The sequence below is a fragment of the Stenella coeruleoalba genome, assembly GCF_951394435.1.
Source record: "Stenella coeruleoalba genome assembly, chromosome: 15".
NCBI classification, from domain to species: domain Eukaryota; kingdom Metazoa; phylum Chordata; class Mammalia; order Artiodactyla; family Delphinidae; genus Stenella; species Stenella coeruleoalba.
The window spans coordinates 51953660-52197216 of record NC_137161.1 but is presented as its reverse complement, the minus strand read 5'-3'; the positions used below and the strand labels follow the sequence as shown (position 1 = coordinate 52197216).

Genomic DNA, 243557 nt, shown 5'->3' with positions numbered 1-243557 from the left:
TGATTATGTTTTTGAGAATTCAGTGTGTTAAAAACATGAGTCGGGGCTTCCCTGGTGGCACAGTGGTTGAGAGTCCACCTGCCGATGTAGGGGACACGGGTTCGTGCCCCGGTCCGGGAAGATCCCACATGCTGCGGAGCGGCTGTGCCCGTGAGCCATGGCCGCTAAGCCTGCGCGTCCGGAGTCTGTACTCTGCAATGGGAGAGGCCACAACAGTGAGAGGCCCTTGTGCTGCAAAAAAAACAAAAAACAAAAAAACAGGAGTCGGCTGCAATGGCTGCGTAACACGAGGTGAAGAGGCTTCTAAGATCTCAGGCTGAAGACATGCAACTTTTGATTGCTGTAAAGTGGAACCAAAAGATTTCATTTGAGCCAAAATGTGCTTTTAGAACTGCATGAGAAAATAAGCTACTCTGAAAAAGGAAAGAAGCTGAATATGGGTGGCAGACAGGGAGAAGCCAGGAAGTCCTTGACACAAGGCCAGTGCTGGGAAGTAGACACTGTGGTGGTGCCACCTCAGCAGGTGGATGGTGCAGGAGCACGTGGGGCTGGGGCCAGTGTCCACCTGGGATCATAAAGCCACACGGCACCTTCCCAGGGCATCCCGTGTTCACTGCAAAATCAAGAGCAGGGAAACGGGTCAGTCATGAGATACTAACATAAGTGAATGTAGCACCCAGGCTGACAATGACAAGGCTGAGGGACCCTGATGAGAAGCTGAGGATGCAAATGGTGCTTCCAACGAGCTCGTGCCTTTCCATAGAGGATGGACTCAGATCCACTGACTGTGATATGACTGAAGTTACTTCACTAAACTGAAAGATTCAAAGGGCGTTGACAGCTTAGAACACCTTAGGAAGTGGTATAAAAGTCAGGGGGTCAGGAAGAGACCTTGGAGTGAGAGACCAGGTCATAGCAAGTGTGGGCCAGAGGTGCCTGTGAGGTGGGGTCAGTGACGGCACCAGGGCCTTGGCCGTGGCTGTGAGCAAGCTCTTCTGCCTTCCTGGCCTCGTGAAAGGTAGTGATACCAGGTAACAAGTGCTGTTTAAACACATGTCCACCCCTCTGCCCAGCCATGAGGTGGGAGAACAGAGGGACCGACTTACCTGAATTCATGAGCACCAAGGGCTGACATGGGCCGCTGGCCCCAACCACACTCTCCCCTTTCGTTCTAGAGGAGCTTTTCCTCCAGCCCTGAAAACCCTCCCACACGCCTGCCTCCCCTCCTATTCCACAGGTTCCCCTTGAGCCCACTTTGGGGTACCCTGGCAAAGCAGGGGTGTTGCAGTACATTGTAGCCCCTTGAACACGGCAGACAGTGGTATGTGGTAACCAGGTCCTCACAAAGGACTGTGTGGGCCTGAGCTTGCCTGTGTCTGGTGCCCACTGGCTCACTTCGGCGTCAGAGAAGAAATGTTGACAGTGTTGGTCAACTGTAGTGGCCACAGCTCCCAGCTCCTAGTGTAGATGACCCTAACCCACCTCCCACCCAACTCCTAGAGAGCGCTTAGTGATGGAAATGGGGTTTATCGTCTGATCATGGGTCCCACGGCTCTGGACCAGCAACAATAAATCCTCTTATTAACGTTTTTCTTTTTTTGGCCACACCGCATGGCTGGTGGGATCTTAGTTCCCCCAACCAGGGATTGAACCCCGGGCCCTCAGCAGTGAGAGCACAGATTTCTAACCACTGGACTGCCAGGGAATTCACTAAATTTTTTTAAATGATATATAGGCATAACAATGATATGGATCCAATAACTGATCCTCAAGGGAGATGGTGATGTTTAGGGAATGTTGCAAGTGAGGGTGAGGACCCTGCATCCACAAGTCCCTCAGGAAAATGTCCAGAAAGGACACCCTTGGAAAGGATGGCAAGGGGTGTGCCGGGGTCCCTGTGCCTGGACCCTTCCTTGTCCTCTCTGAGCCCACCCTGGGCCCCTCACATCTTGGCACAGGGTCGAGGCCCACAGAAGAGGGAGGGTGGCTTCCTGTGCTGCTGCATGGGGAGGGGTGTCTACTGACAGAGGGAGAGCCTTGGGGACCAAATGCTGGCATCGCAGCTGTGCTCCCAAAGTCAGATGTAGAGAGGGCCAGGGAAGCAAGGGGTCCCAGGGGCCATGCAGGAGGCACTCAGAGCTAACAGGAGCTCAGCAGCCAGAATTGGGGTCACCAGTGAGAGCGAGGCCTCCGCAGGCAAGAGCAGAGGGGACCCTCGGGTTCCCCACCCTCCGGACACTTAAGTTCTGAGCTGTGGTTTCCTGGGTGAGGAGCAGGGGTCCTCGTGTGGGAAGAGGGCATTGAATGTCAGAAGTGGCAGGAAAGACGTGAGTGGCACCAAGCTGAGGCCCCTTTCCGTCTGGAACGAGCAGCTTCAGGTCTCCTGATGCACACCTGCTGCTTCCAGCTGATGTTCAGAGAAGCACGGAGCCTGTCCCCTCAGCAAGTGTTTATCGATCAGCTCCTGGGCGGTGACATGCAGCCCTGGGAGAACTCAATCAACAGAGGCACGTCCTGGAGGAAGGTGCTGGGGCTCAAAGCCGGGGCACTGTGCCCTGTTGGTGCAGGAAACGAAGCATCTCTTCGTCAGGCCGAGGATCGAGGATCGCAGGCTGCTCCACGGTTCAGGAAGCACACGATCCTCCACCGCCATGTGCCCTCAGGACTGTGCTTCCTTCTCAAGGTTAACGTGCATGCGGATTGATTAGCTGGGATCTTGCCAACATCCTGATTCTGTAGAATTGAGGCCAGTGGGGGTGAGGGCAGGGGTGATGTGCCGAGATTCCGTGTTTCTAACAAGCTCCCAGGCGAGGCTGCTGCTGCCGGCCCTCATCTGCTTTGAGTAGCCAGGCTGCATGGGACCAAGAGCAGACCATCTTGACCGGAAAACTGCCTCAGTCTTAATGTTCATGATAAAACATGGGTGTGGGGAGAGGGGGTTTGGGAGAGTGGTTCTCGCCTGGGGTCCCCTAGACAGGACAGGAGTCCAGGCAGAACGGAGGCTGTGGGCAGCCCCAGTGGGCTGAAAGCCCTGAGTTACCTGGAAAGGGCATCCCCACCGTTTTGTCTGATGCAGGGAGGCATCCTGGCTGTGAAGTGCATTTGTAAAAAAATGCGGATTGTGAAGCAAACAAAGAAGCAGGAGGGGCGCCTTGCCCCCCAGCCAGTTTCCAGGCCATGTGATCACACTGCGGCCTGTTCTTTGGCTCCTGGGGAGTGAGTGCCAGGGTCAGTCTGTCCCTCCTGTTTCCTGAACTGCAGGCACAGCACTCGCCACTCAGACGAGCCCCAGTGATGCTGATGGACAACAACCTCCTCCGCCCTGTGCCTGTGCCAAGAAAGGCTGCCCTAGGAGTCAGGGAAAATGGCCAATGGTCTGCATCTCCACCTGTCCTCTGATCCCCCGTTGGACCAGAGAATCCTGACTGAGGGAACCCTCTTCACACCTGAGGAGATGCAGTCTCTGCGAGGAGAATTTTGCAAAAGCTGCTCACCTACCAGGTGGGGCCTGATACCAGGTGTTGCTCAGGACACCATCTAGGCAGGGCTCTGTCTGGAGTAGAGGCCCAGGGTGCCCAGGCAAAGGGCCAGTCCTTCAGGGAGGCAGGGCCTTGTCAGCACAGAGCAGGCATTGAAGGAGGGGACCCTGCAGCCACCAGGAAGCCATGCCAAGCAGGGAAAGAGGCCTCCCAGCAGGCAAAGCCTCCCACACAGCCACTCCGTTTCCTCCAAGCGTCGCATGAGAATGGCAGCTCTAGGAAGTACAGGGCCATCAGCTTGGCCCAGGCACACGCGTGCACGTGCATGCCAGCACGCATAGAACAGAGCTGCCTTTCACCCTGTGGAGTCTCTCGGGCAAACTCATTCTCACTTGTCTTTCTCGTAAGCAATAGACGCGGTAGACTTGAGGTTTGGTGGACATTTTTTATTCCTAAAATGATGTCATCCACAAGCTGGGAAAAAATTGTGATCTCAGCTCTTTGCCAGGACAGAATGCACCTTTGAACACATGCCCTCAGGGCTAGTTCGCCCAGTGGTATCTCCCAGCGGAAGTTTCCAGGAAGAAATGCAAGAGTGGAGGTTGCTGCCTTCCCCAGAGCCAGTCACTCAGAGGAGGCCCCACCAGAGATACTTCGTGGTTGTCCAGATTCAACTGTCTTAGGTTCATCACGCTGGACAGGGAGACTGGGAGCCCACCAGGATGGCCCCTCCTGCAGGGGCACAGGCAGTGTTCACGGTGGAAGGGCCCCATAGAACAGGGGATTGCCAAGGGCCACCCACTTAGTGGGTGGCCACGGAGCCCCATAGAGGGGGCTGGACTGACTGCTGATGCTGTAGGGGAAGAAAAAGGAGACCTCGGGTCCATTCACCCCTCAAAGTTGTGGGGGTTTGTGGAATCAGCCTGTGACATTCCCAGTGTCCTTGATGGTAAAATTAAAAGTGGCCACTGGCAAAGTAGAATGAGCCCTTTGGAGAAAAAGCCTCAGTCATTTAGTGAAATTAGAAATGTCCTAGTGAGTTCCAGGCCAGGTCCTGCTAAGTGGCTGCACCTGCCTCCATGAAGGACCACAGGTCTTGCTTCTGGCGGAATCCCACCATCAGCATGTGTGCCAGTGGGGGTCAAATGGAGCCGTGCTGCCTTGGGCAGGTCTCTCAAGTTGGGAGGATTGACCTTTGTCAAACATACTGAGATAGCTGTCAAGCGAATCAGCAAAATACTAGGTTTCTGAGTTCCAATCCATGCTGAGTTGGCATGAAAGTACTGCAAATGATGAAAAGGACTTTAAGGAATGCACAAATCCCTGTGCAGGTACCACCGGGCCATTAGTGCTTCTCTGAATTTGAACGTTTTGATGCCTCAGAAACCCAGGGAGAGGTACTGTTTCTGAGGTTCCGGTCAGAGGCCTCCAAGCTGCAGCTGCCCTTGTCCCAGACGGGGCTGTACAGGTCTGTGCCTGCTGGAGGAAATCCTTGCCCCTAAGGCCCGAACACTAAGACAATTATAGAATAGCTTTCAGACTACACCCGGGGTCTGCAGGACTGTCTGGGAGTTCCTCTCCTCACCTCCCACTCCCATATTCTAGCTTCAAAAAGGAATCTGCCTTATAAAAGGATCCATGAAATTGAGAAAAAAATTTCATCATCACTGGGACCTTTCCGGGCCAAGAAGTAACCGACAGCCATGAGCCTTTCCTCCTCTGGGAACTCCCAGGATGTTGCCTGATGAAGGGAGAAGCTTGCCCAGAAGTTGGTGCTTTGAACAAAGAAATGAAGAAAAAGGGAGGCAGTCAAATTAGATTTTTCTTTGCAGTAGGCATTTTTTTTAAATTGTGGTAAAATATACACAAAATTTCAATCTTTCCTTTTTTGGGGGGCTGCGTTAGGTCTTCATTGCTGTACATGGGCTTTCTGGCTTTCTCTAGTTGCGGCGAGCGGCGGCTGTACTTCACTGCGGTGCGCGGGCTTCTCATTGTGGTGGCTTCTCTTGTTGTGGAGCACAGGCTCTAGGCGCGCAGGCTCAGTAGTTGTGGCTCTCAGGCTCTAGAGCGCAGGCTCAGTAGTTGTGGCGCACAGGCTTTGTTGCTCCGCGGCATGTGGGATCTTCCCGGGCCAGGGATCTAACCCGTGTCCCCTGCATTGGCAGGTGGATTCTTTACCACTGTGCCACCAGGGAAGTTCCTCAATCATTTTTAAGGGTATCAAATACATTCATACTGTTGTGCAGCCATCACCATCATCCTCTCCAGAACTCTATTCATTTTGCAAAACTGAAACTCTGTCCCCATTAAATACTAACTTCTCAGTCCCCCTCCCTCAGCCCCTGGCACCTACCATGAATTTGACTACTCTAACTACCTGATGTCAGTGGAATCATACACTATCTGTCTTTTTGTGACTGGCTTATTTTACTTAGCATGATGTCCTCAAGGTTCATCCACGTTGTAGCATGTGTCAGAATTTCCTTCCTTTCTAAGTCTGAATAATATTCCATTGCATGTATATACCATGTTTTGTTTATCCATTCATCCATCAATGGACACTTGGGTTGCTTCTACCTTCTGGCTATTGTGAATAATGCAGCAGGCATTTTTCATGGCTGTCAGCTTACCCCCAGGGGAAGGCAGTGACTTCTGCAAAAGGAATGGGCAGCTTCATAGTGGCCACAGTGGTGGCTGGGAGATCCAGGGGGTCTCCCCCTCCCTTCCCCTCCTCTGTTTCTCTCTCTGCTCTCCCCAAGCAACTCCCTGCCAGTCTCGATTAATTCAACTCAAGTACTCTATTCATTCTTTCCCTTCTTCCATTTTCCTTGTCTGCATAGGGCCTGAAATCTTCTCATGACCCCCTCAAGATTCGCTTGGATCCCTGGGCACTTTAAAAAGCCACAGTTCCTTGGGCTACCAGGGGACCCAATATCACAAAGATCTGTGGCTGAGGTTATGTGTCTGAAGGCCACAGACTGAGAGAGGACAGAAGGGTCCTAGTAGCCCCCACCCACCGCCATCCTTCACTGAAGCCTAGGTTTCCCTCCTCCCTTTGCCAAATACTATTTCCTCTTCCTGTAATAAGAGGGCTCCCCAAGCTAGATCTATTGCCCCATAGACCAATGTGTCAGCTCTTACAAAAGAGATGATTTCCTGAGTGGAGTGAACACCACATGAAATGTGAGGCTGAGACCCCTCAATTCAGCGGTATCCTGGGAACACTATACCTGGGACTAGCTCATGTGTCTGGAGTATCGTGAAGGAGGGAGTGATGTGGGGGTAAGGTTATGCAGGGTTTGGAGGCCGAGGCAGAAGGGGTTTGGAATTGATTATGTGCAGGGAAACCACTGGAGGACCCTAACTGAGGAGTGTGTATGATCAGCTGCTGTGCAGAGAATGGGGAGCCAGTTAGGAGGCTGATGGAGTTTTCCAGGTGAGAGAACTCCTGCTCTTCCATCCAAATCTGCCCACCTCTTTTACATTACTTAAGCCTGGAACTTGGGGATCATCCATACCACTTTCGACCTGCAAGTGTTCCCTGTCACACCCCCTCCCGTGGCCCCAGCTATGTCCAGATCCCACTGGGGGACACTCTCCTGGCTCCTGTTCTTAGCAGATCCTGTCACAATCTCGAGTAACCCATTTGTGTGCAATTATTTGATCGTGGCAGCAAGTCTTCAGTGTGCCTCATAATCATCTAGGGGGCTGCCTGAGCCTCACTTCAGGCGGTACCGGAGAATCTGCATTTTACGTGGTTTGGAACTCTGTGAGAAAGGAAGTTGATAGTCCGAATCTCCAACCAGACTCTTACCTCCAGGAAGGCGAGAGAATTGGAATGATGAATAAGCCCAGTCTTGCTGGTGGGAGTTGGCTCCCAAGTTTTGGTGTAGACAAGTCAAGCCTGAAATTCTCCCTTGTACTCTTTTTAGCTATTTGGCTTGTCTTGGTTTGGAGAGACTGACTTCCATTGGTCTGGACCATTGGCCCGAGACTTATATAAAGACCCTGGAGATGTTAACTGCTTCTGCCCCGGCGTCGCCTTTTCACACGCTGCGAGGTGGATGTTAACATCTGCCCCATTTCTGGGATGCACAAACCGAGGACCAGCTGGCGGCGGACAAGTGCCCCGGCGGCTCGGCGCACACGGCCGTCGCCCTTGACAACGCGGCACAAGGTCACGGAGGTCCCGCCCCCAGGTCCGGCTGCCCCCGCGCGGCCTGACCGCGCCCGGACCGCGCCCGAGCCCGAGCCACAGAGGGCCCCGCCCACCCGCCGGCGCAGGCAGCGGGCCGGGCAGCCGGGCGCGCGCTGTGACGTCACCACGCCGCGCCCGAATAAGGCCCCGCCCCGGCCTCGCCCCCGGCACGCTTGGCTTCTGTGGGCGCCGAGGAGGACACACATGGCTCGCGAGCTGCGGACGCTGCTGCTGTGGGGCTGCCGCCTGCGGGCCCCGGCGCTGGCGGTCGCCCGGGGAGGTGAGGGCGGCCGGGCAAGACGGGTGGAAAGCGAGTGGGGACGGGCACGCGCGGAGCCTTCGGGGTCCCGAGCCCCTTTTCTACGTGGGAGGCGCGGTGACGGCTCTTCCGTGCTCGGCTTGGGAGATTTTTGTGAGGTTTACGCGTCCAACGCGCTGCGAGCGGCGAACGCTGAGCCCTCGGTACGTTCTGGTGTCACCTGGCTCGGCTCCGCGCCAGGCTGCCGGGTTTCCCCGGAGGTGACGGGGTTGAGCCCGGGCCCGCGTGACTGCAGCAGAGGCTTCTCTCCAACGAGCTCCTCGGGCCGGGTTGAGGCGGAGGGGTCGCGGGCTCCTCGTTCCTGGAGCCGAAGGCACTTTCGGGAAGTTGAAATCGAAGGGCGCGTGTGCGCTGGGAAGGGGCTTCACCAGGGTGATTACTTAAGTCCCTTAGTTGTGTTTTTATTCTTCCCCCCCCCGCCCAAGTTGATTTATACACGAATAACGCATAAGCCACTTGGTCACTCGTTCATTCGACACACACCTGAGTGCCCACTCGGCCCGGCGCGCGGCAGCAAACCAGAGAACCGGCACGCTGGGCTCTCGTGCAGCCCGTGGACCCTGGGTTGTTGCCCGCCGTATCCCTAGGGCCTGGAATTGGTAGGTAGGTGCTCAAATCAGTGTTGGAAAAAAAAGAATGACCGCAGTCTCTGCTCTCACTCCCCACTCCGCAGTAACCACGGGTGAACGTCTTGGCGTTGCTTCCAGGCTCTGTACACTTAGTTACACACATATAAATACACACGTCTGTTTTTACGTAAAAAGGCCTAAACCGTATATACATTGTGCTACAGATTTTTTTTTTAAGCTCTAGAATGGCTTACATATGTTTTCCTGTCAGTATGCACGGGTTTACGGCTTTACAATGGACGCATAGTAGTATTCTGTGTTAGGACGTATCATCATTTACTTAACATTGCCCTATTAGTGGACGTAATAAAGGTTATTTCCAGATTTTTGGGGGGGAGGGGTCATTACAGTGCTGTATAGAATGGGCGAGTATTTAATCCTTGTGTCCATGTGTGGCATTTCTTTAGAATTACAGAGAGGTTTAGAATTGATGGTTCAGAGCCTGTGCGTATTTGAAATGTTAGCTGATATTGCCAAATTGCTGTACAAAAAGGCTTTATCAACTTATATTCTCATTAGCAGGGAATGGGAATTCTCACAGGGAATTCTCATTACCAGTGAGAATGTTTTCATTTGTTTAATGGCCATTTGTATATCTTCTGTGAATTTCCTCTTCATGTCTTTTACGGCTTTTTCTGTTACCTGAGTTTTAAATTTTGGTGTAGTCTCTTTTTAAACAATGATTTTTAAAAATATCATGCATTAGCAGATAAGACAACTGTAGGTTTTATTACCGTTTCTTGTATTCAACATCTTCCTTCCTTTTGGGATTTATTTCCTGTGTTAGCAGAGTATATATATATACCCTTGTGTTTGTTTTGCAGAAAAAGTCAATGGGTTGTAAATTTTCTAAGCCCCACCGTGTTTAAAAAGATTTTTATTTTGACCTCATACTTGTAAAGTAGTTTGGCTGGGTGTTGCATTCCAGGTCAAAATAATTTTCCTTCAAAGATTGATATTGCTATGTTGTCTTCCAGCAACTTCGTTAAAGGTGAGCAGTCATATCAGTTTGATTCTTGTGTTTTTTTGTAGCCAACTTGTTTTTTTCCCTGCTCTCTGCAGGTTAAGATTCTTTTCCCATGTTCTGAGATGTTCTGACCATGTGTGTTTGTAATTCATTCTTTGTACCATTCTAATTTTCACGGTTGGCATTGCAAGAACGAGAGCATGCGGCAGCCACAGTAGGACTGTTTGGTGCTTAAGTTAACATCTTATGACTTTTCTGTTCTCTATAAGCTGGAGCCTTTGCTGGAATTTTCTGCCTTGGGGAGTTGTAAGGGGTGGGCAGTCTGCTCCAAAGAAAGTTCACAAGAGTGAGCTTTCTCTGTTGTAGGGCTAAATCATTGCAGGTTTGTGTCATCCTTCAAAACGAGCCCCACCTGAACCCTGTCAACTGCAAACACCCATTTAGTACTAATTATTTTGTTGATTTATTTTGCTTCCTCCCTCTGCTCTCAGTGTGGGGCCCATACTATTTAATTTCTGCCCTTCCACCTCTTGTGCTGCAACCTTCACAAGAATTCAGGCAAATTTCTGGTGTTCTCGGGCTGTTTTTGGGGATGCAAGGAGTAGCACTTGCTGGTCAGATTTCACTCTCTCAGTAAAGCAGCTGTGGGTGTTGCTAATTTAACATGAGGACAAAGGTTTCAATGGTTAACTGCTTAGACCCTGAATGGCAGTGCCGTCTATGTAAACCATGGTCCTGGGGCTTAGGGCTAGCGCCAGAGAAGCATGTGGACAGAGGAGGGATGTGTGGCCAGCTGTCCAGGAGGCAATGGGACACTTGGTTAGGATGAGGGGCCTGAGTTATCTGTGCTGTCTGCAAAAGATCAACCCAAATGTAATAGGTTAGTAAAGACCTTATTAGTTACTGGCTGAGTAATTGATCAGAACTAAGACAGAAGAAAGATCCCCAGGTGTTTTGCTCCCCTCTGGCATGCAGCTTCAAGGGAGGGAGGGAAAACGGCTGATGAGTAAACACTGAAGGAAAATGACAGTTCTCACTCCCAGATGTCAAATACCAGGTTGTAACAGGACAAAGGAGACTATTAAAGAGGCCAGTGGTGGTGTTTGCTTGTCTGTCTCAAACCAAAGTACTGACTCAGGATCAATGAAAATGTATCCACTTCACTCTCAAGTGAGATACTTTAAGTTGCCAGAGGATTTTCTTGGTTTGAGTTCTTGGTGCCTTCATTGCAGCAGCTAGAATTTTTCTTAAATACCATTCTGCTCAGCCTTGATACAGAACACTAGCCTTTTTTACTAGGAAACTGCTGTTTGCTTCGTCCACGTGGAGACTTACCTATAGTTTCGTAGCTTTTAGTAAAGGTAAATTCCAGGATATTTCTGGAATGGCTGGTTATTTCTGCTAAAACCACTAGGAATTACAAATGATGAAAGTTGTAGCTTGGAGAACCAATGTCTACTTGGGGGCATTATTTCCATCTGCTTTTTGATGCCCAAAGTATAGGTAAATTGAATACAGGTGTAGCTGAGTCATGGATGTAACTAATTTTGAAAGAATGGCTGTTATTTAGCAGCTGTATAATCAAGAAATGTGATTAGAATATTAGAAATTAATTTTGAGATAGGCAAAATGAATGCCATATTTTAAAAGAAAAATCTATATAGCAATACCGTTAAGAACAAAATAGAAGGGTACAAGTCTTCCGAAAGGACCGGGACAGTGAGGGAACCGATGTGTGCTGTGAAGGAGTGAGCAAAGCACTGAAGTTCACATATACCGATATTCCAGCATTTTTAGGAAATGGAGTGCCTGGAAGGATTTTCCATGAAACTTACTTGCAAAGTAGTAAAACATTTCATTTCAACCATTATGATTAGAAGTCTTTCTAAAAGACTTAATCATCAGATGAAACATGATAGAACCTTTCTTTGATTTTTTTCAGGGTCATTATGAATGTTAACTTATGGTCTTCTGTTGTAATACACAGGCCTCTGCAGGACCACTAGGATGTGACGGCTCCTTTGTCTATAAAATGTCCCAAACTGAAACTGCATCCTGAGTATTTCTGTGTTTTTAGCCTCTATTACTCTCATTTTAACTTACCAGGCCTCTGACGCCAGGTTCCCTCCTCCTCTCTGTTTTCAGTTGAGGGTTGGGAAACTGGATCATAAAACTTGTTAGCAACTTTTTTTAAAGGAGAGGAGAATTCTGGATGGGGACAGAATATTCTTGTTTAACTGAAGCTCTGCATGTGGATTTTGTGTCCTGTATTTTGACTTTTCAGAGATGCCCCTCCCTTTTGGTTTTGCTGTGTTTCTCTGTATTCAGGGAGTTGATGTTTCTTGATAGAGTGTCAGTATTGCTTAGTAGAGAACGATTAAAACAGACTGTGAAGGCACTTCCCAGGTGGCACACTGATTAAGAATCCACCTACCAATGCAGGGCACACAGGTTCGAGCCGTGGTCTGGGAAGATCCCACATGCTGTGGAGCAACTAAGCCCATGTACCACAACTGCTGAGCCTGTGCTCTAGAGCCTGTGAGCCACAACTACTGAGCCCGTGAGCCGCAACTACTGAAACCCACGTGCCTAGAGCCCTTGCTCTGCAACAAGAGAAGCCACTGCAATGAGAAGCCCACGCACCGCAACGAAGAGTAGCCCCCGCTCGCCACAACTAGAGAAAGCCCTTGTGCAGCAACAAAGACCAAACAGCCAAAAGTAAATAAATTAAAAAAAAAACCCAAAACAGGCTGTGAAACACAGTAAGGTTTAAGAAATAGTGAAAATGTTCAGGAATTCCAGAGGAACGCACGTAGAAAATTTTGAGGGAATACAGATCTTTTTTTTTTTTTAATATTTATTTATTTGGCTGAGCCTGGTCTTCTTTGCGGCATGTGGGATCTTTAGTTGTGGCATGCGAACTCTTAGTTGTGGCATGTGGGATCTAGTTCCCTGACCAGGGATCAAACCCAGGCCCCCTGCATTGGGAGTGCAGAGTCTTAGCCACTGGACCACCAGGGAAGTCCCCAAATCTTTATTTGATATATAAATAGAAAGTGAAGAACTTTCTGTCTAGAATATTGATATACATAAATCTTACCTCAAATGATTACAGAACTTAAGAAACAAAATGTTTGGAGAAATTTCAGATGCGAATAGCTAACCTGTGGTATCTGGTGAAATTTGAGAGATAATGAAACCATCCGAGTTGACTTATACTGAAAAGCAGAGAATTTCATGCTTACAAGCATAAAACTATGGTAACATAGTTGGAGGTGTTCTGGAAAGAAAGCTAGAGGCTACATTCCAAAGGATGACGGTTTTTCCAGTATTGTATTTTCCCTTTTGGGGAGAGGCTTAATTCTCCTTTTCATTGATCTGAAAGTACCTTTACAGAATTTTAAACTTTATAAGTAAACTTATTAAAAATTTTACTTTTTATAGAACCTGAAGCTTTAACTTAGAAATGTTTAGGTTGATATTAGATGAGTGAATTTCAAGCATTTTTTGTCATGTACTCTGGTAAGAAATGCATTCACATTGTGACCTGCTATACAAGTATGCATATACTGTACAAATATGTGTACATACTTAGCTGAAAGAGTTTTGTAAATACTTACATGTATTATGCTATGTGTTGGTTGTTTTTTTAAATATTTATTTATTTGGTTGCACCAGGTCTTAGTTGCGGCAGGTGGGCTTCTTAGTTGCGGCTCACGGGCTCCTTAGTTTTGACATGTGAACTCTTAGTTGCAGTATGCATGTGGGATTTAGTTCCCTGACCAGGGATTGAACCCTGGCCCTCTGCGTTGAGAGCACGGAGTCTTAACCACTGCGCCACCAGGGAAGTCCCATGCTATGCATTCTTTTACTTTCCGTTTCATTAAAAAAAAAAAAAAATTCTGACTTAGCTCACTGAATTGCTTAGTTCACTGAATTGCTTTCATAATCAGCAATCTTGACCTGCATTCTGAGAAACACTGTGTCCTGTGGCTGTACCTTCTGAGAAAATGACCATGTGTTTATCAAGGGCCTGCTCCAACTCTAGGGTGATCGTGGGAAAAATAAAGACATGAGACGGTCAAGGCCACTGGAGCTCCATAGTGTGGCAGCAGCAGTTCCTTAAACGAACATCTGCAGTGCCTGCTGTGGGATGAGACGGACAGGAGTCCTGGCCCTCTGTGGCTCTGATGTGGAGTGGAGTCTATGCAGACAAGTACGTGCTGTATGGATGTCATGTGAAGAAACCAAAGCAGGAAGAGGATCGCAGTAGAAGTGGGGCGGTCAGGGGAGGCCTCACGTGCAGGGTGGCGTTTAAGCAAAGCCTGGAAGGAGGTGAAGGTGTCCGAGGCAGGACGTTTCAAGCAGAGGGAGTGGTAGGTGCCAGGGTCCTGAGGCAGGAATGGGCTGGCATATTGGAGGGACAGTAAGGAGGTGGGGGCCGCGCTGGGGACGCTCTTGAGTGGAGTCGGGTTAGAGTCGCGCTGCTTTCCTCTACGTGTGACTTCATGGGGAGATATGGGCAGCTGGTGATAAGATGGGGAGTTAGAGTTAAAGCTAACTTCATAGGAGTTTCCTGAGAAAAATTATTTCTACATTTTTATTAGTGAGAAGGTAGTGGTGTTTTCCCGAACAGACTGGTACAGTGAAAAAAACTTCTACCCTGTCTCAGCTCACTGCCCAGTGGCTCCAGAAAAAGCCTCTGCAGCGACGGGTGTCCACACCGTCCTTCCCTTGGGAATGAAGAAGGGCTACCCCGGTCATGGGCTGTGCGCAGTCTGCCCCTCACACTTTGCACATGCTGTATCTAGACACCCAGAGCCCTGGAGCCACAGTGTGGTGCCCCTTCCTTCACTTAACCTTCTCCTGAGGGACCTTTAGGTTGTTTGCAGTCTTCGTTCTTTTTAAAATCACAGGCAGTGCCACCAACAGTTTTTTACACCTTCACCAGTGCTAGCATAACTATTTTATAAATGTTTGTCAGTCTGACAGTGAAAATGCTATCTTGTTTTAAAATGCAATTCTTTAGCTATGAATGTGGTAATGCATCTTTTTCTATGATTCAAAGCCATTGATGTTTCTCTTTTTTGTGAAGTGCCATTTTCCTCTTGCACTGTTGGTCTTTTTCTTGTAGATCTGTGAGTGATCTTGCTGTATTAAGGAAACTAGCCTTCTGCCACATGTTTCAGACTTTTTTTAACTCTAGTGTGTTTGCCCATTGACTTTCATTTTTTTAAGTGTGGTTATTGCTCATTGTTTTATTTTAAAAAAAATAAATTTATTTTATTTTTGGCTCCATTGGGTCTTCGTTGCTGCGCACGCGCTTTCTCTAGTTGCAGTAAGTGAGGGCTACTCTTCGTTGTGGTGTGTAGGCTTCTCATTGTGGTGGCTTCTCTTGTTGCGGAGCACGGGCTCTAGGCGTGCAGGCCTCAGTAGCTGTGACTCGCGGGCTCTAGAGCGCAGGCTCAGTAGTGGCGCATAGGCTTAGTTGCTCCGTGGCATGTGGGATCTTCCCGGACCAGGGATCGAACCCATGTTCCCTGCATTGGCAGGCGGATTCTTAACCACTGCGCCACCAGGGAGGTCCTCTTGTTTTTATTTTTATTTTTTTTACCTCTTTATTTTGTTTTGTTTTGTTTGGCTATGCCCTGTGACATGTGGGTTCTTTTTGTTTTGTTTTTTTTTGGCTGTGCCCTGTGACATGCGGGATCTTAGTTCCCCGACCAGGGATCAAACCTGTGCCCCCTGCAGTGGAAACATGGAGTCTTAACCACTGGACCACCAGGGAAATCCCTCATTGTCTTTATTTATTCATTAAATTTTTTTAATTTTAATTTTTTATTGAGATATAATTGGCATATAACATTATAATAGTTTTAGCTGGGCAACATAATGATTCAATATTTGTATATATTGCAAAATGATCACCACAGTAAGTTTAGTTAACATCCATCACATCACATAGTTACAATTTTTTTTTTTGTTTAAGGGTCTACTTTATTGTTTAAGGTCTACTTTATTGACTTTAAGGGTCTACTTTATTGACTTTATTGCAAAATGATCACCACAGTAAGTTTAGTTAACATCCATCACATCACATAGTTACAATTTTTTTTTTGTTTAAGGGTCTACTTTATTGACTTTAATTTTTATGTGGTCCATAAATTTATGGTTCTTGGGCTATGGTGTCTTGTTTGGGCAGAGTTCCCTTTTAAGTCATTAAGGAAAAAGATCTCAAGTGATCAATGTTATTAGACGTTAGGTAGGGAAATGCACATCAAAACCATGATGAGATAGCACTTGACACCCACCAGGGTGGCTATAATAAAAAAAAAAACACAGGCAATAACAAACATCTGTGACGATGTGGAGAAACCTTCACCCACTGCTGGCAGGAATATAAAATGGTGCAGCACTTTGGAAAACAGTCTGGCAGTTCCTCAAATGGTACAGACTTTGATATAGACAAATGGCATAGACTTACCATTTGACCCAGCAATTCCACTCCTAGGTTTATGCCCAAGAGAATTTAAAACACAGAAACTTGTACGACAATGTTTATAGCAGCATTATTCGTAATATTAGCCAAAAAGCAGAAACAACCCAATTGTCCATCAACTGATAAGTGGATAAACATCATGTGGCCTATCCATATAATTGATGTTATTCAGCCATAACAAGGAATGAGGTATGTTATGTGCTACAATGTGGATGAACCTTGAAAACATTACGTTAAGTGAAAGAAGCCATAGACAAAAGACCATGTGTAGTATGTCCAGAATAGGCAAATGTCCAGAATAGGCAAATCTGTAGAGACAGAAAGTGGTTACCAGGAGCTGGGGGCAGGAGGAATGGGGAGTGACTACTGATGGGTATGGAGTTTCTTTCTGGAGTGTTAAAAATATTCTCAATTAGATAATGAGGTTGGTTTTGTAAATACACTAAAAGCCATTGAATGGTACATTTTAACTGGGTGAATTATATCTCAAAGCTGTTTTTAAAATATCTCTTATAATTTCTTTTAGTACTTTTTTTTTTTTTTTTCGGTATGTGGGCCTCTCACTGTAGTGGCCTCTCCTGTTGCGAAGCACAGGCTCTGGGCGCGCAGGCTCAGCGGCCATGGCTCACGGGCCCAGCTGCTCCACGGCATGTGGGATCTTCCCGGACCGGGGCACGAACCCGTGTCCCCTGCATCGGCAGGCGGACTCTCAACCACTGCGCCACCCGGGAAGCCCAATATATATCTTTTTACCTCTAAAAAGGATCTAATTATCATTTCTGTTCTCCATCCTGACTTTTTATTTAACGATTCTCAAACTTATCGTCCATCTTAAATACCCATCACTCTCCCTCCCCAGATTTACAATGGCAAAGGACTCAGCTACTCCTCTTCTGAAGGGCTTCTGGGTCACTTTTAGTGTTCTGCAATATCTAGATTAATTATATAACTTTTATATGCACTGGGAAACCAAAAAATTTGTGTGACTTTATTATTGTGGTACTCGCTTTATTGTAGTGGTCTGGAACTGAACCTGCAATATCGCCAAGGTCTGCCTAGTGCTAAACTAGCCTTACATCCTTCAGATAAACCTGCTTGGTTGTGATGTAGTATCATTTTTATATATTAATGGATTTTACTTGCTAATATTTTATTAAGGACCTCCATGTCTGTGTCCATGATTGATATTGGTGTAGTATTTTTATTGTGTGTGCATGATGTCTTTGTCAGCTTTTGATGTTAGGGTTGTGCTGTCATCATAAAACTTGAATGGAAATAATTCCTTCTTTTGCTATTTTCCGAAACTGTGTAAGATTGATGTTACTTCTTCCTCACGTGATTGATAGAATTCAGTAGAAATTCTGGGCCTGGAATTTTATTTACAGAAATACTTTTGCAAATAAATTCAATTTCTTTATTACATATAAAGCAATTCAAAATTTCTGTTTCATTTGTCACTTTGGATAATTTTTTCAAGGAATTTGTCTATTTCATATAAGTTGTCAAATTTCTTGGCATAAATTTGTTCATAATGTTTCCCTATTATTTATTTATTTTTGGCTGCGTTTGCTCTTTGTTTTGGCGCACAGCCTTTCTCTAGTTGCGGTGAGCGGAGGCCACTCTTCATTGCAGTGCATGGGCTTCTCAGTGTAGTGGCCTCTTGTTTCAGAGCACGGGCTGTAGACGCACGGGCTTCAGTAGTTGTGGCTCATGGGCTCAGTAGTTGTGGCTTGCGGGCTCTAGAGTGCAGGCTCAGTAGTTGTGGCACATGGGCTTAGTTGCTCTGCAGCATGTGGGATCTTCGCGGGCCAGGGATGGAACCCGTGTCCCCTGCATTAGCAGGCGGATTCTTAACCACTGTGCCACCAGGGAAGTCCTCTCTGGTAATACTTTTTATTTTGCAATGTACTTTGTCTGATCTAATTTGGTCCTACCAGCCTTTTTATGCTTACTTTTTACGTGGCATATCTTTTTCCATTCATTTACTTTCAGTGTATCTGTGCTTTTATATTTAAAGTGATTGTTTTGTAGACAGCATATAATTAGGTCTTGCTTTATCAATTCTGACAGCCTTTGCCTTTATAATCAAAGTGTTTAGTCCATTGACCTAAAATGTAATTATTGATGTAGTCAGATTTATCTCTACCATTATGTTATTTGTCCCCTCTCATTTTCTCCTGTCTTCTAGCTTTCTTGTATTCTTTTGGATCAAGTAAATATTTTTTAGAATTCCATTTTAGTTTACTAATGCTTTTTTAGCTATACCTCTTTGCATCATTTTTTATTGGTTACTCTGGAGAGTGTAATGTTCATCCTTAACTTTTCATAGTCTGTTTAGAATTAGTATTGTAATATACCATATAAACTGTAAAAGCCTTGCAACTATATAGGTGCATTTATTCCCTCCACCCCATCCTTTATGTTACATTTGTCTTATGTATTGCCTGTACATACGTTGTAAACCCCACAAGATAATGTTTTAATTTTTGGTTTAAATTGCTGTATATATTTTAAGGAAATTAGAGAAAAATTCTTTTGTGTTTACATAGGTTATCATTTCTGATGCTCTGCATTCCTTTTTGAAGATACAAGTTTCCATTTCATGTCATTTACTTTCAGCCTGAAGAACTGTAGTATTTCTTTTAGTGCAGGTCTGCTGTTTAATACTTAAACAGCATTAAATACCATTGTCTTTCAGCCTCCATATTTCTGATGAAAAGTTAGCTGTCATTCAACTTACTGTTCGCTCATGTAATGTGTTGTTTTTCTCTGGTTGCTTCCAAGATTTTCTCTTTTTATTTGGTTTTCAGCAGTTTGATTATGATGTGCCTAGGTGTTTTTCTTTGATATTACCTTGCTAGTGGTTCATCGAACTTTTGAATCTGTAAATATATGTCTTTGACCAGCTTTGGGGGAATTTTCCAGTTATTATTTCTTCAAATGTTTTTTCTGCCCTATTCTCTTTCTCTGCTCCTTCTGGGACTCCAGTTACATGTATGTTAAACTTATTTCTGTTGTCCCACATATATCTGAGACCCTGTTCTTTTTTTTTTTTTTTTTTGCGGTACGCAGGCCTCTCACTGTTGTGGCCTCTCCCATTGTGGAGCACAGGCTCCGGGCGCACAGGCTCAGCGGCCATGGCTCACGGGCCCAGCTGCTCCGCGGCATGTGGGATCCTCCCGGACTGGGGCACGAACCCGAGTCCCCTGCATCGGCAGTTAGACTCTTAACCACTGCGCCACCAGGGAAGCCCTGTTCATTTGTTTTTAATCTGTTTCACATTGAATAATTTCTGTCAATTTATTTTGAAGTCCATAGACTCCTCTGTTGTCTCCATTTGGTTTTTAAGCCTTCTAGTTAATTTGTAAGTTTCAGACATGGTTTTTTTTTTTTTTTTTTTTTTTTACTTCTTTATTGGAGTATAATTGCTTTACAGTGGTGTGTTAGTTTCTGCTGTATAACAAAGTCAATCAGCTATATGTGTACATATACCCCAATATCTCCTCCCTCTTGCATCTTCCTCCTACTCTCCCTATCCCACCCCTCTAGGTGGACACAAAGCACCTAGCTGTTCTCCCTGTGCTATGCGGCTGCTTCCTGCTAGCTACGTATTTTATATTTGGTAGTGTATAATGTCCATGCCACTTTCTCACTCGTCCCAGCTTATCCTTCCCCCTCCCTGTTTCCTCAAGTCCATTCTCTAAGTCTGTGTCTTTATTCCTGTCCTGCCCATAGGTTCTTTGGAACCATTTTTTTTTCTTTTTTTTTTTTAAGATTCCATATATATGAGTTAGCATACAATATTTGTTTTTCTCTTTCTGACTTACTTCACTCTGTATGACAGTCTCTAGGTCCATCCACCTCACTACAAATAACTCAGTTTCATTTCTTTTTATGGCTGAGTAATAGTCCATTGTATATATGTGCCACATCTTCTTTATCCATTCATCTGTCAGTGGACACTTAGGTTGCTTCCATGTCCTGGCTATTGTAAATAGAGCTGCAATGAACATTGTGGTACATGACTCTTTTTGAATTATGGTTTTCTGAGGGTATATGCCCAGTACAGACATGGTATTTTCTGTATGTAGGATTTCCACTTGGTTCTTCTATTATAGTTTGTCTCTGAGATTTCTCATCTTTTATTTTGAGCATATTTTACTTTATGTCATATAGTATTGTTATAATGGCTGTTTTAAAGCCCTTGTCTTCTGATACCAACATCTGGATCTTCTTGGCACCAGTCTCCATTGACTGACACTTCTCTTTAGCAGGGGTTGCATTTTCCTGATTCTCTGTATATTGAGTAACTTTTTATTGCATCCTGGACATTGTGGATGTTGCCTTGTGGAATCTCTGGACTCTTGTTATATTCCTCTGACGAGTAGTTGTTGTTTTAAAGGTGGGTATTGACCTGGTTGGCCCGCCACTGCAAACACTTTCTCTTAGGCAGCAGCTTGACTTTTTTCCTTAACTGGGCTGCTTGCAGTTTGCCCCACATATGCATGGTTCAGGAGGTCAGCCAGAGACTTAGAAGAATTTATTCCCCAAATTGGGGGCTCCCTATCTCTGACTCGCCTTTCTGGGATTTCCTCCCTTCACTTTTCATATTCTGTGGTTTTCCAAATCTCTCCTCTGGTTCTTCAGGCCAGAAGAGTACACATTGTGTGTGTTTTCTCTTAGAGTTTTAGCCACCCCTCATTGAACCCACCGTCATTCTGTGCTGTTCGCTTCTTCCAAATATCTTCTCTCCAGAATCTGCCTGCTTTTGTTGGTTCTCCAGAGCCTTCAGGTAGTCTTTTTGTTGTTGTTCCTGTGTTCATGGTTGTTGTCAGGTTTGGTTGGTAGGATACACCTCAGCCATACAGGAAGTGGCACTTTGTGTAATAAAGACGAAAAGTGAAATTGCTGTTATCCATATCACACTTGAGAAAATGGGAGATTGTCCATTTGGAATATGTAATTCCAGAGAAACAATCAGCATATTTCTCATAGCTTAAAATAATGTGTCTGTATTTAAGGTACATAACTTAGGATGCCATTATGAAGCAAAACCATAGTAAGAACTATGGCTGATATATAAGAAAGATTTTTTTTTTTTTCCTTAAGAAAACAAAGCAAAAGAACATGCCGGGCTTCCCTGGTGGCGCAGTGGTTGAGAGTCCGCCTGCCGATGCAGGGGACGCGGGTTCGTACCCCGGTCCGGGAGGATCCCACATGCCGCGGAGCGGCTGGGCCCGTGAGCCATGGCCACTGAGCCTGCGCGTCCGGAGCCTGTGCTCCGCAACGGGAGAGGCCACAAACAGTGAGAGGCCCGCATACCGCAAAAAAAAAAAAAAAAAAAAAAAAAGAACATACCCATTGTGTTTTGACTCATGTGCCTGCCTTAGCAGGCCCCTGTTGGCAGTTGCATTTTTAATTTATGCTTACTAGTTAAAATGGCCTTGTGGATCACTACTGCCATCTGTTGGCTGATTGCATGGGGTTCTGATTGAGTATAGTGATGTTTATGCTGATAAAAAGTTTCATGATTGTAAAAAAAAAAGGCTGCTTCTGCATCAGATGCTTTGGCATACAGAGAAATATGTTTGTTCTGGCTTTCAGAGAATTTGATGCTAAGAAATATAAGCTTGTTCCTGCCCTACTTTGGTGAGATGTTATATATTAAGAAAAAGTTAATAGTAGAAGAAATGCCACAAGCTGGCTTGTAATAGCAGTTTTAATTTAGTAGCATGGAAAACAAGTGCTCTGAATTCATAGTAGGGAGAGATTATTGTGTACTGTGGTGGGGGGTGGGAAGGCCTGGTGGGAGAGCGGGCCTTATGCTGGATCCTGAAGCAGTTCAAATGGAAAGAAGTTGGAGGTAGAGGAAGCAGCATGAGCACTGGCAGGTGTGTGTGTTGTCAGATTCAAACTATCGGTGCTTCCCATTTTGTGACCCCAAACCACCAAACAGATTAATACTAAGACATTGTAGTTTGACACTGAGGTTTGTGGTTTTTCCTTTAGGGTGTAGGGGGAACATGAGGACCGATACTGTGCAGATAGTGTGTTTGTATCTGGTTCAGGCAGACTTACTGCACTATTGGCTTATTCTTTTTTTTTTTTTTTTCGGTACACGGGCCTCTCACTGTTGTGGCCTCTCTCGTTGTGGAGCACAGGCTCCGGACGCGCAGGCTCAGCGGCCATGGCTCATGGGCCCAGCCGCTCCGCAGCATGTGGGATCTTCCTGGACCGGGGCACGAACCCGTGTCCCCTGCATCGGCAGGCAGACTCTCAACCACTGTGCTACCAGGGAAGCCCTGGTTTATTCTTAAAATTACTGTAGAAAGTTCAGTTAACCTGAAATCAAATCTGTTCTTGATAGCTGTTGATTAATATAATCTTGGAATATAATGGAAATTCTTAAAATTGTGGTTGAAAATATGGATTGCTTATTTTTTTCCCTTTTCCTAACTCTGAGGACTTATATTATTCCCATCATAAACAACATATTAAATCCTTTCAAAAGTATTGTGAGTATTAAGTGGCGAAAAAAGCAAAAGGAATAGGAAAAATAAGACATGGGAAAATTGTGTTTAATCTTGGAGCAAGGAAGTCCTTTACAAACAGAGGACTAATTTCCTTAATATATAGAGTTCTTACAAATCAATAAGAAAAAATTCTGTAGAAAATGATCAGAGGATATCAACAGTCCATTAACATAAAAGGAAATAGAAAATATTTTAAAATGTGGATAGATGCTCCATCTTGCTTATAATAAGAGAAATATAAATGAAAACTACAGTAAAATTTTTACCTAACTGATAAGCTAAGATCCAAAAGTTTTATAACATTACCATCTTAGCAAGAGTGTGGGGTGATACACACTCTCATAATATTGCTGGTGGGAATGTAAACTGATAAGTTTCTGGAGGGTGAGTTGGCAGCATTGACCACAGTTTAAATTGGACATAACCTTGGACCTGATGATTCCACTTCTCGATGTGTACTCAAATGTATACTTGTGCATAAATGAAATGACACATGTATAGGAATATTCCTTAGAGTCTTATTTTTTATTTTGAAATATTTTTTACTTTACAAAGATGTTATAAAAATAGTACTCAGTCTTCCCTTCCCCTTTCCTTAATTTCCCCTAATATTACTATCTTTCGTGGCCATGGTATAATTATTGAAAACTGAAATAACAGTGACACAGTACTACTCAGTAATATGCCGGTCTTACCTGACTTTAGCTGGGTTTCCCATCCATGTCCTTTGCTGGACCAGGATCCTCCATCCTGTACTTGTGTCTCTTCAGTTTGTGTTCGTCTTTCAGCACCTTGACACTTTTGTGTATATATATTTGGGTTCGTCTGGTGTTTTCTTATGATTAGATCGAGATGTGGTTTTGGTGAGAACACAACAGAAAACAGGCTGTGCCCTCTCACCCCACCAGGAGTTGCAGGATATGGACACATCTCATTCCTGGTGATGGTCACTGCAGTCGCTTAGTTAAAGGTTATCTGCCACTTATTTCACCGTAAAGTACTGTTTCTCTCTTTGAAACCAAGAGGGGGGATTCTTTGAGATTCTGAAGATGTTCTGTTTCTGGTGAACATCAAATCAACAATCTGTACCTGTCACAGCTGTTACTGTGCTTGTCTGATGGTGATTGTCTATTTCCATCATTCCTTATACATTTACTAATTGTAATTCTATAAGGAAGAGGTCCTTTCTTCTCCATTTATTTATTATTTATGTAGGTGTGGACTTATATTTATTTTGTTCACCAGCTGACAGTCCCCCACTGTCATTATGTTGTTGCTTAGGTTGTCCTAGATTTTGCCACCGGGAGCGCCTTCCGCTCAGAGCCTGTGCCCTCTCAGCACGTCCCGTCATCTGTGAGTCCTTCACTTTCTAGCACCACAGGTATTCTGGGCTCATCTGGTGTGTTCTCCAGTGGTCTCGATTCCTTTTATTGGAGAATGGTATTTACAAACCAAAGATCTGGGTGCCAGGGAGGGTGACCACACACCCCAATTTGCCCAGGATGAAGGCATTTCCTGGGATGTGGGACTTTGGGGTGGCAGGTCCGAGACGGGTGCTCTTCCTGGTGCCAGGTGTGCTCACTGCTGCTTGGGTGTCCCCAGACACAGCCAGGAAGTATGCGTGTGTGTGCACTGTCACCCACATGTATGCACCTTGGTGTTTATTTCTACACTGACACTGATGCCTCCATTTGCAGCACAGCAAGGTTCACCCTGGCCTCCCCCTGCCCTTTCCTGACTCCTTTCTCCTGACTTGAGTCACCATGTACTCACTTGCTTGAGCTTAGTATATACACAGAGCAGTTTGAGAATTGCTACCGCTTCTGCTACAGTAATAGTATGCTGTCCTTTTTGAGCCCAGCTTTACAATATACAGTTGACCCTTGAACAGTTGACCTCTGAACTGTGAGGGTCCGCTTATTTGCAGATTTTTTTCACTAAGTAGGTACTGCAGTACTACACAATTTGCAGTTGGTTGGAATCCACGGATGTGGATATGCTTGTGTTGGAGGGCCAACTACAGAGTTATACTTGGATTTTCAACTTCACGGGGGGTGGGGTGGAGGGTTCTGTGCCCCAACACCCCCGTTGTTCAAGGGTCACCTGTGCAAAGTACTGGTTTTTTTCTTTTTCCCCAAATGCTGTTTTCTAAAGTCACTTAGGTTCTTTCAGGGCAGTTATGTTATTCATAGTCTAGTTGTGCACATTTCTTACTGTTTGTATTTAGTTTTTTGTTCTCCACACACCCTGGTTGCTCTTAACTATTTACTTTTTGGGTATGTGAAACATTACCATGGTTCTAAGAATCAGAGGGAAAAGGGATACTCAGAAATGCACGTTCCCCTCAGCTCTGCTACGCCATTCCCAACCTCCTTTCTCCATTCTGTTCCCACACATCTGTTATGGGTCGAATCGTGTGTCCCCCAAAAGATGCTGAAATTCTAACCCTCAGGACCTGTGAATGCGATCTTATTTGGAAATAAGGTCTTTGCAGAAGATCAGGTTAAGATGAGGTCGTTAGGGTGGGCCCTAATCCGATATGACTGTGTCCTTATAAAAAGGGGAAATCTGGATGCAGAGGCAGACACGAGCAGAGGGGAGACGATGTGAAGACACAGGGAGAAGGTGGTCATCTCTAAGCCAAAGAGTGCCTGGGGCTCCCAAAGCTGGGAGAGAGTAATAGAACAGATTCTCCTTCACAGCCTCAGAAGGAACCAGCCCTGCCAACACTTTGATTTTACACTTCTAGCCTTCACAACTGTGAGATGATAAGTTTCTGTTGTTTAAGCTGCCCAGCCTGTGGTGCTTTGTCACAGCAGTCCCAGGAAATTAACAGCCCTTGTAATCAGTTTCTTATGGCTTAAATTGTGTGCCCCCAAAAGATACGTTCAAGCCCTTACCTGTGAATGTGACCTTATTTGGAAGTAGGGTCTTTGCAGGTATAATAAGATGAGGTCATATTTGATTAGAGTGAGCCCCAAATCCGGTATAACTGACCTTAAGAAGAGCGAAATTTGGACACAGAGGAGACACACATGGGGAAGAGAGGACCATGTGATGACAGAGGCAGAGAGTGGAGTGAGGCAGCCCCAAGCCCAGGGCTGCTGGCAATACCAAAAGCCAGGAGAGAGGCGTGGACAGACTGTCCCTCAGAGCCTTCAGAAGGAATCAGCCCTGCCAACACCTCGGTTTTCCACTTCTGGCCTCCAGAACCGTGAGAGATTAAGTTTCTGTGTTGTAAACCACCTTGTCTGTGGTACTTTGTTACGGCAGCCTTAGCAAACGAATACACAATCTCATTAGTTTCTCATTTATCCTTCCTGTTTCTTTTGCACAAAAGAGTGGAAACATGGATATTTTCCTGTATCTCCTTTCTTCCATGAAGGGTAAGCATGCAATCAATAGATAACTCTTTATCACTTTGGAGCATTATGTTTAACAGCACAAGACTGGAAACAGTTTAAACATCCATCAGTTGAGCGCTAGTTAAATACTTATCCATTACAGTGGAATATTATTTGCTCACTAAGAAGAATAAGCAGCTTTATATGTACTAAAACAGAGTGATCTCTAAGATGTGTTTTTTTTTTTTTTTAAAAATATTTATTTATTTGGCCATGCTGGGTCTTAGTTGTGGCATGCAGGTTCTTTTTTAGTTGCAGTATGACGGATATAGTTCCCTGACCAGGGATCGAACCCAGGCCCCCTGCATTGGGAGTGCGGAGTCTTTTTTTTTTTTTGCAGTACGCGGGCCTCTCACTGCTGTGGCCTCTCCTGTTGCGGCCTCTCCTGTTGCGGAGCACAGGCTCAGCGACCATGGCTCATGGGCCCAGCCGCTCCGCGGCATGTGGACCTGGGCACGAACCCGCGTCCCCTGCATCGGCAGGCAGACTCTCAACCACTGCGCCACCAGAGAACCCCCTGGGAGTGCGGAGTCTTAACTGCTGGACTGCCAGCGAAGTCCCTAAGATGTGTTGTTGATTAAAATATTTATACACAGAAGACTGGAAATAAAAGTGTGCCAGCCATAATCCAGTAGCCCCTTCCCCCCATATGAGAGCAGGTTTAGAACAGTTAGTTCAAGGAGTCTGAAAATGAGAGGAGCCCTTAGCCTCTGAATTGTTCTATTTTGTGTGATTTCTGGTTTCCTTTGGGGTAGGGATGGTTTACAGCTAACCATGAGGAAATGCAACCTGTTCTTTCCTGATGGGACTGAAAGGCAGATGGCGAGGAAAGGACCATGAGCAGAAGGGCAGGACAGGAAGTGGGGATAGGGGTCAGTTCAACAAATGTATGCAAGTGGAGCGGGTCAGGAGTCCTTCTTCCAGGGCATGGGGTGTCAGCAGGCCTGCTGGACTGGGGAGGAAGGAGGTGAGTTCCGGAGGTTTGGGGTGTTGCTTAGTGGAGGGCCTGGAAGACCAACCTGAAGCATTTGGAATTGATGAGGTTGCGTTCAGGAATAAGTCCTCAGAAATCAGAAATAACAAGATGGAATTGGTGTCAGAAGAATAACATGTTGAAATTTAAGGGATGGGTTGCAGGGAACAATGCTGTAGGCAGGAAAACCTGCTCAAAGGCCTTGGACCGGGAGAACTGGGGGAGGTCTGGGGGGACAAGGATAAGTGCTTCGTGCATATCACTGTTGGAAGAAGACTCAGTATGATCCCCTCCTCCCCACTGTGTCCTTTCCTGAGGCCACATGATAGGGAGTGGTTGCCGATGAAATGTGGTAAGAGGAGTATTAGATGTAAGAATTTCTAAAATGCTTTCAGCATCTTTGGGCTTATGTGGAGGCATGGTCAGGAACACCACCAATCTGTGCTTACCGAGCTTTCTGCCCCTCTTCTTCTGGGGGACCTCCCCCATCACTCCGACTTCTGGTGGCCCAAACACTTTCACGTCCAGAGTAGTGCTCAATGGAGAACTAGAATCCAGAATCCATCCTGAGGCCCAACCCGGGTCTTGCATCCCTCAAACATCTCTCCTTTATCCTAGTCTCACTGATTTCATCCTGAAGTTCTACTGTACTTTAAAGCAGAGGGTTCCCAGCTTTTGTGGGGAACCTGTTTATGTCTCCAAATGTGGCCAGGAGCGCTGTCCCTGGGAGGGGAGGCAGCGTGTGGTTGCCCATAGTCCACTGGCATCATTCGCCCTGCATCAGGGCGAATCACAGGGACCCCAGCACCCCCACCTGGCCTGGTGCAGACTGTTTGTTAAACCCTCTAACCAAATACCATTTAATTCCAGAAGAAATACTCCAGTTGTGGGTTTTTTGTTTTTGGGTTTTGGGTTTTCGGGTTTTTTTTAAGCTGTATGGATAAGGTGAACAATACAGTTAGGCCAGAGAATTAAATATCAATATTCAGATTGGAAATTGAATATTTTCTGAAATGGGGTAGTTTTAAAGGTACTCTGCGTAGAGGTAAAGGCTAACATCGTGTTATTTATAAATCCAAGAGTAAGCTTAAAGAAAATGCAGATTTTTATGCCTTGTAGGAATGTGGAAGTCAATATGTTGATTTTTAAACCTACAAGTTATTTCTGGACATTCTAAATCATTCCTTTCTGACTGTCACATGTATGTAGTTACATAACAGGCAGCTGCAGTTTGTTATGGCCTAGACTTTCACATGGAGTGTCTTGTATGTCTGACCTGTATCCTTGAAAAGGTCGGGCCTTAAGTGCCTACTGAACAATGCCAGTCCCCAGCGAGTGTCTTCAGGGGCTGCTGGTGAGGACTGGCTCCATCCTGCCGGTTAGAGTGGAGGTATCTGCACGTGTTTCTTTTTTTTTTAAATATTTATTTAAATTTATTTGGTTGTGCCGGGTTTTAGTTGTGGCAGGCGGCCTCCTTAGTTGTAGCATGTCAACTCTTAGTTGTAGCATGTGAACTCTTAGTTGCAGCATGCATGTGGGATCTAGTTCCCTGAGCAGGGATCAAACCCTGGGCCCCCTGCATTGGGAGCGCCGAGTCTTAACCACTGCGCCACCAGGGACAACCCTTTGCATGTATTTCTGTAGCGTCTGTCAACCATACCAGGCTGGGGACAGCAGTGTCAAATGGAAGGGTTTTCCTTCTTCCCTTGCAGTGGTTTCTTGGTCCGCTGTGCTGAGCAGGAAGTTACAGAAAAGCAACTCAAGAGACATTGTGAATCCCCTTCCTGATTGCGAAGTAGAGGAGATCATCCCCTGGTTTGCAGTTTTTAAATACACTAATTTTAAAAACTCTTTGACAGTTTTGGACAAAAGGGAAAGGAAAAGAATCAGCAAAGATTCTTTAGAAGATGATGAGACTGTTTGAGAACATCAACATTTTAATATTTGGCTCCCTCTTAGGGGTATTTTTTCTCCCTTTTTCCATGTTAGTTACACCGTAAGAAGACTGGCCAGCCTGTCATTATTTCCGGCTCCTGGAGGGGCTGTGAGCACTGAGGCGTGTGTGGGTTTGGTGGGTTTGTGCACGATCTCACTGGGGGACATAAGTGGGAAGTGGTGTCAAAAGGCCCCTGCCCGTTCCTGCGGTTCTGCCCCAAGTTCTCATGTGTTCTTGGTATTTGCCACGTGTGAGGATATGTTACCAGAACTACCTGCCAAAATACCAGCTAGCTGCACAGCATTTGTCACTTCTGATTTCTCCTGGGTGACACTGGGTCTTTCGAGCAAAAGCCTGCCTTAAAGAATTCCATGTTAGCATCTGCCAGACGTGAACAAATTAGGATTTTCTGTTTCTGAAGTCTTATTAACTCTCATTCTTTCTCACATTTGTCTTTTCAGGAAAACCAGTTCTGTGTCCTTGGAGGCCCCCAGCCCAGTCCTGGAGTCCCAGGCAAAACCTGGCTTCAAGCTCCCACGTTGGACGGCTGTTCAGCTCCCAGGCTGCTGAGGACCGGAAGGAGGAGCCCCTGCACTCCATCATCAGCAGCTTGGAGACCGTGCAGGGTACTGTATGTAGCTGCGTTTGGGTCCAGGAAGTCTTTGTTGGCTTGTTGCTGGCTCATGAGGGGAAGATTTTGAGGCAGAAGCAATGATTGATAGAGCCACCCACTCGCTTCAGACGAAGGAAGGTCTTGGTTGGAGGGAGGGTTCCCCAAAACAATGCCTCCTGCGTTTCCGGCTTCTCAGGAACTTCTGACTTCCATCCTGGCGTATCTTGCCCCCTCTGGTGGTCACCCGTGAGTTCGCACGGGGCCCCTTTAAAGTAGTGATTCACGGCACATCTGCTAATAATCATGGAAGCAGGATGCAAACTCAGTGTTGGCCCCGCCGGTGAAGGACTGCAGTCCGACTTGTCCTTCATTCCTGGCAAGTGTGGAAGGCAATCTCCAGAGCCAGTCCTGCAGTGGGTCCATTTCTGGCTTTCAAATGAGACAACAACAGAATATTTGATGTTTGGGTTAAGAGGAGAAGTGAGGTTTTCTTGTTACTTTGCTCTCTAAATGATCAATTCGGAAACAACTGTATTCAGAATAGAATCCAGGGTCTGGTTGTTAGAGCCAGCTCGCCTCAGGACTGGGTAAGGTGCCAGCCTCGACAGCCCCTGGAGGTAGCCCGACCTGAGGCCTGCGGGCTGCGGGGAGGGAGGCAGGTGAGGACTTGTGCCCCTACGCCCCTTTCTACAGGGAGAGGGAACCACTGGTTTGTTCCACTCCCAAGACCTCCTGCCTGAGGCCCAGACACTTGGTTTCTTTCTTTCTTTTTTGTTCGCTGTTTTGAAACATGTTTAAAACTCCTCACCTTAAAGATTTTTTTGAATGTTTTACATAGCATTTTCTTCCACGAAAAAAGACATTAAACTTTATTGGTTGTGTCTGCAATTCATTACTAGGTTCTGTTTCCAAACATGAGTTCCAGGCTGAGACAAAGAAGCTTCTGGACATCGTTGCCCGTTCCTTGTACTCAGAAAAAGAGGTGCAGTACCCGCTAATCACTCCCGGCACTCGCAAGGTTTCTTTTGGCGAGACTGTTTCTATGCTATTCTGGGGAGGTGCCAGCTAGTACATTAGCTGTGAAAATGCATTAAATTTGGACAGGTCCTGATCTTGGCTACCAGTGAGAGTATTTTTACCAAAATCTGTTGGGTTTCATGGATAACTATATGCAGGTGATTCTTTGAGCCAGATTGAACCTGGGAATTAATGAATTGTGCTGATAATTTAGAAGTCCCTCGGGTGTTGCCGTGGGGTCCTGCTGAGGTCCATCTCTGTGGTGTTGTTGATGTGTGCTGAGGCCCTGGGTTCACGCCCCTCATCACCTGGCATCGCCACCTGTGGTCTGTGGGGGTGTTGGGGCTGAAGGAGGAAGACCCCGGCCCAGGGTGGAGTAGAGCAGGGAGGAGCTGCCAAGGACCTTTTTGAGGAGATGAAGCTCAAAATGATGAAGCTCAAGGGTGACAGGCCATGGTGAACCATCGTTTCCATGCTCATTTTTGCTAAAATGCAAAGAATTTGAGAAGGGTAAAGCACAACTTTCCAAAATGAAAGGACTTTCCAGGGAATATTTCCAGGTCTTGTCCTGTTAAATTCTATATTCAAGTGTCCCCGTGACATCCAGCTTCTGTTCTCTTGGGGTCAGGTCACACCACCTTCCCTCTCCCCATGACTGTAAGTGGAAGGTCTGTCGCTGGTAAAGGGCTTTACAAACACGGGTTGGTAGTTGGGTCTGTGGCCCTTTTTTCTCCTGAACATGGTAGGTCTGGTTTGTGATTAGATTAAATGAAGTCAATGAGTCCTTTGTGGAGTAGAAAAAATATGTTTTGAGGATATTTTGACATCCCTGGGCAAGAGTTGAGAAAGAAGTTGTCTCACAGGGTCCTGTTTGGAATTAACTTAACAGATTGACACCTAACTCCAGGTTTGATGTTGAGGAAGGAGCAGTAGAGTCAGAGTCGACATAAAGTTGGGTCACGGCAATGTGATCTAACTTCAATCATTCTGTGAGCTGCCCTGGAGAAACTGCCTTTGAGGAAAGCAGGACGTCTTTCTGGTTAAACAGTTCTGTGGCATTTCTCCCCCAGCCTGTACCAGTTGCTGCAGATGCTGCTAACCAAATAGGTCCTGCAGCGTTGGCATCTTCTTTCCATTTCCGTAGGTGTTCATACGGGAGCTGATCTCCAATGCTAGCGACGCCTTGGAAAAGCTGCGTCATAAGCTGTTGTCTGAAGGCCAGGCGCTGCCGGAAATGGAGATTCACTTGCAGACTGATGCCGAGAAAGGCACCATCACGATCCAGGTACTTCATCCAAGTGTCTCGACGCGGGGCACGCCACCTTGCCTCCCATGCTGGTGACCGCCAGTGCCTCTTCACCCTCTGGGATGGGGGACAGGCTGCCTTTTCGTCATGGCTGTAGGCTCCTAGTAACCTGCTGACCACCGTTACTGTTAATTTACTATAAAAACACTCATTCAGGGCTTCCCTGGTGGCGCAGTGGTTGAGAGTCCACCTGCCGATGCAGGGGACACGGGTTTGTGCCCCGGTCTGGGAAGATCCCACATGCCGCAGAGCGGCTAGGCCCGTGAGCCATGGCCACTGAGCCTGCGCATCCGGAACCTGTGCTCCGCAACGGGAGAGGCCACGGCAGTGAGAGGCCCGCATACTGCAAAAAAAAACCCAAAAACCCCACTCATTCAACATAGAAAATTTAGAAAATACAGATAAGCAGAAGAGACGTTTTATTTATTTATTTTTAAATTTTATTGAAGTATAGTTGATTTACAATGTTGTGTTAATTTCTGCTGTACAATGAAGTGACTGTTATACATATATATTCTTTTTCATATTTTTTTCCGTTCTGGTTTATCACAGGATATTAAATATCGTTCCTGTGCTCTACAGCAGGACCTTGTTGTTTATCCATCCTATGTATAATAGTTTTCATCTGCTAATCCCAAACTCCTATCCATCGCTCCCCACAATCTGCCCCGCAACCACAGGTCTGTTCCCTGTGTCCGTGATTCTGTTTTGTAGATAGGTTCATTTGTGTTGTATTTTACATTCCACATGTAAGTGATATCATATAGTATTTGTCTTTCTCTTTCTGATTTAACTTCACTTAGTATGATAATCTCTAGGTCCATCCATGTTGCTACCGATGGCTTTATTTCATTATTTTTTTATGGCCGAGTAATATAATATATTACTATATATTATATTACTCGTAATATAATATATATAATTATTACATAATTATATATATTATATATATATTATATATATAATATATATACACATAATGTATGTATTTTATATATATATATATATATATATATATATATATATATACACCACATCTTTATCCATTCATCTGTCAACGGACATTTAGGTTGTCTCCATGTCTTGGCTATTGTAAATAGTGCTGCTGTGAACATAGGGGCACATGTATCTTTTCGAATTATAGTTTTGTCTGGGTGTGTGCCCAGGAGTGGGTTTGATGGATCACATGGCAACTCTAGTTTTCTGAGGGACCTCCATACTGTTTTTCATAGTGGCTGCACCAGTTTACATTCCCACCATAGTGTAAGAGGGGTTCCCTTTTCGAAGAGGAGAAAACTTAAAATCACCCCATCATTCAAAGATAATTACTGTTGACATTTTAGTATGTGTCTATTTAGGGTTTTGATCTATGCATTTGTCTACATATCTAAACAGGTTTTTTTTTTTTCTTTTTTTTTTATGGTACGCAGCCTCTCCCTGTTGTGGCCTCTCCTGTTGCGGAGCACAGGCTCCAGACGCGCAGGCTCAGCGGCCATGGCTCACGGGCCTAGCCGCTCCGCGGCATGTGGGATCTTCCCGGACCGGGGCATGAACCCATATCCCCTGCATCAGCAGGCGGACTCTCAACCACTGCGCCACCAGGGAAGCCCTAAACAGATTTTTAAAAATTTTTTTGGCCACGCCACAAGGCTTGTGGGATCTTAGTTCCCTGACCAGGGATTGAACCCACGCCCTTGGCAGTGAGAGCACGGAGTCCTAACCACTGGACTGCCAGGGAATTCCCTAAACAGATTTTTAAATGATATATTATTTTTTAATATACAGGTGACCCTGAATAACACTGGGGAGGCGGGGACAGACCCTCCCCATAGTCAGAAATCCACATATAACTTCTAGTCTGTCCTCTGTATACCCAGTTCCTCCACATTTGCAGGTCTCCCTACGCAGTTCCTCTGTACCCACTGTTCCACATCCACGGATTCAACCAACTGCGGGTCGTGTGGTACTGTAGGTAGTACTTGCTATTGGAAAAAAAATCTGTGAATAGGTGGACCCGCATAGTTCCGATCTGTGTTATTCAAGAGTCAGCTGTAACTCTTCATATTTTTTTTTAAATTTATTTATTTTTGGCTGTGTTGGATCTTCGTCACTGCACACAGGCTTTCTCTAGTTGAGGCGAGTAGGGGCTACTCTTTGATGCGATGCGCGGGCTTCTCATTGTGGTGGCTTCTCTCATTGCGGAGCACGGGCTCTAGGCATGCAGGCTTCAGTAGTTGCAGTGCGCAGGCTCAGTAGTTGTGGCATGTGGGCTCAGTAGTTGTGCCTTGTGGGCTCTAGAGCGCAGGCTTAGTAGCTGTGGCACATGGGCTTAGTTGCTCTGCGGCATGTGGGATCTTCCCAGACCAGGGCTTGAACCCGTGTCCCCTGCATTAGTAGGTGGATTCTCAACCACTGCGCCACCAGGGAAGCCCCACACTTTTTGTTTTGTTTTGTTTTGTTTTTTTTAGCCCCACACTTTTAACCATACTTATACTCTTGTGATGCATATTTCCCCATGTTATTGAATATTCTGTGGTACTATATTTTAATCACAGCCCGGTATTTGGATTAACAGTCTTACTTTAGACGCAGCAATAGTTTTGGCGGCTGTTGTAACCTTTGAGCAGTTTAAAGTCAAAGAGTTAGAAAGGCAGAAATGGGGTTCATCAGGCAGTGGGCCTGAGGGCCACCACGTTCCCGAGACAGCTGCTCTAGGACCTGCTGGCTGGGATTATGGGGCGGCGGGGTGGTGGTGGTTGTGGGGCGCGTATCCTATGGAGTGGAGGGCCTGCCTCCATGGACTCTGCCTCTTCCCAGCAGGCCTGGTTTCGCGTCTCAGAATTGCTGCTGGTGTCTGGTGCTCTCTTGTTCACTCCTTTGCTCTGCTCTGTGCATGTGTGTGCCTTGCTTGCTGCTGCTGTTGTTTTGAGAAGCTTTATTGAGATATGATTTTTACATATAATCAAGTTCCCCAAGTTCAAGTGTACAGTGTGTTTGGACCAACATACACAGTCATGGGACCACCCACACCACTGATGTCATCACCCCAGTATTCCCTGCCTTTCCCAGCCCTTGTCAGGCACTGATCTGCTTTCTGGCACTATGGTTTTCTGTTTTCTGAAATTTCATATAAACAGAATTACACAGGAGGTAGTCTTTTGAGTCTGACTTCTTTCACTTGTCACAGTGCTTTTGAGATTTTTCTACGCTGTTGCATGTATCAGTAGTTTGTTCCTTTCTGTCACTGAGAAGTGCTCTGCTGTGTAGAGGCATCACAGTTTTATGTATCCATTCACAAGTTGGTGAGCACTTGGGGATGTTAGGAATAAAGCCACTGTGAACATTTAAGTCTTCGAGTGGGCATATATTTTCATTTCTCTTGGGTAAATACCTAGGAATAGGATTGCTGGGTTGTAAGCAAAGTGTTTAACTTTATGAGAAACTGCCAAATGTTCCCACAGCAGGTGTCCCATTCTGTGTAACTCCTGGCAGCATTTGGGATGCCAGTGGCTGCACATCCTTGTCAGCACTTGTCACTGTCAGTCTTTTTAATTTTAGCCATTCTGGTGAGTGAGCAGTGTATTTCATTGTGGTTTTAATTTTCATTTCCCTAATGATTAGTGGTGTTGAGTGTCTTTTCATGTGTTTGCCATTCGTATATCTTCCTTGTGAAATGTCTTTCAGATTTTTGCTCATTTTTAATCAGGTTGTTTGTCTTTTTATTGCGTTGTAAGAGTTCTTTGTATATTCTAGATACGAGTCCTGTATCAGATATACTTTTGCAAATATTTTCCCCTAGTCTGTGGCTTGCCTTTTTATTTTCTTAGTAGTGGCTTTTGAAAAGCAGTTTTTAATGAAATCCAGTTTATCACTTTTTCCTTTTATGCTTTATGCTTTTAGTGACCTATCGAAAAAGTCTGCCTATTCCAAAGTGATAAAGATTTTCTCCTATCTTTTCTTCTACTAGTTTTACAGCCTTGGCTCTTACACTTAGATCTGTGATCATTTTGTTTTTATGTAAGGGAAGGCTAAGAGTTGTTTTTCGCCTGTGGCTGTCCCATTGTTTCTGCACCATTTGTTTTTCCTTTCCCCAGTGATTTGTCTTGGAACCTTTGTCAAAAATAACGTGACACTGTCTGTGCAGCTCTTCCTGGACTCTGTTTTGTCCCTTTCATCTATGTGTCTATCCTCTAGTGAGGTTTTCTCCAGTGAGGCCTGGCTGACGTGGCTGGAATTCGCCTTTTCTGGTGACAGTGTTCTTACTTTGCTGGGCCCGCCTGGCAAGTGTAACTGATGTGCTCCTGCTGGGTGTCCCCACACATCCATCCTGGCAAGTGTAACTGATGTGCTCCTGCTGGGTGTCCCCACACGTCCATCCTGGCTCCCTGGTGCATTCGCTTGGGTGCTTAGCTTGTCTCTCTCCTCAGGACACTGGCATCGGGATGACACAGGAGGAGCTGGTGTCCAACCTGGGAACCATTGCCAGGTCGGGGTCGAAGGTAAGCCCCCCGCTGCCCTTTCATCAGGTGCTGCAGCTGTTCCCCCTCTCAGGTTCGAGGGTCTCCCCTCAAAGGGCAGTTCTGACCAGAGAGGGTAGGTCCCAGACGCTCTGGACACCAGCTTCAGAGGAATGTCCTCAGGCACGAGCTTGTTGGCATTGGGGACCCTTTATCACAGGATTTCACTGTGTCGGCAGGTCTCCGGGGCAGGGCCGCCTCCCTCTGATGAGTATCACCCCACAGGCCTTTCTGGATGCGCTCCAGAGCCAGGCGGAGGCCAGCAGCAAGATCATCGGCCAGTTTGGAGTGGGTTTCTACTCGGCCTTCATGGTGGCTGACAGAGTCGAGGTCTATTCTCGTTCAGTGGACGCAGGCAGCCCTGGGTACCAGTGGCTTTCAGACGGGTAAGTGAGCAGGTCCCACGTCACACACGGAGTGTCCCCAGGCCCTGGGGCCATCGAGGCAAGTGTCACCTGCCACGCAGAGTGGGACTCAGCTGGAGCTCGCAGCCTGGTCTGGGAAGCCAGGCTCCTTGGAAAGCGCCAGTGCGCCATCCTGGGCTTTTCATGGGAGGCCTGAGCCCCACACTCAGGGAGCCGTTACTCTTTTTTGCTGGGTGGGTCCCCGCTCTGTGCTCCGGGGCTGGTGCCTTTGTTCTGAGGGCGCGTCCCTGACTCCTCATGGGGGTCAGGGTTTGGCTCCCTAGCTGCCCCACCTCCCGCCGTCTCCACCGTGTGCTGGGCCTGCGAAGTCCAGGAATATCTCAGCTGTTCGTGGAGGATGGCACCCACCACAGCCAAGGTTAAGTGTTTATCTCACAAGCCCCCAAACTTCATTTCTGAATCCTGCTTTCCCGCAGGAAAAGTGAAAGTGGGGCCCACAGTCACCAGGGCCGAGGGATCGACAAGGTGCCCCTCGTGTACTTCTGCTCTTGGGAGGAGGCACCTGGCCAGGGGTCCGGAGCGCTTGGAGTTAGCACAGGACGGGGGTCTCTTCCCGGAGTCTGGTGCTTACCTGGCCACTTCAGGGGAATGTGAGACTGAGAGGTTGTGTTCAGGAGCGGGGAGCCCTGCGCCCCAGCGGCCACTGTCCCTGGCGGAGGTGTGATGGCCTGGGGCACACTCCAGCTTCCTTTCTATGCAAGTCCTGCCTGCCACGTGGGACTTCTCAGCACTGACAGGCAGAACTCGCCTTCCTTCTCCCGCGTGTCTTAGCTCTGGGGTGTTTGAAATCGCCGAAGCCTCAGGAGTTAGAACCGGGACCAAAATCGTCATCCACCTCAGGGCAGACAGCAGAGAGTTCACCAGCGAGGCTCGGGTTCGAGGTGAGCAGGAGCCTGGGCCTCTGGGGACGTGCGTGCGGGTCAGTGCAGTACCTCCTGCCACTGCGTTTTAGGACATTTTGGGGCGGGGGTCGCAGGCGCAGGGCTGGCCGTAGGTTGGGGCAGGGTCAGGTTTGCCTTCCTCCTTTCGAGCAGCACTGCCTGTGTGCTTGCTGGTAGCACAGGGTCCTGTGCTCGTTCTGCCTGTGCTGTAAGATGTCACCAGCCTGCCCACCCAGCCTGAGTCCAGGCTCCGAGACAACCAGAGCGGGTGCAGCTGCGAGGCGCTCCTCTCTGTCCAGGTCTCACTGGATGCTACTGAAGGTGCCCAGTGCTCTTCAAGGGGTCACATTAGCCCGTGAAACCCTGCTTATGCCGCCAAGAAGGCATCATGTATCATGGTGGCCTGGGCCTCGAGATCCGGTTTGGGAGTGAGTTCTGCTCCCTGTGTGCGGGGAGGACAGGGACGAGGCCTCCCAGTGCTGTGTGACCCCTGCAGCACCTTCCAGAGCTTTCATCTACAGAAGCTTCCCGTGTTCATTGCTTTTTTCTGTCTCTTCCAGATGTGGTGACAAAGTACAGCAAATTTGTCAGCTTCCCCTTGTACATGAATGGAAGGCGCCTTAATACCCTGCAGGTGAGGCCTGGCTACCTGCAGGCTCAGGTGGCTCTGGAGATAAGCCACTCCACGTCAGGCTGGCGGGTCAGAGGTGGGACTGGGCGTTGCGTCAGAGCCCCAGGACTGGGTGTTCTGGGGGAGGCGAGATCTGTGGGTGCAGGCAGGTCCATGTGCACCAGGGGGTCACCCTTCACAGCACACACTTCGTGCTCCTGAGTGTATTCAGTCATGCTGCCGTCACCATGGTCGGTTCCAGAACATTTCACCCCCAGAAAGAGACCCCACGTCCATCAACAGTCACTCTCACTCCCTGCCCCTGGCCCCTGGCATCCAGTCCACTTTCTGGATTGGCTTATTCTGGGCGTTTCATAAAAATGGAGTCGACTACTGTGTGGCCTTTTGTGTCCAGCTTCTTACTGTGTTTTCAGGGCTTGTGCTGGTTGTAGGGTGTATCAGTGCTCTGTTCCTTTTCACGGCTCAGTAACTGTCCAGCGCGTGGCTCAACCGTGTTACTCGAGCTGCTCACCTGTTGGTGGCTAGTGTCATGACGTCGTGCAGGCTCGTCCAGACCTTGCCTCCTGCTTTGCTCTTCCTGACACTGTGCAGGGGACAGGGCACTTGTTCCCAGAGCCTTTTGTGTGTCTCTCTGTCCAGCACTGGAGAGGGTGGGGCTGGAGACAGAGGGCCCGGGAGGCCAACCCTCAGGAGCTGAGGGCTCCTTTGCCAGCACCCGGGCCCCGCGAGCTCCACCAGGTCAGGTCTGCACATTGTTGGGAGATTGCGTCTGAAACATAACGTCCCTGTTCATTCCATTTCCAGGCCATCTGGATGATGGACCCCAAGGATGTGGGCGAGGGCCAGCATGAGGAATTCTACCGCTACATCGCTCAGGCCCATGACAAGCCCCGCTACACCCTGCACTACAAGACGGACGCACCTCTCAACATCCGCAGCCTCTTCTACGTGCCAGAAACGGTGAGCTGGGCGCAGGCCTGCCATGCGAGCTGCCAGGGGTTTGTCCACTGCTCCCTGGGTTTACATACCAGCAGCACTTCCCCTGAACGGTGACAGCTCAGCACAGACATCACAAAAATTGCCTTAGCAGCATCAGGATGAAAGAAAATCCTATACGTCTGGACGGGTGAACAGAAGTTGAAGTGAGGGGTGCTGAACAGAGAGATGTTTGGCCCGGCAGGCCTGGGCTTTGTGGATGGGTGCGGGCGTCCTGTCTCCATGCAGTGCGCTCTCCCTACTTCCGCATGGCTTCGGGCAGCACCGTGAAGGCCCCACCAAATCCTGCAGCCGGGAAACCTGCTTGGGTTGAACCCAGCTTTCCTGGCTTTAACTGACTAGAGCCCCGCGCCTGTTACCCATCTTGGAAAGAGCTCTTCTACCCTCCCGCTGAGTGTGCTCTGCAGACCAGCAGCCCCAGCCTCCCCTGGGCCCATTAGGAGTGCAGAGCCTTGGGCCCAGGACCCCCCAAGTCAGTTCCCACCTTAACAAGATCCCAACATGATGTGTGTGCAAACGGCAGCGTGGGAGGCGCTGGTTTAGAGCAGGGTTGGCAGACAGCAGCCACTTTGGGCTTTGCAGCCTCGTACCACCAAGGACTCTGCCCCTGTGGCGGAGGCTCACGGGCCACGCTGAGATGGGCGTGTGTGGCTGGGTTCCAAAAACTGTAGACACGGGAATTTGGATTTCATTTATTTTTCACATATCATGAAATGTCCTTTTTTGCCTTTTTCCTCAACCATTTAAAAATGGAAAAGCCATTCTAAGCTATACAAACAGGTGATTTGGCCTGTGCGCTCTAGTTTGCTGACCCCTGATCCCTAGCAGGCTTGGCTCTGTTCGCAGGGACATGTAAGTCATTGTTTTTATGGGGAGGGCGGCAGCTGCCCAGAGAGGGCCCCCCCACCCCACCTAGAGCCATGGTGGGAGGGGCCTCCCCCGGCCCCTCTGGGCTTTTGAACAGACAGACACAGGCAGGACACCGCACATCTGCCTCAAATCTCCCAGCCCAGGTAGCCTTAGGAAGGGGTTCCCCGTGACCATGCAGGCTCTGCCTCCTGGCAGGACTGCCACGGATTTCTGCTTTTGCCACCTGACGCTGCCCTTTCCTTGCCTCCAGAAACCAACCATGTTTGACATGAGCCGGGAGCTGGGCTCCAGTGTCTCGCTGTACAGCCGCAAGGTCCTCATCCAGACCAAGGCCACCAACATCCTGCCCACGTGGCTGCGCTTCATTCGAGGTTCGGTGCCAGTGTCTGTGCCCAGCCGTGTGGGCTGAGGCCCAGGAGCAGCTGCCTGCTCCAGATGCCAACACCATCAGAAAGGGCTCATCTTTGATGAGTGCGGGGTCAGGGCGAGTCACCACAGCTGCTGGCTGGTGAGCCGAGTCCTCACAGCGTGGCGCCTCCCAGGGAGCTTCCTGTCTTCAAACACTAGTCTTGGTTGATTTATCCATGATATGTTATGATTTTGAACAGAAAACCCAGGTGGTAGTTTTGAAAGAGGGTCCAACTGATGCTGAAATCGTAGAAACTGTCCCGGCAAAGGCTCACCGGCCTTGCTTGCTTTCCTTCCGACCCCATGGTTGTGACCTGGGCTCTGCCTGAATTCTAGGAAGACAAGGGACTTGGGAGGAGAAGCCCCCGAGTGTCCTCCCTTCTCACCCACACTCGGCCTGTGTCTCACAGGTGTGGTGGACAGCGAGGACATCCCCCTGAACCTCAGCCGGGAGCTCCTCCAGGAGAGTGCGCTGATCAGGTGAGCAGCCGCAGGACACAGTGGGCACCTCACCGGGTTCGCCTTTGCCACAGAAGGCCCAGGCGGCCTTGAAGCTGCTGAGAGCAGAGGGTGGAGCTGAAGGTGCCCAAGGGAGCTATGGGCCTGGAGAATATGAACAGGTCACGTGTGCTTTGCCCCATCTTTTACTTCACGCTTTTGTAAAGGGTTTGGAGACTGACATTGAGGAGAATTGCTGCCAGTTCCAGGAGATGTTCCCTCCCTTGGCCAATCCCTGTCACTCAATCCTGGGGCAGCCGTGGCAGGGGAAGTTCCATGCAGGGCTGTTTCTGGGTGGACGAGGCAAAGGACGGCCCCAGAGCCAGGAGAACGTCTGACCTCGGTCCAGGAAGGTCACTAATGGTGTGAAGGAGACAAGGGCTGGGCACTGAACTTTCTTTTGGAGACGTTGCTCTTGGAATCCTCGTGAGCTGGGTTGGCCGAATTTCTCCTCCCCCATCCTGATCATAGCAGTAGCTGCTATTTACTGAGCATTTATTCTCACCCAGACTGTACCAAGCCCTTCCTGTGCAGCCTGTGTCATCCTTGCAGGTGGGAGCCACTAGGTCTCCACGTCATAGTTGTGGAAACTGAGTTACAGGGAGGTCTCACCCGACAGTGAGTGAACCTGTATTTGAACCCACGTTTTCTGATCTCAGGCATGTGCTCTGCCCCCAGCAGCTGGGACTGGGCTGACCCAGACGCTGGCAGGACGCAAGGCTGCAGGCGGGGGTGTGTCCGGCCACTTGGTCACTGCTGGTGGTTTTCCAGGGCTAGGTTGTCAGTCTGAGCACTCATCTTGACCAGCAGAGTCAGACTTAAATGAAATTTTTTAAAGAAACTGAAAGAAAAAGTAGAAACTTGATGCAAAGTACATTTTTCCCCTGAATCCTGAGAGAGTAAGTTGTCCACTCTATGCCCATCGTCCCCAGTTATCTCAGGGTGTGTTTCCAGAGAACAAGGACAGTCTCCTCCTAGCCAGCACAGCCGTCAGTTGGAGTTGACGTGGTGCAGCTGCCACGCCTCATCCTCAGACCAATCCACGTTGCACACTTGTGCCCGTCACATCCTCTAGAGTAGGAGGGTCCAGTCCAGAGTCACACAAGCCTTTAGTTGTCATGTTTCTCCAGTCTCCTGGAGGTTGGCCGAATTCCACAGTCTCCCCGACTTTCAAGACCTGGATGCTTCTGAAGATTTCAGGCCAGTGATTATATAGAATGGCCCTCTGCACGGATTGTGATGCTCCCTCATGCTTAGGTGCAGGAGTAGCACAAAGTGATGCATCCTGTCAGGTGGTGCACGACTTTGAGTTGTCCCCTTACTGGTGATGTTCATGTTGACACTTGATAAAGGGGGTGTCTGCCAGCCTGCTCACGTGGTTACTCTTTTTTCCTCTGTAATTAGTAATGATGTTATGTAATGGGGTGGTATTTGGCAGCTGTGTGTTCATTTCTTACAATATGCATGTGCTTTTCTTAATATCTGTATAACTGATTTGCATGACTTGATTTCCTGTTTTATTCAAGGGCTATAATCTGTTACTGTCATTGTTTGATGCCCAAACTGTCCCTGATTTAGCAGGAACCTACTCAGGCTGACTCTTTGCCCTTTGACCTATTCCCATTGTGCTTTGAGCACTTCTGTATTGAGTTCACTCAATACCAACCAGCACTGCCGTGGTCTTGGTCTTTGCTTCCCTTGACAGTGAGGAATTTGCCTCTGATTATCCCTAATGTGTTTACCTCTGACCAGTCCCCTTCATGTTACCAGTCTGCCATCGCTGCTGCCCCCCTGCCCCACCAGCTCCCTGCTCCTTCACCTGCTTGGGCTCTGATGCCACACGGTGGGCTAAGGGGGTGTCTGTCAGCCATTCTGCCAGCTGCTCGCTGTCCCCAGTCTGGATGTCCTCTTCTGGGGTCCTTGGGCTCTGACACTCCACACCAGGCTCCTCCAACCCTCACCCTGCATGGACACCCTCTTCGTTTCATCCTGGCTGCTGTGGCTGCCCCACCACAGATGCGGGTGCAGCCCCTTGGCTGAAGGACTGAGTTATTCAGGATGGGAGTGGAAGAGGATAAGCTTAAATGAACGTTAAACATTATTGTTCCCCTACCCTGGATTATTAAGGAAACAAATGGTAATTTCACCTTTAGGAAAGGCAGAATATTAAGGAAATTAAAAAAAATACTCCCTAATACCACTAATAGTGTTGCTCACGATTTTATGTAGTGCTCTGGTAAACACCCTAATACACAAGATCCCAATTTTGTAAAACTGTAGAGCACATATAGTATATCCAGTATAAACCCAAGTTTATACAGCATTGATCCTAATTATGAAAAATATAATGCACAGCAAGTAGTATGTATAGTCTTTGCATACTTATATACTATATGTACCCTGTAATTTATCCATATTGGGATTTTTCTAGTTTTTCTTTCAACCCAGGCACTTTCTCATGTTTTTAAGGATCATATCATTAGAGGATGTTGATCTTTAATGGCCGTGTAGCTTTCCATCATTCATTTCAACCTGTTCTCTGCAGTTGAACACTGAGCTTGTTCATAATTGTTTTCTTTTTTTCTTTTCTGTAATTAAACTTGCATCAGAGCTTATTTATTTATTTTTGGCTGTGCGCGGGCTTTCTCTAGTTGTGGTGAGTGGGGGCTGCTCTTAGTTGCGGTGCGCGGGCTTCTTATTGCAGTGGCTTCTCTCGTTGCAGAGCCCAGGCTCTGGGCACGTGGGCTTCAGTAGTTGTGGCATGTGGGCTCAGTAGTTGTGGCTTGCGGGCTCTAGAGCACAGGCTCGGTAATTGTGGCACACAGGCTTAGTTGTTCCAGGGCACGTGGGATCTTCCCGGACCAGGGCTCGGACCCTTGTCCTCTGCATTGGCAGGCGGATTCTTAACCACTGCGCCACCAGCAAAGTCCCATAATTGTTTTCTGTTTTATGTGCTACAGTGAAATTCCTGGTCCATAAATCTTGGTGACTCATGAAGGTGTAATCTCAGAACCATAGTTTTGTCACTCTCCACAAGGTTGCGGGGCGGGGGGGTGTCAGCTAGCATCCCTGACTCTGGGGGGCGCATGTCTCCTTAACTGGTGTTGGCCAAGGGTAACTTTTTGGTATGTTGTCTTCACTTCTCTGATTATTAGTGGGATTGAACGTTTTTTCATATCCTTCTGGCTGTTTGTATTTCGTGAAAGTTGCTCTTTTGTGATAAATGCTTTTCTGTTCATAGGAAACTCCGGGGCGTTCTACAGCAGAGGCTAATAAAATTCTTCATTGACCAGAGTAAAAAACATGCTGAGAAATATGCCAAGTTTTTTGAAGATTACGGCTTGTTCATGAGGGAGGGCATCGTGACCACGGCTGAGCAGGAGGTCAAGGTAGGGTCTGGGTTTCTGGGCCTTTCTCTGGGCTGCCTTGGGCTGTGGAGGAAGCTGCTGGAGATCAGAAACCTGAGCTTCCCAGGACGTGATGATGGCATAGCCAGGCACCCCAGTCACCACTCCCAGGGGTCAGAAAGTGCAGCCTTTGGCCTCTGGACTCCGCAGGTGGTCCCAGCAGGCCCGGCGTGCACTTGCACATGTCCAGCTCCTCCAGTGCCCTCATTTGAGGGGAGCGGGCATTTAGTGTCTCTTCCCCCAAGGGCCTGGGGGGCTTGGGGAGGTCACAGAAGTCAGGACAGGAGAGGTGCCTGGGGTGGGGAGGGCAGGTGAGGTATATGTAGTCAGGGCAGTTCATCATGTGATCGGTAGAAATCCATCAACACTGTGCCACTGGGTTAATTGCGCAATTACTTAAAAATGATGAGATTGTTCCATAAACATTTATTGGCCACTTTTAAGTTGTGATACAGTTCCCATACAATAAAATTCACTCTCTTAAAGTGAACAGTTCATTTAGTACCTTCACAGGTTGTACGTCCACCACCATCTGGTTCTGGAACATTTCCATCACTCCCAAAAGACAGTCTTTTGTCACTCTTAGCGCCGGCGTTTCGTCTTTTGCTCCAGAACAGCAGCAGGGAAGGAGGGTGACCAACCGTCTGGGGTCCCAGGGTTTGTTCTGCAGGCCATGAGGGAGGGTGGGATGGGGCCTGGGCACTGCGGCTACCAGCCTGCTCCCCCCAGGCCCTCATCACCCTGGGTCCTCCTAACCCCGGTTGTTGGCACAAGGACTCCAGTGGCTCCAAGTGCTGCCTGCTCGGACTCTCCACTCATTCCTCTCTGTGTTTGTAGGTAGCGGGACCCAGGTGGTGCCAGAGGCTTTTCTGAGTGCTTTATAAACACTGACTGACTCAGGGTTTTTTTAAATAAATAAATAAATATTTATTTTTTGGCTGATTTGGGTCTTCGTTGCTGCACGCGGACTTTTCTCTAGTTGTGGCGAGCGGGAGCTACTCTTCGTTGTGGTGGACCGGCTTCTCGTTGTGGTGGCTCCTCGTTGCAGGTCACAGGCTCTAGGCACACGGGCTTTAGTAGTTGTGGCACGCGGGCTGTAGAAAGTAGGCTCAGTAGTTGTGGTGCACGGGCTTAGTTGCTCCGCGGCACGTGGGATGTTCCCGGACCAGGGCTCGAACCTGTGTCCCCTGCATTGGCAGGCGGATTCTTAAACACTGCATCACCAGGGAAGGCCCCTTACTCAGTTAATGAGGATCCGTAACATGCACAAGAGCATGAGCTTAACCTATGAACCTAGAGCCTGGCTCGCCGGGTGGGCTCCCAGATCCCTGGTTTTGCCTGTTCGTCCCCCTTTCATCCCCACCACATCACTCTCTCATCTGGACCTCCCCTCTGGGCACCATGGGTTGTTGGAGATGAGTCGGTGGCATAGACGAGGCAGTTTACTGTCAGGTCATGTCCAGGCTGGTGCGTCAGGGAGCTGGACCCCAGCCTGTTGCTGCTTCTGTCCTTACAGGCGACTCCCTCATGGAGTCTAGATGCCACCAGCATCTCAGCCGACAGGAGCAGATGGACAAGCCCCTCCTTTCAGGGCCTGTTCTCTGAGTCACACACCCCACTTAGGCTTGTACCCCCTGGGCCAGGACTCGTCCCCTGGCTGTGAGGAAGGCTGGGAAGTGTGGACTTCACACCCGTGTCCCCTGCTTGGCGAGAGCCAGGGTCTGTGACTCAAGACAGAGGGAGGATGCTGGGTCCAGAGTGGGCTCTGCCACGGACAGGGCCTAGCCACTCCTGGGACCGTTTTTGCAGCTCACCCGGAAAGGCCCTCTCAGCAAGGCCCTGGGCCACCTGTGGTGGAACGTGCTTTCCGAGGTCCCCTGAACTTCTGACATGGGGCCCAATGGACAGCACTGGAGTCCCTCAGAGCTCCCCAGGGCCCGAGCCAGCCCAGGGCGCCGTCCCTGGACCAGGCTCCCAAAGGAGCTGCCTTGGCTGCAGGACACGGTCACCAGGCGGGTGTGAGGCCAGCCCGAGCCTTTCCTCCCTTAGCTGAAGGCTCCCGAAGTCTGTGCCCCGCTGTCGGGAGGCTTTCAGAGCCAGGACCTGGAATGAGCAATGACCTGGCCTCTGTCTGTCTACAGGAGGATATTGCAAAGCTGCTGCGGTACGAGTCGTCGGCACTGCCTGCTGGGCAGCTGACCAGCCTCCCAGACTACGCCAGCCGCATGCAGGCCGGCACCCGCAGTATCTACTACCTGTGCGCCCCCAACCGGCACCTGGCGGAGCACTCGCCCTACTATGAGGCCATGAAGTGGAAAAACACAGAGGTGGGTGAGCCAAGGGGCAGGCTTGGCCCCTACCGGGCCTCCCTGCACTTGTCCTTCCCTTGGGGCCAGGTCAGAGGGCGAGGGGGTCTGACCACTGAAGGAGGGTCCCCATGCTCACTGGGGAATGGCTGAATGTGCCCACGATTCAGGAGAGCGGAGCAGTGAGAGTCAGCATCCAGGGTCACAGAGGCCAGGCTGAAGCCTGCCTACTAGTTTGGGTCTTTCTAGGAGGTGACACAGGGATTTCTCTATAAATAGCATCACTGCTTCTAAGATAGAGCCAGAGCCTCCCTGAGAGCCGTCTGTAAACCACTGCGTCCACAAGGCCCAGGAACCCCAGCACCCCCTGCATGGCCCTCAGATGCTGGGCCCAGCCCGCAGCCCCAGCCCCTGCTCCGTGTCCCTCTCTTGTCACGGGCAGAGGGTTCCCCGGGCCTGATGGAAGCCATTTCGGGTCCTCACAGGTTCTCTTCTGCTACGAGCAGTTTGATGAGCTGACCTTGCTCCACCTTCGTGAGTTTGACAAGAAGAAGCTGATGTCTGTGGAAACGGACATCGTTGTTGACCACTACAAGGAGGAGAAGTTTGAGGACGGCTCCCCAGGTCGGCTTGCTTCCCTTCTCTCTGGGCACAGGTGTGGATGGTGGCCTGGGGTGCAGGTGAGGCCAGGCAGGCCCAGGGAGCTGGCACTGTTTGCTACACGGCCTCTTCGTTCTGCAACAGTGGGTCTATATGGGGTTTTCTTTTCACAGCTTGCCTTCCTAAGATTGATAAAGCTTAAGAGAATCAGACATTTTAAAGCCCTAACAAAATTATATGGGCCTCAGGCAATCAAAAGTATCCTTTCTGGGGTCCAAATTTATCTGCTTAATTTTAGATGAAGAGTGTTCTGGTAGCTTCTGTCGTTGTGCCAGTGGCTGGCAGGGTGGGGGGAGCCTGCCGATGGGAGCCTATGGGGAGGGAGTTGTGGAGACGGCCTCCAAGCTCACCCTTCTGCTCTCCTGTAGCTGGCGACCGTCTGTCAGAGAAGGAGACAGAGGACCTGATGGCCTGGATGAGAAACGCGCTAGGGTCCCGTGTCACCAACGTGAAGGTGAGGCCTCCCAAAGACGGGCCACCACCCAACCACCATGGCCCTTGGTGACTGCACAGCTGGCCAGCCTGCCGGCTCTGGTTGCTGCTGCTCCTGCATGTGTGCGCTCGTGAGCACGTAGCCACATGTGCCCGGGGAGTTACTGAGGTCGGACGGGCAAGCTTGGCTTCGCCTCCACTTTGTAGAGCAGTTGGAATGAAGAAAGTGGAAGGTGAGCTGCTGAGGGCCTGGTGGGCAGGCAGAAGCAGAGAGGAGGTGTCCCCAGTTGGCCTCCCCAGGGCCATCCTCGTCCAGGCCTAGAGGAGCTGCAGTGGCTGAGGACACAAGGGCGTACGGTCCAGCTTGGGTTCTCAGTGGGGGTTCTGGGTAGGCTTTAATGAGCTAGGAACCCACTGATCCAGCTCTGAGCTGCAAGAGAAAAGACAGTCACCAGGGAACAGGTGTCACTGGCTGAGGGACATGTTCAGGAGTGGCCCCAAAGGGACAGGCAGGTGTGCAGGGTAGGGAAGGCTGAGAGCAGAGGAGGGCAGACCTGGGGGCTCCATGGGAGGTAGCAGTGGGTCTCTGAGGGAGGCGAGGGCTTCCTGGCAGGGAGCAAGGTGTGTGGCTGGGGTTTCTCTATGTAACACACATATCGTGTCCATGCTTTACAGCAGTGACTCATTTAAGGTGGCCTAGGAGGTAGGTAGAATTCTCGCCCGTATCCTATGAAGGAAACAGGCAGAGCGCTTCCGCAGGTCAGGAAGTCGTGGAGCTGGATCCTTACTGTGCTGCCGGGAAGGGGGCAGCCATGGGCCCAGCAGGCCCAGGAGAGTCTCTGGCGTATGTCAGGAGGCCTGAAGCCTGTGGGGCTCGGTGAGAAAAGGTGTATTTGATGAAGTAAAGGCCAGAGGGAGCCACAGGGAGCGGTGGGTGAGAGCACCGTCTGCAGTAAAGACGGACACAAGATTGAGGAAGAGGCTGGGCCAGGGGAAATGGGGTGGCCAGTCCTGGCGGGTCTTCAGACAGTTGCTGTAGGACCTGGAAGTGGACCCTGTGAAGCAGAGAAGTGCAGATAACACCAGGCAAGATGGACCTTGGATGGTAACTGATAGGTTAGAAATTGGTAGCTTTGGAGTGTAGAAGAGGAGGGAGTTCCCAAGCAGGGTTACGATTCGTTAGCAGGTGATTGGGAGGGAGAGAGGGAGGGAGGAGCACTGCTGGTTGAGGGTATGTCCCTGGAGACCTGCGTTCTCCTGTCTTGTCATTTGGGGAAGCTTTATACCTGGTCAAGACCCTGCCAGGGCCCCTGTCACCCCCGGCCTTGCTTGCAGGTGACTCCTCGGCTGGACACCCACCCTGCTATGATCACGGTGCTGGAGATGGGGGCCGCCCGGCACTTCCTGCGCATGCAGCAGCTGGCCAAGACCCAGGAGGAGCGTGCTCAGCTGCTGCAGCCCACGCTGGAGATCAACCCCAGGTAAGGCTGCTGGCTCCAGGCCTCTTGGGCCCAGGGCCCTTGATGCCCAGGGAATGGGCATGCTCATTTCTAACCTGCCAGGTAATCTTTTAAAATTGTATGTGAGTGTGTGTTCTTTTATTTATAACACATAGAAAGTGCATAAAACTTTTGGACAGTTTGATAAATGTTTATATAAACACTCGTGTAATTGAACTGTATTAAACTATACCTATGTGACATTTAAAAAAACTGAACCTTGCCGACACCCAGACACTCCTGTTTTCCTCCTACTTGAATTCTGTCCTGCTCTCCAGGGAGAACCACAGTCCTGATTTCTGTGTCAGTCACTTCCTCACTGTGCTTTATGGTTTTTCAGCTACTTGTGCGTCATTACACACAAGCTCAGTTCTGCCTGTTTCTGAACTTCACGTGAATGGACCCCTGTGCACAGGTTCCCTTTGAAGCCTTCCTTTCTTCTCTTGGCGTGTGATCAGATGTATTCATCTGTGGGGGTGACTATAGTTTGTTCTTGTTCACAGCTGAATCACAGGGTATGAATCTACTCAGCACAATTATTTATTCTATTTTGATAGACATTTGGGTAGTTTCCATTTGGAGGCTGTTGGGAACACATTGCTCTGAACATTCTTGTCCCCCGTCTGGTGCTGCACATGTGTTTCTCCGGGATGGGTGCCCAGGCGTGAAAGCACCTTATCCTCAGCTGGGCTGAGTAAGGCCCACTGCTTCCAGAGGGCAGAGCATGGGAACCCAGGTCCCTGCAAGTTAGAAGGCTACTGTTCTTTTTTCTGTTGGGCTTTAAAAAAAAAAATTGATTGGTAGTTCTTTATATATACTTTAACAGTTGCAAATATCTTTTCTGTCTTTTCACCTGTCTTTTAAAGAGAATTTCTTAATTTTAATGTAGTCAAATGTATATACATTTGTTAGAGATTTCTTAAGACCCCAAAAAGCATCTATTCCAGACATGAGTTTCTTCTCCTGCATGTCCTTCTAAAAGCTGTATAGTTCTGCCCTTTCATGTTGGTTGAGCCCATCTCTAACTGGCCTGTCTGGGACTGGGGGCTAAGGGGGGTTCTAGTTTCATCTTATTCCATGTGAACACCCTGTTGCCCACACCGTTAACTGTGCTGCCTTCTCAGATGAGTATCTCTTGGAAACTTATGTTTTCTTTAGAGTTCTTGTACATTTTTTATAGTTACTTGATGTGTCTTTATTAGATATTTTGAAATTTCATTTTCTAACTGTTGTATATGGAGACAGTTTCTTTTTTGGAAATTGACTGTATACAGCAGTAGTTTTTTACATGAAGTTACATGAACAAGTTACCAAAAACGCTAGAAAATCCATAGTCTCACCCCCACCACAGTCACTGTACCCTATTTGGTATATTTTCTTTTGGACTTTCGTCTTATTGTGGGTTTTGGTTTTTTTATGTAGTACATGCCTAATTTTTTTATTCATCACCTATAAATATTTTTCCATGTTGCTTTAGAACCATTAATTTACTTAAAACTACTGGGGAGTAGGGGGAAGTGCCTTTTCCAGTTTCTGAGCCAAATTACTAGTAACACAATTACTGGGTGAAAAGATCTGAATTGGCTCATGGCTGGCCACAAAGAGCGTTGGACGCCTCTCAAAGGAGCTGTCCTGGTTGGCATAATGGGTGCAGGCCTGTGTAATGGGTGCACAGTTCCCAGCTGTGAGTCCCCAATAGAGATGGACGCTGACTGGACACCCCGTTGCCTTAACTAGTTCTGACACAGAAGCAGTTTTGTAAGATAGCTGTGCAGAGTGCTCGTTTCTGTTGCCAAAAGACTCTTATTTTACAGATTTGCTTTAAAATTTGTTAATATATTCTTTCGGTTGAGAATTCTAAAGAACTAAGGGAGTTCACGGTGAACTCCCCGCCCCCCCCATCCCCAGTTTCCTCACGTATCTTTGGAGACACTGTGTGGGGCCTCCTCTGGTACACTTGCTGTGCAGTGTGCTCACCTTGCTTTGTAAAGTGTTTGCTACTCTGAACAGCCCTGTGAGGGGAGGGAATCATGTCGTCTCAGACAGGGACCAAAGACACTCCTGCTGTCCTCTAACCTTTCCCCAGTGCCTTCAGTTTTATCCAACATCAATTTTTGCCGTTCTCTTAAAATTATACCTTATAATTTTGATGTATGTTTCCCACTGTATTTTTCCCTGTGCAGAAAATGTTTTTTTGTAGTCAGTTATTCTTTTCTTCTGACTTCTGGGTTTGTATTTTGTTTAAAAAGGCTTTCCCCTTCCGAGATTATAAAATACTTCTTCCCTGTTTTCTTCGAGTATTATACTTCTTTGCTTTTAATTTTTACATTTAATCTTTGATCCCTCTGGAAATTAATCACATCGGAATCCAACTTGTTTCCTGGGTGCGGCCCAGTTATCCTGTCTTTATGAGGTACTAACGAAATTCCTATATGAATTGGGCCATTTATACATTGTCCACTTTGTTGCACTGAGCTGTTACCTTTTCATTTTCCAGAACTGTTTAATTACTGGAGCTTTATGTTTTAACTGGGACTTCCTCCTCTAACTGCTCTTCCATGTTTACTTTATAAATTTTATACTAGATTTTTTAGATTAAAGGAATCCTATTAAATAAGGAAAGTTTCACTTCTATTTATGGTCCACTTATCCAAGAACTATAACATATGTCTTTTCATATATTAAACTCATCTTTCTTTACCTTAGTAGTGTTTCCTTTATATCAATTTTAGTATCAAAATTTTTGCTGGGTTTTCTGGGTATATAATCTGTAATTGATCATTATGGGCTTTATTTTTTATACTGGACCTATTACCCTTTTTTGCATGTCCTGATAACCCCAACATTTCAGAAAAGTCACTGGAGCACAAAGTTAGAGGCTGTGTGTGCATCCCCAGCCCTGAGCTAATAACTTCTGGTGGTTTCTGTGTTCAGGCACACACTCATCAAGAAGCTCAGTCAGCTGAGAGATAGCGAGCCTGACCTGGCCCAGCTGCTGGTGGATCAGGTGAGTCTGCTGGAGGAATGCGAACAGTAAACTGAGGCATGGGGCTGTCAGCTTCAGGAGGCTCTCTCTTCCTTTCTTCTCTCTCTTTGAGGTCCCTGGGTTGGGATCAGGCCTCACTCACCCTCCAACTAACAACGAGGTGCTGCCTTGCCTTTCAGATCTACGAGAATGCCATGATCACAGCGGGGCTGGTCGACGACCCCCGACCCATGGTCAGCCGCCTGAACCACCTGCTCATCAAGGCCCTGGACCGACACTGACAGCTGTGAAAGCCCCAGGTCCTCCTGCCCAGGGTTGGGGGGGGGGGTGGATGGGGACGATGACAAAGGACTGGATGCTGCCAATGAGAACACCTACTTTTGAGCTTTATTCACTTAAAATGTATTCTTACACCTACTTTTGAGCTTTATTCACTTAAAATGTATTCTTAGAGTTTTTGTCCAGACTGGGGTGCTCTGGTGACACAACCTCCAAGCTTACAATGGAAGCGGGTACAGTGAGGAAAAGCCTACCTTCCTCTAATTCCAGCTGCCACGGTGGTGGGGAGGGGCAGGAGCACTCAGGACCAGGCACTGGTTTCCTAAACTCTGTCCCTAGCCTTTGGCTGTGTCGTCTCAGTTCTTGGCGACAGGCTGCAGAGCGGAGGTCGCTGGCCAGGCCCCACTCACGTCAGGCTCTCTTCAGCATCACCTCCACCGGGTAATGGTCGCTGATGGCTAGGGCCTGTGGGGAGACAGCCATGAGCACAGGGACACCCAGACATCTAGTACTCTGCACTCATGCTCCTGAGGCCAGTCGGGATTTGGGCCTGGGAAAAGGAGACCAAGAGGCACCCAGGGCCACAGACAAGTGGCTCTTTCAAGTCAATGAAAAAAGCAGTGGGTCCAGGCCTATGTTCCTGTGTCCCAGGCCCCTATTAGAGCTACGTAACCAGGACACTTACCATCTGGTCACTCAATCCGTATGCAGCTTGGAAGTCAAAGGGAGCAGCTGAGTTGGGAACCACAGCATCTTGGAGCAGAGGTCCTGCAACCACGATCCTGCAGCATCAGACACAAGAGAAGGTCCCCTTCAGCCCACTGTCTAGCTCTGTGCACTTACACCTCAGATCCCAGCATGTCCCCCCAGCTCCTCTTGGTATGGTAAATGTCACACAGTTCCACTGTTCCCCAACTGCTCTCAAATGTTCCCATGGGGCCAGTCGGGTCCTGGCTCACTGTCACCCCAACACTGAGCTGAGCAACCTGGGCCCCAAACTGCACACCACTGACCAACCTACATACCCCCCAGTGAGTGTTATCCCTAAATGTGCTTCACCCCCAAACTAAGAAATGCTGCTCCTTTCATTCCATTTCCTAAGTGGACTGAGTGAAGCTCAGGAGGGTGCATGTCACAGGGCTTGGGAACCATTTCTGAAGCTGGTCATGGAGGCTCCCTCATCCCTGCCTGGGGGCTCAGTGTGGGCCCAGGCCCCGCTCACCTGTCGTAGGCACAGTGCGTGGATGTAACGGTGGTGTCGGCAGTGTCAGGAATCAGCCACTGGAAGGGGGGGCTCCTGCGCAGGCGGATGGATGACCACTGCGAGGGGGTCACGTAGCTGCAGCCAGCATTGAAATCACCCATCAACATGATGTCCTACCAGGAGACACACACTGGTTGGCCTGGGGCAGAAGGGGGGCCCCAGAGCCCAAGGCTGGGGGTGGGGGTTGCCTCACCTCCAAGTCCCACTTCTGCCAGACATCCAGGTAGACATCATAGAGAGAGTCGATCTCAGCCACCGCATCCGATGGGGCCGCATGCAGGGGAACAATGGCAAACTCCTTGATCTCTGTGGAAACAGGAGTCATACTGAGCCGGTGTGGGCTGGGCTCAGCCAGGAGTTGGGCTGTGGTGGAGGACACATGAGCCAGTCTTCGAGGGTGGACGTTTTCCTAAGTAACTCCAATGTAAGACCGAAGCACAAAGGGTGTGGGCTGCAGCACGAGACAGCTTTCCAGGTGTCTTGGGAAGGGCTGGGCGGGGCACTCACGTGTGAAGGGGGAGGAGAACTTGACCACAGCTGGCTCTCGGCTGAAGCTGTCATTCCCACAGGGCTCACAGCCATCATCGTACTGGTAGCTGTCCAGCACGGAAACCTGGTCGGGTCTGCAAAAGGCCGGGCCAGAGGGCAGTTAGCCTTGGGCCAGGGTGCCAGCTTGTCTTGGTAAAGTCACTTTCTGCCACGTCCAGGTGGGCAGGGGGCCTGGCCTTAGCACCGCATAGACCCACTGGCCTGGAGCTCCTGCCATGTCCCCCTGCCTCTGCACAGGCTGTGAGGCCAGCTCAGAGCCCTGCTCTGTGGCCCCAGTTCTCGCCCCCACACCCGGAGGGGAGGGGCTCACAGGCTCTCTAGACCACACCCCAGCCTCCTGTCGGCACCCTCTGAGGAGGTGACCCAATCTACCTGAACAGGAAGAGGTAGCGCTCCTTATAGCTGTTGCGTCCCAGCGGCTCACTGACCACAAAGTGATAGGTGTTTGGGTCATCCCTGGATTGAGGAAACAAATGTCGCGGTCAGGGTGGGGGGCAGTCCGTGGGGACCCTCCTGCCACCTATATACATCTATAGCAGGGTTCCTGCCCACATCCCTATCTCTGGGGCCTGGCTGAAGTGGCATACCCTCTCCCATCCACGCCTCCCGGGACCGCACTGTCACCCACTGGTTGAGTTTGTCCAGCAGCCTCCCTACGGCCGTCAGGTGGTTGTCTCTGACCTCCTGGATGAGGGCGATATCATAGCGACTCAGGATCTGGGGACAAGGCCACAGTACTGCTAAGCGGGGCAGGCTGGGTGGAGACTGAGGCATCCGAGCCTGCCTGCTGTGAATCACAGGGCCGACCTGCTCCTCCCAGACACCTTCCTGTCACAGCTTGGCCTGGGACTTGCCTGGGACGTGCCAGACATCCCACCACCTCCAGCCGTGGTGGACGGCACAGCAGTGACAAGGACCTGTCCCCTTGACAGACAGGTGGGCTGAGACCAGAGGCTTTCAATCCCCTCCCCCGATCACCACCACTGCCGATCACCCTCAGGACTGACCACTGGCCCAGGGTTCCCAGGGCCTGTTAGAGGGCCCTCCCCTTCCCCCACCCTGAGTCCCCTGAGGACAGGCCAGCCTGGATTTACCTGTACAATGTAGTTGGAGAGGGTAGCATTGGACATCTTGGTCTCCCCGAAAGTCTGGATGTTGAAGGCTGCTATTCTCAGGGACAGGGTCTGCTGCAGCAGGCCAGCCAGGGTGAGTAGCACCCCCATCAGCCTGGCACCCCTCATTCTGGATGAGGAGAAATGTTCACATGTGGGCCTGAGGTTGGCAGACTCAGCACTCTGGCCTCCCTGAGTCCAGCTGCGCAGAACTGGTAGAGCCCAAGGCTGAGTAAACCCTGTCTTTGTGGGCTATGCCGAGCAGGCCAGGGTGAGCCTCTGAGCCCTCTCACCAGCATGCAGAGAGCCAGACACCAAGCGCCAAGTAACAGGCGCTGGATCTTCTCACTCCTCACCTGCCAGCAGATGAGCCCCTGTGAGGGTCGCCAGCCTAGGAAGCCCCTGACACTGTGGGTGGGGCACCAGCTCACCGCCCTCCCCGCTCCAGCCGCCCTCCCCTCTGGGATTGGCCAGGGCTCTTCCCAGGGTGGCCACGGTCACCAAGAGGGACTCCACGGGGCTTATGGGCCTGGTACCCACCTTCCACAGGCCACGGGTCACACAGCCCTTGGGGCACCAGGCACACTCACCTGAAACTTGACTTTCACAAAGACAACAGGAATTCTGCCAAGAATCAAGAATTGATACTCTTCGGTACCAATTTTCTCCTTTCACTGCTTTAAGAAAAAAATTCACAAAGTGTTAAGAAACACAACTGTGAGCTGCTGCAGCTCCAAATCCTCACACAGGAAATGTTTGTCCCACCTGGGCTTTTAAAGGTTTAGGCAGCTGTGACCTTTCCCAGGGCATCACCTGGAGGACACAGAACAATAGTGCTGCCTGTGGGGCTTTCCTAGCAGGTGGGTAGCTGGCATGTGTTTATTTCAAAAGGTACAGGTCCTTCCTGCTGTAAAGAGCACCTGATGTTTGCCCTTGGTTTTAAAAAGTAAAACAAAACAAAACAAAACAAAAAAAACAGCCAAAGGCTCTGTGTCCTTTGCACAAGTTGCTCTCCCAGGGGTGGGGAGCAGATGCACTGGAGGGCAGGGTCCTGGCTACTCCTGGCTGCAGGACTTGAGGTGACCTTGGAGCTAGCAGCCAAAGCCAGACATTCCATGTTGCAAATGGAGCCCATGGTGGCTGCTCTCCCAGGACCCCATCTCTCACCAACTCCAACCCCTGCTTCCTAATCCTTCAGTTGTGACGGCTGCAAGCACCCTGGCCAGGAGTTGGGGCTCTCAACAGGGCGCACATGAGATGCAGCATTGCGGGCTGCAGGGCTGCAGGCACCAGGGAGGGGCAGGGGCTGCAGAGTCCACCTCACTTGCCAGCAAGGCAGCAGGAAACCTTCCTGTGGAGAGCCTGTGCATTTCACGCACAGGTGACAGGAGTGGCTGGGTCATAAGGACACTGTCAGGCAGCAGCTGAGGGTCCATGCCAGGCCATGGGTCCAGTCATTTCATTTGGAATCCTTGGCTTTCCCATTTGTGTTCATTACCTGTGGCTGCTGTAACAAGTCAGCACAAACTTGGTGGCTTGAAACTACAGAAACTTATTATCTAATAATCTTAGAGTCCAGAGTCCAAAATCCATTTCACTGAGCTGAAACAAGGTGTGGCAGGGCTGCACACGCTCTGGAGGTGCTGGGGGAGACCCTTCCTGCCTCTTCAGCTTCTGGAGGCTCCGGGTGTTCCTTCGCTTATGGCTGCATCACTTCATTCTCTGCCTCCATCATTATATTGCCTTCTCTTCTGTGTCGGTTCTCTCCCCTCAAAGATATAGGTTATTGAGTTTAGGGTCCTCCCGGATAATCCAGGCCTGTCTCCCCATCTTGAGATCCTTTTTTGCCGTGTGAAGTTAATAGTTTGCAGGGATTAAGACATGGAGATATTTTGGGGGGTATTATTCAGCCCATCAACCTATCCATGGGGGCTCTGCCCCATTTCGGGGTTGGAGGTTGTGGTCTCCAAGGACAGCCCTGCAACTGGGAAGGCTGGGTCCCTTCCTGGAAAGGAAGGGTCTTGAAGTATAAAGGGGAGTGTAGGGCTACGGGGGCCTGGGGGACAGGGAGCAGGAGGGGGCCTTAGGGGAAAAGTCAGCAGGAGCCAAGGTCAAAATCAAAGTGCCATGGATGTGGTCAGCTGATCATGAAGTAGGAGGACACAGAGGGATTAAAAACAACTCAGAAAGTAAACCAACTTCAACAAGACCAGAACCCCCTGAAGTAATGAGAACATGCTGACGGACAACTCCAGCAGTCAGTAGGAATGCCAGTCAGCTCGTGTGTACCCTGATATGGCATCTACAACATGGGGTCATGTGGCCTGGCCCTCAAGCTGCCAGAAGCCCCACTGCAGCCTTTTGCAAAGGTTTGATTGCTGACTCTCCTGTTTAAAATCCCCGAGGCTTCAAGTGTGTCAAAATCCAGACCCCAACCACCAGGCAAGACCATCAATGTATTCAGTGTAGGTGCCTTGACACTTTTCTTCCATAGGTATCTTTTCTGGACACACAGTTGCCAGACCTTTTGAGGGGAGCATGAGAGCAAACCAGTAGGCAGCAGAGCCATGGCTCACACAGAAGACACCCAGACCCCCCAGTTTTCAGCATGTGGGACACGGGCACCTGTTTGTTGGCACCCCTGTCCCCCTCTCAACCAAATGCTGCCCCTTCTCTGGGAGGTGCCCTCCCTCCCCAACCTGTCAGAAGAAAGGTCCCAACGGTGGCCTCATTTGCACAAAGTGCCAAGCTCTACTGCCATATTGGCTGCTCTAAGTCGGGCCCACAAGAGAGGCAGGCAGCACAGCCGGGAAGACCCTGGCCCAGGAGTCAGGGATTTGGGGCCCAGACCAGGCTCACCCACTGCACCTTCAACCACTTTGAACCTCAATATCTTCATCTATAAAATGGGGATAAAACTGGATAAAACTGTCACTGCTTTCCTCCTAGGTTTGTCTTAAGGATCAACAGACATAACATTATTCTACAGAAGAATCATTTCACATCTTAAAAATTCATCTTATCCCTAAGACTAGTAACCTTCTCAGCTGTTATATTTCCATCACCCTTTTAACTTTCCCTCATGGACCTCTTTTCCATTTGTATCAGTCAGCTGTTGCTGTGTAACAAGCAACCCCAGGATTCAATATGTATGGCAGTATGCATTTTTTTTCTCATGCTCACAGGTCTGTAGGTTAGCTGGGAGGGCTCTGCTCCCTGGGCCTCCCTCTGGGTGGGGGTTAGGCACTGGGCTGAAGGGGCTGCAGCTAGCATATATGCTCTTCTAACATGGTGGAAGGTGGAAACTTCCAGAGAGGTGAACAGAAATACATGATGCCTCCAGAAGCCTAGGCTCAAAATCTGCATGATGCCACTTCTGCCCATATTCTTTTGGTCTTAGCAAGTGACAGGGCCAAACCCAACACCAATGGCAGAGTCAGGGGTACACTCCTCCCGCGCCAGGCTCCACAGTGGAGACAGAATGGGTGCCAGGGAAGGGAGGAAGCCCAGTGTTGCTGGCATTTTTCAATATCACATTAGCAGGGAAATGGGTGCAGATGGCAGACCACTTTCTCTGATCAGGGTGAGCTATTTTTACATCAACCCCGAAAGTCTGCCACACTCTTTAGTTAAACTAAACCTGTTCAGATACAGGAAGGGGAAATGACGCATCACACCGAAGTAATTAAGTCGGGGTCAGGTCTTGAGTTCTGAGGCATTTTAAATCAAAGAATAGGGCTTCCCTGATGGCACAGTGGTTAAGAATCCGCCTGCCAATGCAGGCGACACGAGTTTGAGCCCTGGTTCAGGAAGATTCCACATGCCACGGAGCAACTAAGCCCGTGCGCCACAACTACTGAGCCTGTGCTCTAGGGCCCGCGAGCCACAACTACTGAAGCTCACGCCTAGAGCCCATGCTCCGCAACAAGAGAAGCCACCACAATGAGAAGTCCGCACACCACAACAAAGAGTATCCCCCATTAGCTGCAACTAGAGAAAGCCTGCGCACAGCAACAAAGACCCAACTCAGCCATAAATAAATTTATAAAAAATAAATAAAATCAAAGGATAAAGAGAAAATCCTCTAAGCACTGAAGCTGGGAACACGATAGCTTCAAAGGGACATTTGCCATGTGCAGGCTGTTGGGCTGTGAGGGCAACAGTGAGTGCCACAATACCCAGTGAGCCATCCCAAAGAATTGCTGGGGGGGGGGGGGGACTTGCACACCAACATGTGGCCCAGGACAGAGGATGTCCACAGACCCAGAGGGAAAAGGGCACAGAGCTGCAGTTTCTAAACAATGCACTGAATAACCCCCAGCCCACAGTGAACTTGCAGGCACAGCAGGATGCCTTTTACTTTTGAGGAAAATGGTGATACTAAACATCTCTGAACACTTCATGGTTTCCACATCATATCTTGCTACACTCCTTTCCACTATTTCATGTCTGCAAAGCTAGGTTTCTCGCAGTTATTGAAAAAGCAATTACTGTGTAAGAATCAATGTGAAAAAAGCAACAAGGGTGGCAGTGTCCAATCTGATTCCAAGATTCAAGAAGAGCCGATAGGCACACGTTCCACCCATAAATAATTACAGTTACTTAAAAATGAAATGAAAAAAAATTTAAGTTTACATTATATTCCAAATATCTACTGTAAGTTGCTAGGATGTCAATACTTAACTTGTTTGGACTTATGTATTTAAAAATGGAACTGTTAGGTACTTCTTTTGGCCTATAAGTCCCTCAAAATAATTACTGAACCTTAACTAGAAGTGCTCTGAACTGCGAGTTTGGGAACCTCTAGGTCTGACATACACAGTGGGTATGCCCCCCTCCCACTATGGCCCTGCCTCCACCCAGATGCTCAGATACCTGAGGCTCATTTGGGTCCCTGTTTTCTCTCAGCCCCACCCCAAATGCATCCTGAGTCTACAGTCCCCTCTGGTTTTGCAGCTGCGACACCTGTCCTTTGCTGAACACAAGCAAATCTGCCCATTGGTCTCCCTGCTCCCAGAAACTCTCCCCACAATCCCAGTATCCACACAGCATGCAGCACATCTTGTAAATGTGCAATCAGATCACCTTTTTCTCCTGCTTAAAATCTGTCATCGGGGGACTTCCCTGGTGGTCCAGTGGCTAAGACTCCATGCTCTCAATGCAAGGGGCCTGGGTTCGATCCCTGGTCAGGGAGCTAGATCCCACATGCCGCAATTAAGTTCCTGTGTGCCGCAGCTAAGACCCAATGCAGCCAAACAAACAAATAATTTTTTAAAAAAATCTATCATCGGTTTCTCATTGTCCTTATGAGGAAAGCCAGGGCCTACCAGGGCTTGTGCAATGCCAGCTGAGGGCGCTGCTCTGCATGCAGAGCTACCCACCCTGTCATTCCAGTTCAGCTCACCATCACCTCTTCAGGGAGGCTGCCCTCTCCCCAACCCAACCTCCCACCAGCGTGGTCCCAATGTCATCTTTTCCATGACCCTTATCACTTGTTTTCCTTGTTTTAGTGTTTGCTCTTACTTGCTTACACCGGTTGAAGGCAGCCTCTGGACTAGAACACAATCTGCACAGGAGCAGGGACCTTGTCTATCTCGTCCATGAAACTGACCAGGCCTAAAACAATGCCTGGAAGGTAGAAGGCTCTGTGCTCACCTGTTCCTCACCTCCTGTCCTGCAACCTCCCATGTGAGAGAACGTCCCTTCCTCATGGACCCTCCAGAGAGAACCCAGCATGGTTTCCTCTCCTGAAGCACAGGAGACACTGCAGGGTGTCCAAGTTGCTTCTGGACACTTGGCCTGAGCTGACCAGAAGCTCCCAGGAGCCAGTGGCTGTTGTGTCCTCCCTCACCCAGATTTGACCTGGATTCCTCCTCTCCCCTCAAAAGCGGTTTTTGCTGGCCCCAAAACAGAGCATTTTAGAGGACAAAGGGGCTTCCATCTTTTACTTGAGATAAAAGGCCAATGTCTTTGCTGTGACATTGCTTTAATCCATGTTAGACAGCCTGTGCAGGTCAGCAGTCATCTCTCAGCACAGCCACTGGCCTTGGCCCATGACCCCACCTTAGCTCACCATCCCTCTTGAATTTATTTCTGTTCATTATAAGGAACTCATTAACCCAGGATGGAAAATTTCTCAGAACATGCCTGTGAACTGCTACAATCCACAACAGTTTCAAGGTCAAGCTCGGCACAGCCCCGACCCTGCTCCCTCACCCCCAGTTATGCCAGTGCCCATCATGTCAGTGAAACAGGCAGCACTCGGGTTCCATGGTCCACGAGCCTGAGCAGCAATGTGCACGCCCCTTGCAAATCACAGACAAGCCTCCCTTGGTTCCCCGTCCCACCAAAGGCATTTTCTAAGGTTTATGTTGGAGAGATTAGCATACCTTTAGCCTGAGCCCATGAGCACAAAGTTCCTGTTGCCTGAGACCCTTGAAGATTTCACTAGAGTCATGGAGCTCAATGACTAGACTGTCAATGTGCTGGTAATGTTTCCAACAAGGCTGCAATGGAGAGCGATCCCCAAATTCCCAAGCCCCCTCAGTCTCTCCCAAGTACAAAGAGCCTCCTCAGCAGGCCCCCCCGCCACTGCCCAACGGGTTTACAGAAGGGCTCAGAGGGCCCAGGACAAGGAAGCTCACAGGATAGTGCGAGCTGGTCATGGTGGGGTTTGCAGAGATATTTTCTATTGATCTATCTTCCAGTTCACTAGTCCTTTCTTCAGCTGTCTCTCATCTACTTTTAAATCCACCTACTGAATTTTAAATTTCAGTTATTGCACTTTGAATTTTCATTTAATCTTTTATGAATTCTAATTCTCTGTGAAACTCCCCACCTCACCTATTTCAATATGTTAGTCAGTTATTTTAAAGTCCATGTCTGCTAACTCCAATATCTTATCTCCTGTGGGTCTGTCACTCTTCCCCCCCACTCCCCCCATCCTGTTTCTCAGTGTACCTAGTAACTTGACAGAGTGTCAGGCACTGTGTGTGACAGATGGTTGAGGATCAGGATGGTGTCTCCCTCCAGGGTGGGCAGCAGAGGGGAAGGCCACCTCAAGCCACTCCAGGGCTCAGCTAACGCTAAACTCATTCCACAGTCCTTGTAAAGTCCAATCTACCTGTGGTCCCCAAAGGTCCAAGCTGAGAGCCTGGTATTTCTTAGGGCCATTCCTCCTTGGCAGGCTCTGAACTCTTCCCTAGCATCATGAAACTGCCAAAAAGCCAGCTGTGCTTTTTTAGCCACTTTCTGCTTCTCTGGCCTCCTTCCTCTCAGGGATCTTGGCCCTCAGGTTCCACTGCCTCAGCAGGCCCAAACCCCCAGCTCAGTCTCCCCAGTCCCGCAAGGTTACGCAGAGCTCCTCTGGCTTCTCTGCCTCTGAGCAGCTGCTCCTGCCCAGCCCCAAAGGGAGAAGCCAGTGGAGGAAATAGGACTCACCTCTTCAAGCTCCCCTCTGAGTTGCAGGTGCTGGGGTAGTGCTCCAGTCCTACAAGCAGATGCTTTCTGAATTATGGTCAGTTCCTTGAGTCCTCATCAGGCACTGGTCTGCCGTAAGCTACTCCATTGCCAGAAGCAGTCTGTTTTCATTACCTGGAATGAGTCACTGAAGCAGAACGCTGGAGAGGATATGGTTGATAACTAGGCAAGCTGGTCCAACTAGCAGGCCGTGTGGACATCTCTGAGCTATAAATGTCCTGTGCAGAGGTATTCCACCCAATAAGAGGCGGCCAGAAGGGAAACAGACAATCCCTTCCTGCCCGACCAAGAGTCTCTGGGACTGAAGATCTCCATATCCTGTCTGAAACCCACAGCATTTGTTCTCATCAGCCCACTCCTAAAAGTGAAGATGGCGTAGTGCCAGGATATAGCAATTCTATATTCCATAAATTGTTCTACAGCTCCTCAGAGAATGGAGCATCTGTCCTCAGCTCAGGTTTACTATCTCAATCCTAGAGAAGAAGCCTTGGGGCCTGCAGACTGCCAGCTCCAGGCCTGTTTCCTTTCTGGGGACTCTGCACCCTTAGCCAGATGGGCAATGCTGGTTTCTGAGAACTGTAAGTACCTGCTGTGCTTCCTGCCCAGGACCCGCCACGTGGCTTATCTATAGACACTATAGTTTATTTCACATTGACAGTTTCAACAATGTTTCCCAAAGGGGATCCTGCCTCAGGGCCTTTGCACTGTTCTACCTGAGCACTCTGCCTCCAGATGGCTACATGGTTTGTCCCTCCCTTGACTTGAGCCTCTGCCCAGATGTCACCCTACCATAGCATCCTACTTAGTAGCAGGTTTTGTCCCACTGTTCTATCTCCTTTACCCTGCTTATTTTTTCTTGCCCAACAATCACATCTAACATACAATGTATGGTCAGTCTCATCCCACTGGACGTTAAGTTCCACAAGAGCTGGGGCTTATGTAGCAGCACCTAAACAAGGCCTGACCCATAGCAGGTGCTCACCAACTACTTGCTGAATGAAAAGATGAATGTCAGGCAGGGACTTTCTTGGCAGAACAATGTCTTTAGATGCTCCAACCTCTTCAGCTGCTCTGGTTGTGCCCATTTAAGTGTGAGCATCTCACACAAGAGGAGCCCGACTTGGTCCTCCCTGATGACTAAGTAAAGGAACAGGCTTCTGCCACTGGCCCAGGCTCCTCAGCCTCCACATCCCAAATCCTGGTGGGATGGAGACACGTAACCAAGAGTGATAAGGGAGCACCAAAGTTACAGCTCCTAACAGGAGGGGAGCAGAGGGAAGGAGGCTTCCCGTGGGGTAAGTGGCCGTCAGAACGATACTCAGGTAAAGCGCAGCCAGATAGCAGAAAGCTCAGAACAACTCTGCCCTGTCATGGAAGTCCCAGGCAAAGGCTGAGGATTGACTCTAGAGAGGAAGTGGTATGGGCCCATCTCCATGGAGAGGAGGGGGCTGCCCATGCCTGAGCCGGAGCCCAGCAGGACTCTCACAAGGATCTATGGCCCCAGGGGCCGATGCCCGTGTGTGGTACAGCCCCATGATGCAGTAGCCACCACAGCTCTCACCACAGACCCTCAGACCTGAGTCCCAAGTGCAGTGTGTCTTTCCAACTCTGCCTACTCCTTCCTGGATGAGTAGCTAGGGAAGGCTGGTACCATGTCTTCCCCACCTCCCCTGGTCACCGTGCCTACTAGTCATCAGCCTCTGCTCACCCTCCATTATCTAAGCATCTCTGGACCTCAGAGTATAGGACATTGTGCAATGTGGCCCCACCAGTGAGGAGAAGACCACAGTCCCTGAGCTCCCCTGGGTACTTCTCCCTGCCCCCCACTACCATGGGAAGCTGTGAGCTGTAATGTTCCTATAACTCAGTTTCTCTTGGGGGTGGGGACACGTGCAGTGAGAGCCTGTGGGGGGGGCTCAGTCATGTGAGGAGAAAGGCTCCCACTGAACCATTCTTCCCCCACACCTCAGCTTCCCCCTACCCAGCCTCCAGGGCAGTCACCTCATCGGGCCTGCTGTGAGGGAAGGGTGCTGTGCTTGTCCTGCCCAGGCCCCCCCCCCAGAGTGAGGGCTCCCCAAAGGGCCTGCCAAATGTGGGCAGACATAGGGCCCTGCCCCCACTTCTCTACCCAAAGGTCCAGACACTGCCCCAGTGAGGGGGCCTGAGGCATGTAGATTCCCAGCTACTAAAAGAGAATGTGCCCCCAGGAGAACAGGAAAGGCAGCTGCAGAGACCTCTGCCTCCTCAGGAATCGTTGGGCTCTGGGGAATGGCACTGGATCTCACCCCACTTCTATACCAGCTTAGAAAACATGTCCACTTACCTGTGAGGCTGGCTTTCCAGATTCTCTTCCCCAGGGCCTGCATAAAAGCACAGCCACCAGTCAAGGGACAGGGCCTCAGGCAGGAGCAGCGATGACCTCAGGATGCCAGGAATGAGCCCAGTCCAGCGCCCTCCCACCTGGTCCTCTGGCCAAGGCCAGAGTGGCCTGAGGCAGGTGCCTTGTTGGTCTGGCTCCCCATCGTCCAAAGACTGCTGAAGTTGTAGCAGGCCATAGAGGAGGCCTACACAAATGCATTGGTGATTGGCTGTTTCCTCACTTGGGCTCCTGTGAGGAGGCAGTGATCTTCGCAGGTGCCTCAGCCCACAAATGACACAGTGCGGAAAGCTGGTAAAATGCAAATTTGCTGGGGAGCCAACTCCAGACTGCCACCATGTCATTCCCTCACAGCCTGTGCCATCTTGCTGCTCCCATTCACACGTGACTGGTTTAAAAAGAAGAAAAAAGGGAACGTTAATAATGTCAGTCAACTTAGCTACAGGGCACCAACTTGTCCTGAAATTTCATCAGGCTGTTTCATTTGTTTGTGTGTTTATTCACTCATTCAAGATGGAGTAACAGGGGCCCTAAACAACAAGAAAGCTGGACAAGAGATGATGTGATGGTTTTCAGTCACTGGATAAGTACAGGACAGTGATCCCAGGGAGAAGGGAGACCAACACACTAGGCCCTATGATTTTTGTGTGTTTGTGGCAGGGGGGAGGGGGGCGGTGTTGCATCGTGCAGCTTGTGGGATCTTAGTTCCCCGACCAGGACTGAACCTGGGCCCACAGCAATGACAGCGCCAAGTCCTAACCACTGGACCGCCAGGGAACTCTGGGCCCTATGACTGACCAGCCATAGCTGAAGCAGTTTCTAGGCTACAGTGCAGGGAAGGGAAACTCAGACCTGGCTGTCTCCTGAGTGCACGAGACACTGAGGAGGTCAGGGAGGCCCAGGTGGCTAGAATGTGTACAGCAAAATGTTGGGGAGCAGGGGGCTGTACAGAAAGCAGAGCTCCAGGATCCAAAGAGGATTCCCTCATGTCTTCAGCTAAGGACAAGTCTGTACCTGTGTAAGAAAAACTATGTGAGGAGGCTGGGGCAAGAACCCCTGGAAAGGAGCAGACAGAACAATCCCCAGAGCTCACACAGGAAGGGAATAAACTGTGTTCCCACAAGCCACCATGGAAAGACTTCCTCATTCACAGGGTATTGGGTAGAATCCTCAGACGGGCATCACCCCTAGTAATGAGGCTAAATTAGCTGTAGACCAAAGGCAGCTCTGGACTACCCTAACTCAGCTCGGGAGCAATCCTCTAAAGGATCAACTGATGCCAAGGAACTTAACTGGGTGCCATACCAAGATTAATACTATTTGAAGGAATACAACAAAACCCAGCAACCAACAACATAAATTTACAATGTCTAGTAGCCAATAAGGAAATTGCCAGGTCTATCGATCAGGGTACAGCCAGGGGACAGATACCACATGGTATTTTAAACAAGGGAAGTTTATTATAAAGAATTAACTATTTAGAGGGAATTAACTAAAAGGAACCAAAAGAGAACCCTACAGAATACCCTAGGGTGAAGGGAAGTATACAAGAGAACGACTCAGAGCTGCGAGATCACAGCTCACTGGATGGTGAAGTTTACTGGGCTGTCCCAGGCGAAGGCTGGGAACTGAAAGCCATCTGAGAGGGTGCCAACAGAATTAGCTGGGAAGCTGTCTGCAGAGAGTGCTAGGAAGTCACCAGGGTGGAGGTGCTGATGAACTCACTAGAGAGCTGCCAGGAGGCCAGCTGGGGTACCCATGGAACTTGCCTGGGTTCCATGCAAGTGCCTACCCCCTTCCAAATATATAAAGAGCCTCATCGCTGGCACCCAGGCCAGTGCTGCTGAATTTGCAGCTAGGAAGCTGCCTGAGAAGGTGCCACAGAAATTCACCGGGGGTGAGCTAATGTCACAAAACAGGAATGAGCAAAGCACAAAGAACCAGAATGACAGGCCCTTTCTCCTCCAGCGCCCTCCACTGACAAAGGTTAGTATCAGGCTAGCTGGCAACGGAGGAATGTTCCAGCATCACAAGCCGGCAATGAAGGGTGGATTGACAACTGCTATACCAGGCATGTGAAAACAGAAGAAAATATGACTTATGACCATAAGAAAAAGCAATCAATAGCAACTGACCTAGAAGTGACAGATATAAAGGAATTATCGGACAAGGACAATAAAACAGATATTATAAACATGCTTCATAAATTCAGGAAAGTAGAGGGAAACGTGAGCATAATGAGAAATGGAAGCTATGAAAAGACCTAAATGGAACCTCTAGAGATGGTATAAATATCTGAAATGCAAAAACACACAGTATGGGATGAACATCAGATCAACACTGAAAAAGATCACACAACTCAGGACTTCCATGGTGGTGCAGTGGTTAAGAATCCGCCTACCAATGGAGGGAATACAGGTTCAAGCCCGGGTCTGGGAAGATGCCACATGCTGTGGAGCAACTAAGCCCATGTGCCACAACTACTGAAGCCCACGTGCCTAGAGCCCGTGCTCCGCAACAAGAGAAGCCACTGCAGTGAGAAGCCTGTGCACCGCAACGAAGAGTAGCCCCCGCTTGCCGCAACTAGAGAAAGCCTGCACACAGCAACGAAGAAGACCTAACAGCCAAAAATAAATAAATAAATTTATTTTTTAAAAAAGAGGGGCATTACATAATAATAAATGGGCCAGCTCTTCAAGAAGACATAATAATCCTTAATGTGTATGTACCTAATAACAGAGCTTCAAAATACATGAAGGAAAAACTGATAGAACTGCAAAAAGAGACAGATGAATCCACTATTATAGCTGCAGACTTCAACACCCCTATGACAGAAATGGACACATCCAAAAGGCAGAAAAGGACATAGCTGAACTCAACAAAACCATCAATCAACCGGATATAATAGACATCTATAGACTACTTCATGCAGAAGAATATTCACTCTTCTCAAGTTCACATGGAATATTCACCAAGACAGACAACATTCTGGGCGATAAAACATACGTTAACACATTTAAAAGAACAGACATCATACAATGTATGCTCTCAGTCCACAACAGAATTAAATAAGAAATCAGTAACAGAAAAGGAGCTGGAAAATCCCCAAACACCTGGAGATTACATAACACATTCCCAAATAACACATAGATCAAAGGCGAAATTAAGAAATGTTTTGAACTAAATGAAAATGAAAATACAATTTATCAAAATTTGTGAGATGCAGCGAAAACAGTGCTTAGAAGGAAATTAATGGCATTGAATGCATGTATTAGAAAAGAAAAAATATCTGAACTCAATAATCTAAGCATCCACTTCAGGAAACTAAAAAAAGAAGAGCATATTAGTTCCAAAGTAAGCAGAAGAAAAGAAATAATGAAAATTAGAGGAGAAATCAATGAAGTTGAAAACAAGAAATAGAGAAAATCAAGGAACCAAAAGATAGTTCTTTGAAAAGATCATCAGTAAACCACTAGCCGAGCTAAGAAAAAAAAGAGAGAGGACACATTATTACTAATATCCAAAATGAAAAGGGGACATGACTGCGGATCCCATGGGCATTAAAAAGATAATAAAGGAATACTATGAACAACTCTATGCCCACAAATGTAATAACTTAGAGCAGGGGTCCCCAACCCCCAGGCCACGGACCGGTACCAGTCTGCAGCCTGTTAGGAACCGGGCTGCACAGTAGGAGGTGAGCGGCGGGCAGGCAGGTGGGCAGGCAGGCGGGTGGGCTAGCGAGCAAGCGAAGCTTCATCTGCCGCTCTGCATCGCTCCCCATCGCTAGCATTACCACCTGAACCAACCCTCCCTCCCCACCCCATCCGTGGAAAAACTGTCTTCCACGAAACTGGTCCCTGGTGCCAAAAAGGTTGGGGACCGCTGACTTAACAGGAAATGAACCAATCCTTGAAAGCACAATCTGCCAAAACTCACACAAACAGAAAGAGACAATCTGAGTAGGCCTAGATCTACCGAAGAAATGAACAAATAACCTTCCAAAACAGAAAGCATCAGTCCCAGATGCGTTCACTGGTAAATTCTACCAAATATTTAACAAGAAATTACACCAATTTTCGTCTCTTTCAGAAGGTAGAAGCAGAGGGAATACTTGCTAACTTATTCTGTGACATCAGCATCACTCTAATACCAAAACATATTACAAGAAAAGAAAGTACAAATTAATCTCTCTCATGAACATAGATACAAAAACGTTCAACAAAATATAAACAATTAAAATCCAGGGACTTTCTTGGTGGCGCAGTGGTTAAAAATCCACCTGCCAATGCAGGGGACACGTGTTCAATCCCTGGTCAGGGAAGATCCCACATGCCACGGAGCAACTAAGCCCGTGCACCACAACTACTGAGCTTGCGCTCTAGAGCCTGCGTGCCACAACTACCGAAGCCCGTGCACCTAGAGCCTGTGCTCCACAACAAGAGAAGCCACCTCAATGAGAAGCCTGCACACCGCAACGAAGAATAGCCCCCACTCGCCACAACTAGAGAAAAGACCACGCGCAGCAACAAAGACCCAACGCAGCCAAAAATAAATTTTAAAAAGTAAAATAAAATAAAATCCAAACACTGTATAAAAAGAATTACATATCATGACCAAGTGGAATTTACTCCAGGTATGAAAGGCTCGCTCAACATTCAATAATCAAGTAAGATAAATTCTCACACTGACAGGCCAAAGAAGAAAAATCACATGATCATAACAACACACATTAAAAAAAAGCATTTCACAAAATTCTATACTTTTTAAAAAACCATAAAAACTCAGCAAACTAAGAATAGAGAGGAACTTCCTTAATATGATAAAGATTATGCACAAAAAAACCTACAGGTTGGGACTTCCCTGGTGGTCCAGGGGCTAAGACTCCGTGCTCCCAATGCAGGGGGCCCGGGTTCGATCCCTGGTCAGGGAACTAGATCCCACATGCCACAACCAAGAGTTTGCATGCCGCAACTAAAGATCCTGCATGCCACAACGAAGACCCGGAGCAGCCAAATAAATAAATATTAAAAAAACAGAAACAGGGGCTTCCCTGGTGGCTCAGTGGTTGAGAGTCCACCTGCCAATGCAGAGGACATGGGATCGTGGCCCGGTCTGGGAAGATCCCACATCCCGCAGAGCGGCTGGGCCTGTGAGCAATGGCCGCTGAGTCTGCGCGTCCGGAGCCTGTGCTCTGCAGCGGGAGAGGCCACAATGGTGAGCGGCCTGCGCACTGCAAAAACAAACAAAAACAAAAAACGTACAGGTAAGGAGTGACATCAGCAAAATGGAGGACTAGGAAGCTCTAAGCCCTTGTTCCCACAGAGACAACAAAAAACAATCCAAAATTGGCTGAACTAACTTTACAGGAGATCTGGAGAACAGTCAAACGTCTATAGCAGCCAAATGAATGTGCAATCAATGCCTACCCGCCTTGGCATGGCAGTGTCTTGGTCTAGAGGAGGCAGCAGACCAGTTCCCAGTTCCCTCCCTCAAATCAGAGGGAGCAGAGCTGACCTTATTTGCAATGATCTAACCAGTCTTGGGACTATTGAAGGACTGATCTCTGTCCACCTAACTTGAATCTCAGGCAGAGAAAATCAACAGGCACTAATCATGAAGGCTACAAGGATTTCAGACTCTGAGATACCTTGAGCATTATGAGTGAAGACATATAATAGATAACCTAAGGCCACAAACGGAAGCTGGAGATGAGACTCTTGGGAAGATAAGACATTCAAAAACAGCTGTGTATAAAGAGGAAATGAAAAAAGCCACACACAGACCCAGGCAAAACAAATCCTCAGAGATGACCTTAAGCTTTCACCTGGGCTGATCCCTACGCTCAAAGCAAGTCCAGTCAATCAGTGAAGGAGTGCCCAGGCACAACAGAGCCAGTCTGCAAGGACAGGGAAAGGTGGTTGTTTTTTTTCAAATACCTAATTTTCAACAAAAACAATAAAAGGCAAACAAAGAAATAGGATAACATGGTTCATCCAAAGAACAATATAAACTGGCAAAAACTATCCCTGAGGAAGCACAAACATCAGATTTACCAGATAAAGACTTTCTAACAGCTGTCTTAAATATGCTCAAAGAGCTAAAGGAAAACACAAAGAGGGAAAGCAAATCTGGAAAATGATATTATGAACAAAATGAGAATATCTACAAAGAGAGAAATTATAAGGAAGAATCAAACAAAATTCTGGAGCTGAAAAATATAATAAATGAATGAGAAAATTCATAGAGAGGTTCAACAGCAGATTTGAGCAGGCTGACGAAAGAATCAGAGAACTTGAAGACACATGAAATTATTGAGTCTGAGGATCAGAAAGAAAAAAGAATGAAGGAAAGTGAACAGATGGACTTCCCTAGTGGTGCAGTGGTTAAGAATCCGCCTGCCAATGAAGGGGACATGGGTTCGATCCCTAGTCTGGGAAGATCCCACATGCCACGGAGCAACTAAGCCCGTGCACCACAACTACTGAGCCCGCGCTCTACAGCCTGTGAACCACAACTACTGACGCCCGAGCACGCTAGAGACTGCGCACTGCAACTGCTGAGCCCATGCTTGCAACTACTGAAGCCCCACGCACTCTAGGGCCCGCATGCCGCAACTACTGAAGCCCATGCGCCTAGAGCCCGTGCTCTGCAACAAGAGAAGCCACTGCAATGAGAATCCCATGCACTGCAACAGAGTGTCCCTTGCTCGCCACAACTAGAGAAAGCCCGTGCGCAGCAATGAAAACCCAACGCAGCCCAAAATAAATAAGTTCATTAAAAAAAAGAAAGATATCAAAGCAATAGACTAACTTTACACCTTAAGGAAATGAGAAAGGCAAACTAAACCCAAAGCTAGCTGGAGGAAGGAAATAAAGAATACAGTGGTAATAGAGAAAAACAAAACAACAGAGACCAGTTGCACTTCTATACACTAACAATGAACAATCCTAAAATGAAATTAAGAAAACAATCCCATTTACAATAGCATCAAAAAGATTTAAAATACTTGGGAATATGGGGACTTCCCTGATGGCACAGTGGTTAAGAATCTGCCTGCTGATGCAGGAGATATGGGTTCGGTCCCTGGTCCAGGAAGATTCCACATGCCGCGGAGCAACTGAGCCCGTGCGCCACAACTACTGAGCCCATGCTCTAGAGCCCACAAGCCACAACTACTGAGCACACGTGCCACAACTACTGAAGCCCACGCACCTAGAGCCTGTGTTCCGCAACAAGAGAAGCCACCACAATGAGAAGCCCACGCACCACAACGAAGAGTAGCCCCCACTCGCCACAACTAGAGAAAGCCCACACACAGCAACGAAGACCCAACGCAGCCAAAAACAAGTAAATAAAATAAATAATTTTTAAAAAATACTTGGGAATAAACTTAATCAAGGAGGTAAAAGACTTATAAACTGAAAAATACAAATCATTGCTGAAAGGAATTTAAAAAAGATATAAATACATGGAAAGACATCTCATATTCACAGATTGGAAGACTTAATTTTTTTTAAAAAATAAATTTATTTATTTATTTTGGCTGCATTGGGTCTTCATTGCTGTGCACAGGCTTTCTCTAGTTGCGGCAAGCAGGGGCTACCCTTTGTTGTAGTGCGCAGGCTTCTCATTGTGGTGGCTTCTCTTGTGGAGCACAGGCTGTAGGTGCATGGGCTCAGTAGTTGTGGCTTGTGGGCTCAGTTGCTCCGTGGCATGTGGGATCTTCCCGGACCAGGGCTCGAACCCGTGTCCCCTGCATTGGCAGGCAGATTCTTAACCACTGCACCACCAGGGAAGTCCTTAATATTGTTAATAAGATGTTAGTACTACCTGAAATTATCTACCTATTTAAGCAATCCCTATCAAAACCTCAATGACTTTTTTTTTTTCACAGAAATAGAAAAACCTGTCTTAAAATTCATATGGAATCTCAAGGGACCCCCAAATGTCCAAAACTACCTTGAAAAAGTAGGACAAAGTTGGAGGTGTGTCTAACTTCCTGATTTCGAAACTTAGTACAAAGCTACAGTAATCAAAACAGTGTGATACTAGCATAATGACATATAAACCAATATAATAAAGAGCCCAAAATAAACACTTGCATAAGGTCAAGTGATTTTTCAACAACAGTGCCAAGACTATTCAACAGGGAAAGAACAGTCTTTTCAACAAATGGTACTGGGAAAACTGGATGTCCACATACAAAAGAACGAACTTAGCCCCGTGTCTCATTTTATAACAAAAAATAACTCAAAATGGACAAAGGCCTAAATGTAAGAGCTAAAACTATAAAACTCTTAGAAGCAAACATAGGGTAAAACTGCACAATATTGGATTTGGCAGTGATTTCTTGGATATTACACCAAAATCACCAACAAAAGAAAATACAGGTAAACTGGACTTCGTTAAAATTAAAAACTTTTGTGCATCAAAGGACACTACCAGGAAAGTGAAAAGAAAACCATGAAGTGGGAGAAAATATCTGGAAATCATTTATCTTATTACAGTCTCGTATTGAGAATATATAGAGAACTCCAACAACTAAACAAAAACCAAACAACCAAATTTAAAAATGAGCAAAGAAAAAAAAAATGGATAAAGGACTTGAATAGACATTTCTCCAAAGAAGATATGCAAATGGCCAATAAGCACATGAAAAATGCTCATTATCATTAATTAGCAGGGAAATGCAAATCAAAACCGTGATGAACTATCACTATCCACCCATTAGAATGGCTATCATTAAAAAAAAATTACAAGTTTTTATGAGTATATGGAGCAATTGGAATCCTTGTGCACTGCTGATAGGGATGTAAAATGGTGCAGCCACAGCGGAAAACAGTATGAGATTCCTCAAAAAATTAAACATAGAATTACCATGATCTAGCAACTTCACTTCTAGGTATCCAAAAGAATGGAATGATGAAAAAGTTCTGGAGATGGATAGTGTGTGGATAGTGGTGATGGTTGTACAACAGTGTGAAAGCATTTAATGCCACTGAGTTGTATACTTAAAAATAGTTAAAATTGTAAATTTTATGTTACATAGACTTTATCACGATGAAACACCATTCAGCTAACAGCACACTTAACACTGAGAAATTAGATGCTTTCTTACTAAGATCAGAATGCTTTCTTACTAAGAATGCCTTATTTTTATCACTCCCATTACTGGACGTCCTAGGTAATACGACAAGAAAAGGAGATAACAGTTATACAGACTGAGAGGGAAGAAATAAAATAGTCTTTGTACATAGATGACATGATTCTCTATCTAGAAAATCCCAACAAATCAATTAAAAAAAACCCTCCTAGGACTAATAAATGACTATGTCAAAGTTGGACAATACAAGATTTATACACAAGGGGCTTCCCTGGTGGCACAGTGGTTAAGAATCCACCTGCCAATGCAGGGGACACAGGTTCAAGCCCTGATCCGGGAAGATCCCACATGCCGCGGAGTAACTACTGAGCCTGCACTCTGGAACCCATGCGCCACAACTACTGAGCCTGCACTCTAGAGCCCACAAGCCACAACTACTGAAGCCTGCGCACCTAGAGCCTGTGCTCCGCAACAAGAGAAGCCACTGCAATGAGATGCCCGTGCATCGCAACAGAGTAGCTCCCACTTGCCACAACTAGAGAAAGCCCGCACGCAGCAACGAAGACCCAACGCAGCCAAAAATAAATAAATAAATAAATTTATTTTAAAAAAGATTAATATACAAGGGTCAGTTGCTTTCTTATCTACCAGCAACAGGACTTCTGGTTTCTAGTTCCACATGTGAGGAGGCTGGAAGTCACCACTCTGTCCTGAACACCTTTTTTCCAACTCTTCTGAGCAAATACCTAGGAAGAGAATTACTGGGTCATATGGTAATTCTATGTTTATCCTGTTAAGGAACCACCAAACTGGTTTCCACAGCAGCTGCACCATTTTGCACCTCTAGGAATGTATGAGGGTTCCGATTTCTCCACATCCTCACCAACACTTATTTGCTGTTTTGGGGGTTTTGGCTTCTTTTTTAATGGCTGTCCTAATGGGTGAGAGATGGTATCTCATGGTGGTTTTGATTTGTATTTCTCTAATGACTAATGATGTTAAGCATCTTTTTACGCGCTTGTTAGCCATTTATATATCTTCTTTGGAGAAATGTCTATTCAAGTTCTTTGCCCATTTTCTTTTTTTTTTTTAAGATTATCATTTTTAAAAATTTTATTTTTTGGCTATGTTGGGTCTTCACTGCTGCACACGGGCTTTCTCTAGTTGCTGCGAGCGGGGGCTACTCTTTGTTGTGGTGGGTGGGCTTCTCATTGAGGTGGCTTCTCGTTGCAGAGCACAGGCTCTAGGCGTGCGGACTTCGGCAGTTGTGGCGCACAGGCTCTAGGGCTCACGGGCTCTAGAGCACAGGCTCAGTAGTTGTGGTGCATGGGCTTAGTTGCTCCACGGCATGTGGGATCTTCCTGGGCCAGGGATCGAACCCGTGTCCCCTGCATCGGTAGGCAGATTCTTAACCACTGCACCACCAGGGAAGTCCCTTTGCCCATTTTCTAATTGGGTTTTTCCTTTCTGTCGTTAAGTGGTAAGAGCTCTTTGTATACTGTGGATAACAGACCCTTATAAGATATATGATTTTAAAATGTTTCCTCCCATTCTGTGGGTTTTCTTTCCCCTCTCTTGATAGTCCTCTTTGATGCACCAAAGCTTTAAATTTTGATGAAGTCCAGTTTATCTACTGAATTCTTTTGTTGCTTGCTTGTGCTTCTGGTGCTCTATCTAGAAACCATTGTCAAATCCAAGGTCATGAAGATTTACCTGTTTTCTTCTATGAGTTTTATGGTTTTACTCTTACATTTAGGTCTTTGATCCATTTTGAGTTAATTTTTCTATATGTATGGTATGAGGTAAGAATCCAACTTCATTCTTTTGCATGTGTATATTCTGTTGTCCCAGCATCATTCGTTCAAGAGATTACTGTTTCCCCATCGAATGGTCTTGGCATTCTTGTGAAAAATCAATTGCCCATGAATGTATGGGTTTATTTCTGGGCACTTAATTCTATTCCACTGATTTGAATGTCTATTCTTATGCCAGTAGCACAGTCTAGATTACTGTAGCTCTGTAAGTAAGTTTTGAAATCAGAAGTGTGCATCCTCCAACTTTGTTCTTTTTCAAGATTGGCTATTTAGGACCCCCTGCAATTTCATATGAACTTCAAGTTTTTCCATTTCTGCAAAAAGTCTATTGGGATTTTGGCAGGTATTACACTGATCTGTAGATTGCTTGGGGGGAGTATTGCTATCTTAACAATATTAAGTGGAAGATGACTTAATTTTAACATCAAAATTATGAGTGGCATTATCAACTTTATTAAGGAGAATGCTGTTCTGCAGTTGAGGTCAGTACGTCTGCATGCAACCTCCCCTCAAACTCACCTAGCAAAATTAACAGAAGTATATATCCCACAATGGCAGCAGTGGTAGACAGAAATGCAGCATAACCTAGAATGACTTTTGTACACTTTGACATGTGAAGCAGTCATTTCCCCTCTGGATTTCAACAATTTTGGCAGTGTAGGAAACAGGATTACACAACAGTAAATAAAAGCTTATATGACCAAAGAACTGAGAATATAGACAACTCTTCCCTTGTTCAATCTGCCCTCTCCCTAGCCCCTGCCAAGATAAATGAGAGGCAGCTGGGCAGGTTTTGGTTTTGTAATTTATAACCAAACCACAGACCTGGGAAAAGGGCCTTTCACTTCTTCCACAGAACTGTTTAAAACATTAACTCTGTGGAAGATGCCAGAAGTTTCCAAAAAGGAAATATTCCAGGAGGGTAATGAAGTGATAATCATAGCATATTCAACCTTTGCCTGTTTCCCCTGGACCCCAAATCTACTCCTGTGGGCTTCTATGGGCTTGAAAATCAGAGCCTCCACTTGGAATAACACTCTTTACATTGTGTCTAAATTTTTCCACACACTTCTGCATCTATTCTCTTTCTGAAAAACTATGTAAAGTTTATCAAACATAAGGACAATTCTGACCTTTTAATATATTAAATGTTCCTTCATGTCCCTGGCTTTAGTGTTTTGGCAGGGAAGTTCTGCCACAAATGCCGGCGGGGAGCAAACATGCAGTATTCCCACTGAAATAACATGGACTCGATAACATTGTTTTTGGATATTGTCCCTCAGCTTAGTCACACTGGGTGACTCCTGTAATTCCAGTGGAAGAGTGTGAACCTCAGAGCTTCTGCTGGAGCTAAGTCACAATTGGGTCCAGGTCAAGGGGGCTCCCATGGTTCACCTTGGGTCAAAGAGAAAGCTGCCCCAGAACTTTGTTCCTTGAAGGGAGGAATCATGTCTAACTCTAAATTCCAATCAGCCCTCACTCAGCTTTTGGCATCTCTTTTACATTTAGCCTATAGGATTTGCTCAGTAGGTATTGGCTAAATGTAGTGACCATCAGTCTCTAACTTAGAGACCATCAGAATCATCTGTGAAACTTTCAAAAGACACAGGCTGGGAACCCTACCCAAGATTTATTTAGCAGGTCTAAGGGTGGTGTCCAAGTATTCCAGTTTAAAATGTTCCACAGGTAAATCAGTTGAGAAGCTAAGGTTTAAGGAACACTCCCCTCTCTAAACTACACTTCAATAACTCATTTTGCTTAAAATGGTCAGATTGAGCAGGTGACAGAGGGGAGAAAGGGAGCAGTTTTCTTCCCCAGGCTTCTAAGAGATTTAAATCCTAAATTAGAGAAAAATATGCATCACCTTCACAACTGTCCTTCACATCATCGCAGCCATGTCCCCATGCATTAATCAATTTTTTGTACTGTACTGTATGATGTTTTGACATCTTAAAAATCTCGCTGGTGTGGAGAGACTAACCTTCCCAGGACTAACTAATTCCCAAAGATAGTAATCAATTTACTTGGGAGCAGCCTCTCACATGCACACTCATCAATTCCTTTATCTCCCACAGATGAAGTCAATATTGCCCCTGCCCTGAATCACCCCAGGCCAGGTACCAGGCATCTAGGGACCATCCCTGTAGCCCAAAGCCCACCCTAATTACTCAAACTAGCTAGTTCTAAACTGTTTACCTTGCCCTGCCTTGCCTTTTTCAGTGAATAAGACTCCAACCTAGGCTTTCCCCTCATTCCTGCTTCTGCCTCCTGACCAAAACCTTCCCTGTGTGGCACGGCATGCCCTCTTCTCTCTGGAAATGTAATACATTTTTCTTTCAATGGCACTGGCTTCTCCGTGTTCTCACCCAGTCACTTCTTATAAATTAATATCCCACTGGTACAGATGAGACACTCCACCGCTACCACTCTTGTGCTGCCTACTTAGCTAATCCAGTTGGAAACCATATTACAAACTAACTTAGGTTTCCAAAACCAGAGAGCAAGTAACACCTCTTAGCACCTTCATACACAGAAAGTTCTTCGAAGTCCTATTAGCATTTGAAACTCAACACTCAGAACTAAATGCTGTATGACCCAGCAATCAGTCTTAGGTATATACCCAAGAGAACAAAAACACAAACACTCATACACGAATGTTCACATGACCATTAGCTGTGATAGTCAAAACGCGGAAACAGTCCAAATGTCCATCAACTGATAAATGGATAAATAAAATGTTGTATATCCATAAAGGGGAATATTATCCTATCATTAATAGAACTGAAGAATTGATTCATGCTACATGGATGACATTTAAAAACATTACGTTACATAAAAACATTACATTAAGTAAAAGCCAGACAGAAGGCGACATATATTGTACGATACTGTAAGGTCCGTTGGCCCGGGTGAAAGGAGGCCCGGGGGGTAAGAGAAAACATCGACCAGTATGAGGAAGGAGAGGCATTGAGACATAACGACCTCACCTGTTCTGGGAATCAACAAGAGACTCTATAACTTTCTGCCCAGAAAACAATGGGGCTGACGGTAAGGGAAAATGGGCTTACGCCCCACAACAGACCAACCAACACCTGGCCCTGCTGTATTCTCACCAAATAAGGAATTACCCTGTAATAGCAACCCCCCCACCCGCAAACCACCCTTCCCTTACACCCCAATAAAAATCTCCCACGCCCAGGACTGGGCGCGACTTCTCTGGCCCCTTTCCCTCGGACCAGTGAACCTCGCCCCAGAGCGCTCCCTAATAAAGCTCCCTTGAAGCTTTCCTCTGTTTCGCGGTGCCGTTTGTTAAGATCCGACCTTACACGATACCATTTATATAAAATATACAGAATAGGCAAATCCATAGAAACAGAAAGTAGATTGGTGGTTGCCAGAGGGAGTAAGGGGGAATGAGGAGTAACTGCTCAGGGGTACAGAGATTTCTATTTGGGGTTATAAAATGTTCTGGAATTAGATTGTGATGATGGTTGCAAAACCTTGTGAATATACTAATAACCGACACTTTAAGAGAGTGAATTTTAAAATATGTAAATTTTATCTTAAGGAAAAAAAGCTAAATGTATTATCTCCCTTCCAAAACTACTCTCTCTCCTATGTTCATTATTTCAGTAACTAGGACCACGTTCTACTCAGATGCTCGGGCCAGAAACCTATAACTTTTTTTTCCCAAAAACCTACAAATGTTAACAACTAATTAGGTCACGGCAATTCAAACGTCTTAATATCTCTCCCTTCCCCCACTCCAACTCCTAATTCAGGCCGCGCTCATTTCTCGCCTTCATTACAGCAGCTTCCTAATGGGCCTCCCGGCCTCCGGGCTTGCCTCTCCAGATCAATTTTTACATTGCAACGAGAACCTCCTTTACAAACAAAATCTTTACCGGCTCCCAATGACCCCAGGTTGAAGTTAGAACCTTTAGTAGATTTATAAAGTCTCTCAGACTTCAGCCCGCGGCGAACCTCTCCGGCTTCACGTTCCCCTCACGCCCGGACAGCCTGCACCTGGCAGCCTGGAGAGGGTGGGTATCGCCTAGGCCCCGGCCCGCATTGGGCGACCCGCCCTCCAGGCCTCAACCTGCTCGCAAGCGTCTCGGGAAGGAAGATTTTCCCTCACCCGCCACCCCCCGCCCCCAGCTCTGGCGCCTCCGTTTACCCGTCGGCTCCTCAGACCGGTACGCTCTGAGGGGCCGCCAATGAATCCGCATACATTTCCTGTGTGAACCGTGGTGCACCCAAATTTCAACTTAAAACTGCGGCGGAGCCCTAAACTCACCCCAACTCTTCCTCAACACTTAGTAGACTTTTCCGGGCGCCGTCTAGAAACGCAGCCACTTGGCCCACGGGCGTAGCGCTCCGCCTAGTCCCGCCCTGCCGCTCGCCCCGGCCCCGGAGGAGTATGGGAAACGAGCCTTGTAGATCGCTCTGCGCCTGCGCAGACGCAATTCGCCGCCGGGGCGCCAAGCGGCGCATGCGCAGGCGCATTGGTCTCCTTTGAGAAGGTGCTGCGGCGGTGCCGGAGGTAGGAGGAGCCGGGCTTTGGGGCCGGGAGTCTGCACCCGGGAGAGGCGGTACAGCCACCTCGGGCCTTTCTCGCTCTTCTGAGGGCAAAGAGGCTTTCTCGCCCGCCGCCAGCCGCGGTTAGAGGCAGGACCCGGGCTTGGGTGGAGGAGCCCAGCGCTGTCTGAACGGAAGAGGGGTTTGGGGGGGTCCGGATACCTACGGGGCATAGCCCGGGGGTCTGACTAGCGATCGGAATTCGCCGTCTGTCTTTATAGCTGCCAGAGTCCTTGGCAGCCCTTCCCCAGGTGACAACCCGTGTGTTGGGCGAGGCGGGGGGTCAGCCCCGCACCTGCCCGTTCTTTTTTTCAGCGTCTGCGGTGAGCCCGGCCGCGGTAGGTACACAGTCCCCAGCCCTCTGGAAACTTGCCGTCTCGTAGGATCCATTACTTCCTTCAGCAGATACTGATTGAGCACCTATAGGAGATGCACCGTTTTAAAGTAGTATTGGCAGAGATGTGGCGACTCAGGGCAGTGTGGAGAGTGGAGTTTGTTCTAGCTCCGACATCCAACAGTTTGCTTGGCCTAACGTCCCAGGCGCTCGGACACGGATTCTCCCTGCAGTCTTCTCTCTCACCACTTTCCTCTTCGCTCCCTATTGTACCAAACTATTTGCAGTTAATTAATTCAACAGATAACTATCGAGCACTTATTACAAGTCATGCACCTTGTCAGCCAAAGAGAATACAAAATAGAGATGAGTGTGTGCCCTCCTGAAGTTTTGAGCTTAGTAGGGAACAGATAACAAGTAAATGAATAAAAATATAAGAGCTGATGCCCTGGAACCACACTGCCTGGATTTGATCCCAGCCCTGCCACTTGAAAAGCTGTGTCAACTTGAGTCAGTTCCTCATTCTTGTGCCTGGTTCCTTGCTGTAAAGAAAGGGCATCAATAGATTGTACCCAGTAAAGTTGTAAGTATCAAACGAGTTAGACTTGTAAAGCACTTGGGACCACTGCCTGCATACAGTAAGCATTCAATAAATCTATTACATGTGATTATAACTTGTGATAAGTACCATTGTGAAAACAGTGTGTAATGACAGAAAATAATGGGAGTGGAGAGGGTTCGCTTAGATAAAGACAGAGAGCAAGCTTCTCTAAGGAGATGTAAGATGAGAATGAGCCAGCCATGAAAAGTAGATTTTAGGTATGTATGTCTGCCCAGCTTTGGAAAACCAGGTGATTAATTGGATTACTTGGACAGTGGAGATTTCATTATGGTATTTGAAATGAACTTTCTACCACTGGGTTATTCAGTTTTGATTTCTGAACTCCACTAAACTGCACCAATATAAATAATCATGCCCATAAGGCCCAACCTTTGCATATGAGGAGCATTCTAGTCACCTGGGTTAGAAGAGTTGCTGGGGTGCGAGAATGGATGAAAAGTGACCTATTTCTGATTTAGAAAAATTGGTTGTATCAGTGAAAGAGAGCCTGCTATGTTCCTATCTTTTGTTTCTTCGTGAGCGTTCAAGTGCATATTCTCTCTTTTTCTCTCTCATTACATTGCTTGCTGATAGAGCCTCTGAGAGCTGGAGGCCTTGGACCAGCACAGGCCTAAGAGATAGTTTTTCTGGATTCCGGGGCCATCTTGTTTCTGTGGTGACTGCTCTTCATGGGATTTATTCCCTAGGCTTCAATAAAACTATACTCTTCCAAGATGCACACATTTTTCTGCCTGTGGAAGAACATGCTTTGACAGGTTTTTAGATCCCTCTCCCCTGTTGTATTGTGGTAGCCTGTAGGACAGTTAGTTTGTGCTAACCAGGCTATAGCTGATTATTTGACAGGGGTATTGTTCCTCTGGAGACTTTTCTCATACCCCACATGCTCTTGTACCGTCCTGGAAGAAATGGCATAAAATGACAATATCTGTCTAGTTACACTTGGATGCTTTTGGTTTTCCACGAGTGAAAAATTAAATGAATCAAATGTGCTTTATCACCATGGAGATCTTGGAGAATCACCTGAGCACCAAGGTCACATGTACTCTCTCTCAGAGGCATCTACTGGACAACAGAAGCTCTCAGCTGTGAACTTTAATAAAGGTAAGCTTTAAACGTGCTGTTTAACATAGGTTCAATTTGAAGAAAGACATTTTAAATCATTATGGCAGTGGGGAGCAGTACTTCCTGCTCAATTGTGCAGACTCTCCAGGTACCTCAGTGAGAAGTAGAGAGGAGCCATAATGAAGCTGCGAGTACGAACGAGGCCTGGCTAGGCTCACACTCGGGTTCACTTTCTCATCTGTCCACATGCCCCCAGATTGACCCTCACTCCTCCGAAGACCAGCCTGAAAGCCTTCAAACCCGTCAGATGATGGATGAGTCAGACGATGACTTTAAGGAACTCTGTGCCAGCTTTTTCCAAAGGGTGAAAAAGAATGGCCCCAAGGAAGTGTCGGGGGAAAGGAAGACACAAAAGGCCTCAGACCGCATCCAGATAAGAAGCAAACTGAAAAGGGCCAAACCACCTGCTTCCAAGAGCAAAACCCTTCAAGGCCCCGCTGAGAGGAAAACTCGCTCTGGCAGCCAGGTCCTGCGGACTCAAAAGCAAGGGGCACCCAAGTGGCCAGAGAGTGAACCGGCTCCCCCTGAAAATGGGGAGGGAGGCGTGCATGCTTCTGCTGTGCTCCAGGACAGTGCATGGAGCACCCAGACAGGTAACCAGCTGAAACAGCTGCCAAAACTTTTCCAGAGAGGAAACCAGAGGTGATTTGTACTATTTTAAACCAGGGGTCGGAAAACTTTCTGAAAAGGGCCAGCTAGTAAATTTTTTTGGCTTTGCAGGCTGTACAGTCTCTGTCGCAAACTACTCAACTCCCTATGACAGTATGTAATAGAATGGGCTGTGTTCCAGCAAAACTTCACTTAACAAAAACAGGCAGCCAGCCCGAGGACTGTAGTTTGCCAACTCCTGTTTTAAACAATAGTCATAAAAAATATAACCCGTGTGAATTTTCTACATGATATATTTGGGACCCTCTTCTCTTTCAGTTTCCTATTAATGTTTACATCACGCAGTTGACATGAGTTACATGAACATGAAAATAATGCTGCTTCTCTCACTTCCTTTTTTTTTTTTTTTCTCTCACTTTCTTGAGTTCATTCCAAAGTGGTTAAGTTGCAGTGGGCCAGCCAGTTTGGTTAGGCTGCTGAAAGGTAGAACGAGGGTGCCGTGTGGGTTTGAGTCCCAGGAGAATATTCTCGTCCTTCCTTTCTCCTCCAAGCACCTTTTGTTCTTTGCTTTTTCTTCTTCTTTTTTTTTGGTTTGTTGGTTTAAAGCAGCTGTCTTATCCTGCTGCCCTTGGTGTACTAAACCATATGCTTAGCATACATTCTTCATGCAGAACTGAAAACCAGCCTTGCATATATAATACAGCACAAGATCTTTGGGCTCCTGAGTTCTGTTTCTAAATTTTTCTCACCTTCACTTCCTGATCTTAAATAATATGTGGTCAGCATGACCTCCCAGTGCAGTGGTGGTAAAGAAACTGTTGTAAGGCTTCGTTAATGTTGCTGAAACATTACTGGTCCTTCATGCTCCCTTTGAGAGTCTAGTTAAAGCTATGCTTGATTTCCCCCAGAACACTGCACCCCCGAACACACCTGCAAAATTGACATATAACTTCAGGGGCTTCGTGGATCCCCCCCGGAGGTCATCTACAGACACCAAGTTAAAGGAAAACTTCTGACCTAGAAAGATATAAGTGTTTGTCATTAATATTTCTTTAATAACAGATTTATAGGGATACAATTCACATTCTATAAAATTTACCCTTTTAAAGTGTATGGCTCAGTGATTTTAGTATATTCACAGAGTTGTGCAACCATCCCCCCTACTTAATTTTAGAACATGTTCACCACCTCAGAAATAAACCCCATGTTCAATAGCAGTCACTCCCCATGCCTCCTCCTGTCATAGATATTTATGACAGGGGTATTTATATTACCACAAACAGTGAGGTTACCAAAAAACAATCAGTACTATTCACACTTAAGAGTTAAACCTAGGGCTTCCCTGGTGGCGCAGTGGTTGAGAGTCCGCCTGCTGATGCAGGGGACACGGGTTCGTGCCTCGGTCTAGCGGCTGGGCCTGTGAGCCATGGCCACTGAGCCTGCGCATCCGGAGCCTGTGCTCCGCAACGGGAGAGGCCACAACAGTAAGAGGCCCGCATACCGGGGAAAAAAAAAGAAAAAAGACTTAAACCTAAACTAGTCAGTAAAGCACCCCTTTGAAACTTGAGGTGTTTGAAACTTTGGAAGAGTCTTTGGTTCCTCCGGCTAGAACTGATGCATATGAATGTTTTCCTCCTTGCCAGAGGCCGCTCCTGACAGCCGCTCCCAGCCCCCTCCTTCCTGTCTGACTGCGATGGTGCCCAGTCCCTCCAAACCCCGGGCGGCAGAGCTGGTGCTACAGCGAATGCAGCAGTTCAAGAGAGCAGACCCTGAGCGTTTGAAACATGGTTCAGAAGGGTGCTCCCTAGAGGCTGCACTTGAAGAAAACGTCCCAAAGGGCCCTCAAGAGATGATGGCAGGGAACGGTATGATGGGAGTCCTCTGTCTTCCCAACAGGGTTGACTTTCGGGGAAGGGAGTCAGGAAGGAGCCCGTGTTCATTGCGTCTCTGCTGGGGGTGGCGCTCTACCTTTGCCACTCTGTCTCACCAGAGAACAGAGGGTCCCTTGGGTCATTTCTCACTTAGCTTCTTTGACAAGGTACCACTTCCTCTTTTTTTATTTTGACTTTTTATTACAAAATTTTCCCATTCATAAAAGTCAGAAAAATATATTACAATGAAGTCCCTATGCCCTCAACCTATATTTAACAATTGTCAACATTTTGCCATACATTTTTTTATGTCTCTATAAATATACGTTTCTTCTGTACCATATGAAAGCAAGTTATAGACATCATGATGCTTCACTCCTAGATTCTCCTATATAATCACAATACCATAAACACAAGTGATTCCATAACACTGCCTGGTATCAGTTCACATTCAGATTTCCCTGGTTGTCCCAAGGATAGCTTCTGTAGCTGGACTCCTTCTCTTTCTGAATGAGGATTTGTCACACACATGTGGCTGTGGCTCAGTAGTCTCTCTGGTCTAGACTGTAGACCAGTCCCCTAGTCTTGTCCTTGTTTTTTCACAATACTAACTTCTTGAAAAGTCCAGGACAATTGTCTTTGAAAATTCCCCCTTTTCTGGATTTGCTTGTTTCCTCCTGCTGTCATTTAACCTTTTCCTGCAGGGAAGTGCCATGCACTGCATGTTACACCACCTCTTGAGGCTTGTAATGTCAGGTGGTACTACACTTTATCCCCTAAACAATAGGAATTTTCATCCCTGGTGAAAATATACAAAAGGAAAAGAAATAGAAAGAAACTGTATTAACAGACTTACGGCTAGTGAATACATAGTCTCCTGGTACTGTACCTGCAGATTTCACCTCAGGATTACTGAGGATTCTCAGGCTACCCCAAAGGTCCATGCAGGTGACATAGCGATGTGACATCTGCTGTGGCGTTGGTCCTTGGTCCACGTGGCACCAAGGGGTGCAGAGGAGTCACTCAGCCAGTGCGTAAGCCCAGCACCTGCCGTACATGCGACTCAGTTGTTTCCATAAATCATCACATCATACCCAGGAATACTCAGGAGAGATAAACCATTTCTTTGTTTAAAAAAAACATAGGACCAAAATGAAGTATGATGCTTTTCTGGCTTTGTTCTCAGGGCATATCCCTCATGAGTGCCGAGGGTCTGCTCCAGCAACGTCAGATGTGACAGAGGGCCACAGCAGTGGGCATGACCACCTTGAGAGCCATCTCAAGATTAGAGTCAGTCCATCCTCTGGTCTGATGCAGACAAAAACCGAGAATGGCATTTCACTCTGACCTGGTTCTTCTGGGATGGGCAAGAAAAAGTCAGAGTAGTAGGAAAGGTTGAGCTTTGAAGAGAAAACTTAGATTTTTTGGAATAGAAGCCTTATAAACCTGGAATGCCCAGGGTTGCTGACTTTAGCAGAGATGGGAAAAGAAAGGCAAGTTCTTTAGTACCTTGATGCTCAGAGAATGGTCCTGGACCAGCAGCATCAGCCTCGCCTTGGAGTTGTCAGAAATGCAGAATCTCAGGCTCCACCTGGGCCCCCAGAGTGCCAGCCTCCGGACCTGCATTTTAACCAGCTTTCTGGGGGTCCCTGTACCTGTTAAAGTTTAAGGAGTACCCTTCTCAGGGACCCACTAGGTGTCCAGTCTCCCTGGATGGGGCCACGCATGAGCCAAGTGGTGCCCAGGTCTGGATTCCTCACGATACGCCCAGTGTCCGTGCTCCTCGACATCTGAGGATAAGCTGGTCCTCATGGGTCCTTGTGCCTCCACAGGGTCTGGGCCCAGGCTCCCTGCCACAGAAAGCGACGCTGCAGTGGCCTTGGCCCTCCAGCATGAGTTTGGGCTAGAACGGGCATCCGCACACAACGACAGCCTGGAGGAGAAGGGGTTGTTCTTTTGCCAGATCTGTCAAAAGAACCTCTCGGCTATGACCGTGACACGGAGGGAGCAGCACGTGAACCGGTAGGAGCAGCTCGGCCGTCACCTGTCTGCGGTCACCTCTCCCATGGGTGTGACCAGCTCCGGGGCTCCTGTGGCCATGGTGGGAATCTTGAGATAGTACCTCAGTATCAGTGTCAATCTGTCCTTGCTTTTCTTTTTAAACAGCTTTATTGAGATATAATTCGTATACCATACAATTCACCCATTTAAAGTGAACAATAAAATCGTGTTTACTTAATATATTGACAGAGTTGTGCAGCCATCACCACAATTTTTTTTTCCTGTAGATTTATTTATTTATTTATTTTTGGCTGCGTTGGGTCATTGTTGCTGTGCACGGGCTTTCTCCAGTTGCAGTGAGCAGGGGCTACTCTTCGTTGTGGTGCACGGGCTTCTCATTGCGGTGGCTTCTCGTTGCAGAGCATGAGCTCTGGACATGCGGGCTTCAGTGGTTGTGGCACATGGGCTCAGTAGTTGTGGCTTGCGGGCTCTAGAGTGCAGGCTCAGTAGTTGCGGCACACGGGCTTAGTTGCTCCGCGGCATGTGGGATCTTCCCAGACCAGGGCTCGAACCCGTGTCCCCTGCATTGGCAGGCGGATTCTTAACCACTGTGCCACCAGGGAAGTCCCCACAGTCAATTTTATAATATCTCGTCACCCCCAAAAGAAACCCCAGACCCATTAAGCAGGCACCCCCATTTCCCTCTTTTCTTCAGCCCCTGGCAACCACTGATCTGCCTTATGTCTCTGTGGATTTGCCCGTTCAGGACATTAGTGGACTCACACAATATATGGCCTTTTGTGTCTGGCTTCCTTCACTCAGCAGAGTGTTGGCAAGGGTCATCCATGTTGTAGCTGTGTCAGTGCTTTTCTCCTTTTTAAGGTTAGATAATATTCCACTGTATGGATGGACCACATCTCGTTTATTCATTCATCCATTGGTGGACATCTGTCTCCACCTTTTGGGTTTTATGAATAGAGCTGCTGTGAACATGCTTTCCATGTATTTGCTTAAGTATCTGTTGTTTTTTTGTTTTTTTTAATGTATTTATTTATTTTGGCTGTGTGGGCTCTTCGTTGTGGCACTTGGGCTTCTCTAGTTGCAGCACGTGGGCCTAGTTGCGGCATGTGGGATCTTAGTTCCCCAGCCAGGGATGGAACCCAGGCCCCCTGCATTGGGACCACCAGGGAAGTCCCTTGAGTATCTGCTTTCAACTCTTTGGGGCATATACTTAGGAGTAGAATCACTGTGCCATATGGTTACTCCCATGACTCTATGTTTAGTGTATCCTTGCTTTCTTCAGACACCTTTGCTAACAGAAACCTGAATTCAATGTCTGGAGGCTGACTGTAGGCTGTGTGGAGGGATCAGCTCAGGGGGAACAGGCTTTGTCCCACAGCACGTCCACGCTGACATGAATCCCTATCTACGATCATATTACCAGGGAGGGTGGTTCTTCTACCTTTGCTGTCTTCCTCCAGGTGCTTGGACGAGGCTGAAAAGGCACTGAGACCTTCTGTGCCTCAGATCCCTGAATGCCCAATTTGCGGCAAGCCATTTCTCACCCCAAAGAGCAGAATCAGTCACTTGAAACAGTGTGCAGTGAAGATGGAGGTTGGCCCGCAGCTCCTGCTCCAGGCCGTGCGGCTGCAGACAGCTCAGCCCGAGGGGGCCTCTGGCAAACTGGCATCAAGGTGAGTCAGATGAAAAGGAAGAAAAATCAAAGTACTCTGATTTGTTTAAAAAAAAAAAAGAGAAAAGGCCTTTTGTAGTGTTGGAGGACAACAGAGCCCTCTCTGATTCTGGAGATTAAATATTTTGGGAGGAAATTGGGCATAGTCTCCACAGGGACTGAGGAGGGGACAGATCTCTATCGTCGGAGGCTTTGAAATGGACCAGTTGGATTGGACTGGTTTCCACGAGGGCCTTCCTGAGATTTTCCCATCCCCACCATCCTGAGCAGCTAAGAATTCAATAATTCTCTTCACCTCATCCATTTCGTGTGGGGTACAGCATGGCTTCCAGCTCAGTGTAGTCCGATTTTCATACTATTAATGTAAGATTACTCAGCATAGCTCAACAAGTTGATAAGACAGAACCATAGGCCAATTTTTTTGCATGAATTAAATGCTTAAGTGTTTGAATAGGAGGCCTTGCTGATACCCAGAAACAAGTGCTTGGCATGCAAACCACAGGCAAACAAGTGGCAGAGGGTTGCTTCCCTCCACATCGCCTCTGCCGCTGTGGATGCCTGGGTAGGTCCCAGTGTTACAGGGAACAGAGTAGCACGGGCCCTGGACTTCTATAGGTTCGGGACTTCTTTCTCTCGGCAGCTCTTGAGGGCAAAGGGAAGGCTGAGGGCAGTGGCTCTGTTTGTTCCAGCCATTGCCTTGCACGCAGCTGATGGGCCTCTGAAGGGGGCCAGTGCTGAGACTGGGTGGTCGATTCTTAGCTGCAAGCCTGTCCATATTTTAGCACATCAACACTAGCATCACAGATTCAGCAGCCTTAAGTCCTTAGAATAGATGTCATCTAAGCTATTGCTTGCCTTTTGGCAGGACTAGACTGAAGCTACCTACTCAGATAAAATATATCTGCTTTTTAAATACCTCCAAGAAGTGTGTGGGTCCTTCTGGAAGGTTGTTAGAGTAGAAAACCACAGCAAATGAAGAGCCTTGCCTGCCATACGGCCCAGCCCAGAGCGTTTTGACTCTGGGGTAGTCAGAGCTCCCCAGCCAGGGCACACATGCTGGTGAGAGCACCCCACTTGCTCCTGCACCCCTCGCGTGCTTTCACCTCAGCCCAGGCCCTGCCCGCTGGGCCGAGGTACAGTCTGCAGCAGCTGCCAGCAGGGCCTGGAGGTTAGGGTGGCTTCTTCCCCTCTTGGAGGCTGTGGTTATCGTGCAGGGTTCCCAGGAGTTTGGAACTGAATTAGGGCTCGCTGAGATCTCTGAGGTGATACCTGCGATTCCGGAGCCATCCCTGGCCCGGCGGAAAGCACGAGCTTTTACCCAAATCAGAGGTGCTTCCTGCACACTGCCCTGAGGTGCAGGGAAGGTGGTCCTGGGTCTGTAATCTCCATCTGTCTCACCTTTACCTCCCACCTCTCGCCCAGACTGTTGGAATTCACCAGGCAGTGTAGGTTCTCTCCAGCCAGCAAGTCCTTTAAATAAATATCCTCCAACCCAAATGACATGTTGCACGTTGACCTCTGAGTCAGCTGACCACATTGGTGGCCTAACCTGGGAGGCCTTTCAGGTCTTGGGCAGAGGTGCCACCCTAGGGCCCCTGCAGGAGGGAAGGAATCTTTTCACGGCCAATGTGGCCGGGTCCGCCTCAGGGCATCTGAGGTATGGATGGGTAGAAGTGGGTGGAATCCGGGGAGCTGACTCCACCAGAAGGGTTTGGCCATGGCTGGGGTATGCGGGTGCTGCTGTCGGCTTTGTGTGTCTGCCAAGAACCCTGCTGGGCAGCATCACCTGGAAGGACCCAGACCCTCCCGTGTCTGGACTGTGCTGAACTCATGGCCCAGGATCAGGCGAGCTCACGTGAGGCACAGAGTGAGCGCAGTGACTGAGTACAGAAGCCGTTGATGCTTCTGTTTGCACATTTATCCCTTTTCTCTCGCGCCCCCTACCAAGGAGAAAGGGTGAGCCTTCTGGGGTCCAGTGGGGACCACCTCAGAACAGGAAGTGCTCGCATCTCTAGCCTCACTAACCTTTCGGTGTGGCTGCCTTTTAAGCCTCAGGGATCACGCTGGAGGTCTGAAGCGGAAGGGAGCCACTGCCAAGAAGGAGCCGCAGAAGAGGCGGAAGGTCGCCAAGCCCGAGGCGCCGTCCGAGGACCTGCTGGTGGCCATGGCTCTGTCCCGGTCCGAGATGGAGCAGAAAGCTGTGCCGGCGGCACTCAGGCTGGGAAACGCTTTTTCTGAGAGGACGAGACCGGGAGCAGGTACGTGTGGTCAAGGGTGGTGCCGGGGGAGCCTCGCCGCACGGCAGCCGCTAAAGGAGCAGCTGGAGGTCTCGGGGGGGGGAGGATGACTCCGTGTTGCTTCTGTTTAGCTCTAAAGAAGAAAAGTCGCAAGAAGAAAGCCCCCGTTACGCCCCCGCAGTTGTTAGTCCAGGACGTGGAGACCACAGGGAGACAGATGGAGGATCGCGTGGCCCAGCTCTTGGCAGAGGAGCTGGAGCTGTCTGGCACGCCACCGCTTCCTGCGAGCAGAATTTTTAAGGAAGAGCTGGAAAAGAGCAGGCGGGGTCTTCGATCACCTGGAGGAAAGCAGAACTTTCTGTGGGAGGGCAGCGCCCTGACCGGGGCCTGGGCTCTGGAATCCTTCTACACGGCCAGCCTGGTCCCTCCCCTGGTGCCCCAGTGGCCCGCCGAGGTGTGCTCCCTTCCGAGCTGGCACGGGTGGGCTCAGGAGAGAGGGTGGCGGCAGAAAGTTGGAGGAAGATGGGGCGGGGGGGAAGCCAAGGAGCATCGTGTGTGGTCTAGCGTGTTTTCTTTGCAGCAACCAGATGGTTCCCCTGGTAGGAACAGGGAGACCACTGGCTCCCAAGTGTGTTATGTTCCTGGAGAGTTTAAAATGCAGAGTCCCAGGGCCTTCTCCCGGACCGCGTATGACCTGCTTGTGATGGGGGGCAGGAACCAGACTGGCCTATGCAGGTGTCTGGAATTGGTACTCACCCGCTTGAAGCAATTCAGACGATACTAGGAGGGCGGGGGCCCTGGGAACCCTTCTGCAGATGTGGAGGCCACAGGCATGGCCTCTGCCGTGACAGATGAGCCTGCTGACAGGTGGCAATGGTGACAAGCTTCCCAGGGTCGCTCTGGGCTGGGGCTCACACCCTTGGGGAGCCTGCTGTGGTGGCCGCACGCTCACTCTGGCTCTCCCACTTCTTTCAGGGCCTCACACAGGAGCCCACACTGCCACTGGAGCTGCCTGAGAAGCCAGAGCCTGGCATGCAAACACCCCTTGCCGTCCATGGCACCTGCCCTGTGGGCCATAGCCCCCTGAGCCCAGCGCCCTCCGCCAGCCAGAGGGAGCATCAGGCCCTGCAGGACCTCCTGGACTTGGCAGGAGAGGGGCTGAGCGCCAGCCCGTGGCCCTGCAGTGGGGGCCCGGCCGGCTCAGGAGGGGCCACAGGTGAGACACTGGCCACTGGGGCCTATTCTCCCTGGGACCAGGGCAGTGAGAGCTGCTCAGATCCGATGTTGCCAGGCTTATCCCCATGTGACAGGGAGAATGTAGTCTCACTAGGTGCTTTCATTTTTCCTCAAAGGTAAATGTGATTTAGGTGAGTTTGTCACAGTCTTCCTTCAACTTTGACCAAGGACAGAGCCTTTTGCCAGAACGAGTGGTCATGAGGGCTGATTTCAGCTCTTTCTCTCCCGAGTCCCTCTCTGTTGGGAGGGGGTGGTGGTGCAGGTGGTCTGTGGGCAGTTCGTTTTCCATAAAGACGTCCTCGGGTCAGCCCAGGTGATGCTCTTTCCCTGGTGGTTGATGTTGCCAGGAGGTGCTGTTCTTTTAACCTGCGAATCCTCCTCTCAGGAATGGACTTGTCGCCCAGCAGCCTTCCACTGACTGGGTTTGTCCTGCCAGACAAGGAGAAGTGCCCGGAGAGGAGCAGCCAGGCTTCGGTAAGAATGTCTGGCCCTGTCCCGGCTCCATCCATGGTCTTGGCCGAAGGGCTTGTTGTGTGTTCAGTGCTGCCAGCTCACTGCCAGCCTCCAGGCCCCTGCTCGAGTCCACTGATCCCCTTGATGGGCTTTGAACTGAGCGGGTCTTTGCCATGAGGCAGTTGTCCCTTTTGTTGCTGAACCCTGGGGCACCTCAGTAGCCTGGCCCTGGGAGCCTGCTCTGTCCTGGGGCCTGGGGAGCACCCCTGCTCGGTGAGGGTGCCTCACTTCAGCCGACGGCTCTGTGCATCCATCTCTCAAAGTTCCATTCACTCGTTCAGGACTTGCTGTGCCCTCATGTGTGAGTCCTGGAGGCCTCCAGCTAATAGTTTGTGTTCTGTGTTGGTGACGAATTGGGTTAGAAGCTGGGTTTTCCTTAGGGTGGGTGTCATCCCGTGAGTGCATTGGTATCAGCCAAGCACTTCTCACCAAGGTCTCCCTAGAGACGTGGCACGTGTCAGAGAGGGACACAGAGCTCCTCGGCCTGCCCTGTAACTGCTTGGGCTCAGGTCCCATCTGTCACGGCAGGCTAGGCTGGTAGCTTCCTGTGGGGCCGCACACCGCCTGGCCCATGGAGCCCTCAGCAGGTGCTGATGCTGCCGTCAAGCACACCTCTCCATGGGCTGGGGCTCCCATTTAGGCCAGGGAATTAGGTGTGATGGAGATTTTTAGAAAGGACTGGGTTTTGCTGTTCTGTGTCCCTGAGGGCCTAAAGGTAACTTAAAGGTGGAGCCCAACATTGGACCTTGTGGGGAGCAGCACGAGGCCCTGACTGGCCACCTGCACCCCGTCAGTTGGGCCTGCACAGTTAGGTGGGTGACAGGTGGCAGTGGCCGCCCTCCCCCTCTCATTTCAGCTCGCCCTCGGTTTGCTGGTGGCCGACTTCGGTGCCATGGTCAACAACCCACACCTCAGCGACGTCCAGTTTCAGATGGACGGTGGGGAGGTGCTTTATGCCCACAAGTTTGTGCTCTATGCCCGATGCCCACTTCTCATGCAGCACGTAAGTGTGCGGTCAAGCTGCCTCCCCACCCCCTTCCCTCCCCCCTCCTCTCCCTCCTCCCCTCTTCTTCCCTCTGTGCCCTGCCTCTCCCTCTGTCTTCCTGCCCCCTTTCCTCCCCCAACCCCGGCTCTCCTCCCACTGCCCTGGAATGTTCTTCCTCTGTTGCCATCAAGGTTATGCTTCCATGGAGAAGACAGGTTTGAGGTCAGGAAGCTCTATGAGGAGATGAGCTTTGGGAAATATCAGATTTCTTGTTCTGTTGAATAAATATCCTTTTCTCCCCAGAATTGTTTCCTTTTCCTCTATTTGCATAATTGTAAAGTGTTACAATCAACCTTGTTAAGCTCGAGCTACTGCGACATTTCTGTGCCATTGTGCATTTGACTTGAACATCGCATTGCAGGAATCCCAGAAACTGCTGTCAGTCTCGTCAGAAAGTTCTAGTGCCTTTGATATGCCTGTCAAGAGGGGACTGACTGGGTTCTTGAGCATCTATCACTGACTTGATTTTGGAAACAGACAAGTTTTGTGGCCTAACCTGCAGAATTCCTGGCCAACTAAATGGAGCGACACTGGCTAATACCTGTCCTGGGACAAGCTCAGAGGCTCCCAGAACCTCCCTGAGGTCTGTTTTGCCCCAAGTCACGACTGTCCGATCGGTAACTCTTCTGCATGCGTTTCTCCCTCAGGTAAACAGTGAAGGCTTCTTTGCAATAGAAGATGGTGACATGAGGACCCAGCGCGTTCTGCTGAGTGACGTCAGCGCTGAGGCCGCCCGGGTGTTCCTGCGTTACCTCTATGCTGCGGACACTGCCCTTACTCCCCACCTGGCCCCTGACCTGAGCTCTCTGGCCCACAGGTCCGGATTGTTCTTCCCATTTACTTCACAGCTTTTGACATTAACTGACAAGGATTATCTGGTTGGTGGCCCGTGGGAAGGTCAGGGCTGAGTCCTTCCTGTACCTTTTAATCCCCCGTTTATACCCGGTGGTGACCTTGAACGGGGTGTATTGACTGGAAGTCTGGCCAGAATGAACACTTGCAGGAGAGCCAAGTGCCGGCTGAGGAGGGCCTCGTGGCTTTCGATCCCTGGGCGTGATGAGAGGGTGGTCCCAACCTCAGCCCCCAAACACTGCCACTCCTTGGTGGTTCTGCCACCAAAGCTGAACAACAGCTGTCCTTTCCCAAGTCCCAGAAAATGGAAGTGAGTAGGATGCTTGATCTAACTCCCATGAATTTGCACCTACCTGGTTTGTCCACACCAGTATCTCAGGAGAGGTGGCAGGTAGCTCAGCAAAAATAGGTGTTTTACTTCCTGATAAGCCTCGACGGCCTCTGGGATGAAACCTTGTTCATTTCTCAGGTGCATTATTGGGAAGGATGGGCTCAGCCTCTGGAGTTTCAAAGGTACCAATTAGACCACAGAGCCGTCAAGCAGGTGGCAGGCTGGTGTGGCCCTAGGCCTGGCTGACCCGTGACAGGTTTGGGTGTCCCGGTTTGCATCAGTCACAGCGCTTTGGGTGCTCTCCCGGTCACAGCACCACCCATCCCTGCCATCGCCCCTCAGCCTGCACTTGGGCCTGCACAGCAGGGTTAGTGGCCCTCCTTGAAGGCTCTGTTTCTAGAACTGAGCAGCCTGGGGCATAGCTGGGCATGAGCACGGGAACCGTCTCCGTAGGGGAGCAGGGGAAAGGCCAGGGTGAGTCATGGCCGTCCTCCCCGTGAGGGCTCCTGCCCCAAGCCTCCCGCACCTGGACACCCAGCTGCCGCCTCTGCGCAGGGTGGGGTGACGCATGGCTTTCCCATTGCAGGTTTGGCGTGACTGAGCTTGTTCACCTGTGCGAACAGGTGCCCGTCCTGATGGATGCAGAGGGTGGACAGCAGAAGGAGCAGGAAGACGAGGATTGTGAAAGCAGAGTGGAGACTTTCCAAGAACTCCTGCGGTCGGTGTGGCGGGGTGAGGAGGAGGAAGCAGAGGCTCTGCTGAAATCCGAGGGCCGAGAAGAAGACAGAGAAAAGGTGAATGAGGCAGAGATGGAAGAAATTTATGAATTTGCAGCTACTCAGCGAAAGCTGCTCCAGTGGGAGAAAGCTCCAGCGATGGAGGAAGAAGCTGACCAGCTCAGGGAGGACGGTCCAGTTTCTGAGGGAATCCTCACAAGCGTTCACAATAAAGAACAGTCAGAAAATGCAGAGCAGATGGAATCATCTGGGCAAGGAAGAGATGAGGCCCCAGACAAATGGAAAAACATGAGACAGTCCACGCTCCTGTCCCCCGGGGACCGGGGTTTGGACAGGGAGGAGAACGCAGAGTCCCCAGAGGAAGCACTGGCTCTTCCCTACTCTTCCAGCCCTGCCCGGGGTCAGGCAGAGAAGCAGGAAAGCACCTTTTTGTGCTCAGTTGATGTTGATGATGATGAACAGTCCTTTTCATCGCCTCAAGCCGGATACCCTGAACCCTCCCAGATGACAAGTGATCGCAAGGAAGGAAACTGCACCGTATGGGAAAGGGAGATAGAGAGTTCCCATCCCCCTGCTCGCCAGCAGGCACCTCCCTCACACTCACCCTTCTTCCCATCACAGCCCCATCAAGGCAGGAGTCCCTGCGGGCCACATCTTCGTTCTCGTCACACCAGAGGCCTGTCCCTGCCAACACCCCAGTTGCAGGGCACAGCTTCCAGGGTGGCCTCCCAGAACTCATCACTGAAGCCAAAGAGGGCCAGAAGCCTTCCCATGTCACATAAGGATCCAGGCCAGAAAGACAAGGAGTGTAGTTCTGTGCTGGAACACAGAGATAAAGGGGTCCTGATCTCCCCAGAAAAGTCACCACCCATGGATCTAACCCAGTCAGAACCTGGCTGCTTGAGTGCCAGGTCTCAGAACTCTCCATCCAGCGTGAACAGAGAAGATGAGGTTATCCTTTTATTGGATTCAGATGAAGAGCTGGAGCTGGAACAAATCAAAATAAAGTCAGGTTTGAATGGTCCCTCGGAAGAAAGGAAAGTTCTTGAAGTTAGCACCAAGTCCTCTGAGCTGTTCTCCATCATCGACCTCGATGCAGAGCAGGAACCTTCCCAAAGCCCACCAGGAAGAGAGCCCACGCTACAGCAGGAGGTGGAGGGACCGCTGGGGAACCGGGGCTCTGTCGGGGGCAGAGGGACCCCCCAACTGTTCTGCGACCCCAAGATCAGTGGCGACGAGGACAGCACGACAGATACCTCGTGGCTGGTGCCTGCCACCCCACTGGCTAGCAGAAGCCGCGACTGTTCATCGCAGACCCAAATCACAGGCCTCAGGTCCAGGCCTTCAGCAGACCCACTGGCTCAGCCCAAGCCCAGGGCCCTGTTAGAGAACAGGGGTGAACTGGAAGCCATGAGTAAGTTTTCGGTCATCGTGCCTCAGACATCATCCTCACTCCTGGGCCCCATCGCTCCCGGAAGCCCTAACAGCAGAAGGCAGGTCTGCAGAAGCCCGTCCAGTCCCCACCCCAGATGCCACCAGTACTTTTCTCCTCTGGCTCCCCGTCCCGGCTCAGGAGGCCTCGCTGACCTCACTGGGCAGTTCCAGAGGCACCCGCCGCCTGCGCCGAGCCCAGGGGTTCAGGCCACTGCGAGTGAAGTGGTGGAGGTTGAGGACAGTGAGGAGGAGCAGGAGGTAGCCTCCCGGAAGGCGAGCAACATCCCCCTGCCGGATAGTGACCCCCCGATTCCAGCCGACAATTGGTGTTGGCACGTGGAGCCCCTCTCACCAATTCCGATCGACCACCTGAACCTCGAGTGGACCGGCCCCCTGAGCACCAGTAGCCCTGGCAGTAGGGTGGAGGGAGCCCCGGACAGCGGTGACTGCCGCTCCCCAGCACTGCTGGGCACCACCCCCATCCGAGGAAGCTGCACTGGCCAGAGGAAGCCTCAAGAGAAATCCCCTGGGGCCAGCTCCCCTGGGAGCAGCAGGCTGAGCTTTCTGAACTCAGCTCTGTGGGAGGATTGGGATGGAGAAGAACAGAAGCCCCCAGAGGCTCCTCCTCTGCCCCAGACACCGAGCGCGGATGGAGCCCAGAAACTGCAAGAGTTACAGACGCCAAGTGAGTAATGGGAGGGTGTTGTCTTTTACACTGTTTTACGCTAAGGGGCGTGGAGGGTCGTAACGACAGCGCGGGGCAGTGATGCTAAAGGGCCTGCTGACCCGTGGCCAGCCCTCCCCTTGCCTGCCTGACCCCACTCCACGGTTGGGGAGGATCGGCCTGCTGTCAAACATATACTCCTTAGCCAGTAAGTCAGGGCTTCCTAAACCTGCCTGGATCCTGTGGCTCGCCTGGGTACTTGTTCAAGATCCCTGTCTGTGGCTCCGCTCCAGAATAGTGGACCAGCACCTCCCGAGAGGCTGTGATAGGCACCTCAGGTGCACCTTAAGAGCAAACGTGTGGTTCCTCAAGTAGTCAAACACAGAATTGCCATTACCACCAGGCAATTCCACTCCTACGTATACATTCAAAGGATTTGAGGTCAGGACTCCTGTACACAAATGTTCACAGCAGCAATATTCACAACAGCCAAAAGGTGGAAACAACCCAAATGTCCATCAGCTGATAAGTGGATAAAGAAATGTGGTCCATACATACATACAGTGGAATATTATTCAGCCATACGAAGGAATAAAGCACTGACACAGATACAGCAGAATGAACCTTGAAAACATGCTGCTCAGTGAAAGAAGCCAGACACAAAAGGCCACCACGTATTATATGATTCCTTTTATATGAAACATTCAGATGGACAAAGCCATAGAGACAGAAAGTAGATGAGTGATCACCAGGGGCTTGGGGGGAGGAGAACAGGGAGTGACGAGCATGGAACTTTCTTTGGGGGATGAAATGTTTTAGAACTAGAAAGATGTGGTGGTTGCACAACACTGAATGTGCTAAGTGCTACTGTTCACTTTAAAATTTTGTTACGTGAATTTCATCTCAATTAAAAGACCAGATGGGGTGAGTGTGGGAGGTCTGCTGTGAGCCTTATCGGCCCCACTGGTGGAGGGACCCCACTTCCCAGCTCATTTCAGTCACAGGGGAAAATCAAGGCCCCCGGTGTTGGTGTCGGCCCCTTGAGGTGCTGCTGCCCCACCGCTATCCCCTCCAGCTGGACTGATCCAGGGAGAGTCTGGGAAGGGACCAGGCGACACTGAGCCGTGACTGGTGACAGGGAAGCAGAGCCTATGGGCAGAGCATCTGCCTGTGTCCTGCCATTTCATGTCCCCCTAAAATCTTAGACCAGCTGGGCATCACTAACCAGTGCTTTCAGCCTTGAGTGGGCGTCAGAATTGCCTGCAGAGCTTCTTAAAACACACGTGGCCGGTCTCTACCCCAGAGCTGCTGCTTCAGGAGGTCTGCTGTGTAACCAAGATTTTGCATTTCTAACAGGTTCCGAGGTGGTGTGTGAGAACCGCTGCAGGAGACCTGAGACCAGGGGACCTTAGTCAGAATCTGAGGGGAGATTCATGAGGGTCACAAACTCTCTGAAATGATATAAAGAATCTTGTGCATTTTTCACAAGACAGATCCTGTTGTTTTCATTCGCATCTCAAAGGACTCCATGCTCATAAACAGGATAAGAACCAAAGTCCAGATGTACTTAAGTTGTCCCTAAGTTGTCTTTAAAATACTGATTTTTTTTAATAACAGCATTATTGAGATGTTATTCACATATCATAAAATTCACCCTTTCAAATGTACTATTCAATGGCTTTTTAGTACAGTATTCTACAACTGTCTAATTCCAGGAGGTTTTCATCACCCCAAAATAAATCCCATCCCATTAGCAGTCGCCCCACTGCCCCTTCACCCCAGCCCCTGGCAACTGCCTACCTGCTTTCGAGCTCTTCACAGCATCAGCACCACATAAGCCCGTGGCCCTCACCGCGTGCTGTGTGATGCTTTCCAATGGGAAGATGTGACTCCAGAGTCAAACAGTGAAGGGTGGACATCCCTGCTGTCCTGGAGCGAGGGCAGCACTTCTCTAAGTGACACTATCAGGGTCAGAAGAGGCAAATCCAGGGCCCTCGTGCTGAAACGTATGTTTCTTTTGTTCTACCCAGAAGGTGCTAACCGGAAGAAGAACTTGCCCCCCAAAGTGCCCATAACCCCAATGCCAAGGTATTCCATCATGGAGACCCCGGTGCTGAAGAAAGAACTGGACAGGTTGGTGTTGTTCTGGAAAGCTTGCTCTGAGCAGACCCTCCCTCCTGCACCTATGTCCAGGCTTAGTGAAGTGGGGAGCAGGACAGCACCCTGGGCTCTGGTGGCAGGAGCCTCTGGCTGGTGGGGGGGCGTGCGTGACTCCCAGCTCTCCACATACTGTTCCCCAGGTGACTTAGGGCCAAGAAATGACACTCCTCCAGGTCACCCATCAGGTGGCAGGTCTCCATGTGCCATGTGGATGGGAATGGTACCCTTGCCTTAACAGTTTGAGGAGGGAGAGCTGATTTTTTAAAAGAACATCAAAACTCACACTCCAATGAATTCTGCTGTTTGCCTTGGACACTGGGGAGGTCACTGCTACCACCACCACTCAGAACTCAGGGGGAATGGCCTTTCTGGAATATTCCTGAGTCAGCTCAGTGGGTATGCGGGATAGATACCGACCTCTGAATGCTCTTAAGTCAGGCATTTAAGATTCAGTTACATAAAGCCACTAGTTTAATTAGTTAATACCTGTTTGCTCTTCGCTGACGTTCATCTGTTTTCCCATTCAGGTTTGGGGTCCGCCCTCTGCCCAAACGCCAAATGGTCCTGAAACTGAAGGAGATATTCCAGTACACTCACCAGATACTGGAGTCAGACTCTGAGGAAGAGAGCCAGTCCTCACAGGTGCCCTTGGAGGCTCCTTGCAGCCAGACTTACACCACCAAGACCTCTAAGGCTTCAAGGGCAGCTGGCCGCACCCAGCTGGAGGCCACTTCTGGCTCCGTTCCCCAAAGGTCCAAGGGACCTGCTAAGACCAAGGGCCCCCAACATCAAAAGACACAGCCTGGTGGAAGGGTCCCTGCCCTGAGCACGTCACCAGCCAAGGAGGGCCCTCCAGGCCCTGATGGTGACACCCAGCTACCAGCCTCCCAGGAATCCATGGCCACCTCTGTAGACAGCAGTGACAGCTCCTGCAGCTCACAAAGGTAACCAGATGGAAGGACAGGGCCACATCCTCTCTCACAAGCAGGGCCAGCCTAGCACAGCTGCCCTCGGCATTAGATTCTGGCTGAGGGTGCGATCCCGCTCAGGCCTGCAGCTAGAGTGCCAGGGACACAGCAGCCTGGGGCTTCCTACTGCCCTGGGGGTCGTCCATGTGCCGGGCTCCGCAGGGGACAAAGAAACACACTCCTTCCCTCAAAGAGGCTCCTGGTCTCGGGGTGGAGGCCGGAAAGAAGGGGTGTTGCTAGGTGTTATTGTCTGGTTCTTTTCAGTTCTTCCTGTGACTTTGGAGCAGCCTTGGAGTCTGCAGGAGAAGTTGAGGAGGACGAGGAGGGTGTCAGTGCTTCACAGGCGGCCATCCAGGTAGCGGCCACAGAGGAGGCCGTGAGGCATTATATCTGCTCCAAGCCAGCCCTCTACCGCAAGGTCCTGCTGTACCAGCCCTTGGAGCTGGCAGAGCTACAGGCCGAGCTGAAACATCAAGGCATCCATGTGGCCACGGGGAAGCTGCTGGACTTCCTGGACACCCAGTGCATCACCTTCACCACAGCTGCCGCCCGCAAGGCGAAGCCTGTGAGGAAGAGACGGCAGCCCATGAGCAAGAAGACGGGGGTCAGAACCCGCGGGCCTGTCCCCCGCCCCCAACCCCAGGCCATCAGCAGCCTGTGAGGGTCTGCAGCCCCCGTCAGCCAGCCAGGCCCCCACAGTGTTTCTGAGCTTTCTGACCACACCGCTCCCCCTGTGAATAACGGCAGCACCAACCCAGATCGGCTTCCTCTTGACCTCATATCCTAGAGTGGCCTTTGGAGTGTGTCTTCTGCTAGATTTAGGGGCCCTGGCCCCTCCCTCCATTGGTGCCCACAGTTTGTCTCCCTTTAACCCCCTTGGGCCCCATGTGTTTCAGAAGGGGGTGGGCCACTGCCAGCTGGCCAGGGCAAGGCCTGATTCAGCTGCGTTTTCCACTCTCTTTGCCCACCAGTCACAGGTGTCCGTGTCCTGAGGTGGATGTCTGGGTCCAGGCTGCCCCTGCCCATGTCTTCCTTCTCAGCACTTGGGCTGTAATCCCAGCCTCCACCAGCAGACCAGCTGTCCACAGGCCCTGAACTGCCAGGCCCCAGGTGCTCTGCTGGCCCAGCTGTCCTGCCCAGACACCTGTCATTGTCACCAGCAGTCTTTGAATTGGACAATACAGAAGGCCCAGTACAGCTCTGAAGCCCCCCAAATAAGCATGTTCTTTGTTAACTGGTTCCACCAGTATGTGTTGTAGCCGCCTGTGGAGTGCAGGTGAGGGCTGGAAAAGAAGAAAAGTTTGGGTCTCTATGTCCTTGTGAACGTCTTGTCTGTTTTAAATACAGTGCAGTTCGTTTTATATCGTGCAATAAAAACAAAAAGCCTTTATAGAAACCTTCTGGATACTGTACTCTAGAAAATAACGAGGGAAACGGGCCGTGGGGAGGGGACCCACAGTGCCCCTGCTGCCCCCACACCCGTGTCTGCCGAAGGCCTGTGCCTGTTCTCCATCTCAAGGCGGAGCCCAGGCCCTGCTGCTCATTCCTCTGGTTCTTAGGTACTCATTCATCTACACATTTGCGCCCCCACCCCAAACCCCACACGCCTACAGTTAAGAGCCCTCAGCAGGCGCTGAGCTCCCACCCTCGATGATCCAGGAGAGGCCGAGGCCCAGCAGCATTGCCCGGGGTTTGTTACATGCAGGCTTGGGCCGCCCATACCCACTGAGTCAGAATCTGCATTTTAACAGGATGAGTTTATGAAGCCTGCTCTGGCCTGTGTGCTGGGCCCTGTGGAGAAAAGGGAACAGGCCGGCACTTCCGGTCATCTAGTGGAGAAGACAGACTGGCCTCTCCTCTGTGCCAGCTGCGAGGGTCAGTGCTCAGATGGCCCAAAGGGACAGCTTCCTGGAAGAGGGGGTTTGTGAACTGGGCCTCAGCAGCGTGCAGCATTCAGGGAGGCAAAATGGGGCTTCTTGAACACACACTGTGTTTCCTGATTTGTGACCAGGCGGAGGGGACCCAGCCTTCCCCGTGTCTGCTGCCCAAGGGCAGACGGCTAGAGGGAAGCTCGGCTCAGATCACACCACTTTGATCAGACTGAAGATGGAGCCTGGCCTGTTCTAGAAGCTACCATGCATTTCTTGTATGAAGGGCTTGATGCCCCCTCCTGAGTATGGGCTGTGTCAGGGAAATGAAGTGGAGTTAGGAAGGAGGGAGCCGACCCAGGGTCCTTACCCTGCTCACTGGCTCGCAGGGGAGACCATGCAGCTTCGGGTGCACTCCCTCGGGGTAGGCCTGGGAGCCTCACTCCTCGGACAGTGTCCTGACTCGGAGAACGCTACCAACTCCAGGTGGAAAAGGAGGTTTTGGGGGAGGGGTTAAAGTTGATAAAAAGCCACCAGCAGGTAAAGGGAGGGAAGGTGGGCCTGGGGACTGAAGACCTTGGCCCGTCAGGTCTGTGCAGCGTGTCCCCAGAGGCCAGCAGGGGTCAGCAGTTGGCTTGGCCATGGCTCGGCCAGTGCAAAAGCAAGGAAAGAGGGTTAAACCAGCCACTAAGAAAAGAAACCACCACAGCCAGAGAAGGCGGCACCCGGGAAAGCATGACCTTTACAGAGGGTTTAAACCTGACTCAGGAACTAGAGAATTAGGTCCAGCTAACTGGTTGAAAAGGAGCTAATGATGAGCTGCCCTCTCCCAGCACCCACAGGGAGCCTGGAGGAGCCAGCGGCCATGGCCTCGTGGTGGGCAGCAGGCACAGGCGTTCCTGTGCAGAAGCTCTGACAGTCGCCACAGGGACTCAGCATAGGAAGAACATGCGCTGAGCTCCAGGGCAGCGGAACATTCACCCATCAGCGAAAACGAAGAGACACCCACGCTTCACTGTGATGTGACCTCCTGGGCCGGTCCCGCTTCCTGTGGCTTGGCCTCGGCCTGGACATGGTCACTCAAGGCAATCAAAGGACAGCCACAGCCCAGCTTGAGCAGGGCCCCAGCAAGGGGGCCTTGCAGTCTGCACAACCCCAGAGAGGCCCATGCAGGCAGGAAGCCTCAGGTTTTCGCTGAGCTGGGAAGGGCCTGCCCAGCTGACCACAACTCTGGGTGGATAGAAAGCCCCAGAGTGAGAACGAGCATGGGAGACCTCACCCCAAACGTATGAAAACCCCCGGGAGAGTCAGGAGAAGGCCCCGAACTTCTTAGAGGAGCCAGCAGAGGGAGCCTGGGGCCCAGCCCTACCCAGCCATGGGACATCCCTTCTAGGTGGGGAGGAAAGGGGGGGGGCAGTGCTGACTCAGGGGTGCCCTGAGATTCCCCACAGAGGATGCTGTTTCCTTTTGTGCTCAGGATCCATCGACCCTGAGCCGTGGAGGGAGGAGCAGAGGGGCCTCCTGGCCTCTGTCATGTGACAGATACCCACCTGGCCCCTGTGGTTTCCAACATCCTGTGGGCGGCCTGCTCTCAAATGCCTTCGCTGCACCTCTGGCCAGGGCTGCAGCCGCCAGTCTGCACTCTGCCGGCCTGAAGCCTCAGCAGGCTTCTCCAGGGTAGCCACCGTGTGTCCCCCCAGCACCTGGCGAGCGCTGATGGAAGGACAGAGGGAGTGAGGGGGGAATGGGAGCATGGCATTCTATGAAGCACTTCTGATCTGCCGCCTTGGTACCCTCCCCTCCATCACCCATGCGGCTCTTGAGGACAGGCTAATACAAGCACATGCCCCGCCCCCTCCCAACTCCCCTCACACACAAGCTGCTACATGCACTTGAACCTACTACTCTCCTGCTCTACAACCATTGCTGGCTCCCACCTGCTCACTGAGAAAATCTGAGGCCCCATCACTTTGCTCCCACCTCGTCATCTGCTTCTCTCAGTGGCTTCACATGAGGTGGTTTGCTCCCTGTCACCAGAGTCTGTCCTGTATTTTTCCTCTATTGTAACTTTTCTCATGTTGTTCACTCTGGGCTGTGTCCTTCCCCATCAATGCAGCGCATGTGCTGAGGTCCACCTCCAGGGGCCTGAGTGAACTGCCACATTCTGCTGTTTCAGGTGCAGCTGACCTGCCTTGGGGGCCCTTGAGTTGGGAAGACACTGTGGAGTACAGCTGGGGCAAAGGTGCCTGTTGGGTGCTAGAGAGAAGGAAAGCAAGGGCGGTTAGAAGAAGGGGTGAGGAGGGCCACACACCGTATCAGAGCATGCCAGCCTAGAGTGGCAGGACGCAGTTCCAGCCCCAGCGAGGTCAGCTGCCTGCTGTGTGGCCTTAAGGAAGTCACTGAATGCCCCCACGCTTGCCTGGTTTCCCTACCACCCCCCAAAAAGCAAAGGTCTGCTGATGGTGAGTCTGTTTTCCTTTGTGGCCTCGGTTGGACCACTTTCCCCTGAGCATCAGGTCTGCAGGGGCACTCAGTCCTTGAAACAAGACCCTGGCATCACCCTTGCCTCTGACTTACAGGGTGGTGACAAAGCCAGAGAGCTGGCCCGAGGCAGCTACAGCTCACTGATTTGTCTGTAAGGCTGTTGGCTTTTGAAATCAGACAGGAAGGAGGGTTGAGGTGGAGCCCAGCACAGGAAGAGGTGAGGAGCCCCGGCTGCCGTGACAGCCGGTGGGCTCGGGGGAGTGCGGGAGCTGGCAGGCCGCGGCCCTGCTGCCCTGCACGGTAATCACCTCCTGATCCCTCCAGACAGGGCTTCACTCCTGCCCTGGACAGATCCTGACGGCTCGGGGACCAGCTGACCAGCCACAGAGATTCCCAGGACATCCTCACACCCACCCAGCTGCCTCTGTCCACTGGAGCAGGGCTGAGCCCAGGAGCGCTGGGATGGACGCCCTCGGCCCCCCAGCATTGGCATCCCTGGAGCAATGAGGCCCGGGAGGTAAGTTGAGTCCAGACTGTCTCAGTACAGGATGGGGGAGAAAGAGGAGACAGCTGGCAGAAAGGACCATGACTTTGAAGGCCTGAGCCACTCTGTGGAGTGGTGGCTGGGGCAACTCCAGGAAGGTGTCCCCATGGGTGCCAGGAGCTGCTGGGAAGGACTAGATAACGGTGTGAAATAAGCAAACAGGTGCCTAAGGACAGCCCACAATGGGCCAAGGCGACAAAGCCCAGCACCCCAGGTACCAATGATGGGACAGGAGGAGCAGGAAGTAGCTGGAAAGTGCTGCAGGCAGGCAGAGGTGAGGTTGAGCAGTGCAGCCCAGTGGTTAAACTTGGAATCAGCAGACCTGGGCACTATCCTAGCATCCCCTTTCCTCCCTTAAGATGGAGGGGACAATACCAGACCTGCCCAGGGTCCTGAGGACCAAGGGAGGTGGTGCAGGTGGGGTTGGGTCTATCACCCAGTGCCTGCTCCATAAATGTCACCCTCATGTTGGGTGAGCAGTCCCCAGGGTCCTCTCCCAGCTGCACCCTCGGATGGAGGTGAGGTTCATCGTTCTGAGAGGGACGGTAATCACAGAGGCTTTCTCAGAAGAGGCACCATAGAGCTGGTTCAGGGTGGCTATTGGTCATAGGGCCCTCCCCTGTGGCCAGGCTCCTGGGTCCCAGGGTTTTTCCCTGTCCCCTCAAAGGACGCACATGCTTTCCCTGAGCCCTAGGGCTCACCCTTGGCCATTACAGGGAAACCTGCAGCTGGCTCCCAGGTGGGGGTGCAGGCTGGGCACCTCCTCCTCTGTCCCAGGTGTGCCAGGATCCCCAGGGTTGAGCCTGTCCCGGTCCCCAAGAGGGTTCCAGGGCAGTGAAGTTAGGAGAGCTGTGTCTCACGGTGAAGGCACTGCTTCCTCCCTCTGGGAAAGGCTGTTTGGTCTCAGGTGGTCAGCGGTCATGGTTGGGGGGGCCACCTAAAAGGGCTGAGAACTGAAGTCTCGGGCCCTGGGGGGCAGGGGTGGGAGTCAGGAGACAGGAACATCCGAGAAGCTGTGGCCTGGGACATGGGCAGCCCAGGAGGGAGGGCAGCACTGCAGGCCCCACAGTCACCAAGTGCAGGCGGGCAGAGCAGAGGCCGGTTGCTCTCACACAGGCCTGGCAGACGGGACTGGGGCCCCTGGAAGGATAGCATAGGACAAGCTGGACCTTGTTGGCAGAGACAATGAGGAAATCGGGGCCTGGGCCTCAGGGATGAGACAGAAGCCCAGCTGTGGAGCCTGAGGGACAGGGTCTGAGTGATTCCAGCACAAGGGCACGCAGGTCCTTAGCTGTGTCCTGCCCCATGGATGAAGCACTGGAGGATGCATGGGAGCGGGGAAGCCCTACTCCAGGGAGGTGGCCGTGGAACCCCGGTCCTGTGTCTGGCCTTGCCCTGCCCGCTACAGCACAGACCCTCTGCAGACTGACCGCCCTCTGGCCCTAAAAGCCCCCAAGGCAATCCAAGGCCCACCCGCCCTCAGTCTTCTTCCCTTTAAGCTGGGCTCTCAGGCTTCCTGCTGCTCACCGGAGACTGTCTACACTGGGCAGGGTCTACCTGGCTGTCCCTGGTGGCATGTGTGGCCACCGGATGTCATCCTGCTCAGAAGTCTGTGGTAGGTTCCACCCTGTGAGGGTGGCATCTGGGGCTGTAAGCAGGGCTGTCCACACAGGTGGCCAGGTAGCCACCCTCAGCCACTGCTGGCCCTGGGAGGTCATGGGAATGGTGTGGCTCCTGGGCCAACTGCTGGGGTCTCCTCTTCTGTTCTTGTTGGGACAAGGTGTCCAAAGGTGAAGGCCAGGCTGGGGGGGCTCTTATCTGAGTGGGGCCTGAGTAGGGGTGCCAGATAACAGAACACCCTGTTAATATTTAATCTCAGATAAAGAATGAGTTTTGTTTTTTTTAAGTATAAGTATGTCCCAAGTAGTACATAAGATATACTAGAAGAATTATTTGTTGTTTGTCTGAAATTCAAATTTCACTGGCTGTCCTGTATCTTAATTTGCTAAATCTGGCAACCCTAGGCGAGGTCAGTGGGGCAAGAAAGATGGGTGTCTGATCAGGAGGGAATGTTGGCCCCACTGCTGAGTGGCTGCTAGGACCCAGAGGCAAGGAGCTCGCCCTCCCACCTTCCCAGGCACACTCAGGCCGGCCTCTTCCTCCTGCTCACTCTCGCCTTCTGCAGTCGCTTCTTTGTCACTTTCCTAGCCTCTCTCTGGCCCAGTGGTTCTCAACTCTGGCTGCTCATTAGAATCACCTGGGTAGCTTTAAAATGCATCCATGTAGGGGCTCTACCCCAGACCAGTGAAATCTCTGCGCAGTTGGGCTAAGCGGTGGCTTTTTTAAAATAGCGCTCCATAGAATGACCATAAAATCCAGCAATTCCACTTCTGGGTATACACCCAAAAGAGTTGAAAGCAGAACCTTGAACTGCTATTTGTACTCCCACGTTCACAGCAGCATTATTCACAAGAGCCAAAAGGTGGAAACAACCTAAGTACAATATCTATTGACGAATGGATGAATAAACAAAATGTGGTCCATCCATAAACTGGAATATGATTCAGCCTTAAAAAGGAATGAAATTCTAGTACCTGTTACAACTTGGATGAGCCTGGAAAACATTATGCTCAAAGAGGCCAGATGCAAAGGGACAAATACTGTGTGATCCCACTTACATGAGGTACCTAGAGTTGTCAGATTCATATAAACAGAAAGTGGTTACCAGGGGCTGGGGAGTCAGTGCTTAATGAGTACAGAGTTTCCATTTGGGAGGATGAAAAAGTTCTAGAGGTGGATGGTGGTGATGGTTGCACAACATTGTAAATGTACTTAATGTCACTGAATTGAATGCTTAAAAAATAGTTAAAATAGTAAATTTTGTTAGGTATATTTTACCACAATAAAAATTTTAAATTAAAACAAAATTTAGTGCTCCAGACAATGTCCTGCCAGAGCTGAGAGGCACTGAGCCTGGCCCTTCTTCAACATGGTCCTGCATACTCCTGGCCACCACCCCACCCCCACCAAAGCATAGTCTGTTACTTGGTGGGTGTACCTGGACATCCTATGCAGGAGGCTGTGTCCAGCCCTGGGCCACACCCTGACATTGCCCTGAGAGCAGGACAGAGGCCTGAGTGTCCCAGCTCATGCACTAAGAGGCTGCAGTAACAGTGCTTCATTTTGGTTTACATACATTTGAACTTTTAGATAGCTGCTAGCATAACGTTCTCTAAATTGAGGTATAACTTAGACAGTAAAGTGAGCTCAATGGATTTTTATATATGTGTATGCCTGTGTGTACACCATCCAGATTAAATTAGATAGAAGTTTACAGCACCCTAGAAGGCTCCCTCATGCCCCGTCCAGTCAGAACCGCCTCCAAGTGTAACTACTACTTTGACTTCTATCTTTTCAGATTGGTTTGGCCTGACTTTAAACTTCCTACAAATGGAATCACAAGAGTGTATCTCTTTTGCATCAGACTTCTTTCACTCACAATGTCTGCGAGACTCAGCCATAGTGTCGAGGATATCAGTAGCTTATTCTGTTTCTTTATAATGTAGGATTTGATTGTATGAACATTCCAAAAAAAAATCTCAATCTTTTGTTGATGGACATTGGTTGTTTCCACTCTTCTGGAGTTTATGAATAAAGCTGCTATAAATATTCTGATCTGGGTTTTGGTGGACATAAACACTCGTTTCTGTTGGGTATATACCCAGGAGGGAAATTACTGGGTCACAGAAATATGCATATTTAGTCTTATCATTACCAAACATTTTTCCAGAGTGATCTTAATTTTCATTTTCTGATTACTAATGATATTCTCTGCAGTGACATTCTTTCAAGTTTTGGCTCAGTTTATCATCAGATGTCTGTTTCTTACTGATTGATTAAGGTGTTGGGGATGTTGTCTCCTAGTCAATGGTTTGCTTTTTCACCTTTTAATGCTGTCTTCTAATGAACAGATATTCCTAATTTTAATGAATCTCAATATATTGTTCTTTTCTTTCATGGTTAGTGCTTTTTGTGTTCTGTTTAATCTTTACGTAGACCAAGTTCAAAAAGATATATATATATATTTTTTTTTGCGGTATGTGGGCCTCTCACTGTTGTGGCCTCTCCTGTTGCGGAGCACAGGCTCTGGATGTGCAGGCCCAGCGGCCATGGCTCATGGGCCCAGCCACTCTGCGGCATGTGGGATCTTCCCGGACCAGGGCACGAACCCGTGTCCCCTGCATCAGCAGGCGGACTCTCAATCACTGCGCCACCAGGGAAGCCCTAAAAAGATATTTTATCCTGTATTTTTTCTAAGGCTTGACTGTGTTAGCATTCACATTTAGATAGATCTATGATCCAGCTTGAATTAATGTTTTGTGTATGGTGTGAAGTAGAGGTCAGGGTTCACTTTTCCCATATGAATATCCCATTAGCCAGCACAATTTAATGCCCACTGAATTGCATTGGAGGCCTTGTTATAAATCAGGTGCCCATATATGTGTGGGTCTGTTTCTGGACCGTCTATTCTAGTGCACTGGTCTATTTGTCTGCCCTTGTACCAATACCTATAGCTCTATACTAAGTCTTGATATTGTGTAGTGTAAGTCCTCAGGCTTTGTTCTTCTTCTTCAAGATTATTTTGTCTATTTCAGGGTCTTTTGTTTATGTTTTAGAATCAGCTTACCAATTTCCACCCTCCCCACCGCCCTCCAAAAAGCCTGCTGGGATTTTGATTGGTATGTCAATCTATAGATCATCTTAATAATACTGAGTCTTTCAATCCACGAATATGGCAAATCCCTACTTTAGGTCTTCTTTAATTTCTCTTAGTATTGTTTCATAGTTTTCAATGTGGAGGTCATGCAAATTTTTTTGCTAGATTTATTCTTTTTTTAATATTTATTTATTTATTTGGCTATGCTGGGTCGTAGGTGCAGCACGCAGAATCTTTGTTGCAGCACGTGGGATCTTTATTTGCGGCATGTGAACTCTTAGTTGCAGCACGTGGGATCTAGTTCCCTGACCAGGGATCAAACCCAGGCGCCCTGCATTGGGAGCGTGGAGTCTTAGCCACTGGACCACCAGGGAAGTCCCTAGATTTATTCTTATATATTTGATTTTTTAAATGGTATTTAAAATTTTTACTTTTGACTTGAGTGTTGCTAGTACGTAGAAATATAACTGATCTTTTTGTGTGTTGATCTTGTGTCCAGAAACCTTGTTAAGTTCATGTATTAGTTCTAATAGTTCTATTGTAGATTCTTTTGGATTTTCAAAGTATACAGTCATGTCAACTGTGAATAGTGACAGTTTTATTCTTTCCTTTTCCAATCTTGATGTCTTTTATTTCTTTTATTTGCCCTATTGCACTAGCACCTACTTAAAAAAAAAACAAAACCATCAACTAGAAGAGGTCACCCCTGGGGAGTGGAAATGAGGTATATACTTTACTTACTTTTGTATTATTTAAATGATTTTAATGTTTTACTTTTATAATTCTATAAGCAATCTATTTAAATGAGGGGAAGCAATACACATTAGTTACCAAAATCTAAGCAATCAAAATTCACAAAATAAGAAATAATTCCTCAATCCCACTGTCAAATATTTCCAGCTAATCTCTAGCCAGACAAAAACAGTATCCTATTTTCTTTTTAAAACATAAAGGTATCCCATCATAATTCTCCTCTGCACATTGAGTTTTTTCCCCACACAAAAATACATTGTAGGGCTTCCCTGGTGGCATAGTGGTTAAGAATCTGCCTGCCAATGCAGGGGACACGGGTTCGAGCCCTGGTCTGGGAAGATCCCACAGGCTGCAGAGCAACTAAGACACACATTATAATCAAACCTTCAAAAAACAATCTTGAAATCAGCAAGAGAGGAAGAAAATCATCACACACAAGGGATCCTCAATAAGATTATCAACAGACTTCTCATCAGAAACTTTGGAGGCCAGAAAAGAGTAGGCTGACATATTCAAATTGCTCAAAGAAAAAACCCTATCAACCAGGAGTCTTATATCCAGCAAAACTGCCCTTCAAAATTAAGGGAGGGGCTTCCCTGGTAGCACAGTGGTTGAGAATCCGCCTGCCAGTGCAGGGGACACGGGTTTGATCCCTGGTCCAGGAAGATCCCACATGCCACGGAGCAGCTAGGCCCATGACCCACAACTACTGAGCCTGCGCTCTAGAGCCCACGAGCCACAACTACTGAAGCCCGTGCATCTAGAGCTCATGCTCCTCAACTAGAGAAGCCACCACAATGAGAAGCCTGCAAACCGCAAAGAAGAGTAGCCCCCACTCGCCACAACAAGAGAAAAGCCCACGCACAGCAACAAAGACCCAATGCAGTCAGAAACAATAAATAAAATAAAATAATAAAATTAATAAATTTATTTTTAAAAAATTAAGGGAGAAATTAAGACATTCCCAGATAAACAAAAGCTGAGGGAGTTCATGACCATGACCTTCCCTGCAAGAATGCTCAGGGGAGTCCTGAGCACTAGACAGTAGTAACTCAAAGTCATATGGAGAAATAAAGATCTCAACAAAAGTCAACACATGGGCAATTATAAACGCTAGTAACAATGGTTTATAACTGCACTTTTTGTTTTCTACATGATTTAAGATACTATTATACTTAAAGAAAAAAACCAATTATTAGTGTACAAGCTAATATTACTATATCTTTGGTTTGTAACTTCAAATTTTGTTTTCTACATAATATGAGACTAAAGAATTTTTTTAATTATTAGTTTATGTTTGGGGGGCACACAATGTATAAAGGTGTAATACTGTGACATCAACAACCAAAAGGGGTGGGGACAGAGCTGTAAAGGAGCAAAGTTTTTGTTTGTTATTGAAGTTAAGCTGGTATAAATTTAAATTAGAGTATTATAACTTTAGGATATTAAATGTAACCCATGGTAACCACAAAGAAAATAACTAAAATATATACACAAAAGGAAATGAAAAAGGAATTTTAACATTTCAGTACAAAAAATCAACTAAATACAAAAGAAGACGGTAATGCAAGAAATGAGGGGGGAAAGTAATAAGGCAGAATAAAAACAAATAGCACAATGACAGAAGTAAGGCCCTTCTTATCAGCAATTACTTTAAACGTAAATGGGTTAAACTCTCTAATCAAAAGACAGAGATTGGCAGAATGGAGAAAACTGCGTGATCCAACTACAGGATGTCTATGAGAGACTAACTTTAGATCCAAAGACACAAATAGGTTGAAAATGAAAGGACAAAAAAAGATATTCCATGGGGAGTTCCCTGGTTGCCTAGTGGTTAGGATTCCGGGCTTTCACTGCTGTGGCTCGGGTTCAATCCCTAGTTGGGGAACTGAGATCCCACAAGCCGTGCAGCATGGCCCCACCCAAAAAACCTAAAAACTACATTCCATGACAATAGTAACCAAAAGAGAGCAGGGGAAGCTATACTGATATCAGACAAAAAAGGCTTTAAATCAAAAAAGGTTACAAGAGACAAAGAAGGACACTTTATATTAATAAAAGATTTGAAACAGCAAGAAGATATAACAATTATAAACATTATATACCTAATGAAAGACCATTAAAACATATGAAGCAAAAACTGACAGGACTGAAGGGAGAAATAGTTCCACAATAATAGTTGGATACTTTAATAACCCACTCACAATAATGCATAGAACAACCAGACAGAAGACAAATAATGAAATAGAAGTCTTAACACAATTAGATCTAACAGACACATACAGAATACACTACCCAACAAGAGAATATTCTTTTCAAATGCACATGGGATTTTAACAGAGCTGACCATATGTTAGGCTACAAGTTAAGTCTTTAGAGATTTTAAAATATAGATATTATACAAAGTATCTTCTCTAACCACAGTGGGATGAAGTTAGAAATAAATAACAGAAGAAAACCTGGAAAATGCATGAAATTGCAGAAATTAAACAACACACTATTTTTTTTTAATTTATTTTATTTTTATTTATTTTTGGCTGCGTTGGGTCCTTGCTGCAGAGCACAGGCTCCCTCCAGTTCCGGCAAGCGGGGGCCACTCTTCGCTGAAGTGCACGGGCCTCTCACCACAGTGGCCTCTCCTGTCACAGAACACAGGCTCCAGGCACTCGGGCTTCAATAATTGCAGCGCGTGGGCTCAGCAGCCATGGTTCACAGGCCCCAGAGCATAGGCTTAGCAGCTGTGGCACACAGGTCCAGTCACTCCGTGGCACATGGGAGCCTCCCAGACCAGGGCCCAAACCCAGGTCCCCCGCATTGGCAGGCGGACTCCCAACCACTGTGCCACCAGGGAAGCCCAAACAACACAGTTTTAAATCACTAATGTATTAAGGAAGAATTCACAAGGAAAATTTAAAAATACTCAGAGATGAATAAAAATGAAAACACAACATGCCAAACTTATGGGACACAGTGAAAGTGGTGCTAAGGGAGGAAACTGATAGCTATAAGTATTTATATTAAAAAATGGGAAAGATCTCAAATCAACAACCTAACTTTACAACTTAAGAAAACTAGAAAAAAAAGAACAAACTAAACCCAAAACTAGCATAAGGAAGGAAATAATAAAAATAAAACAGAAAATAGAAAAATGATAGAGAAAAATCAATGACACCAAAAGCTGGTTCTTCAAAAAGATTAATAAAATTGACAAATCTTTTGCTAGATGGACTAAGGAAAAAGAGAGACGACTTAAATTACTAAAACTAGAAAAGAGGGACTTCTCTGGCAGTCCAGTGATTAAGACTCTGTGCTTCCAATGCAGGGAGCGTGGGTTTGATCCCTGGTCAAGGACCTAAGATTCCACATGTCATGTGGTGCAGCCAAAAATATATATATATATATTCACTAGTGAATTCTACCAAACATTTAAAGAAGTAATACCAATCCTTCTCAAAATTTTCTGAAAAGTTGAAAAGGAGAGAACATTTCCCAACCCATTCTATGAGGCCAGCATTACCCTGATACCAGAGCCAAACAAAGACACTATAAGAAAAGAAAAATATAGATATCCCTTATGAGCACTGATGCAAAAATCTTCAACAAAAACCAAATGGAATTTATTCACGGAATACAAGGATGGTTCGACATAGGAAAATCAACCAATGTAATATGCCACGTAAACAAAAGGAAGGAAAAAACCCACATGAACATCTCAACTGACACAGAAAAAGCATTTGACAAAATTGAACATCCCTTCATTATAAAAACACTCAGTGGGCTTCTCTGGTGACGCAGTGGTTGAGAGTCCGCCTGCCGATGCAGGGGACACGGGTTCATGCCCCGGTCCGGGAAGATCCCACATGCCGTGGAGCGGCTGGGCCCGTGAGCCATGGCTGCTGAGTCTGCGCATCCGGGGCCTGTGCTCCACAACGGGAGGGGCCACAACAGTGAGAGGCCCGCGTACCACAAAACAAACAAACAAACAAAAAAACAGTAAGCTAGGAATAGAAGGAATTTATCTCCACATAATAAAAACCTGCAGCAAACATCATACTCAATGATGAAAGACTGATAGTGATTCCTCTAACATTGGGAACCAGGTAAGGATGCCTGCTTTCACCACTTCTATTCAATATAGTACTGGAAGTTCTAGCCAGAGCAATTAGGTAAGAAAAAGAAACTGAAGGGGAAAAAATGAAATTTCTATCCAAAGAAGATTGGTAAAATTATTATGGCCAAGTTATACAGTGGAAAATTATGTGGCCATAAAAGGCCACACAGAAAAGTCATCCAAATTGGAAAGGAAGAAGTAAAATCATCTGTTTGCAGATATGATTTTTTATGCAGAAAATCCTAAAGGTTCCACAAAACAATTGTTAGAACTAATAAGTGAATTCATCAAAGTAGCAGGATACAAAGTCAACACACAAAATTCACCTTCATTTCTATACATGAACAATGAACAACCTGAAAAGGACATCACAAAAACGATTCCATTCACAATAACATCAAAAAGAATAAAATGCTTAGGAATTAACTTAACCAAGGAGGTAAAAGACCTGTACAATGAAAGCTACAAAACACTGCTGAATTAAAGAAGACATAAATTAATGGAAACACATCCCATGTTCATGAACTTGAAGACTTAATATTGTTAAAATGTCAATACTACTGAAAGCTAGCTACAGACTCAGTGCAATCCCTATCAAAATCTCAATAACATTTTTTTTTTGCAGAAATATAAAAACCCAACTTAAAATTCACATGGAATTTCAAGGCACCTCAAATAGCCAAAACAATCTTGAAAAAGAACAAAACTAAATAAGAACCTGCCGTATTAAAAAAAAAAAAAAAAAAAAAAAGAACAAAACTAGAGGACCCACACTCCTTTTTTTTTTTTTTTTTTTTTTTTTGCGGTACGCAGGCCTCTCACTGTTGTGGCCTCTCCCGTTGTGGAGCACAGGCTCCGGACACGCAGGCTCAGTGGCCATGGCTCACGGGACTAGCCGCTCCGCGGCATGTGGGATCTTCCTGGACCGGGGCACGAACCCGTGTCCCCTGCATCGGCAGGCGGATTCTCAACCACTGCACCACCAGGGAAGCCCTAAGGACCCACACTTCTTAATTTCAAAATTTACCACAAAGTGGCAGTAATCAAAAGAGTATGGTATTAGCATAAAGACAGACATGTAAACCAATGGAATAGAAAAGAGAGCCCAGAAATAAACCCTCATGTATGTGGTAAAATGATTTTTGACAAGGGTGCCATGACCATTCAATGAGAAAAGGACAGTCTTTTCAACAAATGGTGCTATGAAAACTGGATATCCACATACAAAAGAATAAAGTTGGATCCTTACCTAATACCATACACAAAAATTAACTCACAATGGATAAATGTAAGACCTAAACCAATAAAACTCTTAGAAGAAAACAGAGGACAAAGCTTCACAACATTGGATTTGTCAATTATTTCTTGGATATGACACCAAAAGCACAGGTAACAAAAGAAAAATTAGACAAATTGGACTTCATGAAAATAAACAATTTTGTACATCAAAAGACACTATCCAGAGTACAAAAAACAGGATGGAAGAAAATATTTGCAAATCATGTATCTGATAAGGATTTAATATCCAGAATATATAGAGAACTCCTAAAACTCAACAACAACAAAAAACCCAAACAACCTGATTGAAAAATGGGCAAAGGATTTGAATAGATATTTCTCCAAAGAAGACATATAAATGGCCGATAAGCACACGAAAAGATGCTCAACATTACTAATCATTGGGGAAACACAAATCAAGACTACAATGAAATACCACCTCACACCCATTAGGATGGCTGCTATCAAAAAACCAGAAAACAACAAGTACTGGTGAGAATGTGGAGAAATTGGAACCCTGTGCACTCACTGTTGGTGGGAAAGTAAGATGTTAAAGCTGCTTTGGAAAACAGTGTGGCAGCTCCTCAAAAAATTAAAAATAGAGTTACCATATGATCCAGCAATTCCACTTCTGGGTATAAACCCTAAAGAATTGCAAGCGCGGTCTTAAAGAGTTCACCTTTGTACATCCATGTTTGTAGCAGCATTATTTACCGAAGTTAAAACATAAAAGCAGCCCAAGTACTCACTGACAGGTGAATGGATAAGAAAAATACGGTACCTACACACAATGGAATATTATTCAATCATAAAAGGGAACAAAATTCTGATACATGTTGCAATATGGATGAACCTGGAAAACATTATGCTCAGTGAAAGAGGCCAGATGCAAAAAGACCAATATTGTATGATTCTACTTATATGAGGTACTTAGAGTCATCAAAATCATAAAGACAGAAAGTACAGGGGTGGTTGCCCGGGGCTAGGGAGGAGGGGAGCATAGGGAGTTGTTGTTTAATGGGTATAGAGTTTCAGTTTTACAAGATAAAGAGAGTTAAGGGGATGATCGTGGTGATGGTTGCACAACAGTGTGAATACATTTAATACCACTGACCTGTACACTTAAAAATGGTTAAGATAGTAATTATGTTATATGAATTTTACCACAATTTTTAAAAAGTGGAAAAAAAAACATTGAAATTCTAGAAAAGGTAAAACTATAGTGAAAAAAGCAGATGGATGGCTCAGGGCCAGAGGGGTGTGGTTGGGGTAGACAGCAAAGGGGCATGAGGGATCACTTTTTGGGAGAAAGAAATGTTCAGTGACTTGATTGTGGTAGATGTTACAGAGGTGTATACATTTGTCAGAACTCATATAACTCTATTTGAAATGCGTGCATTTTATTTTATATAAATTATAATTCAGGACTTCCCTGGTGGCACAGTGGTTAAGACTCCATGCTCCCAATGCAGGGAGCCCGGGTTCGATCCCTGGTCAGGGAACTAGATCTCACATGCATGCCGCAACTAAAAGTTCGCATGCCACAACTAAGGAACCTGCCGGCCGCAACTAAGACCTGGTGCAACCAAATAAATGATAAAATAAATAAATAATTAAAAAATATATATATATATAGGATTCTCATTTTAAAAAAAATTATACCTCAGAAAAGTGATTAAAACCTTTATACCAGGGCTTCCCTGGTGGCGCAGTGCTTAAGAATCCGCCTGCCAATGCAGGAGACACGGGTTCGAGCCATGGTCCAGGAAGATCCCACATGCTGCGGAGTAACTAAGCCCATGCGCCACAACTACTGAGCCCGTGCGCCACAACTACTGAAGCCCGCGCGCCTAGAGCCCATGCTCCACAACAAGAGAAGCCCATGCACCGCAACGAAGAGTAGCCCTTGCTCGCCACAACTAGAGAAAGCCCATGCGCAGCAACAAAGACCCAACGCAGCCAAAAATAAATAAATAATAAATAAATTAATTTTTAAAAAAAACCTTTATAACATTAAGAGACAAAAAAAATACACTGTGGACATTTCCAGTTTGACCTTATTATTTTTTATGGCCACGTAGGTTTCCACTGTTTAACTGCGCCAAAATAATTTTACCAATTCTCTCTGGATAGAAATTTAGTTTTTTTCCCCTTCAATTTCTTGTTGTTGTAAACAATGTTTCAGGATCATCCTTATAGTCACATCTCTGTGCACTTACCCAATTATTTCTTTAGCATAAATTCCCAGAAGTGGAACTTCTGGATCAAAGATATTTAATGACAATAGATAATGATACATTATGATCCAGAATCATACTAATTTACCCTCCCACCAGCTATGCACTAAGATTCCTATTAATCCCACGTTCTCACCAATGCAGCCTGTTATGTCATTATGATAGCTCCTTGTTTTGTTTTTTCTTGATCATTAGTAGGATTGAGCATCTTTTCAACATCATGGTCACTTATACTTCTATGAATTATCTATGTCCTTTTTTCTATTTCTGTCTGGGTCCACAATTACCTGTCTGTGTCCATCATTCTATTTCTATTCATTTCTATTTCTATTCATTTCTATTTCTTTCTTATTGATTTTAAGAGTTCCTTATACATTAAAGATATTAATGCTCTTTCATATATTTGCAAATGTTGACTCTTGGCTTGAGGTTTTCCTCCAATTTTATTTGTGGCACTATTATTATTGAGAAATATTCAATTAAGGCAAATCTGTTAGTCTTCCCTTTTATGACTCCTGGATTTTATGTCTTGCTTAAAAAAAAGCCTCCCTTACCGAAAGAATATTTTAAAATATTCTCTCGTATTTTCTTATTGTGCTTTTATGGTTTTGTATTTAATCCGAACTGAAGTTAAATTTTGCACTTAATGTGAAGTAAAGTTCAAAAAAATTTTTTTTCATAGGCTGGCCAATACCACTGACTTGAAATGTTATTTTTGTCATATTACCAAATTCCTTCATATGTAAATAATATAAATATATATTTGTTCCTGGACCCTTTATTATGTTCTATTGACTTATGTTTCTATTTTTGTGCTATCCCACCCTGTTATACATAGCTTAATACTAATGGAAGATTATATTCAAGAATGCAAGTTTGGTTTGATGTTAGAAAATCTATTAGCATAGCTCACAGTTTTTGTTTTGTTTTGTTTTTTTGTTTTTGGCTGTGCCACACAGCATAAAATTCCCTGACCAGGGATTAGGCCCGTGCTCCTTGCAGTGGAAGCACAGAGTCTTAACCACTGGACTGCCAGGGAAGTGCCAGTGTAGTTCACGGTTTAAAGGAGAGATCTGAGGGACTGCCCTGGTGGTCCAGTGGGTAGGACTCCACGCTCCCAATGCACGGGGCCTGGGTTCGATCTCTGGCTGGGGAACTAGATCCTGCATGCATGCCTCAACTAAGAAGCCCACATGCCGCAACTAAGACCCGGCGCAGCCAAAATAAATTAATTAATAAAAACAGAATAAAATAAAATAAAGATCTGATATACATCAGTCCCGTTGCTCCCTCCAGTGGCTTCGCACCACGCTCAAACGCATCCAAACTCCTTAGGGGAGTGACCAGGTCTCAAGCCCCTCTGAGGTGGCCTCCCAACCCCCTTTGTGAGCCCACGTGCTCATTCACTGCATTCCAGCAACTCTGGCCTTTTCCTCCTTCTCTAACACGCAGGGTATTTACACTTGCTGTTCCCCTGGCTCTCTGCATGACTCTCTCCTTCTCACCTTTCAGATCTCTGCTCATATGTAGCTTTCTCACAGAGTCCTTCCCTGGACACTGAGACTAAAGGACCCCCTCCCCCGGACCCTGACCCTCTCCATCACTCACACGGTTTATTTTATTCAGGCACTAATCACCATCAGAACTGCCTTGCTTATTCACTTGTTTTCTTCTTTACTATCATTATCCTCCACCCCCACCACACTCACAAGGTAAGGACTTTGTCTAATTGTTCACCTTTACATCACCAGTGCCTGGAACACACAGCAGCCCCCTATAAATATCTGCTAGCTGGATGAATGATTGGAAGTAAATCATGCGATTATATCAATATTGCTAAAAAGTTATTTGCTCATTTAACAGACATGCCTAAAACTTTTATAAAATGTGTCAACATACCTTAAGAGGCAGGTAGATTATACAGCACAAGTACTGCTGTCAGTGAAGCCTTGGTTTCTATTCCAACACAACTGCTTCCCACTCGCGTATCCTTGAGAAAGTCATTTAAACTCTCTGAGCCTCAGTGTCCTCATCTATAAAATGCGAGAAGGAATGGTAATGAGAGTTGTTACAAGGCGTAAATGAAATGATGTAAGTACAGTGCTTAACAGAATGTCTGAAACACAGTAAGCCTTCAACAAGGATTATATAATGTTACTTGAATGGCAATAAGAAAGGAGGAATTGAAGGAATCTTTTCCAAGAGGAGAAGAGAACTAATTATATACCGGTCACAAACATCAGGTCTAATGGTTTGGGCTAGAACCACTCCTGGGAGAGTCAGGAGTAAGAAAACGATGCCTGTTACAACCACTGTCCTTCAACATTGCTGGGGGCAGCGGTGGGGCTGGACCATGCAGAGAAATTGTTCAAAATAAGAGATGAAATTATTTGCATTGCAGTAATTCAAAAGCCTGAAGAGAGTTAACTGAAGAATGAGAACTACTGTGACTACTTAACATGTTGGTGGGATACAAGATAAAATACACAAAAATTGCCTTCTTTGACACCAACAAAATTCATAATAACAACAAGAACTATTTAAAAATACTTAGACACAAAGAAGAAATTGGCAAGATCTAGATAAGGAAAAATATAGTTTTAGCAAAGGATCTAAAGAAAAACCTCAATAATGCCTCCATTAATCTGTGCACATTAATATGACTTAAACCAACACCCCATCCAGTTTTTTCCCCCTTGGTTTTGACATTCAGAAAAATAAAATAAAACAGCCAGAAGGGTCCTGAAAAAGTGTAAGGAGCATGGCCTCACCCCGGCCTATTTCTGAAGTTCCCAGAATAGTTTAGTCAGCTCGGTTGGGCACCACCTACCTCAAATTCATTGCACTAACTCTTCAATATCACCGTGAACTGAATGGTTAGAAAATGCTATTTTACTTGTTGCCAAGCTTCTTTTAGCATTTTCCACGTAGAAAGGTTCATCTCAAGTTAAAATGCCTGGGAAGCCCAATTCAAATCCAAGGTCAGCGAGTGTGTTGGATCCTGGGGGCTGTATTCAGTGGCCCCCTCGTAAATGAATCACATTGGGACCCAGAGAGCTTTAGGGCTGGAGGGTGCGGGTCGATCTGTTTCGATGAGCTGCTGCCATCTGAAGCAGCAGGCATGACCTCTGCCCAGCCCCACGTCCTGTTTTCTCCTAGACCCGTGGACAAAGGATGGCTGACCCCCGCCCCCTGAGTTCCTGGGGCCCTGCTGGAGGGGTTGCCTAGGGCTGGACATCCTGCCTGCTGCAGGTGAGGAGCGGCTGGGGGCGGGCTCAGGGTCCTCAAGTGTCCACCTTAGCTGACGGAGGGACACATGGGGGCGGCCAGCCTTGGCAACAGGATCCACTCCAGTCCCCAGGGAGGGAAAGGAACGTGAGCAGGTGGGGCTCTGCCTCTCAGCGCCTTGGCATCACTGTTCCCAGCAGAAAACAGTGCTGCCTGAGGGTCAGGAGCCTCTGCGCTTCCCAGAGGCCCCAGGAACACAAAAGAAAAGTAGCTGAGTAGCTGAACCAGCTCTCTCTTCCCTTTTGGCTCCTCCTTTCTTTTTTTTCTTCTTAAGTTAATAGACGTTAGTTTTTAGAGCAGTTTTAGGTTCACAGAAAAATCAAGTGGGAAATATAGAGATTTCCCTCTACCCCCAGCACACCTACACGCACCCTTCCCCAACCAGAGGGGCACATTGGTTACAATCGGTTGACTTACACTGACACGTCACTATCACCCAGAGTCCAGAGCTGACATTAGTGTCACTCGTGGTGCCATACATTCTATGGGTTTGAACAAATGTACAATGACATGAATCTACCACTGCAGTATCATACAGAGTAGTTTCAGTGCCCTAAAAATCCTCTGTGCTCTGCCAGTTCATCCTCCCTCCTCGCCCCAAACCCCAGACGAACACTGATCCTTTTACTGTCTCCATAGCTTTGCCTTTTCCAGGAGGCCATAGGATTGGAATCATACCACACGCAGCTTTTCCAGATTGGTCTCTTTCATCCTTCCCCTCTCATGAGTGGAACTGTTCACAATCTCATCCCCATTTCCAGGTTACAAATGAGGATACCACGGCACAGAGCACTCAGGTGGCCTGTCCAGTGTTGCAGAGCCAGTAAGTGACAGAGCTCAGATTCGAGCCCAGGGCCCCTGCACCTGAGCAATGCTCCTGGCAGCAGGGACTACTGTCACCATCCAGCAACAAACAGTCCTTCCAACCCTGTCCCAGAGGCCAGATCAAGAGCCACCCGTAGTTCAGGGCAGGAGAAAGGGTGGGTCCCCATCCACCCATCCCTTGAGGCTTGTTTAACCTGTCCCCAGGCCACTGATGGGGAGACAGAAGAAAGCAGATTCAGGTCCTCTCTCCACAGCTCCTGGCAGCAATCCCAGACTCCATGAGGAAGCAAGAGGTGCACACGGGCAGGGAGGCTGGCCAGGGCCACGGTGCTGGCTCCCCAGCCGAGCAGGTGAAAGCCCTAGTGGACCTGCTGGCTGGGAAGGGCAGTCAGGGCTCCCAGATCCTGCAGCCCCCTGACAGGACACCAGAGTCCCTGCTGAGGCCCCATGGCAATGGTAAGCAGACAGATAGGGATCCCTGGGCCCTCTTCCCCTCACCCACCGGAGGGAGGGCCCTCTTCCTCCACCCTCCCCCATCCCTCCCCTCTGGCTTCTGTCCAGATTTGAGGATACAGAGGCACCGAGAGGCCCTTCTGAACAGGATGGGAGGCAGCCCTGAGCTGGGAAGCCCCTCCTCCAGGTTGACCAGCCTCCTGCTGGTGGAGGACCTGATGGACCTGCAGCTGAGGGAACACGACTTCACGCAGGTGGAGGCCACACGTGGGGGCTGGTGCTCCGACAGGACCATCGCCCTGGACAGGCTTTTCCTGCCTCTGTCGCGGGTGTCCATCCCGCCCCGCATCTCCATCACCATTGGGGTGGCTGGCGTGGGCAAGACCACCCTGGTGAGGAACTTTGTCTACCTCTGGGCCCGGGGGCAGATGGGCAAGGACTTCTCGCTGGTGCTGCCTTTGACCTTCCGGGATCTCAACACCCATGAGAAGCTGTCTGCAGACAGACTTGTCCGCTCTGTCTTCCCATACGCGGGGGAGACTGGCCTGGCGTCAGCAGCCCTAACCAAAGTCCTCCTCGTCCTGGACGGCCTGGATGAGTGTAAGATGCCCCTGGACTTCTCCAACACTGTGGCCTGCAGAGACCCCAAGAAGGAGATCCAAGTGGACCATCTGATCACCAACATCATCCGGGGCAACCTCTTCCCAGGTGTTTCTGTCTGGGTCACCTCCCGCCCCAGCGCGGCTGGCCAGATCCCGGGAGGCCTGGTGGACCGGATGACCGAGATCCGGGGCTTCAACGAGGAGGAGATCAAGATGTGTCTGGGGCAGATGTTCCCTGAGGACCAGGTCCTCTCGGGTTGGGTCCTGAGCCAGATGCAGGCTGACAGGCCCCTGTATCTGATGTGCGCCGTCCCAGCCTTCTGCCAGCTGGTGGGGTCGGTGCTGGGCCACCTGCACCGCAACAGGCCAGGGCTCCAGGATGCAGAGCCGTGGCCTCCAAGGACCCTGTGTGAACTCTACTCATGGTACTTCAGAATGGCCCTCAGCAGGGAGGGGCAGGAGAAGGGCAAGGTGAGCCCCCGCATTGAGCAGCTGGCCCACGGCTGCCGCAAGATGGTGGGGACAGTGGGCCGGCTGGCCTTCCACGGGCTGGTCAGGAAGAAGTACGTGTTCTACGAGCCAGACCTCAAGGTGTTCGGCGTGGACCTTGCTCTGCTGCAGACCGCCCCATGCAGCTGCTTCCTGCAGCGGGAGGAGACCCTGGCCTCCTCAGCAGCCTACTACTTCACCCACCTGTCCCTGCAGGAGTTTGTGGCAGCTGCCTACTACTACAGTGCATCCAAGAGGGCCATCTTCGATCTCTTCACCGAGGGTGGCATGTCCTGGCCCCAGCTTGGCTTCCTCACGCACTTCAGGAGTGCGGCCCAGAGGGCCATGCAGGCCGAGGATGGGCGGCTCGACGTCTTCCTGCGCTTCCTCTCAGGCCTCTTGTCTCCGAGGGTCAACGCGCTGCTGGCCGGCTCCCTGCTGACCCAGGGCGAGCACCAGGGCTACCGGGCCCAGGTGGCCGAGCTCCTGAAGGGCTGCCTGCGCCCCAACACGGTGGTCTGCGCCCGGGCCATCAACATCCTGCACTGCCTGCGCGAGTTGCAGCACACGGAGCTGGCCCACAGCGTGGAAGAGGCCATGGCAAGCGGGGGCCTGGCCGGGCTGACCAGCCCCCAACACCGCGCTGCCCTGGCCTACCTCCTGCAGGTGTCCGATGTCTGCACCCAGGAGGCCAACCTGCCCCTGTACCTCAGCCAGGGGGTCCTCCAGAGCCTGCTGCCCCAGCTGCTCTACTGCCGGAGTCTGAGGTGGGCGCCAGGGTGGGGCTGTGTGGGGCGTGTGGGCAGAGGAGAGAGCGGGGACCTGGAGGGCTCCTCCCCTCCACCACGCCCCTCTGTGTCCATGTCCTAGGGCTGCTGTAACAAAGGACCACAGCCTGGGTAACTTAAAATGACATGTTATTTTCTCCCAGTTCTGGAGGCTAGAGTCTAAGATCAAGGTGTCAGCAGGGCTGTGTTCCCTCTGAAACCTGTAGGGGAGGATCCTTGGGTCATTCTTGGCCTCTCCAGCCTTCAGTGTTTGCTGGCAATACTTGGCTTGTAGACGCATCACCACAGTCTCTGCCCTCCGAGGTCACACGGCCACCTTCTCCGTGTCTGTCTTCATGTAGAGCTCTCCTCTCTTGTGAGGACACCAGTCACACTGTGTTACAGGCCACCCCACCCCATCTTAACTCATTACCCTGCAATGACCCTATTTCCAAATAAGGTCACATTCTTGAGGCACTGGGGGGTTATGACACCAACATATCTTATAGGGGTATACAATTCAACCTACAACACCCTGTAAACCATCCCAATGCTGACAGGCCATACCCATTCACTCCACTCTCAGCCCATCACCCTCTGTCCATTCTCTGGACCCTGGTGGGGGGAAGGGAAGGCTTAGGACAAGGGTCATTCAGGACCTCAGAGTAGCTTCTACATCCTCAGAAGGAGGAGAGCTAGCAACTGGTGTCCTGCACACGGATACAGACTGTGGGGCTGCTGGGAAGACATCCCTGTGGGTAGGAAGCCCAGGGTTTACACCACTGAGCCTCCCAAGTCACTCTTGTAGGAAAACTCTGAGCATGTGGGTGTGCTGGCACGGATCTCTGAACCTCACAGTGGGGGCTGCACTGGGATGGAGAGGAGGGGGAGGGAAAGGATCTCAGCCTGGGTGTCTGTGTAGCGCCCCCTCCGCTGCCTAATGCCAGCCCTCTGCCAGGGGCCTCATCCCACCTGCCCATGGGCAGTGAGACTGTTCATTATTGCTGTTCCTCCTGACCAGGCTGGACACCAACCAGTTCCAGGACCCCATGATGGAACTGCTGGGCAGTGTGCTGAGTGGGAAGGACTGTCGCATTCAGAGGATCAGGTAACGCCGACCCAGGAGACCCTGCCCAGGCTGCCTACCTGTCTAGGTGTCCGGGGCTCTTTTCACATCCTCCTCTCTGCTCAAATGGCCAGGGGTGCTTTCAAAGTGAAGTGTCATTGAGGCGTGTGGCTCAGGATGCAGGCTGCTTGTTTCTGCTCATTCCAGAAAGTTCCAGAGGCTCAGGTACCTCATCTGTAAGAAGAGGGAAAGGATACGGTATGGGTCAGATACTATCGTGGATACAGAACCATTTCTCCAGATGCTGTCTGTGCAGACATACCGCCAAGTCTGATTTACTCTAAATGCCTCACAAAGTTTGCCCTCAAATGGTATTTTGAGCACAGGATTGCATCTTTAAATAATACACAAATTTTTATATTAAGATCAATTAAAACAATTTTAAATTTAAACATTGCATCTTTAATGACATAATTAGATGAGAGTTTATATGCTGATTGCAGAACTGATCTATGTGCTAATGAAATCACTCCTACATTGGGTTGGCCAAAAAATTCGTTTGTGTTTTTCTACATCATCTTATGAGAACCCGAACAAACTTTTTGGCCAACCCAATAACATCCAAGTGTGAGTTAACACCCTGATTTGTAGTTGAATCGATGTGATGACCTGAGGGTGGCTTTATGAGAACTAGGGAGGTGAGTTTAGAGAACAGGACCCAGAGAGTAATTTTTCATCCTCACACAAGCCTCCAGCTTTTGAAATAATCTTTTTCTGAGGAGACAAGAATATAGAATGAGTCCAGAGCAAAAGTAAGTCTTTGAGGATAGTGGTTAGAGCAGTGGTGATCTCCATGTGACCTTGAACAGACACCTCTGTGCCTAAGAAGGGTAAACGGTATGGGTTCAGGGGTCCCCATGACCACTCTCAGGTTCAGTGAACTCACAGAACTCAGAAAACCAATTATACCCACAATTACGGTTCATTACACTGAAAGGATACACATTAAAATCTGCAAAGGGAACAGCCCTTGGGGCAGGGTCCCAGAGACCAGGCCAAGCTTCCAGCCGCTCTCTCCCAGCGGAGCTGAACAGAGAGCGCTTCCTACTCCCAGAGACCATGTGTGACAACACACACAGAGCATTCCAACCAGGGAAGCTCACCCAAGCCTTGGTGTCCAGGGTTATTACTGGGGGTTGGTCGTGAAGACACACCTGCCCACCGCATGCTGACCTTAGTCTCCAGCCCCTCCAGAGGTCAAGCTGACACTGCATGACCATAAATCCCATTGTGAGATAGACTATCCATCAAGGCCCAAGGCCCCCAGGTAAACAGAGACATTCCTACCAGGCAGGACATTCCAAGGGCTTAGAGGTCACCTCTCAGGAGCAGGGGCCAAGGTTAATCCTTTACTGCACACTGCCTCTTAGGGTTGCCACGAGGCTACATGAGTTCATTCACGGAAAGTGCTCAGGACAGGACAGCCACAGAGGAAGCACCGTGTAAGAGCCAGCTGTTAACTAGCAGGATCCTCTTGTTAGCCAGAAATTTAAATGCAATCTCTTTGAAAGAAGCAAAATAATGACAATTTCTCATTATGAATATAGTTTCCTTCATGAGAACCTTCAGCAAAATAGCCAACTTTCAGTGTTTTGCTTAAAGGAATCTAGATAGTACTCAGAGATTTTTCTGAACAAAGCCAAAAACTCCTTCTCTGGCCACACTCTCTCCTTCACCTCCCTATAGTTGGTCCTCAGTGCCACAACCCTGTTTGAAACATCCAAGGTATCCTTCATGAAATATTGTTTATAAAATGTTACAAAAGTCCTGGGGGTAGGGGATGGGGACAGAGGCTCTCTAGAAGCTGAGAACAGTTATATAGAAGGTGGTGGTCTGGATGAACAGTCTTCAAACTTTTTTTAAGTGATAGAACGCTTTTTAAAAGTGGCATATGAGGGACTTCCCTGGTGGCACAGTGGTTAAGAATCCTCCTGCCAATGCAGGGGACACGGGTTCAAGCCCTGGTCTAGGAAGATCTCACATGCCGCGGAGAAGCTAAGTCCAGGCACCACAACTACCGGGCCTGCCCTCTAGAGCCCACAAGCCACAACTACTGAGCCCACGTGCCACAACTACTGAAGCCTGCATGCCTAGAGCCCCTGCTCCACAATGAGAAGCCACTGCAATGAGAAACCCGTGCACTGCAACGAAGAGTAGCCCCCACTCGCTTCAACTAGAGAAAGCCCATGCGCAGCAACGAAGACCCAACGCCGTCAAATATAAATAAATAAATAAATAAGTGGCATATGAGGCAGAATCCCAATTAGACAGGCAAACAAAAGGGGGGCTGCTGGGATTCAAAGAAGTGGGAGGCAGAGCCTAGGCACTTGGTTTCCCCTCAGCCTCCTGAAGCTTTTCTGAAGAAACTTAGGGTCCGTTGAAACATAGCTTGAAAAGCACTGGGGATTCCAACTGCATCCCATGGGGCTGTCTCACATTTTAAAATGCCTAAGAAACTGTAAAGAACCTCAACAGATATCATTTCTGAAACTGGGTGTATGAGGAACATTAAGTGGATCCCCATTGTGTTCCTGGAATGCCTTTTTTTGGCCACACCACGTGTCTTGTGGGATCTTAGTTCCTTGACCAGGGATCAAACCCATGCCCTTGTCAATGAAAGCACAGAGTCTTAACCACTGGACCACTGGGGAATTCCCTGGAATGCCCTTTCAAGGCAGATACAGACGTACATTTTGTTACTTCAAAGTTAATTTTATAATAACTCTACCATTTTCCTTTCTTGGATTAGAGAAAGGGCTGGGGGTCAGGGGTGTGCTGAAACCGACTTCAGCCACAAGTTCATGAGAGCTGATTGTTACATTTTCGGAATTTTTACAAGCTGAGAGTGCTTGAAATTGGCCATGATGGGAGTATTTACACCATGGAAATTAGCCAACCCAACAAATCATGATTTTTGTATTTTGTTTCTTCCTGACAGCTGGTTTTCCAGCACACCCCTGGCTGGGAATCCCATGGTAGTCTTCAGTAATTGCCCGTACCCTCTGCTGCGCTGTTGGGGTAGAAGGTGTTGTGCTGGATTCTGGTCATACTTCCCACTGGGACCCTCTGCTGGTGTGAGGGTCTGTCCACCCACTCTGGCCCTACCTTGCCCATCTCAGAGGCTTTCCTGGGCCTGACTTACCTGATCTCCACCTGAGTCCAGGCCCTGATGATGTTATGGTGGCTGACGGGTTTGGATCCCAGGCCTCGCGTTGCAGGATAGGCGGCAAGATTTACAGACCTTCATTAACCACTCCTCTCCCTCTCTTTGGGCAGCTTGGCTGAGAACCAGATCAGTAACAAAGGGGCGAAAGCTCTGGCCAGATCCCTCCTCGTCAACAGAAGTTTGACCACTCTGGAGTAAGTAGGACCCTTCACCCCTGGGACAGGGAGAGAGTGTTGAGCCATCTTGTGAAGTCCCCTAGACCACACTCTTCCCAGGATGGGTTGGAAGGACAGCTGAGCAAGCAAAGTCTTGACTCCTGCTCAGCTGCTGGGACTCACCCAGTGAAGCGCCAGAATTTTGGCCTTGAATCTGGTGTTATCATCTCCTCTTCACACTTGGCCCAAGCCCACTAGTCCATCAGATCCTGCTTTCTTCTCCCCATCACATGGGGCCATCTTGGGGAACTCCTTCCTCGATTGCCTAAATAAGGATCTCTGCCCCAGTTCTACAGAACGTGAAATCCTAAACCCTGATGCATTCTTTTCGAGGAGCATGGATTTAAAGGTCCATGTAACTTCTGTTCCTCCTTCCCTCCCTGGGAATTGGCTAAAAGAGAATGGTTCTTCCTCTCTCTTCCTCTGCCAGCCTCCGCAGTAACTCCATTGGACCTCAAGGGGCCAAGGCACTGGCAGATGCTCTGAAGATCAACCGCACTCTGGCCTCTCTGTGGTACGTGTCACCCGCTCCCTGTCTCTCTGCCCCCAGGAGGTGGCCCAGAGAACCCTCTCATCAGGTGCCACCCATGGAGTGGGAGGTAATTCAAAACGGCGACCATGAGATAGTGGCTCCCACCCAGTGGATGCCAGGGGATCTTGTATCCTAAGCAAGTTTCTAAGTTCAGCTCTTCCCTAGTCATTATGCCTGTGCTTATGGCCTGAACAGGGGATGGAGGAGAAGAGGGGTGGAGGTATATGGAGGTTTGAAGGACAAAATAATCTACGAGGGAAAGCTCTTGTCCTACATTGAGTAGGAAATCCCCAAGGCCATGGTATCAGAATGATCCCCTGCGGTGTTTTCCAAGACACTGAAATCCCATCTTCCAGATGGTTCCTATGGTGTGGTGTGGTTTGCTGGGCTCCTTTTAGGGGTCAGCGGTTGTATCCATCCTTAGCGGAGTGTGTCCTGTCATTTTGTTTTGTCTTGTTCATTTATATATTTATTTTTATTGAAGTGAAATTCACATAAAATTCATCATTTTAAAGTGTACAATTCAATGGCATTTAGTATATTCACAGTTGTGCAACCAACACCTCTATCTAGTTCCAAAATATTTGCATCACCCTAAAGGGAGACACTATACCCATTAGCAATCACTTCCCATTCTCCCTTCCCCTCAGCCCCTGGCAACCACCAATCTGCTTTCTGTATGTTTACCTATTCTGGATATTTCATATACATGGAATCAAAAAATAAGACTTTTTGTGTCTTTCTTCTTTCACTTAGTATAATATTTTCAAGGTTCATCCACGTTGTAGCATGCGCCAGTATTTCATTCCATTTCATGGCTGAATAATATTCCATTACATGAACAGACCACAATTTGTTTATCCATTCATCAGCTGATGGACACTTGGGTTGTTTCCACCTTGTGGCTATTGTGCTGTACACATCTCTGTACAAGTATTTGAGGACTTTTTTTCAATCCTTTTGGGTAGATATACGTAGGAGTGGAATTTGCTGGGTCACACGGTAACCCTATATTTAACCTTTTGAGTAACTGTCAGACTGCTTTCCTCAAAGGCCATACCATTTGACATTCCCACCAGCAGCGGATGAGGGTTCCAATTTCTCCACATCCTCACCAACACCTGGGTGCTGTGGCTTTTAGCTGTAATTGGGACTATCAATGACCTTGTCATTGTGATCCACATACCATGGGCACCTTGTCCCCAGTCAGCAGGCAAGTACTTAGAGATCCAGAGGAAAACCTAAGGCCAAAGCAGCAGTGGGAAGGGCCAGTTGTTTTCCCACTTCCTGGGTAGTGGGGGTGAGGGCATGCCAGGCACCGTCCTATGTTCCATCAGTGATGCACCTCTTTGCTTCCACAGCCTCCAGAGCAACAGGATCAGGGATGACGGTGCCAGGTCCATGGCTGAGGCCTTGGCTGCCAACCGGACCCTCTCCGTGCTGCAGTGAGTGGGCATGCTGGCTGGCAGAGAACGTTTTCTCTTCTCTCTTCTCCTCCAAGGGCCTGTCTGTTTTCTGCATGGAGGGATGGATGGGACAAAGCCCTGAGGCTTTCTGATCCATCTGGATGGCCCCTGGAAAATCTGATGTCCACTGCTTTTCCAGAGAACAGGTGTGGGGGAAATAATTAAAAACAAAGCCTCCTGCCAACCCAGAAAATCCTCTCCACAAATGTAGAAAAGTATGAAACAGCTTAATTACTTGAATAAGCATTCAGCTAGCCTGCAATGAGCATCAAAGGCAATCCACCAATGGGATGGCAAAGACAGAAAAGAATCTCACCCTTTCCTACAGTCGAGCAGATACAACCCATTACATAAGTGTCTTCAAGAAAAACCACAACTTGCCCTCAAATAAGAGGACTGGACAGAACCATTTGTCACACTTACCTTATACTAAATTTGCCTGTTATTTGGGGGAAGCCATCTGTGTTTGCTAACTGCATTTATCACAAGGAAAAGAAAACTTCTCACATCTTTATGACCAGCAGGTACTTACAGCTTGGAGCAGGTGCTCTCTTACTTGATGTGCACAGTTCAAAGAGATGGCTCCAAGGCCCTTACAAAAGATATTCCGAGGCTATAAACTTGCCAAGAGGTTTACTTCTAGCTCTTAAAAAGATTTACACACTCTCAAAGGGACAGGGAAAGGATTTACAACCCCAAATTTGCTCAAGGAAATACTCTAAGGGAGGGGAGGGGAGGGGTTTTTTCCCTTTGTAACCAGGGAAAATTCCATTTTGTTTATAGAGTGTATTTAGCTTCACACAGAAGAGGTCCTGCCCTGCCTGTCCTTCTAGGATGAGCACAGGGGTTCTCCTGTAACATCTCCCTCCTCCACATTTAGTATAAAAGGAAGAAGCTTTTGAAGGCGAGGCGCCTAAGGGAGGGTCTGCCCTTGGGAGGACTGTAGGGTTGCAGGGCAGGCTGCTGGCTGGTCTGGTTGGAGGCAGACTGCTGAGTGTTGAGAAGGCTGGTCAGGTGAGGGGCCAGTGGGACTTCTACATGGAAATCTCCAGTTTGGAGGTTGCTGGATATTAACAGTGTCCGCTGGTCACTGCCTTCTGGCCCCTGAAGGGAAGGCCCAACGGTTCTTGCCTCAACTCTTCACATCAGTCTATTAGCAACACTTTGGCAACAATCCACAGGCCTTTCCTGGAGACCCCTCCCCCCATGCTGTGGTAAACAGAGAGGCACTTGAGTAGTCTCTGACCTCTCACCTTGAACCAGACTGTCCTTAGCCTGGGAATGGCTGTGACCAGCTTTGTTGAAGGACCCCTCTCCTACAGCCTGCAGAAGAACAGCATCGGGCCAGCGGGAACCCAGCAGATGGCAGATGCCCTGAAGCAGAACAGGAGTCTGAAGGAGCTCATGTGAGAAATGCAGAAGGGCCAAACTGGTATCCTCCATGCCTGGCACAATGCTCAGCCCATCACAAATATTTGTGAACAAGGGGTTGGATGGATGGGTGGATGGATGGATGAGTGGGCAGATGAGTGGGTGGGTGAGTGCATGGATGGATGAATGGATGAGTGAGTGAGTGGGTGAGTGGATGGATGAATGAATGTGTGGGCACAAGATAGCTGGCTTTGGACTCCAAAGCCCTGGACCAGGAGAATGGAGATCCAGATTCCCAGGAATGAGTGAGCCCCAACTGTCTCAGACTCACATTTACTGCCTTCCCAGCTGGTAGAAGAAAATACCATCCCAGCCACCTTCACATAAAGTTATCACAAATACCCCTCACTAAAGAGTTGGCCCTGCCAACCCTGTCAAGGAGTCAAGAAAGACTTTGCTACCTTGATCTCTTACGGAGGCTACCCACCAACCAGCCTCAGGCAGAAGAAACTGTGCCCTGGGCACCCTTGAGACAACAGAGACAGCCCTTCCCTGGAGGGCTTCCTGGACTCTGATCCCCCAGCTTCGCCCTACCAGGCTGCTCCACCCATGTCCCATCTCTTGCAGGTTCTCCAGTAACAGCATTGGCGATGGAGGTGCCAAGGCCCTGGCGGAGACCCTGAAGGTGAACCAGGGCCTGAAGAGCCTGGAGTGAGTCTCCAGGGGTGGCTGTGGGCAGAGGGTGACTCCCCACCTGGGTTCCCCATCCAGCAGGTGGGTGGGTCCTGGAGGAGGGCTGTCAGTCAGGACCAGTTCCTTGTCAGAACCCAATCAACCACCAACCCTGGGCATACTGTGATCTTAAGTGTCTCCCTCCAGCCCACCCCAGTGGACAGTCAGGGTCGGCGCTGGTTCTGGAATTTTCAGTGACAAGCACTGAGTGTACTTTAGAAGCTGGCACAGGTGGCTGCAGAGGGGGCTGGCTCCAAGGGCCTTGGTGGGGATTGGGGAGTCCAGTGCTATCCCCATAATGGGGACACTCAGCTGCACCACTTTCTCTGGGGGCTGCAGACACATGTCCCCCCCCCCCCCAGAAGCCTTGTGGAGCCACTCAAATCAAGGCACTGGTTGTGCTAGACCCACCTGCCCTGACCTAGCAGGAGCTGGAATGCGGGGAACGGGATGAGAAGGGCCGTGGGGGCAGCACAGGGTTCCCCCAACTCCCTGCTGAACTCAGTGCCTGCAGCCCCAGGCTGGACTCCCTCCGCATCCTGAGACAGCCACGTCAAAGTGCGCCCTGTCCTCTGTCTGCAGCCTGCAAAGCAATTCCATCAGTGACCTGGGAGTGGCAGCGCTGATGGAAGCCCTCTGTACCAACCAGATGCTCCTCAGCCTCAAGTAAGTCCCTGCCTCCCTCTCCATCTGAGGGCGTCCCTTTGGCCAGGGTGTCTGAAGGGACTTTGGGGCGTGGAAGGAAAGGCTGGTGCTGAGAAGCCCACACCCACACCGCCAGGGGCCTGTGATGGGGAAGATCTATGGTTGGGCAGCTTGGTTCTGGAGCCTGGCAGCCTGCGCTCCCCCTGTTCACTGGGGAGGCAGGGGCAGCTCTGGCCCTCAGCTGGCCGTATCTGCAGCTCCCTTCCTACGGGCAAGCCTGCAGGCCCCCAAGCATGCTGGCTTTCCCCTCCCTTCACACCTCTGAGGTCCTGTCATCTTATCCTCTTCCTCCTGGACTGTCTGTCCTACTGCTGACAGTCCTGGGGGGGTGTGGGGACATCTGGCTGGTGAGCAGTCGGAGGGGGACTTCCTAGAGCAGGCTCTTCCCACCTTGGCCCAGGTTCCACCTGGGGCTCTCAACTTCTCACAGCCTGAGCACGTGGCAGGCCTCCCCTGTCAGTCAGCAGTTCACGGTCCTCTCTTTCCTCAGCCTGCGAGAAAACTCCATCAGCCCGGAGGGAGCCCAGGATCTGGCTCGCGCTCTCCGCACCAACAGCACCCTGAAGAGCCTGGAGTACGTGAGGGGGGCAGGCTGTGCTTCCTAAGGCTCTTTATGCCACCTAGGGCCTCACTCACCCAGAGCTGGGAGTCGATGGCAGACCCCTGGCGCCCCCGCCATTGTGCGAGAAGGACCTGGTTGGTGGAGGGACTGGGAGACCTGCTGCCCGGTGGCAACCCTGACACAAGTCCCCTGCTCTATGTCGTAAATTACAGGAGGATGAAGTGAGTGGCAACACTCTCCCTGCCCTGACCCCCCGACCCCCACTCCCTGGCAACAATATATGAGCAAGTGGGAGGGGCTCCCAGAACAGGGATCAGGAATGAGTGAGTCCCCAGGCGGCTCTGGCCACCTCCTGGCAGGTGACCTGTCGTGGAAGCTCACTGAACAGAGCCTGCCCCCTGCCCCCCACCCCCCATGGGCTTGCCAGGATGCAGTTCAATGGTCCAGGACACATGCTGGACACAGCACCTGGTACATTCAAGTACCCCAAGAGCGTGAGCCAGGCAATCCCAGGAGACATGATGAAGTCCTGGGGTGGGGGGGTTGGGGACAACACAGCAGAGGTCTGGCTCCCCCAGTGAGCAAGAACGGGGGCTGCACTGCCAGCTCCCACTCACTTGCCCCTGTTCCCCTCCTCCCAGCCTGACAGCCAACCTGCTCCACGACCAGGGCGCCCAGGCCATCGCAGTGGCAGTGAGAGAAAACTGTGCCCTCACATCCCTTCAGTGAGTCTTCGACGCACCCTCCCTGCCCTGTCCATTTGTCCGCTCACAGAACTGCAGGACCACTCAAACCAGGGGAGGCAGAAGGCCAAGTTCGGCTTAGGGCCCCAGCCCCACCCCCGCCAGCAACATGGCCTCAGGGCCTTTAGGCTGTGCCCTGCCCCCTGCTCTGCTGCCTGGGGCCGTTCACCGGAGAGAGGCCAATGGTGGGAGGTGTGTGCCCACGCTGTGCTTCTGTCACATGCTTCATGCAGGGCCACCTGGAGTCTATTTGAGCCTGTCCCTGTGCCCTCCACTAACCAGAGTGCACGTAGGCCCCTTGGGACTAGCCTGAGGGGGGCTGCAGGCATTCTGCCCACCTTGGTCAGGACCTCGTCCTTCAGGGACCCCATTCCCTGTGGTCACTCTCCCAGGAGAAGCCCCTTCTTTCTGGAGCCCCTAGGACCTCCTGGGCTCTGCCATGGGCCACGCAGTCATGTGTGTGTGTCTGCCCAGCCTGCAGTGGAACTTTATCCAGGCCGGCGCCGCCAAGGCCCTGGGACAAGCACTACAGCTCAACACGAGCCTCACCAGCCTTGAGTAAGTGGGGCCTCCGCAGGGGGGGAGAGGGGGCAGGGAAATCTGCAACCTCGGTGCCCACCAGGTGCAGGGCTCACACCCTCAGCACACAGCCTCCTCTGCTCTAAGGCTAGCGGGCAGGTTTCCATCTCATCTGCTATTTAAAAAAAAGCAGCTTTGTTGAGGGCTTCCCTGGTGGTGCAGTGGTTGAGAGTCCGCCTGCCGATGCAGGGGACATGGGTTTGTGCCCCGGTCTGGAAGGATCCCACATGCCGCGGAGCGGCTGGGCCCGTGAGCCATGGCCGCTGAGCCTGCGTGTCTGGAGCCTGTGCTCCACAGCGGGAGGGGCCGCAACAGTGAGAGGCCCGCAAACTGCAAAAAAACCCAAAAAACAACAGCTTTGTTGAGATATAATACACCCATTTAAGGTGTACATGTCGCTGGTTTCTAGTATATTCACAGAGTTGTGCAATATCACTGCAATCAATTTTAGGACCTTTCAATCCCCCCAAAAGAAACTTCATACTCATTAGCAGTCACTCCCCATTCCCCTGCCCCCAACCAAGTCCCCCAGTTCCCTAATCTACTGTCTCTATGGATTTACCTGTTTTGGACATTTCATGTAAATGAAGTCTTTCGTGACTCACGTCTTTCATTTAGTATGTTTTCAAGGTTCATCTGCATTGCAGCATGTATCAGTACTTCATTCCTTTTTATGAGTAAATAATATTCCACTGCATGGATAGACATGTTTATCCACTCACCCACTGATGGACACTTGGGTTGTTTCCACTTTTTGGCTATTATGAATAATGCTGCCGTGAGCATTCATACAGAAGTTTCCGTGTGGACACATGCTTTTAATTCTCTCGTGTGTACACCTGGGAGCAGAACTGCTGGGTCAGATGGTCACTCCGTGTTTAACCTTTGAGCCTCATCTGCTTTTCATGCCGAATACTTCTCCCTCAACTTCCAAGATATTCCTTGTCTGGCTGGTCCTTCCGTTTGACTCTAAATACGGTACTCCTCAAGGTTCTGTCCTGTGTCATCTTCCCTTGAATGATGTCTCTTTCTAGAAGCTCCTCCTAACCCAGGGCTCCAATTCCCTTCAAAGTCCTGGTGGCCCCCACATCTACAGCTCAGACCTCTCTCCTGAGCTCCAGACCCACGTGTCCACTGCCCACTCCACTTCCCACTGACTTATCTCCCCCACAAGTCTGCTTCTTGGCTCCTCACCTTGTGAGGGGATCCAGCAACCAACTGTGCAAGCTAGAAACATTGCCTTCTCACTTCCCACCTGCACCCCATCTCCAAATCCTGTCAATTCTTGCCCCAATGTTCCACCCACCCACCCTCTACCCTCACGGCCGCTGTCCAGGCCGCCAGCAGCACTCACCTGCATCACTGTCACAGCCTCCACATCCGTCCATCTTCATACTGCTGGCCAAAGATCTTTCCCAAACGTAAATCTGTTCCCATCCTAGACAAGATGTTTAAATGGCTGCCTGGTGCCTGCAGAGTGAAGTCCAACCCTTAGCGTGGCTTCCAAGGCCCCTAAAGATCTGCTTCTTTTGCACCCCCTCAGCCTCATTACACACTCCAACAACTCAACTCGATTTCTTTGGTTTCCTTAGATGTGCCAAGCCCTCCCCCATCTCTCACCTGCAGGTTTGGTTTAGACCTATTTCTGCTGGGCAGCCTCTGTGACCACACTGGGGAAGGAGACTCCACAGGGCCCTTCTAGCACCCTGCAGTTGGTAACTCTCATCTGTCTCCCCACCTGAGTTCCAAGAAGCTGGAACTGGGCTTGCTGGCACCCAATATACTCAAATGTCTGTTAAAATTATCACTGCAAATTGCTCCCTCAAACATACCAACGTCCACTTGAACTAAACTCTTAAACATTTATTGCTCCAGGGCCTGCCACTTTCCTCCAATGTGGAAGGAAAGGGGGGAAAAAAGATGTAAAACACTGACCAGCAAGAATGGCCCGAGGATTGAACGCTTTGATTTTCTGGATGGCTTTGCAAAGCACACCAAGCTCTCATTGACAGTATGTCCACGTGTCCCTTTTCTGGTTTGGCTCTGACGGTCCAGACTCATGCAGACCCCAGACCCCTGAGCACATGCATTAGGTGGCCACGGGGCTGCAGTGGCCACACAGGAGGTACAGTGATCCCCAGGGTGACCCTGGGAAGATGGTCTGCTATGGTGTGTGTGGTCTGATTTAAATCTAGAAGGTCCATGCTCAGCATGTCCTGCCACAGCGTTGGCCTCTGTTCCGTGCACCCAGAGTTCAGGCTCTATGTTCAGTTTACAGGAAAACGCCATCGGGGATGAAGGCGCTTCTGCAGTGGCCAGTGCGCTAAAGGCGAACACAGCCCTCACTGCTCTCTAGTAAGTCCTGATATGCACAGCAGCCCAGGAAGCTGGCCCTTAACCATCCTTTCACATTAACTGTCATTTTTGTTTCCTAGTCAAGGAAGGTGGGTTTGATTTTCCTAATATTAGCAACTGGGTCACCGGACATCTAGAAAGAACTAGGGGTGCAGGGAGTATTACCCCCCAAACTCTCCGGGAGACCACCTCTACTTCCTATATCCATAGCATCCAGATCTCTGTCTAGCATCAGTGCAGACAGGAGATGCAGCGTTCTTTGGACAGACCAGGGCCAACAACTTTCAGTGCTATTTCACCACTTTCAGCCCTAAGTCAAGAGGTAGTGGAAATGAAGGGCGAGTATGGATGCAGTTGGACCCGGGTGGGTGTGAGGGCCAGAGAGGCTGCCTGTCTGTGTTGACTGCATCTCCTTTTACAGTCTCCAGGTGGCCTCCATTGCTGCCCCTGGGGCCCAGGCACTCGGGGAGGCCCTGGCTGTGAACAGAACCTTGGAGATTCTTGAGTAAGTATTCCAGCCTCTGGCTACAGCCTCTTGCCCAAAGAAACCAAGATGTTGACTCAAAATGAACAGATATGGAAGGGGGAAATGTACACGGAAACTCCCAAATCATTTAAATATCCTCACGTAGATTGGGCAGGCCCCAGCTTCCCCAACCCCATGTCACCCCTTTTCCTGGGAGTCACTTGTTGGTCCTCTCCTTGGCCTTGCCCAGGCTAAACATGTCCCCAGGCCTGGGGTGGCCAGTGGCCACTGACCCGGTCTGTGAGAAGATCAAACCTGGGGCCCCAACCTCTGTGGGGCTCTCAGGATGTCTGGGTCATCCCTGCTCCTGCAGTTCTGTGGCTCCGAGCACATGGGCCCCTCTGGATGGAGGGTTGCTGCTCTGGTCTGGGCCCAGTTCTTTCTTTGGAATGAAAACGGAGGATAAGAGTTCCAACAAACCACCAGGTTGGGTTGGCCTCACCCCTCCCTGCATCCTGCTCCCCAGAGCCAATTTCTGTTCTGTGCCCAGGAGTGAGGAAGGAGCAACCTTACTGTACCGCCACCCGCCCGTGGTTCCTAAGTAACTCATGCTCACCTGAAGAGGTACCGTGTTCACCTCTCAGCTGTCACTGTGCCTTAGGGTTCCCATCTTTCCCAACAGCTTAAGAGGAAATGCCATTGGGGTGGCCGGAGCCAAAGCCCTGGCGAATGCTCTGAGGGTCAACTCAAGTCTCCGAAGACTCAAGTGAGTGGTTGTATAGACCTACCTGCGCCTTAAAACAGCAGACTTCTCTTCTGGAACCTCTCCCGTGGCATAAGACACACTTGATTTCCTCTGTAGCTGCTTCCTTCCGAGTACAAATAGCTGACACTATTCTGATTACTATAGTCCATATTGTGGATGGGTTTGTTCACTTCTGCATTTTTGGTCTTATGTCCTCCACGGCACCTGGACGAGACAACTGGCGGCCTGCAGACACAGGTCTCAGGGTTAAATGCCACTTCGCTGTTGCTATGGCGCCTGTGGATAAATCAGTCTCAGACTTGTCCCAAGATAGTGCAGTGCTGCTTCCTGGGGAGTGTTCTTCTGTCCTGAATGGCTCACTGTGGTGTCTCCATCTTTTCTCTGCCTAGTCTCCAAGAGAATTCCTTGGGAATGGACGGGGCGATATGTGTTGCCACTGCACTGTCTGGAAACCATGGGCTACGGCACATCAAGTGAGTGGGGCTCGGCAGCATCTGCCCGTTCCTGCCATCCTTGCTCACCCTTAGAACTGCTCCCAGGGCAGACCCTACCTTCCGCCTGAGTCTCGGAGCCAGCTGACTCCCAGGCCCCTTAGCAGCTCTGCAAGGGAACTCAGTATAAGAAGGAGCCATGCTGAGCCTTGTCCACAGGAGGAATCCTGGAAGCACAAAGGTTTCACACTGGGTTCTGCATTTTATGTAGTGACCATCTGTGCTTTACTAATGAGAATCTTCAGGCCTCCAGCCCTTCAGTCAGTTTCTCAAGCCCTGTCCTAATCCTTCTCTTCTAGTCTCCAGGGAAATCACATTGGAGAATCTGGTGCCAGGATGATCTCAGAGGCTATCAAGACAAATGCCTCCTCATGCACTGTTGAAATGTGAGCAAAACAAGTTCTTGGTGGACCAGGCAGAAGAACAGCAGAGACACAGCTGGAAGCTTTCCAACAAAAAGACCACTTTCCAAGGTGCCTTCCTGTGTTCTGGGAATGATGCTGACCTGCAGGAGAGCTGGTCTTCTACTAGGAGGCAGGAGTGGTGCTGCCAAAGGAGGACACAAGCACCTCTCCTGGTCCAGGGTCAGTCCGGGCAGGGGAGTGATGAACACTGTGCTACAGCACAAGGAAAGGAGGGTCTTCCTCCAAGGGGATCAGGGACAGGCCTCAGAACTCAGCAAGTAAGAAGCCAGTTGGAGCCATTTATATCCTGAGGTCTTCATGTGCCCCTACTTTTTCTTATCATTACTGCCCTTTTCCACTGACCTGGCTAAAATCATCCCCCTCACTCTGAAATGAGTTGCCATCTTCAAGCCCATGAAGAGTATCAATTTGGCATCCGTGACAGAGGGGACCTCTCTTTCTTTTCTCAAGACGAAAAACAGGATTTAGGAGTATGATCCTTAGAGTCATACGGAAAAATTATGAAAAAATTTTAAAGAGAAATGAAGCCTTCAATTATAGGATTCTGGAGACAGACAAAAAAAGTTCTCCAAGGTTTTTGCCATCTTTTATCCATTACAAAATCTCTGATTTTGTCTGCTATATGTCATTTGGAATCTGGCATAGTGGTTATCAATGGTACATTAAATGTCAATGCCATAATATATATTTGGCTTCCCAAAGCACTACTGTGGCTACAGCTTCCCTGTAAGGGCAAGAAAGGCGAGTTTCCATGTGGCATAAATTCCCTCAGACATCTGTCCATGTTGAAAGGAAAAATATTCCAAACGGACATCACAGCTCTCATCAACTAAATAACCAAGGAAAATGCTTATGAAAATTATAAAGTAATTATCACTTTTAAATTTGAATCGGAACTATGTTCCAAATGTTCCTTTAAAAATGAATATTTGGGGGCTTCCCTGGTGGCGCAGTGGTTGAGAGTCCACCTGCCGATGCAGGGGACAGGGGTTCGTGCCCCGGTCCAGGAAGATCCCACATGCTGTGGAGTGGCTAGGCCCATGAGCCATGGCCGCTGAGCCTGCGCGTCCAGAGCCTGTGCTCCGCAACGGGAGAGGCCACAACGGTGAGAGGCCCGTGTACTGCAAAAAACAACAACAAAAAAAAGAGTATTTGGGCAAGAATCATCATTGGATGATAAAACCATGGATGAAAGCCTATTAGGGAAGAAAATCACACAGTCTCAAAGTATCACCCCACAGAGGGGTATTTATAAAGGTTCCTTAAAAATGGAGACATTTTGGGACTTCCCTGGTGGCACAGTGGTTAAGAATCTGCCTGCCAATGCAAGGGACACAGGTTCCCCTGTGTCCCTTCCCCTGGCCGGGGAAGATCCCACATGCCACGGAGCAACTAAGCCCGTGTGCCACAACTACTGAGCCTGAGCTCTAGAGCCCGCGAGCCACAACTACTGAGCCCACATGCCACAACTACTGAAGCCCACATGCCTAGAGCCTGTGCTCCTCAACAAGAGAAGCCACTGCAATGAGAAGCCCGTGCACCGCAACAAAGAGTAGCCCCTGCTCGCCATAACTAGAGAAAGCCTGCACGCAGCAATGAAGACCCAACACAGCCAAAAATAAATAAATTCATAAAAAAGGACACATCACTGATGTATTTTATTCTTGCCAAAAATGTCTACTTGAATCTAATCATGAATGAACAGTCAGACAAAATCCAAATGGAGGGGCATTCTGGGGAAAAAAAAGGAAAAACTAGCCTGACCTCTTAAAAAACGTCAACATCATGAAAAATACAAAAGGCTGGGGACTATTTTAAACGATTGGAAGTAAAGGCCCCTCTTCTCTCCTTCAAAGTCTCTCTAGCACCCTACTGATGAGGCTTAACATCTTGCTGGCTAGCAAAGGAGAGATATTTACAACGAATAGCTCCACTATCACAGAGCAGGCCAAAAGGTGAATTTGGAGCTGAGGCAATAAATTGATAATCAGCACAATGGGATTTTGGGGGTCTTTTTTGTATTCCATTTTAGACAAACATGCCCTGTGTCTTCAGGATCAGTAATGTTTTCTTCTGCAGTGTCTAATCTGATCTTAATCTCAGCTTGCACAGTTGTCCTCTCATTTTTTTAAATCTCTAGCAGTACTGTGTGAGACTTTCCTTCCATCTTCCGTATCTCACAACCTGCTCATGCGTTCCTCTACCGTCTGAATATATGGAATATAGTTATAACTGTCTGAATGTCCCTTTCTACTAATTCTATCAACTGTCATTTTTGCGTCATTTCTTGGTCTGTTTCTTGACTTTTCTTATTATACCTGGTAATTTTTGATTTGATCCCAGACATTGAAAATTTTATCTTGTTGGGTATTGACTATTTTCATATTCCTTAAAATATTCTTGAGCTTTATTCTGGGACACAATTACCTAGAAACAGTTGGATCCTTTCAAAACTTGCTTTGAAGATTTGCTAGTCAGGATCAGCCATCCTTTAGTCTAGGGCTACTTTGACTCAACTTCTAAGGCAATGTCTCAGTGTTCTGGGTACTCTACCTGATGCCCAAGTCAAGAGAACTGTTTTGGGCCGTATCTACAATAGACACTATAGAAATCCAGGTGTAAAAGACCATGAAATCAGCCTTAGCCTTCTTACCCCAAATAGCAGCACCAACCCAAATGGTTATCTGGTGTGTATGTTTTCAATATACAACACATATTTAAGCAGAATGGCTCCTAATGCAAACTTTGCTTCATCATTACACACACAGTCACTCCCTCCCTCTCTCTCTCCCACAGACTCAACCCCTCTCATTCCACAAGCTAGTTCCCTTCAGTTAAAAAGCCATGTTCATGTTCCTCTTAAAAAAAAAAAAAAAAAAAAAGGCCCTCTGCCCCTCCAAAATGTTCTTTGATCCCACTCTTCCCTGGCTCTGCCTTCCATTTTCACTTATGACCAACCACTTTCCAAATAGTCATCAATACTCACTTCAAATCCCAACCTCTCTTCAACCCTCACCTGCTATCTTGCTTTTCCTTGTTGAGGTCACCAGAGATTTCCTAACTGTCCATTTCAGTGACTTCTCTGACTCAAGCTCACTTACAGCAAGGACCTCACATTGTTCACCTCTCCCTTCTTGGGAAATTCTCCCCTGCCCTGGATTCCATAACATTACCATCTTCCAATCCTTCCACCTTCTCATTACCACTCTTTGAAAAACTAAACATATTTCTCCTGATTATTAAAGGAAAAATACATTCACTTTAGAAAATCTAGAAAATACTTTCCCAGTCTCTCCTGGCTCCTCGTGGACTCTCCCCTTAGACACAGGCTTCCACCCTTAGCTCTCTTCTCATCCCACGTGTTCTCCCCTGAGGAATCTTATACACAAATGATTCTCAAACCTGAATCTCCAGCCCTCACCCCTTTCCTGCCTGTACATTTATCTTTTTAAAAAATTCATTTTCATCAGGACAAAATGTGTAGTAATACACAGTTTAAAAAGTCAGAGTACTAGGCTTATAATGGGCAAGAACAATCTCCTGTCCTATTCCTCCCCTTCCCGAATACCTCTCCACCCCAAAGCTAAATGTCATACATACACTAGTTCTTGTTTCATCATTTTAGAGATTATCTATTAACTTTCTATTATGGGAAATGGCACTTGTACGTATATCACCGTATGTCCCCACTTTGCTTCTCCATCCTTCCAATACAGTTACAGCATGATTCTTGGGTAAATCATTATTTAGTGTTTATTTTATGATTTTATTAGTACTGATGATCACTGCTGAGCCATTTTCTTCCTATATAATTTATTGTTCTTTCTAGAATTAAAAGTTGCATCATTTTAAACTTTCTATGTCACTACTGCTTAATTTTTCCAAACGATCTAATAGAAAAGTAAAATCTGAATACTGTTTCCTACAGACATATCGGTTATCCTGTCAGTTCCATTTTCCCCTAATGACATTACTTCTTGAGCCCTTTGTCTTCCTGCTCCAGTCGCATCCTTATAGAAAGGACTTCTGTTCTGGGTAGGAGGCAGAAGCTTTTAGTTCACTTCCAATTCAGCCAGTCCTGTGTTCTAGCACACATGAGTCCCCTGGGCCAATCTAACAGTTGTGATATTTACACAGTATGCTGCTAACCTAAAGGGACACACCTTCCTTTCAGACATTTGACACTGATGTTACAGTTTAAAATACTAGTGAGAGATCTTGTATTTCTTCTTCCTGCCCCAGATAAAAGGGAAACAGTTCTTCAGAATTCCCAATGGACATCCTCGATGGTTATCCCCACCAATAAAAACTGAGGACTTAAAAAGTTCCTTTACATTTTCTGCCAATACATGTATTTTAAAGCATTTTAAGAGGTCCTTTGATTACACAGCAAAAAAACAAAAAAAGCCGTCAGCAATGATCTAAAAGCTAGTTTTTCATTGACCTAATCATACAATCTTCTCTGGGGCCTGAGTCTGCTCTGCTGCTTGACCAAAACCAAATGACACCAAATCGTAAGGCCCCTGCACACATCTGACTCCCGGATCTGTCAGAGCAACAGAAGTACATTAATAATTAGGATCCATACTTGAAGCTCCTTTGTTGAAAGATGCTGCTCAAGTAAGGAAACATCAGACCACGCAAGACTCTGCACAAAGTCAGTTAATCAAGGGATGAGGGATGACAAGAAGCAGGTGAGACAATGACTAGCCGCTGCAGCTCTTGCCTCCACCTGTGGACGTGTTATCTGTGGTTTGGGTTGGGCTCCCATGTTAATGCCCATTAGAAGAAAGCATCACATAAGGGAAACAGAAATACAATTTTTGTTTTTTAAAATAAAAGTCAGGTCAGACTCAGGTAAACCAAAGCTATGTCATCCAAGGAGATGCAATGACTCTCTTGTGCCTTAAAAGCCACGGCATCTGAGGAGGTAATGTGGCACCCGATACACCTCTTCCCCGTTAGCTTATCGTTTCAAAGATGGCACATCTCAAATTACTGGTGAATTAACTGAATGCTGAATGTTTTTTTATAAAAAGGGGGTAATCTCTTATGTAAAATTGAGGGAAAGACAGAGAAAAAAGCAAACATAGAAATAACTGTCACATAGTCTCCTGAAATTCACATGTAATATAATAACCCATGAACTCTTCTTAAATAAGTATCTATATGTTATGGTACAAATAAATAATTATACTTTCAAATAAAACAATAATATAAAAATATGGTATTAAATAAATTTATTAAGCGAGAACTTCAGAAGTCGTCTGACTTTATAAGTGAAATCAATGAAAACTCCTCTGTGCTTTCCATATTAACAAGACAAAACCAAACTTCACCTGTCACTTCTCCTTTCACAGAAGGGAAATTCTAGTGCTATTCTATCAAATTCAATTCTGGTTTATTTTTTTAGGTCAGAAACATGAATCCGTACCAAAACTTTGTCCTTAATTTGCTCCTTCCTAAGGAGGAATGTCAGCCTTCTGAGAGAAAATGGAGTGTGTATGATCTGGAGCATCGATCTGTTGCCTGATTTTCAAGGAAAGCTAGTTTTCGTCTGAGTCAGCTGACTTTCCTTCAGACAATTTTAGTAAAATACATTTAAAGCTTGGTATCATGAGCATGCAGAAAAAAGAAAATAAAGGCTAGAATCAAAAGCTGATCTAAAATAAACATTCTAAACTGTATGCGATGAATAGTCAGACACTCCCCCACAACTCCTGAAATGAGTCCTGTGCCCAGTTCTAGCCCCAGGTCTGGACTCGAAGGTCCGGCTGACTTTTAGAGGAAAAGTATGACAAAAATAACGGGCAAGACTTACACAGCGTTGGCTGTTATTTCTCAAGGTTTTGTCCTGTGGATGTGAATCACTAAGAACACATGCATTTCCCAAGTTTTAGGAGATAGATAAGGGAAAAAAAATCATCTTTGGGGTTTGCTCCGGTTCTTAAGCTTTGGAGTGTGTAGAGTAACACACAGGAGGCTAAAGCGGAAACAGGTTTTACTTCATTAACAATGAGTCCTGCTGGCTTATCCAACAAAATGCCTATTTCCTTCTGACCCTTTAATTTCCCCTTTACCTACAAATCTGAGGGTTTTAGCCTGCCTGGGTCCCTTGGCAAGAAGGTCAGAAGTCATTGTCACTCTCATCCAGGGGCTCAGGTTTCCGGACTCTTTGACTGGGCTTAGCTGGTGAGAGAGCAATGCTCTCGTCCTCCAAATCGTCATCGTCTTCATCATCCTCCATGTCAATCTCACTGTCCTCTGAGTCTTCCTACAGGAAAAGACAGCAAATACAGCTGAGAGTCCCATCCTGCTACTGACATCATGTCAGCAGAGACCCTACCTTGCTTTTTTACTAGTTGCTCAATAACCAGCAACACCCACATGCAGGAAGAGCTTGCCAGAGTAGCAGTCAGGCTGTGGGGGCATAAGAATGGGGCCAGTGTCTATATATTGCCGGCTGAAATACATATATAAATGTGTCTTCCAACCAGTAACCCTCAAACACCAATGGGCAAGCCAAGGCTGGAGCTGCAAGGTGGCTTTCCCGCCGCCGTCTCAGGAGCACCACTGGATGTGCACGGAAGCTCACTGGAGGCCCAGAGACCCACCTGTGGACAGCAAGAAGGGCAGCGGCTTGGTGGGGGTTGCTTATTTGGGCTTTTGGATGGAAAGCCACTCAGGAAATGGGTGTAAGGAGCAAAATAAAAGACATTCTCTCTTTCATCATCTAGATGAGGGTGACCAACTCAACCAGCTTTTTCATACTTCAAGTCCTGTATCCCCAGTAAACCAGGATGGTCAGTCACTCTATATAGACCATTCCCACCTGCACACATACATGCTGCAATCTCCTTCTTCTTAAAAACACAAAATAAAAAACCCTAAAATGTAACCCCACCTTCCTCTGCAGCTACTCTGCCCTGTTCTCCTGTGGCCTCACAGCAAACCCCCAGAACGAGCTTGCACTCACGCTATCCCTGCTGGCTCCCCTCTCGCTGCCCTCTAAGCACCCACTAGCCAGGCTCTCACCCCTCCCCCCAAGTCCCCCAAGACTGAAACGTTCAATGGACTCAGATCCTATGGGTAATTCTCCGTCCTCCTGTTTGACCCATGGCTGCATCTGACACAGGACTGCTCCTCCTCCCCCGGAACCCCCTTCCTGTGCTCCAGGCCCCCTCCTCTCAGGTGCTCGCCCCACCTCACTTCCTTGTCTTCTCCATAGAGCTTGCCTGACCTGCTTCCTCGCCCTGACCTCTGCAATACAGGGTCGGCCTTGGGCCTCCTCTCTTCCCTTTCTACTCTCTCTCCCCAAGCAATCACATCTATCCTCATGGTGGTCTTTGGGTGGCTCCCCCAAATTCAACCTCCAGCTCAGACCTGACCCTTGAAGTCCTCAACACCAGCATGTGGACATCTAGCAGGCAGCTCGCACTGAGAATGTCCAAAACCAGACTCTTGATCTGCTCTCAAGTCCCTGCCTCAGGTCTGCCCCCCTCAGGAAATGAAAACTATGCTTTCAGCCAATTAAGCCACAACCAGGGCATTTCTCTCTTTCTCTAACACTTCATGTTCAATTAACAAAACCTAATGGTTCTCACCTTAGAAACATCCAGAACCTGACCACTTCTCACCAGTCTGCTGCTACCGCCACCCTCACTCTGAACTAGACCCCTGCAAATGCCCCCAACCTGGTTCCTCTGAAACTCAGGTCACCTCTCCTGGGTCTCCAGCACCTCCCCGCTGCACTCAGAGAGCACAAGACCTCCTCACATCCTGCAAAGCTGTGCGTGGCCCCTGCTGCCTCTCCTGCTGCTCCTGCTGCCTCTCCTGCTGCTCCTGCCCCAGTTCACTCACTCCCAGTCACGCTGTCGCCTCCGGCCCTCGAATTCAGGAACCATGTTTCCTAGGCCTCACTGCCCTACTGCAGCATCACCTTCCTCCTGCCACTCAGCCCCCTGCCCAATGTCACCTAATCAGAGACCTTCCCTGACCAATCAGAAGGCATCGACCTCCTCCCTCATCCCTGTCACTCTGTCCCCTAAACCTGCTTTATTTTTCTTATCACCATGACCCCTGATGTATCTGCTTGATGACCGTTGGAATGTAAGCCTCAAGAAGGCAGGGGCTTTGTTCTGTTCACTGCTGTATTCCCCTAACCCCTAACAGTGCTTGGTACGTAACAGGCACTCAACAAGGACCTGGCAAGTGAATGAGTGAACAAGTGAAGGACAAGCCCAGGGGGATGTGTGGAAACAGCCTCCTTGAGATAAAAAAGGGGCAACAGGCACAGAGGAGATTTTAAGCTACAAATAAGGCATTTACTCAGAAAAGTAGAAAGCTATACAAATGATCAAGCAAATCATAAGAAAAGAGGCCAGTGTCATGAGTTTCCACACCAGACTTTCCCTAATTCTGTCTCAGATGGGTAAGATGGATGGATAGAAGCTATTTAGCCATCCATTCCCTACTTTGTTAAAAAAATTTTGGAGGTAGTCTCTCTGCTTCTCTACAGACTGTCTTCTATGAATTCAAGGCCCTATCTTCTCTGTGCATCTTGCCCAGCAAATCTGAGTGACCTCTCCCCTCCTGTGAATTTCTCTAAAAGTATTCACCATTGGTACCTAATAAATGGAACTGTTTGTACAAGAATATCAGCCCACGCTATGTGCATGCACTAGTGCCGTGCTCCAAACACACATGGCATTCAGCCTGATGGGAAGTCTGTGATCTCCATCAGTCCAGTCACCTTTGCCTCTTGGGCCTCACAGCCCTGCCAGGGACTCAACAAAGAAGGCAAGCCCAGATCGATGGACAGTGCGGCCCCAATAACTGGACCCCAGCAAGGATGCCTTGGTTCCCCATTCCATTGGTTTCCCAGTTACTTATCCACTCAACAGTGCTCAAGGCATCAGCAACGTGATGTCACACTCCGGGCCCTGGTCTCAAGAGAGCCTGCCTTTCAGGTTCCCTCCCCAGAATGGAGCTGAAGAAAAGCCTGGTCTTGATCCCAGCCCTCAGCAGAATCCCTTCTCTTCTAGGTTACAGTTCAGGGGCCTGATAACCTTCCTTGTCTCTTGGCTCAGTGTTCACCCCGCCTCCTCATTAGCACAGGGACCTCTAGGTAACTTCACCACTCACTGTGGAACCCATGTGAGTGGCTTCTTGCCCCAGACACAAGGCATCACTCCTGGGGAAGGCTCTCTGCTGACCGTAAGTGGCTCACACACACACAAATGGAGGTGAAAAAGAAAACCAACCTGTTTCTTGGAGCTGGAAGTCTTGCATTTACCTAAGAGAGCTGGTGCTGCTTCCATCTTTGGAAAGCGAGAATGGAAAGAACAATGAGAAGAAAAAAAAAAAGTAGGGCAAGCACGTTCATTTGAAAAGAAAAGAAATGAGCCAACAATTAGCAAAGAAGAGAGTCTAGCTCCTTGGGAGGTCGAACTCTGCCACAAACCCAACAAAGGGCCGGGCTGAGAAGCAGCACCTCGCGCTAAACTGGTCAGATACACTTAGCTTCTCGGCCAAACTAGCCTACGAGGCTGGCCCAAGACGGCCAAGACCAGGACAGCTCAGGGAGCTGGTCGGGACTCACATCGTCGTCCGAGTCTCCACCTTGCATTGTGCCCACAACGCGTTTGCTGGGTCGGCCTGAGGAGAACAAAAGCATGAAGAGAGTATGAAAACCTTGTAGGATACAGGACAGGAAACGGCCTTCAAGATCTGCTTTCCTTTAGAAAACTGGGAAAAAGAAGAATCACATTAAAAAACTGACTTAAGAAAAAAAAAAAAAAAACGGACTTAAGTAGGTACTTTCCTGGTGGTCCAGTGGTTAAGGTTCCACGCTCCCAGTGCAGGGGGCCTGGGTTCAATCCCTGGTCAGGGAACTAGATCCCACATGCATGCCAAAACTAAAGATCCTGCATGCCACAAATAAAGATCCCATACGAGGCAACGATGATCCCACGTGCTGCAACTAAGACCCGGCACAGCCAAATACATAAAACAAGTAAATAAATACTTAAAAAAAATAAAAACAAAAAACTGACTTAAGTAGCATCCAGCTAATCAGAACTGTGATAGTAATAGATTTTCTGCATTTCCACTTTGAAAAAGAGGAAAAGGGCATTAAAATATAAGCACAAATCATAAATCAGAAAAATAAATATGCATCCTGTAAATATTTTAGGTAAAAATCACTGAATCCCATTATTAGTATACATGCAATAGAATAGATGTGCTCTCTGTTGAAAAAAGAAATATATTCTCCTTTTATGGGCCAGTGTCACTTGTACTTGAATCTATGTCTGAGCTCCAAACAGTAAAAAAAATTTAAGTATCACATTAATTTATCCTTCAAAACACCATCATTATCTAAGTGATTCTCCCCTCCTCCTCTGGAAGTCAATGTTTTCTAGATGAGACTTCTGCAAAAACTCAAGAGCCATCCTTGCTGGGTGAAGGCAGAGAGCTGCACATACCCGAAGGCTGAAAAACAGCCACCGGTGACGCCAGGGCCAGGCCTCAGAAGAAAGGCAGCGAAGGCAGCTCAGAGGAGCTCATTCAGGGCAGGCCTGGAGATGGCCATCAAGAGCTGTTTATGGACACGCTCCCTTGGTCAGATAAAATGCAACTCTTGTGTTGTCTGAAGAATTTATTTGTAGTTTTTGGAAACGAACCCTGTGATTTTACTTCTGCAGGCTGAGTGGTCAGCAGGAGAATTTAGGAAACCAGTGCCCTTACTATGTTCTATTGAGCCAATTCCATACCTTTTTAGAGCCTTGGCCCCCATCTGCAGAATGGGAGTCATAACCTCTAACCTCTATTTATATCATGAAGCTCTTAAAAAATAAAAGGAAGAGAAAGGAATCAGAGCATCTAATTATCCTATAAAAAAATGAAATGTAATAAATAAAAATAGCTGAGCCTATAAGAGAAAGCAGTTAATATAGAAGTTAATATAAAACAATAAAGATGATTTACGACTTAGAAGTATTATATACATAAAAATGCAATTTTGTTCCAAAAATTAACAGGTAGTAGAAATGCTTTATAGGCAAATATAGGGCAATTTAGTATCTATCAAAATAACAATTTATATAACCTTTGACCTAAGAATTCCATTTTTAATGATGCAACCTAAAAAAACACTTGCACATATGCGGAAAGATGTACATACAAAGGAAAGAGTGGAAATACTTAAATATATGTCAATATGGAATGCCCAAATAAATTATGGGTACAGCCACAGGATGGAATACTATGCAGCTGTCAGAAAGAATGAAGCAGATTTATATTTTACTGACATGGAAAAGGTTCCAGTATATTTAATAATAATTTTAAAAAGCAAGTACAGAACCACACACAATCTGGTCCCATTTAGGTTAAAAAATGTTTCAGGTGATCTTTGTGTCCACATCTGAGTGTGTGTGTGTGTGCGCACTCACGAGCACACACTTGTAAATGTGTGGAAAGGTAATTTGGAAGGACACACTCCAAGCCACTGGCCATGATCCCTGTAGGTGAGGGTGTGGGACATGAGGAAGACCCCAGGGGAGCACCTACATTTGCTCCACTTATGTTATTGCTTGAATCTTTTGCAGTAAGAAGGTAGAAACTAGAAGAACCTTTTTTTTTTTTTTTGGCCACACCTCACAGCATGGGGGACCTTAGTTCCTTGGCCAGGGATCAAACCTGTGCCCCCTGCAGTGGGAGCACACAGTCCTAACTACTGGACCGCCAGGGAATTCCCAGAAGAACGTTTTTTTTAACAGCACAGATGCTCATGTAAGTCCCTTATTTGTGCATTAATTCTCTGACCATAAGGGATGTAACCACTGAGAGCAGTTTGGACCCACAACGGGCAGAATTCAGCTGATCAGCAGAGGCAGTGTGTTATGTGGCCTCTGTGAGAAGTACCAAACCATAAATAAGACTGGTTATTCTTGGGGCGAAAGGTAAGAGTATTAGCAGCAAAGATGACCACTGACCAGTTTAAGAGCCAAATCCTGATGAAAAACAGGGCAGTGTGCTTATGGGCCTCGAAACCAAGCAGCCCTGACCCAATCCCGGCCGCCATTTCCTGTGACAGGGCATGGGGCGGAGGGCAAGCAAGAGCCACTGTGGTACCTTGCAAGAGCGCCTCCATGGCTGTCCGTGGCTTGGACAGCCGTCTCTCTTCTAGTTCACTGTCGGATTCATCGTCCTCCTGGATGTCAATGTCGGAGTCATCATTACCTGGCAGCGACACAAGTAGGCAAAACAAAAGGGCAGCTCCGTCATTGCCTCTAAAACAGCTTCTGTCCAGTAAGGCTCTTGTCAAAAGCCATCTGTGCTTCTGAGCCTTTCTTTTGATGCATTTGATTTTACAAGGCTCTTGGGAGTTGCCTGTAGATACTTAGTGAAGAGTTAATGCAAACAACCATAGGCTAGTTTTTTTATAAACAATTTTCCAAAGCAAGAAAAAAGTGGGTCAGTTATATCAGTTAGAAACATTATTCCAGTATGTAAAACTAAAAATTTGACTAGCCAGCTGTCAAGGTAGCTGGGAGTTCTTCGTTAGTTGGGGGGAAAAAACCATTCTCTGTTCAGTCTTAGGCCATGTTACCAGAACTCAAGCTCCTTGAAGATAACACGAGGGAAGTGGAGCCCACTGAAATGGTCAGCAACTGCACCAGAACAAGCCTGGAGGCAAGAGGGAGATGGGTCAGGAAGGGCCTGTTTGGGCTGCCTGGGAAAGATAGCTACCTGGTGACTGGCAACGAAAATTGGTGCTCGTGATATTCCTTACTGGAGAAAACTCATTATAAAGGTAAAGAAAGGTCATTCTCAGTGCAATGGGCTTTTACATTAATTTCTTAAATACTCCTCTGGAGTCTTGTGCAGGTTGAACATTTCCTAATGTAAACCTACAAAAGGAGAGTTTCCACAGTGGGGAGAAAAAACTTTCACTGCCCAGCCCAACTGCTCTGTGCCCAGAGAGTGACAGAGGTTTTAGAAGGATGGAACTGGAAGAATGCAGTTGCTGTTCTCATCACTGACTCTTAAGACAGTTTGGAAGTAGAGTTAATTGTTCATCTACAAAAGTGCTTTGCATAACTCCTGCTGTAAGAGAGTAATGAAATGGCAGCTGCATCTAGCTGGGCACTGAGGGAAAGTTTCCTGCTTCCTTTAGCCCTGGAGAGAAGAGCTGTACTCTACAGCACGAAGGGGCAAAGCTGGGAGCTGGAGAAAGTGTCAATAAGGGCATCCTGTAAGGACTTCAGTACAATCAAGCTGACAACTACCACCTTATAAAAGCTGTTACAGAGAATGTGATTAGATATTAACACAAATTAATGACCACAAAGTGAAATCACTCTTCAGATTAGTTTTTTTACTTCCTCCAGGAAAATTATGACATTAAATCCTCACCCCATGCAATATAAAGCAAATGATATCATGAATTTTAAACCAACATTAATACAGGTACCTTGGGCTCAGTACGATTTCTTCTGACAAGTCACAGCAATAGACTGAGGACCAAGCATGTAAACTAAAGTTAATACACGATGACACCGAAATCACCGAGTTGTCAGTGACACGTTAAAATGAGGATGGCCAACTAGGGTGCCGGGATGATTCAAAAGGAAAATAATAGACTTTCCAAAAAGTAGTGCTGGGACAAATGGACAGCCACACACAAAAGAATGAGCTAATATACAAGAATTAACTCAAAATGGGTCAGAGACCTAAATGTAAGAGTTAAAACTATAAAACTCCTAGAAGGAAAACAGAGGGGTAAACCTTGGTGACCTTGAATTCAGCAGTTTCTTAAATATGACACTAAAAGCACAAGCAACAAAGAAAAAAACTGATAAACTGTACTTCATTAAAACTTTGTACAGCAAAGGACAGCATCAAGAAAGTGAAAAGACAGTCCAGAGAATGACAGAAAATATTTGCAAATCAGAAATCATATATAAGGGTCTAGTATCTAGAATATATAAGTCAACAATAAAAGGAAAACCCAATTTAAAAATCTGCAAAGGGCTTGAATAGATCTCTCCAAAGAAGATATACAGACAGCCAATAAGCAGATGAAAAGATGCGCCATTTCATCGGCTATCAGAGAAATTCAAATCAAAACCACAATGAAGGGCTTCCCTGGTGGTGCAGTGGTTGAGAGTCCGCCTGTCAATGCAGGGGACACGGGTTCGTGCCCCAGTCCGGGAGGATCCCACGTGCCGCGGAACGGCTGGGCCCGGGGGCCATGGCCGCTGGGCCTGCGCGTCCGGAGCCTGTGCTCCGCAACGGGAGAGGCCCGCGAACCACCAAAAAAAAAAAAACAAACAAAAAAAACAATGAAATATACTTCATACACACTTAAACTTAAACTTTGTAAGTTTCTCCTTTTAGATCAACACTGTCCAATAGAAATATGCCAGCCCCAGATGCAATTTAAAATTTTCTACTAACTACATTAAAGCAAAAACAGGTGAATTAATTTTAATAATGTTTTATTTAACCCAATATATCTAAAATGTCATTTTAATAAGTAACCAATAGGAGACTGGTTCAAGTTGGCAGAGTAGAAGGATGTGCTCTCACTCCCTCCTGCAAGATCACTGGAATCACAACTAACTGCTGAACAATCATCAACAGGAAGACACAGGAACTCACCAAAAAAGATACCCCACATCCAAAGACAAAGGAAAAGCCACAGTGAGATGGCAGGAGGGATGCAATCAAAATAAAATCAGGGGCTTCCCCGGCAGCACAGTGGTTAGGAACCCACCTGCCAAGGCAGGGGACACGGGTTCAAGTCCTGGTGTGGGAAGATTCCACATGCTGTGGAGCAACTAAGCCCATGCGCCACAACTACTGAGCCTGCGCTGTAGAGCCCGCGAGCCACAAATGCTGAGCCCGTGCACCTAGAGCCTGTGCTCCGCGACAAGAGAGGCCACTGCAATGAGAAACCCGCGCACCACAATGAAGAGTAGCTCCCCGCTCACCGCAACTAGAGAGAGCCCGTGTGCAGCAACGAACACCCAATGGAGCCAAAAATAAAGATAAATACACAAAATAAAATCAAATCCCATAATTGCTGGGTGGCTGACTCACAGACTGGAGAACACGGATACCACAGAAGTCCACCCACTGGAGTGAAGGTTCTGAGCCCCACGTCAGGCTTCCCAACCTATGAGTACAGCAACGGGAGGAGGAATTCCCAGAGATTCAGACTTTGAAGGCAAGCGAGATTTCATTGCAGGACTTCGACAGGACTGGGGGAAACAGAGACTCCACTCTTAGAGGGCACACACAAAGTAGTGTGCACATCGGGACCCAGGGGAAGGAGCAGTGACCCCATAAGAGACTGAACCAGACCTACCTGCTACTGTTGGAGGGTCTCCTGCAGAGGCGGGGGGTGGCTGTGTCTCTCCGTGAGGACAAGGACACTGGCAGCAGAAGTTCTGGGAAGTACTCCTTGGTGTGAGCCCTCCCAGAGTCCAACATTAGCCCCACCAAAGAGCCCAGGTAGGCTCCAGGGTCGGGGCGCCTCAGGCCAAACAACCAACAGGGAGGGAACCCAGCCCCACCCATCAGCACACAAGTTTTACTGAGCTCTGCCTACCAGAGCAACAGCCAGCTCTACCCACCACCAGTCCCTCCCATCAGGAAACTTGCACAAGCCTCTGAGATAGCCTCATCCACCAGAGGGCAGACAGCAGAAGCAAGAACTACAGCCCTGCAGCCTGTGGAACAAAAACCACATTCACAGAAAGACAGACAAGATGAAAAGGCAGAGGGCTATGTACCAGATGAAGGAACAAGACAAAACCCCAGAAAAACAACTAAATGAAGTAGAGATAGGCAACCTTCCAGAAAAAGAATTCAGAATAATGACAGTATGATCCAGGACCGTGGAAACAGAAGGGAGGCAAAGACTGAGAAGATGCAAGAAATGTTTAACAAAGACCTAGAAGAATTAAAGAACAAACAAACAGAGATGAAAAATACAATAATTGAAATGAAAACTACACTAGAAGGAATCAATAGCAGAATAACTGAGGCAGAAGAACGGATAAGTGACCTGAAGACAGAATGGTGGAATTCACTGCTGCAGAACAGAATAAAGAAAAAAGAATGAAAAGAAATGAAGACAGCCTAAGAGACCTCTGCGACAATATTAAATGCAACAATATTCGCATTATAGGGGTCCCAGAAGGAGAAGAGAGAGAGAAAGGACCAGAGAAAATATTTAAAGAGATTATAGTCGAAAACTTCCCTAACATGGGAAAGGAAATAGCCACCCAAGTCTAGGAAGCAAAGAGATTCCCATACAGGATAAACCCAAGGAGAAACACGCTGAGACACATAGCAATCAAATTGGCAAAAATTAAAGACACAGAAAAATTATTGAAAGCAGCAAGGAAAAAACTACAAATAACATACAAGGGAACTCCCATAAGGTTAACAGCTGATTTCTCAGCAGAAGCACTACAAGCCAGAAAGGAGTGGCATGACATATTTAAAGTGATGAAAGGGAAGAACCTACAACCAAGATTACTCTACCCAGCAAGGATCTCATTCAGATTCGATGGAGAAATCAAAAGCTTTACAGACAACCAAAAGCTAAGAGAATTCAGCACCACCAAACCAGCTCTACAACAAACGCTAAAGAAACTTCTCTAAGTGGGAAACACAAGAGAAGAAAAGGACCTACTAAAACAAACCCAAAGCAATTAAGAAAATGGTCATAGGAACATACATATCAATAATTACCTTAAAAGTGAATGGATTAAATGCTCCAACCCAAAGACACAGGCTTGCTGAATGGATACAAAAAAAAGACCCAAATATATGCTGTCTACAAAAGACCCACTTCAGACCTAGGGACACATACAGACTGAAAGTGAGGGGATGGAAAAAGATATTCCATGCAAATGGATATCAAAAGAAAGCTGGAGTAGCAATACTCATATCAGGTAAAATAAACTTTAAAATAAAGAATGTTACAAGAAACCAGGAAGGACACTACGTAATGATCAAGGGATCAATCCAAGAAGAAGATATAACAATTATAAATATATATGCACATAACATAGGAGCACCTCAATACATAAGGCAACTGCTAACAGCTATAAAACAGGAAATCGACAGTAACACAACAGTAGTGGGGGACTTTAACATCTCACTTACACCAATGGACAGATCATCCAGACAGAAAATTAATAAGGAAACACCAGCTTTAAATGACACAATAGACCAGATAGATAGGACATTCCATCCAAAAGCAGCAGATTATACTTTCTTCTCAAGGGTGCACGGAACATTCTCCAGGATAGATCACATCTTGGGTCACAAACCAAGCCTCAGAAAATTTAAGAAAATTGAAATAATATCAAGCATCTTTTCTGACCACAACGCTATGAGATTAGAAATGAATCACAGGGAGAGAAAGTAAAAAACACAACACATGGAGGTTAAACAATACGTTACTAAATAACCAAGAGATCACTGAAGAAATCAAAGAGGAAGTTGAAAAATACCTAGAGACAAATGACAAGGAAAACACGACAATCCAAAACCTATGGTATGCAGCAAAAGCAGTTCTAAGAGGAAAGTTTATAGTAATACAATCCTACCTCAAGAAACAGCAAACATCTCAAATAAACAATCTAACCTTACACCTAAAGGAACTAGAGAAAGAAGAACAAACAAAACCCAAAGTTAGTAGAAGGAAAGAAATCATAAAGATCAGAGCAGAAATAAATGAGAAAGAAACAAAGAAAACAATAGCAAAGATCAATAAAACTAAAAGCTGGTCCTTTGAGAAGATAAACAAAATTGATAAACCATTAGCCAGACTCATTAAGAAAAAGAGGGAGAGGACTCAAATCAATAAAATTAGATATGAAAAAGGAGAAGTTACGACACCACAGAAATACAAAGCATCCTAAGAGACTACTACAAGCAACTCCACGCCTATAAAATGGATAACCTGGAAGAAATGGACAAATTCTTAAAAAGGTATAACCTTCCAAGACCGAACCAGGAAGAAATAGAAAATATGAACAGACCAATCACAAGTAACGAAATTGAAACTGTGATTAAAAATCTTCCAACAAACAAAAGCCCTGGACCAGGGCTTCCCTAGTGGCGCAGTGATTGAGAGTTCGCCTGCCGATGCAGGGGACACGGGTTCGTGCCCCGGTCTGGGAAGATCCCACATGCCACGGAGGGGCTGGGCCCGTGAGCCAGGGCCGCTGAGGCTGCGCGTCCGGAGCCTGTGCTCCACAATGGGAGAGGCCACCACAGTTAGAGGCCCGCGTATCGCAAAAAAAAAAAAAAAGCCCTGGACCAGATGGCTTCAGAGGTGAATTCTATCAAACATTTAGAGAAGAGCTAACACCCATCTTTCTCAAACTCTTCCAAAAAACTGCAGAGGAAGAAACACTCCCAAACTCATTCTATGAGGCCACCATCACCCTGATACCAAAACCAGACAAAGATACTACAAAAAAAGAAAATTACAGACCAATATCACTCATGAATATAGATGCAAAAATCCTCAACAAAATACTAGCAAGCAGAATCCAAGAACACACTGAAAGGATCATACACTGTGGTCAAGTGGGATTTATCCCAGGGATGCAAGGATTCTTCAATATATGCAAATCAATCAATGCGATACACCATATTAACAAACTGAGAAGAAAAACCATATGATCATCTCAATAGATGCAGAAAAAGCTTTTGACAAAATTCAACACCCATTTATGATAAAAACTCTCCAGAAAGTGGGCATAGAGGGAACCTACCTCAACATAATAAAGGCCATACACAACAAACCCACAGCAAACATCATTTCAATAGTGAAAACTGAAAGCAATTCCTCTAAGATCAGGAACAAGAAGACAAGGATGTCCACTCTCACCACTATTATTCAACATAGTTTTGGAAGTCCTAGCCACGGCAATCAGAGAAGAAAAAGAAATAAAAGGAATACAAATTGGAAAAGAGGAAGTAAAACTGTCACTGTTTCCAGATGACAATATACTATACATAGAGAATCCTAAAGATGCTACCAGAAAACTACTGGAGCTAATCAATGAATTTGGTAAAGTTGCAGGATACAAAATTAATACACAGAAATCTTTTGCATTCCTATACAATAATGATGAAAAATCTGAAAGAGAAATTAAGGAAACACTCCCATTTACCACTGCAACAAAAAGAATAAAATACCTAGGAATAAACCTACCTAGGGAGACGAAACACCTGTATGCAGAAAACTGTAAGACACTGATGAAAGAAATTAAAGATGATACCAACAGATGGAGAGATATACCATGTTCTTGGATTGGAAAAATCAATATTGTGAAAATGACTATACTACCCAAAGCAATCTACAGATTCAATGCAATCCCTATCAAATTACCAATGGCATTTTTTATAGAACTGGAACAAAATACCTTAAAATTTGTAATGGAGACACAAAAGACCCCGAATAGCCAAGGCAGTCTTGAGGGAAAAAAACAGAGCTGGAGGAATCAGACGCCCTGACTTCAGACTATACTACAAAGCTACAGTAATCAAGACAATATGGTACTGGCACAAAAACAGAAATATAGATCAATGGAACTGGACAGAAAGCCCAGAGATAAACCCACACACCTATGGTCAACTAATCTATGACAAAGGAGGCAAGGATATACAATGGAGAAAAGACAGTCTCTTCAATAAGTGGTGCTGGGAAAACTGGACAGCTACATGTAAAAGAATGAAATTAGAACACTCCCTAACACCATACACAAAAATAAACTCAAAAAGGATTAGAGACCTAAATGTAAGACCAGAGACTATAAAACTCTTAGAGGAAAACATAGGAAGAACACTCTTTGACATAAATCACGGCAAGATCTTTTTTGATCCACCTCCTAGAGTGATGGAAATAAAAACAAAAATAAACAAGTGGGACCTAATGAAACTTAAAAGCTTTTGCACAGGAAAGGAAACTACAAACAAGATGAAAAGACAACCCTCAGAATGGGAGAAAATATTTGCAAATGAATCAACGGACAAAGGATTAATCTCCAAAATATATAAACAGCTCATGCAGCTCAATATTAAAGAAACAAATAACACAATCCAAAAATGGGCATAAGACCTAAATAGACATTTCTCCAAAGAAGACATACAGATGGCCAAGAAGCACGTGAAAAGCTGCTCAACATCACTAATTATTAGAGAAATGCAAATCAAAACTACAATGAGGTATCACCTCACACCAGTTAGATTGGGCATCATCAGAAAATCTACAAACAACAAACGCTGGAGGGGGTGTGGAGAAAAGGGAACCCTCTTGCACTGTTGGTGGGAATGTAAATTGATACAGCCACTATGGAGAACAGTATGGAGGGGTTCCTTAAAAAACTAAAAATGGAATTAGCATATGACCCAGCATTCCCACTACCGGGCATATACCCAGAGAAAACCATAATTCAAAAGGACACATGCACCCCAATGTTCATTGCAGCACTATTTACAATAGCCAGGACATGGAAGCAACCTAAATGCCCATAGACAGACGAATGGTTAAAGAAGATGTGGTACATATATACAATGGAATATTACTCAGCCATGAAAAGGAACGAAATTGAGTCATTTGTAGAGACGTGGATGGATCTAGAGACTGTCATACAGAGTGAATATATATGGAACCTAGAAAAGTGGTGCAGATGAACCAGTTTGCAGGGCAGAAATTGAGACACAGATGTAGAGAACAAACGTATGGACACCAAGGGGGGAACGTGGCGGGTGGGAGGGGTGGTGGTGTGATGAACTGGGATATTGGGATTGACATATGTACACTAATATGTATAAAATGGATAACTAATAAGAACCTGCTGTATAAAAATAAAATAAAATTCAAAAAAAAGTAACCAATTTAGAAAAGTATTAATGAGTAATTTTACTCTACTTTTATAGTAAGTCTTCAAAATCTGGTGTATATTCTCCACAAACAGCATATCTCGATTCGGACTAGCCACGTTTCAAGTGCTCCAAGAACACCAGCTCATGGCCAGGTACCGATGGTGCAGTTCTAGACGTGGAGATCCCTGAGCGCCTTTGCCATCACTGTGCACTGGCACAACACCCGTCACACAGTAGGCACATGGTAAATGTGCATGACATGCATGAACATCTTCTCTCCACTACACCACAAAAATGGAACCACAGCAAGGTTACTCAGTTGCTTTCTAGAAATTCCTGGGTCATTTTATAAATTCAGAGGATTCTTTAAGTTCCTAATGCTACAGTGCTTGAATCCTACCGAGGATACAGTTATAAATTTACCCCCAGCAACGAGGTTTAAAAGGATGGTGGGAAGATGAAGAGTCGCCCTTGACTTTTATTACAGGGCATCCCAACAGAGCACTTTGTCTTTTTAATCTCTGGGGCCTATGGCACTCTCCCATCTCTAATTACTCAAACTTTCTCTTCCTCAAACCTCTTACTCCAAATCCCAAAGCGAAATCTGAGATGACTTTACCTCCTGCTTAACAGAGAAGACAGTCTCCATCAAATGTGAACCCCTGGGCTTCCCTGGTGGCGCAGCGGTTGGGGGTCCGCCTGCCGATGCAGGGGACGCGGGTTCGTGCCCCGGTCCGGGAGGATCCCGCGTGCCGCGGAGCGGCTGGGCCCGTGGGCCGTGGCCGCTGGGCCTGTGCGTCCGGAGCCTGTGCTCCGCAACGGGAGAGGCCACAACAGTGAGAGGCCCACATACCAAAAAAAAAAAAAAAATGTGAACCCCTCAAGCACACGGCCCACCTTCCAGCTCATCTCATCTGCCTCAGCTCCAGCCCTATGTGTTCATACTTTTCCTCACTCAGCAAAACTCACTGAGTTTCTCACAGAAAGGCTGGGACTTTCCCCATCTGATAGCTCCCTTCTCCCCAGCTCTACTGATTTAGCCTTTGTTTAAACAGCATCTCCTGGTGAGGTCTACCCTGACTCCTCTTTAAAACTGCAATTCTATTACACCTTCCCTATGCCCCTTACCTGCTCCTCGTTTTCCCCCATGGCATTTTTCACCTTCCACAAACAGCTTGCTTATTGTTTGTCCCCCAGCATGTCATTAGCACATCAAATCGTTTAAGGCAAGGATCCCTGTCTGCTGTCCACTGGTATGTCCTTAGCACCCAGAACAGATACTCAATAATGCTTTGCTGGGTTGAATCAGCTACCTGCAGAGTGGCCTGAACAAGATGCTCTCTTCCAGCTTTTGGATTTTGCTAATTCTTGCCCCGATTCACATCTATGTACTATTAGATTTTTCTGTTCAGAGGAGTCTTTCACAGATGGGAGAAAAGTTCAGAAGGTCTTCCTTTATATCTCTCCTCCTTTATATCCCAATACTCTGGGCAATGTTCCCACATGTGCAGAAAAGCAAAGCAGCACAGGGCATCTTAAGAAGCTTAGGATAAATAGAACTGAGAATGGTCCTTTGTAAATATTTTCCTAACTTCTTTGCTCAAAAATTACTAAATTAAGCGCTTTCCTTCATTAAGTTTATTTAAACCGGAACTTATTTTTCCAAAAAAACTAAATCACACATACTCATGAGAATCTCTGTCCTTCATGAGATCCCAAACCTATGGATCACAAAATTAAAGTAGGAGTTCAGAAGAATACAGCCAGATCACTGAGAAAGGTCTTAATGTGCTGGTCCAGGGCAGAGCAGGATGCAGCCAACCAACCGGGCTCTTACCTGTGCTGGGCCTCTCGGAAGAGGATAAACTCCATGCAGGCTTATCATTTAGGGCTGCTTCAGGCACTCCTGGCCAACCTGGAACCATAAAGGTGAGGGGCTGCTTTTGCTAGAGAGGCCCTTGGAATTTTCTAAACTTGCCCCTAGAGAATTTCACAGCAGTCCCTACTCTTCTTCCAGAGTTTCCTGACATTCAGGAGAGAGAGGCATAGAACAAGTATGACAGGCAAGAGATACAAAGGGAAAACACAGAGAGAGAGAGCACACCTGCTGGGACAGGTACACTTCCTGCAAGCATGAGAGAAAAAACCATCACAAGAAAAGAGAAACAAGCAAGAGAAGTAACTCTGTGAGAAAAAGCCATCAATTCCGCATGAAGATCATGTGCTGCTACTGCTCCCAAGGCTGACTTGACACCTTGGTGAAGTTCATGGATGAAGTGTGCTACCCAGTCATGGGTAACATTTCTTCCCAGAATCTAGGTCTCACAAGTAGGTAACTCCCATTTCTCTACAGGTGAGAGCCTAGATGAACGACTTTGGATTACCGGGGGACATATGACAGGCGTGTGTGAAGTGGAGGGACTACCTTCAAGTAAGTACACTTGTACTGCATCACAATACCTGCTTTCCCTCAGTTTGCCCTAAAATAAGGAACCCTACAAGACCTCTAAGAGCAAATTTTCTTGTATAATTATATGCAACTCAAACTAATTGTATCATTTAAACAGGGGAAAACAGTATTTCAGTTGGCACGAAAACCAAATGTACTTTAAATGCTATGTAATTTAAAACATTCTCTTGAGCTCCTAAGTGAATTAAAATGGTACCTGATATAAAAGTTGTGAGAAAATTGCCTTTTGAAAATAAATAAAATATGCGTGTAAATTTTCTGAGGCTAAAAACTCTAGTCCAGAGTAAGTACGTCCATTTAAAAAGTGTGGGCTTACTTCTGCTCTTGAGCAGTCGCTTTTCTTCCTCCTTTAGCTTGTTCTGCATCAGACGGAGAGTGTTTTCAGCTTCCTATGGAGCAGGAAAAACAAGATCCAGAAGAAATGACACTTTCTGGACTGTTTTATTATTCTTTACCATGTAAGTACTGCTAAATTTGTGATATAGAAGCAAAAAAGACTAAACTACAGGAAGGGGAAGAGAACTAACGCTGTATGAGAAACTCAACACTCCCTCTCCGTCATCACTCTGGCAGCCCGATGAAAAGGGGGGCTCCCAGAAGTGACACCACTGGCCCAAAATGGGCCTCACTGATCCCCAAAGCCAGGCTCCTCCCACTACACCTCACTGCCTCTGAAGAAAATTGACAACACACCAAGATGCCCGTCACGTGTGCCTGTGTGGGATGTGGACACAGGAACAGATGCATCAACTACGGGGCCTCTTGCTCTTAAAATAAAGCACGAATTTTATCATTTTCCTGCCCTGCACAATTCTAACCCTGAAAGGGGCTAAATGGTAGGAGTGATCAGATAGGAAAAGAAAGAAAGAAATACTACTGTTAATTCCTAGGGTATAAAAAAAAGCTAATACTTGAGTTAGGTTACAAAATGTGGCCCTGATTATTGTCAAAAAAGAGAATGGGAGGGACTTCCTTGTGGTGGTTCAGTGGTTAAGACTCCGCACTTCCACTGCACAGGGCGCGGGTTCCATCTCTGATTGGGGAACTAAGATCCCGCATGCCATGCGGTGCGGCCGAAAAAAAAAAGTTAGAAAAAGAGAGAATGGGAGAGGAAATTGGCTTTTAAAAATGTGCTGTTGTTCTAAATGTTAAAAAGGAAGCACTGTTTCATGCATGAGATATTTTGAGGGACCAGGTATTAGAAGCATGGGGAGTAGCTGTGAGCAGAGAAGAAAAAGAGGGTAGGTACTTGCTGAAGGGAGGGTGGGCAGGAAGGCGCCCCTCAGAAGTAACCTGGGCCACCCACTCGCATCCTGAGGCACGTTCTTTGGTACGTTCTCTGAGCCCAGGGGTGGCCCAGACAATAGTACAAAATGATCAGCTTATTTTCACTGTCTCTTTACTGCTCTTTCCCAGACACCCAATGTTTAAAATGTCCAGAACTCCAGGGTCTTTTCATTGCCCTCAAAACGTGCCTGTCCTGGACCCTCCATTCCTCCATGACCTGACTCTGCCTTACAGCAAGAGTGGCAACAGGTTCCTCGTCCAGATAAACATGTCCAGATGAAGGTGTCAGTTACAGCCAGCCCTCTTGGCAACAAAGTAGCATCACCTAATTCAAATGTACAGGTTTGTAATAAGGCTAGGATAACCTTTATACCAAAAGCTGTCAAGGACAGCATGAGAAAGGGAGACTGGAGACCAGTTTCACTGTGAAAATAGATTCCAAATGCCTATTTTAGGGTTAAGCAGAAATATCCCTAGGGGATAAGGGCAATTCAAAATGACAGCAACTTTGTCCAACTTCCTTTGCTCTGATTCCATACTTATCAACTGATGCTGGGATCTGAAATACTCTTTCCTAAATGGCCTTACGCATTGGGATGAAAGGAACCTGAAAGACAGCTGGTCAGTTTATAGGTCATACATATTTCCCACAATAATCAATAAGCTACAATTCTTCTTTATAAAGTAGTTTCTGAAAAGCTACTCTGGGTAATTCAATAAACCAGAGCTTGAAAATCTTTAAGTGAACTGACCAAGCAAGATCTGTACACAAGACATGTTACATAATTTGTGGGACTCAGTGCAAAATAAAATGCAGTTAAAAATTACTAAGAAAAAAAAAAAAATTACTAAGAATTTCAAAACGGTGACAGCAGAGTATTAAAGCAAGCCCAGGTCCTTCTAAGCTTGCAGCTGTAGCCAACTGCACAGGTCATGTCCCCACCCTGTCTGTAGTCCTAACTGACCAAACTCTGGTGATAACCTACTACCAAAGATTTGACAACCTCGGAGCCCAGGCTACACAACCAGAAAAACAGAAGAATCACATAAGCAATCCTTAGTCTGGTCAGGGAGAAAAAACATTCACCAGATATTTTTTTCACAGTGATATTTACAAACTGGCATGTCAACAAGTACAAAGTAACACACCAGAACAAATGGTCATACAGAAGGACTAAGCACTCACCTCAAACCTCTCTTGCTCCATCCTGTGATGATCCTCGAGTTGCTGTTCCAGATAAGCCAGATTTCGAAATTTCTCTAGATAAATGTCATACTGCTTTTGCAATTCGTCCTCAGTCTTCTCATATTCATCCATAAAGGCTGGCCTAGAAAAAAAAAATGAAATAAAAACTGAAAGATTAATCAATATACAAAAATACAGTAGTTTGAAATTGATATTCAGAGCTCCAGATTCCGTCCTGGTTTTCTTTGGAAAGCCTTTAATTAGAGAAGGTTCTTCATTCTTGTAACTAAAGCTAATTTCCCCTTTTCTCTTCCCTCCCCACAAAATGAAGATACTTTTAATCAAAAATTAAGACATGCTCTTTGTAAAAACTAGAAATAATCCTGAAAGTATTAAGAATAAAATTAAAATTACTCATAATCCCATCACTAGGTATTAGCACTTAATATTTGACATACATCCTTCCAGACTTTTCTATGCATAGATACATACAGAAATGTATTTCTTTTTAACAAACATTAAGTATATTATGTCAAATGAAGCTCTGAGGTCTTTTTTCCTCACTCAATATGGCACATATTTCAATACAGAGTTAAAGAATAATCATACATCATACACATCTCTAAAAATCAATAAATTAAATACATGCATTATCTTAGCTGGGTATAATATTCTGTCTGAATGTTCCAAAATTTAATCAGTCCCCTAAAAAGAGAAATATAGGTTGCTACAAATTAAAGCTAAGTTTTTAAACAATATAAAACTTAAAAATAAAACCACAGCATAAAAACCTGTTTCAATTGGTTTGTTGAAATTTTTTCTCTTATTATAGATCTTAAAGGGAAAACTTTGTTCTTTTAAAAATATAAACAGATAGGGACTTCCTTGGCAGTCCAGTGGTTAAGACTCTGAGCTCCCAATGCAGGGGTCACGGGTTTGATCCCGGGTCGGGGAACTAAGATCCCGCATGCCGCACGGCACAGCCCCCAAAATTTTAAAAATAAAAACATAAACAGACAAACTAGAAAATAATTTATAATCTTTTGGACTAGAGGAAAACAGAGAAATTTTTCTATTAAAAAGATCTGAGGCTTCTGGAACAAAATTCACATTCACAGAAAGATAGGCAAGATGAAAAGGCAGAGGGCTATGTACCAGATGAAGGAACAAGACAAAACCCCAGAAAAACAACCAAATGAAGTGGAGATAGGCAACATTCCAGAAAAAGAATTCAGAATGATAGTGAACATGATCCAGGACCTCGGAAAAAGAATGGAGGCAAAGATTGACAAGATGCAACAAATGTTTATCAAAGACCTAGAAGAATTAAACAACAAACAAACAGAGATGAACAATACAATAACTGAAATGAAAACTACACTAGAAGGAATCAATAGCAGAACTGACGCAGAAGAACGGATAAGTGACCTGGAAAACAGAATGGTGGAATTCACTGCTACGGAAAAAAATAAAGAAAAAAGAATGAAAAGAAATGAAGACAGCCTAAGAGACCTCTGCGACAACATTAAACACAACAACGTTTGCATTATAGGGGTCCCAGAAAGAGAAGAGAGAGAGAAAGGACCAGAGGAAATATTTAAAGAGATTATAGTCGAAAACTTCCCTAACATGGGAAAGGAAATAGCCATCCAAGTCCAGGAAGCACAGCGAGTCCCAAACAGGACAAACCTAAGGAGAAACATGCTGAGACACACAGTAATCAAATTGGCAAAAATTAAAGACAAAGAAAAATTATTGAAAGCAGCAAGGGAAAAAAGACAACATACAAGAAAACTCCCATAAGGTTAACAGCTGATTTCTCAGCAGAAACTCTACAAGCCAGAAGGGAGTGGCATGACATATTTAAAGTGATGAAAGGGAAGAACCTACAACCAAGATTACTCTACCCGGCAAGGATCTCATTCAGATTCGATGGAGAAATCAAAAGCTTTACAGACAACCAAAAGCTAAGAGAATTCAGCACCACCAAACCAGCTCTACAACAAACGCTAAAGAAACTTCTCTAAGTGGGAAACACAAGAGAAGAAGAGGACCTACTAAAACAAACGCAAAACAATTAAGAAAATGGCCATAGAACATACATATCAATAATTACCTTAAAAGTGAATGGATTAAATGCTCCAACCAAAAGACACAGGCTTGCTGAATGGATACAAAAACAAGACCCACATATAAGCTGTCTACAAGAGACCCACTTCAGACCTAGGGACACATACACATTGAAAGTGAGGGGATGAAAAAGATATTCTATGCAAATGGATATCAAAAGAAAGCTGGAGTAGCAATACTCATATCAGATAAAATAGACTTTAAAATAAAGAATGTTACAAGAGACTAGGAAGGACACTACATAATGATCAAGGGATCAATCCAAGAAGAAGATATAACAATTATAAATATATATGCACATAACATAGGAGCACCTCAATACATAAGGCAACTGCTAACAGCTATAAAAGACGAAATTAACAGTACCACAATTATAGTGGGGGACTTTAACACTTCACACCAATGGACAGATCATCCAAAATGAAAATACATAAGGAAATAGAAGCTTTAAATGACACAATAGACCAAACAGATTTAATTGATATTTATAGGACATTCCATCCAAAAACAGCAGATTACACTTTCTTCTCAAGTGTGCACGGAACATTCTCCGGGATAGATCACATCTTGGGTCACAGATCAAGCCTCAGTAAATTTAAGAAAACTAAAATAATATCAAGCATCTTTTCTGACCACAACGCTCTGAGATTAGAAATGAATTACAGGGGGCTTCCCTGGTGGCACAGTGGTTGAGTCTGCCTGCCAATGCAGGGGACACGGGTTCGGGCCCTAGTCTGGGAAGATCCCACATGCCGTGGAGCAACTGGGTCCATGAGCCACAACTACTGAGACTGCACATCTGGAGCGTGTGCTCCACAACAAGAGAGGCCGCGATAGTGAGAGGCCCACGCACCACGATGAAGAGTGGCCCCCGCTTGCCACAACTAGAGAAAGCCCTCGCACAGAAACGAAGACCCAACATAGCCAAAAATAAATTAATAAATTAAAAAAAAAAAAAACCTTAGAACAACTATAAAAAAAAAGAAATGAACTACAGGGAAGAAAATGTAAAAAACGCAAACACATGGAGACTAAACAATACATTACTAAATAACCAAGAGATCACGGAAGAAATCAAAGAGGAAATCCAAAAATACCTAGAGACAAAGGACAATGAAAACACGACAATTCAAAAGCTATGGGACGCAGCATAAGCAGTTCTAAGAGGGAAGTTTATAGCTATACAACCTTACCTCAATAAACAGCAAACATCCAAATAAACAATCTAACCTTACACCTAAAGGAACTAGAGAAAGAAGAACAAACAAAACCCAAAGTTAGCAGAAGGAAAGAAATCATAAAGATCAGAGCAGAAATAAATGAAATAGAAACAAAGAAAACAATAGCAAAGATCAATAAAACTAAAAGCTGGTCCTTTGAGAAGATAAACAAAATTGATAAATGATTAGCCAGACTCATCAAGAAAAACAGGGAGAGTACTCAAATCAATAAAATTAGATATGAAAAAGGAGAAGTTACAACAGACACCACAGAAATACAAAGCATCCTGAGAGACTACTACAAGCAACTCTACGTCAATAAAATGGACAACCTGGAAGAAATGGACAAATTCTTAGAAAGGTATAACCTTCCAAGACCGAACCAGGAAGAAATAGAAAATATGAACAGACCAATCACAAGTAACGAAATTGAAACTGTGATTAAAAATCTTCCAACAAACAGAAGTCCAGGACCAGATGGCTTCACAGGTGAATTCTATCAAACATTTAGAGAAGAGCTAACACCCATCTTTCTCAAACTCTTCCAAAAAATTGCAGAGTAAGGAACACTCCCAAACTCATTCTATGAGGCCACCATCACCCTGATACCAAAACCAGACAAAGATACTACAAAAAGAGAAAATTACAGACCAATATCACTCATGAATATAGATGCAAAAATCCTCAACAAAATACTAGCAAACAGAATCCAAGAACACATTAAAAGGATCATACCCCATGATCAAGTGGGATTTATCCCAGGGATGCAAGGATTCTTCAATATATGCAAATCAATCAATGCGATACACCATATTAACAAACTGAAGAAGAAAAACCATATGATCATCTCAATAGATGCAGAAAAAGCTTTTGACAAAATTCAACACCCATTTATGATAAAAACTCTCCAGAAAGTGGACATAGAGGGAACCTACCTCAACATAATAAAGGCCATATACAACAAACCCACAGCAAACATCATTTCAATAGTGAAAAACTGAAAGCAATTCCTCTAAGATCAGGAACAAGAAGACAAGGATGTCCACTCTCACCACTATTATTCAACATAGTTTTGGAAGTCCTAGCCACGGCAATCAGAGAAGAAAAAGAAATAAAAGGAATACAAATTGGAAAAGAGGAAGTAAAACTGTCACTGTTTCCAGATGACATGATACTATACACAGAGAATCCTAAAGATGCTACCAGAAAACTACTGGAGCTAATCAATGAATTTGGTAAAGTTGCAGGATACAAAATTAATACACAGAAATCTTTTGCATTCCTATACAATAATGATGAAAAATCTGAAAGAGAAATTAAGGAAACACTCCTATTTACCACTGCAACAAAAAGAATAAAATACCTAGGAATAAACCTACCTAGGGAGACGAAACACCTGTATGCAGAAAACTGTAAGACACTGATGAAAGAAATTAAAGATGATACCAACAGATGGAGAGATATACCATGTTCTTGGATTGGAAAAATCAATATTGTGAAAATGACTATACTACCCAAAGCAATCTACAGATTCAATGCAATCCCTATCAAATTACCAATGGCATTTTTTTTTTTACAGAACTAGAACAAAATACCTTAAAATTTGTATGGAGACACAAAAGACCCCGAATAGCCAAGGCAGTCTTGAGGGAAAAAAACGGAGCTGGAGGAATCAGACGCCCTGACTTCAGACTATACTACAAAGCTACAGTAATCAAGACAATATGGTACTGGCACAAAAACAGAAATATAGATCAATGGAACTGGACAGAAAGCCCAGAGATAAACCCACACACCTATGGTCAACTAATCTATGACAAAGGAGGCAAGGATATACAATGGAGAAAAGACAGTCTCTTCAGTAAGTGGTGCTGGGAAAACTGGACAGCTACATGTAAAAGAATGAAATTAGAACACTCCCTAACACCATACACAAAAATAAACTCAAAAAGGATTAGAGACCTAAATGTAAGACCGGAGACTATAAAACTCTTAGACGAAAACATAGGAAGAACACTCTTTGACGTAAATCACGGCAAGATCTTTTTTGATCCACCTCGTAGAGTAATGGAAATAAAAACAAAAATAAACAAATGGGACCTAATGAAACTTAAAAGCTTTTCCACAGCAAAGTAAACCATAAACAAGACGAAAAGACAACCCTCAATATGGAAGAAAATTTGCAAATGAATCAACAGACAAAGGATTAATCTCCAAAATATATAAACAGCTCATGCAGCTCAATATTAAAGAAACAAATAACACAATCCAAAAATGGGCATAAGACCTAAATAGACATTTCTCCAAAGAAGACATACAGATGGCCAAGAAGCACATGAAAAGCTGCTCAACATCACTAATTATTAGAGAAATGCAAATCAAAACTACAATGAGGTATCACCTCACACCAGTTAGAATAGGCATCAACAGAAAATCTACAAAGAAATGCTGGAGAGGGTGTGGAGAAAAGGGAACCCTCTTGCACTGTTGGTGGGAATGTAAATTGATACAGCCACTATGGAGAACAGTATGGAGGTTCCTTAAAAAACTAAAAATAGAATTACCATATGATCCAGCACTCCCACTACTGGGCATATTCCCAGAGAAACCATAATTCAAACAGACACATGCACCCCAATGTTCATTGCAGCACTATTTACAGTAGCCAGGTCATGGAAGCAACCTAAATGCCCATCAAGAGATGAATGGATAAAGAAGTTGTGGTACATATAGACAATGGAATTCAGCCATAAAAAGGAACAAAATTCAGTCATGTGTTGAGATGTGGATGGATCTAGAGACTGTCATACAGAGTGAAGTAAGTCAGAAAGAGAAAAACAAATATCGTATGTTAACGCATGTACGTGGAATCTAGGAAAATGGTACAGATGAACCAGTTTGCAGGGCAGAAGTTGAGACACAGATGTAGAGGACAAACGTATTGACACCAAGGGGTTAAAGCCGCGGGGGGGTGGGGATGGTGGTGTGATGAATTGGGTGATTGGGATTGACATGTATACACTGATGTGTATAAAACTGATGACTAATCAAACCTGCTGTATAAAAAAAATAAAAATAAATTAAAAAAACAAAAGATCTGAGGCTTAACAAAAATGAATTTATGCTTGAAAGGCAGAAGTTTTTAATGAGATAAATCTATCTGGTGGCCCTGATCCAGAGGCAGAAGGGATGTGGGCTTGCCCTTGGCAAAGAGGAAGCCTTGATGCTCCCTCGGTTACTGTCTGCTGCCCCCAGGTGCTGCCTTCCTGCAGATCTCAGGACAGGAGCCAGAGTGTGGGCCAGGCACGTGTCCCCAGAAAGCAAGACACATTCAGAGCGAATACAGCAGCTGTAGAAAGAAGGAGTAAAGAGAGAAAAATAACGGGAGAATGAAAACGGAGGAAGGGCAACACAGAAACAAAGCAAAGGAAGGAGGGTACAAAGTGAGAGAAAAAGGGAGGGCACAAGAAAGAGGTTCCTGTGGGGGCAAGTGTGGGCTCCAAGAAAATGTGAGGCACACACTTGAAAGGCAAAGTCAGAGGAAGGATGAATTACCAGTGAGGAATTAGAAACTGTAAATCTACTCAAACCAAGAAATGGGAGTATGTTTCTGTTTCCACCTAATTTATGGCAAGTCACAGATCTGAGGAGCCAGGCCTTGTATAACTTTCGCCATCTGGATTTACTTACTTTGCCTTGTGTTCCAAGAAGCTATAAAAGCTAGAAGGGAGGTTCAACAACTATGCAGTTTTCCAGACATATTGAAAGCAGTAAAGAGAATGAGTTTAGCAGTGTGCCTGTTAAAAACACACGTACATTCTGCAGCATAGACATCTTTATGCCGGGCTTTTCCCACTGCTTGAAAGGTTAATACCACTGACGATATATTCCCTCAGTCTGCTTTAACTTGCAGAGACAGCGTTCTACTCACTCTTCAGGTGTTCATATCTACCTGACACTCTGCAGAGTCTGGAGTCGCTTCCGATTTCTTTCCAGCTCTAATTTCCTCTTGTCAATTTTGGCTTCTAGGTTAGCTTCATCAGAGGCCACATTATTGAGCAGGTCTTTCGTCTTCTGAACCTGCACCTACATTTAACAGGAAATGAAGGAGACAAATGTGCCAATAAGGACCACGACCTGACTCTTGGAAGAGCAGGACTTCTCAACCGCTCAAGCCCAGCAACACCTCACTAAACATAATCAAGGGGAAGCAAACAGAGCAAACCCTCCCCCAAGCCATCACTCGTTTAACCAACTATTTCCAGGAGGAACATCACATAGGCCTAGAAAGAATCATCTACTTTTTTTTTTTCCATGAGAAGGTGATTCCAAAGAGGGACCCAAAACCTCCTGCCACCTCACTTGTTTAGATGGCTACACCTCACTCTGAAGGGTTGGTTTGCCTTCATTTACATAGTTCAGGCTACCCCCCAGCTACAAATAACTGACTTATAGAATACATGCACACACAAACTTTATCTTAGCTTTACTTAGAAGGGAACAAAAAGAAATGCCGCCTGGTCCCAGCTCTAATGCGCTGCCTGCTGGGACTGAGAGAAGGTTCCTCTCCCCTTCCCAGGCAGCTGAACCGCAGACTGAACTAAACAGAGAAACCACTCCATTAGGAGAAAGTGGCTCCCTGGGTGGCTCCGGTGTGACCCAGCCTTGGGGAGGGAGCCTGGGCAGCAGTGTGGCACAGGCCCCTGAGCAAGAGGGCAGCGTGAAGGGAAAGAGATCTCTGGCGAAAACCACAGGCCTCCCCATCCTCCCTCCCATAAGAGCAAGTTCATCTGAGGCAGGGCTAGTCTGATTAAATGCACTGTCTTCACACTCGTGTTGTCTGGGAAGCGGGCCAGGTCAAGGCCTGTGGCTCAGAGCTGCAATCTGCTGCCCTAGGAATGACATCTGCAACTCAACCAGCCAAGTGTAGAACTGCTCTCCGCGCCCCCAGGCTGGGACTATCCAACTCTGCTGTTAAGTTCCAGATGGCCAAGGTGGGGTCCTCCCCTCCAGGACTTTACACGTGTGTAACCCCATGAAGGTTTACTGACTGTTTACCTGCAGGCCTCTGAAACACTATGCGGTCCACAAAGAAATCAGCTAAGGAGCCCAGACACGCTCCACGACTCTCAGAGACAGTGCATATTTGGAAGCAATCAGTTTTATCAGCACTTTATGGCTTAATTTTTTTTGTTTAAGTACACTAACCATTTCGAAGATGCTTTCATGAAGATTAATCATATCACTAACCACTGATTTGCTGCAAGTACTTTAAAAACCACAGCAGAGATGTGAGTTCACTCTCAGAGGAAGACACGGTGGGTCTCCTTTCTGAACAGACAACTCAGGTTGATGGCAACTATTTCTCTGAATCAAAGTCAGATTAAAACCTAGTGAATCTATCTGACCTCAAAAATAAAGAATTTTTAAAAAGGTTCTGTTCCTCAAAAAAGACAAATGTAATAAACACAAAAAATTTTCTCTAGCTTTCTGAAATAAATGGCCTATATTTCATAACCCCTTTTAAGTATCCATGTTGTTGTTTCGCTTTTGTTTTTAGAATTATCAAATATCATGTATATTTTCCAGCAACGGAAAGATATCTTAAGAGGTGTTCACCAAGAAATGAACTGTGCCCTCATTTGGTTGTTCCATTTTTAATACTGACTTAGTGCTAAAGGCACATTCATGTCATGCTAACCTGATTCAGCCAGAACACTGACAAGCACACAAGTATTATCATTAGTTTTTTTTTTTAATTTAGAAACAATCAGGAACTTACAAACAGCTGAAGTATAATACAAAACATTTTTTCCTAACCTAGGTGAGAATGAGCTGCTGACCTGATGCTCCATCACTTCTAAATATTTTAATGTGTATTTCCTGCAAATAAGGCCTTTCTCCTAAATAACCACAACACAATCATCAAGACAGGAAATGAACTCTTGACGCACCACCCCCACCCAACCCTCAGACCCACTGTCCCCATGAAGTTCTTAACAGCAGATGGGAGTGACCCCTGGCATTCAGTCATCAGGTCTCCTTAGCCTCCTTCAGTCTGGAATGGCTCCTCAACCTCTCCTGAATGTTCATGACAGGAACATGAACTTTTCACTGTTGAAGAGTAGGGGCCAGGGAATTTACAGAATGCCCATCAATTTGCCTTTGTCTGATTAGCTTCAGATTACACACCCCTAGCAGGAATAGCACAGATATCACTGAACCCTGCATCCCATCAGGTGGGCATAATTCTGGTTTGCTCCATCACTGGTGATATTCCTTTGACCACTGGATTAAGAGGGTGTCTGTCAGGCTTCTCCTATGACATTGCTCTTTTCCTCTCTGTAATTAATAAGTATTTTGTAGGGAGCTACTTTGAAACTATGTGAAAAACCTGCTCTTCATCAGTTTTCAATGTATTCATTTATCAGTGAGAACTCAAGATCTCCCATTTCATTCAATGGTCTATAATCCATTACTATAATTCATTCATTTTGATGCTTATCCTGTCCCTGGTGTGGCCAGGGGAAGCTGGCTTCTGTGTCCTTCTGACACTGTTTGAGCACTTCCTTGCTTTCTGGCACAAGAAGATCTTGTACTTTCTTATCCTAACTTTGGAATCAGCCATCTCTCCTGAAGAGCCCTGATTCATTTTAGTGGAGAATGGCATTTAGAAGCCAAGATCTGGGTGCTAGGTATGCTCAGAGCTAAGGAGTGTATGAATGTGTATGTGGGTGTGCATGTGTATGTACATAAATATACTACATACATAAACTACACGTACATACACACAACAAAATTTATTCCTATATCTATCTACATATTGAAATGCATGCATTTAGCCAACACCTCCTATTTCAGGGTTCAATCTAATTTTCTCCCTTTCATATCTGTAACTCCATTCTCCAACAGTGAGAAACTTGGCTTCCATTATCTTTAATATATTTACTTATTTGATCAACCTGCCTGTATGTAACCATCTCCCATCTCGGCTACCCTGCACGTCTCACCCTGCTGAGGCTCTGACTCTCTGTGCTGGGCTGCGCAGGGAGTATTACTGTTTTATGATAAGAGTACTATAAAAACCAATCTTAGAGTTTTGTACAACTCACAGCAAATTCTTGTTTTATAACTATTCTTAATTTATGTAAGGCCCCCCTGTCTGTGTCTACTGAATAAAATGAATCTCTAATAATGACTGAATACCTACTATGTGCCACGCACTGTCATAATGAATGCTCACAAGGACCCTATGTGGTGGGCATTGCCATTCCTCCCATTTTATAGATGCGGAAAGTGAGACACAAAGAAGTTAAGTAACTTGCCTAAAATCACACAGAGGGATTCAAACCCAAGTAGTCTGAGTCCCCCTCACCTTCTGCTTTCCAAATGAATGATATAGGTGAGATAAGCAAATAACAACTGATCATGGGTAAGTAGTAAAGGATGATGATCATTCTATTTATACAGTGCTGTTTAAAGTTAAGAAAATCTGGAAATCATTTAAACGCCCAGCAGTGAGGAACTGGTTAAATCAAGTATGAAGAGTCCATAAAGTATTTACTAAAATTACTGCAGAATTTAAGAGAATTATTAAATTAATAAAACTGGCAAAATTTTAGCAACAGGAGAAATTGTTCATATTTGTAATGAGGGGGAAAATAACAGTAAGTCACCAACTATTCTAGAATGTGCTCTAAATTTTTCACCTCCCCACTAACCTGTCCCTTCTTTGTTATGAGGCCTGGCTTGTTCTGTCCTGTAGAGCCAGGAACTATTTTCCAGTCCCAGGCATAAAAACATTAAATAAAAGCGAAGTAATCTTACCAAAATATCTTTTATTGCAATTCTCATCACTTTTTCAGTCTCATTTATTTCCAGAGGTCTGGCAATTGCTTCTGTTCTCAGTTCCTATTGGAAACAATGAAGCGAAATTATTTTTTCAGAAGACGAATTCTCAAGACCAATCCCCCTGTCTAGATACGGCTTATGGACTGGTTCTCAAAAGCTTCATTACTATGTGGGTCTCTGATGCAAAAGCACTCCCGCCATCACCTCCTCCAAGTATCTTCTGTAATCCTCTGGCCAGCCTGGCCTCTCTCCAGTGCTCAAGGTCCCCTTCTCCAGCCACAGGCCCGCTGTACCCTAACACCATAGGAACCTGAACTCACCATCCAGAATCTTTTCTCCAAAATTTGCTTCTTTTACTTGCATTCCATTCAGGTGACCCCAAACCAAGTGCAGCTCAACTTGCTGTCTGAACCCACTGCCAGCCTGTACAATCTTCTTTGTGATCACATCCCTCTAAGTTGCCCATTACTGACAACTGTAACTAATGAGAAGAATCAGCTCGGCCCTGCCCCAGCACTAACCACTAACCATCAAGGGAGGCATCTGTGCCTATCATATCAGTATTGGAAATTTCCGAAACATGGGACTTCACTGCAGATGCAGTTATGGGGGTCCTGGAGCACTTTATCAAATCCTGTCTTGTGCTTCCTTTATTCCACAGTGTACATTACCTCCCCCATAGTGGAAAACTACTGAGGGCAGGGACCATGACTTACTCAAGGACACAGAGCACAGTGCCTTCCTTGCCTGTGGTTGGTGCTGGTCCTCAATGAATATTTTGTTGAGTGTATGAAAGACATATATAGGATAGGGGATCTTCCTAAGATCATGACTGTACACAGAATTTGAGAAGTCCTACATTCAGGGTCCCTTGGCTTCCATGGCAACAGTTCGGCCTCTGATTGCTCCATCAATTCATTACAGGACAGTACTAAAAGAGTCCCCGGGGAAATCCTGGTGAGCCTCACAATGAAGCCAGGGCTCTGCTGGCAAATAGCAAGTGACCAGCTCCTGTCTCTGGGACTGTGAGGAACACGTGTAGACATGTGCACTATAAACAGAAAACATGGAAAGCCGGGAGCTGCCTCACTGCTTATCTAAATTAGCTGTCAGACATTATGTCAGGCTTGTTCTGCCAACTACACTTCACCAGGTGGCAATATATCAAGAGCAGGGATGGTGAGCTAGCACCAAGTCCCCCGCTTCCAATCTGTTCCTAGGGCAGAAATGAAAAATACCATTACACTGTAGCAGCAATGCCAGAACACAGGCAAGGCAGTGAGAGAGCAGTCATGGATGATACACCTGATGGGAATGGAATGAACTAAGTGCAGTTAATTCAAAAACATTAGATATGAGCATGTATGCTTCAAATGTCATAAATCCTCCCAGGTAAGAATTAAACAGCACTCCATTTCTTCTCCAGCCAGTAGGTCCAAAACTCTGCTGCTCGTTGGAATCACCTGGAGATCTTTAAAAATCTGGCTCTCACCCCCAAACATTTTGATCCACTGGTATGGGGGATGACCTGGATGCTGGATGATTTAAAAAGCTCTATAGGAGCTCCAAGGGTGTTTTACGAACCCACTCTTCAACAGCTCCTTAAACACAGTGGACAGAGCATCCTCCTTGACTGGCATGGGCTAGAATAAGGACTGCAAATAAGTTTCAACTGTAACATCAACTTCAAATGATTGGTAGTGACTACCTAGATTAATGACTGGTTCCCAAACTCTGCTGTATGTTAGAACCACCCAGGAGACTTAAAACTCCCAGTGCCCAAGTCACATTTCGTACCAATGACATCAGCATGGAAGCCAGACATCAGTAGTTTGTAAAGATCCCCAGGTGATTCCACTGGGCCACAAGATTTGGGAACCACAGGCTCAGAAGAGCATTTTGTTGGGAAGAATGCCAAGGCTGAGTGTACCGGGGGAAAGCATCATGATCAATAAAGTCTGCCACGGGCACAAGGAGGAAAGTTTCAGCAACAGGCACATATTTGCCATTCCTGAACTAGATGTCAAAGGTATTAGAAACAGACCAGAGCCCACCAGAAGCACAAACAGCAGCAAACACCACACGTATATTACTTTCCCCCACAGTAGCTCATTTAATCAGGTACCGTTTAATGAAATCAAAAGAACAGAGAAAAACAGAATTGGAAAAGAAACCTTGGAAATCTGCTTAGCTAAGGAGGTAACTGAGTTATCTGAACACTGCTTACCCTCAACTCCACCTCCTTGCCCAGCAAGTCATACAGAGATGCTCCCTTGGAAGTGATTTCAGAAGCAAGCTGCCTGGCTGCTTTCAAATCTGCAATCTGGAAGGAAAATATCAAAAACAGAAACTTCAGTGACAGGTTTTTATTAGGCATTCAGAAAGAATCAATCTGTTCATATAGGTTCCCACCTCCAGTCAGGATACTTGACTTACTTGACTATAGAACACATTTTCCACAAGACACATATTTACATCCTGGAGAAGAGAGTTCCCAAAACATCAGTTTAGGAAACACTGATCTAAGTACAAATTAGACCAATTCCAGGCCACCTGAGAAACCCAAACGTCAGGTCAAATGTACTCTGCAACAAGGAGCTGTGGGGGTTGTGAACGTTGACACGCTTCCTATAATAAGGGACTCTGGCAGTGGTGGGGTGAGCAAAGGAGGGGCAACCTGAGGGACACATGCCTACCACAGAACCCTGATGCCCTATGTTTAACCCTCCCTGTCCCCTCATTCTCTGCCTTCAGGCTGCACTTCACTGGACTGCTGTGAGCTCAAATGAGCTCACCGGCATGAAGGCCTTACAAGCTCCCACAAGGCACTGCTGTGAAGATGATGATGATCTGGCCCTGGGCACAGCTTCTTTCTTAGGATCTACACGTCACACACTCTTCCATGAATACACTAAACTTCCAAAGAGCCCAAACATTTCCCAGCTCAGCTCCCTCTCCCTCTCCCCAAAACAACGAATTCCCACCCTCTTTCATTTTCAAACCACTGACAACTCTCACTCTTCGTTCACAGCTGGTGACTTCCTTCCCATTTCCTCAGTCCTCAGGACTCCTCTGGAATAGCTGCTTCCTCACCAGCAGCGAGTTCCCAGCTTCCTCTCTGGGAGTCCTCTCATCCGCCCCACTTCTCAGCACTGAAGTTCAGCAGAGTCCAGCCGCACACCACCCCCAACACCGGACCTCCCTTCCACGCACACTCCCCGCAAGCTTTCAGCTCTGATACCAAGATTAAAGCCATGAGCTGAGGTTTGACATCTCCACTTGGACACCTCATGGACGTCGCAAACATAACATGTCCTAAACCAAACTCCTCATCTTTCCTGCCAGATCTGCTCCTTCCAAACTCTTCTCCACTTCAGTAGACGGCAACTTCGTCCTTGCAGGAACTCACACCCAAAACTTTAGAGCCATGATATCTAATATCGTGCCCACTAGTCACGTGTGGCCATTTTCAATGTTAAACCATTCAAAATTTAATAAAACTTAAAACTCAGTTCCTTGGTTATGCTGGCAACACGTGGCTAGCGACTACCGTATCACATGGCAGAGATACAGAACACATCCACCAGTACGGAAGCGCTACCAGAGAGCTGCTTCAGGACCTTCCTTGTGCTGTCTGCTTTCTTCCAACCTACACCCAATCCATAAGACCTACCTTCAAAATATGCTCTAACCTCTGACCACTTCCTCCCAGTGAGGATCTGGCTCCTGTGTATGGTTTTTCAGGCCTGACCACAGGCAATCCTGGAGGCTTTACCTGGCAGGCCTCCTGGGGAAAGCTGTGCTCGAACACCAGTGCCCTGCAGTCTCTGAAGAGAGTTGCAGTCAAGGAACCAGGCCCTCTGGCCAGTCATGTTCTCATAAAGACCTGCATTCCTAGGTCTCTTTATCTGAGGCCTTGGGTCCAGGTCCTCTTCAGTGCCTCTGCTGAGGCTTCCTTATTGGGGAAGGTGGGGCAAACACCTTCTCCCACACCTCAGGGGGCATTAAAACTGCCAAAGCAGTCTTATGAAACAGGGAGTTGACACTTCCTCTGGCTTTAGTCCCTTGCTTATACCACTGCAGTTAGTGATTAAAGACACAGCTTTCATGTTTGGCTTGTTGCTTTAATCGAGTCCTCCGACGCCTGGCAGCTCACTCTCTCCCCAAGCTCAGCTGAGCACCTGACGGCCACTCTGCTCAAAGGCGCTGTCACCTCCTGCTTTCTAACAGGTCTCTGGGCTTCCACCTTTTTTCCCCCTTCAGTCCGACTCAATCCAGCAGCCAGAGTGATCCTTTTAATATGAAGTTTCAAATCATGTACTTCTTTGTTCAAAACTCAACGATTTTCCACCTCAAAGTCTTGACAGTGGCTTTCCAGGGACCACAGGCCTGAGGCTGCCTCCCCTCCCAGCTCTCATCACATGGCCCCCTTGTGTTTCCTCAAACACACACAGCACACTTTTCCACTGAATGGTTTGCTCCTTCCCTCCTTCAGATCTCTGCTGAAACCGTCACCCAATCCCTGAGGCTGTCCTAGCCCTCTATTTAAGACACCTCCCCCGGCACCCCAGCCCCTTCCCTGCTTTACTATCCTCCACACATGCAGCCCATCTGACCTGTCACTCCTTCTGCTTTGCGGTTTACAGTCTGGCTCCCCCAACTGAGCCGCGGGAACAGAGGATTCCTGTCCTTGTTGTTCACGCCTGTATCCCCAGTGCCTGAAGAGTGCCTGGCAGATAGCAGCAGGCTTTCAATAAAAAGTTGAATTTATTGTCCCTCCTGCTTTGATCCAAATGCTGATGAGCACAAAACTAACAAATGGCCCTCAGTCAAGGAGTAAGGAAAGAAGTGATGCTGTATTGATATAGCCCATTTCAGTGTTTGAGAAATAAACATTCCATCCCTCACTACAAGCCTTGCATTGTCCTTACCTTTGAGCTAAGGTCAAACTTGAATTTGCTGATATCTTCCTCTCCTATTTTAGAGTCCTCCATACCTTTGGTCTTCATAGCATTATAAAGGACAGAGGTGATCTTCAATAGTTCTTTCACTGCATACCCGTCTGCTTGATAAAGCTTCTTAGTATTGAGTTTTATATGTGCCTTAGTGGCCTATTTTCAGATAAAAAAAAAAAGTTTAAGACCCATTCCACGTAAAATCTAAACCAAATTCCATGTAGGTCATTTGAAAATGTCACTGCCAACAATAGGGATATAACCAAATCATTTTAAGAATCAAACTTTCAAGTTACTCATATATTGCGAGTGGGTATGTTGACTGATACAATCTTGATGGAGAGCAATTTGGTAAATGACAACAAAATTAATTACAAATGCATATGTCCTTTGGCCCAGCAATCCCAATCCTAAGAACTTACGCTAGGGATATACATATTCACAAACAAAATGATGTATATAGGTTATTTGTTACAGCATTGCTTCTAAGAACAAAAGTTACTAACAACCTAAATGCCTACCTGTATAAATTACATAAGTTATGGTATAAACTTGCAAGCAATACTACTCAGGTGTAAGAGAGGATAAAGAAACTCTATGTGTATTTGAAAAGTTCTCCAAAATGTACTGTTATATGAAGACAAGATTCTAAATGGTGGTGTGCAGTATGCCACCATTTGTGTAAGAGGAAGGAAAAGGAATATACAGTCTATTTGCTTAATTATGCCTAAAGAAACTCTGAAAGATATTAAGAATAGTGATCACTGGGAATGGAACTGGGCTGATGGCAAACAGAATAAAAGTCATTTTACTCTATATTGTTTCATGATTTAAAAAAATTTTTGAACCATAAAATATATTACCTATTCAAAAATAAGTAAATAAAATTCTTTTTTAAAATCTGCATGCTATTTAATTTCCATTAGAAAAATATTATCTATATAAAATTTTGGTCCAGTTTCTTCTCCTTTAGCTCTACTAGGTTTGAATACTTAAATACTTTAATTTTACTCAAGTAAAAGCAGGATCATATATGACATGAAAAATAAATATTTCACATCATTAAACTAATCGGGTTTAATTAGGTGTGCTCTTTATTATTTCTCAGGAATAGTAACTCATCTTTCCTGTATGTTACTTCCCTTTACTTTTATTTATCTGAGTAACTATGTAATGCATGTCTCTTTTCCCACGTCCAGTAATACGAGTGTTATGTAAGCATAATTTGTAATGTCAATAACTAGATTCATCATTAATCTTCAATTTATGTTCAATTCTCCTTATTATATGGTATTTCCATAATAATTTCAGATATTTCAGTCAACCTTACACTTTGCAACAAAGATTGTAAAAATTAAGATGTTAATTTTAAAACATTTTTAAAATTCCAGACTAAATAACCCTGGGCCCACTTAAAGTGATGCTGTCACAAGATGTCCTGGAACAGCTACTGCTTCAATTTCAACACGGCCTCCTTTGGGCAAAGCAGCAACCTGGTAAGCAGCTCTCACAGGAAAACTACTCTGGAAATATTGCCTGTAGATGTCATTGACAGTATGTCAGCCAGCAAAACAGTTGTTTTTATCACATTCGTGAACTCACAGCCTACTGCTTTCAGAATTTCACCCATGTTTGTAAGAGCCTGTTTAGACTCTTCTGCCACCCCTCCTGGCACAAGCTGTCCATTTGCAGGGTCCATGCCTAGCTGTCCTGAAACGTAAATGGTCCTGCAACTAACACAGCCTGACTGTAGGGACCAATGGCCGCTGGGGCATGGGACTCTAAATTTCTTAACAAATAATAAATTAAAAACAAAAAACCCAGAAAACTTTGTTGGTAAAATGGCTCCACAGAAATCTGGTAATGGAGTGTGTTTAGAAATCTGGAACTTCCCTGGTGGCCCAGTGGTTAAGAATCCACCCGCCAATGCAGGGGACATGGGTTTGATCCCTGGTCCGGGAAGATCCCACATGCCACGGAGCAACTAAGCCCATGTACCACAACTACTGAGCCTGCACCCTAGAGCCCACAAGCCACAACTACTGAGCCCGTGTGCCACAACTACTGAAGCCTGCGCACCTAGAGCCTGTGTTCCGCAACAAGAGAAGCTACAGCGATGAGAAGCCTGCGCACTGCAACAAACAGTAGCCCCCGCTCGCCACAACTAGAGAAAGCCTGCGCAGCAACAAAGACCCAACGCAGCCAAAGATAAAAGTAATTAATTAATTTTTTAAAAAATAGAAGGAGAAAGTACTTTTAAAAAAGAAATCTGAAAGCAGCTCTAACTAGGCTTCATCTCCTTCTAATGTATTTAATTTTACAACTCCATCAAAAAACTGTGAACCAACCATGAACTGGGCAATTGCCTTAATGAAGAAAACTCGGTCTTGTTCAGTCTCAACATCAGAAGGGATGTCAGTCTGAGGTTCATACCTATTGCAGAGAGAGAGAGAGAGAAGACACAAGGTAATTAAGTATAAAGTTCACAAAAGAGAAGGTAAAGCAACTGAGAGGACAGTGGATCTGTAACAGGAAGCTCTGAGTCCCCAGCTAAGGCAGTAAGAGTAAGAAAGGCTTCAGAAGCAACACAAAATACCAAACATTCAAGAGAACAAATCTTCACCTAAAAATACGTTTAACAAATTTCAAAAATCAAATTCGGGGCTCAGCTTACAAAATTAAATCTATCTCAGACTGTAAAGTTCCATTAAAATAATCAGAACTATTACTCTGGTTGCCTGCCCTTGACCCAGTGGAGTTCCTTTCTTCGAGTAACTGATGACACACCGGGGTCAACAGACGGCAGCCCTTGGCCTCTTCCTGAACAGCCCGCAAACTAAAAAGGGTTTTTACATTTTTCAAAGGTTATAAAAAAAATAAGGAAGAATACATGACAGAGATCTTATGTAGCTTGCAATGCCTGAAATATTGACTATCTCCTTAGCAAAAAAGTTTGCCAACCCTGAGTCAGATTAGATTTTTCACACAAAATGAAATCTAAATTATTTCCAAGCCAGGTACTCAGCAGAATGTGTGAGGAGGTCCTGTCACTCCCTGATGAAGGTGAGGGAATGAAGAAGAATGCGGACCAGCACCCCTGTGTCGGCTTCCTACTGAGAAACGTTCTCCTTTTACCGCTGCCTGGTACACTCCCTTCTCCCACAGCATTCTTTAAACTCAACTGATTTTTAACAGGTTACAACCAAGTCTGTCAAATTTTATTGAACTTTTCCTTTTGCTACACAAAAGCATCCTGTTTCTAGGTAGCTAATGAATAACATCTCATATACATTCTTAAGACCTCAGTAAAGTGCAGTTCTAACCTTTTCACAAGCCAGAGAAGCACTTCAGATACAAGTCCAAAATTTGGTGTGCGGAAATTTTCCATAGAAATATGTCGAGGGTATCCCAAGGCTCTCATCATCTCTGTAAAGTCTGTTCAAGGTAAAACACAATGTAGTCAGTTCTTCGTCAAACAGCAACGACTTATGAATGCAGACACTTTGCTTTCTCTTCTTACTCCCAACCTACTGACACTTTTATGGACTATTTATCAACTCTCTAAGAAGGAAAGAAAAAAAGGGATAAAAGTTAAAATACCTAATCTGCTTCCTGAAAAACATGTATTTAAATTCAATGGGAGAAGAGGAAACTGTACATTGAAATGGGGTTTAGGGATTGGCTGTGAATTTAATTTCTCTCTTGGATACCTCATTTATCTCTTGGATATCTTTCTCTTTACCACTCAAAATGAGAATTACCTGGTCACGGTTTAAATTTTAACCGTGGGTTTTTGGGGGGGGGGTGTGTGTGATGGTGGTAGGGTGAAGTTTTGTGTGTTATTTCTGTGTTTTTTGTGTTATTTCTGAGTTGACTTTTTTTCCCACTGGGCATATAGGACCTTAATAACACAAAATTTAAACATTAGTTGCATTGTATTTAGAGAAATCTTCAAGAAAATGATTGAACTATTGAGCAATATTTAGATGTATTATGAGACAGACTAAGAAACAGTAATACTAATACATGTTGATACCAGATGCTGCAGTCACTAAGCTTTAAGCAAGACTTGGAAATAAAACATCTTTTTAGTTCCCACGATGTGCTAAGACCTGTATTCAGTGTGCTTCTGGCTAAATAATGTCTGTCTTCACTCTTCTTGAAGGTGGATATTCAAGATGTCCCAATGACATTCACAAATAAGCTACTTGGGCCTTGGAGATTAGTCTGGATTTCACAAGACAACAGAAGAGAAAGCATAAGCAGAGGAAAGAGAAGCAGAGGGCCTCTGTTGCTGTTTTGGGGGATATTTAAATAGAGCAATGGAAAATAAAGCAGCAGCCTTCCCATCACACAGTAAGCCCTAAACACTTCTTGCCGCTAAGTAGCAGTGCAGTTCTGTTAATTCTACAGTATTACTGTTAAAATGGAGACAATCTGAATAAAAATCTTACCATGAATTGCATAATGTACAGCATTCATTTAAGGTCAAAATGCTCAGAAATCCCCTTCTTGTACACTTTAACCAACACAACTCCATTCAACATCCCCTAGCACAAGGCTGGCCTCCCTCAACTATGAGGAAGGAGAAACTTGTCTCCACAACACAAGGTCACCAAGAACCTCCAACTCCCAGAGGGCACAGATTCACACAATAGTGCTAATAGGCATCAATAAAATGTGATGCCTCTTCCTATATATTTCCATTATAGAAAAAAGAGCAATTCACAACTGAAAGGAGTAATCTTTAATGGGGAAATTTCAGGCACCAGCAATTGTTAGAAAATTGGCCTTAAAGAGGCCCCTCAGATCACACCAAATCGGCAATCACCTGCTACACCTATGCAGGTGGAGCCAGTTGGCTGAACTGCTTCAGATTCAGAAAATGAAAGCGTATAAAAGGCAAGAGATTCCTTCACACAGTCCTACCTTTTGATCCTCGTTTCCACCCAGTTCTAGCTGTGTGACCTAAAGCAAACTACTTTACCTCTCTGCCTCAAAGTATTTCATCCAGAAACTTATACAAACCACCTTACTGTTACAGTGAGAACTAAAATAAAATATTGAATGTAAAATGTTTGGTGTGTAACAGGTGTCCCCCAAAGTAGTAGTAACTAATTCTCTTTTCCCCATTCTTCCTATACCCCACCCTCCTAGCAAAGGCACTTGGATTCCCTTCTCCTCACCAGCCCCTTTAGAAAAGATGCAAGCTTTGGAGGTTAGACAACCTGATTTCACACTTCAGCGCCAGCTCTTACCACCTGTGTCCCCTGACCTGACCTCTCTCTGCCCAGTTCCTCATCTCTAAACACAGGTGCACAGTTGTTCAGAGGAGTGAATGAAACGATGAACACACATAAGACAGTAACTACCTGGCAGATCATAAAAACTCGAAAAAACGGAAGCCTCAATTATTATTCACCAGCCCCCTCCTCGGTTGTTGTTCGTTTCCCGGAGCTCTAAGCTAACCCAACTCAAAAACGGTCTCTGCGTTTTCCAATACAGTAGCGAACAGACCCATAAGTCAATTAAAGTTAAATAAAATTAAAGCTTCGGTTCCTCAGCCGCACTAGCCGCATACACATACACAACCTCCCATCATCGCAGAAAGGGCTATGAGACAGGGCTGGGGCGCTCAGCCTGGGGGGCGGCGGGCCAGGGGCGCCCCCGAGCCGCAGAGGCCCGGGAGGGGGCTCCAGCGCGAGAGCCTCAGCGGGGCTCAGACAGGGAACCCGGCGGGCCGGAGCCCCGAGTCTCGGGAGGACCGCAGGTCACAGGAGTCAGGGTTGCCTTACTGCGGAGGTCCCGGAAAGACATGGCGCCCTGGTCCTCAGGATCCCGGAGTCTCCGCCGCTTGCCCCTCAGCACTCATGGGTTTCTATGGCAATGCACGGAGCCCTCTACGGCGCGCAGCCGGGGCCAAACAGGACTGGAGGCGAAAAGGCCGGGCTGTGTGCGCATGCTCCATGCGCACCAGAGAAAGGGCAGCCGGCAGGGGACGTCCCGCGACGCTGAGGGAGGGGGCGTGGGGTCCCGCCCCGCCTGGCGGCCGGGCCCACTTTACACAGTTTGCAGACGTTTGGCACTGGCTGACATGTCCTGAGGACCTACTAAGTGCCTGACGCTGTGCGAGGCACCCTACGTACTACTTCTCATTTCCTCCTAAACTCCTCTAGAAAGAATGTACATAATATCACGAAGCCGGGTCTCCAGCCTGGGTCCTGTGCCCAGCACACTTCTCTCTGGCATGTGTAAAATGGCTGGCCGCGCCCGCGTCCGAAACCCGCAAGAAGCGCCTGCAGCGTGAAGCAGTTGAGGCCACAGATTGCGAGTCGCAGGCAGGCGCTGACAGCGGGGCGGCGAGAGCAGGCCCGACAGCCATCTGCGCGTGCGCAGCCGTCTCGATCTTCACAACAGGCCGGAAACTGACCCGGGTCTTCGCGCGCCGGCGGTTGTCCTGGCAACCGTGAACTCTGGCAGCTGGAGCTGTAGTTTCTCCTGGTGGAGGGAGGGGGCAGCTCCGGGGTGAGGACCGCGCCCAACATGTGGCCAGATGAGCTGTGATCTAACTTGGGAGTCTTCTCTACTGGGCTGCCACGGTTGGGGATAGGTGACAGCAAGGGCTGGGGAGGCGAAGTGAGCTGAGCCCAGAAGGGTAGGCGAAGACGAGGGACTACACCCGCGGGACGCCCTCCGCCCCTGCACTGGTTTTGGCGAAGTAACAGACACATAAAGGCACGGGACCTCAAAGAGAGTCCCGAAATAGACCCACATATACATGGTCATTAGAACAAAGATGGTAAAGCCCTCTAGTGGAGAAAGAATAATCTTTCAGCAAATGGTTTTGGAACAGTTGGAAATGCAAGTAAGTGAACCTCCACCCTTGCCTAAGAGTAAAACCTAAAAACTATTGGGTTAGCCAAAAAGTTCGTTAATATCGCACATAAAAACCGGAATGAACTTTTTGGCCAACCGAATATAACTTTTCCAGAAGAAAACTTATGGGGAAAACTTTCTGACTGGGTTAAACAAGAGTTCTTAGATATACCAAAAGTATCATCCTCTTTAAAAATGTTTTTTGATAAATTGCACCTCATCAAAATTTAAAACTGCTCTTCAATACACTAAGAACATGAAAAGATAATCCAGAGTCTAGAAAAATAAATTCACAAAACACATCTGATAAAAAGCCTTCTATCCAAAATACATAACACTCTCAAAACTCAGTAAAAAAAACCCATCCAGTTAGAAAGTAGAAAAAGGAACTTCCCTGGTGGTCCAGTGGTTAAGACTCCAAGCTTCCACTGCAGGCAGTATGGGTTCCATTCCTGGTTCAGGAACTAAGATCCTGCATGCCACACGGCCCAGTCAAAAATTGTTTCAAAAAAATTAAAGACAAGAAAGTAGACAAAAAACTTAAAACAGATACTTCACAAGGGAAGATGTGGCAAATGTCAACAAAAAAAATTAATCAATAGTCAATCTAAGAAATGCATAGTTTATTCGGGCCAGCCTGAGGATTATAATCAGGGAGACAGTCTTTCAGAAAGCTCTGAGGATGTTCCAAAGAGGAAAGGGGGAGGCTAGTATGTAGTGATTTTGACTAAGGGGTAGGTGCAGTCAAGCATACATCTTGGTAGAAGGTTACTGCTATTCACGAGGAGCAGATATCTTAGTTAATGGTTGTAGAGCTTTTCTTTTTTTTTTTTTGCGGTACGCGGGCCTCTCACTGTTGTGGCCTCTCCCGTTGTGGAGCACAGTTTCCGCACGCACAGGCTCAGCGGCCATGGCTCACGGGCCCAGCCACTCCGCGGCATGTGGGATCTTCCCAGACCGGGGCACGAACCCGTGTCCCCTGCATCGGCAGGCGGACTCTCAACCACTGCGCCACCAGGAAGCCCTGTAGTGCTTTTCTAAGTATGGGAAGATGCAAGAAACTGAGTTCATAAAATTTTCTCCCGAAAATATCTGAGAGCTAGTTCTGCCAGTTTTCCCAGAGCACAAAATGCCTCATCCTGATATTGGCCCTGAATTTCTTTCAGGGTGTGTTGTAAATCAGTGACTGTAGTGACTAATGACTCAATTCTTGTAGAATTGGATGGTGAGCAACATTCTTTGTTTTACAATCTCCTCCTTTTCCATCTTAATTTCTACCACGGTTTAGGAAGCATATCATGACCAGTTTGTCCCACGGCTCTAGGAATGCTCATACCCAGGTCAAGCAAGGATTTCATTGATAGGCCACGCAATGTGCTATCACTGGACTGTTAACAGTAGCCAAAAGCCTCTGGACCACCTTGCCTGTCTTTCTAGTCTTTTATGGTCCAGGAAATGCTTCTCTCTTACTGCTTCTTCCCGTATCTAGAGTTACACTATTAATATCATCAATCTTGGAACTTCCCTAGTGGTCCGGTGGTTGGGACTCTGTGCTTTCACTGCCAAGGGCCTGGATTCAGTCCCTGGTCAGGGAACTAAGATCCTGCAAGCCACATGGTGTGGCCAAAAAAAGAAAAAAATCTTCAATGTTATAGAACTGTATATTTGATCAATTGTTTCAAGTAGCCTAGTCATTTTCATCAGAGGCTCAGTCACATATTCAGTAATACAAGAAACTATAATCTTGCAAAATAGACAGAATACAAGTAACATTAATAAGGTCCTAAGTAGGTATTTAAGCTAAGAACTTCCACTAGGTGTGGCCCAGTATCTCCCCAGATCATCTGACCCAGTGTGTTCTGCACCAATCGCTATCTTTAAGGGAAATGTTATATTGGCATTGCACACAAAGTTCACCAAAGATATCTGCATCATGACCCCTTACAAGATTGAGAAAGGAATGTTTTCTAAGGAGTTATATAACTGGCATCAGAAGAAGAAAAATTGAGCTTTATGGCTGAGCAGGTATTTCTGCTGCTGGGGAGGTCTGGTTAATGCATAATGCAGATACACAATGCACACTACAGGGGAGAGAGGAGGCCCAAATGGGCAGAAAAAAATTTATGTTTAAATCTTCTTGTCTTGCCTTAAAATATGAATTTTATTTCATTACAAATAGTAAGGAAAAGATGCTCAAGATTATTAGTCATTAGAGAAATGCATATTAAACCACAAGATATCACTACACAATTATTAGAATAGCTAAAACAACAAAAAACCACAAAAACCCTGACAGTGCCAAGGACTTGAAACGATGTGGAGCAAATTGGGCTTTCATACACTATTGGTGAGAATATGAAACGGTACATCCACTTTGAAAAAACAGTTGGTAGTTTCTTAATAAAGTTAAACATACACAACGTACAGCTCAGCAAGTCTCTCTCCCAGGTATCTGCCCAAGAGAAATAAAAACTTATGTTCACATAAAACTTATACATAAATGTTGAGAGCAGCTTTATAATTGCCCCAAACTGGAAACCACTCAAGTGCCCCTCAACTTATCAATGGATAAACACATTGTGGTACATTCACACAATGGATTACCACTCAGCAATTTTAAAAAAGCAAAGATCTAAAATACGCAAGGACAATGATGAATCTCCAATGTCTTATGCTAACTGGAAGAAGCCAGACTCAAAAGGCTTCGTACAAGGACTTGAGGACACAGTGGGAGGAGGGGAAGCTAGAACAAAGTGAGAGAGTAGCACTGACATATATACACTACCAAATGTAAAACGGATGGCTAGTGGGAAGCTGCTGCATGCCACAGCGAGATCAGCTCGATGCTTTGTGACGACCTAGAGGATTGGGATAGGGAGGGTGGGAGGGAGGCTCAAGAGGGAGGGGATATGGCGATATATGTATACATTCACTTTGTTGTACAGCAGAAACCAACACAACATTGTAAAGCAATTACACTCCAATAAAGATATTTAAAAAGGGCTTCCCTGGTGGTGCACTGGTTAAGAATCCGCCTGCCAATGCAGGGGACATGGATTCTAGCCCTGGTCCGGGAAGATTCCACATGCCGCGGAGCACTTAAGCCCGTGCGCCACAGCTACTGAGCCTGCGCTCTAGAGACCGCAAGCCACAACTACTGAAGCCCGCGCGCCCAGAGCCCATGCTCCGCAAGAAGAGAAGCCACCGCAATGAGAAGCCCGCACACCGCAACGAAGAGTAGCCCCCACTCACCGCAACTAGAGAAAGCCTGCACGCAGCAACGAAGACCCAACGCAGCCAAAAATGATAAATAAAATAAATTTATTTTAAAAAAAGGTTTCATACTGTACGATTCCATTTATGTGACAATCTGAATGAGATGAAAATATAGAGACATAAATCAGTGATTGCCAGGAAGAGTTGAGTGCAAAATAATTTTGGGGGTGATGAAACTGTTCTATATCTTGATTGTGGTGGTAATTACATGACAGTAGCTGTTTGTCAAAACTCATAGATCTGTGCACTAAAAAGGGTTAATTTTACCACATCTAAAATTGTATCTCTTGAGAATTCCCTGGGGGTCCAGTGGTTAGGACTGGGCGCTTTCACTGCCCTGTCGAACCTGGGGGCCAGGTTCTATCCCTAGTCGGGGAACTAAGATCCCACAAGATGCGTGGCATGGCGAATAGAATAGAATAAAATATTATATCACTAAGCATGACTAAAAACAAAAAAGCTTAAAAAAAAAAACTATCCAATGGCTTCCCATCGCTGTTCAAAGAAAACTCAGCCCTCTGAGCTGCGCCTGCTGTGCCTCCTCTGCTCCCTTCCCTCCATCTCCCCTCCCTGGCTTCCTGTTGAACACACCCACCTTCTTCCTGCTTTCTGGCCTTTGCACAAGTAGTTCGCTCTGTCCGGAGTGCTCTTCCCAAGTTCTTCAGGTCTTTGTGAAGAGGCCTCTTGGACCATCTGCACCAAAGCAGACCCTTCCCAGCCCCCTCCCTGTCATATCACCTTCTTTCATTTTCTTCGTAGTATGACCTGGAAACATCTCGCTTGCTTCTCTTCTGTGTCTCTGATCTGGACATGTATGCACCGTGGAAACAGATACCTTCTCTGTCCTACTCAACTCTCTCCCCAAGTCTACAATAGTATCTGGCACTACACAGGCTCTCAGAACATACATGTTGAGACTGAATGAGTGAGTCGGAGTACAATGCCTCACCCCAGTGAAGTGAAAGGTCTTTCAGGAAAGGCCACGTCCCCTGCCCTCCTCCCATGCTCTGTGCTGGCTGTGATGCCCAGTTCAGAGCTGACACAACAGGCTGCCTGAAGTCCACCAGATCTGGTGTAAGTTAGGGCAAACTGGTGTGCACAGGGCACCTAGTGCAGTCTCTAAAGCAGTCAGCTTTGTGACCTTGGGAAGTTACTCAACCTCTGGGGGACTTAGATTCTTCAATGTCACAGTTGAGGTTGTGATGCCTGACACACACAGTGGAGGCTGTGATGGGCAGACAGCACTTGACAACCACTGTAGCTGGCAGGGCATGGAGGGAGCACCGAGCCTCCTCCCTCGGTTTTTACATTTTTTAACAGCTTTTAAACATAAGATAAAATGCACATATTTAAAGTGTGCAATTTAATAAGCTTTGACAAGTGTATACACACAAGAAACCATTCCCACAATCAAGATAGAGAACACATCTGCCACCTGTTTTCCTGTGTCCCACCCCTTTGTAATGTCTACCTCCTGCCACTCCCTCTACCCCAGGCAACCATTCCTCTGCTTTCTGTCACTGTACACAGGTGTATTTCTCGGGTTTTATATAAATGGGATGACACAACATATTCTCCTTTTTGTCTGGCATCTTTTACTTGGCATAATTATTTTGAGACTCATCCAGGTTGTAGCCTGTATCAGTAATTCATCCCTTTTTACTGCTGAGTTGTATATCCATTGTATGGATACACCACAGTTTATTTACACATCACCTGTTCTGGGCATTTCCAGTTTGGGGCTAGTACAAATAAAGCTGGTATGAACATTCATGTAGAAATCCTTATAAAGACACATATGCTTTCTTTTCTCTTGAATAAATACCTATGAATGACATAGAGTCATAAGGCAAGTGAATGTTTAACTTTTTTTCTTTTTCAATGATTTTTTTTTTTTTTTTTTTGCTGTACGCAGGGCTCTCGCTGTTGTGGCCTCTCCCATTGTGGACCACAGGCTCCGGACGCGCAGGCTCAGCGGCCATGGCTCACGGGCCCAGCCGCTCCGCGGCATGTGGGATCCTCCGGGACCAGGGCACGAACCCGTGTCCCCTGCATCGGCAGGCGGACTCTCAACCACTGCGCCACCAGGGAAGCCCTTCGATAATTTTTTTAAAAAATAAATTAATTTTATTTTTGGCTGCGTTGGGTCTTCATTGAGGCATGCGGGTTTTCTCTAGTTGCGGCGAGTAGGGGCTACTCTTTGTTGTGGTGCGCTGGCTTCTCATTGCAGTGGCTTCTCTTGTTGCGGAGGACAGGCCGTAGGCGCGTGGGCTTTAGTGGTTGTGGCTTGCGGGCTCTAGGGCGCAGGCTCAGTAGTTGTGGCACACAGGCTTAGCAGCTCCGCAGCATGTGGGATCTTCCCAGACCAGGGCTCGAACCCGTGTCCCCTGCATTGGCAGGCAGATTCTTAACCACTGTGCCACCAGGGAAGCCCTTCAATGGACTTTTGCTTTTAGAACAGTTTTAGACTTCCAAAGGAGTTTCAAAGATAGTACAGAGTTCCCGTATATTCCATCTCTCCCTCACCCCCGCCATTGTTAACATCTTACATTAGTATGGTGCATTTGCCTGATGAACCAATACTGATACATTATTATTAACTAAAGTTCAGATTTCCTCATTTCTAACCTACTGTCCTTTTCCTGTTCTATGATTTGATTCAGGACACAGCATTACATTTAGTCATCATGTCTTCTTAGGTTTCTCTAGACTGTGACAGTTCCTCAAACTTTCCTTGTTTTTGATGACCTTGATAGTTTTAAGTGGTGCTGGTCATTTACTTATTTTTATTGTGATAAAATATACAGAACATAAAATTTGCCCTTATAAGTGTACAATTCGGTAGCATTAAATACATTTGAAATGTTCAACCACCATCTCTATTTAGTTCCAAAATAGTTTAATCACCCCCAAAAGAAATGTCACACCAACTAAGCAGTCTCTCCCCATTTCTCCTTCCCCATAACCCCTGGTAATCACTAACCTGCTTTCTGTCACTTTGGATTTATTCATTCTGCATATTTCGTATAAACAGAATCATAAAATATGTGGCATTTTGCATCTGGCTTCTACCACGGAACATTATGTTTCTGAGGTTCATCCATGTTGCCCTGTGTATCAGTACTTCATTATTTTTACAGCTGAATAATATTTCCCTGTATGGACAGACTACAATTTGTTTATCCATCCATTAGCTGATGGACTTCTGGGTTGTTTCTACTCTTTGGTTACTATAAATAATGCTGTTATAAATATTTGTGTACAAGTATTTATTTAAATACCCGTTTTCAACTTTTTTTTTTTTTTTTTTTTTTTTGCGGTACGCGGGCCTCTCACTGTTGTGGCCTCTCCCGTTGCGGACCACAGGCTCCAGACATGCAGGCTCAGCAGCCATGGCTCACGGTCCTAGCCGCTCCACGGCATGTGGGATCTTCCTGGACCGGGGCACGAACCCGCGTACCCTGCATCGGCAGGCAGACTCTCAACCACTGCGCCACCAGGGAAGCCCTGTTTTCAACTCTTTTGGGTATATACCTAGGAGTGAAATTGCTAGGTCATATGGTAGTTCTACGTTTAACTTGTTGAGGAACTGCCAAGCTGTTCTCCCTAGTGGCTGTACCATTTTCCATTCCCACCAGCAGTATAAGCAGGTTTCAATTTCTCTACATCCTCATTAACACTTATCTTCTGGGGGGTTGTTTGTTTGTTTGGTTGGTTTTTTAAATTATAGCCAGCCTCATGTGTGAGAGGTAGTGTCTCACTGTGGTTTACTTTTTATAATTTTTAAAAATATTTATTTTTGGCTGCATTGGGTCTTCGTTGCTACACACAGGCTTTCTCTAGTTGTGGCGAGTGGGGGCTGCTCTTTGCTGTAGTGCATGGGCCCCTCATTACAGTGGCTTATCTTTGTCACGCAGCACAGGCTCTAGGCGGGTGGGCCTCAGTAGTTGTTGCACTTGGGCTCAGCAGTTGTGGTTCGCGGGCTCCAGAGTGTAGGCTCAGTAGTTGTGGCACACAGGCCTAGTTGCTCCACGGCATGTGGGATCCTCCTGGACGAGGGCTCGAACCTGTGTCCCCTGCATTGGCAGGCAGATTCTTAACCACTGCGCCACCAGGGAAGTCCCTCACTGTGGTTTAAATTTGCATTTCTCTAATGACTAAATACGTTGAACATGTTTTCATGTGCTTGTTGACTCTTTGTATATCTTCTCTGGGGAAATATCTATTCAAGTTCTTCACCCATTTTTAAATTGGGTTGTTTGTCTTTTTGTTGTTGACTTGTAAGAGCTCTTTATGTGTTCTAGATACTACACTCTAATCAGATATATGATTTGCAAATGTTTTCTCTCATTCTGTAGGCTGTCTTTTCACTTCTTGACATTGTCTTTTGCAACACAAAAGTTTTCAACTTTTATGAAGTCCAATTTACCTATTTTTTCTTTTGTTGCTTGTGCTTTTGTTGTCATATCTAAGAATCCATTATCAAATCCATGGTGATGAGGATTTCTTCAAAGAGTTTTCTTTGAGTTAATTTTTGTATATGGTGTGAGGTAGGGGTCCAGCTTCATTCTTCATTTGTATCTTTTGAACATCTAGTTGTCCCAGCACCATTTGTTGAAGAGACTATTATTTTCCCTATGGAATAGTCTTGGCGATCTGTTGAAAATAAATTGTCCAGAGATGTATGAAATTATTCGGGGCTCTCTATTCTATTCCATTAGTCTGGATGTCTAGCCTTATACCAGTTCCACAGTTATGGTTACTGTAGCATTCTTTGCAATAAGTTTTGAAATCGGAAATCTTGAGTCTTCAAACTTTTTAAGATTGTTTTTGGCTTTTGGGCTCCCTTGTAATTCCACATGAATTTTAGGATCAGTTTTCCTGTTTCTGCCTACAAGGCCATTGAGATTTTGATAAGAATTGCATTGAATCTACAGATCACTTTGGGAAGGACTGTTGTCTTAACAATATTAAGTCTTCAAACCATGAACAGGATCTTTTTCCATTTATTTAAGTTTTTTTTTCCCAGCAATGTTTTCTAGTTTTCAGTGTTGTCTTGTACCTCCAAGGTTAATTTTATTCCTGTTTTATTTTTTTTGCTCTTTGCTACTGTATAGAAATACAGTTAATTTTGCATGTTGATCTTGTATCCTGAGACGTTGCTGAATCTTATTAGCTCCGATAGTTTTATTAGCTCAAATAGTTTTTTTTAGTGTGAATTAATTTTTTTCTCTGTATAAGATCATGTCATCTGTGAATAGAGAATTGAAGGTTTAACTTTTTAAGAAACTGTTTCCCAAATTGGTGGTACCATTTTACATTCCCCCAGCAACATATGAGAGTTCCAGTTCCTCCAAAGCCTTCCTTACACTTAGTATGATCCCACAGTACCCCATCATCTACTTATGGGAAAATGGACAGAAAAATTAAGGGACCTATCCAGTCACCCAATACCACCTTCTCAGCATGCTCAAAGCACTGACCCAGATCTCACCAAGTCTGCATCCCTAAACCTTCATTTTCCACCCATGGATTAGGAAACTGATATCCCAAGCAGTCACCCCTGGGAGTGACTCCTCAGCCTGCAAGAGCTGAATGTTTGGCAGGCCTGTCCCAAGCCAGAGCGACCAGGGACCTCCCCTAAGGTTCTTCCCCCTTCCCTTGTCCTCCTCCCACCCTGCCCCTGCCCTTGAGCATCATCCTCTCCCAAACTCAGGGATCTGGGAAACCGGAAGTCTTCCCTGTGACATCACAGAGCTGGTTGCCAAGGGAGACCTGCAGATCCATCCCCTAGGCAGGGGAGAGCACAGTCCTGCTGCACAGGAGACCCGGCTGCCCCTCCCCCACCTGGCTGGCCCTCCATGGAAGCCTTGGTCTGTGCGTTCTCTCAGCTGCACATAAGAGAAGGTGCCAGGCTGTGGGGAGGAGTGGCAGGAGAGATGCCCTCCTGTCCTGACCTGGGCCCAAAGCCACCAGGGTGGCCTCAGGGACATGCAATCTTGGGAGAGGGGAATGGCCACCAGTCCAGGCCATGTGACCCTGGGCACCAGAATGCTCTCTCTAGGGTAGGGGGCAAAAAGGGGTGACAGAAAGAGCCTGCAGTCCTGAAAGAGATCTTGGTGCCAAGACTCAGGCTTCTCAGCCCTCCCTGTTGGTTGGGAGGGAGAAGGAGTGCTTTGTTGGGTGAGGGAGGTGGGAGACAGGGGGCGGAGTCCATCTGACAGACAGGTAAGCTGAGGCTCCGCAGGCCAGGGGTGGAGCCCATCACATAAGCATGTGACTACACTGTCCCCTCACGGCCGCTGTGGCCCACCAGCCACCAATCTCCTGCTCTCCCCTCCACAGATGCAGTGAGCTGGGCCCGAGGACGCACCAGTCACCCCAACATGCCACCCAATATCTATGTGGGGGGGCTGGGGGCCCAGCAGCAGCAGTGCCCCAGTGCCCAGGGAAGCAAGCCCAAGAACTTGCACCACCTCCGGGGCCTGGCTCTCTACCTGCCAGGCCACATGCATTCTGCCGGCCAGTGTGAAAGCCATTGGCTGAGCCAGCTCATGGCTGGGGGCTGCCTCCCACAACCCGAGGGCACAGTCTGGTCCCTGGACTTACCACAGGGGGCTCTGGGACCAGGTAACAGTCACCACTCAGCCCTTCTGGAAGCTCGACAGCCTGGGAAATACAGGTGAGCACCTGTCCAGGTGACGCAGGGCTGAGGACAGGAGGGGAAGACCCCGGGCAGGGTTGGGCTGGGCACTCAGATGGACCCAGGTGGCCCCTCTCCACTCCCAATCCTCCTGGGTACCTGTCCCAGCTCTACATTTGATGAGGGACCTTGGACTGCTCTCCCCCGCTGGCCAGGTCTGTTTCCCCATTTGTAAAATGAGGGGTTCATGTTAGAGAAGGGTCCTTTCAGTTTGAAACGTGTTTCCCTCTTCCTCCTCCCCTCCCAGGTTTTAAGGAGAACTGCCCCCTTCCCTCTGGTTTTGAAGGATGCCAGGTTCACGGGGGTCATAGGATGGGCTGGCAGCCTCCCCGAGGTCCCTCCAAGTGACTCCTCTACCCCCGCTTTCCTCAGCTTCCAGTTCCAGCATGGACCCAGCCAAGGGTGCCCCCTCCCAGCCCGGTGCCCCTGAAGGCTTGGGGCTCAGGCCTAAGAGATCCTGGGTGGGCCTCAGAGGAATCCACATGTCCCTTGAGCAAGAGAACTCACTCTGGGGCTCTGGAGAGGCCATAGGGATCCAAGTGCCAGGGCTGGTTCTTCCAGCTCAGGACAGGAGGGGAAAGGATGGCCCAGGAGGAGGACACAGGTCCAGGCGGAAGGGCTCAGCCCCCACCAGTAGCATCCCCACACCGAGATGCCCAGCACCAGAGCCTAGGCCAGCCTTGGGAAAGCTCGAGGGTGGAAGGATGAGGAGGTCCTGCGGGAGGGACAGAAAGAAGCCTGGGCGTACCCTTGCAGCCTGCTCCAACTCAAGTCGGCCACTTGTACCTGGGAGGCTGGGCGGAGTGGAGAGTTGGGCTCCTGAGAGGCCGGGGAGCCTACAGGTCTAATCTCAATAAAAGCCAAGGCCTGCACCTTCTGTCCCTGGGTCTGTCTGTCATCAGGCCAATTCAGCCACAGAAATGGTCCCTCGGCACCTGTGTTCTGAGAGCAGAGTTCCATGTCGATCCTGGGGGAATCCGAGGTGCTCCCACCCTTAGTTGAGGAGGGAGCCATCCTCCTCTGGGTGGGACTCTGGGCAGGCTTCCTGGGTGGGCAGGGTCTCAGCAGGCCTAAGAGCAGGGCTTGGTGTTCTGGGTGGAGAGGGCAGAGGACAGAGAAAGTTAGGCCAAGTTTAGGGAGGGTGTCGGGAGGAGAGCAAGTTCCCAACCTGGGCAGACATTGGCTCTGACCCCATGCCGCCCCTCATTGAGGCCTTGGTTGAGTTCACCCTCCCTGGGGACCCCTGGCTGCCCTGACCCTCCAGGCAGAATGGGCACAGCCCTTCTCCCAGCTGGGCTAGACTCCAGGCACCCAGGCATGGGCTCCTCTGTATCAGGAGGTCTTAACCTCAGCCCTGTTGACATTTGGGGCTATGCCATTCTTTGTTTCGAGGGCTGTTCTGTGAGTTGCAGGATGTTCAGCAGCGACCCTGGCCTCCACTCACTAGATTCCAGTAGTGCCCTCCGCCCAGTGTGGCAACGAAAAACATCTCTGGAGAGTCTGAGGTCCCCTGGGGGGCAGAATCTCTTGGGCTGAGACCCCCTGCTCTACATCACTGGGCCTCAGCCTGTGGGGACAGATGGGAGAACCTGGGTTTGCCTCAGTGACCCTCACCATTTGGCTGATTTCCTGTCCTGGCAGCCTGGGTCAGGCAAGGGCTGACCTACTCGTCTCACAGGCTTCTGTCAGACCACACATGATGGTGTCAAGGGCATTCTGGACAGCAGGACAGCTGGGCTCCTTCCAGACATGGGGGAAAGCTCCCTCAGGTCCCTGCCCTTCCCCTGTACCCTGGTACAGCAGATTCTGGAGACCTTGGTCCCTGGGTGCTTTTCAGGTTGTTGTACGTGTGCATGCGGCCCTGGGTGGTGGCAGCTCCTAGTCCGGGCCACCAGCCTCAGGCCCTGTCCCATAGGAAGGGCCATCAGGGGGAGGCCCAGCCCTCAGGGAGCAGCGCACCCACGCTTTGGAGGGGTCCACACCTGGGCTGGGGTCTCAAGCCCACCGTTCACAGCTGTGTGGCTCTTGAGCAACTCCCAGCCCCTCAACCAGTCATTTGTCTAAGAGGGTGACAGGCACGACCTCCTGCCCCCAGGGTGGCCAGAGGCTCCAAGAAGTTGGTAGAAGGACCTGGTCCCCCTCTTGGCCCAGCCAGGGGCTGGGACCTGCTGCCCCCCCCCCGCCCCCTGACTAAGGCTCCTGCGGTGGGGTGCCCTGGGCAGGGCCCCTGCCTGACCACTGCACTTTCACCAGCTCTAGAACCTCTTCCAGGGCTGTATTCCTTGGCAGGGCAAGGTACAATTATGATCGTAAAAAACAATCGCCCTTTGAGCTGGAAGCCATCCTTGGGACTTGCCAGGGGACAAGCAGCTCCTGGGCCGCCCTCAGCCACGGGGCAGGTCCACAGGCGCAGGGCCTGCAAAGACAGGATGTGACCAATTAAAGTCTATTTATTTGTTTGTAGTAAGACAAAACATTATAATCTGTTCAACACTGGGCTGGACACTGCAGTGATAAGGAGGTGGGGGAGGGAAGGGCAGGGCAAAGCCTCTGAGCTCAATTACGAATGTACAAAGTAGAACCTTCTGGAAGACTCTTCCCTTACCCTGAGGGGCAGAAATAAAAATCACATGATCATCGTTGATTCAGATTAGAGAGGACACCCAGCTGGGCCTCAGCATGAAACCAATGTCAGCATGGAGGTGGGGAGTGGGGGGAGATGGAGTGCCCTTCCTGCCCAGGATCCACTGGTGAGGCCGCAGGAGCCCTGGGCCAGGAAGTTCTGAGGGAGGGAAGGACACGGTCACGGAGCCCCCACCTAGGGTTTCCCGTCTCCTGCTCTCGTCCGGCGTGAGACTCTGTGCCATCCCCTCTGCTCCGGAGGGGCAGGCCAGGCAGCAAGCAGCTCTAGGGGCCCTGGCAGAAGGGGAGCCAGGAGCACGTGCCGTCCACGCGCACACTTCCAGGCACTGTCTCTGCCCCAGAGGTGGAGGGACCACAAGGCACGTACTGTCCCCAGCCCCAAAGGCCGGGTCTCACTTGGTCATTGCGGTGCTCAGCTTTGTCCTGTCTGCACCTGGCCAGGCCTCAGAGCTGCTGCTCATGGGGCTGGGGGGTTGCGGGGAGAGGACCCCCAGGCCCTCAGTGGTGCCTGTCCTCAGCCCGGCTCCCTGCGGCAGCTCAGCTGAATGGCACAGCCACCATCTGACAGGTGGTTCCAATCGCTCGGGACAGAATGAAGCAGCCCATGAGAAGAGGCCGCGGGAGGACTCAGCCTCCTAGTGGGGAATGTGGGCATCTGTCTCGTTATCCGCCCGCACATGTGGGGAGCGAAGCCACAGAGCTCAGTGTGTGGGTGAGAAGCCTCCCCAGCTGTGCCCAGCAAGTGTCAGCCCTGGGTGGAGAGACCGGAGCTGCTCCCCGCCCCTCCGGGCTTCTGGGTGCTGGTTCTGGACCAGGGGCTGGCCTTCCCGTTATTTTGACCCCTCATTGTTCAGAGGCTCCTGTGTCTTTAGGGTCAAGTCTGTCCGTAACACTTGGGTTCCTCCCTCCCAGAAGTTTATTCCGACTTTGCAGGAAGGATCTGGAAGGATCACACAGCAGAGGGGAAGAGGCCGGTGAGGGGCATGGGGAAGGAAGCCCTTTCCCATGCCCTTGCTCCCAGGACAGCAGAAGAAACAGACCACAGTGAACGCTGCCACCCCTAGGTGCCCGTGGGGCTGGAGCACGTGCGGGGGCCCGGCCAGGGCTCAGCAGAAGTGAAGGTTTCCAGATTGGGAAGGAGGGCTGGAGGAGCCTGTGGGATAGACAAGAGGGGAGCAGGGGTGAAGGCTTCAGCAGAAACGCTCTGCTTCCCTCCCCTCCCCAGGGTCCCGGCCTAGGAGCCCAAAGCTGGGTCCCTGGCGCTCCTGAAGTGTGAGCCCTCCTCCACATCCAGAGTCCCTTCCAGTGACCACTGGCTCTCCTCGGTCCCAGCACAAACCACAGTACTGACGGGGGTGCCAGCCCAGGAGGCCACGGAGCCCTGCCGCCTGGGCTTGGCCCACATCACAATCCGCTCTGGGCCGTGTCCATGCACAAGGGGTAGACCTTGGAGTCCCCATGACGCCTTCCAGCTCTGCCATTCCCTGAGGTCTGGAAGACCAGCTCCCCATGGTGCTCAGAAGCGGCCGTGTCTAAGCAGAGCTCTCATCTAGGTGCCCACCACAGGGCAAGGCCGCTGCTGTTAAAGCTGCCATCTACAGTGAAGCACCACCAGGGACACAGCGGCACTGATAACCCCTGGGAAGGGGAAGCTGAGTGTCTGGGGACAGGAGTAGAAGGGGCTTGATCTTTTGGTAACTTTTCAATTTTTGAACCATGTGAATGCATTATTTTTTAAAAAGTAGTTCAGTAGTTCAGGTAGTTCAGGCCAAGCTCTGGCCAGGTCAAGAGCTCTGCTTTCCCTCCTGAAGTTTCTGAGAGACGTTCGGGAACTATCTCGGCCCCTGGCCATGCTTCCCAGCACCCTGAGCAGCAGATGCCCATCCAGGGCCTCCTGTTTTCATTGCTGAAAGCACCGCCTCCATTTCCCCAACCATCAGCCCACTGGGCTCTGCTCCCCTTTCTGCACCCCCTGCTCTGGTTTACCTGGGGGAGACCGGGCACACCCCTTGACTCTCTTCTCCCGAGCCCACGTAGCACCGGGCCTGCAGGTGGGGCAGGCCGACGGGCCCGGCAGGTGCCCACCGGCTCCTCTGCAGAGGACAGCAGAAGTCAGATGGCCGGGAAGGTGGTTTCCACAGGGTGCCGAGGGGTGGGGCCTGGCAGAGACTGCCCGGCTGGCGTCACATGGTCCGGCTGTACTCGATGCCGCCCTTGGTGGAGATGCTTGACCATGGCAGGAAGCTGCAGAGCAGGTTGTGGGCCTGGCGGTAGATCCTGTGCGGGATGGAACAGGGGCTCAGGTTTGCTAGCGCAGAGCCCAGGTGCTGGATGTAGTCCGTGCAGCTCTGTTAAGGAAGATTCCGACTTGCCTGCCCAACTGCCCCAGGGCGGCACTGTCAGCACGGTGACCATGGGGGCCGCATGCAGACAGCACGCCACTCTTGCAGGAGGCCAAGAGCCTGCTCAGCCTCTGCAGGGCTGGAAAGCCTCATCAGATGGAGGGGGCTCTGCTGCACAAAATAATGCAGGGCACAGCCTGGGTACAAGGGACCTTCTGGGTGAGGCCCCAGGCACCTGGACACCCAGACTAAGGCTGGACAGGACTGGGTGCTGGGGGAGGGGTCTGGAAGAGCAAGTGTTCCTAGTTCTCCCCTACGCTCAGTCCTCAGACTGGCAGGGCCCTGTCCCTGTGATGAGGAGGGGTCAGCAGTCCTGACCCCGTGGACACCCACAGAGACCCATCTTCACAGGAGCTAGGCCTGCAGGCTTTTGGGCCGCCCTTGTCTTTCTTGTTTATTTCCCTGTGAAATGGATAAATCCTGGACTCATTAATTTAACTTCTCTCTCTCACATACACACAGTATTTTGGGGTTCACACCCTATGACTATCAGGAAGCCTCCTGGCCTCCACCGAACCTGTCAAGGGCCAGAGAGAGTTAAAGAGGAGGGAGCAGGGCAGGGACACACCTCTGGGTCACGCACCCAGCAAAGAAGGTTTGAACCCAAGTGTTCAAAAACAGCAAACAGTTCGTTTCACCTCACTTGCTTGTCTTCTCCCCCACCAGCACACAGCCCCATGAGAGCCGGGGCTTCTGGCTGTTTCGTTCACTGTTGTATCCCCCACGCACCTGGGGGAACAGGAGGCTCTCATTCGATACTTGATGGATGGATGGATCTTAGTCCAGGAGGCTGAACACCCTCCCCTCACACCAGTCTAACGTCCAGCGAGCGCCGAGTGCCAGAGCTGGCCTGCTTTCCCAATGTCCACACCCAGGCTGTCATTTCCCAAGATGTGCCGGCCAGACCTGCCCACAACAATATCTGGTCCCATGAGCTTGGCCTTGTGGATGCCACGTGAAGGCAACCACAGCTCCAGCTGGCACACGGGCCCTGCTAGGAAGCCACAATACCTCACCCCCGAAAGAGAAAGGATATAGGATGGTCCAGGGAGGGTGGCCACCGTTGATGTAGAGGACATAGGTGAAGCCATCTTTGAGGACCCCTCGGATGGAATAGTAATAGGGGAGATAGTGATGCTGCTTGAAGTCTCTGTTTTCGTAGAAGTTTATAGCCGTATTGTTGGTAGTGAGGACGTGCAGGTAGATGGCTTTGCAGTGGTCCTGGGCGGTGGTTGATATGTGATCTTTTAAACTCTCAAGTAATAGGGAACCTGCGGAGGAAGAGGTGCAGGGCAAGTGGGAAGGAAGCGTGAGGCAGACAAGGAAGTCATCTTTGCAGAGGTCTCTACAGATCTCTCTGCTTTTGGACTGAAGACCGACCTCCCATAACCAACCACTATGGAAGTCCCTAACATCTCATGGCTCGATGGGGCTTGTCACCTGAGGCCCTGAGGCATCTGGAACCGCGGATGCCAGCCTGCTAGTTCCCTCCCAGGGGCTGAACCCACAATAGAGACTCACTGATCTTTTTAGACAATGAAGTGTAAACCTGAGCCCAGGAAAATGTGGAACAGACACAAATGAAGACTCTGCCACTCACTGGCTGTGTGGCTGAGTGGGATGGGAATTTGGAGTCATGCGGGCAGCCCGGCACCCCAGGTGTGGCGGGCACCCGATAAATGGTGGCTAGCACTATTTTTCAATTATGTTTTCTACTCTTAATCAAGAATACCTTGGGTCTCTGTCACACAGAGTGAAGTAAGTCAGAAAGAGAAAAAAGAATACCGTATATGTTAAAGCACATATATGGAATCTAGGAAAACGGTACTGATGAACCTAGTGGCAGGGCAGGAATAAAGACACAGACGTAGAGAATGGACTTGAGGACACAGCGGGGAAGGGGAAGCTGGGACGAAGTGAGAGAGTAGCACTGACATATATACACTACCAAATGTAAAATGGATGGCTAGTGGGAAGCTGCTGCATAGCACAGGGAGATCAGCTCGATGCTTTGTGACCACCTAGAGGGGTGGGATAGGGAGGACAGGAGGGAGACCAAGAAGGAGGGGATATGGGGATATATGCATACTTACAGCTGATTCACTTTGTTGTATGATAGAAATTAACACAACATTGTAAAGCAATCATACTCCAATAAAGATATTAAAAAAATATATATCTTGGGATCAGACATAAGCTGTGTGTGTGGTGAGAGGCACGATAAGGGGTGCCCATTCCCAAATGAGGACATTCGGGAGCGGTTATTTATCTGATCTTGTCAGATTTGGGAAGGAGGCCACGGCAGAAAGACCTGGTGTTGTATGGAAAGAGGACAGGCTGAAGGCCAAGGGAGTGGGTGGGGCCATGGGTCTTGTTGGAAGGGGAGAAGGATGAAGGTCTGGCCCCAGACAGAGGGACAGGGATGGAGGAAGAGACTGAGGGGTATTTATGAGAGACAATCGTCAGAACGGGGCGGGGGGGGGGGGCGAGTTGGTGGTGGTGGTTTATGAGCTCTGCCACTCTTACCTATGCCGTGCTTTCTGAATTCCTTCACTACTCCCAGGCTTAGGATGTACGCAACCTGCGTGTCAACAGAGAAGCTGGAGGCTAGAATATCTCCATCCTAAAGAGAAAGTCAGAAACAGTCGCGTCAGCAGTGGAGGCCCTGGTCCCACTGTAGGACACAGCTCACTTGCCAACATCCCAGCCATGACACCTGGGGGGACACTGGGGCAGAGGGAACAGAAGACAATAGAGGGTCACCTCCACCCCCATGGAAACAAGAGGGTGTGGGCCCTTCTGCGAGAAACTGCAGATGTAAGAGCACACAAAAAAATCGCTTCTCTTGGGGTGGGTGGTAGACCAGACAAGGAGGGTCAGGGATGCCAGACGAGTGAAGTCATAGCGGGAAGAAGGAACCGCTCAGCGGGCCCTCAGCACGTGACAGTCCACCCGCCAAGAGACAAGACAGCCCAAAAGAGTGTGAATGTTTTAACTAGGGATCCTACACAGCCCCAGGTGATCTCACAGTAAAGGGGGAGGCGGGGGGTAGGGTGGACAGTGGTTCCCTCCACCACTCTCCGCTGCCAGGGCCAGGCCAAGTGACACACCGCCCCACATGGGTCTCTTGGTTCCGGAGATGCAATTTTGGACCGGGAGTGTCATGAATCCGACCAGCACACGGTTCTTATTTCTTCTACCTCACAAAGAACTAGAAGGATCTGCCATGTGTATGGTTTTCTCTACCCAATGAAAAGGACACTTGGCGACCTGGTCTTTGTGTCCCGTCCACTGCTCACTGAGTGGCTCCCACGTGCTGGGAGTGGGTCGGCTCCCCAATCCCCGCCCCACCCTCCACACCACAGTTAGCCTGGACACAGGTGGGCTTGTCATCGGTCTCAGGGAGGTAAGCATCCTTCCTGCTCTTGTGACTCGAAGCCCGCAGAAAGGCCAGTGTACCGTTTACCCGCCTCCCTACTTCAAAAGGGCTGTCATTGTGAAGCCTGTGGTCGTGTTACTTAATGCATATACGACTGTGTCACGAACACACAGAAAGAAACCAACCAGGTACGAATCTCACACGCTGTCTGGGCTCCCAAGAGAAAGGGCCAGAGCAGGCAGCGTGACTGTGTCACAAGGCCCCACAGTCCTGTCCAGAGGCACCGACTGCCAAGTCATTGCCGCATACACTCACCTCCTTGTGTATCTTGGTCCTACTTTTTATTTCAGCTACGATCATTCCCACGATGGCGCCCCTGTAGGTTGCGGCAAGGGAAAAGAACTTCTTGTTGGAGGTGATATCACGATACCATGAGTCTGGGTACCTGAAGAGGAGACAAACTCAGATGAACTGGCCAGGTCAAGTCCAACCCCCGTCGTGCTTCAGAGAGTTGAACCACAGGGGACCCTAGGCTGCTCTGTCCACCACTCAGGGTTGACGAGGGGTCTGCCCATCGCTCAGTCTCCACCGAAGTGTATCACTCTCAGAGTATCATCTTCTGAAAGCGGTTATCTGTCCAGACAGGACTGGAAATTTGATAGGAAAACGATCTTACAAGACACAGAGACAAGAGGGGAAAAGCTCTGATGATGCTGTCCCCTCGAGAGCAGTGCCTGGGGGGTCAGGTGGATGAGTTAAGATTGATGACCCCCGCAGCCCGTGGACACTTGGGTGATTTCCAAGAATTCTGTGAGACTTTTTCAAGACTGGGGGAAGTGGTGTGGGGAGAGCCAGGTTTGCTGCAGAGTGGCATTTGAGTTTCAGGGACTGGGCCTCAAGGGCAAGGTGTATCCAGGGTCACTGGGGCTGCTCACCAAGTGCTGTCCGAGGGGAGCAGGGAAAAGAACAGTGATGCAGTGATGAAAAGGCAGACTCAGCCACAGCCAAGGAGGCTCGGTCAGGAGGGTGTCTGGGTTTGTTTCCTAACGGACACAGCGGGTTAGCCCAGGATGCCTTTCATGAGACCAAGAGCTGGAGGAGGGTCTCAGACCCTCCTGGCGACACAGAGAGGTGCTCTACTCGGGTCTGCACTGTAGAGGCCACCACCCGCCCACTGGAAGGTTCCATAGAACCTGAGCATCACCCAGGCTCCTCTCCTGGTCCTCATCACACTCCCGCCTTCTAACCGCAGCAGTGCCGGGTGGCGCGGCAGCCAGGAGGGGAGCTGCCACCACATGGTCTGATGGGACTGAAGTTCTCTCCCTCATCTTTGGAACCTGAGGCCTCAGGCCCAGGAAGCTGCAAGGAGAGGCAAGCAGGTCGGACTACTCAGAGGCACAGAGGCTCTGGCTGGTGAGGCTCTACCTGCCCCAGGTCACCCTCAGCGGGGTCTAACCTCGGACTTACTGGATTACTTTCCAGCGGTGGGACTGCTGGGATGACATTTATTTTCTAACCTATGAAGCCACCGCTAGCCCGTGGCCCCAGAAGGTGACAATTCACATTCCCATCAGGGACGTAAGGGAATCCCTCCCCTCCTGCCGGCAGCAGGTTAAACATGTCTGAGGCTAAGGCTCACGGAAATGTGATGATTGGCAGGACCTTGTTTATTTTTAATTTTTAAAAGTTTGCACTATTTTTATCACTACAAGCTCTATGTGCATATTACAGAAAAACGTAGGAAGTACAGACAAGCAAAACCAGACAAACTTGTGGATGTTAATCATCCACCCACACGAACTACCGAACACATTTGCTACGAGGTACATATCCTCCTCAGCTTTTATCTTGTATGTGTTCTTAAACAAAAGGGGGATTGTGGTACATACTGCTTTCTAGTCTGCTTTTTCCACTTAATATCTCATAAAAAAACTCTCCTAGTCAACATATATACCTCTAGGACAGGTTTTTTTTCCCCCGGCAGAATAACATTATACTTCTGCATACATATACCCCGATGTATGTAACCACTTCCTTTCTGTTAAGATACTTAAGTAGCTTCTCAATTTTCTGAATATTGTAAGTAGCACTGCATGGAACATCTTTGTAACTAAAGATTCTCAGTCAAGCCCTTTCGGGGATCTCTAGGAACATAATGAGGTGCAAAGAGCCTGGTGGTAGTCAGGGAGCAGGGCCCGGGGCCCCGACAGGCGAGGTCACTCTGGGCCACCACGGCGCCTTCACAGCAAGCCTTTCAGCTTTGGCACCCGCAGCTCTGTGCACATCCCCCCTGCCATTCCCCATCCCCCAAGCCACAGCTGGGGACACTGCTCAACTTACTCGATGGGGAACCAGTCGCCGCACAGGTGCTTCACGGTGTCTATGTCATCGTGGCAGAGGAGACGCAGGCTGACCTCGCTGAGGGAGCTGGATGGCACCACCTCTGTCATTCACACCTGCAGGGAGGGAGGTGTCAGGAGGCAGCCGCACCCACGCTGCCGCCTCCTCCTCCTCATATAACCTGTGAGGCAAGCAAGGTGGGAAAGCTCGCACCGTCCCCCTGATGGAGTGTTCCTCCCCTCACAACACTCCCTGCACTAGGCATCACAGGCACACCCCCACCTCCACCGTCCCTGCAGGGCAGGAAACCAAGGATCGGGAAGGCCTGGGAGGATGGGGACCCAGGGTCGCCTCGCTGCTCACATGGGATACTCCTGAGCCCCACAGAGGGCAGCCCAACTCTGGTCTGTGTTCTCTCTTCTCTTGGTCCCTCTGAGCTGCCTGCTGAGCACCCACACCAGCCCTACTTCTGCCCAGAGGTTCTCACGTCTCCCTCACACCTGCTGTTTTTCCACTGGGGAGACACATGGCCCTGCCAGCCCCAACTCCTCCCAGCCTGGGCCAGTGGCTGCCAACAAACGACCCAGGGCTCAGCAGCCCCAGAGACTGCTGGATTTAGAGTGGCACTTGCTGGGTGGGCCATTTCTCCTCCCCTATGTGCGCACAGAAGGACTTCAAGACATGCCAAAAGTTCAAGACAGGGGCCACGAGTTGCAACGATTAAATCAGGAAGCTACATTCAGTCCAGGTAGCAAGGCCATGGGTGGACTCTGACAAAGCACCTCCACCCCCAGGACTCAGCGATCGCCAAGGAAAAGCCTAACCTCACACCCCTGAGATCCTGCAGTCCCACGTCCCCCAGGGATGGAGGCCAGCCTCCAGTGCCTCCTGTGAAATACACAAAGCCCTCAAGGTTCCTACCTACAATGCTAGGCCTGAAGCCAATCAAGCCTCCAGGCCTAACTTCACAACTGCAGGTAACACTTGGCACCCGGGCACCATGACATCTGACACACACGGAACGGGTAGAATTCTACAAGACAACTGGCCTGGTCTCGTCAAAAAGTCAATGTCATTTAGGGACCTCCCTGGTGGTGCACTGGTTAAGAAATCTGCCTGACAATACAGGGTACACAGGTTCGATCCCTGGTCCGGGAAGATCCCACATGCCGCGGAGCAACTAAACCCGTGCACCACAACTACCGAGCCTGCACTCTAGGGCTCGCGCTCTAGAGCCCACGCACCACAACTAATGAGCCCGCGAGCCACAACTACTGAAACCCATGTGCCTAGAGCCCGTGCTCTGCAACAAGAGAAGCCACCGCAATGAGAAGCCCACGCACCACAACGAATAGTAGCCCCCCGCTCGCTGCAACTAGAGAAAGCCCGCACCCAGCAACGAAGACCCAACGCAGCCAAAAAATAAATAAATTTATTAATAAAAAAAGTCAATGTCATTAAAAAAAATAGACTAAAAAAGACAAGGAGACCTACAACCAAATGTGACGTGTAAACTCTTCCTGGGAAATATAAAAAGTCAAACAACATTTTGGAGAAACTTAAATATTGGCTGGACAGTAGATGATGAATTTATGATGAAATTATCATGAAACTGTAATTAACTGACTTAGATGTGGAGGGTACAGTGCTTATGCAGAAAGTCTTAGGAGATGCATTGCTGAAATACTTTGGAGTGAGGTATCATGAGGTCTAAAACTAAACAGTTCAAACATTTTTCAACTGCTTAGAATGCAAATGTGACAAAACGCTATTAGCGGTTGGACCTGAGTGGCAGGTTGATATAAAATAGGAACTTACTGGTCACACATTCAATTTTTCTACATATTTGAAATTTTTCATACTAAACATCGGAGTTGGGGCAAAGGGTAGCCTGAAGTTACCTAAACTGACTCTAGAAACCACAGTTCTGTGAATGGGCACCGTGAGAGTCCAGGCAATGACCAAAGGTCAAAGGGAGCCCAAGTGCAGTGCCCTCCTGCTGTCCTGACCCTGCTCCTGATTGGTTCCCATGAAACACAGGCATTTCCATGAGGGTCCCCGGGAAGGCCATGTCCTAACCTGCCACCTGCCAGGGGCCGAATCCACCCTGAGGCTTGACCACAGGGCCAGTGGGGCAGCTGCTCAGTCTCAGACTTGGACATGACCCCAGTAGGCTCTGTCCAGCAAGAAGGGTTCCTTTGAGGGATGGCCAAGGGTAGGCTGGGCAATGACAGGTCTGCCGCCGTCCCCCTTCCCCTTCATGGCACCAGCCAGTCTGACACGGACTAGCTGGGGCGGGGGCTTTAAAGGTCAGGTCCACGGGGCTGGAAACATGGTGACCTTGGTGACCTTGAAGCAGACATGGGGTGGGCGGGGAGGCAGAGGAGGTACTACAGGAGCTCCATGGCTCTGTGCCCACATTGGGTTCTGTCTCTCCAGCTCTCGCCAGACCCTGCAGGGTAAGGTCCATGCCACCTTGACAGGTCCCTCTGCACAGCACGGCTTGAGAGCCGAGATGAGAGGGGACCTGCTCTCTCTTCCTCCTCCGTGTTTCCAGCCAGCACCTGCGCGCTGCACACACTGCCCACGTGGGGTCTGCCAGGTGGGGCCCCTCCTGTGACCCCCTGGCAGCGTGAAGGGAAGCTCATCAGGACAAGAAGCAGGTGAGCTCCTGCCTGAGGCCTGGTGGATCCCAACAGGCACCCTTCTTGAGAAGACTCGTCACTCAGAGGGGACCTCTGAGAGCCCACTCACGCAGGGCAGAGACAGCCGCCCACGTCCTTGTTTTCAGATGACAGGACCAGGGACCAGGCCATCACAGACATTAACGTGAGAGGCTTCTGGAGAAAGGGTAGCCACAGCTTCTGGGCTGAGTTCTCGGCTCCAAACACAAAACAAAACCAAAACTCCAACCAAACAACAAAAAAATCCTCCCAGACTTGGCAAATCTGACCTTCCCACATTGCCTGTGTTTTTCTTGTTGTTGGGACACACTTTCAGAAACCAAAGATGCTGTCCAGCTCCATCTCTCATGAACAGCTTGGCTGGTCCACTGCTCAGCAGCAACCCCCACCACCAATGGTGCCCAGGACGCTCTGGTCAATGTGACCTCAGGGACCTCAGGCCGGCCACCTCTTGGGAAATGGACTGTCGACCAAAAATGGCAACTCTTGAGTTTTATGAGTCATCTCTGTCCAGAATACATCCTGGCAGTCACAGCCAGGACGTGGCTTCACAGTCATCCCAGACTATACAGTTCCAGGAGCAGAACGAGGCCCAACACATCGCAGCTGCCACAACAAAGCACTGCTTCCTGCGAGGTTTCTAAACAACCCACTGCACACGTGACCCTCTTTCCCCCACAAAGGGAGAGAGTCCACAAAAAACCTCTAAAAGCACCCACGGAGGTGCTGCTAATCTTGTTGGCATGAAAACAGCAGTGTGGTTGTGTAGGAAATGTCCATATTCCTGAAGAGATGCACGCTGGACATAAAGGGGTGAAATTCAGAATGTTCTGGAGCTGAATTTAGCTGGAGCGAAAGTGGCAAAATGTTCACAACCATTGAATTGGAAGACGGGTACACCAGGTGTATGTGTGAAAATGTTCCTAATTAAAATTAACCATCAACCTGCCAGACTTCTCCACAGGCTGAGTTTCCGGCATGGATGGCAGCTTCCCCAGGTGACTGATGGAGGTACCTCTGCCATTCTGCACGAGGCCACCCTGCAGTGGCCACCCCACCTCTGCACACCCCTCGCTGGGAACAGCACAGCGCACTCCCTGCTGGCCGCGGCTGCCCACTGGCCACACGCAGGAGCCCTGGAGGGTTGGATGCCTGGTTCGGAGATTTCCGGGGGCAGGAATACCGTCCGGGACTCAAGTTAAACAACCCCCAAACTCCACCGTGGTTTTAAAGAGGAGGGTGTAGACACCCGGGGACAAGGGTGCCGCTTTAGAAGCTGCCGGAGGGGCTAAGTCTTAACCACGGGGCCAGTTGGCGCCCCTTCTCCTTCCCTCGCGGCCAAGAGTGGGGAAACGCAGGAAACCCCAGTCAAAACCTCGAGCCTTTGGGACGGTCGACAACCCCGCACCATCTGAGGCCGAGGCCTGGCCCTCAGTGCAGTCTTTCCAGAGAAGGCTCCTGAGACAGGCGTCCCCCTCTCCCTGTGGCAACTGCCTTTAGGGAAAATCCTGGGGGACAAGCCCCAATACATCACCACCTGCCTAATCTGAGTGGCCAAACAGGATGCCCTATACACGTTCTGCTCAACACTCCAGTGATGGCACAACCCCTGCTCTAAATTGAGCAAAGGAGTGTAAGCTAGAGCCCACTGTGAGCTCACCAAAAAACAGCCCCAACGTGGAAGCAACCCAAATGTTCATCAATGGATGCCTGAACCAATACAATGTGTGCATCCATGCGGTGAATATTTAGCACTGACACGTGCTACAATGTGAATGAACACGGCAAACATGATGCTGAGTGAGAGAGGCTGGACATAACGGGCCACATACTGCACCTTACGATTCCATTTCCATGAAGTGTCCAGAACAGGCAAATCCATAGGGACAGAAGGCAGATTAGTGGTTGCCTACGGTGGGGAGTGGGGTTGAGAGGCTTGGAGGGTGATGGCTAAGGGTATAGGTTTCTTCTGGGAGTGGTGAAAATGTTCTGACACTGAACATGGTGATGGCTGCACAGCTCTGTGAATACACTGAAAACACTGAATGGTACACTTTGGGTGAATTCATGGTAGGTGGACTGTACCTCAATAAAGCTGTTAAAAAGAAAACAAGGGCTTCCCTGGCGGCGCAGTGGTTGAGAGTCCGCCCGCCGATGCAGGGGACACGGGTTCATGCCCCGGTCCGGGAGGATCCCACATGCCGTGGAGCGGCTGGGCCCGTGAGCCATGGCTGCTGAGCCTGTGTGTCCAGCGCGTGTGGACACGGGAGAAACGGGAGAGGCCACAACAGTGAGAGGGGCCCGTGTACGGGAAAAAAAAAAGAAAACAAAAACCAGCCCCAATCTTGAGAGTAAACGTTTCTTTGGTGAAATGGATAAAAACTATTCTTTCTGAAGGAAGTCACAGTAGATTCCAGAAAGAATCAGAAACTTTCCAGCCTGCAAGTCAAACTGCAGGGGCTCAAGCTGGTACCAGAGAGGGGCTCCTGCAGTGGGGCTGGTCCACACCCCACCTCCCCCAGCCCCTGCCTCTGAGCCAGGCCCACCAGGGTTGGGGATGGGGGTGCTCTGAGGAAGATGAGGCTGAAGGTCAGGGAGGCTGGAGGGAGGCACAGACTCACAGAGATGAGGAAGAGCCGCCAGCCCACCAGGGCCAATCTGGTAGCTTACTCCAGATGTGGGCCAATTTTAATATTTCATATTCAAAGAAAAAAAATCTGTCTTTGGCTTGGAGTGTGTAAGAAGTGACCAAAGAAAGTTATCAAGGCTCAACCAAATGCATCTGTGTTGTCTATGGGTTTTCACGGGGTAAGCTGCTTAGGTGATTTTGAGAAAGGAAAGATCAGGCTCAGATTTGCCCCTGTCTGGGAAGTCAACACAAAGCACAAATCACCGGATGAATTTCAAATCAACTTTCGGCTCCAATACCTGACCTGCACCAGGAAACTCCACATCGTCCTCTTCCTGGAAAACCAGCTCCAGGTGGTTTGTCTGGGGTTTGATGGGCTGATGCCAGCCTGAGAAACAGGGTGACATGCCTGCCCACCCTCACCACCCCTGGCAGAGCTCCAGGTGTCTCACTGGTTGTGCCCCACTCTTCTCTCAACCAACAGCAAATGTGCTCTGAGCTCCCGCAGAAAGGAGCTACAGGACGGGATACGTCGGCTCACTCTCACCAGTCTCTCCTCCGGAGCTGGCAGGACAAGTGCAGGCAACCAACAAAACCAGCTGCAGAGCCTGGATCTGGGTGGTCACAGGCAGACACAGGACACCCGGAGCCACAGGAAGCAAGGCCTTGACCTCTGGTACCTGCGGCAGGGGGCTGATTGCAAGGAGGCTGAGTGGGCACTTCCTGAGGGAATGGAAATGTTTTGTATCTTGATGGTGGTGGTTACACACACAAACACATATGTACACACACACATATATACACACATTAAACTCATTGGGTACATTTTGTCATATGTCTATTAAACTTCAATAAAGTTGATTTTAAAACATTTAAAAAATTGAGGCTTGATAGCAAAGAGAGAGACTCATAATAAATGACCATCTCTTATGTCCTGGGATTTATACATTTTCCCCATAGTACCCTTGGGATAATGCTCTTGACCAAAGGGGCAGGATTTGTTCCCTGTTCAACTTTCAAGAAAAACACTGGGCTCTAAGACACACAGCTATTTGTGGATTCGTGCATCCCTATTAAAAGTACTTCCGTGTTTTCAAAGGCCAGTTCTTTAGATGCCTTGATTTAAAAATAGAAACACGTCACATTTAACTAAGGGAAAATGCAGCATGTCATAGTGTTAATCTGTCCCAGCCCAACCAACAGGAGTGGAGAAGGGGGCAGGAAGGCTTGGGGAATGGAGAATCTGGCGCCCGTGTGCCAGAGAGAAAGGAATGGTGCCAGGGAGGGTGAGGTCAAGGCGGCAGCGGTGGTACAGGTGGGAGGTTGGTGTGGCTGGTCCACCGCTACAGGAGAGGCTGGGGACTGACATCTGACACCTGTGGGGACCCCACCTGTCTGCCTGGAACTAATCTCCTATCACTATGGGCCACCCTAAGGGCTTAAGAGACAAGGATTCTGAAGACTCACTAGAGAACAGAGGCCGGTGGGTGAAGCCTGAGCACAGCCCCCGAGTCAGCCCTATGTCTTAAGGCCTGGGGTGCTAGTGGACGGGCACCAAAGCCGCACAGGCCACCTTTCTGTACGTTTCTCTACAAAGACACAGACACGCCGATACTATGAAAGCAGGGACATGCTGTACGGGAGAAGGCATAGTTCAGGACTGCAGGGAGAGTCCTCCCTAGATTTCCTGGGTCTTCATCCTGTCCTTGGCCTTTAGGGGTCAGTGAGTGGAACAATTCCAGGAGGGACAGAAACCGGATTCTCCAAGACAATGAAGGACCCACCGGCTCACCTCTCGGTCCATCCTTTCTCCTTCCCCAAACCTTGTCCTTGTGGGCTGTCTGCAAGCCTCAACTTCCTTCTGAGCTGAAATGACCTCTCGGGTTCCTGTACTGAAGTCCACGTGGTGGCTGGGGGGGAGGTGGTGCCTGATCACCTAGGCATCCCCTCCCCGACCACACTTCCCGAGCGCCTCTGAGTGCTCAGCCAGACGGATAGAGTGAAAGCCAACATCCCAGGAGCATCTTCCATCCCCCTCCCATTGCCAAATGCTGGGATTCAGAACCTAGGAGCTTGGAATGGGATTGTTCCAGTTTTTGGAGGGGTTTCCTGGCACCAGCAAGATCCCCACGGTGCATTCCACTCCCAACCAGTGAAGAAAGCCATACACAACCCTGTTTCCTGGAGACCACTCCCCTCTACAGACTGTGTCCTGATGCCCCAGGTCCACAGGGCCTCTCCCTCCTTCAAAGGCACTGCTTCTCAGTCCCAAACAGGCCATACTTAACTTTTAAAAACTGCTCCCATCATCTTAATGGTTTGAGAAGTGCTCTGGACTCCACCTTGACCTCAGCAGACTGCCAGTGGTCAGGCCAGCCATGACCACATTGCCCCTTCCCTTCCCTCTTTTCTTTTTTTTTTAAAATTAAATTTATTTTATTTTATTTATTCATTTTTGGCTGCGTTGGATCTTCGGTGCGGCACGCAAGCTTCTCACTGCGGTGGCCTCCCCCGCTGCAGAGCACGGGCTCCAGGCGCGCGGGCTTCAGTAATTGTGGCACACGGGCCCAGTCGCTCTGCGGCATATGGGATCCTCCCAGACCAGTGCTCGAAACCGTGTCCCCTGCATTGGCAGGCGGACCCCCAACCACTGTGCCACCAGGGAAGCCCCCTTCCTTCTTTTCTTTTACTCCTGTTGATTCAAAATGGTCCTTTCTCCTTGCTGAGGCTAGGCCACCCTCCACTTGTGCTCGGGACTCTGTGCCCTCCACATGCTCCCAGACCCTGCAGGGATGCTGGAGCCACCATGCCCAGGGTCAATCCCAGCTCTGCTGTCCACTGGGACATCTCTGTCCTGCTGCATGCTTCAGTTCTCCTATCCGTCGCTGGGAAGATAAATGAGGTGGCCACTAAGGGACACCCCAGTCCCTGGCCCAGCTCCACATCTCCTTCCTCCCTGACCCAAGCACCACCTTCTCCAACATTTTCAATCTTCTCTTTTGCACAAATACCCTCCAGTGCACACCGCGCACCCTCTCCTGGACAAGCCTCCCACCACCTTCTCTCCCTTCAATGGAACTGCCCGCACTGCCACATTTGCTGCCACTTCTTGCTTTACTCCTGCCCCAGCTCCCCTCAGGCCTGGCCTCTGCTCCAGCACATGGTGACAACGCACTGACAGTCTCCCCCGCTGCAACCCAGCAGCCTCCCTCAGGAGTCACCTTCCTAAACTCACTACAGCTCACATCTCCGTCAACCCCCTTCCTGAGCCCTCAGCTCCCTGTACCCTGTGACAAAGCACCACCCTGGTCTGTCCCCAGCACTCCAGGTGTCTTCTCAAGCGAAGCACAGGGAAGATTAGCACACACTCCTCCATGGCACAAGAATGAAAGACCGCTGGGCCCTCAGGAGTGTGAAATTCTGCAGGCACCAGGCCTATCAGCTTGAAAAATCCAACAGCCATGGACTCCAAGCTCTTGCCTTCAGGATGGATGACGCAGAAAAGGAACTATAAGCCAGTGATGGACACAGGGCACCGCCCTGCGCATCAGTAAAATGGGCTGAAGGGCTCAGAACGTCAAGTGAGGGAAACTGAGCGCTCAGCACAGCTTGTCTGTTCAAATGAGCAGCCGCCCGTGGTGGGGCAAGCCGTCTCCAAAGCAGCCTGGGCTCCTTCCAAAGCCTCAGAGTAGGAGGAACATGAATAATTTACAGGCGAAAAGAAACAAACACCCAGCACTCCAGTTCCAAAGAGCCTCCCTCATACAACCCACCTCATCTTGCCCAGAGGGGAGCCCACGTATTCCTCACACACAATTTAAGACACATCCCTTCAAACATGAACTGATAACAGTGGAGGATTCCATTTGTGTGAAATTCTAAAACTGGCTAAAGGAACCGATGGCGACAGAAATGAGAATGTGGCTGGGGGCGTCAGACGACACTGAGAGGGGGCAAAAGGTGACCCACCGGGCTGGCGGTGACGTTCCACGTGTCCTTTGGGGTCACCAACTGTGTGCATCTGCACACTTCCCAATTTAAAAATAAGACAACAGGTGGTCCAGGAGCAGTCCCAGGGACAGCCCATTTTGGCTTTCTTTTGGGCCAAAGCTTCTATCACCTCCCGCGCATTCCACACTGAGAATCCATTCAGTCATTTGTTTACCAAAATTGTACTAAAAACCCAGGGCCTGCTCTAGGCACTGGGGTCACAGCAAAAAGCATCACTGGACATCTCTGATTATTGGAGGAGCTACTGAGGGGAGAAGGAAGGTGTGTGTTTTTCTGCACTATTACCTAAATACTCTCAGAAACCCCTTCTTTTGCTTGAGGAATTCTGAGGCAAACTGCACATCAATGAACAGGAAAAGTGCTGTCCACCAGGCTGGGCTGGGAGGGGTTAACACAACTGTGGGAAGGGATGCTCTCCTCCCTCAGCCACAGGAAAGGTGGGGAATCCACCCCCTTGCCTCAGTCAAGATGTTTTTCTTGGGCTTCCCTGGTGGCACAGTGGTTAAGAATCCACCTGCCAATGCCGGGGACACAGGTTCGAGCCCTGGTCCGGGAAAACCCCCACATGCCGTGGAGCAACTAAGCCCGTGCAACACAACTACTGAGCCTGCACTCTAGAGACCGCGAGCCACAACTTCTGAGCCCACGTGCCACAACTACTGAAGCCCACATGCCTAGAGCCCATGCTCCGTGACAAGAGAAGCCACTGCAATGAGAAGCCTGCGCACCTCAATGAAGAGTAGCCCTGGCTCGCTGCAACTAGAGAAAGCCCACGCAGCAACGAAGGCCTAACACAGCCCCCAAAAAAAAAGATCATGTTTTTCTTATTTGTTCTGCCTCCTCGAATCAAAGAGTTCTGGGAGGCAAAATATTGAGGCCCGAAACGTCCCATGTGCGTGGGACACAAACAAACAAGAGGATCATTGATTCACAACATTTCTCAGAGGGCCTGTCAAGCAGGAGGCAGCAGAGTCCAGGGCTAAGCAAAGCTTTGAGGCCACCAGATCTGGGTTCAAATTCACTGTCCTGCCACCTGCCATGTGCGGGCTATGAGCCGCAGGGAGGGCTATAAAGCGGGGACGGAAGTCCTCATAGGAAGCGTGCAAAACGCCTGCCAGGCAGTGAGATGTAAGCCCTCTGCAAAAGGTGGTCACGACTGCCAGGTGCCAAGTTCTCTGCCAGGGGCCGGCAAACTTGGGGACCCGCAGTTGAAACTTGGGCCATCACCAGATTCTCGAGGATGAGAAGGCAGAGATAAGGGCACTACGCAGCTCAGGGCATCCTGCATTTCAGAGCTCTGCCCTTTAACTTTACACCATATCCCAAGATGAGACAGATCTTATTTTGTTTTAAATTTTATTTCATCATTTTGCTTTTTAACCTCATGTCCATGGTAAAATGACCAGATGCGGAGGGCATGTCCTCGGACCACTGTGCACATATGCCACCTGCGACACCCCCCCCCCGACTCCTTGCAGAGGCAGAATCCTGTGGTTGTTCTAAGGACCAGCATCCCAGCAGTCGACGGGCGGCCAAAGGACTGTTCGTCTTTTGTGGCCCCACTTGGTCAGAATTGGGGAACTATAGTCCGGGTTTGGGGACAGACAAGGACAAAGAGGGAAAACAGAGACAAGAATGTGACCTGGGAGAAAAAGGGCCACTGAACTGGGGGCCAGAGATGTGGAGCCAAGAGCAAACCCTGAGGTCCCCTCTCCTGAAAGCTTCGGGCACGTCTCCTCTTCCTGGAACGGAAACGAAGTGCAGGTGCACCTCTGCTGCCCACCGCACGTTCACACCCACGGACTCGGTCAGAGCGCGAAGCGGAGACAGCCGGGCCTGGGCTGGACGGGCCACCAGGATGGCTGGGCAAGAGGTGCCGCTGCCCTGTGGCTTTTCAATTGGGGATCTTGGTCAAGCTGGGACAGGGTTGCCAAGAATGCTGATTCCCAGTTCAGATCAAGGGAGTGGGTCAACCAGTTGGATTTAAAAACAAAACAAACAACAAAAAAACCACTTGTAAATATTAGGTTGGGGCTGATGGTGGTAAGTGTATGCATTTAATAGTAGTAAAATGTATGTATTAAATACACATCCTTAGACTTCCCTGGCGGTCCACAGGTTAAAACTCTGCACTTCCACTTCAGGGGGCATGGGTTCGATCCCTGGTCGCAGAAGTTCCACATGCCACAGGGTGCAGCCAAAAATTAAATACACATCCTTGATTGACACCCAAGACTGGACCCTCTTGAGGGCTCTAACCCAACTGAGAGTGAGTGAGTTCTTCCACAGAAAACTCAGGCGGCTGCAGGTGCCCTCAGCACTGTCTGGGGTAGTGGGTGAAATGGACCGCTGGCTGCTCAGTTTGAAGGAGAAAAGCACAGCAAAGGGGGCATCGGGCTTCAGAAACCCTGCCTGCTCCTCACCGCTGCCCCTGCAGCAAACTAGCCCCACCACTGGCCTTTCTACACTTTTCCCATCTCACTCTGCTGGGTTTTTTTGTTTGATGTTTGATTTTAATCTCTACTTCTCTGGGTTTGCATTTAAGATCCTTCAGAAGCCAAAAGATATTAAATGTGAAAGTGGGTCAAATTCGGTATAAATTAACACTTGATCACGAGGTTAACTTTTATAACAAAAATTATTTTTAAAAGTAATTCAACCTCCAGTCAGCATTTGCCTCTGGAATTAAGGCAGACGTTGGTGTCCACATCACTCGCTTCTGTATCATTTGAGCTTTTTTTTAAAAAAACAATGAGCTTAGGGCTTCCCTGGTGGCGCAGTGGTTGAGAGTCTGCCTGCCGATGCAGGGGACACGGGTTCGTGCCCCGGTCCGGGAAGATCCCACATGCCGTGGAGCGCCTGGGCCCGTGAGCCATGGCCGCTGGGCCTGCGCGTCCGGAGCCTGTGCTCCGCAACGGGAGAGGCCACAACAGTGAGAGGCCCGCGTACCGCAAAAAAAAAAAAAAAAAAAAAAAACAATGAGCTTGGGTTGTTTTTATTAACAGAAAAAAACAAGACTTCCAGGTGGTACGTGAAAATTATGAACAGATCTTTTATATTAAAATAATCTGTTTTAATTAGTAACAACTTGGGAATTTTACAATGTCTCTTCAAAGTATAAGTAGAATGGTTACCCATTTTGCCCCCAAAGAGACCCTCTTAGTGCCAACATTTAAGCCAAATACCCTTGGAACAGCATGGCATTTATGCACTGATGCCAGAAATAAACATTCTAAACACAGACCCACATTTGTAATGAAGCAAAGAGGAGGTAGTTGTGGATAAGGATGCCGAATAGACTTGTGAAAATATTTTAAAGAGTTCCTGTGCAACTATTAAAAAGAAAATTTAGTGGCCATACAAAAATCAATTTTTAAAACTATTCATAGGTTTCAGGACAGCCATTTTAAAAAGAAAGGTTTAAACAGAACATTCTCCTTTTGTTAAATGCTGTTTAAAACTATGTTTTACTATGAACACATGTTCATGGTAAAATAGGAATCCATACACAAAGTGAAGCAAAAACTTGAAATCCCCTCCTCACCCCAGTCCCAATAAAATGACGGTTAATAGTTTCTTGTGTTTCCTACAAGAAAATAAACTTTTTAAATAGGAGAGGGCTTGCCTGGTAAGAGGCCCAAGGGGTCTTCTGAGGTGGTGGTTGCACTGGTACGCTCATGCCATGACCGCTGGTCAAGCAGTGTGTATATTTCAACAAAAAAGTAAAAACGGGAGGCCAGAGGATAAGCAATACTGTAATTTGACAGTAAGAGTAGAAAGAGCAGCAAATATCTGACCAGCAAGACCTTCTGAATAGCTTACAACTAGTTAGGAGTCATCTTCTAAAAATAAAAAATTTTTTTAAAAAGTAGCAAACAGCTACTGAATGCTACAGAAACCATGGAAATATTGTTGTATTAACATTTTCCAGATAAAAATCATTTTCAGTAGCTAAGGGACAATTACCCAAAGACTATTTTATCAAATGAAATTGCTTTCTTCTCAGTTATTTTTAAGATGGGCTCAAATTTCATTACTTTGCTGCCCAAATACTTTGCTGCCCTATTTCAGGAATGCAGGAAACAAAAAAGAGGAACACAATTTGCTTTCTAATAACAACAAGAAATAGAACTGGGAAGAATTTCTTTTTTTAATGTAGTCTGTTAAAGATGACAAAATACTTTTCCTTGGTCTTCCTGTGGAAGCAAAGGGAACAAACATTTGTTCTGTGTCCCTTTCCACAATCAGCTCCTCTTTGCTTCTTTACAATTGTGCATCTTATTAGAACGTTTAGAATGTTTACTTCTGGTACCAGTGAACAAATGCCGTGCTATTCCAAGGGTATGCGGCTTAAACGTTGGCACTAAGAGTCTATGAATTGGAAGAGACATTTTAAAGTCTCTACGTTGTCACACTCACAGGTGGTTCTCGCCATCAATATTCAGAGTGTGGGACCCCTCCCTGCCATGTAGGCCCTGCCTGAGCAGGAAGTGGGCCTCAGGTGAGGAGATGGGGAGTCTGAGATGCCCACAGGAAGGGACTACGGACTGGCCCTCATGCGTGGTTACTCCCCCTCCACCTGACCATCCAGGCTCAGTGTTGTGGGCACCTCGGGGTGACTGTCACGTGTCTGCCAGCCTCTGCAGTGGGGCACTCAATGGAGCACTGGTTCCACTGTTGATGTAGACCCCAAACTACTTCCTGCAGAAAGCCCTGGCTCCCTGCTCAGATCCCCTTCCCATCACTCCACAAGCACTGAGCAAACACCTTCAGGTTCAGAGTGGAACGTCAACCCTACTATGTATGTGCTCACTGGGTTTTCAAACACATAGGCCTCTCTTTAATCAGCAGTGTAAGATATCTGGGCTTCAGATAACCCTGACCTAGCCTGTCAGCCAGCCTCTATCAGAGGTCACCCTAAAAAGAATGATATTTAGGGAAGGAGGCCTGATCCTGGAGTTATCAAAGACACTTAGAAATATTCATTGAATGAAATTCAACATTTGGACTTAGCCAGAATGAGACCCAGGAGTTCCAGTATCATTTCACAAATCAGCATTTTACTTGAAAGCACTGCACATGGACAGAAGCAGGACCAGCTTCGACACAGAGTCTATATCCCAATCTAGCTTTCTGCAAACGAAGAACTGAGGTGGAAAAGCCATGAGGACTTTGTGGATTCCTTCCAGAAAGAGTTGTCAGGGAAGGAGGTGTTGGCAGTAAGATGTAGAGATGCAGGAGCCACCATTTAACAGAAGACATGGCCTGACAAGCAGCCAGCCTTCTACTCAGGTCGGAGAGCTGTCACCAACAAGGAGAGACCTCTGGGCCATTTTAGCAGAGCAAAGATATGCACTGCCCCACACTCAGAGCTCTGAGGATTCTTCTTTACACTGTGTTCCCTGTGGCTGCTGCCAAGTAAGGATGCTGTGTCCACCTGGTCTAAACATACCTCGGGCTGCCAGAAGACAAACTGCTGCTAGCAGGTCCACTGAGGCTGGGACAGTCTGTGGGGTGGAGCACCTGGTGAGCAGTGACAGCACCAACCTTCTTAGTTCTACTGGGTGTCTTTTACCTCTCCAATCTCCTAACATCCAGGAATTTTCTTCCATCCCAGGCAGAGGCCAAGTTGCCAAGCAACCTCAACAAGTCACATCTGAAGTCTGAGAGTGGGTGCGGTTAAAATAAACATGGTGATAAAGTCACTGTAAGTTACAACAGGAGAGGCTAAAAATAAGACACACACAGACCTTTTAAAAAAGCGTCTGTATTTTTTATTCTGGCTTGTGAACACGACACCATGCCTTGACTTTGTTACTTACAGGTTTTAACCATCTTTATAGAAACCCAGCATGTCTGCAAGCCCAGTGAGATGGAACTCCAGCAAACTGTGGCCCAAAGGAGAAGGAGCTCACGCACACTGCTTTCTCAAAGGGCCAGTTTGCACTTTAATTGTGACGTACAAAATCCTGGAACAAGGGAGATGAAGACCTATGCGCACAGCCATGACTGACTTTGTCCATTTGTTAAATGACTGACGTTTATACTTCAGCCACCCTTGAGTTTCTTCTGGTCTGGAATCCCTTCTTCTCTAACTGAGCTTAACTCAATTCAGGGATTCTTGTAAGAGAGTATTTGTTTTGCTCCAGCCCCTTTTAATTCAATGTTGTTCAAGACTCCCCTTCTTCCCACCTCACAATCCAGTACTACTGGCCAAAGAACTTCTATGACTTATCTATACATCACAAAGTACTACATGGAATGTGGTATTTTTATAGATGACCTGGAGTCACAGTGATTTTCCCGGTTGTCAGTTAAGCATTAACTAGAAGTTTTCTGCCTTCCATGCTCCGGTAAATATCTGCAACCAGCAATGTTCTCTCCAGTTCTGACTCTGATTAACAACCACTCCAGGTACCACAGGGAATTACCCTGTGGGGCTGTTATTCTTTTCCTTCAGGACAAATTAGTAAGAAAATGGCATGGCTCAAGCATTTGGCAGAATGAAAACAGACCAATGAAGCAGGCAGTGTCCATGTTTATTGCAGAGTAACTCCTTTCCTCATCTCCAGGCCCTGGGCTCCGTCACCCGCTGGGCACACAGATCTTTGCTGTTAGTGGTCTAGGGAAGGCGCTCAGCCTCCCTGAAAATCTTCCCGGGGCACAAACCACAGAAGCTATAGATTCCCTCTATTCCTTGGGAAGTGCCCGACAGGGCAGAAGAGGTCAGAGGTGGTGTAGGGGTCTGCATGGCCAGTCTGTAAACTACCAAAAACGTAAGGAATCAGTTATCTTAACCAAAATGTACAGCTGAAGGAGTAAGATGTGGAGACGACCAAGAAAGAGCCCCAGGCTTTCAGGAGTTCACGGGAGGGCAAACAAGTCGGCAAATAACTACAATCCGTGCAACAAGTACTAAAGCAGAGGTAGGACCGGGCGAGGCAGCGACGAATCGCTCAACTGTGAAGAGGACAGGCCCTGCACCTCCCGTGAGATCTAGAGTGTAGTAAGGGGCAGGCTGCCCTGCGGTTCCAAATTTCCCCACCAACTCGTCCTGGGGCCTCGCACGGTGGCGTCCTAGGCAAAAGGGTCGGAATCGCGCCTCTCGGCACCCCTGGAGTCTGGGGTCGCGGCTCCCTCCTCACCCCGGGAAGCGTGAGCTCTGAGGCCGTCCCGAAACACCGCGGAAAGATCTGGGCTCCGACTGGCGTGGGCCGCGCCCCCGGCCTCCCTTGAACGGACGGGCAGTTCCGCGCCCCGCCAGGGCCGCCTCGGTCCCCCTGCACCCCGGCCGTCCCCCCAGCTGCGCTCCCTGCCTCTCAACGACCCCCGCCCCCGGCCGGGTCCGGCGCCACACTGCAGGCCAGAGCCCGGGATACCTCACCTCGGGAGGGAGCCGGCGGCAGCGGACGGCGTTGTGGGGCTCAGCGCATCCTCGGTTCTCAGGGAGCCAGGAAGTGGGGCCGCTCGCAGCCCGCAACGAGTTATGTAACCGGCAGGGGCCGCAGCCTGGAAGGAGGCTGCTGCCCGAAGCACTTCCGCCTCCCGCTCCGGGCCGGCGGCGCAGGCCCAAAGCCTATTGGCCACCGGAGCCCACGTGGGGTGCCACCTCTCGACGCCGCCGCCGCCATCTTAGGAGCTGGCAGGCCTGGCGCGAAGCCGAACACAGTAGAAGCTGGGCTGCTGGCGGTGGGGCTGGGGGCGCGCCTGCTAGCGGCTGGCGAGGCTCTGAGAGCCAGCGGAGGGTCTGAGATCCCTCTGGACCCGGCCGAACTTTGAACTGCCCGAGCCTGGCGGGTATGGACGCCGGGGGCGCGGTCCGGTTGGTAGCCGGCCGGCTCGGGTTTTTCGGGCACAGCTGAGCGTCCCCGCGCAGACCCGGAGGCTCACAGCCCTCCAGTTCCCGGCCAAAACTCCCCTCGTTCGGGTTTAGGGTTTGAGCTTTTCCATCTCCAGCAGCTGGAGGGTTGCCAAGCCAGGGAAGCGTGATCGGAGGACCGACAGCAGCTGGAGAGCAGCGCCACCGCGCCCAGCGCCGGACGTCGGCCGGCAGCCAGAGTCCAGCTTCCGCAGACAGGCAGTTAAGGCTGTCGCTGTGTAAATGGACGGGGGTCAGTTGCCCTCAAGTTAGAGGAGGTACTACATCACAAAACCTAACTCAAATTTTGTTGCTAAGGGACTCGTGTTGAGCAAACTCTGATGTTAACTTTAAAGGAGAGATTTATTCTTTGCCTTCAAATAACTTACAGTGGTAACAGGGGCAAAGAATGGAATCGGAAGGCTAAAATTATCAACCCTAAAATGATTTAATTCACATCCAAATGAATAAACGTTATCACAGATTAAAACAGTCTAAAATCACACTATCAGGACTTCCCTGGTGGTCCAGTGGGTAAGACTCAGGGCTCCAAATGCAGGGGGCCTGGGTTTGATCTCCGGTCAGAAAACTAGATCCCCCCCATGCATGCGGCAACTAAGAAGTCCGCCAACGAAGAGCCGGCGCAGTCAAAACAAATAAATAATAAATATATATTTTTAAAATAATAAAATAAAATCACACTATTTCATAAATGTTGAATGCATATTCTTTAACATTTTGACAAAGAAAATATACCTAAAGAGATTAGAAGTTTTAAAGGCAATTGGTATAAATAGATCAAGAGTAGTGGAACAAGGGGATGTAAAACAACCAGGATATTCTATTGTCTACATAATATGATGTTAGTGACTGATGGAATCTTGATTTGTGTAAAGCAACTTGTATTTCCTTTCTGTAACAGTTTCTGTAAGTTCCTAATTTTTTAAAGGCTGAAAAATCACAGGCAAATGAAAACATAATATCATTTACAACTCGGTAGAGTTACAGTTTTAAGTCCTGCAAACATGCTGTTGTAAGCAAAGATGCTGTGGTAAACGTGTTTGGGTCCACTCAGAGCATTTCAAGCACTCTATACAATTATATTTAGTGTGTCACTATTATAATCAAACTTGAAAAAAAAGCTTTAATATAAATGAAGATAGAACAATCAACAGTGAGGCGGGTATAAAATGCATACTTTGAAGTCCTACATACTTTGTAGAGATGGGCTGCAAATTTAGCTTCAGTCTTTCCAGAATACACTTTGAAGAGAACTGGTTGGGAGATCCAGCGAGTCAGTGTGTTAGAGGTGGCTAATTGTCCCCTAGTATCCACTGTCTTCCTCCTCCTCCTCTCCCTTCTTATTTATTTTTGGTTGTGTCGCGTCTCAGTTGCAGCATGTGGGATCTTTCATTGCGGGCACGCAGGCTCTTCACTGTGGCAGGCAGGCTTCTCTCGAGTTATGGCATGCGGGTTTTTTTTTCTTCTCTCCCTCTCTCTAGTTGTGGCGTGTGGGCTTCAGAGCATGTGGGCTCTGTAGTTTTCGGCACATGGGCTCTCTCGTTGAGGCCTGCAAGCTCAGTAGTTGTGGCACAGGCTTAGTTGCCCTGCAGCATGTGGGATCTTAGTTCCCCGATCAGGGATTGAACCTGCGTTCCTTGCATTGGAAGACAGATCCTTTACCACTGGACCACCAGGGAAGTCCCATCTTCCTTCTTTTTAAAAAGCAACTGCTTTCTCATATCCTCTTGTAGTAATAGAACAGCACCCCCTATAGCAGGTAATAGCTGTCAAGCTGAGCTTATACTTCTTACCCTCCCTTGCAGCAATGTGAGGCTATATGCCAAAGTTTTTACCGATGGACAAGAGTGGAAGTGATGTGGACAACTTAAGTTCTTAAGCATGCCCTTAAGAGGAAATTGCTTAAATATTAATAATTGGTGAAGCTAGGTGAAAGGTACATAGGTGTGTACTGCATTATTCTTTCAAATACTCAGAAGGTTTGAAAATTTTAAATTAAAAGGATGAGGTTTTACAAAAAGAAAATTGCTTGTTTTCATCATCCTTTCTCTTGCCTTCCGTCATGTTCCCATCCATGGAACATGGGGGCAGTGGTAAGCCCCTTCAATCACACAGGAAAGGCAAAACCCTTCCCAGGTCCTTGTTACTCAAAGTGTGGTCTTGTGGTCCAGCAGCATGAGCATCACCAGGGAGCTTGTTTAAAATGCAGAACCTCAAGCCTCACAAGACTGAATCAGAATTTGCATGAAGCACTCTGTAAGTGTAGCAGAGTTACCATTCTGTTGTTTCCAGGGTTCTACATAGAGCACTAATAAGATGAATTGTCAAAACTGAGAAGGGCATCTACATCCATTAAAACTTTAAAAGCACTTTCTAAAAAAATGAGAAAATAATAACTATTCCCCCAGGGTTTACTATGTGCTGGGCACTGTGTAAGCAACTTACACAGGATCTCATTTATCCTCAGGACAATGGTTTCAGTCAGGTACCATGTGTTACTACAAGGGATATTCCAGGTAGTTGTCTTCTTTAAAAAAATTCCACTCTATCCCATTGTGTGGGTGGTATTGACTCCACCCCAAAATGGTCCCTACTTTGGTCTAACCCGTTAAGTTCAACCCATTCTCCCTTGGCTCAGCGACTGGCTCAGATAACCCAGCAAGTGGGAAGGGGCATCTCCTGACCACAGGAATTGGTTCAGGAAAGGTCTAATCAGCACTGAGCTCAATACTGATTGCTCCTCCAACTCTTTGCTTCCTGGTTTTTCTCTATTTTTGGTGTGTTTTGAGATATTTCTTCCACTTGATCTAAAAGACCACTGGCTTTATGATGACCATCCTCTCCTTCAATTCACCTACTGAATGTTAATTAATTAATTAGGCCACACCACACCATGCGGCATTCGGGATCTTAGTTCCCCAACCAGGGTTCGAACCTGTGCCCCCTGCAGTGGAAACGTGGATTCTTAACCACTGGACTGCCAGGGAAGTCCCTACTGAATGTAAATTTAAAAACAAAACAAAACAAAACATGCTTTTCAGTTCCAGAAAGTTTTGCTATAATCCAATCTCCTCCAGTCATCGTATTTGGGTAGAGCTGCCATCTGTCTCTTTCATAAGTTCTATTTCCTCAAGAGCTGCCTATTCTGAGGGTTCTGCCAGCTCCTTCTCCCTCTGGCTGCCAAGTCTCTTCAAGTTTACTGTTATTTTTCTCTTGCCTACTCATGACTGTTTTTACCCTCTGGCCATGGGTCAAGCACAGAGATATCTACAGGCACTACCAGTGGGAGGCGTCATCAGTCTCTACTTCTGCATTCGAGCCACGCTCCAAGCTGCCAAGAAGAGTGGTTCTCTGTGGAGCTCTTGAAGGGAAACAAACCCTCAATTCCTGCCTCCTCAGCTGCAGAGCCCTTTCCCAGCTTCTGTGATAGGGAGGTAATCAGGCTCTGCTGGGTCAGGGAGAGCCGCAAGCTACCATCTCCATGGGCAGGCTCTGCCGTTCCAGAGCCCCGGCTGAACTACTCTAATTATGGAAGTAGTACATGCTCACTGTAACAAATAGGAATTAACTTTCTCTGCCGTTCCACAAACTTCCAAGGCCAAGATCTCTCCAGAAATTAAGGCGAGATTAAGCATATTAATTTTCATCTCTCTCTGGTGCATAGAGGAATAAGGTTGGGTACTGCTGTCTTCTGCCAACGCTAGGTGATCCCAGCCACCCAGGGCCCTACTCACTGCTCTATCATAGATAGACTGCGGTTGGGGAGGTGGGGAGAGCAGGGGCTGGGGATAAGGTTTCCCTCCCAACACCCGGACATTCAGGTTGTAAGCAGTATTGCCACTAAAAACCTTGGACAGAAACCTGCACATATTTCAGATTACTTCCTTAGCGAAAATTCCTAGAATGTTGATTTTTAAATATATATATATAATATATATTCTTTTAAAAAAATATTTATTTATTTGGTTGCACCGGGTCTAAGTTGAGGCAGGCGGGCTCCTTAGTTGCAGCTCCAGGGCTCCTTAGTTGTGGCTTGCCAGCTCCTTAGTTGTAGCACGTGGACTCCTTAGTTGAGGTAGGAAGGCTCCTTAGTTGTGGCTCCACGGCTCCTTAGTTGTGGCTTGCCAGCTCCTTAGTTGCAGCATGTGAACTCTTAGTTGTGGCATGCATGTGGGATCTAGTTCCCTGACCAGGGATCGAACCCAGGCCTGCATTGGGAGGGCAGAGTCTTATCCACTGCACCACGAGGGAAGTCCCGAATGTTGGTTATTTTTAATTGATTTCAATTTGAAAACATTTCATTTGAAAACAAATGCCACATTGCCTCCTGTCTCATACATCCTCACCAACATGGGATATCATCCCTCCTTACCTCTCTGCACTCTATAAGGGGGAAAAAAATCTCATTATTTTAATGTGTACTTCTTAGTAAGTTTGATCACTTTTTTCTATTTTTATTAACCATTTACATTTCATCTTTATATGATTTTTACAGATGTATCCAACATATTTTGGTTTTGGTTTAACTTGGGGGGATTTTATGACAAACATTTTTTTAGAAGTACACATGCCCTGGACTTCCCTGGTGGCACAGTGGTTGGGAATCTGCCTGCCAATGCAGGGGACACGGGTTCAAGCCCTGGGCCGGGAAGATCCCACATGCCACGGAGCAACTGAACCCGTGTGCCACAACTACTGAGCCTGCATGCCACAACTACTGAAGCCTGCGCACCTAGAGCCCGTGCTCCACAACAAGAGAAGCCACCACAATGCGAAGCCCGCACACCACAAAGAAGAGTAGCCCCTGCTCACCACAACTAGAGAAAGCCTGCGCACAGCAATGAAGAAGCAATGCAGCCAAAAAATAAATAAATAAATTTTTTAAAAAAGTAAGAAGTATGCATGCCCATGGTAAAATTTTAAAAGCAGAACAAAAGGATATACGGTGAAAAGTAAGTTTCCTTCCCTCTGACTCTGAGTAACAGAGTTCTCCACTGTTACCAGCGTCTCTGCATGCTCTCAGAGATCTTATTTACACGGACAATATGATATTTTCATAAATAAAAAGCAAGTGTGAGTGAGATGAGGGCCGAGCTTGGGTACTGGATGCTTGTCCTCCCTTCTTCCTTCAGTTAAGGTTAGCCATGCACTATGCTGGGAGCTGTGGGTACCAGTAGTGACTAAGATGTGTTCTCTGCCTTTGAGAAGATGTGTGATTACAAGACGGTTTGATGAGGGTTTCAGCAGAAGCACTTACACAGAATAATGGAACTTTTTGAATGTAATCTGAGTGAACATGTAGTTTCTAAGTGTCTGCTATGTGCTACACACTGTGTTACAGTCCTACAGTCCTTCCTCAATGTCCTCATTTACTCTCCCAATCACTCTGAAAAGTCAGTATTGTTGTCCCATTTTACAATGAAACACCCACCCAAGGCCTTTATAGCATGCAGAATGAAACTTCTCTCCCCAGGGGCACCATGAAGGATGAAAGTCAAGAAACAAACAAATCGCTTCTTCATTTAAAGACGTGATGTGTTCTCTTGGATCACAACCTTCCTGACACCCAGGGGGACAGGTGACTTACCAAAATCAGCCTTTCCAGAAAGACACCAAAAACATTTTTCCAGGATCCCAGAAACAGATCATGAACAAGCCACTTCATGGCAAGCCCTGTAGACAGTCAGCTTGTTGACTAGCATCTGCTTTGCCTGAGAGGACTCTGGACCTCCCTGGGAGCACTCCCAGGAGAGGAGAAAGGTTCCAGGAGACAGGCTGGAGGTGCAGTGGATTGTTCTGACTCATGGTTCTGATGGGTTCATTAATATTTACATGGATCATAAGAAATCTGTTGCATTTCTTTACACTAAAAATGAAATATCAAAAAGGGAAAGTAAAAAAAAAAACAAAAAACCCCTTTTGAAACTGCATAAAAAAATAAAATACTTAGGAACAAACCTGACCAAGGAGGTGAAAGACTTATATGCTGAGAAGTATAAAACACTGATAAAGGAAATTGAAGATTATTCAAAGAAGTGTAAAGACATCCCATGCTCTTGGATTAGAAGAATTAATATTGTTAAAATGGCCACGTTACCCAAAGCAATCTACAGATTTAATGCGATCCCTATCAAATTACCCATGATATCTTTCACAGAACTAGAAAAAATAATCTTAAAATTTATATGGAACCATAAAAGACCCAGAATTGCCAAAGCGATCCTGAGGGAAAAGAACAAAGCTGGAGGCATAACCCTCTCAGACCTCAGACAATACAAAGCTACAGTAATCAAAACAGCGTGGTATTGGCACAAAAACAGACATACGGAGCAATGGAAAAGAATAGAGAGCCCAGAAATAAACCCACACACCTACAGTCAATTAATCTTCAACAAAGGAGGCAAGAATATACAATGGAGAAAAGACAGTCTCTTAAGCAAGTGGTGTTGGGAAAGCTGGACAGTCACATGTAAATCAATGAAGTTAGAACACTCCCTCACACCATACATGAATATAAACTCAAAATGGTGTAAAGACTTAAATATAAGACATGACACCATAAAACTCCTAGAAGAGAACATAGGCAAAACATTCTCTGACATAAATCATAGCAATGTTTTCTTAGGTCAGTCTCCCAAGGCAGTAGTAATAAAAGCAAAAATAAACAAATGGGATCTAATCAAATTTACAAGCATTTGCGAAGAAATGGAATCCACAAACAAAATGAGAAGACAATCTACGAACTGGGAGAAAATATCTGCAAACGATGTGACAGACAAGGGCTTAATTTAAAAACTATACAAACTCAATAACAACAACAAAAACCCAATCAAAAAATGCGCAGAAAACCTAAATAGACATTTCTCCAATGAAGACATACAGATGGCCAATAGGCACATGAAAAGATGCTTAACATCACTAATTACTAGAGAAATGCAAGGGAATTCCCTGGCAGTCCAGTAGTTAGGACTTGGCGCTTTCACTGCCGAGGCCCAGGTGCAATCCCTGGTCAGGGAACTAAGATCCCACAAGGGCAGCACGGCCGAAAAAAAGAAAGAGAGAGAGAGAGAGAGAGAGAGAGAAATACAGATCAAAACTACAATGAGGTACCACCTCACACCAATCAGAATGGCCATCATTAAAAACTCTACAAATAACAAATGCTGGAGAGTGTGTGGAGAAAAGGGAACCCTCCTACACTGTTGGTGGGAAGGTAAATTGGTGCAGCCACTATGGAAAACAGTACAGAGGTTCCTTAAAAAACTAAAAATAGGGCTTCCCTGGTGGTGCAGTGGTTGGGAGTCCGCCTACCGATGCAGGGGACGCGGGTTCGTGCCCCGGTCCGGGAGGATCCCACGTGCCGCGCAGCAGCTAGGCCCCTGAGCCATGGCCGCTGAGCCTGCGCATCCGGAGCCTGTGTTCTGCAGCGGGGGAGGCCACAGCAGTGAGAGGCCCACATACCAAAAAACAAAAAACAAAAAACTAAAAAACTAAAAATAGAGTTGCCATATGATCCAGCAATCCCACTACTGGGCATATATTACCCAAGGGGAAAGGGGTCGGGGAGGGATAAATTAGGAGTTTGGGAGCAGATATAAACTACTATATATAAAATAAACAACAAGGTCCTATACTGTATACCAGAGGAAAATATATACAATAGTCTGTAATAAACCATAATGGAAAAGAAAAAAAATACACAAAGTAGATTTACATGGGCAAATATAAAAAAAAATCTCTCTAGATATACTTAAGCGTAAAGAAGCAAAGGCTATAACATATTTGTATTGTAAAATAAACAATGAAAAAATTTGCATGAATCAAAGCCAGTACAACTAGGAACCAAATATTTTGCTTCCGGGGGGAGGGATAAATTGGGAGATTGGGATTGACATATATACACTACTATATATAAAATAGATAAGTAATAAGAACCTACTGTATAGCACAGGGAAGTCTACTCAGTACTCTGTAATGACCTATATTAGGAACAGAATCTAAAAAAGAGCAGATATATGTATAACTGATTCATTTTGCTGTACAGCAGAATCTAACACAACATTGTAAACCAACTATACCCCAATACAAACTAATTTCAAAAAATAAAAATAAAAAATAAAATAGTTTTACAAGGCAAAATAAAAATTTTGCTTCCAAAAAAATTCCCTTTGGGTGTAAAATGATGCAAGTGTATAAGCTGAATCACCAACAATGATACTGATTGCTGCAATTAAAACCAAGACAGAGGTGGCCACTTAGCCTGGACTCAGAGGGTCAGGCCAGTATATTGGGAAGGTCTGATTCTCCATTTTTATTGTCAGTGTACCATGAGACTGGGCTTACCAGTCAGGCTCACAAAAGACTGAGGCTTAAACCAAATTCTGGTTTACTTGTTTATAGTCAAGAGTCACTGGAATGCTCTTAACCCTGCTCCAGACACCTCCTCCTCTCTTAGTGTTCCTGGGAAACTAGACTGCTAACCAGAAAGTTCTTGGTGAGCAGCGTACAAAGAGGAAAGAAAAGAGAGCCTTAAGGGAGATCTTTTACTCAGGCCTTTCTCAAAGGTCAGGAATGCTTGCCCCTCAAGTCCATGTTCCTTGTGTCTGAGCAGTGCCAGGAGGGCTGCCAGACTCTTGCTGACTCTTCTTTCTCTTGGCTCCATTCAGACTAGGCCGCTCTGTAAACACATTACTTTTCAGATCCATAAATCACGCCTTAACTTCCCAGGCTTTCCTTAAGGTTATTTTTTATTTATTTATTTATTTTATTTTGGCTGCACAGGCTCTTCGTTGCAGCATACAGGCTTCCCTAGTTGCATTGCACGGGTTTCTGTAGTTGCGGCACGCAGGCTTAGTTGCAGGATGTGGTATCTTAATTCTCCGACCAGGGATCGAACTGGGGCCCCCCTCATTGGGATCGCAGTCTTAACCACTGGACCACCAGGGACGTCCCAAGGTTACTTCTTATTTTTGCAGAAACATGATTTTATCTTCATTTTCCCTGTTTAATTCTCAAAATTCAGCCTTATTCCCCTCTTTCAAGTTCTTGGGAAACGCCTCATTACAGGAAGCTATCTGTGGATTACATTGATGTATCTGATTGCTAAAGCGCCAATACACAACAGTTTTATTTAGAAACCTTTTCAATTATAAAGCTTATACTTTTTGAGCAGTTCTTTTATGGCAAGTGTTATGCAACCTATTTTCATGTAATCTTCCCAATTATCACCTGAGGCAGTTACAATCATTACTCCTATTTTGCAGATATGGAAACTAAGGCTTAGAGAGGTTAAATAATTAACCCAAGATGTTATAGCTGTTAAACTGTTAGGAGCAATTTCAACCCAGGCAATCTGACTCCAGAGCCCTGGTTTAAATAATCTGCTAATTATGGAAGAAATACATACCGTAACAAATAAGAAAAATATAGAAAAAAGTATAAAAAAGAAAAAATTACCCTTTGCTCATCATCCAAAGATAATCACTTAACATTACTGTTTCCTTATTGCTCTTTTCAGTCTATTTTCAATAATTATGATGGCACTTTATGTACAACTTGGTATCCCATTTAAAAACTTATATTGGGGTCTTCCCTGGTAGTGCAGTCGTTAAGAATCCGTCTGCCGGGCTTCCCTGGTGGCGCAGTGGTTGAGAGTCCGCCTGCCGATGCAGGAGACACGGGTTCGTGCCCCGGTCCAGGGAGATCCCACATGCTGCAGAGGAGCTGGGCCCATGAGCCATGGCTGCTGAGCCTGCGCGTTCGGAGCCTGTGCTCCTTAACGGGAGAGGCCACAGCAGTGAGAGGCCCGCATACTGCAAAAAAAAAAAAAAAGAATCTGTCTGCCAATGCAGGGTACACGGGTTCGAGCCCTGGTCTGGGAAGATCCCACATGCCACGGAGCAACTAAGCCGGTGCGCCACAACTACTGAGCCTGTGCTCTAGAGCTCACGAGCCACAACTACTGAGCCTGTGCTCTAGAGCTCACGAGCCACAACTACTGAAGCCTGTGCACCTAGAGCCTGTGGTCTGCAACAAGAGAAGCCACCACAATGAGAAGCCCACGCACCGCAACGAAGAGTAGCCCCCACTCGCCACAACTAGAGAAAGCCATGCTCAGCAACGAATAACCAAAGCAGCCAAAGATAAATAAATAAATAAATTTATAAAGAAAAAAAACATATTGGAAGCATTTCCACATGTTATCAAAAACTCCTTATATATATAATCTTAATTGGCTGCAATCTTTCCTCCTGAGAGGAAAAATACTTAGAAATTAGGTCATTTTTCTCCAATTTTTCTCTACTGTAAATAATTCTGCAATGAACTTCATGTTTTCCCATCCATTTCCATTCATCTTTTTCCATATTCAACATATTTCCTTAGGATAACATGGCAATTATTGCCAGCTGTCCCCAGTGTCTACCTCCTCCTTCTTTCTCATTGTAACAGAACTTGTGCTTTTTAGCTGGGTGTGGGCTACCAGAGTGATACTATGCTTCCTAGCCTCGCTTGAGCTAGATGTGGTTATGTGACCACGTGACTAAGATCTAGCTAATGGAATGTGAACAGAAGTGATACGTGCAACCTCCCAAGTTCCACCCTGAAAAGGAAGGGACATGCCCTCCCTTTCTCCTTCCTGTTGGCTGCTATGCAGGTGTGGTACTGAGCCATACTGGGTGAGAGTCATGCTTAGGATACGAAGCACTCTAAGATAGTGGAGCACAAAGCAGAAGAAGCCTGGGTCCCCAGCAACTTTCCAGAGCATAGTTATCAGACCAGCTTGGATTGTATGTGGGAGAAAAATACATTTCTATTTGTTTAAGCCAATGTTATTTTGAATTTCTTAGTATAGTTAATGAAATCAGATGCCCAGTTAAAACATAGATTTTTAGAATTAAATTTACAGAGTCAAATGGTATGAATAGTTTTCAACCGCACAATGCATACAATAGGGGCAAATTACTTTACAAGAGTATACTGAGTATACTTGCTTACCCACCAACCAGCAAAGTAAAAGCTTTTGTCTCACTAAACCCCCTCTATCATTCAGTATTAATAATTTTTTAAATGTTGACTAGCAAGATGGGTTTCATTTCAGTAGGTTCCCTCTGACTATGAGGGCATCATCCACAGCAAGGCAGAGCAGGCTTTTACATCGTTTATCCTTTTGCTGTTAATTGTAGTTATAATCACTTTTACAAAACTTTTTTGATTGTTTTTTAAATCTATGTACTGGATTGTTTAAGTGATCTTCAGTCCTTTTATACATTTGCCTTTCCTATTGTGATTTTCCCATTCCTATAGATCCTTGCCTCTTTTCTATTTAAGGAAGACTTTTCAATTATTTCTTTTAGGGCAGGTTTAGTGTTGCTGTATTCTTTTAGTTTTTGCGTAGGACACAGCAGGCTTTGACTCACTCCCTGGAACTCTTCTCTGCACTCCGGCTGGCTCAGTCCCCCGTCCCTCCAGGTACAGCCATTCTTATGCTGCAGGGGAGAAAGAGGTAGGCCATCACTTTGCTCCTGGCCACGCCATGTCTGTAACTCTCAGGCCAAGTGTCTCAGACAAGTCTGATCTCAGAATTCTCAATCTGATGGGTCTTTTCGGGGAAAATGAATTATCTGAGCACATAGTCCTCTAACCTACTATCCAACCCATCGTTTCTTCTCCGTCCTCACTGTGTTTAACCTGCATTCTCTGTAGATCTCATTACCCTCCAGGAATCTCTGGTTGCAGCTTCTATTTGCAAGAATTAATCAGTATCAGTAGATCTAGAACCTTTCTTTGGAAGCGTCTCTGGCCTCAGTGACTGAAAAAGAATCCTGCTAGAGTTGATATGGAGCAAAGCCACTTTCTGGTAATGGGATTAACGTACCAGGGTACATTTTAGAGTCCTGACTTCTTTCTGATGAAGGAACTCCTGCCCAGCTAGAGGTGATCCTAGCTTCAAATCATGAGAGCCTCTTATTCTTGGTTAAAGTAAAACCTGCAGGCATGACCTACAGCCATCATTCCCCAATTAGAGACAAACTAGTGAACTCAGCTTTCTAACTGCTCAGTCAGGCATTTTGGATACTTATGAGAAAAGCCTCTTGCTGAAGTCGGGAAAAAAGATTATTCTTGCTTGTCTAGACTCCTTTGGTGCACCGTAAGAAGACCTTGTCAACTCCCATTGGTAGTAAAATCTCATGAAGGATACACTAAAGGCTCTAAGCAGTGGTCCCCAACCTTTCTGGGCTCAGACACCGGTTTCATGGAAGACAATTTTTCCATGAACAGCGGTTGGGGGGGGGGGGCGGTGTTGGGGAATGGTTCAGGCGATAATGCCAGCGATGGGGAGCAATGTGGAGCGGCAGATGAAGCTTCACTCGCTCGCGCCCTGCTCACCTCCTACTGTGAGGCCCAGTTCCTAACAGGCCACAGACCGGTACCAGTCCACGGCCTGGGGGTTGGGGACTCCTGCTATAAGAACAACAGACATACTTATTTTTAAGTAATAAACCCTAAAAAGCAGTACCATCTGGGAATGTTAAAAACACCAAACCTGGGAATTCCCTGACGGCCCAGTGGTTAGGACTCAGCACTTTCACTGCTGGGGACCAGGTCTGACCCCTGGTCTGGGAACCAAGATCCCGCAAGCTGCGCAGCATGGCCAAAATAACACCAAACGTAGTGAGTAATTCATTCTGGAAGTCATGTTTAAAATTACCAAGGAAAAAATATATACTTAACAATAAATAGTGATAATGTCTGGGTGATAAGAATGTGGTGCATTTATTTTCTATTTTTTTATCTGTATTTTCTAACTTTCTAAAATGTACATATACTGTTTTGTAATAATAAAAAGTTACTTTTAATTTTAAAAAAGATGATGTGATCTTCAGAGAGAAAGCAGATATTTGGCTATGGAAAGAATTTTAATACATACAAATTATTATTATTATTGGTATGTTAGGGGCTGAAATGACGAATCTTGTCAAAGGGTTGTGGCAGAAGAATTTTTAAGTTTGGATGATTAAAATCTGTCACTTGAACTTCTAATGGGTATATGGTCAAGCACCTCTGATTTTTAAAAAATCAAGTTAGCAAAATAAATAAATAAAAAATCAAGTGAGGTATATAATTCAGTCTTATTCTTTCAATCTCGGTCTATCATAGACTTTGTATCTCATCTCTTTCCTTTAAGCAAGATCAAGCTTTCAAGCTTCTTCTTTTTTTTTTTTTTAGATGTTGGGGTAGGAGTTTAGTAATTTATTTATTTATTTTTGCTGTGTTGGGTCTTCGTTTCTGTGCGAGGGCTTTCTCTAGTTGTGGCAAGCGGGCGCCACTCTTCCTCGCGTTGTGCAGGCCTCTCACTATCGCGGCCTCTCTTGTTGCGGAGCACAGGCTCCAGAGATGCAGGCTCAGTAGTTGTGGCTCACGGGCCTAGTTGCTCCGCGGCATGTGGGATCCTCCCAGACCAGGGCTCGAACCTGTGTCCCGAACCTGTGTCCCCTGCATTAGCAGGCAGATTCTCAACCACTGCGCCACCAGGGAAGTCCGAAGCTTCTTCTTTCTTGATCTACTTGTTTAGTTTTGGTAGTCAGAAGGCCTAGGGAAGATTTTGTTTCCTCTCCTGTTTCAAAGATAACTCTCCGGTTACCCAGTGAGTTAATACCACAGGCTTAACTTCTAGTCATTGGAAACTGGGTTTATCTCTTTGTAATAATGAGAACAGGATTCAAAGTAAAGGGCCATTAGAGCCACTTGTTCTTGGTGAAAGGGCCACAGATCAAAATCAGGAGGATCTGAGCCCCAAATGAGATATCTCTGATGTAAGAATACCATAAAATTAAGTACAAAGGAAGAGGGGAAAGAGGACTACTTGAACAGCACTGTGATTACATGGTGAACATGTACCAGGCCATTAGCTCTTCTTCAACAACATTTTGGGTTGGTCTAGCCTGTAGGAAAGTTTGTCTTTATCATTCTTCCACCTGTCCTTTCAGCACCTTTTTCCTTCCTCCTGGGACCCCCAGATACCTCTTTTGTGACCCATCCCCACAAGGCCTAGCTCTACCTGTCAAGATGTCAGTTGTGGCAGATACTGTTAGTTAACCTGTCTATTCTTCGTCCTTCTTTTTATTTTCCAACAGAGCCCTGATTTTGTGCAGGCAGATGGTCAGGAGAGACTGGGTCCCCTGGAGGTGAACCATGATGGGTGAAAACCAATACAGTAGCTAGTCTTTTTACCCTTGATAATGATTGGTTTAGGTTTGGTACATGACACAATGCTTGTCTGCATGTATTACGTGGATTCCATTGCCATCTTCCCCAACATGCTAAGGATGGCAGAGGAGAAATATGGAAGTATTGGGACCATGATGGTGTCATTATGCCACTGAATTAATCAACCTATAACTGCCCTACCTTTGAACATTTTGTTGGGTTTTCTGTTACTTGCAGCTGAAACTATCCTATCTAATATTCCACCAAATCCCGTTACTTATTTTGTCAACTCTCATAATATTGTTTCAATTAATATGCAACCACTCCTTGAGTGACCTTTTAGGTACAGGAACATGCCTGGCACAAGAATAAGAAAATATATTGAGACATATTCAGAATTTTCTATTAAGGTAAATATCACCCTTGTTTTTTCAGACACTTTTGTAAACTGACAATTTCTTTGAAACTACCCTCTGAGGAGAGGCTTCCGAGTTCTTTGCAGCTGAGGAAAGCAAAGTTGTATATAGGCCAAAATGACACAAGCAATTAGTGGCAAAGCTGCGGAAGCAGCTCAATTTTCTAATTCCAAATCCCTACACCACGGCACACAATGCCAGTAAAGTGGAAAATATGTGGCAATGGGGCAGGTCGAATGGGAGGTATTAAGAAGCCTACAACGTCCCGCGAAGCAATCCGATGGCTCTACTACCGCTTGAAGTCCGCTGTGGCTCCAAGCGTGACATGGCTAGGTTGGGCTGCAGTCGCCGGTCACAATGCCCCTAGAATACATTGCGTTGGAGCAACCGGCCTGCGCCGACCTGAACTTTGTCCAGCCAGAAGACACCCCTTTACATTACATGGCCCCGCAGTCCGCCCAAGACCCAGCGGACTACTCAGGCTAAGACTAGGACCCGCATTCCTAGCCACTCAGGCATCTCACCTCGGCCGGACCAAAGTTTCGGACCCACAGGGTACTGCTGGCCGAACCCACATTTCAGTACCGATACTCTT

At 47.6% G+C, this 243557-nt stretch overlaps 7 protein-coding genes and 1 long non-coding RNA gene across 24 annotated transcripts; 4 read left to right on the top strand and 4 right to left on the bottom strand.

Annotated features, from left to right (window-relative positions):
* The first annotated feature begins 7805 nt into the window (after positions 1 to 7805).
* On the top strand, positions 7806 to 52773 carry TRAP1 (TNF receptor associated protein 1). The gene is made up of 18 exons (XM_079944771.1): positions 7806 to 7957; positions 29399 to 29563; positions 30450 to 30532; positions 31712 to 31852; positions 36301 to 36372; positions 36616 to 36776; positions 37587 to 37696; positions 38257 to 38330; positions 39132 to 39287; positions 40444 to 40564; positions 41012 to 41081; positions 44341 to 44488; positions 46648 to 46833; positions 47298 to 47436; positions 47841 to 47926; positions 49240 to 49385; positions 52338 to 52410; positions 52569 to 52773. Exons 1-18 carry the CDS (start codon positions 7882 to 7884, stop codon positions 52668 to 52670), a joined length of 2109 nt encoding a protein of 702 aa, XP_079800897.1. The 5' UTR covers positions 7806 to 7881; the 3' UTR covers positions 52671 to 52773.
* DNASE1 (deoxyribonuclease 1) lies at positions 52725 to 80852 on the bottom strand. Of its 6 annotated transcripts, none has more exons than XM_079944775.1 (13): positions 80667 to 80852; positions 65396 to 65837; positions 63034 to 63212; positions 56184 to 56270; positions 55576 to 55723; positions 55110 to 55198; positions 54854 to 54937; positions 54440 to 54555; positions 54126 to 54238; positions 53891 to 54045; positions 53354 to 53450; positions 52804 to 53133; positions 52725 to 52763 (listed from the first exon to the last, which is right to left on the bottom strand). In XM_079944775.1, the coding sequence occupies exons 5-12, from the start codon at positions 55720 to 55722 to the stop codon at positions 53080 to 53082; spliced, it is 855 nt and encodes a 284-aa protein (XP_079800901.1). In that variant the 5' UTR covers position 55723; positions 56184 to 56270; positions 63034 to 63212; positions 65396 to 65837; positions 80667 to 80852; the 3' UTR covers positions 52725 to 52763; positions 52804 to 53079. The 6 variants fall into 6 exon arrangements, with proteins under 6 accessions (XP_079800901.1, XP_079800900.1, XP_079800902.1 ...); XM_079944774.1 differs by having other exon boundaries at positions 63034 to 63199; XM_079944776.1 differs by having other exon boundaries at positions 63034 to 63186.
* Positions 80853 to 81274: 422 nt separating this feature from the next.
* SLX4 (SLX4 structure-specific endonuclease subunit) lies at positions 81275 to 102739 on the top strand. Of its 2 annotated transcripts, XM_079944318.1 has the most exons (16): positions 81275 to 81285; positions 82909 to 83004; positions 83222 to 83618; positions 85278 to 85499; positions 87338 to 87527; positions 88988 to 89200; positions 91249 to 91457; positions 91568 to 91890; positions 92412 to 92652; positions 93058 to 93146; positions 94042 to 94188; positions 94878 to 95047; positions 96000 to 98269; positions 100279 to 100381; positions 100936 to 101352; positions 101641 to 102739. In XM_079944318.1, the coding sequence occupies exons 3-16, from the start codon at positions 83273 to 83275 to the stop codon at positions 102035 to 102037; spliced, it is 5337 nt and encodes a 1778-aa protein (XP_079800444.1). In that variant the 5' UTR covers positions 81275 to 81285; positions 82909 to 83004; positions 83222 to 83272; the 3' UTR covers positions 102038 to 102739. The 2 variants fall into 2 exon arrangements, with proteins under 2 accessions (XP_079800444.1, XP_079800443.1); XM_079944317.1 differs by lacking the exon at positions 81275 to 81285 and having other exon boundaries at positions 82073 to 83004.
* Positions 101844 to 105485, bottom strand: LOC307197859. The gene is made up of 3 exons (XR_013831525.1): positions 105225 to 105485; positions 104795 to 104957; positions 101844 to 101939 (listed from the first exon to the last, which is right to left on the bottom strand). It is a non-coding gene; the product is annotated as an uncharacterized lncRNA (long non-coding RNA).
* Positions 105486 to 122567: 17082 nt separating this feature from the next.
* NLRC3 (NLR family CARD domain containing 3) lies at positions 122568 to 143447 on the top strand. The gene is made up of 18 exons (XM_079944319.1): positions 122568 to 122620; positions 123736 to 123937; positions 124043 to 125792; positions 126814 to 126900; positions 130195 to 130278; positions 130730 to 130813; positions 132193 to 132276; positions 133620 to 133703; positions 134296 to 134379; positions 134983 to 135066; positions 135596 to 135679; positions 136309 to 136392; positions 136885 to 136968; positions 139261 to 139344; positions 139766 to 139849; positions 140493 to 140576; positions 140966 to 141049; positions 141367 to 143447. Exons 2-18 carry the CDS (start codon positions 123760 to 123762, stop codon positions 141455 to 141457), a joined length of 3198 nt encoding a protein of 1065 aa, XP_079800445.1. The 5' UTR covers positions 122568 to 122620; positions 123736 to 123759; the 3' UTR covers positions 141458 to 143447.
* CLUAP1 (clusterin associated protein 1) lies at positions 143441 to 189888 on the bottom strand. Of its 7 annotated transcripts, none has more exons than XM_079944320.1 (14): positions 189312 to 189888; positions 186840 to 186951; positions 185865 to 185949; positions 183493 to 183672; positions 180789 to 180884; positions 178538 to 178621; positions 174663 to 174796; positions 167361 to 167502; positions 165204 to 165276; positions 164255 to 164332; positions 153628 to 153735; positions 151094 to 151149; positions 150756 to 150812; positions 143441 to 147766 (listed from the first exon to the last, which is right to left on the bottom strand). In XM_079944320.1, the coding sequence occupies exons 1-14, from the start codon at positions 189331 to 189333 to the stop codon at positions 147620 to 147622; spliced, it is 1374 nt and encodes a 457-aa protein (XP_079800446.1). In that variant the 5' UTR covers positions 189334 to 189888; the 3' UTR covers positions 143441 to 147619. The 7 variants fall into 7 exon arrangements, with proteins under 7 accessions (XP_079800446.1, XP_079800447.1, XP_079800448.1 ...); XM_079944321.1 differs by lacking the exon at positions 189312 to 189888 and adding an exon at positions 188889 to 189300; XM_079944322.1 differs by lacking the exon at positions 150756 to 150812.
* A 9792-nt stretch (positions 189889 to 199680) lies between these two features.
* LOC307198486 (uncharacterized protein C16orf90 homolog) lies at positions 199681 to 202289 on the top strand (the record flags this gene model as incomplete). The annotated part of the gene is given in 5 exon segments (XM_079945457.1): positions 199681 to 199733; positions 199985 to 200329; positions 200331 to 200350; positions 200744 to 200841; positions 200843 to 202289. Coding segments are annotated over 5 exon segments (576 nt in total). The 3' UTR covers positions 200903 to 202289.
* Positions 202290 to 202583: 294 nt separating this feature from the next.
* NAA60 (N-alpha-acetyltransferase 60, NatF catalytic subunit) lies at positions 202584 to 227989 on the bottom strand. Of its 5 annotated transcripts, none has more exons than XM_079944931.1 (6): positions 227844 to 227983; positions 211136 to 211251; positions 209111 to 209240; positions 207943 to 208039; positions 205001 to 205291; positions 202584 to 204167 (listed from the first exon to the last, which is right to left on the bottom strand). In XM_079944931.1, the coding sequence occupies exons 2-6, from the start codon at positions 211243 to 211245 to the stop codon at positions 204121 to 204123; spliced, it is 675 nt and encodes a 224-aa protein (XP_079801057.1). In that variant the 5' UTR covers positions 211246 to 211251; positions 227844 to 227983; the 3' UTR covers positions 202584 to 204120. The 5 variants fall into 5 exon arrangements, with proteins under 5 accessions (XP_079801057.1, XP_079801056.1, XP_079801054.1 ...); XM_079944928.1 differs by lacking the exon at positions 202584 to 204167 and adding an exon at positions 206453 to 206687 and having other exon boundaries at positions 205079 to 205354; positions 211136 to 211316; positions 227844 to 227987; XM_079944927.1 differs by lacking the exon at positions 202584 to 204167 and adding an exon at positions 206453 to 206687 and having other exon boundaries at positions 205079 to 205354; positions 227844 to 227987.
* Positions 227990 to 243557: the final 15568 nt, after the last annotated feature.

Coding starts and splice junctions, on each gene's coding strand:
- TRAP1 (XM_079944771.1), top strand. CDS start 7,882: ATGGCTCGCGAGCTGCGGACGCTGCTGCTGTGGGGCTGCCGCCTGCGG. Junction 40,565..41,011: donor GTGGCTGCGCTTCATTCGAG/GTTCGGTGCCAG, acceptor TGTGTCTCACAG/GTGTGGTGGACAGCGAGGAC. Junction 52,411..52,568: donor CCCAGCTGCTGGTGGATCAG/GTGAGTCTGCTG, acceptor CTTGCCTTTCAG/ATCTACGAGAATGCCATGAT.
- DNASE1 (XM_079944772.1), bottom strand. CDS start 55,722: ATGAGGGGTGCCAGGCTGATGGGGGTGCTACTCACCCTGGCTGGCCTG. Junction 54,938..55,109: donor CTGCTGGACAAACTCAACCA/GTGGGTGACAGT, acceptor TCCTCAATCCAG/GGATGACCCAAACACCTATC. Junction 53,451..53,890: donor ACGCACTGTGCCTACGACAG/GTGAGCGGGGCC, acceptor CTGATGCTGCAG/GATCGTGGTTGCAGGACCTC.
- SLX4 (XM_079944318.1), top strand. CDS start 83,273: ATGATGGATGAGTCAGACGATGACTTTAAGGAACTCTGTGCCAGCTTT. Junction 85,500..87,337: donor AGAGATGATGGCAGGGAACG/GTATGATGGGAG, acceptor GTGCCTCCACAG/GGTCTGGGCCCAGGCTCCCT. Junction 94,189..94,877: donor GCCCACTTCTCATGCAGCAC/GTAAGTGTGCGG, acceptor TTTCTCCCTCAG/GTAAACAGTGAAGGCTTCTT.
- NLRC3 (XM_079944319.1), top strand. CDS start 123,760: ATGAGGAAGCAAGAGGTGCACACGGGCAGGGAGGCTGGCCAGGGCCAC. Junction 136,969..139,260: donor ACGAGCCTCACCAGCCTTGA/GTAAGTGGGGCC, acceptor CTCTATGTTCAG/TTTACAGGAAAACGCCATCG. Junction 140,577..140,965: donor TCAAGTCTCCGAAGACTCAA/GTGAGTGGTTGT, acceptor TTCTCTGCCTAG/TCTCCAAGAGAATTCCTTGG.
- CLUAP1 (XM_079944320.1), bottom strand. CDS start 189,333: ATGTCTTTCCGGGACCTCCGCA. Junction 174,797..178,537: donor TTGCAATAAAAGATATTTTG/GTAAGATTACTT, acceptor TGTTAAATGTAG/GTGCAGGTTCAGAAGACGAA. Junction 151,150..153,627: donor CATGGAGGCGCTCTTGCAAG/GTACCACAGTGG, acceptor TGTTCTCCTCAG/GCCGACCCAGCAAACGCGTT.
- NAA60 (XM_079944928.1), bottom strand. CDS start 211,245: ATGACAGAGGTGGTGCCATCCAGCTCCCTCAGCGAGGTCAGCCTGCGT. Junction 206,688..207,942: donor ATTCAGAAAGCACGGCATAG/GTAAGAGTGGCA, acceptor CTTCCTCCGCAG/GTTCCCTATTACTTGAGAGT. Junction 205,355..206,452: donor CACCCTCCCTGGACCATCCT/ATATCCTTTCTC, acceptor ACAGAGCTGCAC/GGACTACATCCAGCACCTGG.